At 34.6% G+C, this 288,358-nt stretch overlaps 7 protein-coding genes across 9 annotated transcripts; 3 read left to right on the top strand and 4 right to left on the bottom strand.

Moving 5' to 3' along the window:
• Nucleotides 1-19,201: 19,201 nt before the first annotated feature.
• Nucleotides 19,202-120,699, bottom strand: LOC111054517. The gene is made up of 4 exons (XM_022341561.2): nt 120,506-120,699; nt 118,088-119,196; nt 34,493-34,596; nt 19,202-21,897 (listed from the first exon to the last, which is right to left on the bottom strand). Exons 2-4 carry the CDS (start codon nt 118,365-118,367, stop codon nt 21,235-21,237), a joined length of 1,047 nt encoding a protein of 348 aa, XP_022197253.2. The 5' UTR covers nt 118,368-119,196; nt 120,506-120,699; the 3' UTR covers nt 19,202-21,234.
• Nucleotides 120,700-138,221: 17,522 nt separating this feature from the next.
• Nucleotides 138,222-156,622, bottom strand: LOC111055393 (cell division cycle 7-related protein kinase). Of its 3 annotated transcripts, none has more exons than XM_039432084.1 (10): nt 156,473-156,622; nt 151,463-151,626; nt 148,634-148,871; nt 146,874-146,967; nt 146,021-146,163; nt 145,500-145,635; nt 143,569-144,093; nt 142,353-142,563; nt 140,267-140,416; nt 138,222-139,088 (listed from the first exon to the last, which is right to left on the bottom strand). In XM_039432084.1, exons 1-10 carry the CDS (start codon nt 156,487-156,489, stop codon nt 138,772-138,774), a joined length of 1,995 nt encoding a protein of 664 aa, XP_039288018.1. In that variant the 5' UTR covers nt 156,490-156,622; the 3' UTR covers nt 138,222-138,771. The 3 variants fall into 3 exon arrangements, with proteins under 3 accessions (XP_039288018.1, XP_039288019.1, XP_039288020.1); XM_039432085.1 differs by lacking the exon at nt 156,473-156,622 and adding an exon at nt 152,263-152,474; XM_039432086.1 differs by lacking the exon at nt 156,473-156,622 and adding an exon at nt 151,819-151,937.
• On the top strand, nt 152,715-160,956 carry LOC111055395. Its single transcript, XM_022342587.2, has 2 exons — nt 152,715-152,920; nt 159,837-160,956. The coding sequence occupies exon 2, from the start codon at nt 159,863-159,865 to the stop codon at nt 160,694-160,696; it is 834 nt and encodes a 277-aa protein (XP_022198279.2). The 5' UTR covers nt 152,715-152,920; nt 159,837-159,862; the 3' UTR covers nt 160,697-160,956.
• A 2,574-nt stretch (nt 160,957-163,530) lies between these two features.
• Nucleotides 163,531-200,283, top strand: LOC111055394 (delta-aminolevulinic acid dehydratase). The gene is made up of 8 exons (XM_022342586.2): nt 163,531-163,979; nt 164,101-164,248; nt 164,714-164,812; nt 166,463-166,583; nt 176,648-176,880; nt 187,319-187,435; nt 188,960-189,059; nt 199,456-200,283. Exons 1-8 carry the CDS (start codon nt 163,849-163,851, stop codon nt 199,527-199,529), a joined length of 1,023 nt encoding a protein of 340 aa, XP_022198278.2. The 5' UTR covers nt 163,531-163,848; the 3' UTR covers nt 199,530-200,283.
• Nucleotides 197,025-198,134, top strand: LOC120352280. The gene is made up of 2 exons (XM_039432083.1): nt 197,025-197,459; nt 197,502-198,134. Exons 1-2 carry the CDS (start codon nt 197,380-197,382, stop codon nt 197,983-197,985), a joined length of 564 nt encoding a protein of 187 aa, XP_039288017.1. The 5' UTR covers nt 197,025-197,379; the 3' UTR covers nt 197,986-198,134.
• A 1,681-nt stretch (nt 200,284-201,964) lies between the features above and the next one.
• On the bottom strand, nt 201,965-258,797 carry LOC111055392 (eukaryotic translation initiation factor 2 subunit 3, X-linked). The gene is made up of 10 exons (XM_022342584.2): nt 258,352-258,797; nt 256,956-257,019; nt 239,723-239,833; nt 216,184-216,417; nt 214,659-214,817; nt 210,323-210,552; nt 208,954-209,098; nt 207,174-207,343; nt 205,107-205,279; nt 201,965-202,145 (listed from the first exon to the last, which is right to left on the bottom strand). The coding sequence occupies exons 1-10, from the start codon at nt 258,421-258,423 to the stop codon at nt 202,091-202,093; spliced, it is 1,413 nt and encodes a 470-aa protein (XP_022198276.1). The 5' UTR covers nt 258,424-258,797; the 3' UTR covers nt 201,965-202,090.
• A 14,058-nt stretch (nt 258,798-272,855) lies between these two features.
• On the bottom strand, nt 272,856-274,367 carry LOC120352163. Its single transcript, XM_039431853.1, has one exon. It carries the CDS (start codon nt 274,365-274,367, stop codon nt 272,856-272,858), a length of 1,512 nt encoding a protein of 503 aa, XP_039287787.1.
• Between the last annotated feature and the right edge of the window lie 13,991 nt (nt 274,368-288,358).

The raw sequence follows: 288,358 nt of genomic DNA, 5'->3' as shown, positions 1-288,358 counted from the left end.
ATTGTTATTCTGTTTACGGAGGTAGTGCTCATATCCCAAAATGGATGAGTTAGGTATCATGTATATTGCTCCTATATTCTCTGCAAAATCATAACCGACAATACGAATCAGGCCTCAAACACTATGATAAGGAAGCTTTTAATAATTTCAAGTAATTTTCTTCAACAGTGTTATACCTTCACCTGCAATCATTTGATCACAACTTTACATTATTGTTTCATATTATCTAAGTGAAATTCTAATTAGTATTTTTATTTTTCTGTTACAGGGAATGCAGATTAATCAGTCAATACAGATCTAGGTGAGTTTGTATCTTCACTTTTAATAATTAAAATAATATCAACATTAGGGTCATAAAATAGTAGGGTGGTGAAAGTAGAGGGTAGCGGGAAAGGTAGCTGAGAGTGTTGAAAGGTAATCCATGTATAAGTAGCCTTGTGTGAAAACATAGTGGAGCCACGAAGATGAAGTGAAGCGCAGACGTTTAGATATGGTGCTTTTATGGTCTAGTAGTAGAGATACTAAATAATTTCTACATTTTATTTGAGATTTTCTGGGTTGTTTATAGAAAGTATTTTTTCAACATTTGAAAGCTATTCTACAGAAAACTTGAAAAATCTTATTGTAGATAATTCCTATAGTGAGGTCCACTTTATGATGACAGTATTTGATTAACTTTGATGCTGCTATCCTTGTCTATCATTCAACAAAGCAGGTATTACTATCCTTTTCTAGCACCGCAACGATGCCAAATCTTTTTTTGACAATGTAGAAATACAATTAATTGAGGCAGAGAATCGGTAACGATGTTCTTCTATCTCTATCCACTGCCATTATAACGTGGACCTCACTATAGTAGGGAAAGAGGAAAAGAGGTCGCCCGAGAACACTTTGGCTGCATGACGTGGAAAAAGATTTAGCGTGCCTAGAAGTGAGGAACTGGAAGAGAATGGCTAATTAGAGGGATGAATGGAGGCGAATTGTTGAGGAGGCCAAGGTCCACGCAGGGCTGTAGCGCTTTCCAAGTAAGTAAAGTAATTCTCAGTTGTCCATGGAGCCTACTCCCTATTTGGCTCCTCAACAGTCATGTTACAAGCCCAAAAAGTATAAAATAAATGTATTATCAAAATATTTTGATGTATATCACCACTTGAACTAAAATTATGATCATCACAATACAATACATGACTAGAACTAGAATCCTCCCATATTAATAAGCTTTAAAAATTTGAACTAAATATGATCATCTCAATACAATACGACTAGAACTAGAATCCTCCCATATTAATAAGCTTTAACAATTCACCAGGTATGGTATGATATAAGGGGATTTTTGAGAATTTGAGCAACAACTTCAAATCATTTTTATAATATAAAACATTGTTGCAGTTGATAAAGCGACGAGGCCATCTTGCTCCTCCAGATTACAAATGTACACACAGTCTTTCCAAAGCAACTCTCTTAGCAAAACTTCATAAAACTATGTTTTATTAGAGAAACTAAAAGCAGAACCCATTCTCTCATAAAGTTCACGATACTAAAATCCTGAAATCCTAAAAGAGAATTGTTGAATTCCGAAGTAAATTATGAACTCTCATTGACCTACTCCGAGTTTTATTACAACTGGAGTTCGTCAAATGTTATGAATGAAGTATAATGACGAATGATGTAATCTTATCGTAAATTGCATGCATTTTGCGAAGCCGCGAATGTGTACGTGAAGTATGTAACGTGGTCTCGGATTTGGCTTATTAAAACAGTCGTTGGTTGGCGAATTGATGAGTCAAAGCTCTTGAGCAGTTTCGTTAAAATTAACTGCGCCATGTGATCGATGTCTACGTGCCAATCTTCGCGCCAACATTTTTGCAAGAACGGTTTGCATACTAGTGTGATGAACCACTGATCTGCGAAAGGAAAAATGAATAATGTATGCTTACTTTTAGGTGATGCATTCTTTCAATGTGATTGGTGATTTGGTAATACCACAGGATAAGAAATATTTCCTTTCCTTTGTGGTAATGCATACCGAATACAGTGTGGTTTATAGTGGGTGGATCGGTGGGTGGATGAATCATATCACTATTAATAAGAATAATTATTAGTCATATTTTCACAGTCTTACTTCAGTTGAGAGTATTTGAAAGTCGTCTTACCATTTGAAAATCAAAGTATTATTATTGTATAAAATTTAATTTATATATATATATATATATATATATATATATATATATATAATATATATATATATATGTATAGATATACATATATATATATTATATATTATATATATTATATATATATATATATATATATATATATATATATATATATATATATATATAATATTATATATATATATATATATGTATAGAGTTTGGTGACTGTAAGAGCAGAGACGTATTCAATGAGCTTTACTGCCCTCTCAAACTTATGTCGCTTATTAAGTCGACCATTAAATAATATACCGTACGTAGTTATGGTACTACTTGCATTTCTGTTAAATATATCTAAGAAGCGGAGTTCCCTAAACACTGTACACTATTGTAGCACTGAGTAGATATAGAGTTTCCTTTTTCTGTGACTAGTGACTAGGCCCTATAATATAGGGTATATAGTATATAATATACCTATAAATATAGGTATATTATATTGTGCGAAGTGCGATACGATGTGGTAAGCAACTCGATAGATTCCACCATCATTACAGACCATCTCTATAATATACAATCATATTCAATTATTATGTTCTTCATGATATAATATTTACATTTGTATATTAATATTTTATTATTTATATTCAAGTGTCCCCTCACAGGGTAGCCTATAGGGAACACATATTTGGAATTAGGAAACAATATTGTATTTGCTTTTTGGGATGTATTTGATTGTTTATTTATTTATTTTTTAATAAAGATTAAAGAAGAATATCTCGATAGACTCGATCTTCATCTCCATAGACTCGATAGACCATCATTATATTAGATCATTACACTAGATCTATCAATTCCAATATTACCATTAAATAATATTATACTTCTACATACAGGTCCTCTAGAATGATCGAGATACTGGTTGGTAGAAATTTGGGGTTAAACACGACTTTCTTCAAATAATGACGTCAAAAATAAAATATAATACTGAAGTCTATCAATTAATATTGTATTCCTAATAATATGAGTAAGAAGGTGATCATTCACTTCTCAATTTGTAATTAATCATCAACAAGCCTCAAGCCCTCTAATAACGTTTCTTGGTGTCGATGATTTTACGCACATGAAGAAATTATAATCATTCATCCTTATTAGTATCAATTTCCGTACGGTAACTATCCTTATTAATCCTTATAATTCTTGAAGATTCATGAAATATTGTTGTTTTAAAATGATCCATTCAATAACCAAGTTTTAGATTGCTATCTGTTCCATTCAATCTTGAAACTAAAATGTTTGAAAAAATTAGCAGAATCTCGAAATAACGGACAGAAACTAAACGGAGGTGATTGAGACACATTTAACCGCAATGTTTCAACGCGAAAGAACGCGCGCTTGACAGCATCAGATTAGAGGTGTCAGTATTAGTTATAAATCTGATTTTAAGAGAGATACGTTACTGAGACATGAGGTGTCGTTTTTTGGCTCATGGGCAAGCTCATTCAGCCTTACAAAATAGCTTGCCGGTATAGAATATCTCGTTTTATTGCTTTGGACATCTTGTATTGCTTGTTTTGCGTGGGTTGAGGACAAAATTTAAACCTGATTTCTCTTAAATAACAGTTTATCCTAGCATTTTAGTGTTCACTATTGATTGTTGGCTACCAGATTTGTTGGCTAAAGTGGAATTATTTTAATGATAATTCCCATTGGTTCTGATTCACTTACCTCTGTGAATACTCACAGAGTACAATATTCGTACGAGTGAATACTCGTATTCAAGAGTACAAATCATAGCAGTGATTGGTTGAGAGACAAGAGGTGATTTGTGACTTTGTGATCAGAGAGATCAGTCTACATTTTCCAACATTATTCTCATAGTTATTTTATATTCTAGAAAGAATATAATTCTTGACGTAATGAAATAATGATACTCCCGTCCCATCTAAAATGTAGCCTACGTTACATAGAATTTTCTTTACAATTTATTCAGAGGTTAGGAATAAATGTTGAAGAATAGAAATGTCGTGAAATGAAAAACTAGGTGTGAATTTATTTATTTATTTATTTACAATGCAAATAACACTAATGTAATAACATTGAAAGATAAAATAATAAGGTAGTCCTTGTGCTATTTTTCTTCCAAATTTATAGGTGACAAAGTCAAAGATAAGGTTAAATTTCACGTGTACAATTTTGAATGAGTAAGCAAAGCGCAGAATGAGTTGGTAGAGAAGCTGAAACGAACGTAGATAATAGAAATTGAAAAGAATGCAAATTAGGAGAAAAAGGGATGAGGAGCCTCTATATATATCTGCGAGATTGATTGATTGATTGCCTTTATTAAGGACGGAGTTAGGACTCAAGGTCCAATCTCTCTCGAGAGAGATTGATAGCATTTTGTCAAATTTATAAGTAGAAGACAAAATAAGGGTGAATACAGAAAAAACAGAATGAGTACGAATACAGAAAATATAGAAAGTACAGAAAAAATGGAACCGTCGCACTATTTTTATTGGTCTGGCTTTACGTTTAATCGCGATTGAATCTCCGATCAAAATCTCCTTCTCGTAACAATCATCTAGTACTCACTGCAGTTGTTCCTTCATCACAATCAGCAATCCCAGAGAACTACAAAGTTACGAAAGAAAGATAGCAGGTACTCTCGCCTATTAAACCCTACTTTTAGTTCAAGGTTAATGAGACTACATCAAACCACATAATGTTATATCTAGAAGAATATCAACCAACTTATATCCAACTAACGGTTCTTCATAATATATTATGATGGTATTAACGTCTGCTTATTTCGACTAGCTTTCAACACTAGTTATTCCAGATAGTTTTCTCATTGATTAGATCATAAGTATCTAACTGAGAAAAAACTATAACTATAACTGAGAAAACTATAAAAATCCGAAGTAATTCAGGCCTAATGTAGGTACTAATGGTGTACGAAAAACAAGCAGTAGCCAAAAATTATAGCTCCAAAGTAGTCTTATCCTGTTCTAACAACCTTCAACAGGGGAACTGGTCATCCACAATCTCAGAATTGAGCAGTAGTTCAATTGAAGAACAAATTCGACCTGAATTACCGCATTGAAACTAGACTTGCTTTGGTAATGAGACTAGAATGGATTTGATTATTTTGTATGCCGTATTTGCTCACCACATCCTATCTCATCAATTTTCGTGTGGCATTAAATAATTCATGGCGTATTTTCCTGTTCTCTTACTAGAAAATATATTAGTCTTCATTGTTGAACGTATTTCTTCTCTTTCAACTTCTATTCTTCTTCCCATTTTTCTTTTGAATTTCCCTTTCTGAGCAAATTTTTCGTTTTTAAATTTATTTTTGTTGGCCAGTAGGCCTTGTTATATTGTTCCAATCTTCCATTCATTACATCCAATTTTCATATTTTATAGGAATTAGTTTACCTTAGCGTGACTCTGGAACGTATTCTATTAACGTTGGCTATTTATGCTACTTGCCTCTTTCTCTTTCCTGCAATTTGAAGCATGCCTCTTGACTGTCAAATTTCAATGCTATTGAACTACCGTAGTGTGAAATTTGATTGTAATTCAAACCATCAATGAATGACTACTGACATCCTAGTTCATTTCCGAAAATGATGACTCATTTGTCAGAATAGCTCTCTGATTCAAATAGTGATTTCATATAATTTAGTACGCAATATGTGTCCCTTCGATTTTCTTCTTAATTCGGTTTGTACGTTCTTGCGGTCAATGGTTTTCCTTGAATTGTTTCTTAAGTTGATTTTCAGAATTGATGTACTGCACTTTGAATTAAGGTCAACGTTTATTTTGGGAATGTTCGTATGACACATTGGGATTTTCGAAAACTTACTAATATTGTGCCGTGTATTGATTGTGACAATTTAGGCTTAGCGATGTCACTTCTGAATTCTTGTTACTAGATACGTGGTTGGCCAAGTTCTATGGTTTGTTTATTGCAAGTATTCATATTATATTTTGTCGTTGAATTTTATTCCAATATGCTGTAACTTTGAGTTATAAATTTCAATTTGAAAAAAAATTGAAAAAGGAAGGATATTATATCCAAACCTTCGAATTTTGTCAATCCGCACAGAACTGTTTCTAATCATATTTTAGGAAAGATATTTTCTTTGAATCAAGTATGTGGGAGTTTAATGTATTTCACCATTGAATTTTTTTAACTACCATCTCATTTTCTTTTAAAATATAATTAGGGTTAGATCTCACGATCCACGCTAAGATCGGACTTGCATTTTGAATCCACCACTGATATAACTTCAACTTCCATGCCATAAAACTTCATTGCAGCCATTACAGAGTTGATTCCTGGATGTACTGAAAGCTGAAGCTGTATATTTGCTGACTAACTTGTAGATTACACCCGGTTTATGTTCTATCAGCTTAAGCTGGATGACAAGTAAGAACATTTTCTGTCTTAATTTCAAATCTTCGATGCAACTACCCTAATTGCAATTAGAATTGACTGCTGTTTAATGTCACTAATGGTTATTATTGGTCGTTATTCAAGTTGGTCATGAAACTGTAAAATTGAGGGTGCGGAAGTTGGGTGCTGTCTAAAATTGTGATGAAGATGATATCTGATTGTTAATTGAAATCAAATCTATAATGTGATGTAATCTAATTGAATGAGATGCCAAATTGAACTCATCAATTGAAGCATCTAAACTGAGTACCGGTACTGAATGAAAGTGCTGATTAAATAAAATTTTAAAAAGTGAATAACAACAAGACTTAACCTTGTTAAGTCTAACATTACTATGTGTATAACCTTATCTGAATTTGGTAGAAGAATAGCACAAGATTACCTTATTTTTTCTCTCCCTATCATTTTTGATGACGTGCTTGTTGTATGAATCAATAAAGAATCAATCAATTAATAAATACCTACTTGGATTTATCTGGATTATATGTGAATTACCTGAAACTGTTTTATTTTGAATCAATTTTTTAACGAACATTCAAAATTGTTGGTATAGGAATAAGTGAATTCAGATGGACAAAAGTTAACGGTACATCATGGTATTTTAAAATTTATTGCATAGAATATTCTTGTTTTTAATGGGATGTAACTTTGCAAAGTAGGTACTGCATTGTAAAAAGATAAGATATTCTAAGGAAGACATCCACTTGGAGCTAAGAACTTAGAACTGATTCTAAATAATTTATTGCGAAGAAACCAGGGATATATGAGAAATTTACGTGGGATCATTGAAATTAGTGGGGATTAAGAGAACACATCGTGGAAACATGAGAAACCAAGAAGATAGAGATGAATTTTGGTCGTAGATAAAATAAAAGTCTACATTCTAATTTATTCAACTCCGGATCGCATAAATATTGCAAGTATCGTTGAAGGATGAGTGTTGCATTTCAACTTTACCCAATTAAATAGATAAGATAGCAAGAAAGTTGTTTGACCGTAAAGGAACATTGAGCAGTGATCAGTTCAGGAGTGAGGAGTTCAGGAGTGAATCTTTTAGGTCTAATAGAGGAAATTGGAAATGGAATAAATCTTAGAAAACTGATTATTTAGCAGAAACAACGGTAAAAAGTCCTGTTAGGTGATTGAGTGTCACCTGTGAGAATAGAACACAATTCAAATCAAAGGGATCGTTCAGTATTGACAATTGATTCATTGATTGAATCATGGTTCATTGATTCATTGATGTCTGTGGTTACCTCAACTGAAGGTTATTCCACCTTTCATGAAAAGTTCATGAAGTTAATTTCAAAGTGTAGTCTACATTGCTACAAATTTGGGAGAGAAATAGTACAAAGTTACATTAATTTTTCTCCCCCTATCATTTTGATGATGTACTTATTGTATGAATGAATAAAGAATAAATTCTACTTAACATGTATTCAATACTCATATTATTTCCTCACAGGAAATATTCTGTCGAAAAAATCATTGAACCATCTTATCATTTTGATTATACGTTGATTTTGATTCTTTCAGTTACTTCGATTCCCTTTCACCTAGATAAAAATGTGTAGTATGAATTTCTGTATTCCTAGAATTTTTCTACGAAAAAAGGATTCGTGCATTTTGGAGAGAGCATAAATAACTAGATCTTAGATTATCCTTATCATGATAAAAACAAATTATCACCTCCCAAAACATTGATGTATTATTGTATTCTAACTCCAAGACTTTTGTAGTTAGTAGTAACTCTGATTTGTATTGAGGAAAACAATATTTTAGACTAGCTTCAACGTGTTCTAATATTATACTCCCAGAATTTTCGCGTAGATTCAAAAGTAATTTCATGTTTAGTTGCAAATTTGTCTGCTGCTCATGCAGTTCTAGTCGTAATTTAAATCACATCAAACTCAAACCATTCTGTAAAAAATGTTCTAAAAATGTATTTAACAATTATTCTCTATACTATATCATACTTATAGAGGTCACTTTTGATTTTTCTTTTCTCCACATTCTCAGATCAAGTCCAAGGCCACAAGATAATCAAGAAACCAATTTTCCAGAGTAAAAATACAATCGGACTACTTAATAGAAGAATGAGAGGAATAGAGAGTGAGATGGATCTCTCATGCTTAATCTTAGCACGAAGACAGAGTGATAAAAGGTAGAATGAACATGGTTTTGATGTGGTATTAAGAACTATTCTTCTTTCGTTACCGTCTGTATAGTGGCAAGATATCACTGATGTGAACTATGCTATTTCAATAGTGATGATGATCTCTAACCGAATTGACGGAGCAGAAAAATACTGCATCTGAAAATGCATTTTACTGTCCTGTGTTGATAGCAAGAGAACAAAAGTTCAGTTCTTCTGAGCTCATGCCCCTGTACAATATGGGGAAGGAAACAAGATTTTTCAAAGAAATCATGAAACCAACAGCCATGCTCTACTATCACCAATGTCAAAATCCTACAAACCGATTATCGTGAAGTTTTGTTTTTATTTTCAGAGTTGTAATTCCCCAACGAGAAACGTAATTTTCAGCCGTCAAATCGGACAGAAATCTGATTTTCAATTCTTCCGGATGACTAATAATGAACCGAATTACGTAATCATATTAAAAGGGCGGCGGTAACTATTCAAAGTTGATCAGTAAATTAGCATTTTCAGAAGGGATTACACGAAACTGTTGACATTAAATGGCTGCTATCTAGATTTTGCGTGAGATGTAGTGAAGCTTGCTGTCAATAAAACTGAATTGACAGGGATTTTTGAAAAGGTTTGATCTTGATTGAAATCGAAGATTGGAAGTGATTGAGTTGTATCAAAATTTCGGTTGCTACAGTCTGAAAACTTGTAGAATGTTTATTATGTTGTATTTTCACTGGTTTTGGGCGGATTGCAACATCTTTTACTTCAGATGTTGAAGATTCCTATACTGTCAGTTTCATGAAAAGTAAGTTTAATCTTCAACCACAACAGTTTTTAGAAAGCAAGAGAATTTACTAATCTGATTCTCTATTACAATAAGGAACAAACTATTTGAATTAAAACAACTTATTGCTGATAATTACACTTAGAATTCATTCAATCAATACAAAGAATAATTAAGATTCGAACAATCCAACCACTATCCAATAAATTTTTTGAAAGTATCTGGGCTTCACTTTCTTATAATTTTCAATCTTGATATCTGGAGCTGCTTACAGACTTTAGCGCCTCGAACATGCGCATTTCACCTTTCATCAGCTGATTATACAGTATCTGCTACAGTTACTATAGAATCTTAGTTATATTATTTTGTAGTATCTGTATTTGTTCAAAAACAGAAATAGGTACATTATCAGTCGATGAAACGGGAAATGCGGTGTTCGTGCGCTCAAGTCTGTAATCAGCTTATTAATATTCCAAACTAATAGTTTATCAATATACAGTATTTCGATATTTTCAATGTCAATCAGGTACATTCCCCTCTCACATAAACAATTATAATTCACGAATCAAAGGAATGTGATTAGTGATTCGATGGAGACTGTGGGAAGATTCCTGACATGAATCCTTGATTTCGGAGTCCTGCCACTAATTAATTAATTGCGGCCGGCTTTTCTTTCATTCTCCCTTTTCTTGTTTCCTTTTACTTTTCTCAGTCTCTTTTTGGTTCAGTTCTGCACGACACTTCTAATTAACTAAGACATGGTGGAACTATGAGCTTTGAGTTTTCGGTTAGCTAGTTTTGGGATGGATCCAATGTTGCAATCAGCAACTTCCATTAAGATATTGTCCTGTTTTTAGCAGAATAGTTATCACTTTTGGGTCGGCATTCTTACATGGCTTTGATTACAGGTGACTTTTGATTGTAGAAGATGATTTTTTATCATCGATAGTCAGTCAATCTACGTTAATTTGGCAATCATACAAGGCCAAAATTCAGATTATTTCCATCTCCGATGTTTTCTGTATCTTATCTCCTGACTAAAAAGCATTGATATTAGCTTCTCTCATGAGCTTTTATCTGAGAAGAATATCAATAATACAGATATTACAAAAAATTCCAAATGGAAAAGATTGAGCATGAAAATCTCTACAATTAATGTTTAGTAACATTTTCACCTAAAACTCAAAATAAGCTTAAAATAAGCTCGAAATTCGAGAAAATGTTATTATTTCAATTGCAAACTGTGGATTCTATTAAATCATTCACTATGAAGAGATAACAGACTTCGTGTGTCTCCAGCGTTATTGTCCTGTCACCAGCTGGCTTGAATCTTTGCATAGTAGATTCGATGCGCGTGAACACTAACGTTAGGTGATAAATTTCCATAACGGCAAGGAGAGTTGTGTGAGTGCGCCACACCAGATTTTTCTCCTTCTTTTATTGAAAGCAGGTGAAGACGTGGAAAACTAGATGAAAAATAAGAAAATACTGTAGGTCCATTCATCTCTCATCATCATCCGCTTCATAACCCACGCACAAGGCTAGAGCTCATGTAGGCATCACCCACACCAAACAAAAATTACCTGATAGAAGGAAAGAATGAGATCAAGATTTGTTTCTATCAAGAGAACATTAGTTGGAAAGGAGTAAGTGATCAAATTATTTACACAAATCTTGAAGAATATCTAATGTCATTCCTTATATCCCATCATTTTTTCATAATTATTTTCATCATTATTATATTCATCTTATTTCCCTTTATATTCCTCATTCCCCATTCTATAAAAGGTAACGAAAGAATGAGATCAAAATTCTGGTTGATGGTGTATAGGAGATTCGATTAAAGATCGAAGACACCGCTTAAGCGGCGATAATAAGCTGGTAAAACGCGATTAAAGACGGGAAGGAGCTATGGTTGAGCGGGGGGGGGGGGTTGAACGTGCAAGTTATGCGTCTAGCGAATAGTAGCAGGATATAGCAAATATATCTATCTATAGCAAAATATATCAATAGCAAATATAGTAGCAGGATATGGCGTGGCGTGAAGAATAGAGTCGTAAGTAATGCAGTGGTCGGTAGCTGTTATAGTAGCTATCAGAGTCAGATTCACTTCAATCTGACAGTAATGGTCTAATGGGGAGCGTTAGTGTTATCTGTAAGGAATGCTGACAAGTGTAGGGTCTCCAGTCAGCAGTGGCAGGGTATGCCAAAACGTGACCTGGTCTGCGAAAATATGTCGAGAACAAGGTGAAGAAGAGAGGGAAAGGAGAAGGATAAGGGAGGAAGGAGAAGAGAATGAGGTAGAGGAGGAGGAGGAGTTAGTGGCAGCAGTTGTGGAGGAGGAGGATAGCGAAGAAGAAGATGAAGGTGAAGAAGAGTGGGAAAGGAGAAGGATTAAGAAGAAAGGAGAAGAGAAGAATGAAGAAGGAAGGATAAAAGAATAAGGAGGAGGCGGAAGTGGTGGTGGTGGTGGTGGAGGAGGAGGAGGATGGTGGTGGAGGAGTAGGAGGATTGTGTGGCGAAGGAGGAGGAGGGGGAGGACAGAAAATTTAGGTGTGATCGTTTGGCAAACATGCGAGAAATCCAGTCGGCGCTCTTTATTGGTCTCTCAGTCAGGGGTCTCCAGACGATTGGCGAATTTTCTTTTGTGATGTGCTATGCTGGCTTTCAATGGACCATGTGATAATGGATCTGAGATATGAGTATCAATAAAAGATGTTGGGAATTTGATTTGATTACTGGGGTTTCATGTTGTGCAAGTCGATTCACCATCTGATGATTTTATCTCGAAATTTTCTCAAAATTGTGAGTTTATTTATTCTAACATTCTAATTATATTTACAAAAACCAGACATTCACCTTTTTCCTTCCTCTGTGGACGGTAGAGCTTCTATTCTCTAATAGCTAAAATTTGTCTTCCCACCTGTTATCTGTCAATTGAAGATCTTCTTCTCTGGCTACGCCTTATCCCAATCATATGGGGTCGGCATTTCCCCTCCTTCAGCCGTCTCCTCCAAAAACTCCTGTCCATTTCCTCCAATGTTACATCTCATCTGTCCATTTCCTACCCAATTATCCCACCTCAACTGTACCTTCAATTACCTCATTATGAAACCGATAAATTATCAATCATATCCGTCTATTTCAAGATATGATTATAATAATTTATTTATTCAGCGTATCGGATTTCGACATAGACGCAGGCTTCGAATGTTATTGTCGATGTAAATGTAGAACAATTGTCATTCATTTCAAACTTTCATGTCAATATTAGTCAGAAATTGATTTCTCAAAAGTTTAATTCGATTTATTTTTGTGTAATATTGTGAATTTGTTTTCATTTTATATTTTTTATAAGTAACTTAGTAAAGTAGTAAGCTGATCATTGTTGGCTGTACATACCCAAGGATGATATAATATAGGTATATACTCTCCTTGGTGCATGCCTAACTTATCTTTAAATTGAAGATTGAACTGTCCTCATATAAAAACATAATAATACATATAAAGGTGAATACAGACTCATGTGCCACGAACACGTGCATTTTGCTTTCCATCAGCACATGATATGCTTATTTTACAGTATTTGTATTCGTTCAGAAACAGTAAGGCCCGGTTGCACAAAAGCCGGTCAAGTTTTAACCATGATTAATTCCACGAGACCTAATCAGAGAAGGCATTTTAAAAAAATCGGCTTCTCTGATTGGTTCTCGTAAAATTAATCACGGTTGAAATTTATCCGGCTTTTGTGCAACCGGCACTAAGATAGAGATAAATAAGCATAGAATCGCTGTGATGATTTCCAATCTCAGATAGGAGAAGGAGCCAAAAGAAGAAGGAGAATCAAAGGTGATGAAAAGCGAAATAAGCGTGTTCGTGGCGCATAAATCCATCGATATCAAATGAGATCTAATTTATCTCGATGCATAAATCAGTGCGCACCTTTAACGACATTCAGATTGCCTGCCAGTCAGATGCTCAGTACAGTAATCGCAAACTGAATGAAACAGATACTTAGGAGCCAACCAAAAGTTGCAAACAGCAAGTCAGACAGTTAGCAAGTGCAAACTGAGAGAGCAGAGATACTACTTGATTGCGCGTCCTGCTTCTAAAGAGAGACAGGTCACGGGTCCATTTGTGACGTCACTGATGTGCAAAATCAGCTACGTCACAGAGGGCTACGTGCTTCAGTTCATGTCCGCGAATATTTGAGGAATCGTTCGCGAATTAGAGAAGGAGAGAACACTGATTGAGAGCGAGATGACTGATTTAGTCTGGGCACTGAGAAAGGATGAGGGAGAGATAAGTTGTGTGGATGCGGGAGATTGTTTTAGTCTGCGAAAAGGTGAGAGAGAGAGAGAGAGAGAGTAAGCTAAATAGAGTGAGAGAGAGTGCTAGTGTTAGTGTTTGAGAGGGGCGGTCACAGACTGACCTTCAGTGATGACCTTCTTTGATATCTCAATTTTTAACACAAACAGCTGATCTCCAAAACTTTGCGTATCTCTCGCGTGTTTCTGAAATACGTCATTGTCCACTTGTTCATCACACTTTTTGCTAGTCAAGGTAGTTTGGCTTTCAACGACTTAAAAGATTGATGTATTTCCCTGTGATAAGATGCATTTACATATTGTTATGTTTTAATACGGTATGCTTGAAATCTTCCTCCTTTTAATCTTGCGTGTCCAATAAATATATTATATCTCATTCAATCAATGCGAGGTCAATTAATAAGTTGTCCTATGTGACTGCTACTACTACTTGGTTCTCAACTGTAAAAAGTGTAAGAGAGGGCTGCTTTGTTTACTATATGTTACTATAATATTACTATAGGCGAATTATTGAAATGTTCAAGTTCAATAATCACATTCTACAGTCCAAGTTTATGTTTGAAGACACACCAATCTTATAATAATTATGTTGATTCTAGACCTCTCAAATCAAGAATATCTCGATTCTGATAATAATTTGATATCAATAGTCCAGTATATTGGTGATAAGTTTGGTTTATTGAATATTGAATAATTAACCAAACTAGAGTTTTTTTCCGTTTTTTTAGGTGGATAGAGATCATTTTTCTGTCTTTGTCTTTTGATTCATGATACTGGGTTACGAAATATAGTTTGGTTATCAGACCCCAAACGATGACAACTCCATCTAAATTCAACTCCAGCGATAATAATAGTAATATTCTAATATAATATAAATAATAATAATAATATTGAGTGATCTGTGCATCTGTCTGTCATAACTCCAGCGTAATGAGCCATATATGTATCACAATATGACCTGTTGAACAAATTAGAATATCCAAGTAATCTCTCATAATGAGGTGAATAATCGATTACACAAATATTGTCAAATCTACAAAAATAAGTTTATTTAAAACCAGACTCGAGTTATAAACTATAAGTTATAAATAAACTTATTTTTGTAGATTTGACAATATTTTTGTAATCACTTTTTCACCTCATCATGGAAAGTTCCACAACATTTCCGAAGACAGTAAAATTTAATCTCTCATATTTTGAATTTTTATCAGTTAAATCTCAGCCAAATCTTTTAAAAGACATGACCTAGCCAACAGATGATATTTTTGTGAGGAATGAATGAAAACGAAATTGCCAGATTCAGTTATACTTTTCTCTTTATTAATTATTACATCTTTGTAAGATTCACAGGTCTCCAAGCTAATTTTGAAGAACGTTAATAGATTTTCAGCCAGATACTGGCAACGCTCCAAGTAGAAACTCTACAAAGACAAACTAAATCATTATTTTTATACAATTACTACAAATAATTTGACCAGAGATTCATATGGCTCTGCCATTCTATTTGTCGGTTCTGCGCTAATATCAATTAATTGTTGTATTATCAACTAATAACATTAAATATTTATCTTATAAACTTCACGTACACATTCATTGAGTAAAAAATGATTTATTATACACGCAAATTCAGTCATAAGCCCTACCGCAATTATTCATAAAACACTGGTTGTAAGCATAAAAATAATAATATCATATCACTCGGATTACATAATTTTGTGAATTACAATCGTAAAAAATATAATAATTGTGTAATTTATGGGTAAGTAGGTATGATTTCGATTAGATTTTTGAATTTTTCAAGTGTTAAGGAGTTTACGTAAGTCATAGATCTAGATTTCATAGATTATAAAAAAGTTCAGAGCTCTTCACAAAATAGATAGATTTGTCTATTGACTTTCAACAATTCTGTTTTATGGCTTTAATTTGTCAGTTTGTTCAATGATTGATCAAAACCTATTGAATTTATAAATTTTCATTGGCTTTGACTTATGCTAAGCTTAATTTCTATTGTAAATTGTAAGTAAATCTCTTTTAAATATCCAATTTTGAATTAAGTCTTTCAGTATTATCTTGATAAATCCTATAATATTCTATCAAAATCATTGAAAAAAATGGAAATTGATTTTGGACTTACATGATAATTTTTTTCAAAATTTATAGTAGGTACTGAATACTGCTGAAATCCGTAATGCCAATATTCATCAATTTGATTTAATAAAATCTACTTTTTTCATGTTTGAATTTATCAAACCGTTAAGGAATTACTGTATTATCCTGTTAAAATAGCAATCAATTGTATTACTCTTCCTTGTTCAGTCTCATTTAAGCAAATCCTTCCATATCACATACCGTTAAAATTTATTCCTATCCAATAATACATTTAATTCGTATTCCAAGGGAATAGAGGATTCAAGTATTTTCACACAATTATTGAAGAAATGTTATAACCGTTCATAGAAATGTTGTTAATAAAGGGTGAAATATCATCATTCTAGTTCAATATAAGCTGGTATATCAACTGAAAGAAGTCCATATGTTAAGGTATTCCAGAGCATGGATCTGGATCCTTTGTAAAAAAGGGTCGAGTCGGACAAGAAGCTAGATTCAGGAATATTCTTGATCATTGAAACATGAGGCTAGTGTCATAACTTCAATCTACGAGTTATCTTATCTAATGTAATTCATGTTACTATATATTTTATTTTAGATATTTTGAACAAGGAAAATAAAATTTGGCAATACTCCATTAATAATGTTCGTTGTTACGTATGTCTCTCATGCTCCTTGGTAAAATGTCACTTCATCATTGAGAGAATACAGGTTTTAACAATTATTAAACTTAAGAAAAGTAATGGTTTTAAAAATTATTAAGCTTGAGAAAAAATTTAGCTTTTGGAAAAATAAATACAAATGAAAAATGTCTGACTTATCAGACAAAGTATTGAGTAATTTTATATAATGGTATTGAGGTAGGCTACATGGCATTGTAACAAATATGATTAGGCTTTAAAACAATGTAATTATTATTTGAAACATTATGAACTGCAGAATTTCTATTGAGTGGAATTTGTTATTTCTATCCCAAGTTTTTTTTCAAATTTAAATAAGAGAATGTTGGCCAGTTTTAGTAACTTTTAGAATGTGAAATATCAGAAGTACATGAATTGTTTAAAAATGTCATCAAGCTGAGTACTGGTATATGGTTCAAGCATTATCATAATCTTTGTGAAGGATTTGAAATTTTATTCAAATTTATTATTAGTACCTAAAATATTAATTTCATCAAATACTTTTGTTTATAACTTAATTCACTTGTTCAAGACTTTTTCTATAGTTCTCGTCTGTAAATACTGGTAATTTGTTAAAAGCAACATAGATCTAACTACATTAAAGCTGTACATTAAACCTAGTATATAATAACCTAAAAGCGAACATACTAAAAACTGCTTTACTTTTCGCATATACACTTCAGTATTTAACACTGTACATAAAAATATTTACAAGAAAATTCGTTGATAAAATATAATTAATTATTGTTCGTCTATCATTTTATAAAAACAGTCTCATTCATAAATTTATATACAACAAACATCTTATAAAAAAGCTAACAGCGCCAGAAGGAATAGTTCACAATAATAATAAATACACTCATAGCAAACAAACATTTGTAACAACTTTGATATTCCGTCAGATAAAAGATCTACTGGTAACTTGAATTGTAGTTGTTAAAAACGCTAATACTGCTATCTACTTTTTACAATAATTATAAAAAATGACTTCAAATAGATCCCTGTACAACATTATTTGTTCCAATATTTATTTAATTTTATTATTTGCTGCATGGTAATATTGATCTGCTATTAGCCTACTATAGTTTAACTATTCTAGTTTATAACTTTGGCATACTGAGCTTTCATTGCATATAAATGGATATGAACACTACATAATGACATCTAAGGTAAGTAAGTTGTAATATAGTGTTACAGTAACACTTGATAAAGTAGTTGAACATTTTTTATAATTGGAAAATATTGAGGTTCATGGAAATGTGAAAAATCATTATAGGTAAACGAATTTATTTTTCAATCTATCAAATTGAAAGTGCTACTCGAAGAGAGTAATTTGAAATGTTATATTAAATTTAATGTAGATTACATTGGACAATATTTGTAGAATTTAGACTACAATCAGAATTTGGAATACAATAACTCAGCGATTAGAAAAAATGAGGTTTAAGCATTAGAATTAATCTTACACTTATACTTAATAAGAAAAATACTGTTGGTAGTCGTCATAATATGTCTAACTATCATTATTAATACATTGATTAAATTTTATGAAATAGATGACATGTGAACAAGAAGAAAATTGTTGTCAAAATTGTCATGGTTTAAGATGAGGTGATGTTAGAAATTAATCTTCAATGTACTATAGTGAGGTCCACGTTATAATAGCAGTGTTTGATTAGCAATGGTATTGCTATCCATGTCTTTCATTCAACAAAGCGGATAGCGCTATCTCTTTCTCGTTTTGCTCTGTTGCCAGATCGTCTTTTAACAATGTAGAATTGATAATTAATTAACAAAATATTTCATCTTGATTATTATTATTATTATTTTTATTATTATTATTATTATTATTTTTATTATTATTATTATTATTATTATTATTATTATTATTATTATTATTATTTTTATTATTATTATTATTATTAGGCTATTATTATTTAAGGAGCACTATATAGAGCAGTAAAATTCTTCAACAAACTTCCAAGCGAAACTAAAGTTTTCAATTCCAAATTTCAATTCAAGAAGAATATCTTATAGTATTTGACAAATAGAGCTTATTACTCGGTTCGCGAGTTTTTAGATGAATGACTGATGAATTTAATTTTTTCACCGCTTTCCTCCCTCGGATCCAACTGCAACCTATCTAGACACAAGGCTTGATTGGATTCAAATCAAAAACTTGTAGTCTTATAATAGTTACTAAACCTCTCCAGTGTCTTATTATGTATTTTATAAATTTGTGATTTATATAATTGAATATATGTAGAATTGTGACAATGCAGAAATTCTTTACATGTTGTAAATAATATTGTAAACGAATGGAATTGCAAATAAATAATTTGAATTTGAATGTAAATTCATTATGAAATTCTTGACAAATATTGATTTTTTAAACGAAAATGAACAAAACTTGAATTTTAAAAACACTTATGGAGTAAATATACACTTACTTTAGTAGTGACGATCGTTTCGACCTGTTGTTGGTCATCATCAGACTGTGGGAATTTACTCTAATGTCAAGCTAATGTGTGGATGAAGGTGGAGGAATAGGTGGTGGTGGGGGTTGGTGGATGCTTTAGTAGGGCGGTAATTTTGAACTGTGGGCTGTTTTGTCAAAGAGTGTGTGGGAAGAGAAATTTATTTGATCATTTAGGAGACTGTTGGGAAACTATTTTGTTTGGTTGTAAATTTCGTATTGTTCCAATACATTGAATTCTTTGCTTTTTTGTGAGATGTGGAGGATTTCAAGATTGGTGGCTATGTCAGTGTATGTAAAACGATCGTCACTACCAATGTTAGTGCATTTTCACTCCATAAGTGTTTTTAAAATTCTAGTTTAATTTTAATAGTGAAAGAGTATGGATATGCAACAGAGAAAATGAACAGTTAATATTACATCAATATCTGCTACCGTTTATAGAAGGCATTGACAAGACAGAGGTTCGGCAACGTTGTCCTCCTATCTTTCTCCAATGCAATTATAACGTGAACCTCACTATAGTCGTATTATTTTTTACCCTCTGAATTAGTGTAGGTAGGCCTATCACATTGGACCGTATACATCCATCCATTCATGACACACTCTCATAACACAGACACGTAAACTATTCCTTTCATTGTATTTATTATCTAACCTACTAAAGTCCTACTTAAGCACTATCTGGATGACGCAACTAGGATAATGTCCATATAATGTGCCTTGCTAGCTCAAATCGATAAAATTCAGTTTTAGTTGCAAAAATAAAAATTTATTACTGAGTTTTCCAATAAGAAATACGTATTTCCCTATTTCACCATCAATATTGTTGAGTTTTCACTATCAAAATTAACATTTTTGGGGTTTGTTCATTGCTTTGAGTATTTGCATGAGATTCGTAAATATATAAAGTGACAGAAATTCACATCATAGAAATCCAACTAGAAGATTTCTTCCACCATCTTGATTTATATAATGTGGATAGTTTTATTCTTGAGACGCACAGATCTCTGAATAAAAAGTGTTCAATCATCTAATGAATTGAAAACTAGTTAGGTACTGTACTTCAACTGAAGATCAGTTATGATGATAATTGTATGGCTTTCATTGGTGGGGAGTGAATTGAGCTCTAAATATTGAATCCTGAATTAATTTAATTCAGTTCACCTGAATGTAAAATACCAATGCACCTAGAAACATTGTTAAATACTGTTCATTGCGCATCATTTGATAACTCATTTAACAAACCTAGAAATGATGAAGATAGAAAATAGGATCCTAGTCTAGACCAAAATTTCTTTTGTTTTCAGTTTATGTTGTTTTTTTTTTTAAATCAGTGTTTACTCGTAATATACTCGATTAAATATTGCCAAAAGTCATTAATTAATTACTATCAATAAAAACTCCTTGATTTTTTTCAGCAAAAGGCACGAACCATCGTGCATAATTAATTTTCATTAAACATTAACTTGTAAATTATTTAGGTATTCTTTTTTGTGGAATTTGATCGATTTGAGTCTAACTGAGACACACTATTAGCATAGAGGAAAGATAGCATAAGGAGATATCCTATGATATAGGTCGTTAATATTCCATATTTCAAGCAATTTTTTGTTACCGCGAGTCTATTATTGTCGACTTTTACTGTTTTGGCCGGGTGAAAGTGCTGTAAGAACGGTTCAGTATCAGCAGAGACAATATACGTTTATGGTTATCAAAAATTCAAATTCATTTATTTGCCATAAAAATTATACAAATTAATAAAATAAATCGGTTATTCGTTTTCGAGTACTATTTGTTTCTCTATAGTATGATACACTACCAGCGTCACATAGCTTCACGAAAAAAAGCTAATGAAAAAATTATATATTTATTTCCACAAGTAGTATTTGTATCTCTATGATATGAGACACTACCAGCGTCACATAGTTCCACGAAGAAAAGCTAAATAATGAAAAAAAAATCTATTTCCACAAAACAAGAAAAGAAAAAAAGCTACGTGGATTATCAGCTTAATGAGTTAACAGTGAAATTTGCAATATAAACGCCCCATAACATGGGATATCTTCTCATGATATATTCTCTCTATGATATTAGTCATTAGCATCTACTAGGAGCATGAGGGGCAGATCGGTGGCAGTAGTTTCGTCGTCCAATGCGTCGGGGGCGGCTGTCGCGTCATCGTCCTCCTCCTCAAGGTCGAAAGGGTCATCATGTGGCGGCTCATCAGCCTGGGGGCGGTGGATGTGCCTCAGATGGTGCAGATGCCTGGTTTGGTGTTGGTGGCGGGTGGGTTGCTGTTTTTTGCGTTGGGGCCGGGAGGCGGTGACTTTCTTGCTGGTCACTAGGAGGCGGCAGGGTTTTCCGTCGCACTTCCGCCGCAGGAGGCGGCCGTTGTGGTTGTCCTCGTTGGAGACTTCGTCGTCGCACGGTGGTTTGCCGGGGGCGGGAGGACATTTCCTCCGCTTCTTCTTCTTCTTTTTTCTCCGACAGCGCCGGGATTCTGAGGGTGGAGGCGGGGTGGGACACGTGGTGGTGGCAGGAGGGGTGGCAACTGTTTGGGTCAGCACCCGCGTCCACTTGGACAGCTTTCCTAGTGGTGTCCCCGCTTTGACCTGCACCTTGCGCGGGAGGCCCGCTCTGTCCAGGGCCAGGTAGACGGTGCGGTTTGTGTTGGAGTACTTGGCTGACGAGTAGGTGTTGTAGTGGTGCTGTTCCATCATCTCGTTGAACACGCATTCGTCGTTCATGTCCCTCTGAAACACAATAAAAACATTCCTTTATTATTTTTTCAAACCGTTAATTTATCTTGTTGATCGCTCATGTTCCTCTAAATAAGAAAAAAATGAATTGTTGAAATCTTTTTAGTCGTACATGTTCCTCTAAAGATATAGATTGTTATTCTTGTTGGTTGCTCGAGTCACTTTCTCGATTTAAGTTGAACTGAAATTCTAGTTTAAACCATCAGCTGACTCAATTGAAACACATTATAATAAATACAACCATACATTGACTAAACGAGTTTAATAATTAAATCCATCAGTTGCAAAAATTAATTTTGAATCATTTTTGAAATCCATTGGTAGAAAAAAATTAAGAATTGGTGCAACTACTTAATACTGTGGCATATTGCTTGGCAAATTATATAAGAAAAATCACATTGAGTCATTATTATTATTAGAAAGCAAAGATTTTGTCATCAAAAAGATAGCCAATGGGAGTTGAGGAAGAGAGAATCGACCAATCAGAAGCTAACCAGTGAGAGAGTTGCAATTCCGTTGTCATGGCGACAGCCAATAGGAGTTGAGAGGGAGAAACTTCAGCCAATAACAATTTTCAGCTGACCAATGACAGAGTGGCAATATTTTGTCATAGCAGATGTTTATAAGATTCGGGAAAATATTATAAATGAATTTAATCATTGGAAGAGTGAGATATTGATGTTGGCAATACCACTATATTTGTTCAAAATCAATTGAAATTACAGAACCAGGTTTCATGGTAACACCTACCACATATTCAGCTGAACTGATTCCTATACAATCATGGAATTAAATGACATTAAAACTACCTTGACTTGTGTCTAGAAGTGTAAAAAATAATATGCTTTAACAATATTCGTAATGCCTATTTTCAGACTTCTATCCATATTGGGGAGCTCCATAACGGAAGAGAACACTGATATGATTTAAAAAAGCTAAAGCAAGAACAAATTAAATGGTAAGAAAATGTTCAATATTATTGGGAGAGACTTGAGCAATGATAGCTTAAAATCGTACAAGGGGAATCAGTAGCCGAAGTAAATGAACAAGAAGAGGAAGACGGATAATAAGTAAGATGAACGAAGATGAAGAACAAATGCGGCGTCAGTGAGTTTTTCGCGAGTTCTTGGAAGACATTCCTTTTAGGGAGAAGGGAGGACCAAGTTGGTTCCAGGTTTGGTCAAATGAATAGATGGACACTGCTCATCCCGTCTTAACTTGACTGCTTGCACTCTTTTTAAGTAGCCAACATCACTTTTCAAACACTTATAGCCTTCTCAAGGTTATTGCGGAACAGGTAACGACTATGGCACTCTATTTCTGAAGTCCTTCCAATATACACTATGAGTGGAGTAACGGAGAAATTATTTCCTGCTCAATAGTCAAAATTCTAAAGTAGCTTCTGCTATCGGTACTCTGATTGAGGTTCAAAGCTAAATTTGAATTAACAATTTGACCTTAAAGCGTGGAACTGATCAGTAGAACGTTGAAATAGGGAATTCTATTCAAAGATCTATCATCAGTTGAAATCTTATTCGAATAAGATATAGATATAAGATATATGTTATTTGTTATACTATCAAATATGTTATTAAGGCTCGTTCTTGAGTTTGTCTGTGAGCCTTTCTAGGTTTTCATGAAATAAATAAATATCAAAGAGAATGAGAACAGGATACATCTGTATTTTCTTTGGTTATAGACTTAATAAGACTTCACAAGACTTATTAATATAGACTGCTAATAAATATAGCAAGTTCAAATAGGATGGATATGAAGTGCAGTATAATATATGTTCTATTCTTGCGAAAATGTAGTCGGAAGGTATTAGTACTGTATTCCGCTAGTAGGTCTCAGAATACTCACACTGATATATAATGAAATACATTGAATACATGTTCTCATACTAGCGAAAAACCACGATTCCAATCTCAAAACCAATCATAAGATGACTGACCATAAAAACAGAAAAAATCCATTACAATGCACATGCATTCTTGCACGCTTATCTGATCAGTTCTTGTATGCATTCGCTCATTCGATCATATCAGCCAGATAATCTGGGAGTTACGTGCCTTTCACCTGTGTAGCGGACCAATTAGCAAATAAATACAGATTTCCGGCCAATAACTTATGAATACAAAGTCGGTACTTCATATTGCATTGAGGGTAATTTTTCCCAGCATTATTCCAATGTTGTTATGTGTTGTACAAGGCTGCATTAGACTTAAGCTGTTGTGCCTACATCTTATTAATGACATGTACGACCTGATTAACTGTAAAATCAGAGTGAGAGGCCGGATACTATTTGTGTGCGGATTGCAATAAGCAATAAAAATCTAACCTCGAAGACTAGCTTGCTAAAAAACTCCTCTGGATTTCTCATTCTTTCTCTCAGTCTGTTCCTCTGTCTCGCTCACTAGTCTCTTAACTTTGTCTCTTTTCTTAATGGCTTCCTCTCATTTATTTTTCTGTCTCTCATTCTGTTTTCTTCCTCTTTCTTTCCCTTATCTATCTGCCCCTTTATACTCTTATAATTCAGTTGTTGTTCTTTCTCCTAGCTTCTCTGAACTCTCTAGTAACCCTCTCCTGACTATTTGGAGTCTACTGACTACTTGGAGTCTAAACTCTATACTCTTGAACAGACTTCACTCACACTTTTTCGTTTCATTTTCTCCTACACTTTTTCTGCAGGTTTCTGTCACCTTATCAACTGTTTTTTCTCGCATCTTACCTCTCATCAATCCTCTTTGTTCCTTCTTAGTTCATCTTTTTCCCTCATACTGTTTCTTGATTTCTGTCTCTCTTCCATTCTCCACTTCCGTTATTCACCTTCTTCCTTCCGTTATCAATTCTTCCTTCATCCGTTATTCACCAGCTCTTTTTCTGTTTTAGATTCTCTCTCTTCCTCCTGTAGCATTTCCTTACGGCTTTCCTCTTTCTTTCTTACAAATTGTCTCGCCTTTTCACTTTAGATACTTCTTCGTTCATTCTCATATCATCCTGCATCTAAATATTGCGATTTATTCTAATAGTTTCCCATATTCTTTTCATCTATCTTATGAAAAGTCTTATCTACTCTCTCAAACAATCTTACTGTCTTGGAAATTATGTTCATACTTGCTTTGCCACCTTCTTTCTAAACTTTTTTTTTCATCACAAAATTCTTATTCAAAGAAAATATTGCATTATTTCTTCCGATTTCTCCACTCACACACTGTTTCACTATTATATTCATTTTCATGAACCTATACTCTATGACCTTCTGATATACATTTTCATGACCCTATACTCTATGACCTAATCAAACTCATTTTTCTCTTATTTTGTCAGATGGATGTTTCTCTAAATCAAGAGATCTAATGTTTTAACTTTACCTTTTAATCATATCTGTGTAATTCCCTCTTGATGCCCAACTATATTTTATATTTCAAATAATCTTTTTTTTTCATTTCTTTCCACTATATACTACAATGACTTCTTCAACTTCAATTGTTTCTCTCCTGTAACTTCTTTTATACCCTCTTCAACTCATAGAAAACCACCTGTTCAACTCATAGTAATGCAATATAGTACTATTATATTACCACAGTATATGCTTCAACTGCGTCTTCCTCGTCAACTCCAACATTCTCTTCAACTCCATCTTTCTCTTCTACTCTTAACCCTTTCTCTCATCTCTTCTCTCCGCCCCTGTCTACAGAGTAGACTGGACCCAGACCTAGTCGACTAGTGCAGCTCCTCCAGACAGACTGTGGTGGCCTACGTGACTGGCCGCATGGATGTGTCTGCTTGCCTTGGCAATAATTCGCGCAATTCGCCAACTTATTGCATTAATTATTACTTGCTAACAAGTCGACGGTCGCCGCCGCCCCTGCTTTGCTCTTTCTCTTTTTGTTTGTGAAGTGCGCTTACTCTCTCTCACTCTCCTCACTTCTCACTTCCGACCGTTTTCTATTCTTCTTCTGCACTCGACTTCTTTAGGTTTCTTCGTAACGGAAGTATAAATGCATTTTGCAGCTCCAGTTCAGTGTGAACTATGGTTGTCAAAAAGTGAATCAAGTAAAGCCTGGTTGTCTGGTACCTTCCAAATTCTAACATGCCAATTCGTGAACAAGTCACACTTCTCCTATTTTTTCACAAAAATCTAAATATCTATCGCGAAAACTAGAAAGGAGAAGGTGCCGATGATGAAAATAGGGTGATCAGCAATCAATCTTTCAAGTTCTAAATACCAATTCGTGAGCAAGATACACCTCTCAGTTTTTTCACATAAATTTAGCAAATATCTGCCGTAAAAACTAGAATGGGGAAGGTGCCGACGGTGAAAATTGAGTAAACAGCAATCATGTTTTCTATGAAACCTCCTCTCCTAAGTATAACTCAGTGTAATTAGTGTTTTCCAAGTTATCTATCAAAATTGTCCAAGAGCCTACTGCGAGTACGTAAACTCCAAATGTTTGTTCAGACTGGTTTTTGGAGTGTGAAGTTGTAATTTGTACTCTTGATTGAGTTAATGGCTCTACTCAAAGTTACGGGTATGTAGATCTTAAAAATACCAGAGATTCTCATTATCTGGCCCTCATCATTAGAAATTAATATTCAGGTTTATCATTTATTATGATCCAAGGAGAAATAGAGGAAAACTTGAATGCTTCAACATTATTTATGACATAATATATCATTGGATTAACTTTTATTTATCAAAAATTTGAGTGAGAGATAGTTTTGGGATTTGCATGCTGTTCTCTTCAGATCATATTATTGTATGATATTGATATAATACAATAACAATATTCATTGGCACCGACTACATTAATTAGCACCCTGCTGTGGTAAGTGGTAAGGAACTATAGATTCAGGTAGTGATAATCACAGACTTTCAGACGAGGTTTCGTACCTGAGAAAGAAGTGACTCCACACCTAACAGACTAGGCTTAGAAATACTAATTCCCCAATGAGATTGTACTTATTGTGGAAAAACTAAGATACTTCCAGTGTTCAAGTTCACGTTTCGTGAGCATGTTTTTAGGCATGTAATCATGTTTTTAGCATGTAATATACCAATGGTATTAATACTTTGAAAATAATTGTAGCTTATATGCTTTTCGTAATCGTGTCTATATTTTTAATATCTTTTTCCAATTTCTTTTGATTTCCCCTCAATCTCTAATTATTATTCTGAAATACTCTCCAATTTGAAAATACGAGAAAAAATATATACTACATTCTAAAATACTCCATATTCATCGTGTTTGAATGAATTTAGATGTGAATACTTCAAAGTTCTCTTGTGTTTCTACATATTTACGAAAGTCCGACTTGGCAGGTCATTGCTCCTGAACTCGACACTAGGGCAAGGTTCTCTGAATTGGGAAGGGAGATCAAAGTGAGAAGAAACAGCAGAGAAGATGAGAAGGCCAAAAACTACTCCACGTGTGTGTGAGTGAGAGAGACAGACTATTTCGATTCGGCAATGACGGACACTAATTGATAACAACTATAGAATTACCGCTGTCTTTGCTCAGAATTTAGTTTGGTTGTAAGGTAATCTCAGACAAGGAAAGGGTGAAGAGTGGTAGGGGAGGGGTGGTGTTTGAAGAAGAACAGATAGTGAAAGGAAAGAGTTCAAGAAAGAAGAAGAAGAAGAAGAAGAAGAAGAAGAAGAAGAAGAAGAAGAAGAAGAAGAAGAAGAAGAAGAAGAAGAAGAAGAAGAAGAGGAAGAAGAAGAAGAAGAAGAAGAAGAAGAAGAAGAAGAAGAAGAAGAAGAAGAAGAAGAAGAAGAAGAGAAGAAGAAGAAGAAGAAGAAGAAGAAGAAGAAGAAGAAGAAGAAGAGAAGAAGAAGAAGAAGAAGAAGAAGAAGAAGAAGAAGAAGAAGAAGAAGAAGAAGAAGAAGAAGAAGAGGAAGAAGAAGAAGAAGAAGGTGAAGGAGTAGGGGAAGGAGAAGGAGAGAAGAAGAAGAAGAAGGAGAGGGAGGAAAAAAGAAAGGGAAAGAAGGGAAAGAGTTTGGGTTTGAAGTTGAAGAATTGATGTAGTGGGTGGAGAGAAAGGAGGAGCAGATTGTAGACTAGTAAAGTGAAAAAGCATTGAAATAGCAGACAAACAGTTGAATTTGAAGGAGCTTATTGTACCCACCTGGCACTCAATAGACGTAAAATAGTTAGAGTGGTCTATTTCGAGTAGACGACTTAGCTATTTTCTATTCTCCGACACTGACTGCCAATCTCAAAGCGTCCCTCTTCCTTTATCCTACTTCTACGCTCTTCCATTCCACCGACTTCGCAAGTAGCCGATATGAGTCTGATTTGCGATTTGGCTGCACTCTTCAACGGAGAATGGATGCAGTGAAGAACGGATGAGGAGATGCGGGTAGAAATATTTCTGCTGGGTGAGAGATTTTCGAGATAAATTTTGATAGTTGATTTGCGAAAGTAAGTTGCGGTTTTATATGTTTGCGTTGGACTGCTGTTTAGACTTTGTATCAGAGTAAATTTCCGAGGCTCACGCTTGACATTGTAAGTGGTGTAGGACAGTTTTATTGTAAGATATGGGGGACTTTGAAGTGAAATTCGTGGGGAATTGCAGTGTGTAAGCAAATTTAGCAACTTTGTAGATGGATTGAGCTGGATTTCGTCTACTAGAATATTGTTGCAGCTAGTAGAGATGATTTCCATTTTTATCAACGCAAGTTAACTTATAATGTGAAAATCCCTATAGAAAAACATATTCGACTGAGTCACTGTCAATATTGAAGATACGTTCCATAATTAAATAAAAACACAAATATGGTGTCAAATTCTACACAGTTTTATTTGGTACACGACCATGGTTTCGTGACCACACCGGTCACATTTTCAAGCTGAATAAAGCTAAAAGGTTAACCATGGTCGTGTATACCAAATAAAACTGTGTAGAATTTGACAACATATGTGTGTTTTCATTCAATTAGAAAAGCATATAATTTATTGATTGATCACCGGAAATGTCAGACATTGGTTACAAGAGCTTCCTGACAGTTCATGGATGGGTGGCTGCTTTTATCTTGCAGCGTTGACTCCTGGTTATATTTTTGTCAACAATTAATATTGAATTGAATTAAATTTGAAATATTCATTTCATTTAATTAAATAGACTATTAGGTAAACATTCTACTCACTGAACCTAGAATACAATGTATTGTATTATATTTTTGTCAACAATTAATATTGAATTGAATTAAATTTGAAATATTCATTTCATTTAATTAAATAGACTATTAGGTAAACATTCTACTCACTGAACCTAGAATACAATGTATTGTATTCAGTATACAGTATTGTATTACTCAGAATACAATGTATTCTAGGTACATTGATTCCACTATAGTTTGTAGTCAGATCCAAAAAGATCAATAATTAATTGAGCTGTCACTATTCATTGATTGATTGTAATTCATCATTTCGTAATGGTATTAGGCAAAATTTAATTTCAATTTTTTGACACCTACTCAACAACAAAATGCACATTTGAATTCAGAAATAATTCGGCAGCTTCGAGATAGATATATAGAACTGAGAATTTTTTCTCCATGGCTACCTTATTTTGTACAGTAGCAATATATTCAAATATGAAGAATAATAAAAAGCTTACATTTTGATAGACTTCACACTTCAAATGAAGGTGTCATTTTGAACAAGGTTTCAAAAAAAGTGTGATTTTGAAACAAGATTTCGAATTTTGGTACTGTAATAAAAACCTTCAAATTCACCTCAAAACTTGTTCCTAGCCACGCATTTATCGATTCAATAAATGTATGATTCAACATAAATATCCATCATTAAACAGCTTATAAAACCGGTGGATGAAAGGTTAGTTACGAGAAGTTATCAAAAATTTCTTATCAAAGCTAAAACTCCATAAAAAAGCTATATTTCGTTCCCAATAAGGATTCGGAACATTGACGTGTATTTTTTACGTTGTATTAAAACCATTCAATGCTAATACACTGTTGAAGAAGCACCATAATATGATTCTCTTTGGTGTTGGAGAAGGAGAGGTGTAGGTTATGTGCGTTTAGAGTTTCAAACCGGGTTTTCATGATAAGAAGAGAGAAAAAGAATGGTGATCAAAAGAGGCAGAGAAAGATAGAGAGGTATGAGAATGTGTCTGATATAGAGGCGATTTAAGAAGAGATGTGATATTCATTATAGACATCAGAATTTGGAGGCACTATTCCAAGTCTTTCCCAGATGTAAAGAGTGAATGAAACACTTCAATTCAAGCCAGGTTCATCTTTTCAACGGAGTGTTTTCATATTGAGCTCTCAGCGCAACTAAGTGGCTTCTCAAATGCTTTACTATAAATAATCTGTCAATTGACCTTTACTTACTGAACTACATACTGTATCGTGTTCCCGAAAATCTATTAGCCTACTAAAGTCTGATGTCTTGGATGATCTATGTTTTTGAGAATCATATTTTGAGACAATTTTTTCTTTTATTATAAATTTAATTTCTGTTGGGAGTAGACAAAACTTAAAACAAATTGAAAAAAATGACATTTGATAGATCTTTAGGAATAATAGATAAGAGTAATTCTTAACACACCAATAAATTCATTAAATTATTAAATTATAAATTCATTTTTTTAGTATTCTGGGATATTTAAGATAAGTGCTGCCAGCGGTCAAGGTATCTGGTGATTCACTAAAGTCTTGTTCAGGAGGAGCTATGAGAGATGCTCCAATAATAAAATGTCTTTGTGTAAGGACATCTAATTCGGTGGATTGATCAGCTGTTGGTTGAAACCCGGAATGTGACACAAAATAATGAATGCGAACATATTATTTTCCAGTGAACTACGGTTAGCATTAAACTAACACAGATGCAACACCTCAATGTATTCAGCTGTGCTGAATAGTGAGTTGTGTTTTTTCTGGCTCTAAATTTTGTAAAATTACTCAAAAATTTTCCAATTATTGGTGATTTGAGTGTGATATTTTTGTTTGTTATTCTGTTTTCAACCGTCAAAATTTAAAAATCTTAGTTTTCGTTGTTTTTGAGTGAAAATGAGGTAAATTTTAGTAAAGTAGAATCATAACCCTATTTTGGACTTTTAAAATGTTATCTAAATCTGGGAGAGAAATAGTACAAGGAGTATCCTTAGTTTTTCTCTCCCAGTCAGTGCTTCTTTGTAAAAAAATATAAATAAATATCAAAAATAGAAAATAAAAATGTATGGCCCAAAGAGGATCTAGTGTTTTTTGTTGAATTCTGTGTTGAAGTGAAGGAGTTCTGACTGAGTCATAATTCTTGCACATTAAAGCAGTTCAACGGTATTTGGCACAGTATTCAAATTATGCAAAAACATTACGAAATACTCGTTGCTGATGTGACTGAATGCACGTATGCAAACCGCTATTCAAGCTGCGTTCATTCATACTAAAAAACATCAAGGTCAAAATTACAAAATGATATTGATATTGCAAAGCTTGCTAATCTTCGAAACGTGGAGTAGATATTTTTTCGGTTGTCATTCTTTTACCAAAACTATTTTTGTCATAATAGTCAAATTTTATGAATGGAGAAACTATTAGTCTATTTTTTCATAATCAAATTGCAACATTAGTATTATCATTTTGAACTGTTTAATTGAATTGCTGCCTTTATTTTAATCCTCCAGAGAGCAAGGATTCCTTCATTTATTTTGATCAGAGAGACTCAGAGAATATTTGGTTAGTTGAAATCAAATCTGCTATTTATCAATAAGTAGTGTAGTAGATTCTTCCAACTAAAGTAGATATTATGTTGCGTCGAATTGGAAACTTTGATTTCAACTGAATATGTTTGCAATTTCCAAATTGACCAAACTATAAAAATACAAAATATACAAACTATGTCACAATTGTGCAATTAATGCTTTCAAAAATTTTGCGATCAATCAAATTTACAAAATTTTCTATTGTAAGTATTCAGTATTTTATCGTCTTAACATATTTTAGGGATCTAACAGGATATTAATTTTTCAAAATAGGTTATTCGATTCGCCAAATATTTCTTATTTGAGTATTTTGAGAAGTTTCAGATTTTCTGATGACTATTGATATCGATGCAGTTATTGCATACTGATGTAGTATTGTTTTTCAAACGAGTTAGAATAGGAAATATCAAAAACATTATAATGGAATCTCCATTAAATAACGATTGTAACTAATTGAACGTTTAATTACTAATTCTATTTTATTCCAAATATTTCCTTATTTATTTATACATTGATACATACAATATCATTCCCAACTATGAATGGTTGGGAAAGTAACAACAGGCTCAAATCCCAAAACTGTTCCTTTCCCAAATTTAAATAGAAATTGTCCAAAAATAGGTTATGTTTACACTTCATGAATTTTGTCCAATTCTGAGTCCAAAATATTTATAAACTATTCATCTCATTTAATATACACTCCAATATACAAGAAGATAATAAGTGATCTATAGTATTGTTTTCCACCAAATACTTGTGTGAGATAATGGATATTGTTCCCGAAATACTTCCTATGTCAGGTTGTATGTTGGAGATAAAAATCTATTTAATATGTGTGGCACGAGGAACAATATCGAAAACGAAACCGAAAAGAAAGATGGGGCGGAAAAGATACAACAAGATAACAGAGTGTTGTTGCGTGCTTTATCTAGTGTACAGTGTGCATCTTTGGCTTTGATCTTACTTGGTATCAGTGAAATGTGTACGAATAAAAGTAAACGGGGTGGAATGGACGAGAAATGTGGGTGAAGACGAGATGTGTGAATGGGGTAGAAGAGAGGGAAGGTGGGGGAGAGAGAAAGTGATTAACAGTGAGTTTGGAATAGAATGTTGGAAGGGGTTGTAGAAGAGCTTTTTACGACATGGTCCAACCACGGGACGTCTCGAAAAACAGCTCTCATATCAATGAAGACACCCAATGACAACATTTTCCAACTGTTCTATGACGACTTACACTTAGAACAGTCTCCAAAAACTGTGATCAACTGTAGAGCAATATCACATCTTCACCCCCTTCCCCCTACATTCTCAACACCGACCATTATTCAACCACTAAACATCCACACTCGTTATTTTCTCGGTTCCATCTTGTTCTGTTCGATATCTCTTTATCCGAAGAGTAGAAAGAGAGATATCTCTTTATCTGTTCATCATCTTTATCGTCGCTTTTTAGACGAAAAAAGCAGCTGAACAGCCACACTTCTTCGGGTTAATAAAAAGTCAGATTTATTGCCTGATCAACCTTTAATAACTCTATCTCAGTGGAAGTGAGCTTAGGCATTGACTACTTTTTGAAAACATATACGTCCGGTTTTTCAAGAATAAGTACAGTGTAGTAGATGAGGATTAGAATTTGGAAATTGTCTGGAATCTGTATAAGATGCTGTAACCGAAGCCGGTATTTTCTGGATACTTGAGATTTTATTAGTATATTTTTCCTGATCTAGAGGCTTCAAACAAATGAAAGTCCAATACGAAATTGGAGATCAAGATTGAATTCTTAATTTCTCAATCACATAGATACTCATGTGAGATTTGACTGAGTCATTGTCAATATTGTAGAACCGTTCCATAATTGAATAAAAACACAAATATGTTTTCAAATTCCACACTTTTTTATTCGGTACACGACCATGGTTTCGTGACCACACCGGTCACATTTGACTGAAACTGAGAATGAAGAACCATTATCCAAGCTACTGCGGTACATGAAAAATTGAATGACACTGATCACAAACACATTCTTTCATTCATGAATAGCCCAAATATGAATCAATTTTCAAGATTATTTAATGATATCTCATTTTCCCAATTTGTATCATGAGTCTAGTTAGTGATTCTCTGAACAATCCCTATGTCTTTACATAACTCCCTCAAGACTAAATTACGACATAAAATTATAGTCGAATTTTTATCTAAATTTTAATGGGTTTAATAGGTCTCTAATATCGAGATGAATAAAAAAAAATATTAAAAACTCTATCTTTTATTTTCAGTCAACTTAAAAACTTAAAAATGTGACCGGTGTGGTCACGAAACCATGGTCGTGTACCGAATAAAACTGTGTAGAATTGGACAACATATTTGTGTTTTTATTCAATCATGTGAGATTTTTGTGATGGTTTTTGAATCTTCACTCCAAACCATTTTTCCAAACCATCCCTGTACAATATGTTTTCTACACAAAGGAAGACATCTTCTAAGTATATTATTTTGTGTGATTAAATTAATTTGTATTCGTCACTTTTTCATGATTATTCTTGTCACAATGTCGTCGGAATGTCTATTAGAATCTGGCATGCGTTTGGTCCTCTGTATAGGAGGACAATGGATGATATCCACTAGCTACTGCTTTTCTTTCTACACACAACTATCTGAGATCTATTCACAAGGATATGTCACAAACTACATTAATATTGGTCTTCATCCAAATGTCTATTCATTGTGCTCCTGAGACAACTTACTAATTAAACAGTATGAAACAGTTGAATATTATTTTATTTGGTGTTCGAATATCTATTTCCCACTTTAAAACAACGAATAACTATGATATATTTTGTAAAGATATTCTCACCGATCCATAGAGGAGTCCACAAGGGTCTAGACAGAGATGCATGCATGATGCCACACCCTGTATTTTCAGCTGGCCTGGTCCCACTGACCACCGTTGTAGGATTGCTGAAAATAAAACATACACTTATTAATTTTGTTTCATCTATTTCGATATTAGTCTTGAGGGAGTTATTGTAAAGACATAGGGATTGTTCAGAGAATCACTAACTGTAGTGAGGTCCACATTATAATGACAGTATTTGATCAACTTTGGTGTTGCTATCCTTGTCTATTATTCGACAAAGCAAGTAGTACTATCCTTTTCTTGCACCACAACGATGCCAAATCTGTTTTTGACAATGTAGAAAGATAATTAATCAAGGCAGAGAATCGGCAACGCTGTTCTCCCATCTCAATCCACTGTCATTATATCGTGGATCTCACTATAGTCTCATGATACAAATTGGGAAAATGAGATATCATTAAAAAATCTTGAAAATTGATTCATATTTGGGATATTTATGAATGGGAGAATGTGTTTGTGATCGGTGTCAGTCAATTTTTCATGTACCGCAGTAGCTTGAATAAGTTCTTCATTCTCAACATGGGTTGTACTATTTCCTGTAGAACTCCTAGGTCAGTAGAATATTAGAAATGTGCTTTTGTTCACAAGTTTCTAATACCGTTGAAAACAGTGATTTGGACTTGACAATCTGACAATATTTATTATTATTAAACGAAAATCCAAATTGAATGCTGTAATTCACCCCCAAGAATTCTGCTACTGCAAATATTGACAACAGGGTAAACAGCTATAGTGAGGTCCACGTTATAATGGCAGTGGATAAAGATAGAAGAATAGCGATGCCGATTCTCTGCATTAATTATATTTCTACACTGTAAAAAACATAATTGGCATCGTTGTGGACCTTTAAAAGGATAGTACCACCGGCTTTGTCGAATGATAGACAAGGATAGCAAAACCAAAGTTGATCAAATACTGTCATTATAACGTGGACCTCACTATAGATGGAAATTCGATGAGCGCTACTATTCAAAAAGTAGCAGAAGTCTTCGGGGTGAATTACAGCTGTTAATTTGGATTTTTGTTTAATAATAATAATTAATTCATTAGCATTTGAATAATTGCAAAACCTCAGTAATCTGACAATAGTTGGAAAATGCGGATTACGATCAATAAGAAAATGTATGAAAGAAAATTTGACATGTCGTGTAAGAATTTCAAGGACGTATAAAAGAACTGTATGTTTTGTCAATCCTTTTTTATTCGATGCGGGATGAAATCTGTTCAAACTGGACCTTCTACGCCCAGAGAAAATTTTTGGCTATCCTTAATGACCAGAGAGAAATGAAATTGCAAAACGATCGAAGCGTCTTCTAATTGAGAGCTGAAAGTGTAGCTTATCTTTCTTGTCACGTGTTCACACCCACTGTTTTATAATAAATAAATAATGTCTTCTAAGTGGTTCTACATCATTCTCAAAAAAGTATATCTGGCGAGAAAAGTGGGAAAAGTATTTTCTCTAATCTATCAAGCCCTTTTTCGGATGACATTAAATTATAGTCGAATGTTTATCTAAATTTTAATGGGTTTAATAGGTTTCTAATTGATGAGTTGCCATTTTTAGACGGACGGTCAATAATAATTGTTTAAGTTCACTTTAATTCACTTTTGATTGTTTTGTAAATAGATTGGGATTATCATCCAATTACAATCTTGCGGTCCTTGCTCTTGTGTCTCTCCTCTCCCTCTTTCTCCTCTCTTTTTATCCTTTTTCTCTCTCTTTCTTTCTTTCTTCTCTTTACTGTTTCTATCTATGGGTGCGACTTATCCACTCTCTTTTTATCCTTTCTCTTTTCTGTCTCTTTTTATGGGTGCTACTTATCCACTCTCTTTATTCAATTTCTCTCACTTTCTTTTTCTTTTCTGTCTCTTTCTGCGGGTGCTACGTGCGAATCGACATGTGTCCCTTGTAACAGCAGCCGGTTTCGCTAAGAATATTCGCGGACAAGTTTGCCAATTGTTTGATGATCGACCACTCCACTGGTCTGATTAGCGCGAGACGAAAAAGAGAAAGAAACTAGTTGGAACAAGAGAGGAGCAGAAGAAGAAAATAAGAATGAGAAGAAGGAAATGAAGATGGTGATGGAGAAGATGATGGAGAAGAAGAAGGAGAAGAAGAAGAAGATGGAGATGGTGATGGAGAAGAATGAGATGGTAATGCAGAAGAAGAAGGAGTTAAGAACGAGAGGAAGAAGACAAATAAGGAAAAGGAAAAGAGAAGAAGGAGAAGAAGAAGATGGAGATGGTGATGGAGAAGAATGAGATGGTAATGGAGAAGAAGAAGGAGAGGAAGAAGAAGAAGAAGAAGACGAAGAAGGAAAAGAAAAAGATAAGAAGGAGATGAAGATGGTGATGGAGAAGGAGATAGTAATGGAGAAGTAGAAGGAGTAGAAGAAGGAGAGGAAGCAGAAGAAGAAGGAAAAGAAAAGGAGAAGGAGAAGAAGAAGAAGAAGTAGAAGAAGAAGAAGAAGAAGGAGATGGAGAAGAAGGAGAAAAAAAGGAGATGGTAATGGAGAAGATGAAAGAGTAGAAGAAGGAGAGGAAGAAGAAGAAGAAGATGGAGGAAAAGGAAAAGGAGAAGGAGAAGAACCAGAAGAGAAAGAAGAAGAATAGAATAGAATAGCTGCCTTTATTTTTACCTAGGAGGGCGAAGTTAGGGCGCAGCCGGCCCTCTCTTACACTCAACTCTCCAATACAACGCTAAATAATTACTAGATTAAACAAATGAAATTCAGAAAAAAATATATACAATATTACAAACAAGGTGAATAAATATTATTGAAATACATAAATAATAATAAAAAAAACGAAACCTAAATAATTATAATTGAGATATGAATAGAAATTAAAGAATAAAAACTGAAAAATAATACAATGTAACAAAAGAAGAAGTAGAAGTAGAAAAAAAGGAGAAGAAAAAGAAGAAGGAGAAGAAGATTGATTGATTGATTGATTGATTGAGTACTTTATTTATGTAGATTACAATATATACTGGCTTATACACTTATATACAATAGCTTACAATACAGCAAAATTATAGATGAATTTACATGATACAGACTAAGAAAATAATTATTGAACTGTATATGATATGAAAAAGCAATTTGTAATATAAAAACTATAGATAATAATTATATTGTTATGCATCTACATAAATTGGCGGAGCTTTGGATATATCAATGTCCATTCTTCGGAAAGAATATTAAAAATATCCTCCCCACTAACTCTCTACCAAAGAAGAAGAGGAAGAAAGAGAAATAATAAATATTGAATTGTTTTAAGAAAAATAAAAAAGAAAGAAAAACTGACCGATGAACCATGAAGGAGGAAGAGGAGGAGAAGGAGATGGAGAAGAAGAAGATTAAGAAGAAGAAGAAGAAGAGAAGAAGAAGAAGAAGAAATGATGGTATGACGAGGTGGTGGAAGAATACAAGCAGTATGAAGAGACCGAGCAGGTTCATCATCGAACGAGGTGAACATGGAGAGGTGATTTGAATGGATAGGAGAAGCAGGTGGCTGGAAAACGGAACTTTTGGCTACGAGGTTTGATTGAAAGGAGACTGTGGAAAAGTGGAAGAAGGAACTGAAGATGTATGACGAGGAACTGAAGACAAGAATGACATAGCAACGAGAGGATTGATGACCCCGGAGAGGTAGTAGTAATCGACAGTCTTCCTTCTCGACGTTGTCTTCTTGTCCGAGATCTGTGGGCTCTCCCTTTCTATCGGATCGTTCCTTTTCACTTTCTTCTTCTTCTTCTTTTTATCCTTCCCCTTGCTCTTCTTCTTCTTCTCCACATTGCTGAATTGTTGTACGTTCCAATTATGCAAATTGATTTCGTACAACCGAACTTCATGTTGTGATGTCTGAATGCATTGAGAGTCTGTTGTACGGCTACGTTTGCAATAAATTGAGAGTGTTATTTTGCTACTTACAAGTTACATTTTCATGAATGATTGACAGTGACACTTCGGAGCTGTTGTGACTGCAGATTATTGTTATTGATCGATATTAAAACACTTTTTATTTTGTATTTCAAGCCATAGAAGAGCAATACATTGACATGAACGTTGAAGACACCTCGGAGTTATTTGTAGTGATTAAAGCGGAGAATTTTCGTTTGTGAATTTTCTCCTATCTGGTGGAAGGCCATTGAATTGCAAGCAAATGCGGGAAAAGTCAGAAGAAGGCAATTGTAGTGTATAAAAAGGAAAATTCACATATTTCGTGCACGTATGAGTTTGGGTATCAGCGTGCTCTTGATGAGAAGCTTTGTATTGATTGCACTTATTCAAGAACTCCATTGCTTCACTATCAAGTTTTTATTTCATCTAATTTTCTTTCCTGAATTTATGGACCCAAATAAGGTGTGACCATAGAGGAGCAAATCATTCACATGAAAGTAAAATACACTTCCAAATTACTTGTGTTGTTTAAAGCGTAGAATTATTTTTCCTCCACCTACTGTCTAAAGTACTTACTTTACTCCCTAAAACATAATACTAAAGTGTCACTTTTTCGCTCTCGGTAGTAAAAAACAGAAAAACTCCCTAGGGAGGAAAAGTGACCCCATTTAAATAACATGGGAAGCATCTCTATTTTGAAACTTACATTATAATAGGGTAGAAGGTCTAAGCTCAGAAGAGAAAGCATAATAGAGGTATCTGTCATTGAGTCAACTGAATTCAATACCACAACCAGAAATTTGATCAACTCATAAAATATATGTTTGTATGATATTATATTCTTAATATTAGTAGACGATAAAAATTTATACAATTTTAAAAATATTATATTCTATTCAAAATACCAGCTAACAAAATATCTTTGATCTGCAATTCAAATCTGAACCGCGTGATCTGGAGTCAGCCATTTTTGGTTGACGCCCAGCTGATATAATTGTTACAACTTTTGCCGATAGATAGTCCAATCGGCAGTGCCAATCATTCGACCTGTTTTTGGGTTTCAGATTTCAGGTTATGTTGTTAGGAAACTTTGTCACCAATACGTAAGTTATTAAAATGATATTATTTGCAGTTTCTATAAAAAATGTAGATGGAGGAAAAATGTTGTGTACATCACGAACGAAAAATACGTTTTCTCCCTCAGGAAAATTGTTGCCCTCGGCTTCGCCTCGGGCTTCAAACTTTTTCCCACAGGGAGAAAAAGTCGTACTTTTCACTCTAGATATACAAATAACTATTTCCTTTGTGGTTCTCTTACCAGGTGGTAGGCAATAACTGCCATTCCGGGGAAAGTCAGAGAAATGCAATTATAATGTTTAAAAACAAAATTCAACATCGTTCGTCTAGTTCACGTTTGGGTTGGATTTTCAGCGTGCTCTTGATAGAAAGCTTTATTAATTGCAATATGAAATTCAAGAACTCTATCACTTCACTATCGAGTTTTCATTCAAGATTGAGTTCACATTAGTAAGAGTAGTTGGTATTAAGTAATATACATTAAACATATCAATCAATGTGTACATATTAAGTTAATATAATAGGTATAATCTGGAATAAGACAAAAAAATGTTACATTAGCAAGTAGTATCTGATCAATAAAATTGAAAAAAATAGACTCATAAGAAAATCCAGAGTGTGAATAAATAGATTAAAAACAACAAAGCATGAGAGGTAAAGAAGGACATTATGGAAATATAAATAAAATGAAAAGTATAAAACATAATTGAAGAGAATGATAGACTGTACAGAATACTGAGATACCAGACATCCAGTCTCCTTTGTGGAGTGCATTGATTGCCGAATTATTCATTTAACACAAGGAGACACCGCGGGTTTGAGTTTCGCGCCCTTTTCGACGCTGCAAATGGAAATGGACAGGAGAAGGTTGATGCATCCAAAGTCAGCCAACAACCTGACAATTTATTGTTCTTGGTCATTAGTCACCGAGACGACTGGCATGTCTGGCAAGTCATAAACAACGTCTGTGATCCGTGATAGACCACCCTTGAAAGAATGCCTTGCTGTAGTTCACACATGAACTTGGCTCATGTGTCTGACACGGTTATGGAATCAGTTTCAAAAATACTCTCTATTGTATTAATCCTGTTGTAAACATGCATATATTACTCTGAATAAAATAAGTTGAGTCTTGACCAAATATCCGTGTAAATTGTATCTCACACTGCCACAAAAAGTAAAAATAGTTTCAAAAATACAGTACTTCATTGTATTCATTCCTCTCAAAGTTATTCATGATTTTTCTGAATAAAACGAGTTGAGGCTTGACTTTAATTTCAGCGTCGCCAGTTAGTGAGAGATTGCGAATTTCTCATTCATGACCATTTGGTTGAATTTATTCAACTTGACAACATAGTCCAAAGACTATAAATCATAATCTAACCAAAATGTATGGGTCAAAAGCATTATTTAGCTCTCTAAAATTCTTGCTACTTATACAGGATGTTGAACTTAGAAGCATTTAGAAATGTTTAGAAACATTCGAATGCATATTGCAAAATATGTGGACTTTGACTGCTATAAAGGTAACAGAATTTGTCAAAATCTTGCAATCAGGTATGGTCTGTGAATATGAATACAGGTGGAAAATCGTGTAGAATTCAACTCAGTAAATGGCAGTACTCTAAATGTATTTCAGTTTATTTCGAAATGTATTCGGAGATATTTGGAAAGTCCTTGAGATAGGAGTCGCAGTAAGTAAGCTGTCTACAAAGTAAGAACTGTTTATAGATTTTCACGAGTATTGACGAATCAAAGCTTAATTATTTGGAATAAAACATTGCTAGTAGTGTTGATTGAAGTTCAGAAACCTGCATTTATATTCGAAATTCAACTGAACAAGCACCTTCTATTGGAAAATTGTACGTAGGTTGATGTAGATGCACATAAGTGAATGATTGCAACGCTTAAAATTCATGAGCTATAAAATGATACTTTCAATCATTGATGATATCTATTTTCAATCAAGACGAGGATAATAACCATTTAGTTTGACAGGTAAGGTAAATAAACTCCAATATTAATTTTCATGAAATCTATTTTTGTCAAGTAATCAGCAACTCATCAACTGGATCGCAAAACATCTCATTCATTGAATATTTATTGAACAAGTACCTAATAGCAATAAAAGCGTGAGTGTAGAACAAGATCACCTTTCAGCCTACATGAGAGGAGTGAGTAAATATTTTGCAGTTTATCCTTCGGCTACCATATGTTTTCAGGAATGTCGTAGGAAGAAAGAATGAATGTCTGTGACAGGAAAATGATTGTTAATTCGCTATTACAAGATCAGAGCAATAAATTTTCGAGGTTGATACATCATTCATTTTGCAGTTGAGTATTGTTTTTGCTCGTAATTTTTTCAACTAAACCAATTTTTAGAACCATTTCTAACGTAAATCTCAATCTCAACGAAATACTTTTATCTGAATGGAATGATATGTTTAGAGAGAATCGTATAAAGAAATTTGAAAGTTGTTAAGTTTTGTTATTATTTCTAGTAATAATGGGTAATGTCAAGATTTGAATGTGATCAAGAAATCATACTTCTGTTACATATTTTGAGCATCGATCTTCCTATGGGTTTATCTAGTTAGACACGCCCACAACCAATCACTTGAAAGCTCTCTTACCTTTTCGCCCAATCACAGCATGCCTGCCTTGGCCAATAGCAGACGAGACCAATCGCATCCCACTTTCGTCGACCAATCACAAGTCAATCTCCGATTTAACATTGGCTCAGAATGTAATGTTGGTAAATTTAAAGTTATGAGCTCTACTTTGGTAAAACTTGTGTCGAAATTACTGAGAGTCTAATGTACAGAACTTATAGAAATATTATTGATTAGTAACAAAATTTTAAGATTAACTGGAACTGAAAGTCCAAGTCATGAATTCCTGATACAAGAAAGCCTTCTAGTAAAGTTAATTTGTTCATGTAATTTATTTATATAATCTATTTCGATTTATTGGTCAATGTCTCTTGAATATTGATTGTGATGATTTCCAATCTAAAATGGTGTCATATTTTTGTATTTTTGCTTCATGTTGAAGATATTCATGTTCTCCATCCATTACAATCATAAGAGCTTCATCATTCCTGAATAATTATGTTTGATTGTTGTAAGCTAACTATAGTGTACGATCTGAGCCACGTTTTTCTTTTATTATTAGTAAGACACACAACCACGTTCACAATACTGTACGGGAACCATATTATAATGTGGTTAGATCAAACCCAAATATTTATTATACTCTATAATACAATAATTTTCCTCTTATAATAACTATGATTAAAATATATTAACATTCAACACATAATATCATTCAAATTTAAATCCATATTCCCTTTCTAGTAGGAAGGGAAGCTATCCCGTTCTTCTCATCCCAAGATCAATTTTGGTTCCAGCTCCACGATAAATTTCAACACCCACTCAGAACAATTTTAAGCTCTGGAAGACGTTCTGATGTATTATAGCCAAAAGGCATGCTCTTAATGGTGCCGGCAATTTTGCATAATAAAATGACTCTTGAAAATTTGCAATAGATTCAATGGGGAGTTCAAATAACTGTCTACACCTTCGTTGACGATTATGATTATGGTATTGTTTTGTTAGTGGCGTTGATGAGTTGTTTTTTTTTATTCACATTTCTATAGATCACATTTCTATATAATGGTGGAGTGTTAAAAAAGGAGGGCCCGAGCCCACCCCATGGTTACAGCTCTGCAAGGTGATAACTTTTATTCGACCGACATAATTGGTTGGCCAATTTTACGAGGGCGAGACAAAAAGTACCATCTAAATTCAGTCGGGATCCTTTTAGAGACTGCTCAATGGTATTAAATAACTCGGTCGGAAATCGCTGTCCAATAACAGCTCTAATAGCTTTGCACCTTTGCATCATTCAGTGTCGAAGGTTCCGTTCTGTAGCTGCTAGAAACGGTCTTTGTATAGAATATTACTTTGGGTCTATCATATTATTTCTATTTATTGCTTTAATTTTATCAAACCAGTCACCAGTCAAATTATCAGAGATAATCTCATCTCACCAATCAGAGATCCATTCTTTCCGAAAGGAAAGCCTTCTCTGAAAATTGGTTCTCGTGAAATTAATAACGATTAAAATTTAACTGGCTTTTGTGCAGCCGGGCCTAATTCTTTGTTGCATCTATTGTTGTTATTTTCTCTTATCACCTTCTTTCGATTTGCTCTTTCTCCGTTCCCGTTCAGTGAAGTTGAGCCAAAATTCCCTTCTTCTATGCATTTGAAGAAATATTTAGGGTGCGGGGAGGTGAAGATCTCAGAATAATAATAGATTCCGGTATTTCCTGAATCTTTTCAGGTATGTCTTTTAAACGTGTGATCAATGATTTCTTATTTATTAAAATGGATGGAATTCGTATTTACCTAAATCCTTTACCATCATTCTGGTGATCAATATCGATCTGGTTTATCAATAATATCAGCTACTCAAACTTGAATTCCCTACACAAAATTCATGGAGAAAATCTAACAATACCATCTCAAGATTTTTAATTTCTCTTTCATCTCTATGGTACGAGTTTTGTTCAAAAGTTCAAATACTACTTCAAAGAACATTGATTCTTTATCGCAAATGACAATTTATTGCCAGGTCTCGCAAGACCCATTGCATACTAACACTACATTAAAATGGAAACAAATGAAAATTTAATCAGAACAAATAATAGATATGTAGATGAGTAGATAACTTCTAGAAACAAAGAGTAGAACCTTTGAAGAACATGAAGTTATCAATAATAAGATAAGATAAGATAATCTTTTTATTCAACACAGTACACTTTATAATATACAGTTGAATCAAGCTGTAACACAAATATAAATGCACGCTCATGTACAAGTTCTTTTGAAATTCTCACGCATTTCTTTGTAACTGAGAGCTCCATTCAGAATAAAACCAACACATGTGAATGGGATAGAAATGGAGAAATAAAACCCCAGTGAGTGAACAACGCTGGATAGGATGCTTGCCAATTCTTTCTCAACTAATCTTATCAACAAAAGGTAGGAATGTGCGCGACGATCTATCTTATCTGGAAGTACAAGCGCTCCACAATGGGAACCTAAGGTATTAATTCAATTTTCAAACCGGTTGAGGTGTTTTATAATATTTTTATTTTTCTATTTTGCGAAGATTGGATGTCCCAGAGCGGATTCCCGGTCACTTCTTTGGCACAGATTTCGCTTTCGCCGATTGTAAATTAGGCGAACAACCGACAGGCGGACATTTCTTCGGGGAGAAGCGGAGTTGAAATGGTGTCTGGTCTCACTTTTCAGTTGTTGCATTTGGTTGTTTCTTGATTCAATTGCTTGTTACTAAAGAAAATAATTATCTTATCTTATCTGTTACAGTGTAGTAACTCTTCTGTAGTAAAAAGTGATGATTTATTCAATAACTTTTAAAGATTGCTATGATTAATAAAAGAGGTAATTTTCCTTAAGTTAGACCACTCAGGACACGAGTCTGCTCGCGGCTACCACCAACGCTGCTGGCCTTGTACTTCCTTGGCAGTCGATAAATCATTCCCATCGATTACAGCTACTATCGAATTCACACCTCTTATCGATACATGACATCCATGAATTTTGGCAACATTTTCCAATCATTCATCTTTCTCTTCCTTCTCCTTCCCCTCTTTTTTAAATATATTTCTTGTTCTCCTACTCTTCTTCCTTTCCCCTCTTTTTTAAATATATTTCTTGTTCTCCTACTCTTCTTCCTTTCCCTTCTACTCCTCCTCATCTTCCTGCTCCACCTACCCCTCCTCTTGCTCCACCACCTTCTCCTTTCCTGCTCCTTCTTCTCGTCCTCCTCCCCATCACCTCGAACCAATCTTGTAAAAACTGAAATGTCAAGGATCATTGTTAATGAAGTAATTCATTCACATTGACATAACACTGCATCCACCTCAATGTGATTTTGATGTGGAATCAATGTGAATTTCAGACTAGTATTATTATTGTGAAATATCAACATACGTATTTCCTATCTCTTTTCTGTATAGGGCTACTTGTAATATAAATATAAAGAAAATAAAAATCTCAGTACCCTTTTTTTTAAATATTTTATCACAACATGTTTCGGACATTTATGCCATTTTCAAGTGATATTTCCTAACGTATTTCCTAACTTCTTCTTCTGCCGTCTAATATACTGTCTTGTACTTGGCTTTGAATGTAACAATAATTGTTAATAGGATATTTATTGGTTCACAGAGTCATTGCTCTATATTTTACTCTCCTATCTTTGAAGAAGAGTAAGATCTGGTGCGATATTCAGTAGCCTTTTCTGCAATAATTAAAATAGGCTTTAATGACTATAAGGCTATGAATGCTCTATCATAGGCTAAATGAGATATTATCTTTTTTATGGATATGAATAGTTTTAAGGTCTATATTGTGTATATAAGCTGTATAACTCAATTTCTCGTGGCTGAGAAACTTACATTCCTAGAGAAATAGAAAACTTTGATATATTTCACCGCTCAACTATTCTTGTGTGAAAATTTATTCATGGAACTTTTTCGAGCCTATAATACTAACTAGTTCCCATCCCGCTTTTCAAATAATACAGATCACTGAAACGATTTTCAAATTATGTGTCAAACGAACTTGAAATTCTCGACACGAACAATTCCAAACGATTTAGCGATTGTTGAACAAAGTTGCCTGCCGTCGTTGACCACTGTAGGCGCCGGTCTATGTCAGAAATTTAATTAATAGAAAAATAGAAAAGTGGTTTTGACAAGAACATCGGCCAGGGTTCGGCAAAAGTGAACGAGGTTCTTTCATCCCGCTTGCATGGTTTTGAATTGCAACAGGTTCCCATTTCGAGTCATTGCTGTGTGTTTTGCTCTCCCATTTTGGAAGAAAAGTAAAATCTAGTTTGAGATCCAGGGGTGTGTTTCATAAAACTTCAGAAGTTCTGTGCTATTTATAATAGACTTACATGCTCTAGTAGAATCACTTCACTTGTATTTATTAATGTGAATGAAACAATATGAAAACATGAAGTACTCTTTTATTAAAAACATTTCAAAACTTTGAATTTTTGAAATGTTTCAAAGTTTTAAATGAAGGGTACTTCATGTTTTTATATTGTTTCCATTAATGTTCTAGTAGAGATTTATATAAATATAGTGTTATGAACGTAAGATTTTCCTATGATAAAGCCCTTCTAAATTTATTTCAATGATAAAGTCCCTGAATGATGTACCTTATGATGACTTTCAATGAAACTTAAGAGAAATAGAATGATGACTATATTTTGTATTTAATAAAACTATCCAATAATAATGTCCATTTGTTTGTCCAGGTGGTTATCATTGCGGTAATCCAGTGATCACTACGATATCCAAAATACTGGGGTATTGTCTGATTGACACAACGTTCTCATACTAACGAGGTGAGTACTTTTTTCAGTTAATTGATAGTCCATATTTGGGAAATAGGATATTTGTAGGTACTAGAGTAGAATCCGGTGGCAAAAATCGGATGCACTAAACTAAGTTTTAATAAGATATTTTATTGGATTGAAGATAAATTCTGAATAATGTTATGCGATTGGTTGTTCAATTACTATGAATTTTATTGGAATCCTTTTGGAATTGAAATATTTGCACCAGTTTTGAACTAATATTCTCAATTCGTAGTTGAATGAGTTATGAGTATGAATGAGATAGTTGAATGATCACTTATTCATTCGCTTATCATGTTATCATCATTCATGTGGAAGAATAATCGTGAATGAGATAGTTGAATGATCACTTATTCATTCACTTATCATGTTATCATTATTCATGTGGAAGAATAATCGTGAATACTAATGACTGAAGCACAGGAAAAAGACTATTTATATTAAAGTCGGAATAAAGTTAGATGATTTAATAGTTTTAGAAAATACTCTGATGCTAATACTCCTACATTACTTCAAAAACAAATTTAAATTCTTTTGACCCAGTTCCAAAAAATCTGATTCCTGCTAAAATATTATTCCTCACTTGAGAAATACCTCGAATATTTAGAAAACATTGTTTTGATAAAGAGTTTATTGACCGATAATAATTTGAAGGCCAATTTAAAACTGTATGTGTCATCATTGAGGGTCAAAGTAACCAAATTTCGGTGCGTTATAGAAATTGATAAATTGATTTATGTGGAAATACACCAAATCGCAGATGACAAATTTTATTTTCGGGAAAATTATTTTTTTATCTCGAGAGCGTTACAAATCAATCGGTTTGACGCATAATTTTCTGCTTCATAAATTTAATGTGACATATTTTAATGCAATGATAACAGTTTTTGAGTGAGATTTGAATTCTTTGAAATAATTGGTCATCTTCAATTCTCATTGACATTGTATCTATCTGTTCCTTGAATGCTGGTATAGATTCAGGAATTTTTCTGTGCTTTTGGAGTCTAATTAGTTATGAATGTTAATATTATTCAACATATTGCAACTCGAAGTATACTTTATAGCATTTTGAACAGAGGTTTACAGCTCTGTAATTTCAGTATATTATTTGAACTGAAAACTAAAAGCTCTGTATCATTTCAGTTTAGTATTTTGAAATCTCTTATTCCTATTGCAGACCTAATAAATTTCGCCAACACCCAATAAAATTCTACTTCCGGTAAGCCTATGTCCGTGTTCCACAATCCTAGTCGTCTTTTTGAGATAGAAAAAATATCAACATCTAGGAAACCTCAAAGCGGCCATTTGTGTTTTGTTTTCACATCAAACGATTGATTGGAAATATAAATGTGCAGGCAATAACTCAGTTATGAACTGGTTTATCATCGGCGAATTCGGTCGCACCTCTCAACTCAAGGAGAAGCTGAAATAATATTTCGTAAGTTATAAAAATCTCAAGTTTATCGACCTGTTTGTTTCCTCATGGAGCCGTTACACTTCAAGTAACGGTTATTTAAAGATCATCTTTTGGTAAGTTAAGCTACGTTTACACCAAAGTTATTAACAAAATGTTAATAACTTAATCCTTATAAATTCTATTAGAATGAACATAACTTATCATACACAGGATGATCATATTAGTTTGTCTAGCTCCTTTGAATCTAATAGAATCTATAAGGATTAAGCTATTTACTTTTTGTTAATAACTTTGGTGTAAACGCAGCTTAAATATTAGGGTGTGCAAATGTGAGGAGAATTCATTGAGCTATTTGATTCTTTTAAATGAACACTAATGACCGATATTATAGTATTGAACAATACTCTAACATTACGTGCACTTTATCTAGCACTACTTTTTACCTATAAAAACACTATCAGAGCAGACATTATGAAAACTCAGAGCATTTCAATTTGTTGGCTATTTTGACTGGTCAGTGTCCTATGTTGGGCTATTCAGTTCTTCACATAAAACTTATCTGTATTATATCTAGTGCTGAGATGAGAGGACATTATATTGACATGCATTATATCCAAGGGCGAAACTATTTGGGCGGAGCGAAATTGAATTTCGAAGTCAATTCTAGCTACTTTAGTTTGCTACCAGTGCAGATTAATCATTCATTTCTCTCCAACAAATTGACAGCTTGTTATGTTCTCTTCAACTAAAGCTACTTCTCTTCATCTTCATCTTTCTATTGCTTTTTTATTCTTTATCATATCTGTCTAAGATTCTTATTTCCAATAAGGATTGTGTTATCAATTCAATCCAATCTTTATTTACTCTGTCCTATCCTTATTTTCATTCTCCATTCCTTCTCTTATTTATTTATTCATTCATATACAAATACAATTGAGGTAAAAACAACAGGCATTCGCCCAAAACTGCTCTAAACCTTAATTTGGAATACACAGTCTAGAGATGATGTAAAATGATAACTTAATCCACTCACTATTCTGAGTCCAAAAAAATGTATCTACTACAATTTTGAATTCATCAGATTAATTAATTTCAAAATACAAATCCAAACAAAAATCTTCCTCCACAATCGCAAAAAATATTAAAAATTCCACCTAAATCCACATAATCATACTCAAGCAAACATTAAAACATCTTATGATAACTCTCCATTCACCAGTTCACCTATCCCTTAATTTTATAGGAGTATACTCTCAAATTCTCTTACGCCCTTCTCTTACTGCCTCTCCTTTTCTGTTCTATGTCCCTATCGTCTTTCTTGGATTCTTGCTCCTCCATATTCCCTCTTTTTTCTTATTATTTGAAAATTCCTGCTACTCTTCCTCACACTTTAGCCTACGTTTTTTTAATAAATCAATATATTCTTCAACAGAAATCAATCTCCAATAGAAATCAATATATTCTTCAATAGAAATCAATCAATCCATCTTCCTTCACAAAATCATCCCAATTTACTCCCACTCATTCATTCACACTGTATTTTCATTTCATACTTTACATGTTTCTCCATCTCTCTTATATCACAGTAGCTCCATTCTTTAGAACTTTTTCTTTTAGTTGTTGTCCACATCCCATAACCCCTCTCAATAGTAACTCTCTTCTCTTTTCCCCTCATTAGTTCAATAACCGATTCCATTCAACTTTATCACTTTTTAGTTACAGTACTTTGAAATCCAGAAGCTTTAGTTCATAATTTACAATTATGCTACTGTTATTGGCAGTTATATGCGCTGGAAATATTGATACTCACTGATTTTACAGTTCATTGTTGTACAGATCTGTAGTTATTGATGTTTAAACGAAGGATCTCTTATAATAATCGTCGATAACAATAATAATCGATAACTAATCCTGGTCAATGCAGCTTAACTTCTGTTACAATACAATGTACGATAATATGCTCTTTGTAAGTAACCCACAATGTACTCTTCACAGTGACATGGAAGCCTCTCCTTTTCTCCGGTTACGCTATACTTGAATCTTGTATGGAAGGGATTTCAATTGTCGATTACCCAACAACTAAAAGTGTCATCCTCGGTTTGGTAATCTTTATTTATTATAACTCGAACGGAATTCAATGGCTACTATTTTTGAGTAACTACTTGCTTACTTTAGTTACGGTGGCTACTTGAATATTTTCATTACTTAATGAATATGTGTATTGTTGTTGATAAAAAACATGATTAACAGAAATTCTCCTATTTCTCTCCAGTGATTGTGATAATTTGAAAATATTACTTAATGAATATGTGTATTGTTTTTTTGATAAAAAATATGATTAACAGAAATCCTTCTATTTCTCTCCATTGATTGTGATAATTTGAAAATATTACTATGGATAAATTGATAACACTATGAATATAGAGTGATATTATGATAAACTGAAGGTATAATTTTGATCTGTTATTGTAAATTAATGGATTTGCAATTGAGGGTGGATTACTCAAGATATCAAAGTCAACACACTCAATAACTCGCTGTTCTTTTATCTTGCTCAAATTTACTTCAACCTTGCTTATTTGATAAATTATTTTTTTCATTCAATCACACACATGCTACTCATATCAACTCAATTTTCCAGCTCGGAAAGTGAAATCTGTACTGTCATCCAAATTTAACACCGCGGTTATATTTAGCACAACATCTCCTACAGTACATGCTATAATATACACTACCACTTTACATCTACTAATTGATTTTGCCATCCGACTTGAACAAATAGAAGAGATTTCTAGCACGTTATTAAAATGCAGGAGGCGTAGCTCTCCACGTCTCCACTTACCAGCCGTCAGACACGAAATCAAATCAGACAGAGGAGCCAGTTTTCAATTCACTAATAAAGAGCCACATTCAGATTTGCACGCTATCTTATTAGAGTCACATTGAATATAACTGTCAGCATTGGTTGAATTAGTAGCATTGGTGTTATTTAATAAAGAATTCTGACAGTGTAAGGTGAATCTCATTTCAGAGAATAAAGTGAGACTCACTTTAAACTGACAGAATAAATTTAATGGGGAGCATTGATACATTTATATTAGGAATGCTGACGGTATGAAGTGAAATTCAGTTTGGAGATGATGTCTGAATTGTCTGCATTTTAATCCGGAGGCAGGCTGTAGAGAAGTCGTGGATCTAATTATTTGATGGCGTTGCTGATCCACATGGATCCTCCCAAAGGATCCACATGAATCCTTCCCATAACAAGCCTCGTTTGTTCCGGCCGCATTCTTTACACTCGTCCGAATGCTAACTCTTTCAAATGGCGTATATAATAGCGTTTACGTTTTGACAGATGTTAATCAGTTGCCGTTCGTCTTGTTTATCTGCGATATCTCCTAATGCTGTGAAGTCTCTCATAACATTCAACCGCCGAATAAATATTGTCTGACAGCTATCAAAAACTGTCCGGTTTTTTGAAACGGCTAGAAGATGGCAAGTCTCGACTTAGTTGTTGGTTCTATTTGACTTGGGGATGGGAGAGTGTTAGTTTGTCATGTTTGTTTTTTTTAACAAACACTAAAAGATCTGTTATAACAATGTTGCAGTGGATTAGCATAATTTCTTCTATTCCGTTATTTTTTCTCAACTGTCACAGTGTTTCCTAGTTTTAGGCTTGCTTGTTCATTACAGATTAATGTATACAAATTTTTCAGATATGTCTGTTATAAACTCATTACCTAGTTTCTAAATATGGGTTAAGATCACTGATAAGTCCATTGATAAGTTCACACCCACCGATACTAGACAGATAAATATTATTCACGTAGTGGATCCAGACAAGAACATATTTTTTTGTCATACTTACTCAATTGCAGCTGTTTTCCATGCATCAAATCAAGCCGGTAAACAGCTGTTTGCAGAACAAGAAAACATGTGATTTTCATTACAGTATACTATACTGTAAAGAAATCAGAGTATGTTTCCTAGTTCCGAAATAAGAACATTCAAACAGCTACCTTCAGCGCTCCAGGTGAGGGTTCTTCAGCAATATTATTCTTTCTCAGATAAGTATGACAAAAAATATTGTACGTAACTTGTACGGTAACGTATTTGCCGCATTCGTATGATAATTCTGCCCTCAACTATGTTTCGGGCAGAAACAATCATACTTAAGCGGTAAATTATCGTTACCGGACTTGTGACTTGAAGTACTATTAAATAAATATTTCCACATTTATCAGCTATTAACAGCACAGACTCTGCCCAATCTACAGCCTTAGATAAGCTTGTACAAGTGTGGCAGATTTCAGCTTTCTAGACTGCTGGCAAGTGTATTGTATTTAATTTTTAATATTTTACAGGGCTTGTTCATGATTATCCAATTCATTTGCAATACAGGACAGGCATTCATATCTCATTACTCTGAAAGTTACAGTAATTTGTATAAAACATTACTTTTATGTGGATATATGAATGAGAAGGTTTTAGAGGATTGAGTGATCAAATGAACTTGATTATTAATATAGGATTTATAAATTATTCGAATTGCAGGTAATATTAGAGTAGGGCCCTATCTGTATTTGATAATTATTAGTTATATTTAGTAATTTGTATAGAACATTACTTTTATGTGGATATATGAATGAGGATGAGGTTTAGGAGGATTGAGAGATCAAATGAACTTGATTATGAATAAAGGATCTATAAATCATTCGAATTGCAGGTAATATTAGAGTAGGGTCTAATCTATAATATAATGAAGGAAAGTATTGGATTTTACACGGATAGAAAATTCACGAATGACGCATCATCACGTCTGAACTACTGGACTGATTAACTTAAAATCTTACATATTGATTCTTAATTCGCTGAGGTTGGTTATAGGCTTATTTTAAATTACTCAAGATGTCAGTAGGTCAAGTTAGAACCTTAGAACCTTTGCGGAGCACGGGGTACCTGCTAGTAAAAAATAAAAATAGAGTAGTCTTGGAGAGAAATAATTGAAAAAGAAATAAATGGAGAGTAATGAATGTAGGAGAGAAATAAATGAAAGAAATAAATCTTGGAGAGAAATAAATGTAGTCTACTAGTATTAGAGAAATAGTAGGAGAGTAGACTTCAGGAGAAATAATATAGCCTATCAGTGTACTAGAGGAAAAGAGGACGTATAGCATGTGAAAGGGGGGGAGCTTAGCGAGACCAAGGGGAAAATATTCACAACACTAGAACTTGTAGGAGCAGAATGATCAAATAAGATAACATTGAAAATTAAGATGGAGATAGAAAAAAATAAGCTGGAACAATGCATGTTGGAAATAGAGTTGTAGCGTTCCAGAAGTGAGATATGGTCGGTTTTGACTGGTGGGAGAGCTGCTGAAACTCAACAACCTGAAACTTCAAGTCCTGAAGCGCTTTGTGGCTAGTTAGGCAAATGTTACCTACCGAAGAAAGAGATCTCCAGCTTCTGCTGTATGATGATAAATAGTTCGATTCGAGGATTTATATTATGCGGCAAAGCTGAGCATCGGCAAACCAAGCCTGAAGACCACACTAGTCGAGAATCAAGCGTGGAGAATTGTACAACGAATCACACAACTGTGCATCGTTTCTGCCGCTTAAATTATGATGCCGCTACTGCTGCTGGGAGGCTGTGAGATGTCTCTAAATTCAATAGGTCACTCCTGGCTACACGTGCCACTATACATACATATACACTGCTTGACTAATGGTTCACGAAAGTAAAAGGAAGAGGAGTTGGGAAGATGTAGGGAATTGTTAACGAAAGTAAAAGGAGAAATATGGGGAATGGTTAACGAAAGTAGAAGTAAAATAAATTGGTGATTGAGAGGAAAATTATGAAGATTAGGCCCGGAAGGCAGTCTTTTTCATCATAGTTTTGTGCTAAATAATTATTGATATATTAAGCGAGCAATTTCTGTATTTCTATATCTGGTTATTTTCATATCTGGTTATTTTTATATCTGGCTATTTTTATATCTGGTTATTTATGTTCAACGGATCTCGAAAATGGCTCTAACGATTTTCACGAAATTTGGAACATAGTAGGTTTATGATATAAAAATTCGATTGCACTATGTCTATCCCCTGAGAAAACTCGCTGAAGGACATTAAAAGGATAATTCATCCTTGGAAGAACAGATGTCTGTATAATTTCGTCGTCTGTCGATAACAGAAGATGCGTGTGCCTGTGTGGGAGATCAGCTGTGTAATCATTCAATCAGCTTATCGTATCTCGCGGCGAGATATATTATCTAGAAATTTAATCAAAATAATCGATTTGTTGACATGACATGGTTTATCACTCTAAATTAGAGTATATTTATCATAATATTCAAAGTTAATTATTATTTTACAGTTTTAAGTGATTAGTGAATGTTATTTTGTTATTCGATTTGGTTTGTAAACAATCTAAATTAGAACTTTTCTGTTTTTAAATATTTTGACTCAGAATTGGACCTGAATTCAAGTGTATGAAACATAACATACTTTTTGGACCATTTATAGTGTATAAATCAAAATTCGGGGGAGAAACAGTTTTGGGCTGTGCCTGTTATTCATTCCCCAATCATTTTGAAGAATTATGTTCTGTTTATCAATAAATAAATAACAAGCCAAGCTCATCAATTGGCAGTTCATCAATTAAAAATCGAACTGTTTATGATTCCACCTCAGAGAATCATTATTGTATATTAAAATTATTGATTCAAACTACATATAACCTGAAAATATATTTCAGAAATCTGGTGTGGTACACTCACACAACTTTCCTTGCTCATTGAACTGTAAGCCTCATTCTCAAACGAGAATAATTTAGGGGAATAACATCATGACAATTATTGGCGGCAACATATTATTTGCAACTACGATCAGACTACTGTATATGTGTATATATAATTATTGTTTTCAGAGTACTTTTTCCTTCGTGTAAATTGTGAAATTCGATGATTTTTTATAAGTCGTCAAAGCAGCTGTTCTACAGATGAAATATCTTGACTATGACTGTGTACTTTTTATAAACTGCTCTACCTACCTACCTACCTCATGCACGAGATGGAGGTTACAAAGTCCATTTCTCAAGGATGGGGTGGACCACCCATTAGTTTCCCAGGAAAAAGACTCATGCCAGTTGATAGATCTGATAAATAACTATACAGGGTATGAATTTGGAAAAAATCGTTAGAGCCGTTTTTGAGAAAATCGTGAAAAACATGGTTTTTCGTCATTACCCGCCATTTTTCTCAAGAATATTACGGAGCTCCTGAAATTTCCCCAGAATTGAGACTCATGCCAGTTGATAGGGCTTATAAATGGCTATCTATGGTATAAATTTGAAGAAAATCGTTAGAGCCGTTTTCGAGAAAACCGTGAAAAAACATGGTTTTTTCGTCATTATCCGCCATTTTTCTCAAGAATATTACAGAGCTCCTGAAATTTTCCCAGAAATGAGACTCATGCCAATTGATAGGGCTTATAAATAGCTATCCATGGTATGAATTTGAAGAAAATCGTTAGAGCCGTTTTCGAGAAAAACGTGAAAAAACATGGTTTTTTAGTAATTATCCGCCATTTTTTCCGCCATCTTGAATTGAATTTTATTGAATTTCCTATTGTCTGATCCTCATGGTATAAGGACCTTAAGTTTAAAATTTCAAGTCAATCGGTTGATTAGGAATGGAGTTATCGTGTTCACAGACATACACACATACACACACACACACACACACACACACACACATACACACACACACACACACACACACACACACACACCACACACACACACACACACACACAACACACACACACACACACACACACACACACACATACACACAGGGCAAGGAAAGTAAAAAAGGGTACTGAGATTTGTATTTCTATTTAACCTGGAAATAACATAAACTGATAAAGCTCTATTAAAGTATCATACAATAATAAATTCAAAAAATAAACATTCCAGAGCATTTACAGATGAGGTTAGAGAGAGAGTTCAATTATCAATTCGGAAGTGACCTACAATTAATAATTACACATACAAGTAGGGAAGTAGCTACAATTAGGTAACACACTTCAATGACGCCGTGTGGAAAGCGTTTTTGTAGAAGTGAACTTGAAGTCATTGAGCTTGACCTTGTTGAGTATGTTGCAAAACCTACATTTGGCTCATAACGTAGTTCACGTCCGTTATCTTTATCACTTGAACTGAAATTCTATTACATACCGTGATTGTAAATAAACTATTGATCTTGGTTACTGCTACAAAATAGATGAAATATCATAGATATTATACTCGTATGTTTACGCTCTTATGAGCGTAAAATATTGTTCTTCTCATAATATTGATACTTCTGCTAAACAAAATAGTTGTATATATTGTAGTTATCATAATAGTATGTCAATGAGAGCGTAAAATATTTTTATATTCAAAGTAGAATAAATAATATTAAATAAAAATACTACAATATTAAATTCTCAACTACACAAAAAGTAGAATAAATAAATTTATATTGCAAATATATGAGACAAACAAGTATCCCATTCAGTAAAATAGCGATCAGTGAAATACCCAAATTCATTCAGATAAAGACTGCTGAATAGAAGCGGTAACTGAGTGCTTACCGCTGTAGAAAATCTGCCAAACAACTGAGAAAAAGCTCAATTACCATAATTTCTGGCCACACCGGAACATAATCGCCGGAATAAAACAAGATACAGGAGAGTATTGTTGCTGGAGTATTTAGCATAAACATCGTTTTCAACTAGTTGAAAGCGATCTGTTGTTCTTTTTGCAGTGCTACTTTTCTATGGTGGGCTTTTGGGTCGTTGGCCGTTACTCACCAAACTCTGCCCTAGACGATAATGTATGCCGAATTATATCAGCGGCCCGCAGCGGTACAATTGGAGAAAAAAGTTGCCGCGGTGGTTGTGTGGTGTGGCTATCAATCTAGTCCGTTTTTGACGTGGATCTGGTTATCCCGTCTGCTATTGTAACGATCTGTGTTTCAAAAACGTTCAGGACACACACCCTGGACTGTGCAACTGATTTTACACTGTAAGTTAAAAACGAGAAATATAGTGACGATATTGAATGGAAGCAAGTTATGATGTATTCAGCGAGGTTCACTTTGAATTTCCAGAATTCCTTGTGAAAAACAACAATGTTTCTTATAGATATAGGGAATGATTAAAGAAAGTAAAAGGAAAAATAAATGCAAGATACAGAATGGGAAATGGTTAACGAAAGTAAAAGTGAAATAAATTGGTGATGGAGAGGAGAATAATAAGAATCAGACCAATGTTCAATGCTAACATTTTGAAGTAGATCTCACTATAGTTACCAACACCTCTGCACTCAGAGGTGGATCTTTGAGATTGAATAAAAGGTGTTTTGCATTTCAAATTGATTTACGCTACTCAATGGATAATTTTGAATGAAAAATAATTTAATAACTACGTAGATAGTAACAGCACGGAATGTGGAAGTACACTGGTATTCACTACTACATTGAAAATCATCACGGATATCCCTAGGAAATCTTCATGGCGTTTCGTGTTGCTATTTGAAATTTAAAGAGAATTTCTGAGCTGGAACACTTCAAAGTTCAATATACGGTAGAAACATTGTATATCAAAAATTGATGCTAAATAGTAAAATTTGAGAGAAATAATGTTAGATAAAGCGTACTATGTAAAAGTGAGCTGAAAGCAATGTAAAGAGAAGTTTAGGAACATGGGTTGATAAATCAGATAAATAGATCAGTCATTGTGACTCAAAAATCGGCGCTAATAGTGAATCAGACGAGAAATAACGGTAACTTAGACAGACTAGGTAAAAGTGGAAAAAACAATCCTTTTCAAAGAGAAGAGGAAAAACATGAGTTGATAAATCAGAGAATATGAAAATGATTAGATTAACTAGAAGAAGATCAACTAGGGAAAAGTGTTGAGGTGAGAGAAATTGAAGAGATATAAGCCCGGGAGAAGTGTTGCTCTTCATTGAGTAATTTACGACGCTGCAGGAATAGTTTACGGTCCAAATTACCATATATACGATTGGTGCAACAGCGCGCTCATTTGTTCAACCGATTTGGTGGTCGTTTGAGGGAAATTTTGATCCTCGTGGGGATATTGGGTGATTGAGGCCAGTACACAACAACCCAAGAATGTGGAGGAATTTTTGTGTCTAGTTTACCCGCACCGCAACGGTGTTATGTGTTTCTTCCCTTTGTCGGACTGTCAACAATTGGAATCTGTAAGGGGTGCAGAGAATTATGGGGGCCGTTGAACTTTCAAAGTGTGAAGTCATTGGCCTACTCACCTAGCAATTCAACTAATAGATCATTGCTCAAAAAGTCTGGAAATTATAGTAGCTTTTACAGTAGTTGGTTTGGAAATAAATTGGTTCATAGAAATATCGGCAGATCCATTCAAAGAATGGATGAATCGTTCACAAATCATCGACAAGGAATCATCGACATTGATTTATCAAAAATAACGATAATCATGATCCTTTTTCATTGAGAGAATAATATTATTGATAAGAATCTTCTTATTCTAAATAAGGGATACATGTTGTGTCTGATGACGCTTGATGATTATTATTTGAGATCGCATCGATTAACTTTTTAAATGTTAGGCTGGGAACACACCGATTAGTCAACACAAGACTATAGTGAGGTCCACGTTATAATGACAGTATTTGATCAACTTTGGCTTTGCTATCCTTGTCTATCATTCGACAAAGCCGGTGGTACTATCCATTTCTAGGTCCAAAACGATGCCAATTATGTTTTCGACAGTGTAGAAATATAGTTAATTAATTCAGAGAATCGGCATCGCTATTTTTCTATCTTTATCCACTGCCATTATGACGTGGACCTCACTATAGTATCGTTTAGTCACTATACTTCACATAGTTGCTTATGGAGTCATGTCTAATTGCAATGACTAATCAGTGTGAGTTGCATCATAAGCAACAGTGTGAAGTATTGTGACTAAACGTGACTAGTTTTGTCTTGACTAATAGATGTGTGCCCAGCCCTACTGAACTTGATAATGAGATAATATGATGATTATTGTTTCAACCTGTTCAAAGCTTCATTTTCCAAGGCCCATATGCTTTGTTGACTGTTTAAACGGATATTAATAATGGACGGAGCTGATTGCTGATATATCAAACCCGGAATGTAGTCTAACACATTAGAATAAATACTATCATATCAAAAAGTAATCGTGGTTTAGCGTTTAACGTAGATAGCGCATATGATCCTAAATCTTTCATCAATATTGGCATAGAATTGAATTGGTCTGTAACGAATCTTAGTAATTTGTTAATGTCCAATCTATAAAAGTAGGTTTGGGTAAGCTCCACCCAAAAATCTCTTCTGACTTAATTGAGGCACTTGATTTGTTACAGTTATGGGCGGCCCAACTTAATTACTATAACGCCCACATTAAGCTAATAAATAGAAACATGTTATTCAACATAATATAAATTATTCGCACCTAAACTTTCTAACGGGATTCCGAATCTAGTTCAGATTAGTTACATCTAAATTAATAGCAACTTATCAATCGTAGGCTATTTATAAAAAACGGCATTAAAGTGACTCTCTTCCCTAAGCTGCTCCACTTGAAACTTTCAAGTTCAAAGTCAATCTATAAGTTGTTTCAAGTGGGTGTCTTATCACAGTCAGTTAATCGACTGTGTATTTCGATAGTCGTGGGACTTCGTCTGGAATTTGATTGATCCACTAGTCTGGAGTTTGATAGATCTGCTAGACAAGATGCTATTTTCGTCAATAATTGTGTTGCCAGATCCTATCTCACCAGATTCCTGCGTATCACCCATGACCTAGCATTTTATTAAACAGACACGCAGATTGCCATCTCAATAAAGAGCTAACAAGAAGAGTTGAATAGACTTTTTAATAGACAAGTTATAGATTAAAAGACTTTTATATGATGAAATAAAGAGTTGACCTAGCTTGGAAAATAGTTTCATAGAATTTTCAAGGCACATTTAAGAGTAAATAAGAATATCTGAATAGAAATGATGATTTATAGATAGATTCACATGTGAAACTAGAGATACAAATCGGATGGTAAATGATTCTGATGAAATTATATTGCTCATCTAACACAGGAATGAAAAATCAAGCTGATTTATTACCAAGAAATAGTGGTGAAAATTGGAATAGTCTTGTATAAAGAGATCTGCAATATACGGGATTTCTACAATATGTGAACCAAAAATGACGAACCATAATAACTTGATAGATATTTATTTTTTATCCTCCACATCCTTCTTTGCATTGATGCAATATACTCTCAGGGTTCTTTATACCTTTCTTGTTTCTCGTTCCCTCCTTTTCTTCTTCATTGCCCCTCTGCATCTTTAAACTTTGCCTCATGAGTCTATGTTTTAACTAGAATTTTCTTTCGTCTGTCTGTATGTATGTAACCATATTTTTGTAATAGCTCCATCTCCAACATAATAAGAGAAATTGAAGCTTTGTACTTACATTACCAATAATTTAATCAATGAAGAACAGCTTGAAATATTTTGTGGAGAGCCAGATTTTAGCTAAATAATTCTCTTGTACCATGGTAATAATGCAAACTTGTTTATAATGTTAATAATAAAGTATTTTCTAAGAAAATGATGCATCGGAACTAGGAAACAGCTGAGATACACTTATTCAAAGAACCTTTTGAACCATGAATAAAGACATCTACCTTGACAATGGGCCAAACAGCAAACGTTGTGGTTTACCAACAACTGCATCCGATTTGTCAAAATCTAGCTAATCGAGCCCTAACAAAAGAGTATAGAGTAAAGCAACAAGAGGTGCAATACAACAGGCGTAAAGGGCGTAACTTAAAGGAACTGATTGGCTTTGTAACACGCAGACAGGGGGCGGTCACGGTGAAGTTAGGACTCAGACATCGAACAGCGGGAGATATGTTTTTCGACACAAAATCTGCACACAAACTGAAAAGAAACAGGAACAGAAAATGTACAGAAAAGAGGAGAACGGACCCAATAATCATATCAGTTTGTGAATGAAAGCGAAGTAAGAATATGTTGAAGGAAAAAAGAACATGATGAAGAAATATAAGTATAAGAAGAAGATGAAGAAGAAGGAGAAGAGGAAGAAGAAGAAGAAGGAGGAGGAGGAGAATAAGAAGAAGAAGAAGAAGAAGGAGGAGAATAAGAAGGAGAAGAAGAAGAAGAAAACAGATGAAAGGTGATGTACATCTGCACTAGAGTGGGAAGAGAGCTCAGTCCTAGACTACCCTAAATTCTCCTTTGCATAAACATCTTCGAATAGTCATAAAATCCGATTTCAGATTAATAATATTATTCTGTTTGACCGCCAAACTTTTGAAGGATTCGAACTACATGACTTCACTAATTTTACAGTAAGTTATCCTAACAGTAGTCTTCTACAGTTCATCCTTGGGGACATTTACATCGATGTCTATCAATGTCTATAATAAAAATAAAAATGTCTATTATAGACAATGTCTATAATAAAAACCACATTGATGTCTATAATAATCTATGTCATTTTCAACTAAGAATGTTCAGGAGTTCCGGAGTGAACGCATTGGAAACTATATGTAAAACTAGTGTGTGGACATAGCAATTGAGCAGCTCCACCTCCACCACTACCGTATTTATTTCCAAAGGACTTCAAAGCACATAACACCACTTCAAAGGGTGAGAAAGCTACTTCCAGCTTGTAGAAAGTATTGTGGCGCGGCTTAAAGGAAGGACATTTTTCAAGGATGTCAGGAGGACAGTAACGTGAGAACTGAACGAGACACAAATCCATTGTTTGTTGAACGGTGTCTTCCGTGAGATTCACTTTAAACTGTCAGGATTCCCTATCAATAACATCAATGCTTCCTGCATTTAAAAAATACTGCCAGTTTAAAGTGAATCTTTTTCTTGTGAAATTTAGATTAATCTGTCAGTATTCCTTATGAATAGCGGCAATACTCCCTTCATTCAACCAATGCTGACAGTTTTAAGTGAATCTTCAAACAGTTAGATTTATATACAACTGTCAGCATTCCTTGTAAATGATATCAATGCTTCAAATACAAACAATGCTGACAGTTTGCAGTGAATCTCACTATAGAATAGAACGGGGATGCTGCCTGTTGGATGAAATAATGTAAACTGAATATCTAGAATTGTTTCCTCGTCTCGGAAATGTTTACAAGATCAGGATGTTTGAGCATGTTAGTGAGTCGAAAACTCGAAGGAATGGGTTGGGAATTTAAGTTGTTCCGGGAGCTATATATGACTGTGTTTGACATCGTAGTATTTGTGGGAAAACATAGCCTCAACGGTAGTTATTTTTTAGATATTGGGACTATTTGTTTTATCGATTTCCAATGGCATAATTTTTTAAACTGGAGAGTAATGGAAGAGCTTGTACTATATCAATAAATTCTCTTGATTTTGTTACTAGAAACTTACATTCCTTTCCTATCCTTCATCTTTGATGGATTACAGTTTGTTCGTCACAGAATCAATGAGAGATGCTATAAAGAGAAGGAGAAAAGAGTTTAATTCTGAGCTAAGTATCCCTTCTATCAAATTACTCACGATAATGTATTTGGGAGGCTGAGATTTCATGGAAGATTCTTCTCGAATCCTTTTAGTTGAATCAATGTTAGCTTTCTTAGACGCTGGTATCGATGCTTTACCAAACTGTTAGTTGATTCTTCTAATACTCCATCAAGACTGATCGGTCTTGATGCTCGTCCAATAAAGCCAATATTGTCTTAATGAACTGGAAATGGCAATACTTACAGTATGTAATTGATTTGAATATTTCAAATTTTCATGAGATTGTTACTTTTTGAATATGCTTGAATCAAGCAGATAGCATCAAATAACATCAAATAATAATGTCTCTGTTTGCTAATTAATTGCAAACAGGGGAGTTTATTGACAAATAAATATTATATTATACATACAAAATTTGCTAATACTAAACTTAGTCCTAATTATGATACCCCCACTATATAGCAAGATGCATTAGTTTATTTCGGACAGTGGATTTACCTCACACAAACTGTACTTAGTAAACTTGATAGGCTACGTTATTTGAAAAGAATGAAATTGGTCGTATTCAAAAAGTCCATCGAATTGTTGAATATTTCTATTAAATAATATGATACTTTCAAGCATAAAGAACTCGAGTATATTGATAAGAAATTCATGCTGTTAACATAGATAAATACGGCAAGCTATTGAATAACAGAGCTCGCCCAGTTCGGCATTATTCTCTTATTCAATAATAGAAAGTTCAATAATATATATCAGAGAATAGCAATGCAAAAAGGGGAATCAAATAGTGTTGAAGATACTACAATACTTACAAGAAGGATTCTCTATTTTAATACACAATACAGATAATTTACATTACATTATACACGATTTGATTAATTACATTACATTAACTTTTTAAATTTGAGAGGAAATTTCTTAACTTGAATGGATTTAAACTCACACAAACTGTACTTTGTAAACCAATTACGTTATTTAAAAACAGTAGCACGCATTTTTCGATCTAGCTCATATTGATTTCATCCGAAGATCGATTGGAGAACGATCTTTACTGCAGTTTTCTTCATTCCATGTTGGCCTGATAGTCCTGTGGCTTTCTGTAGACGACATGCCCAGACTACACAAAGTTGCAGCTCGTATCTGTACAACAAAACAGTTCTCAAGAGTGTTGAGGATCCGAGCATTTACTGTAATTAGAAGGCGGCTGTTGAGCATCATCAAGCATCCACTTCATCATATCCTCGGGCTTGTCGGTTTTTGAAGAGGTCCAACAAAAACCCCCCACCCTCGCCCACCACCCCCTCTTTGCAAGATTCCCACCTCCGGCTCTCGTAGCGCCACTAACAGAAACTCTCTTCAGGGTACAACTGGAGTTATTTTGTGGCCAGTAAATCACTCGCTTGATCGGCTGGACCAGACCGCAGTTGTAACGTCTTTTTCTAAAGATACATCTTTTTCTAAAGAGACGTAATGAAGACGTCCAAAGATATGGAAGACATAAATCAAGCTCGGATTCGGATGACTTATGGCGCTCTTCAAAGTTACAGGGGGGCTCGATTTAATTCCATGGCAGGCACCATGAAACGATAAAAATATTGTTATCTCTGCTTAGTGTTAACCTCAAATTCAAAACGAGAATGACGCGTATAAAGTTGGTTTCAAATTTACCGGGATTGGTCTGTCATGGGAATACGTAGGATTCTTGTATAAGTTCAATTTCTCATTTCTCATGTCTTTCATTCAATGGTTTCCATTTCCACTTGTATTACAATAATTCTATTGAGATTTTATTGTCAATGTGAAATATTGCTCTCAAACAACATTTTAAATGGGAAATATTCTAAAATTTGATTTTTCTACAGGTGGAATTGTCGATTTCGTGTTACCTTTGAGGAAATTGGACTCATCGACTTCGTTGATGTTTGCAAATTATTCAAAAAGGTATGAAGTATAAAAATAGCAATACATTGTAGCAATTATATATTTATTTCACTTTCCTATACGTGTAATTGATTTTATGATATACTGTGACAAGAAAAATGTATCTAGCACAACTTTTGATGGGTTCTTTGTATATCGTCAGATTAAAAAAAAACAAGAAACAAATCACTCCTGAGATGTTCTGGGGAATATCTCAAAATGATGACTGAAATTAACTAATTACTGTAATTTGTTTGAAATGCTCTCTGAAAAGTTGTACATCAAGTTACTATTACCATCTAGTGGAAGAGTTTGGAACGATGTATCCATTAGTATTGTTGACCAATCGGTAGAGAGAAGGCTTGAATTTGTACAATACAACAGCACCCAGTTGCTACTGACATGTATTGACAGGCTTCGGAACTAGGCCTAAGTCTTATTGGACAATCAGGAGAAAGTAGGTGGGGTTTCATGTCTTGCGATCTGATCAGTTGTACGTGTCCCCAGTACCTGCCACCATCTAGTTGCAGAATTTGAATCTACGTCACAGTTAATTGTTGACCAATCAGGGAAGAGTAGGTGGAGCTACAAAATAATGGCAAATCAGGAGAGAGTAGTGAGAGTGGTGGTGGATGAATAAGCATTCAAAGCTCGTCGCCAAACTTTTAAAAAGTTGAAAATGTAAAATATTGCTACAGAGCAATCTCACCGTCTCGTTATGAAAGTTGTACCCTAAATACTAACGAATAAACTACCATTGTTCATGATAAAACAATCATCCTGTTATAATTTATTGTAATACAAGCTATGTTCGTTCAATCATTATAAATTCCGTATCAATAGCATTAAAAATACTTGTACTATTTGGTGGCTGATAACTACCCAGTACTTTACTGGAGTTGCCAGTATAGTACGTACGAGCTCAATGGTAACTGCCTATATCCAACTACGTGTAAACGAGCCTCTCCATAGGAAAAAATCAAGTTTCCTTATTTGTGATTCACCGATCTACGTAAATCTGGTTCTCTGGGTCTCGGTTTGTCGTTTGAATAATTCATGTTATTGTTTCGATCACCACATTAGCCACTGACTCCGACTTCTCAAACTCTGACTATTCTTTTTCTCTCCTTTGACAGTCTTCTACGTTTCCTACCGACAAATGATAAATACGACTGGAATCAGTACAACAATTACCACTCATCCGATCGGTGATTAAATTCAATTAAACTTGAATGTTAATTGACCGTGGTAATGAATAAAGGAATCATGTTTTTCTTCTTGTTACCACTTTCAAATATTCCTATTCATTGGTTTTGATTTATTCAATCGTGCTCATAGGTTGTCGATGATAAATCGGTATAATTGTTGACTGAAGTAAATGATTGAATTGAAAGGAGGTTGTAATTCAAATTATCGTTTGAAGTTGGTGAACCAAAATGTTATGTACTTGATCGATTTGTTGGACCTTGATTTCATTCTTCAGTGTTTTTTTATGAAGCTCATTATTATTAAGATATTAAACATATCAAATTGAGGATAAAATTAAGTTTGATAGGCGAATAGCTGTGGCGAAAGAAAATAGTAACAGAAATTAAATCCTATGTTAGCTGATTAAATAGAATAACATGTTGAATTCAAGCGATGTTTCTTGTAAATGGCCAAAATATTCAAGATAAGTATCGGTTTTGAAAATTTGTAAAATTTTTGGTTCTTGTCTTGGAAATTTCATTTTTCCGTTAATTCCAACCTACTTTTAATAAAAGAATCATAGCTCAAGTTCGAGAAAATAAAAAGTGACTCGGGTGTTTACGACTATTCAACGGTTTTCTGTTATATGATTCATTATGACTGCATTGAGTGAGTTATGAAAATGAATTTCATTCCTTAATTTTAACTAGATCAACAAAATCAATTTGAATACCATAATCAATTATTATTGTCTACTCAATTTATGGTTATTTGAATCAATCTCCAATAGAGGTTGATTTCTGTGCCCCCAGGTCTACATTTATTCCTGTTGAATGGTCAAGAAAAAACCTGTCTCCTATAAGTTATCTCATCTTCCCTGGTAGAACTATAATTCGATTCACATTTGACCGGCATATTTTACGAAGAACACACATACTGATTACAGATACCCATGTACAGTTGTTAGGTCAGGTAAGAACAAAGCGAACAAATTCAAAACAAATAAATTTCAATTGAATGAATCCATTGGAAGCACATCGTGGTCGGTGTTTGTCTTTGAAATGAGTTGGGACCCGACAGGCGTGTAAAACAATCGTAGGCATCATAACTCACAAATATTTCGTTTCTAATGTATTACTTCCGTCTAGATGGAAGTTCATAAAATATTCATTCTTCTCCAAAACTTCTGCCCTGGTACTATAACTATTTATATAACTGGTTGACTATTTTTATAGACGTTGATAGATACACGCATGGATATTTGTAACTATCATTCCACCCAGCCCACCTAATCAACAGACTATTTTATGGCCTATTTGGTTTTGGTAATGATAAACGAGAGCCAGGAGACACAGCTTTTGAGAGCCGGCTAATAAAATTCTTATTCCCAGCTTATTAATGGTCTAATGATCGTTTAATTTGGACAGTAGCATTGAGTTGATGTTGTACAGATCGGTTAGTTAGGTTAGTTGATGAGTGTCTCTGTCTGAGGTGATTGTGTGGTCATGAGGATTTTTTGGGGAGTTTAGAGAAGGAAAGAGAAAGGTTATAGGAGAAAGAATGACGGTTTAGAGGAAACGGTGAAAGAAAGTGGTAAAGAATTTGGAAGACAGTGGAGAGTTTCGTAAAGACAGTGGAAAATGGTAAAGTAGAGACTTGAAGGTAGAAGAAGATTAGAAAAATAGAAGAAATGCCACATTTTCTATATTTGATAGAGGTCCTCAGTTATGTAATTTTATGGTTTTGATCCGTATCTCTTTTCAAAATTAATACACCTGGTTGAAATTAAACGATGAAATGTAGATGGTCCAAGGTAAGGAATGACAATCTCTGCATTAATTAATAGTCTTCATAAAATCATTTCTATCCTATTTGAATTAACTTAAAGGTTTTACACTTCTAAATGGTGTGATTACACCGATTGATGATGTGATTAAATTCTTGAAGTAATCGTCACCAAATGAGCCTATAGTAATCATAACCGTTCAACACAAATTGATTTTTGGACTTTCGATTTTTTGCCATCCTTATGACCTATGCCGTCCTTCTACCAGATTAAATGGAACTTGGCAAACTCAAGAACACATTTTCTGTTAGCCACAGTATGTTTAATCTGATAGAATTCATAACATGAATGGTATAGAACCGTTATATGAATCACCTAAACTGTATAAGTTAATATACTAACGTAAACTGTATTACTATATAAACTATATAGTTTATGTCTTAATCGAGTACTGTATTCAAAAAGTCACATCCTAGAGAGAACTAAATAAGTAATTTCTCTCATCCTGAAAAGAGATCATTTCATCAAGAAGAAGTAATCTAATCAGTGTTGCTCCTTTTCAATGAGTTTCTACGATTCATCAGCGTAAACGAAAAAAAACTTTTGATGAAATGAAGTTGGCGAATAGACTTCCTCAAATTACTTCTTCACTGAGTGAGCTTAGAAGATTCCATTTGAAATCTGGAATTTAGTACCTCTTTCCTTTTCAAACTTGATAAATAAACCCGAGAATTCTCATCTCATTCAAAGCCTTCACCCTTAAATTAGTCCAGTCAAGATGTGTGTACAGAAGTACTTTGTACCTTGGCATACGTCGAGCCAGTCAATGACCCTTGTCCACGTGATTTACTGCAGCGACTCCCAACCCTCAACTGGCTGACTTTTATACGTTCATTACACCCGGTTAACTAGTCACATATCAACTCACTCACCACTACTGCCCTCCTTATTCCTCAGGAATGCTATTTCAAGAGCATAGACAAAGGTTCTTTGAAAGCACCATATTCATTTGATGTCTAGACGACTTGATTAAGTATCTCAAACTTCGTGAATTTTAAAGTTGAAATTTATAACAATTGAAAAGGAGCAAGAGAAAGCCTCGTAGCGAAAATATTTATTCATTCAATACAGCCCAGTATGGGCTTTGGCCTCATTCACAACATTTATCCAATCCTCTCGGTCTGCAATCAATCTCCTCCATCCTCTATAAGCCATCCTTATTAAATCATCCCTGATCCCATCTTCCCATCGGAAATATAAGTGATATAAAATGAATGTATGGCAAATTATCCTCTTAACTTAATGGAAAAGGCATAGCTAAGTTTCTTTTCATTGGCTGTTGCCTAATAGTTATCATGACCACATTTGGAATACTTAGGCGTGTCTTGTCTCGGCCAATGGCAGTAGATCTTAACCTTTATTGGTCAACATCTAATGACCAATTGTAGTGCTCCACCCATACAATACATTTTGCCGCTCAATTTTTAAGCTTTCAGTTTACTAGAGATTGACAATGGTGAAACAGCGGAAACTAGTATCTCAAATTGGTGGTTTTGACAATATCAAGTGGTTTTTATCAAATATGAATATCGATCACAACATCACATTCACAACAACAAATAATATTGTAGGACAAATTAACCCAGAGGCAAAAACTGTATTTGTCCCAATTCAATAATATCTATATATATATAAAAGCGAAATGGCACTCACTCACTGACTGACTGACTGACTGATTGACTGACTGACTCACTCACTCACTCACTCACTCACTCACTTGCAGTACTAAAAAACTACCGGACCAAAAACGTTCAAATTTGGTAGGTATGTTCAGTTGGCCCTTTAGAGGCGCACTAAGAAATCTTTTGGCAATATTTTAACTCTAAGGGTTGTTTTTAAGGGTTTAAAGTTCGTCATTCAGCATGTATATTCTTCTTCTCCCAATCTCTTAATTATAATTGAAATTTCCATATCATATGTTACTATAGAACTATAATCTAGATAGAGTACCTCTTCGAAACAGTTGTTAACTGGCAACTAAATTAATAATTTTGTTAGGTTGGCATTAAGTTGAGTTGACTTTGTTAGGTTGGCACCAAGTTGAAGATTTAAATGCATTTATCGCGGAAAAATTGATTTGGCACTGCTACTTCAATCCTGGGAATATGATATTACTAGCCGTCAGGCTCGCTTCGTTCGCCATATCCGTTTAGCCAGACGTTTAGTCTGGCCCCGACTGGATTGTCCCAACATATGATAAAAATGCTCAAATGAAAAATGCAGGCGAGCGAAGCGAGCCTGCTGATTTCATTCTTGGACGATCCAGTCGGTGGTCCAGGGGGCGGAGCCCCCTGGCTAGACGGATATGGCGAGCGAAGCGAGCCTGACGGCTAGTTCAGTATAATGTACTTGAGCATTGAAGTACTGCGGTAATACCACCACTACTAACTATATAATTACCGCTACTGGTTACATCAAATCGAATAAGTAGTCTGGAATGATTAAAATCTAACAAATGATACTACAAAATACAAAAATAAATGCCATCAAACCAAATAATATAAGTCCTCTGCTATGATTAAAACCGAACAAATACCTAAGAATACAAAATACAAAAAGTGACATGCGAAGACGAACGAAGGAAGCCGAAATCAAAAGCTAATCAGTTGAAATGCTTGACAGATCAGTTGCATTCAATTGTGAAGCAGCGGGAAGCTGAAGACTGAGGGTGCGCACAAACAATAGACGATCGTTTTCGGATGTCAGATCTCGCGGGCTAAAGGCGCCTACCGACTTCAGATCAAGTCACGTGATAAAAACGGGTAATTTGCATTGAAGGCGAATGCGCACTTTTTGTCGGTACAAATAGAGGGTACACATTGTGACAGGGTTCAAGATCCCTGATTAGGAGGGTACGAAAAAAATTTTTTTACTTGAGATAAATCTTGAAGTCTAGGGAATGAGTGTTGGATAAGTCTGCTCTATACATTACGATCAAATTAGCATATATTTTAATTAGTATTGTAGCTTCGTAGAGTACGAAAAGCATTGTTTTTTAAGTTAGATACATTTTGAAGGTTTGACAATGAGTGTTCGTCTGTTGGATAAGTTTAGTCAAAGCAATTCTTATGAATAACAATATTGCAAGAGCTCAATTTATTCTAGCCTTCTAAAATTATTACCATTCGAATTGTCAATTCATTATCATGATAGGTTTGGCATTCTGGAGGTTTAGCAATAAGTAATGGTTCCTCAATACATTAAATTATCTTTCTATGATTTATAATTGTAATTGCCGAATCTCAGCCGCCTAGTATCATCATTTTTATCGGAGATTCCTTTGCTTTTAAGTGATACTTTTTTATGATTTCTCCATCTCTTAACAATCTCCACTTGAATTAATCGGTCTCTGTGAAATGATTGAATGATAAAGATTACAGTACTGGTGAAAGATTTGTGTGTGATATGTTGGCCCGATAAATTTGACGTTTGAAAAATGATTATGATTTACTCTTATTTCAATTGCAAAAACTAGTACTGTCGATGAGTATTATCATTTGAACTATAATTGATATGGCGGTACCTTTGCTTTGAAATGCTTTTCAAAGCGTGTTTCCTCTTCACCGCCACTTATATTTCAGTAATAATTACAGTACTGATGAAAGATTTGCCCATAATATTATGTACGTTCAATAAATATTGCAGATAAACATTGATTGAGCGCCTTTCGATAAATTATTCTTGAAATGAATATCGCTAAGATAAATTTCAGATGATATTCTGTATGCCAAATTGGTGCTAAAACGAGTCGGGGATCTGTCTAGAGCAGACTACTTATAGCCTCAACACGCCTCCTTATTATCGACACTAACGCCTTTTGAGTTACAACCGTCCGCCCACAATTTGCATCTTTGCCTTGTAATTGATCCTGGTTTACAAATTGATGATGCCCCTATCTTGGATCGTTTTTGTTTTTTGAAAACGTCTGTAATGCTCTAGAAGTCAAGATATTGTTGTAGATCTTATAGACGGGGCATTTCTTTTGTTATGTGGAGTGTTTCAGACTCATTTACATCTATAGCTTGAAGAAAAGAATACTTCAATCATTTCAATACTTTTAGTAATATTTAATATCTGATTTATAGTGAGATTTCCTTTAAATGAATTAATATTGGTTGAATGAGCAGCTTTTCTGTTACTTATAAGTATTCTTGTATTGATAGATCAATAAATCTGCGATTATTTTTGAGGAGTCTATATACAATTTCTATATTACATTTCTATATACAATTTGAATTCTCAGCTAAATGGTTATAGTAAGAGCACATCCGTAAAAGAATACAGTGTACAATGCAAGTTGAGAAAATTGATCTCTATTGACGCTTCAGAAGATATCCATTTTTGATGTGGATGGATTTTAAGTACGATTGTATCCTAGATACTGAATGATAAGAGAATTGATCTCTATTGACGCTTCAGAAGATATCCATTTTTGATGTGGATGGATTTTAAGTACGATTGTATCCTAGATACTGAATGATAAGAGAATTGATCTCTATTGACGCTTCAGAAAATATCCATTTTCAATCTGGATGGATTTTAAGTATGATTGTATCCTAGATACTGAATGATAAGAGTCTTTGAGTATCAATTTCAGTGAAAAGGTTTTTAATGAATAAGCGTGTATGTATTTCACAACACACAAGTTAAAGACTTGGATATTTCGAGATCGAGACATCCCAGAGAGAGAACTCAGTGAATAAGTTTGTATACATTTCACATGAGTCAAAGACCTATACAGATTATGGGATCGGCGCATCAATGGGGATTGATCAAATTATTGGTTGAAGATTGATATTATCTAAGGGAAGCGCATTCTGATCCATTGTTAACGACTTCCTTGGAGGTCGGCAAACATCGATTCTCATTGACGTTCTTTAATCGAAAAGGTGTTTGAACTTTAGCTTTAGTTAAACTCTTCACTCTGAATAAGGTGCATCTTATCTTGAATCTTTCCAAGGAAGGTGCATATCCACATCCACTCACTTCACACGTTGAATAATAGAGAACAGCGAAAGTGATTGTGTGAGGTGCTATAGTGCCATTCACTTCACATTGTCAACATTGATTGAATGGAAGCATCGATGTTGGTCCTATGTCCTATATTATGTAAGGAGTGTTTACAATATGAAAAGTGAACCAAAGTTAATCCCACTATAGGGTTTTTAGACCACCTGCATACAAATATTAGGTTCTGCTCACCTAGAAGTAGTAGGTAGAAGGAGTTATATTATCAATTTTTTACGACTTTAGTTTGGTTCCTTTCCCATCAATATTGCCCATCAATGTTAATGAAATCGATATTTTGTAACATTTTTCCACAAAAATGTGAATGCTAATCAAATGATCATAAACCATTTTTAATTGTGTAATATGGAATAACTGAATAAATAAAATAACCAGTGAAAATGACCTCCAAAAATCAGTTTATGTTCTTAACAAAATTTGTAAAGAGGACAATTTTAAAATATCAATAGACAAGACAAAAATTATGGCTTTCACAGGTAAACATCCAACCTGGTCAAAAATTGTGATTGACAACAAAGTTCTAGAACAAGTGTCGAAATATACATATTTAGGATGCGACATCAGTTATAGTGAAGATTTGGATATCGAGAAGAAGATTGGAAAATTTCAAGTGGTATGTGGCAATATTAGCAGAACCTTGGGGAAGCAAGCACGGAGAGAAGCTATAATGAAATTTTATAGAATAATGGCTGCTCCAGTCCTCCTCTACGGAAGTGAGTCGTGGTCCGAGCAGAGCTAGGAATTTACAGATTGTTAGAAAAAATCACACAATACCGGAAGCAGTGGAAAGACCATGTGGAAAGAATGCCGGTAGAAAGGCTTCCACTACAGATATTGAATTATAAACCGGCAGGGAAAAGATCTATTGGTAGGCCACGGAAGAGATGGCAATAAAAAATACACTACTTGTATATATTATAGTGTGATTTTGTAATTGAAATATAGATACTAATAAGCTGTTTGTAAGTCGGAACAGGCATTAACCTAATCCTTGTACGTAAGATGATGATGATGATGATGATGATGATGATGATGATAAAATAAGCAATAAATGAATCTTGGTTGAAGATTGTTGAAATGCCTTGTAGAACATTATAGCTTTCTTGATTGCATAAAATTAATCAAAGTTTTGAAAGCCACTGCAGTACCATTGTAATGTAACTGCTGTCCTCGATTTCTCAGTATTTGAAGAACACTGGAAATTCATTCAAAACTAGTAATGCAAACTGTAATGATGTACCGATTTCTCAAACGATCAAAGAAACTTGATAATCCTTTTAACTAAACAAGGCTAAAATCCCAAATTTCTAATAATCATCGTTCTCAAGAATTTTACATGAACGTTTACAAGGCAAACTAATGTGGGTATTAGTCAAGGTTTAAAAGTTTAAATTAACTCAGTTCTTATGTTGTCGTTCGGAGTTTACCATTCAGGCTGGATGATCATTATGAGGATTTTATGTATAAAAATGTTGCTAATTTATGATAATCAGGGACCTAGCGTCGTTTTTTAGTGAATTCCTCGAACATCAAGGATATTTCAGTATGGCATGATACTTCAGGTATTGCTAGGTCGGAATTGATCATTTGTTATGTATTTGTCATTCACATAATTCATGTGCAATCAATTCTTGAATGGATTGGACGATTATTTTTAGAACCAGAATCACAATTATCTACATTATCTTCGTCTACAATACTGATGGAATATTGATATCAGTAAAACTCCTAAAACTTAAATTCCACAATTATTGTCTCTCGTTTTTTTACTTTCCTTGCCCTATTACCATGGGTAAGGAAAGTATTGCTTTCCAAAAAAAATAAGGTACCCTAATTTCAAGTTTTCTATACGTTTCAAGGTCCCCTGAGTTCAAAAACATGATTTTTGGGTGTATGTCTGTGTGTGTGTGTATGTGTGTATATGTGTGTATGTGTGTATGTCTGTGAACACGATAACTCCATTCCAAATCAACCGATTGACTTGAAATTTCAAACTTAAGGTCCTTATACCATGAGGATCCAACAATAAGAAAAACAATTCAAAATGGCGGATGATTACTAAAAAGCCATGTTTTTCACGGTTTTCTCGAAAACGGCTCTAACGATTTTCTTCAAATTTATACCATGGATGAGCCCTATCAACTGACATGAGTCTCAATTCTGGGAAAATTGCAGGAGCTCCTTAATATTCTTGTGAAAAATGGCGGATAATTACTAAAAAACCATGTTTTCACGATTTTCTTGAAATGACTTGACCGATTTTCTTCAAATTCATACCCTGTATAGTTATTTATCAGCTCTATCAACTGGCATGAGTCTTCTTTCTGGGAAACTAATGGGGGGTCCACTCCATCCTAGAGAAATGGACTTTGTAACCTCCTTCTCGTGCATAAGGTAGGTAGGTAGGTAGGTAGAGCAGTTCATAAAAAGAACTAGTCGAGATATTTATTTCATCTGTAGAACAGCTGTTTTGACGACTTTTAAAAAATCATGGAATTTCACAATTTACACAAAGGAAAAAGTATACTCTGAAAACAATATTATATATACACACTAGCCGTCAGGCTCGCTTCGCTCGCCATATCCGTCTAACCAGGGGGCTCTGCCCCCTACAGCGGAACAGCGGAACCTCTGTACCGAATTCTAGACCCCCGACTGGATTGTCCAAAAATGAGATCAGCGGGCTCGCTTCGCTCGCCTGCATGTAGACCTCAGCGGAACCTCTGTACCTAGTTTGAAAATTGCTCTAATCTTCACCTGCTTTCCACCTTAATCACGTGATTTGCCCGCCGCCTCTCAGACGTGATGGTGGAAAATTATGCTTGTTTTATACTCTCTTTATCGGCCTCATCCGTTCACTATATTTTCCTCTCTTTCTTTCTTGAGAGCGTCTAGAGGCGGCCTGATATCTGTGTTATGTGGTCGTTGATGATTGAGTCATTATTGAGAGCTGTCAAATTTCAGGCCGAATGCGCTGCTCGCTTAATTTGGGCTCCTAAAACGTTCTGACTGATCTTGTTAACACTTATACAGCTTGAATTTCTTATTAGTATTTTAGAATAAATGGAAGATATTTCATACACTTGGGCCCATATGCAGCACAATCTACGTTTATCGCTAATCTCGGTTTAATAGAGAATATGGTCGACTTCTTTGTGTTATATTCAGGATTTAAACAAACAGCTGATAAATCTCTGTTGAAACGTAGATCGTGAATATGCAACGTTAGTAGACAGACTAACGTTGTCTAATAACTTTGGTGAAGGTGGGCCTTAGTGGAAGGGACTCTACCAGGTTTAGATTATCACAAGAATTATGAATGTATTTTTCAAAACAGCGGGACTTAATATTAAGCACATACATTTCAAGTACAGTATCAATTCACTGAAATTGATCAACAGAAATATAATTTCATACACCCCACTCATAATCTCCAGTTTCTCAAGTTTTTGAAGTCCATTGGACCACTTAAGTTACACATTCAAACATTCACTATCGAATGAATTTATCTTTCATCTCTTTTGATCATAAATTTTCCAGGAGTAAATTCCTCACATACGTTTATTCTTACAGAAATTCTATTTCATCTATATAATATACACATTTTTTCTTCTCTTTTCAAGTCTTTTGAACATAAACATCATACATTTACTATGAATACCTTCCATTTATACATCAACATCATACATTACTTTCCAACCTTCCCCTCCTTATAGTTGATGCGAATTTATCTACTGCAAGGTAATTCATCAACTATACAATATTATCAACTCCAAGCTGGAAGTAGAGTGTAGGCCTTCGCTGCTTTACAAAGTTGACAAAGCGCTTATGCCAAGAAATAAGTCTGAAAGAAATCTGAAGGCACACTGGGCAATAGGTATGTTCAGAGTATGTATTTATCGGACCGGCCATACGGGGAGGATCAGATAAAAGACGAACGTGAACTGAATGTCATCGCCGTGCCAGCACCTTATATGGGTCTACCCCTCTGGACACGTGACCCCTTCCCACCCCCCAGTCGAGCGTCACCATAATTTATCCCGTCGATGAAATTCTTGAGCAACCCCTCCTGTCCAGCAGGTCGGTTCTTTCCTTACCGTCAAACTGGAAACGGAATAATTATTTGCTGCCGAGAGTCTGGAGACAGTGAATCGCGTGCAGAAGTTGGCCTAATGCCTTCACCGGCCGCGGCTCACATCTTGATGCATCACTGTCAAACTGGAAAGTAGAGTGGTTTCATAAAATTATTCTAGAGTGATTTACTTGAATTTGAGAGGGAAATGATGTTTGCAATAATGCGGAATTGGATGGGATGGCTCAGAGTGTTAAGTATTGAGAAATATTGAAGTATTGATGAGTATGGTTAAATATTGATTTGAACTGAAATTTTTCATGTTTCACTATGAAGTTTGCTCTCATAACATTCTACAACTTGACTCGACTTTAAAAACTTGAAAATAAATTGTATGCCGTTTGATCTAAGCTTTTCACTGATTGAACAATTGACACTTATTGCTGAGAGGTAAGTGATAAGTCTCTTGTATTGAAATGACTACCCAGACTGACGAACACTGAAAGGAACATTCAAAAACGTTAATGGATTAAAAATACATAAGGCTTTCCAAAAGACGCGTACTGTCGAAGTTTCAAGACATTTTTTTGTAAATTCGGGATTGCAGATTAATAAGTGTACTTTTTTCTGTACTTTTTCCTATCAATCAAGATAAAAACAAAAGTCAAGTGATAATAGCAGGAATATATGCAAGTACAACTAAAGTATTGAGTTGGGACAGTGACAAAAGAAACAAAGTCTCTTTTGAATACAAGAGCAGGTGCTAGGAAAGGAATAGGCCTTCTCGTTATATTCAGGATTTAAACAAACAGCTGATAAATCTCTGTTGAAACGTAGATCGTGAATAGCACGTTAGTAGACAGATAACTTTGTCTAATAACTTTGGTTAAGGTGGGCCTTAGTGGAAGGGACTCTACCAGGTTTAGATTATCACAAGAATTATGAATGTATTTTTCAAAACAGCGGGACTTAATATTAAGCACATACATTTCAAGTACAGTATCAATTCACTGAAATTGATCAACAGAAATATAATTTCATACACCCTACTCATAATAAGTTTTTGAAGTCCATTGGACCACTTAAGTCACACATTCAAACATTCACTGTCGAATGAATTTATCTTTCATCTCTTCTTATCATAAATTTTCCATAAGTACATTCCTCACATACGTTCATTCTTACAGAAATTCTATTTCATCTATATAATATACACATTTTTTCCTCTCTTTTTAAGTCTTTTGAACATAAACATCATACATTTACTATGAATACCTTCCATTTATACATCAGCATCATACATTATTTTCCAACCTTCCCCTCCTTATAGTTGATGCGAATTTATCTACTGCAAGGTAATTTATCAACTATACAATATTATCATCTCTAAGCTGGAAGCAGAGTGTAGGCTTACTTCGCTGCTTGACAAAGTTGACAAAGCGCTTATGCCAAGAAATAAGTCTGAAAGAAATCTGAAGGCACACTGGGCAATAGGTATGTTCAGAGTATGTATTTATCGGACCGGCCATACGGGGAGGATCAGATAAAAGACGAACGTGAACTGAATGTCATCGCCGTGCCAGCACCTTATATGGGTCTACCCCTCTGGACACGTGACCCCTTCCCACCCCCCAGTCGAGCGTCACCATAATTTATCCCGTCGATGAAATTCTTGAGCAACCCCTCCTGTCCAGCAGGTCGGTTCTTTCCTTACCGTCAAACTGGAAACGGAATAATTATTTGCTGCCGAGAGTCTGGAGACAGTGAATCGCGTGCATGAGATGGCCTAATGCCTTCACCGGCCGCGGCTTACATCTTGATGCATCACTGTCAAAGTGGAGAGCAGAGTGGTTTCATAAAATTATTGTACAGTGATTTACTTGGATTTGAGTGGGAAATTTTGTTTGCAATAATGCAGAGTTGAATGGGATGACTCAGAGTGGTGAAGTATCAAAGTATTGAGTAAATGAGTAAATATTGTTAAATATTGATTTGAACTAAAAATTTTTATGTTTCACTATGAAGTTTGCTCTCATAACATTCTACACATTGACTAGACTTTCAAAACTTAGAAATATATTGTTTGTAGTTTGATGTATTCACTTATTGAACTGTTGACACTTATTGCTGAGAGGTAAGTGATAAGTCTCTTGTATTGAAATGACTAGACAGACTGATGAACTCTGAAAGGAACATTCAAAAACGTTAATGGATTAAAAATACATAAGGCTTTCCAAAAGACGCATTACTGTCGAAGTTTCAGACATTTTTGTAAATTCGGTATTGCAGATTAATAAGTGTACTTTTTTCTGTACTTTTTCCTATCAATCAAGATAAAAACAAAAGTCAAGTGATAATAGCAGGAATATATGCAAGTTACAACTGAAGTATTTGAGTTGGGACAGTGACAAAAAGAAACAAAGTCTCTTTTGAATACAAGAGCAGGTGCTAGGAAAGGAATAGGCCTTCTCGTTAGATTCAGGAAAAATAAACTATTGAGAAAAACTTATTATAGTGGTTAATAAAAGAGTGCGAACATAACTTCCAACTTGTGAATGAGCTCTTGAAGAATTTCTCCCTGGTATCTAACTTTGAAAGGAATCCTTTGCAGTAAGATCTTTCCACTTATTAACTCCATGGCTACACATAATAACGACAACTGGCTCTTGACTCAAAAGACAGTAAGCCTAATCCATCCTTCGTTGATTTACAAATATATCAGTAGGGGTATGCTACATAAATGAATAAAAAATAATAAATTTGTTGCTGTTAACAGAAGAACCATATACGTTCATTGATATATTTTGATGTAACTTAGTTCTAACCAATTTTTTGGACTAATGAATAAAGAACTTACTCTCAGTAAGAGTTCCACTAGCTTATTCAAATTAGAATAATTGAAGGATACAGGTTCGGGATTTTGAAGACACATAACATTCATGCAATTTTCAACTCCAATCGGTAAATAAGCAAAAATATTCCAATCAATCAAAACCCTGCTTTCATCTATTTTGACAGAACAAGACAAACATTACAACATGAACGTTTTGTAGCACAGCAGGTGCTAATCTGCTAATAGAAGTGGATTAAAATGTTGGGAGCGACAGCTGAATAATAGTGATAAAAGAGTAAATTATAGAATTTTGGCAAGGCTAAACGATGTGCAAGTTCCGAAAAAACGAACGAGAAGTTGTCACGTGATTATTCCCTTGCTTTCTCCTTGAAACAGTAACTGAGAGTCACAAACCAACCAACAGCTTCACTTCTCATTGTCAGCATTGGTTGAATGGGAAGCATTGTGTTTAAACGCAGATACACGCCTGTAGTTTCACATATTATTCTTATCTTTGGTTCATGAAATACTGACAGATTGAAGTGAATCTCACTACAAAACGTCGTCAGTTGCATTCTTGGCAGGTGCCTACTAAAAAGGTACATATATATGTAAAGTGGGCTACATGTATATAGGCGGGTAGTGAGACCTTTCACCTATTCGTGAAGCTATTTTCGCCAACCCTCGCACTTCCTACTACTGAATCACCGCGCTATTCTAATTAGCAATTGACCAGTTACACCTTCAACAATCGATTATCTGATTGGCAGTAGAGCATGTTGAATCTCATGTTAATCCCATCGCATAACTAACTTCGTACTGTATACCAATATCACAGTATTTCAATTGGAAAAGCAAATACAAACTACAAACCTCAAAACTTCTGACATTGAAACAATCTTACATCAGTATAGTGTACGATTTTTCTGCTTCTGATCAGCAATTTACATAGGAAACTTCCGATTTTAGTTGTTAAATTGAGTAGGATCTATGTAATGATATTAGAGAGTTTAAATAGCCACAATTGAAAGGTGGCTTAGAAAGTTATTGGAATGCTTGTTTCATATGAACAATTAGTATTTATTCTAGTTCTTTAGTTTTCGTTTTAGTTTTTTATTGTTGTAGAATGATGTCAATGTTTATGAATAGTAACCAATTTCAACTAATCATATGATGCGATAAATGTGCTACTTGTACAATATCACTCCTATAATTCAAATAAATGATTCTTGTCAGTACTTGTACTTTTTGTGCAGTTCAGAAGTTGATATTGGTAATTATTTATTAAATAAAAATACAACAATATCACCTGCAACAATAGTATACATACATCAACAATAAGTCAACATTGTCTATATGTATACAACTATGGTCGTCTGTGGTCAATGAGTGAAAAATGCAGGGAAACATCATTCTACTCGTTTGTGAGAACAATCAGTATGTATTAATTGGTAATATCATTATTATTGTCTCGAAATGCTCTTATTACATTTATGACCGTACATATATATTATATTACATATATTAGACTATGACTGTTGACATATATTATACCGTTGACTATGACTATGATGGGTGATGAAATATTTTTGGAGCCATTTTCAGTAACAACGAAAATATTGCATCATGTAGGTAATCTTCTATTTGCACTCAACCTGTGCAGCATCAAATCAAATCATTCTTTATTTTTGCAAAAAATTACAATAATGTTAAAAACAAACGTCATATAATTTAAAAGAAAGTCAGTTATACAAAAGCCCAGAATTATACAAAAGAAATAAAGACCGTCAAATTTTTAATAGTCTAGATAGTCAAAACAATCTTAAAATATAAGATAACATTCAAGAACATCAGATTTGTCAATAGTGATAACAATCTCAAGCAGGTACCACATTTAATTATGAAAAATGTTTCATTGAAATTCATTGACTCCAATCTATTTCGAAATATTCATCAACAGAATCAGTGTAACAAGGCCAATAACACTGAGCACAGATACAAGCAGTCAGCTCTATTCTGACCGACTGGTGCGGTCCTGTCCGTCAACACCTTTGGCAGTTGCCGTATGCGGTTGCGGCTCCACTGTCCGTACGACCTTCCATCCGTCCGTCCTTCCTTCCGTACCTCCGTCCGTCCGTCCGTGTTTCACTGTTGGCAGGTTGCTAGTTGCTCGCTTGACATTTGCAGTGAACCAGTAGTCCACCGCAGACCCGTGTGTAATTATAGGAGCCTATTGTCTGTCTCTTTCCTAACGCCACACCGAAAATAGATCAGCATGCATTGACAGACAATTCTCTCCTGCTTGTCATTAAGTTGGAGATTGACCCTAGCCAAATTTCAAGGTGGATAAGGTGTAGAAGCGTAGTTCTTTATGAAATTTGAATTATCAGAATCGGCTGCTAAGCGAGTAAAGATTTATTTATTACCTACAAGAAATGTGCCTAACTCCTTTACTCAATACTAACAGAATTAAAATTCTTACAGTTCAAATTTCAAACCTAATTAACGTAATTGCCATAAGCTCATTCAGTGCAATACAGCCGTTTAAATGAGTGGAATATTGTTTGATAACCATGGAATGGTACTTGGTTGTCATGAGGACAATATTACTACCGCATTTCAATTCTGAATTTATCAGTAATGTGAAAACTACATTATTACTTTTCATCTGAAATCGGAGATATTTAAAAAAGGTATGACTGAATAGCACGAATATTGTAAATATTAGTCTAAATGGAATGGAATTGTACCTCTGTAAGGAGTAGAAGAACTTATATATTCAGAGGTTAATGTATTATAAAGTGTTATTACAATGATGTACTACCGGTACTGTAATTCTAAATTCAATTCTTTTGAGAAAGGATCATGAGAGTGTGAAAGGGGGCACATTCACAATTGAAAAATTGTGAAGTTCAATGCATAATTTAAGCACCAAGTGCAATAACTATCGCAATGAGTCTACAATATAGGCACTGTCCACATCTACTACAGCAATAAAATGACCTGTTTTGGTACTCCACCTATGGGCAAGCTTTTTATTTTTTCTTACAATAGGGGATTGGGTGCAGAAAGTGAAGATGTAGAGGTATTTTCTATATTCTAATTACATTCCATATTCTCTGATCGGGAAAGAATGTATATTCTATATTCTAATTACATTCCATATTCTCTGATCGGGAGTACACTCCCTCGGCTAGACAACTCAATTTCTCTCTATTCATGAGCATGGGCAATTCAAAAGTGGTCTGAAAGTATAAGCTTCCTCTGATTACGATCTAAAAAGGCCTAATAACATGTATATTGGCTCATTCCGGAGATCCTACAAGTGTTTGTCTACAAGTTCAGCTGTGAAATAATCTAGATTTTATTTTCGACTTGTAAAATGCAACCTCGGGCGTTTTGGCTTGGCAGAAGACTTGGCTGCCGTTGTTAAATTCACTAAAAACTTTCAGCATGGTTGTATTCTGTTGTATTCAAAAATAATGCTGGCTTTATGAATTGAATCCCACATTATAGCATCCAGTTATGGTGGCAGCCCCTCCACAATTACAAGGCTGCCCGATGTCTCTATTATAATAATTATAGCCTGCAACGATGCTTAACATTTTTGCGATTTCACACAGGGCGTTCGAAGTGGTAGCAGCCACGTTAAGAGGTACAACTTTATTTGAATCTTCTGATAGCTAGCCCTACCCTGTGTTTGTTTCTCGGCTTAATCTTTGAAACTGGCTCTTCAAATTCAACATTCAAAGTTCTTGAAAAGTGTTATTTATAGGAAAATATTTGACAATGTATTAGAAAAGGAAGAATGGTAGAGAAGAATGTATGCACTCACTGATTCATAATAGTTATATTGTGTGGTCCACGTTATAATTATAGTGGAGAAAGATATCATTCGCACTTAATGAACGCTATTACTTTACATGATAGCTTGGCAAGACATACTGAATAGATGAGAACAAATATTTATATTTCAGAATGTGTGGTCTGCAACAAATCACAGCCATATTCTATCACTGGTCATGAAATGAGAGAAACTGTTGAATTCTTGACTTCATTTCATACAATTTTAATTTGATTCAATTTCTTCATGTAGTACTAATATACATCTGATACAGTACTAACATGCATGGGCTCATCCTGGTTGATGATGTTGTTTCTTCCTAGTAAATTACACTAGTAGTTCTGTGAACAGTAGACCTCACGCAGTATTCTCATCCTCAAGTACCTGATTGAACTATAGACCTTATGGTAATACAGCAATAAGGTGCGTACAGACTTTCGCTCTGCTCCGCAACCGAACGTCACTCCAGCAGAGCGATTGATGATCGACCGGCGAGCAACAATGGTTCGACCGGGGAACGCGAGAAGATCTAACATCTTCCGTAACGTTCATGATGGGTGCGTGGGCGGCGCGACTGTAGTTCGATGGAGGAACGAGGGCGGTACGAGGGAGGAACGTGCTCGGTGCGGGTTGGAAGAGCGTATATGTGTACGCAGCTATAGACTGGCTTCTCCACACATCTGTGTAATCACTTGTCAGCTGATTTATGGTGAATAATTCTATAGTCTGATTTTTACTCTTATATTGGCGTTTGAAGGAGGCTCCTTTTTCCTTTTATATTATCCTTGAAATGCAAAATTTCCAAAAACGTTGTATATACGTCGACGCGTAATTAAAGAAGGAACATACCTGTCAAATTTCATGAAAATCTATTACTGTACCGCGTTTTGCCGTAAATGCGCAACATATAAACATTAAAACATTTAAACATTAAGAGAAATGCCAAACCGTCGACTTAAATCTTAGACCTCACTTCGCTCGGTCAATTACAATTATCTGTTTCTTGTATGAATTTTTATCATTTCTTTGCCTTGAGTAAATTTCAATCTGATAAAAATTGAACAGAGATTCCCAACCCAGCTTGCATTGATTTAGGGCAGGAACACTTGAAAACACAAGCTCTCTTCTTTTTATAGATTTCATAAAAAATCTTTAATGAGAATGAGATGCAGTATTGATATTCTAAAGAATGAAGCATTATTCTAGGGGACGGTAAACTTTCAATAGAGCGGTGCTCAATAGTATTACTGTATCCTCTTGAATGAGTCAACAAACGAAGTATAATTTCTCCTTTAAAACCCTTCAAATCATTTTGATCTTATATTGCAATCGTATTAACTGACTATTGACATATTTACCCAGTGACACAAAACTTTCTATCCTTCAGAATCACTAACACTTTTATCGCCTAGTGGGTGATACATTAGATAAAAGATAGCTTAAGGTATCATTAAAGATAGCATTATCCTTTTTTTCTCCAAGGTGTTACTGAGTCATCCGATAATGTTGAAAATCGTTACAAACAGTCAATATTATCGTGATTGTGATAGAGATTGAAAGGAAGTACTTTATGACGATTTACTGAAAGTTACTCGATAAGTTACAATGAATTCCTGATAAACCACTTGTGTGTAGCCGATAAGTTACAGTGGATAGTTGATAAGCTATTTGTTACAACTAACCGGATAGGAGGTCCCAGCCACTAACGAGATGGATACTTTGTGATAATAGATGATACACCTACGTGTAAACATATGTGATAGTCCCTACAAATGTTCACGCCGGTTTCTCAACGCACGTGTCTCGCATTTATCACGTGATTGGCGATCACGTGACCTTCAGAGAACAGGAGGATGGTTGAGTTTCAGGATAGTTCAAAAGGATGAATGAGAAATTAAGAAATGGTTGAAACTGATTTGTATTTTCAAGCTTGATGTAGTAAAGATGCGGTATTTACCCTGAAACAGATCATAGAGAAGAATCGGGAATACAATTGTGAAACTCACATGGCCTTTATCGATTGGCAGAAGGCATTCGACAATGTTTTAAGATCAAAGTTATGGAATTTAATCCTTCAGAACTTATTAGAGACGCAGTCCCATAAATTATCTACATCGGGATTTTTGCTCGACCTGTATGATTTTGTATGCTCATTCTTCACAGGTAATAATTTTAAGGTATCCGCATTCAGTGTTTAGCGTCTGCTACACTACTTATAAAAATTTCAGCTTTATACAATCTGTCATTAGAAGAATCAAGGGTGAGCGAGCATCTAGGCCTCCCGCGATTCCGACAATTGTATTGAATCTTGTAGTGAATCAATCAATCTGGTGTACACTCAGCGTCCACACACGCAATTACAAAATTTATAGCCGCTACACCATTGACTCAGTACAAGATTCACTCTACATGTGTGAAGCCGTTTTAAAAAACGCACCACATGATTTGGCGCCCAACGTGGGGCATTTAGATACAGCATTACATCACCCTACGTGTATTGTCCTATCCTTGGAAGGTGAGAGTGACTCCCCCAGGAAGAGCACCACAATATAAACATTAAAACATTAAGAGAAATGCCAAACCGTAGACTTGAATCTTAGACCTCACTTCGCTCGTTCAATTACAATTATCTGTTTCTTACATGAATTTTTCTCATTTCTTTGCCTTGAGTGAATTTCAATCTGATAAAAATTGAACAGTTTCCCAACCCAGTTGCATTGACTTAGGGCTGGAACAGTGGAAAACACAAGCCTCTCCTCTTTTTATAGATTTCATAAAAAATCTCTAATGAGATGCAGTATTGATATTCTAAAAAATGAAGCATTATTCTAGGGGACGGTCAACTTTCAATAGAGCGGTGCTCAATAGTATAACTGTATCCTCTTGAATGAGTCAACAAACGAAGTGAAATTTCTCCTTTAAAACCCTTTAAATCATTTTGATCTTATGTTGCAATCGTATTAGCTGACTACTGACATATTTACCCAGTGACACAAAACTTTCTATCCTTCAGAATCACTCACACTTTTATCGCCTAGTGGGTGTTACCATTGATAAAAGATAGCTTAAGGTATCATTAAAGATAGCATTATCCTTTTTTTCTCTAAGGTGTTACTGAGTCATCCGATAATGTTGAAAATCGTCACAAACAGTCAATATTATCGTGATTGTGATAGAGATTGAAAGGAACTTGACTTTAAGACGATTTACTGAAAGTTACTCGATAAGTTACAATGAATTCCTGATAAACCACTTGTGTGTAGCCAATAAGTTACAATGGATAGTTGATAAGCTATTTGTTACAACTAACCGGATAGGAGGTCCCAGCCACTAACGAGATGGGTACTTTGTGATAATAGATGATACACCTACGTGTAGACATATGTGATGGTCCCTACAAATGTTCACGCCGGTTTCTCAACACACGTGTCTCGCATTTATCACGTGATTGGCGATCACGTGACCTTCAGAGAACAGGAGGATGGTTGAGTTTCAGGATAGTTCAAAAGGATGAATGAGAAATTAAGAAATTGTTGAAACTGATTTGTATTTTCAAGCTTGATGTAGTTAAGAATGTAGTATAGAATGTCTATGTAAGTAACAGTCCAGTGTTTAAAAGTCTTAAATTATATCAACTGCTAATGAATATTGTCTTTGGAAATTATTGTTTTTATGGTAATTTCCTTTCTATTTTTCATTCATTTTGTAGTACTTTTTTCACTTGTTTTTTCTCAACAGAAACAACCAAGGTAACAAAATATTATCTTTTTTTCTATATAGCTATCCCTCTTTCTTCCATTTCGATTACTACTTATTTAATTGATTCCTTTCTACTATATCTATCTTTTCTATACTATTTCTTTCTTTCCAGTCTATCCTACGCAAGGTTTTATATCATTATTCATATTTCGAGTTATCTCTTTTTGCCACAGAGTCTCTTAGTAAGTAAACATAGAGTTTCTATATTATAGTCTCTGCTATACTAAATCAATCTGCTCGATTTCTTGGGTACAACTTACTTTTTTACGCTTATAATATACCTTCACATTATTCCTCCCCTGTTCTATCTCTCTATCCTCCCATTATTTCTCGTCTTTTTATTTGCACACTCGTCCTTAAACACTTGATTGTTTACTCTATCCTTTTTCTGTTTATTTCTTCCAATTCCTTGAAAATTTTTCATTTTCTTCATTTTGCTTGTTCCATTTTCATCTCTTATTATATCTTCCTCTTTTTGTTCCTCTCCATCGGTTTCTCATTCATTCCATTTTCCATTTTAGTTCCACTTCTTCTTCTTTAGGTGCCGTCTCCGTTTCGAAGGTTGGCAATCATCAAGGCGATTTTTACTTTTGAGACCGCAGATCGAAATAGGTCATTATTGCTGCATCCAAACCAATCCCGAAGGTTCTTCAGCCATGAGTTTCGTCTCCTTCCTACGGATCTCTTTCCTTGGACTTTCCCCTGCATAATAACTTGAAGCAATTGATATTTTTCTCCTCTCATAACATGTCCCAAGTTCCACTTCAATTACTTTTTTTCTACCTCCAATAGTATACTACAGTACTACACTATTCTGTTCTCTAATATGCAATTTCACCAAGTCAAATACAATATGAATAAACGAATATACAATTGAATAACATGGGGATAATGAATAGAGGATGGAACGGATGATAAGAAAATTGAAAGGCACATCTTTTTAAAGCTCGGCGGACATCAATTATTCAATTAAACTTCTGTCAATTTGTACTTGTGGTAGACGGCAGCTGCTCAATGTCCAGTCCAGTTGGCTTACAATTTTATGACTTTTTCATGAGAGGGGCGTTGGTAGAAAAATTTCAATTTCAATCTCTCAAGCAGTCCGACCGCACTTGAGAAATTTTAATGAGAAAGTGCACTTGGCAATGAAGTGTGGAAATTAGGGAGCATGCATTCAATTTCTTCCAACGTCAAACAAATTGATTGAGAATGATTCGGCTGGTTCATGGAGAGCAATTTTGTTGCAGCTACAATGTATAGAAGTAAGCACACGAAATTATTCAGACAATTTGAAATAATGAAGAAGTATTTTTGTTGGGAAGGAATAATCTCTTACATTCTCCAATGTGTAGTGGTCGAACTTGAACGTGAACCGTATCTTAATGGTATTTTGCGTTTACTGGTAGCAGAGAAAGCTATACTTTTCAAACTATTGAAAGATTATATAAAAATATTGTTTTATTCTTTGTTGATAGTAACTGGTCAGTTCTGACTCAATAACAGATAGTCTGTACTGGTTCCTCGATCTGTAAACTATTGAAAATATCCACTTGATGAGTTAAGAAAATTATTAATATAGTTTTATTGGTAGTTCAACCATCTATTTATTATCTTCCTTTTACTAGTCTCATTATTTTTATCAATATAGTAAAATATGTAGCACTTGTAAAAATATCCATTTGATGAGTTGAGAAAATTAACTCATAAAATTGACATTACTGAAATATTTCATCAAGAGAACTTTTGTTAGTAATTTCCAATCAAAACTCTCCCATTAATTTCTTACGCTAGAAACAATGAGAATTGTTTTTGGTTTATTAGGCGTTTTCTATCCCAACTCTTCCACTAATTTCTTACTCTAGGAACAATTAATATTGTTATTGGTTTACACATTCTTCTTATGAGTGATTCAATACGAATATAAAGTAACAATAATTATTGAAGAATTAATAGCAGCTCTCTAGTACATAGTGAGCAAGTAAAATGCATATGGATATTATTTACTACCGTTATATGTTAGTTTTATTATTAGTTGATATGCAATGTAATACTGGCACGTACTATCCACAATTCATAGTTGCAATGGTTTCTATTGGAGGCTATATCCGCAAATCACGTTAAGTGATTGTCTTACCACGCCCACCACAAATTTCACAGTTATCTCCTTTTATCATCACATTTTTCTATTACTCCTTCTCATTCCTCACCATCTTCTTCTTATTCACCTTCTTCTTCTTCTTCTTCTTCTTCTTCTTCTTCCTCTTCTTCTTCTTCTTCTTCTTCTTCTTCTTTTCTTCTTCTTCTTCTTTTTCTTCTTCTTCTTCTTCTTCTTCTTCTTCTTCTTCTTCTTCTTCTTCTTCTTCTTCTTCTTCTTCTCTTCTTCTTCTTCTTCTTCTTCTTCTTCTTCTTCGTGCTCTCCTTTTTCAAATTCTATTTCACATCTCCCTGCATCCTCACTTTCTCACAATAACAGTCAGTTTTATCACGCCCGATAATTCCTTCTTCTCCTCTATCTTTCTCTCTTTACCTTCCTCTCACCCGCTTCCCCTTCTCACTCCATTCCTCAACCCTATTCGGGAATTTTTCTATTCACGATTACCGTTCATCTTCTGAGCGTAGAACAAAACCGATCGCTCCTTTCTGAATTTATCGAGTCATAAAATAAGTTTTCGCCGTTTAGGCGAAAGAAGTCGCTGTAGGAGCGCGGCTGTTTATCTCTGATAAATCACGTACCATTCACAAATTATCGGCGTAAAAGTTATGAATGGGACTCGTTTTCCTAAATGATTCTCATGGGCATTCAAACAGTCGTTGCGATACTATATTGTCTAGCTCTAGTAGTAACAATGTTACTTATGCAGATGTTCTAGTAATAGCCACTGTTAATAAAAGTTATAGCTTAGTAACACCTAATAACATTAGCTTAACACCTTTTTTCAATCTTGTGTGAAGAATTATCGCTACAAATGACTGTAGTTTTTTCTTTGCATATCATCTAATTCAAGGCTATCTGAGAGACCTGCTGGGGAGAATATATTTAGTGGTGAAAGATTAAGGATTCACTAGGACCATGTTTATATGATTTTTGTTCACGATTCCAATCTGGAAAAATGGTATCATAAGTACTGTAATACAGTACTGACTCTATCGATGAATTAAGCCCGGTTGCACAAAAGCCGAATAAACTTTAATCATTATGAATTTCATGAGAATCAATCAGCGAAGGATTTTTCAAAAAGAAGTCCTCTCTGATTAGTTTTAGTGAAATTAATCACGATTAAAATTCAACCGGCTTTTGAGCAACCGGAACTTAGTATTCAATTCAGCGTTCGTATCATGCAAATGTATTTACCTATTTTGTCATGCTATTACAAAATACTTCATTACCTACCAGTGTACCTATTATTTTGGGCATTGTTGTGATAATTATAATTATTAGTTTACTAGCCGTCAGGCTCGCTTCGCTCGCCATATCCGTCTAGCCAGGGGGCTCCGCCCCCTGGACCCCCGACTGGATCGTCCAAGATTGAGATCAGCAGGCTCGCTTCGCTCGCCTGCATTTTTCATTTGAGCATTTTTATCATATGTTAGGACAATCCAGTCGGGGGTCCAGACTAAACGTCTGGCTAAACGGATATGGCGAGCGAAGCGAGCCTGACGGCTAGTAATATGATATTCCCAGGATTGAAGTAGCAGTGCCCAATCAATTTTTCCGCGATAAATGCATTTAAATCTTCAACTTGGTGCCAACCTAACAAAGTCAACTCAACTTAATGCCAACCTGACAAAATTATTAATTTAGTTGCCAGTTAACAACTGTTTCGAAGAGGTACTCTATCTATAGTTCTATACTAACATATGATATGGAAATTTCAATCATAATTAAGAGATTGGGAGAAGAAGAATATACATGCTAAAAGACGAACTTTAAACCCTTGAAGACAACCCTTAGAGTTAAAATATTGCCAAAAGATTTCTTAGTGCGCCACTAAAGGGCCAACTGAACATACCTACCAAATTTGAACGTTTTTTGGTCCGGTAGATTTTTAGTTCTGCGAGTGAGTGAGTGACTGAGTCAGTCAGTGAGTGAGTGCCATTTCGCTTTTATATATATATAGATATTATTGATAAGTGAATAAATAAATTAATTTATCTATTAATAAATGGTGTAGATTTTAAATTACAAATGAAATCATTCAACGTTTTAGATAAAATATGAAGTATTATTGCCCAATTAAAAGTGAATTGCCCTCCTAGGATTACAATGAATCTCAGTATTCACTAGCACCACATTGAAGTAAGAACAAAGTAGACTGAAAGCAGTTTTTCTTATCATAATTATAAAGCACTGTTAACAATGATGATGCCAAAAGCTTTTTATTACAGAATTTTACAAAATCATTTCCCAAATTTTAAAAATCGTCTAAATGGCATGACTGGAGCGAACCATAAACTTGTTGATTTTACAAGAGTCGTCTGTAATAAAATTCTGGTAGGAAAGAGATTTTTTGGTGAAAAGTTGGTCCCTAATCTCGCTAATTTAGTAAATTGGTATTAATATTGTGTAATACATCTTGAAAGTACAGATTTTGCTACTGCCGGAGTGTGATAAGTTTAATTTTGGTTTTGAATGTTGAAGCATAACAAATACTGCGAGTTCAAACATATCCAATTTCCACATTAAATAAAGGTGTAGAAGCTGAGGACCAGAGACAAAAAATCTAGATATCTTTAAACGGTTTCTTCACTCTATGCTAAGGATTAGTTAACTTCATTCTGTAATGGAAGAATAGATCTTAATCACAGTGATTGGCCCAATACATCCTATAACCAACCAATCATATTTCAACAAATCCAATTGTTTTGGAAGCTGAACCAATAAATGAAACGACACAAGGATGACAGCTACTATCTAAAAAAATGTTGGAAAAACTTTATTTACGGTATAGGAACGCGGACTAGGTACAGGTTTCAATCAGCTCCCGGGAGGTCTCTAATAACATCCGCGATCCCAGCATTCTCCGGATACGATATGTGCGGTGATCCTATTCCTCTCTTCCTTTTTCTCTCATTCTCTTCCTCCTCTTCCTCCTCCTCCTCTTCTTCTTCTTCTTATTCTCCTGCGTTTTCTCCTTTTTTTCGTTTTCCCCCTATCAGTCGAGCTATCCTAGCATAACTAACGTGGACTGATTTATTTCATCGTTTTCGAATATGATTTAATTAGCCGTAAAGGAATCCGTTTGAAGCGGCACGCATTACAATGATCCTGTTGACACGCGACCCAATACTATCATTCGTTCTCTTCTTCTTCTTCTTCTTCTTCTCTCTTGTACTCACCCTATTTCATCCTGAATTGCTTGTCTCAAAATGAAAATGAAGCTCTCCTTAGCGACATTTTGGTGTTCTCAGGATATCTGAGTCTTGTTTCATATTTTTTCTTACCTTTTCTTCTAGTTCGTCTTCTCTTTCCTCCTTTCTTCTACCTGGGTCTCTATTCTCCCTATTCTTATTGTAATCATCTCTCTCTTTATAGTACTATTCATAAACTTTTTCCAATTATTATTGTTGTTTGTTTTCTTCAAACTCCGAAAATTGGTACTTACTTCCACTTCCCCATTTCCTCTTGCTTCTTCCCTTTTCTCTTAACCTTTCTTTCTTGTTTCTCTTCCTTTCTGCTCGGCCTTCATCTCTGCTCCAATCTTCATTTGTTCGTGTTCCATCTCCATCTCAAGGTTGTTCTCCATTCTTCTTATTCCTTCTCATTTATTCAGTTTATCAGCAAATTTCTTTTTTGTAATTAATTTACCCAGTCATTATATGTTCAACTTCATCATACTGTTTTATACAGCTGTGTCTCTCTTTTATACATCTTTCTTCTCTTCTTTCATTGTTTCACTTCCCTCGTCTATTCTGTTCTTTCATTTTCTCCTGTCTCTTCTGCATCATTTTCACCTAAATCATCTACTTTTCCTCTTTTATTTTTCATTCTTTCCTTTCTGTTGATCTTTTTGATAATGTTTAAAGTTAATATATTTCTAGGAAATATGTTTCTGATTATAATACTTAAAATCAATATGTTTTCCCCTCTATATATTTCTTCTGGTCATTCTTCTTCAAAATCGTCAATTGGTTTTACTCCTTCTTCCTTCATTCTTTTGTTCCATATTCTTCATTAATATTTCCTTTTTCATTATTCTCTCCTCCATTTTCTTCAGCATCTTCCATTGATTCTACAATACTCTTATCATCTTCTGCCTTCTGCCAGATTATCTGTGTGATATCTCCATCCTACTTTCTCGCTCGAGTCTCTCTTAATCCTGTCAAATTAAGTGCTTCCAGTACTTCTGTAGGATTGATTAATGTACTCTATTCCATACAACATTTCTGGTAATCTATACACCACTGTATCATAGCACTACTGTATACGTTGCACTATACATAACTGGGTCTACAACTGAGAAGTGATATATGTTCTACAATAATTTCTCGTCTCATCAGACCTCCAAGCTCCCAGGCTACAGCACTAATAAAACAAGTCATTTTTCATTCGTTCTGATAGTAGGCGACAGTACTGTATGTCTACAACATAGTTCGATTCACACACCGGTTTTGAATAACTTCATGAAGATGTACTATATAGCTCATTTAATAGTATTTCATGTCGGGGATGAAGATGTATGTTGGGAAGATCTCAGATTGATAATAACTTACCGGTATTTCCTGAACAACATGCATGAGAACATTTCAATCGCTTCAAAAATTTTGTTCACAATATTGGGCTATTAATTGTTTCTATTGAGTTACATAAGTTTTTTCATTAATATAGTTTCAAATAGTTGGCTTTGTTCATGACATCGTTAATGATCCTTGGGCCATAACTTTTGATTGTTATAAGTTTTGAAATAGATACGGTTTCAATATTTTAGGTGAGGTCTCCTTCAAATTTTCGTGTAGTGAAGATGATATTGTGGTAGTTTTCCATATTGGATAAAGAGACTTGAATCACAGAGTAGAGAACACGATTTCCTTCTTCTGTATTTGAATCTATAATAATCACTAATCTATTAAAATAACGATATACCAGTTTAGATTGATGAGCTCTCTAATGAACTTAAACTAAAGTACAGAGCAGAAGAATTTATAATGAAGACTGTCAAGTGCAAGCATTATGATTAGCCTATCAAGTTGAACGCCTGCCATTGGTCTAGATAGACTCTAGACAAGCCACTCCCACAATCAGTGGGAACTCATTTCTATGCCTGGTGTTTGAATTGCCAATGCTGTGACGTTTCAATGATCCACGAATTGTAAGAGTGGCTGATCTTGACCAATGGCAGACGTTCACCTTGATTGATCATTCATCTATCAATCATGCTGATTGCTCATTTCTATTTATTGTGCTACTCTATACAAGAGATTGGCAATGAAGTAATAACTGAAGCATCACGTTATAATGACGTGAATCAATAAATATCGCATTACTTTTTTTGTTTTTGTAATATATTCAAGTCTTTAAATCCTAATCATTTTAACTAGTCTTTATGTACATTTGCAGTTTCATTGACTGATATTATTAATGTGATAATTCAATTGTTTCCAAAAATCCTACATGTTTTGATATTTTATATTCTACTTTCTTTTATTATCAATACAATTACGATAACAACTGATATCTACAATAATGAAAAAATGACCTGATTATGTGAAAGCCAACAAGTTATTAAAATAGTTTTGGTCATCATCATCATCATCACTTCAGGGATTAGGTTTATTAATCAACCTGTTCCGGTACCCATTTTATAGTTTTTGGTGTTACACCATTATCAATCTCGGGTAAACTAGAATCTTAAAGCCGAAGCTAAACTAGAAGCAGAATATATACTGTGGGTGAAGCTCTACGATTGGTCATTAGCTTTTGACCAAAGAAAGTTGAGCTAAACTGTCATTGACCGAGGTAAGTCACGCCCAATTATTCCAAATATGGACATGAATGCTTCACATTATCCATCAAAGACAATGCTCACATTATCTACGATAATGATGAATAGATCAATAATTTATGGAAATTGCAAGATTGAATCATTCTATCGCTCTATTGCCAATTCTGCGAATACAAGTATCCAGATTTAGAAGGTGCTTTCCAAAGAACATTGATGGGAAGGTCAGATGAGAAATATTCGAGTATTTCAGTGTGAATTAAGCAACTGATGTCGTTGATTCTCAATCATTTTAAACACTGTCGTTGATTTTCAATAAAAACTCATTGAACGAGGTGCCAAGTGCAGCCACTGTAATCCAGTCAGACAACGAATTAGGAAAAATATGTAAAGAAAGAAGACAGGGTGAAGAAAAAGAAGAAGAAGAGAAGACTGGTGCGAAGATTGTTTTGGCATCAGTTGTCAGGGTGTCGACCTCTGTCTCTAGCCTTCCCTTGCCAATTCTGCCTTCCTACCTACCTCCTTTTCTTCCCTTCTTCTCCTCTACTACCTTCTTTTTCACCTTTGCTCCCTTCTCAGAGTGTCTCGTCGCATCTCGTTGCATTTCTGTACACTTCCACTCTTTGTAAAATAATTAGAAGCAACATCGGCAATGCATCAGCTGCATACAACAACCTGTCATGTCATGTCAAAAGCGGTGTGCTTGTTATATTGAACCGCATGTAGACATATTTAGGCAGCTGTGGTCATTTTTGAAGTGTTCAATTTCTACTAGAATTTGTAACTGTCGTGTTCAAAATTTGTTCATGCATGTACTTACTTAACGGTATAAAGAAATTTGTAACGGAAAATTACGAGGTAAGCTTCAAAATGCTTACTCTTGAGTTGATTTTCATTATATGTTCCATTAAATATGTTGTTACCGATTTACCGATAAATCAGCAATCTTCAGATCTCTCGACAATATAATTATGAATGATGAACGTTTTTTTCTATATTCAACGTGATTTTCATTCATTTTACTCCAGCCAGAGAAAACCTGTAACTATTATACGATTGTTTAATAGAGAGAGAAAACGTATAACAACTATTATACGATTGTTTTATTCTATGCTCCAGTCTATCATACTATCTGATTCTGGCATACTATCTTATTTTCTGGGATTGATATTCATTTTGTGGTTTATTATAATGGGAGTAACTTGTTTAAGTGGCTTTTATTTAAGATTCGAAGAATGATTTGAAACAAGAGTTTTCTCATATAGGAAGAATTTAGTGTACTCTAATCGTCTAATGAGCCTCCTCTTTGATAATAAAGTAGTAATAAATATAAAACTAATATGGTCATATTATGCTGAGAGATTTGAAATGCAATTTATATTGTTTAAATTACAGGTATTATTCTTATTACGCTTGCCGTGTGAACGAACTATTATTATTCCTTAAATATTTTTTTCCGGAGATTCAATCACAATTAAATAACTGTTGAATAATACATAAATGTTTATCGTTAGAAGCCTTTAACAAACATAGAATATAGATCAAACGTACATTAAAAATATTTTGATAATGATAAGAATACAACCTTGACAGTTAACAGAGTCAAACATTGAGCGGTTTAAAATAGAAATTGAATTCAATTCCAAGTATTTTTAATAGCGCTTGACTCACTCACAAATTGAAGGTCTGAATTCCTCCCAGATGAGAAACATGGATTGATAACGAATTAAATATTTTTGTTTTCGAATACGGTTTTTATTTATAATAATTGAAGTTCTATGTCATTTGCCACATGAGCTCTACCCAACTAATATTATTCTCTTGCTCTTGATAATTGAAATACGTGAAACAAGGAAAATAATTCAAGAAAGTGAGTTCAAAGTCTAGTAATTTAGAAGAAATTATTCCTAGTTTTAAAGCATCATCTTGAGTACTTTATTTTGCTACACTCAGAAGCTTTAAATAATAATGTAGGTTCAAATGATATGAGAATTCAAATTTTAATACAGAAATAATTTTTTCAAGCTCATATTTTTTTACCCAATTTCAATAACAAATAAATATGCATTATTTGTTGAGATATGAGCAAGTTATAAAAGCAAGGACAAAATCATCTAATTATATGTGTATCTCTATATTTTTTGACGATAACAGGATAAAATTGGTTGAAGATTCGATTGAAATTCCAAATGAATTTGTATAGTTTCCTGAACAAATGTCATATTTTTACAGTTTGGATTGTACCTATTTTTGAAACAGTGGCTAAAATCTATTCATAATCAGCTACTGGTAATTAGCTCATCATTCATAATAATTCATATTACAGTTGTCAATTTCTTCTTTTCAACTTCTTTTTCTTCAAAATGATTTATCCTGTCATAATAATTCATCGGTTTTTTATCCAGTGATTGCATTCAATGTTATCAGGCAATTCATTCACTTCTAGTCGGCAAGTTCATTAGAAATGATAGTCTACTTGAAAACAGTGTTTCAAGCAACTATGTAAACTTGTAAATTGAACTTGCAATGTGGACAAGTTATCAGTATAGTGTCAAGTTTCGTTTTTTGCAAGTGCAATTTGCACTCGAAAACAGTGTTTCTAGTTCTGTTTCATTCTTCAAATTCCACTACAGTAGTTATATAATCTGTCAATTTTTTCGCAAAGTTTTTCATTCAAATATTTATTTCCCTTCACCTCTTAATGTTCTTATCATTCTCATCTTCCTCATTCTCTTGTAATTCTCATCTCTCTAATTCTCATATCACTCCCATCTTTCACATTTCTTGTCATTCTCATCTTCCTCATTCTTTTGTCATTCTCATTTAACTAATTCTCTTATCACTCCCATCTTCCAAATTTTCTTGTCATTCTCATCTCTGTCATACTCTTATCATTCTCATCTTCCTCATTCTCTTATCATTCTCATCTTCCTCATTCTCTTGTAATTCTCATCTCTCTAATGTTCTTATCATTCTCATCTTCCTCATTCTCTTGTAATTCTCATCTCTCTAATGTTCTTATTATTCCCATCTTCCTCATTCTTTTTCATTCTCATCTCTCTAATTCTCATATCACTCCCATCTTCCCCATTCTCTTGTCATTCTCATCTCTGTCATACTCTTATCATTCTCACCTGTCTCATTCTCATGTTCTTCATTCTCTCATTATTTCCATCTTCCTCATTCTCTTGTAATTCTCATCTCTCTAATGTTCTTATCATTCTCATCTTCCTCATTCTTTTTCATTCTCATCTCTCTAATTCTCATATCACTCCCATCTTTCACATTTCTTGTCATTCTCTTATCATTCTCAACTGTCTCATTCTCATGTTCTTCATTCTCTCATTATTTCCATCTTCCTCATTCTCTTAATCCTTTTCCTCATTCTCTGAATCCTTTTCCTCATTCTCTTTATCCTTTTCCTCATTCTCTGAATCCTTTTCCTCATTCTCTGAATCCTTTTCCTCATTCTCTTATCATTCTCATCTTTCTGATCCTCTTTATCCTTTTCCTCATTCTCTTATCATTCTCAACTGTCTCATTCTCATATTCTTCATTCTCTTATTATTCCAATCTTTAACATTCATATTCAGCATCTCATATTCAACATTCTCTTTTCATTCTCCTTTTCCTCATTCTCTTAATCCTTTTCCTCATTCTCTTATCATTCCCATCTTCCCCATTTTCTTGTCATTCTCATCTTTCTGATCCTCTTTATCCTTTTCCTCATTCTCTTTATCCTTTTCCTCATTCTCTTATCATTCTCATCTTCCTCATTCTCTTATCATTATCATCTCTCTCATTCTCTTGTCATTCTCATCTTCCTCATTCTCTTATCATTCTCATCTTCCTCATTCTCTTGTAATTCTCATCTCTCTAATTCTCATATCACTCCCATCTTCCAAATTTTCTTGTCATTCTCATCTTCCTCATTCTCTTATCATTCTCATCTTCCTCATTCTCTTATCATTCTCATCTTCCTCATTTTCTTATCATTCTCATCTTCCTCATTCTCTTATCATGCTCACCTTTCTCATTCTCTTTTCATTCTCCTTTTCCTCATTCTCTTTATCCTTTTCCTCATTTTCCTCATTCTCTTATCATTCCCATCTTCCCCATTTTCTTGTCATTCTCTTATCATTCTCATCTTCCTCATTTTCTTATCATTCCCATCTTCCCCATTTTCTTGTCATTCTCTTATCATTCCCATCTTCCCCATTCTCTTGTCATTCTCATCTTCCTCATTCTCTTAATCCTTTTCCTCATTCTCTTATCATGCTCACCTTTCTCATTCTCTTTTCATTCTCCTTTTCCTCATTCTCTTATCATTATCATCTCTCTCATTCTCTTATCGCTCTCATCTTCCTCATTCTCTTATCATTTTTCCTCATTCTCTTATCATTCTCATCTTCCTAATTCTCGTATAATTCTCATCTTCATTCTCTTATTATTCCCATCTTCCTCATTCTTTTGTCATTCTCATTTCTCTAATTCTCTTATCACTCCCATCTTCCAAATTTTCTTGTCATTCTCATCTTCCTCATTTTCTTATCATTCCCATCTTCCCCATTCTCTTGTCATTCTCGTCTCTCTCATGCTCTTATCATTCTCAACTGTCTCATTCTCATGTTCTTCATTCTCTCATTATTTCCATCTTCCTCATTCTTTTGTCATTCTCATCTTTCTCATTCTCTTTTCATTATCATCTTTCCCTTTCTTTTATCATTCTCTTATTATTCTCATCTCTCTCATTCTCTTATCGCTCTCATCTTCTTCATTCTCTTTATCATTTTTCCTCATTCTCTTTATCCTTTTCCTCATTCTCTTATCATTCTCATCTTTCTGATCCTCTTTATCCTTTTCCTCATTTTCCTCATTCATTTCTTCATTTTTTCAGAATCCGCGTCTGCGCTGTGTCGATCCCCGTAATCGGTCAGTCACCTCGGGGCGGTGCATGAATGGCAATGAGAGACAAGGTTATCACCGAGTGGAGTGGACTACTCCCTCTTCAATAGACGTCCGTTCCTCGCCATGTCGCTAATCTGTACTCAGCGCTGCTAATCCGCTGTTTCATCTCTGCATTGCCACTGCACTACGGCCACATTCACTTCAAACTGTCAGCATGCCTTATGTATAGCATCCATGCTACCCATTAAACCAATGCTGACTGTCTGTATAAGTGATTAAGAGTCTGGGATTCACTCAAACGTGTCAGCATTTCTTAATATATTACATCATTGTTTGCCATTCAACCCAATGCTGACAGAGAGTCTACAGTAATTTGAGAGTCACAGATTCACTCTAAAGTGTCAGCATTCCTTGAATATAACATTATTGCTTCCCAATCAACCCAATGCTGACAGAGTTGAGTGAATCTCATCCTAGTTTTATAAGGGTAACGACCAGTGTAGAGCTAATCTTGCACACAGATCGAAATGTGATGCAGACAGGTAGATGGGACACTGCTAATGATGAAAGGAGAAAGGAAATGGATCAATATGCAGTACGTATATGAAGAGGTAAACATGGATAGAGGATGAGAATTTGGGTTGCGAAGATTAAAATCTATATGATCATTTTCATGAGGAACTTATTGTACTCGGAATCTATTAAATTTTTTATCAGAAGCTCAATATTTACTCTGAAAATCCAGTTTTCTACTGGAAACTGAGCTACATAATTCAATAAAACATGTTGCGAGTCTGAGGTGGTTATATTGTGAGGTCCACGTTATAATGGTAGTGGAGAAAGATAGGAGATCAACGTTGCCGATCTTCGTCTTGTCAATTCATTCTGTAGACGATAGCAGATGCAGGTTTATTGATGTAATATTAACTGTTCATTCTCATTTAAAATAATCAATTATTTTTTATTAATGAAGAAATTATATTTTTCAATAAATTCATACTGATTTTCCATAATAAGGATTAAATATTTTGTTAATTAATTATCAATTCTACATTGTTGAAAGACGAACTGGCAACAGAGCAAAGCGAGAAAGAGGTAGCGCTATACGTTTTGTTGAATGATAGACAAGGATAGCAATACCATTGCCAATCACTGCCATTAATTATAACGTGGACCTCACTCTAATTAAAGTTTATTTTTGTTTTATAAAAAAGTAAAATTTAAAAGTTTTTCAAGAAATGATTTCGATTATCCTGTATTTCTTAAGGCTTTTCTAGATAGGAATTCTTTCCCCTCACACGGATTTATAGTCTAAGTGGGGAAATATATTTCCTTGATTGGTTTTTGTATAACTATTATTGTTATTAGTTATTTTGTATAACTGATATGTATATGATTTTTTTTTTGAGGAAATAAAAATTGAATTGAATTGAACTATAGTTTTATAAGGGTAACGACCAGTGTAAAGCTAATCTTGCACACAGAGCGAAATCAGATACGGACAGGTAGATAGGTCACTGCTAATGATGGAAAGAGACGGAAAATTTATCAATATAGAACATGTATGTATGAGAGAGGTAGACATTTATATGGAGGTTGTGAATTTGGTTTGCGAAGATTGAAATCTGTCTGATCTTTTTCTATCAGGAATTCATTGTACTCTGAATGTATTGAAACATTTTCATCATTAGCTCAATACTTACTCTGAAACTCCAATTTTCTACTGAAAACTGAGCTACATAATACAATAAAACATCTTGCAAGTTTGAGATAGTTATAGTAGGACTTCAGGTGCCGGGATAGGATGATAGAAATAGGCTGGAGAACTTGAATTATTGGTACAAACCATAGAGAAAAGATAGCAAAAGAAGATTTCCCATGATATAGGTCGTTAATTTTTAAAATTTCAAGCCGAAATTTTGTCAACTCAAGCCGATTACTGTCGAGTACTATTATTACTGTTTTAGCCAAGTGAGAGTGTAAAAACGGCACTGTATAGGAGATTATCGGCTTGAGTTAACAGAGAAATATGAAAAATAAGCTATGGTTTTTCTCAACACTTTGATGTATTTTCACATGCACTTTTCTATTTTTCAGCATTGGAACGCGGTTTGGTGGCTTATCCAGTCACTTACTCCATTCAATATTGTTTTATAAAATTTTGTTTTTCATGATAAATCGTTTTTACATGATTGTGGATGTGAGTGAGTTTCTGATTGATCATTATTAGCCCAAACAATGGAATTCAGAGACAAGTAATAATTCAACAACAACAACAACAATGACAAAACAACTCAGTAATAATTGAAAATTGAAAGCACCAAAAATTCCATTAAATCTTCTAAAACTCCAAATTGACCCTGAACCTCATAAATTACAATGTATCAATCCCGATGAAATCGTGTCATTGAAAGGCTCTGAAACTTTACGACCTCAAATTAAACGAATGTCACTTGAACAGGATTAAAGTCTACGATACGTCTGCTGTATTTCAGTGACAACTGTGCGATAGTGGATGAATGGGCTCCATAAATCATAAAAGTTCTACTTTATGATTACTGTACTCTTCAAAAAAATGTGACACACTCTTGAAAACAGATGGCCTTGAAATTCCCTAACCAAGATCAAAAATCATTCTTGAGCTTCTCCTGCTCTCTTTTCCTCTTCCTCGACAACTCTCTCACTCTCTCTTCTCTTCTCTTCCTCCTCTCTTCCTCTTCTATTCCTCTTCTCCTCCTTCCTCTCTTCCTCTTCTCCTCCTCCTCTCTTCTTCTTCTCTTCCCCTTCTCACCCTCTTCTCTTTCTCTTCCTCGACACCTCTCTCCACTCTCTCTGTCTCACTCGCTCTCTCTCTCGCTCTCTCTCTCTCTCTTTCTCTCTTCTCTTTCTCTTCTCTTCCCCTTCTCTTCCTCTACTCTTCCCCTTCTCTTCCTCTTCACTTCTTCTCTTCTCTACCTCTTCTCTTCCTCTTATCTTCCTCTTCTCTTCCTCTCCTCTTCACTTCTCTTGCTCTACTTCTACCCTCATTTTTCTCATGACCCTCCTTCCCTATCCTTCTCCAACCATGTTTCATCCCACCTCCGTAATATAGGGACTGAATTACATTGATGAATAGCAGCCCCTCGTGACCCTAAAAAACTAAAATTGTTGCACATTCAAGAACACTCATTTTTGCCCTTGAAATTTTTCTACAAAGTTCAGTGTCACGAAAAATATTTTCATTGATGATTAGCAGACGAGTGCAAGAAGTTCATTGCACTATAGTGATGATTCACTTAAACTGGCAGCATCCTTTTAATGGGAATAATTGGGAAAAGCATCGATGTTATTTTAAGAAACAAACGGTCAACTGACTCCTGTCAAATATGACTGACTTTAGATCGACAGGATTCATTATAACTAATATTCTATGCTTCCCATTCAAACAATGCTGACAGTTTAAAGGGAATCCCACAAGAGTACAAAAACCTCTCACCACTGCATTAACATGGGATACATTGAACGGATGTAACTCAAGTTTTATTACTTAGATAATAAGTTGATTGATATAAAAACCGAGCAGTTGACAGCAACAGTCCAACAGACCTCTTGCTTTGATAGGATTTCATTCAAGTTTTGTTTTATGGTGGCGAAATTGTGTGTGTTTTTTGTTCATTTTTCTTAGTTTTGTTTTGCTTTTTGTCAGCAGATGTCGCGATGTGCGGAATGGGAGTGAGGCTAACCGCATGTGACATGTGAAGGGGACACATGTGACGTCACAGACTGCAGGAGACAAGTTCAAGGTCATTGACTGACCTTGGCATTGTGAGAAAGCAACTAGTTTTCAATTATTCAGTAGAATTTCCCTGTTGGTTAACATAGAACTTTCTTTAGTATTTGTAGATACATACTTGCTTGTAACAGTTTTATTGGTTTCAAATTAATCATGGTATATGATAATTTAGTTGCATTTTCCTATCCATTCTTTTATTTGATGTAGTACATAGATAAGAGTAATCTAATGTAGAATACTTTATGTTTTGTACATAATGTATCTAATTGTATCATTTTGCATTAAATGCAGAGTACTTTATGTTTTATGTTATTAAACATACAAAGTTCTTTGTACTTTATATGTTATGTTATTTACTTTATATTTTCTTTATGTTACTAATTGTCTTGAATACTAATTGTCATAGGACAAGAGTACTATAGGTTGTGTATTTATTATGTATATTTTTCCACTAATATTCTTTTTTGCTTTCATTTTTTGTAGTAGAATTTTATAAATATTACTGAAAACCCACTATTATTCGTGTATTACAGCATTCGTAGTGAAGCTTTCAAATCTTTTACACTTGTTTCATGGTTTAACTTAATTTTGTTCAGTTTGTGTGTTGATAATATAGTATGTGTATTGAGACTAATATAATTTTATTATTCGCTTTTTGTTAGTAATTTGCAATAATTACAAATAGTTTTGTTAAGATTAAGCAATTTTTGTTCCCATTATAAGTTTTTACAAAATTATTTTGCTACTTTTTTATGTATTAATTTGTTATATTTTGTTACGTTTTAATGATTATCATGGATAAACATTAGATATTAGATTAAGATAAGGTAAGTTTAGTGAAATGCTTTTATATTAGTATAATTTTCTACCCTGATTCTCATCTTCTCTGATCTCTTCAAATACTCGTAGCATTTACTTATGAAAAAATACCGTTATAGCCTACAAATGAATGTACATTGATTCTAAGTTGAACGCTCCATCTTTGGGCAACTAATAGATTCAATTAGAACTGTCAGGATATTTTTAATTGTAAGAAATGATATTATTTATGAGGAATACTGTCAATTGGAAGTCAGTCAGCCAGCTGACAGTTCATTCCTTACAATGCCGTCAATGAATGCTTCCCATTAAGACTATGCTGACAGTTAAAAGTGAATCTCTCAACAGGTATTGAGAGATTTCACTCCAGTCAACAGTTGGTGTGTATGTTTTTGCATATATTGCGCCGTCGTATTGTCTTTCGACAACAGTATGGACATCTTTGGAGAACATAAATCAAGTCACCAGCTCTACTTCATGTTGAATTCTACTCTCAAAGTGGAGATATTCAAAGCTAATAGACAGAATACTCATATATTTTTGTAATAGGTTTTTATAGTTCATCTCGCGATTATGGAGTAGGATTTATTTTATTATTTATCGTATGGCGTCTTGGAAGCCAAAATTGTTTTTAGTTACCATTAATGTTTATTTTTATACCTTGAGACAAGAGATCATCCCCATATTATGATCCTGGAAAAGTGAAGATGGAAATGAGTACTGATTCATGTCTTGAAAGCCTAACGATAAAAAATGAAGTATCAGTACTCATTTCCATCTTCACTTCTTCAGGATCATAATACGGGAATAATCTCTTGTCTCAAGGTATAAAAATATACATTAATGGTAACTAAAAACAATTTATTCAAATACATATATCTTCAACTACGCCTAATTAAGAATTTTTTCAATAAACATAAATGGTAACAAAAACAATTTATTCAAATACTGTACATATATCTTTAACTCCGCCTAATAAAGATTTTTTTTTTCATTTCATATATCCAGTCCATTATAGGCTATTGAATCTGGAGTAGGATGTCTTTTAGGATGGATTATGGACGTAGTACTTGTGATGTTCTGTAAATTACTTGAATGTAATTAATTAAACAATCTCAATACAAATGAAATTGCCAATTTTATTACTTTTAATTGAAAATATAATTCGGGGCTTTGTGAATATTAATAGGTTAATTTCAATAATTATGTACTTTAGAGCGAAATAGAGTCAGGATTATTTGGTTCCAAGTGAAAGTTTGAATTATAATCTTCAACAATTAAATCAATATTGAAACATTATTTGTAAACATTGATAAGGCTAGGTGGAATAATGGCGTTTCTCAACGAAACCAATGAGTTTGTATTACATTAATCATACAATAATGATTTTCTCTTTTGTTCATTTGTTAGTTAATCAAGATACTTAGGGAACCCCATTTCGTTTTTCTACTGTATTTAAAGAGAGTTCTCTAGTTAATTTTGAAGCTGAGTAGAAAAATAGAGCTGGCATACATTATCATAAAAGTATTACTTCCAGAAGTAGCAAATGTACGTAATACATTTGTTAACCATAGTCTATCTGTGATACTAATAAGAGGCATACAAACACCATTTACATATTCCATGCATAAAAATTAATGCTATGTGAAGTCATGAACTGATACAAATGATAGTTCAACTTCAGCTTCCTACATGCAATTACAGATGGTATCTGGACGCGCCTCCTTGTAAGGCTGATCAATGGATGGGTTCCGCTAAAATAGCAGTCTACAAATTAAACTCGAAGCTAAATGTAGACGAGAAAAAGTTTATTTAAGAGCTGAAAATGGAGTAAAAAGGCAACCAGGACTGCTGTCCAATGTCTGAAGTCGTTGTTTAAAGCGACCATTGAGACGTTTTACGACTGCTGGGTCGTAATCAAGAACACGTTATCGTTAGCTGAAGCAAGAAGCAAGAAGCTACCTGCGACTGGTGCAAATTAAAATTTCAGTCATTTTGTTCAGTTGTTTTTTGTTAATTTTAATCGGTCGACTCGGATTTCGACGACCGCATTCATGACGGACTGGTCCCGATAATTTCGAGAGAGGAGACCTCTTTTGAAATTGAGAGGTGGAGTGGAGAGGGTCTCGCAAATTCTTGTCAGAGCTTCGGATCGGTTACCGAGTACTAATGAACGTTTATTGTACTCTGAATGATGAGGGAATGAGTATTAGACGAAGTTGAAAAGAAAGAGAGGCTCAGGAAAAACAAAGAAGAGGAGAAGGATGAGGAATAGAAGGAGGAAGAGATGAAGAAGAAGGAGGAAGTGGAGAAACAAGAAGAGAAGAGGAGGAGATGGTGGAGGGGGGAGATGAGTAGAAGGAGAAAATTATGAAGGAGGTAGGAAAAGTGGAGAAGCATGAAAGGAAGAAGAAGAAGAGGAAGAGAAGGAGCAGTAGAAGGAGGAAGCTAAGAAAGATGAAAGTTGTAAAGAAGACAACTAAGGAGGAGAATGAGGAGGAATAGAAGGAGAAAGTGATTAAGAAGGAGGCGGAAGTGGAGATACAAGAAAAGAAGAAGAAGAGGAGGGGCGTAGGAAGAGTATGAAAAATAAGAAGTGAGAGGAGTAGAAGGAGGAAGGAAGAGTGGAGAAGCGAGAAATGGAGAAGAAGAAGAAGAAGAGGAGTAGGAGGAAGCTAAGGAAGATGAAAGTTATGAAGAAGACAACTAAGAAGGAGGATGAGGCGGTTGAGAAAGGATAGAGGAAGAGGAGGTAGATGAGGTGGAAGAGTAGAAGCAAGAAAGGAAGGAGGCGACCCTCCTCAGGGGAAAGGAGGAGGAACAGAAAGGATATAACGTGGAGGAAGAGGGATAAAGAGGATAGGAAGGATACAGAAACACTAGAGACTGAGGTAGGGCTGACTAAGAATATGAAAGAGTGAAAGAAACTGAGGAAATATTAGGGGTTGAAAAAATGGTAACCACGTCTGATGAAGAGAAACTTCTAAGCATATCAGACCTGTATCTTCAGAGAAAAAGGGATATGTGAAGAGAAACAGAATAGGAAAAGTTAATAAGTGTTAAGAGAATTTGGAATGAGAGAGAGATTTTGGTGGATGATCATTTTGATGATGTTGGAAAGGGAGTGAATAAATACCAAACGAAATAATAACAGAGGAAAGTATAACAAGATCATCATTCCGTATACCTATCACCATTCTGTTCTCTGACATCATTTTTGGCGGTCAATTCAACATTGTTCATAAATCCACATTCATGTTTTCTTGCCACCTGACTGTAGTACCGAAAAAAGTCCTGATTAACGGGGAATCTTCGTCTGAGAAATAACTAACTGTAAGTTAATGACTATGACTTTAATGTCGAGTCAAATGTTTTTTAAGTTTATACGTTGTGTGATGTAGTATTGATATACGGAAAGAATTTTGTCTTTGTTTTTTATGAGAATGTGGGTATGTTATTTTGGAGAGAAATTGCACTCAACATTAAAGAAAAATGAATACATCACCATATTGTTTTGGGATCTTTATAAAAAGTTGGGATGGATACAGTTTTGGGCTCAGCCTGTTATACTCTTCCAATCATATTAGTTTATGATTTGTGGCTCTTTTAATGAATGAATTAATTAATTAATAAAATATGAAAAATGTTAATTACAATTCATCATTTAATTATATGCCTCACTGACATCATTGTATTTTTTTATAAAATGACAATAGTGAAAATTCAATCTGTTCTAGAACAGCTAGTACAATGTTATAGTTAGAGTAGAAATTTAATTATTTTCAATTCTAGTATTGTAATAATTATAATGATGGTTCATCGTTACCACCAGATCTATCCTATAATCACGTTACTCTTATTCACCTCCAGATTTTCTATACTACCGTACTTTCTTATTCTGGAATCATTTGGTTCTATTTTTTCATTGCTTTCTCCCTCTAAGTTTCATGTTTATCCATAATATTGACTCAATACTATCTCACAAAATTACATTAGAACCAATTATCAAGAAAACTTAATTAAAAACAAGCAATTTAGAAGAGAATATCAAAAATGCTTTCCCCACCAAGCCACCATAGTCTCCAACCATCGCTCTAAAATAATGTAACTTGAAATTCAAATTTACTTCAATCTCTTGTTGCTATTCCCATTTCAAACAGCCATACATTCTCATATAAAATCACTTCATCATCAAGTATTCAGATTGTAATATAATTTTGCACTGGAATGTGAGCATTACAGCAACACAGTAGAGAGAGATTTCAATCAATTCATCCTTGAACCTTGATGAACTTGGCAGTTGGCAGTTGCTATGAAGTGAGCCGAGCAGAGGAAGCGCACTGACCTACCTCACATTACTTCACGTGCAACATGGAACAGGTTGTAAATCGCTCCAGGAAAAGTTTATAAAATCTCAACACTTCAGCACTAATTGAGACATGAGGAAAGCGAAGCTGTGAAAGCAATTGATTACCACAAATTATGTGCTAAGTTACTTCTTATTTCAAGATAAATTAAGTGTGTGCCTAACAATTAGATTCCGTATCGGAGATTCCAATTACAATGACACAGCATTCAAGAAGTATAATTTACACAGAAACAAGAATAGTTTAGATGGTTTCCAGGGATTGGAGTCGTAGGTCAGTACTGGAATCTATAACAATGTTTCTCTCATTTTGTCATGATTAATTTTTTGTAATACAAGTATAATTGAGAATTTTTAATTTAGACTACTTGAAATTAACTTTGTTGTAGTTCTGACACTGTGTAAATTGTAAATATTTGAAAAAACACTTACTTTTGTTGGAATATTGAGGAATGCATTTCACTCCTGAAGAGGAGCTTCATCAGCCTGACACCAGGGGCGCTTGCTCTTATGGGTTGGACTGTGTGACCAAAATGTGGGAAAATAGTACATTCGATTTGAAGTTTATTTGATCATTTATTAAATTGGATTTATCATTTTTGAGGGCTTTGAAAATTTCGTATTGAACTTGAAATAACTTGCAGCGCACTGTAGACTGCATTCGAGTTGACATTTTCTCAATCAAACCATTTTGCAAAAAATCATTCTATTGTTTCATTGAAATTGAATCAATCGAGAATAATTTTTGACTTCTCTTCATAACGTTAAAAAATTTTGGCAAAGAATAAATTCTATAATTCTCCAACTTTTTCTAGTAAATTTAATGATTAAGTGGATTTGAGCCTCCATCATTGGAATTATACTTTATCTTGAACTTCCTATAAAAGAGAATGGTTGCATGTGATGGAGAAATAAGTCAGAGGGTGGCCCGTTAAAAAGAAGCCAGTATTTTATCAGCCAGTTATAAGTTAACAGGTTGTAGATTGTCTCTTTCACAAGACGGCGCTCTTTTTTCCTCTCTTTTTTGCCAACTTTCACGCCATTGGTGTTAGTTACTCGGTCCGTTATTTGCAGCTTACTATGAACTGCATTCGAGGTGACATTTTTTCAATCAAACTCTTCACGAAAACTCATTTCATTGTTATAAATTGATACAGTAGGCTATTTCGATTGAAGATATTGATTGTGTCATAAATTGGATTTCTAGTTTTGAGTTATCTGATGTAGTCTTTTCTCTTTTGAACAAACAATTACGTTCCGAAATCGGTGAACTTTGAAAATGTCTACCTAAGTTCACAATTCAAGAAGTATTTTATTGGAGTGTCAAGTTGACAATGAATTGGATTTTCTTGTTAGAAAGGGCTAACAACTGATAAATAATAATATGGGTTGCAGCGAATTCTTGCTATGCATCACTCATAATTTGCAGAGTTTGAATGTTGACAATAATGACATGATCCTGCATCAATTCCTCATTCAATAGGTCATACCAAGGTAAATAGAATACAATGTATTCTAGGTACATTGGATCATACGGTTCATCTGAATTTCATGTAGAGTGCTGTAACATAGCTTGAACTTTGTTGTGAGTTCATCCAACACTTGTACTTATTTTCAGTTTCTTTTAGTTCGAGCTAATGCTGAATTTTTCATCAATTTTGAGAGTAATCTGGTAGAAAATGAAAACAAAAATGTATGTTGCTGAGTAAATTCATTCAAAATTCGGCAAATACCTAGAGGATTTCCAGACCATCTCTGTATCCTGTTTTTCACAGTGAGGAAGTAAGGAAGATGAAATTTTATGAACCAGAAAAAAGGTGCGAGCTTGAGGGAGAGAGAGAGAGAGAAGACTGAAAAGAGTCTGTGGTGGAAGACCAAAGTGTGAAAGAGAAAAAGAGTGAGAAAGAGAGACCACAAATAATGTTGAAAAGAGAGAAAGGAGCAGGAGCGGAATTTGAAGAGCGAGGTAGCTTGTTTAGTCTAGACAGGGCTGTATTCGTGCTTAGGCCACTTTATTCGATTACTACAAGACCGATTACATTACTAGGCTCGATAATGATAATTCACGTCCAAATGCCTGTAATAACACTGATTTGCGGTACAAGTATGCGTTTGTTCACCCATTGTGGTAGCAACATGTTACACTAAGTATATCTACTTATTCACATGTACATAGTACGGTATACCGGTACATACCACATCTGGTTTACTTATTAGAGTGGTTCGTACTACATACTTTGTACGCTGAAATGAATTATTATTCTTCGGGAGTTCCTTTCTGTCTGATGAGTACTGCAAAATGCATTATTCACTTGTGTATCGGTGAATGCAAGGATGAATGATTCACTCTAAGTGATCTTGTACAATCAGACAGAATGGATGAAAGTTGCTGTACCATGATACGGCTTCTTGGAATGAGTCTTTGGGGTGTGTCTTCTAAGTAGATCCTGATTTTAATGTGGGTTCGAGTTCGAGAGCTCTTGGTTGTGAACAGTTCATAATATTCATAAAATTGAAAAATAAATTCGTATGGCTTTTGTTGGTGGGGAGTCCCTTGCGGGAAGGTCCCACCGCCTGAATATATATTATTAATTAAATAAATAATATTCATAATTTATTTTGTATTGACTGGTCTACATATGATGCGTATTCGAACAAACTGCAACAAATCAAAAGTTTTTCTACTTTTCCTTGTTAAGTTATTGAGAAGGAATGGTCTAACAGCTGTTAGCTGTACTTCATTCGAATTGATTTTGATCAATTTTCCCTTCATGGACTGTTTAGAACATTTTAAAGAAGAATCTTGCGTGGCTATTGATGTCCTGTTGTTTAAATGATCAGTAAATTTGTTGTAGGCTAGTTTGTAAGTTATTTATTGAGAATCTGGAAAAGTTTAAATATATTTTTACTTTCCTTGCCTATTACCATAGGTAAGGAAAGTATTCCTTTCCGAAAAAAATTATGGTACCCCAATTTCTGAATTTCTATACGTTTCAAGGTCCCCTGAGTCCAAAAAAGTGGTTTTTGGGTATTGGTCTGTATGTATGTATGTATGTATGTATGTATGTGTGTGTGTGTGTGTGTGTGTGTGTGTGTGTGTGTGTGTGTGTGTGTGTATATATGAGTGTATGTGCGTCTGTGTACAGGATATCTCATCTCCCAATTAACGGAATGCCTTGAAATTTGGAACTTAAGGTCCTTACACTATAAGGATCTGACACGAACATTTTCGATCAAATGCAATTCAATATGGCGGCTAAAATGGCGAAAATTTTGTCAAAAACAGGGTTTTTCGCGATTTTCTCGAAAACGGCTCCAACGATTTTGATCAAATTCATACCTAGAAAAGTCATTGATAAGTTCTATCAATTGCCACAAGTCCCATATCTGTAAAAGTTTCAGGAGCTCCGCCCCATCTATGAAAAGTTTGATTTTATATTCCCATTTATCAGGCTTCAGTTACAATTTGAACGAAAAATTTCAAGTGGAAAAGATTGAGCATAAAAATCTCTACAATTAATGTTTAGTAACATTATCACCTAAAATTGAAAATAAGTTCGAGAAAATAAGATTATTCAATTTGCAAACTGTTGGCAAGTGTTGATTCTATTAAATCATTCACTATGAAGAGATAGCAGACTCAATACCTACTATTACTTACTAAGTAATAGTAGGTATTGGCAGACTTCATGTTTCTGCAGCATTATTGTCCTGTCACCAGCTGGCTTAGATCTTTGAATAGTAGACTTGAGATGCGCGTGAACACTAGCGTTAGTTGATCAATTTTCATAACGGCAAGGAAAGTTGTGTGAGTGCGCCACACCAGATTTTTACTCTTGGGAATTTTCTAGAGAAAAAATGTCCTCAAGTACTTTTATCAATCAACTTATTATGTTCGAATTGATGAAGCTTAATTTAGCATTGATGAAGCATTGGAACAGCTGAGAACGGTGTAGGCCTCATTTCAATACTGTTGCAATATTCACAAGTCCATTTAGACCAAGTCAAAAGATTTGGAGTTGAGGTATATAATTATATGGTTATTTGGAGTTGACAAGATGTAATAATTTGGAGTTGACAAATTATATCTATATGAGAAATATTCAATTTTCCTTGAACATTTTCGGATATTCGAGGAACTTTGAACCAGAGATACATCACTGATCTTTGGCCAAAACTTTCACTTTCCAAACATATTTTAATCACACCGATTTATAAATATAACACTCTTTCATGGGCAGTATCTTTAAATAAAGCGGCTGCTATTTTAATTGGAATGAGACTTGGTTGTGTTTTATTGAAATATTGTTTCAATGACAGGGAAGCGCCTGATATGATGTCTATTTAGCGATAGCGAATGCTTTGGTTCAGAGCAGAGTAGTTGACCTTTGAGGAGCAGTGCAGTGGAGTGTGGTACTCTCTCTAGTCAGACCGGGTACTGTATCTAGCTGTTATAGATGCACATATATATAGATATAGTTGCAATTATATCGTTCACTGATCTCCACTAACTGGCCGTGACGCCGTTAAATTGATGCATTGACGTCCGCTACGATTTGACGCCTGCCAATAATAATTCCGAAGATTATTTCACTGGCTGCTTAGTAATAGTAGCAGAATAATTGAATGCATAGAGATGAGTAATTGCAGTCATAGAAGTAACAGGAATATTTTACAGTCTATGCAGTTTATGCATATTTAACTACGAGTATGTTTCGAGATGTATGCATAAGACATGATATTACAGTATATTAAATGTATTTTAAATGTATGTATTTAGGGCTACATGTGTTTATTTATAACATAATAAGGGTACTATATTGTTATGTTATAGATATTGCAGTAATTAAGTCCATTAATGCATTTCATAGGCCAATATGTACAGGGTTTTCCTAATAAACAGCCTGACATAACTGAATTTGATGAACATTTTGTACAAGTTGAGTTTATTTTGTAAATTTTTGCAGATTGTATTAAACTAATAATATTAACCATGTTGTAAAGTATACCTTCAATCATTCTTCCTTAATATGCCTTAGTTCTAGGTATTTTTATTTCTCTGCAAACTGATTTTCAGTTATGAATAAAAAATACAATATTATTCAAATACTCAAATAAAGCATCCCCATTAAAATGTTGATTCATGAATTGTTTGTCTTCCCGCATTCAATTCTCAATTCACTTCTTCCAAATTGCTCCAATGTAATTAGTTTGTTAGAAGACTTCCAATTGATAACATGAACAAGTTTCTTTGAAAATTCCATAGATAAATCCTATCCTGATTCATCTCAAGTTTTCCAGAGTTAATTCTGAATTTCTTGTTTCATATTTATGTGTCACGCCATAATTGAAAGATTCGGGCACTGCTAGCAACTTTAAAACTATTTTTTGACAACTGGGAAGTGGAAATCGAGAAAAGTGATAGAAAGTAACTACATATATTGCTGAGTACTTTGATTTGAAACAATATTTTTTACAACTGGAAAGTGAGAAAACTGTTAGGAAGGAACTCCAATTGATGAAAAATGCATTTATACATTTATACATTGATACATTGGCTACAATGTCATTCTCAACTATGAATGATCGGGAAAGGAACAACAGGCTTAAAGCCCAAAACTGTTCCTTTACCAAATTTAGATAGAAATTTTCCAAAAAATAGGTTATGTTAACACTTCACGATTTTTGTCCAATTTTGAGTCCAAAATATGTATAAACTAGAAATTTAGAATTTAGGAAAGTTGAAAACCAAATTTAATAAGAATACTTCACTAAATCATCACTAATAACTGAAAAATACTGTATTATAATAATTAAAAATTTTAAAACGTGAAAAGAAACTCAAACTAGAAACACTTTTGACACCATTTTTTTGACACATTCCTGGTCCTCAGAACAACTACTCCTGCGTTAACTTCCGATTTTCAAGTTCACCCGAAAATTGAAGCCCCATAGGTGGTCCAGCTGGTCTATATTACCCTCTCTGTACTTATAAACTCGCTGATCCATATCAATGCAAGTAACAGGGCCGCCTCTTCAAAGAAGAGGACGTAAACATTAGGGTAGTAGTTAACAAACATCAACTTTCTCCCAGAAGCTAACAATGTAAATATCGATACATCTCCAAGACTATACACAGGGTTTTTGTCGTATGTCATAGGCGCCACTGTGTTATGGTTCCAAACAGTCGTCAATGGTTTTTTGTCGAATTTGATCGTCCCTAACGACGTAATAAATGGGTCTTTGAGAATCACCCTGGCTCCAATACAGTTTCGACACCCCATCTGCTACTTTATACTTGGAGGAATTAGGGATGAGAGATGAATAGGATAAAATAAAATAAAAAGACTGATAAATTGTTAATATGAATAATTACCACAATATCAACTTGTCAACTACACAACAAATATTATAAAATGTTGAGCACGCGAATCAGAGGAGTTCAGATGATGGAAAAGACATGAAACACCTTGAATTTCTTGTTCTCAACAATTTTCTGGAAATTATCAGTATCAATTATTTTTGTTCTTGGTGATTTTCAGCCGGCTAAACTTGCCAATCAAATTTCAATATCAAGGAATATAGGATATAATTTGAAATAATAAGGGGAATACGTCGAAAGGAAATTAGAATATGTGATTGGAAAAACTATTTTAGTACTGTAGTAATAATACTAAGATTAAGCAATAATCGCAGTTTCTTTGTATATTTGCAATAGAATGGAATATGTAGGTTGATTGGAGACAAAAATACGTATAGCAAAAAGCTGCACAAACTACTTATTTTCAAGGTAAGTTATTAGCAAAATTCCTTCGTCTTGAAGTCTTTCAGAGTAACATCCAGGGTAAGTTTTGAGATATTTTCGACCAATACAATAATTGGAGAGTGAAATATTTTTTCAATTTAGCTACTCAAAGCTTTTCTATTTGAAAAAAGTAATTCTCTTTTCTCTTCCAATCTGTATTTATTTACAACAAAATTGAAGGTCAGTACGATAAATTGTACGGTTCTTCAAACTATAAAATGAAAGTGAATATAGAGCGATACTTCTGAGCATTTAATTTCAAACGGTTGTAACAATGGAAATTTCTATTTTCTGATTCGTAATTGTTGGATTGACCGACTTCTTTGTGCAAACTGCAATAAATAGAAAAGAGTGTGTCAGCCGTGTCTCGGTTAGCGACAGATCATTGACACGAAAAGAAAATGAATTTTTACACGCGTTTCTCAGTTATTGGCTACTGAATACTGTTTCCCATTGGACATTGTTTAAAATAAGTTTAAATAGAACATTTTTTCTTGAAAGTGTGTAGGCGGTTGGCGATAGACTTTGCTTTCCCAACAATTCATTTTCAATCATACTTCCATGAAATCGGTTGATTTATAACGTTCCATTTCAGATGTGACGCTACGGTTATTTCGACTGTTCATTATCAACAATTTCCAAATACTATTATATCCTTGTTTAATATTCAATAACTACTGCACGCAATAATAGGTCTACAATTAATTCAATTAACAAACCCTTTCTGGTTGTTAGAATGGTAGTGTCTAGACATCCAGACAGTGATAGGGAAATTACAGTTGAAAAATTGTTATAGAATGTTGAACTACTACGCATTCCATGTTTGTTTGAATTATGAAATAAATTAAACAATTTTAATTTAACAGGTATACTACAGTGCGTTTTCAATTTTAATAATGCTAATATGGCAGTTTTAAATAGGTCTACAAATTATACGTAGTCATGTTAATTCGATGAAAATTCCACACCTGTGACCTAGTAACCCAATAATCATGAAAAATCCTTACACAGAACGTAAACTGAATCGTATAATACCCATGATTTTTCTCTAATGTGGTTTTCATATTCAACCTTCAATACAAAGAGAAGAACGTAGATTTTTCAAATTTATATACCAGGAGAAAAAAGGAGATACAGCTCAGGTGCCTAGCTTGTCAATTATCACTTGCACTAGTTGAGCTTAATTTGTTGAAAGGTTTATCATTGAATTCATTCCCTTTAGCTCAAGAATTTTAGCGTCAAGGCCGAATAGGAAATTTATTGTACTTCAATCAAAGGTGAAATATAGACAAGTAGGGTATTTGGTGGACAAGGTAAACTTTGAGGGGAGCTTCATTTATGTGTAAAAGTGGACAACTGATCTCAAAGAAACATGGATACCAAGGAATACATCATTTCCATATTAATCTAGAATATGCCTACGTAATGAAAATATTATCTGTTAATCTACATTCCTTGATACCAATGTTTCTAAAGCTGCGTCTAGACGCGCATTTCCCTTCTCATCAGCTGAGCTATATGAGTATTTGTACAGAAACAGTAGGATACTTATATGTTATGTTTGAAGGGACGGATTCAAGGATCCAAAGGTTCAAAGAATCCCACACGTCAACCGGAGCTTATTGTATTCCCAAGTACGTTAGTTAGGCAAACCTTATGTGTCCTTTACAAGAGCCAGGCGTTTTTCCCTATACTAACATCCCATTCATCACCTGGTTGCTTGCAGCCAAGCAGAGCCCTTCTCCTTGCCTCTGGTCTCTCAGATATAATAAGTAAAGCATCAGCTGATGAAAAGGGGAATGCGGGTGTTCTTGGCGGATAAGTCTGTACGCACCTTGATCTGCAAGGATCTGAAAGTTGAAACCAACTTTGAAATGTTATAGTTGATAGTGTAATAGTGAAGTACTGTACAATAGTTGATAATTTAAGAAATAAAATGCAAATGAATTTATATAATTTGTACTGACTGTAAGGCGACATATGATCAGGTGACGAGGAGACTGCGCCGTCGGGCTGCAGCTGCAGACAGCCGTGTCGCACGTACATGCGTATTTTGCGCGCCGGTCCAGTGATGTGCGACAGATTGGCCGAGCGCTCACTGCGCGCCGACTGCTCGTCCGCGATCGGATGCGACTGCGGCTGCGGCGCCGCAACTGCGGCCACTGCAACGACTGCGGCAACTGCCAGCAGTGCCACCGCTTGTAGCTGCAACAGTGCGAATCTATCGGCAGCTCGCCAGCGCGGCATGCTCTTACCGCATCGCTGTTGAATCGATTCCCCCCTCCTTCCTTCCTTCCTTGGTCACAACTACTCGATCACAATTCACTCGGCCACACAACAAAAGTGGAGAATTTGTCACAGCACTGGTCCTAACAACATTGTATGTCACTGAATTCAATTTCGATTTTTCAAAGTTGCAAACTGGAAGAACAAAGTGGGGAATTTTTCACAGCGGTGGTAAGACTGGTTCTAACAACATGTCACTGAATTCAATTTCGATTTCTCAAAAGGGTAGAAAATTGAAAAGAACTGGCGAAGTTGTCACACCGCTAGTAACACTGGTCCTAACAGCATTGTTAGTCACTAGATTCAATTTTGATTCTTCAAAGTTGCAAACTAAGAAAATTGAGACAAAAATTATTAGAATTTTATCACAACTGTTTCCAACAACATTTTACTATCACTTGTTTCAGTTTTTGGGTAGCCGTTGTTTTCAATGGCATCGTTGCAATTTTACGAGGAAGTGGAGTAGAACCCGTGAAGTTTGAGGGTTGAACTTTGTTCTTGTTCATGGAATTGGAGTAGAAGATTCAAGTTGAAGGGGAACTATTGCTTGTTACAAGCCCACCAGTGGAGTACACAGTAGCCTACTGTCAGGAATACGATTCAGTCAGGTACAGTCCAGCAGGCTACGGATAGTTTCACTGGATGGGAATAGTTTTCCACGGTTCACACTCAGAAAGTAGTAAATCACTGTTGAAATAGTTGATTCACTGTTTGCACTGATGATTTATCTCAATGATTTTTCGTTCTTATTGGTTTTTGTAGCAAAATAAGTGGCATAGTTTTGTAATTTCTAGAAAGAAATAGAATGGCAATTAGTGATTATCAAAGAATAGGTAATGAGATAGGAAGGAGATATGAGTTCTAATGGTAAGTATGTTGAAGGGATGAATGAGTAACGGGAGTAAGTAATGTGACAGAGTAATGACTGTAACTTGTTCCTATAGACAACTAGAGCTAGAGACCCGAGATACCTAGATCTAGAACCTGCGTCCCTGTAACTCTCATATATGGGTGGTGGAAAATTAAGGTTTGTAATAGGTGGTTGATAAGTCAATTCATGAAATATTCAGTGTGAACACTAATGTAATTGGGGGGTGAATGGTCAAATTTTAAGGGTAAACAGAAATGTAATTAATATTGAAGACAGAGTAGCTAGTAAGATGAAGAGTAGAATAAGTAGAAAAATTCCCATAGTTGAAAGCAGTAGAGTGTACAAGGGAGAAATGAAAATCAGAATAAAAACATAAATTGATTTCAACGGAGTGGGAAGTTCAAGATCTAGAAGGCAAGGTGTTAAATAAAATGATGATGGGGAAGATAATTATTATGGACGGCTGGTGGTGAAGAAAAAGAAAAATGAAAATCATGAGGGAAATGAAGTAGAGACGGAAAATTGGAAAAATTTACTTTATAGAAATATCAAATTTTGAATTCAATTCTTTTACCAAACACTTTGCAAAAGTGGAAGTAACTTGAATGAAAAATGAAAGTGGAGTACAAGGAACTGAGTGGAGCTCAAGGAGCTACAACAAAAAGAGGAATACAAAAAGTGAAAGGATAAAAGGACATGAATGAACAAGAGGAGTTGATGAAATAAATAAAAGAATGTAAGAAGTATGGAGAATATTAATATGAGATGGTGTTATTGTAATGAATAGTGTGTAATGAATTGTAATGAAAATGCACTAAAGATAACTATAAATAGTAGATAATCTCATCAGATACTGTTATTGGTGAGATAGAGTGATATTTATTCATTCATAATGAAACATTGGAATATTTTCTAAAAGTCACGAATTCGTTAAAAAGTTACTTACATGTTTCAACATAATATGGTGTCATCTTCAGTGTGAAAATTCTTGGAAGATTATACCATTGGTATGAAACATGTATGTAACTTTTCAATAAAGTTTTAGATATTCCATTGTTTCATTGTAGGTAAATAATTTGTATATTGAATAGTGTAATGGGCAGAAATTAAAGTTAGAAATGGTTTGAATGTTAGAATAGAGAATCAAAGGCGTTTCAAGGAGAGAAGGATGGATTCAATCAGAAAATGTAATTTAGTAAAAATTTGAAAATTGAACACTTGAAACAACCTTTAGCACAGAAAAACACACAACACAGCACACTTGTAGCACAATATGGACACACTGGTCACAACACTGCACACTTATGAACACGATCGACGCGTGTTTCGCAGCGGATGAGCGCGAACTCCGGAGCTCGGATCAGATGCGAACGGTTGGCGGGCCGACGCGTTTCTGAGTTGAGGAGAGACTCAGAGCTCGGAGCAGTTCAGAGAGCAACCAACTACCGGCTTCTGTGGTGCCCCTTCCCCCCCCTCTCACCCTGATACCACGTGGTCTGCAGTGGGTAGGCAGGGGAAGGTACGTCACTCACTCACCAGACACTCAATTCTCAAATTCCCCCAACCAGACTGGCGGGTGCTGTCAGTGAACTGTAGCGATTGCTAAATACCAAATAATACAGTATTAATCAGCTGTAGAGTATACAAAAAGTGGAAGGGGTATTTGAAGGTACTTATGTTCGATTTTCTTAGTTTTTTTATTTTGATTCTAAATTTTTATTTATACTCTGTGGCCCGGTTTCATTCCAGTACATTTATAATCACCTATCTAGCTATTAGCAGAGACAAGAAATATATGCTTATCCTTTATCTATGCTATTAGTTAGTAAGAGGTATACAGGTTCAAAATAACAGATAATCAATTTTTATGACATTCTGATTGCATAAAAGCCTGTTGAATTTTTATTCTGATTAAATGGCACGAGAAAGTCTTTTTTTGGGAAGAGGGCTTCTCTAATTGGTTCATTTAATCACGGGTAAATAGAAACCGTTTTGGGCTTAAGACTGTGATACTTTTCTGGAAGCTGTGTTATGTTGAATAATTGAACAAATAAGTAAATATTGAATAGATTAAATTTCCGGTTTTTTGCAACTAAAAGCCTTTTACTTCTAATCTCATTTCAAAAATACATCTTTTTAAATCGACTGTACTTCAGTTTCTTCTTTAATTCAATTATGTCTTATTTTTTCAAAATTATCAATTATCAATTAAAGGAAGATCCAAATAATTACAACATAATAAGCTCTGTAAATTTATATACACATCTAAATATTAGCAACAGAGGAGACTGCTATAGTAATTCGAAATTACGCTTCTGCACGAGGAAATACATTTTGAAATTGCAATACAATGTATTTGCCTGGCCTGGAACTCTCCTTGTCTTGCATCGTTGCATGGCAAAATCTCTAGTTATCATCACTTCTTGATGTCTATGTTAATGTTGAATTCTTCCAGCACATACGTTCTTAACATGAAAAAATTTTTTTTTTCAATTTTGACCTTGTTATTTTCAAGTTCCTCGTGAGTAGACTTACCCATGTTTGAATGAAAACGACTTGATATCAAAAACTTTGATTTATTAAAGCAATTGGAGTTACCAGTTTCGTTTGTTAAACCATTAACAATATCTAGTAAACACAAATTTAATCTTAATCATTGAGCTGCAGAATATATAGTTTGGATTTGTGGATTGAGCCATACGATTGATTATTAGCTGTTGACCAATGCAGGTTGAGCTTTACTGCCATTGGTCGGACTATACACGCTTGAGTATTCTGCTCCTCATTGTGTACTATCGACCAATGGCAGTAGAACTCAACCTTCATTGGTAAGCAGCTACTGGCCAATCTTAGGGCTTTAGCTACACTATATATTTTGCTACTCAGTGTTTAAACTTTTAATTTTCTAGAGATTGATTATTGGGTAACAACCGAAACTAGTATTTCAAATAGCTTTAATAAATCAGTGGTCTTGACAACATCAAGTGGTTTGATTCTATATGGATATCTATCACAACATCACCTTTACAACACCACATGAAGTTTACCCACGTTTCTTTATACGATAGAATGAGAGGTCAACAACCACTGAAATCAACATCATAATCATGATACCGTATATCAGTTAACGTCTGTCTTAATCTATATTCAATTTCACTGCAATCAAGCTCTAGAAACTCGACAAATATCCAAAATTATTTTTGAGATTCCAACGCAGAATTGAAATTAAATGAAAATATTTTGTACTAGCATGTAACCCTTGCTCCGCATGGGTGTAGTTAAAAACTGAAAACTTGACCTACTGAAATCTTGAGGAATTCAAAATAGGACTATAACCATCCTCGGTAATTTAAGAATCTATATGAAAAATTCCACGTTAATCAGTCCCAACTGTTCAGACATGATGATGTGTCATTCGTGAATTTCCTACCCCGTACATGTATAAGCCAGATCTTTCCTTTATTATAATAGATTATGCGGGATTGGGTCTTCTTCTCTAAAATACAACCTCAAATTCTACCCTATTTATAAAATACTCGTCTCAATTTATTTAGCGCTAGTCTAGAAAATTAGTTGTTAATTAGCGTTGACAAAAAGGGAACACAGGGAAAGCAGGGAAACATGTATCCGTTTAGTGATAAATCACAAGCTACGCCCAAAACAAACAAACTGCCTCTCTCTTGGGACATTTGGAGGATTGGGTGGAGGAATAGAGGGGGTAGGAGACATGTCATCAAATAGATCTATCTGTCCACTGTGCTCTAGTCTGGTACTTGTCTACAACTATTTTTTATCTATCTCTGTCCTCTTTAAAGGCTACTCAATCCTCCATTGCATTGATCAGTTTCCAGCGGTTTTTTTTTTCATTCAATTTAGCGGTTTTATTGTAATTTATCTAATATTTTGTGTAATTGATGTTGTAGTTTTAGTTTTTTTTTTGAAATAAACATTTTTTTTTTCATTTTTTTCATTTCATTTTTTCATTTTTTTTTTTTGTGTGAATTCAATGAAAGGGAATCTCTTATTATTTCTCGATGACAAAATATGGAATTGTTTGAATTGGATAAAGGATTAGAGTAGTTGAATGACTAATATGAAGACCTAACTAGATGGCTTATGGAAGAATTTAAATCAGGCTTAAGTAGATTGACTAAGCGTTTAAACAAAAAATCGATACAACTGTCCATACAAATATCTAGTGGTAGATGCAAAAACAATGAAAAAAATTACAATAAAAAAATGAGAAAATCAAACATAATAAGCTACAATAATAGAAAAAATTGGATTGAATACAAAGAATATTGTACTTTTTTAAGTGACCCGAGAAATGTTGTATCACATTAACATTCAATGAAATCGATTTTAAGGATAATATTTTTCAATCGGTAGGGTACTCTGTAGTGTACAGTATCTTGTACTCAAGACTCAAGGGAACGTAAAGACTATAAATAGTTTCTACAAATCACAAGGAAAGAAAACACGGCCAGAAAGAGCAAACCAGGCCTTCTCCAATTCATGAAAGTATAACATCTAGATTTTGCACTATATTATTTCCATTTTCGGCTGAAGCCATACATGGAATAATTCAAATCAGTAGATGCAACAGGAAAATAACAATGAAAATCTGTGAGACATTATTTGTAGATAACATTTCAGCATTTGGAGATAAACAACCAGATCGATATGCAGATTTCATCAACTGCCCTGTTCTTTCACCTTTTTTTCTTATTTCCTATCTCTTTTTCAAGAAGAACTACACCGAACTTATACAATGAACGAGACCTATAAATCGTTCCATTGGGAACCACTTGACACTTGATTTCCAACCTGCTAATTAACGAGCTATTTCAGTGTTGTAGGCTGAACAAATTTCTCTTGTTCGGGATACGAAAGAATCCACCAGTATCATGAGAAACTGCGGGAAACAAGTGGCACAAAACAAATTGAAACTAATTGATGCAACTCGTTCATTCTTTGATATGGTACGGAATTTGTGTTTCTTTCATTGTTATTCAACCCTTAGGCAGGTGTCGAATTGTTATAAACGTGAAGCATTTCGTCTGCTCAGTTCCATAAGATTCTATGTGACAATTTTTGGCTTTTTGAGCTATGTATGTACATTGATTCTCAAAAAAAGAAAATGTACCAGTTAAAAAATCTATGTGTTTCAACTGTATTTTAGTAATGGAAATTGATATTTTCAGAATGTCCTTATGTGCAATTCAATTCAATTAAATTCGTTTATTTCCACTTGGCATACAATACATGTACAGTACATGATTATATTTGTTATTCAACAAAATAAGAATTAAATTTTTACAAAAACAGTACACAGAACATATTGATTGAGTGGAATTCCCCCAGTAAGACTATGCGTCTGAGATTGGGGGACAGTTCCTGCAAGCAGTATTATTCAGTAGTTATATGGTATTTTATTTACTATAAATTACAATATGTGTGATTAAAATTACAAAAAAGGTTCAGATAACATTAGGTGAATTATAAGTGATAATATAATATAGTTTTGGGTGTAACTTGATATCCAGAGTGGGAAAGCAAGAGGACCCAAAAACCGGTGGTAATTGATTGTTTTATAAGCCTCTATTTTGTTTTGAAACTCTAAATACTTGAACGTGCGGTATGAATGTATAAATGGATTTAGCGTTTCGAAATATTAATGAATAGAGTTATTACCCAATGCATTCACTCTTCCTAGATGTAAGGTGAGTGAATTAGCCTCTCAGCTCCAATCCAGCCTATGCTGAAGAGCCATTTCTTCAACGAGCTTTTAAACATCACATTGCTGCTGCTCTCGGCCTCTCTTATATTATCTGGAACATTCATGTATGAAATCTCAGCTGATTAGTATGGTGATTTGAGTTCAATTCCGTGTATCAATCTACCTCAATTGACTATAGCCATAAGGTTCTATATGATTATTAGTTTTGATCACAATTAATAAGTAATTGGAAATAGAATCGTATAGACTGGGTAGTTGAGAGTTGCAATAATCTTGAAAAAGAATAGGGTCTACTTACGTGAAGGTATTTACTTGAAGATACTACCATATAAAAAAAAGATATCATACCTCTCAGCTATGACACTATTTGGTACCACGGAATAAACAATCTATAAACAATTATATAATTTTTCTCTGTTGATTCTTACTTGAAGGCAATACTTATATTCACAGTACTAGAATTCACACCTTCTATTCTCTCATTTATACTGTTTTCCATCCTTCATTAATGGAGATTGTTGATTGCTAATCATGATTCACTGTGTGATTGCTGATTTCAACTACCGTACTGAATAATATTACCATCAGTACTACAGATATTAGAATATATCAGGACATTACAAAAGGCTAAACCACGGTATTTAGATATTATTTATCTTCTTCTATTTACCGTGGGCTAAACCATTATTTTCAACTCAGTCTCAATAATTAAACGAGCGTTAGCGAGTTCTCACTTTTGACTTACTGAAGGCCAAAGTCGTTGTCCGTCTGTTTGTATGTTCTACAATAACTTTAGAAAGAATTGATCAATGAGCTTCAAATTTTGAACAAGTATTCTTCGAACCTTTTCACAGGTCAACTTCTTTGGACAATGAAATTGACTCACTCTTTCGTCCTTTTTCAGGATATAAAAGTAACATTGAAAGTGCATGAGGAAAAAATTTGTCATGATTTGCCATTATTTAGTCAGCTAAAGAATTCATTGCATGCAATTGCAACTTTCCCATTCATTCATTCATAGCATCAGCTGAGGCTCTCTAGTAGCTATCACACAGACATACCTTTATGTACTGACACATGATTTCAGTTGGTTCATATACAACATAATTAATTCATACTTAGCTTTTTCATCAACAATCTGATAGTTAGATAATATCAATGTACGGTTTTCGCCATTCATTTGTTCTTGGAACTCTGTATCGATATCATGTATCATCAATTATTTGGATTCATATGAGGGACAAAGATGTTGAAGCGAAGCGACAGAGTAATTTTTAATTTCAAATAGGAACCACAATGAAACGTACTGTCAATATTATTCTTGTAGAATAAATATTTAGCTGTTTCCATGATTTTCACCAATTCTGTAATTAAAAGTTGCGGGTTTCAAAGATTATAATACAAAACAGTTCTTGAGCGAATTCTCCAACCCATCGTTAATTTGAATGTATTGTATGAGATAAAATAGTTCATATCAAATATAATATGAAATTACAAGTGACTGTCCATATTCCAAAGAAAAATACATAAACATTGTATTTGTCACTCAAAATTGTGTGAAATTCTATTTCTTTCTACTTAGATGTCTTGCTAAGTACCAAGTATCATAAATATATAGTCGTACTGATTGGTTGCTAAGCAACCAATTCAAGCTCAACAAGGATCAATCCATTCTATGAATGGCTTAAAACTACGGCCTTCATGGTCTTGAACGTATATTTTTTCTTGAGAAATTGTTCAGTTGTTAGGTGCCATCAGAGAGAACACAGTACCGTGTACTTCCCTTATCTCTGGTACCATTGAGTAGAAAACTACTTCCTTCTCTCTCTTGTGACAGAGGATCACTTGGGATGAGGTTCTATGGAGTGATTCAAAAGTCCACATTGATCCCTACGAATATCATTCATGCTCCTCACTCAAACAATGCTGACAGATTGAAGTGAATTTCACTATAAATTCCGGGACAGTCTGCCTCGGTCAATTGATTTAAGAGCCACTATAAAGCTCACGTGTCGGCATTAGAGCCAAGCATCGTGCCAAAATCAACGTTTATTATAAGCTAACGAATAGATATAGAAGATAAGATTTATGAGATACACGGAAATCTAGGAAATTGATAGATAAGGTAGTGTTTGTCGGTTTGTCTCCATTTCAACAATTGTAATGTCGTTTGTTGTAGAATTTTATAAATAATCCAGTGATTGTAATATTGGTATTCACTGATCGTGATTATCATTAGGTGCATTGTAAAAAACTAATTTTTCTTGAAATGAACGTAAGATTTATCAAAACCTAGGATGAAATGCCCTTGAAGAGTTTACAAACTTGCCTCGGCAATACTCACATTGGATGCGTTTGTCCCATTTTTCGTAGGAGAATATTATTTGCATAAACAAATATTGAAAGCATGAAGTTTTGAATTATATCTTAGTGCTCACACTGCATAAGAGAAAGGTATTTTGATGAGTAGGCCTACTGTAAGTATTCTATCTGAGTACCTTGGCATAAGAGCCCATATCAGATATATGTTACGTACAATAGTGAATTTACTTTTAAATGGCAGCATCTCCTATTGATATATTTAATGCTTCCTACTCAATCAATGCTGACAATTTGAAGTGATTCTGGCTAAAAACTTAATTCGTATCACTGAAAAGTGTGTATTATTATGTGTTCGTATCACAGACAAGAAACTGGTGTATATCTCATCATCTGTATTTGCTTTTGGACCCTCATTTTCAGTTAACAAAAATATATATTTTCTACTACCACGGTCTTAGAGATATGGATCATAACTATTCTATTTTATATCTATTTTATCCTACCTAAATCCAGTTGCAACCAAAGAGCAACAAGTTCTCTATGTTCGTGCAGTATGCAGTGTGGCTAAAATATCCAAGCTTGCGCCATCTAGCAGACAATGTTCGAACTAATTCCTGCCGACTCTGTACCCCCTATCAGCGCCGGTCGCCTGACTCAGATAACCCGCGTTCCACAGAGGAAGGAACCCTATGTTCTTTCCTTTGTGATGATTGATTACTAAAACAATTTATTAGCACAAATCAATTATTGAAACCATTCAAGAGAAAAACTTAATTGGAGCAGAGATAAGGGAAGATCTAACTTCTAAACTAACTAGATCCAACTTCTAAACTAACTAGATCTAACTTCTAGGGAATTACTAACTTCTCTCTGATTGCAGCGAGCAGCGAGTATCCTTAATTGATTAGGGCCAAAACATAGTAAAGCAGTGAAGGTAGACGGTAGCGGAGAATATTGAAAATATTGAATAATAATGGGTAGGCCTTCTACAAAATCACTAGCCTATTTTTTTTAACAATTGAATGACAAATAAAATTCTACTCCATTCCATTCTATCTGTTATTATCAAAAACCAATAGGCCTATGAAATTTTCAAGGGAAAATCCAAATAAATAAGGCCTACTGATCACAAAAATAGCTTGAATGGAATGTTTGTTTTCAAGTGAAAATTACGTAAAATCGCACCAAATTGAAGGTATATTTTAAACATTTTCCGGGGGGGAGCCCCCGGACCACCCATTGGTCAATTTTGCTCGAAGCCTTTCGCTGTGATGACAGAACAATGTATGACGACATGTGTATCATGCATGTCCTACCGTTAGTGGCCAGTCTATCATTGAATTCTAAGCAAATTATCCAATTTGAAAACATATTTTCATTTTATTTTAACATGCCTAAGTTTCATTACAGTCAGTGGACCCATCTATCAGAAGTTAAACATGAAGTTGATTTGTTTACTGTTAAATGTTAATTACACTTTAAATTCTATTATGAAAAAACAATAACAATGAGCCTTCTTCACTTGAAAAGTGTGTTTTAGACACCCTTTAAACTAATTTTATAAGCTCAATTAAAAGCAAGCTTATTTTATTCTAGTCAAAACTCAATTCTTACTCAGCATCCAAAAAACTTGTATTGTGTTTTAAGATTTTGTCTCCTGGTTTACTAATAGTGTGATAAGTGAAGACATCCGAGTTCATCGATACAAAATCTAGGCTTGAGCCTTCCCTCTAAAACCTAGTTTTTATCTATGCTGGAATCAGGTCTAAAAATTTCTCTAAGCATTTTAAAATTTCCGAGATCCGAAATTTTGGGAGAGCCGCTGGAAACCCCTTTTCCTGGGCTGTATTCCATACCCCCAAACCCCCCGGAACAATTATTTTGATTACGGTACTAAAGACAGTTTCCGTGATTAAGTGATTGACTGATAACATACAACGGATAATATTCTGTGATAACATAGATACAAACGATACATTTTCGACTCGATAATATTGAAATTCCATAGCTCTATTAATAAAACCGTCTCAAGGAACTGACTAATGGAGTCCGGAATGCGCTAAGTAAACACAGACAGGCCGCTTCATATTGATTTCAAATTACAAAGCTTGAATAACAGAATTCCACATAACATAGTACACAATTCCACATAACAGTAGTATTGATTGCCGAAAGATTGACATTAGCAAGGTCAATACCATGTACGGGATAGGGTATACACGAATGAATCATCATCACGTCTGAACTACTGAACTGATTAACTTGAAACTTTGCATAAAAATTCTTAATTTACCGAAGATTTACATAGGTTTATTTTTATTGCAATTAATAACTTAATTCTAATTGAAACAGACTTATTCAATTCTGAGTTTACGTAACTATGAACTCCCAAGCAAAAGAGGGCTCTAAGTGACTCCTCCGTTGCTTAATTGGTAGCAAACGCGGTTGATGAAACAAAGTTTGCTTGTTCGAAACATATCAAACCACATTTTTTTGTAGAAATTTTCAACTCTTTTAAAAATTATCCTCGTAATTTTGAACAAATTAATAAGTAACCATTCTATTTGTTATGTTTCCTGGACACGAGGAGATTGCATTTTACATCACAAAATTTTCCCCAAAAAATAGGGAAACGGGTTAAATTGTCTTTTTTCTTTAGGGCTACTTTTAATATAAATTAAAATATTAATCTGAGTACCCTTTTAAATTATTTTGTCACGACATGTTCTGGCTACTACCTGATGCCTTTTCAACTAAACTTGACAAAATAGTTGAAAAGGGTACTCAGTTTTATATTTTTATTTACACGGGTTACATGCTTCTTTATAATACTTGTTCAAGTGTGTACTGTACTACAGTATATTACGTACCATAAGTGATATTTATAAAAGTATATAAAATGACCCGGTAGCACGAACCTTTTATAAAATGTAACCGTGATTTTTATTTGCATATGGAAGATTTCATCCGCTTTCCAATTCATATTTCTTGTAGAATTTAAGCGTCATTTAACTACGGTTAGAATTTAATCGACTTTTGACCAACCGGGAGTATGAGTTCAAAAAAATCACTTTCCGTAGGTTTCTAACCACCCAAATTTTTGGTCCATCATCCTTCTCATTGGTCAAGCACAAGCCTGGAGTTTATGTGGGAATCACTCTCAACAAAAGATTAATATTGAGCGGTATCTGCATAATTACTCGTATATCTTCAGCATATATACAGGTATCAGTACATCTCTAGCAATATTTTTCTATTTTATTGCGGATGATGTCCACATAAGCTTTTTACTTGTGCGTGGGTGATTTGATGAGATGATCAAACGTCCTTCCACTGGCGAGATTCGAACCCAGGAGCTAGGCGGTGCTAGCAGACTCGTAACGCTCCTGACCACTAGACGTGGCCGGCTTGTTAATATTTGCAATCATACCGTACACGAATTAATTAAACGTTAGTACTGGACAGTTTTGGGAGGCTTGTTTTTTTTTTAAAACAAGACACCAATCAATAAAAAGTTTCATTAATTCGATAATAGTTGCCATTGCAGAACTTTTGAAAATCAGTTTAAATGAATTTAAATTGTAACTTACCGTACTATTATAAATAGAAATACAAATCTCAGTACCCTTTTAAATTATTTTATCACAACATATTTCAGTTGAGTGATCAAAAGTTCGGTCAAGTGATTTTCACTTGAAAATGGCTTTAATGTCCGAAACATGTTGTGATAGAATAATTTAAAAGGGTACTGAGATTTGTATTTCTATTTATATTAAAAGTAGTCCTAAAGATATAAGACAATAAAATACCGTACTATTGTTTGTTACTTGAAGTCTATTGATTGTTAATTTATTATTACTTTTACCAACTACATAGGTATATGGCATAACTAAGTGAGTTTTTCCAGGCCGCATTAATAAACCACTTTTCACCGGCTTAGCCAAGCACGCTTCGGTTGCCTAGCAACCAACAAAGATGGACCAATAGGAATTGTTCAACAAGTAAAGTTATATTCTGATTGTGCACCACCAAACAGTGCTTGGCTAAAGCTACGTTTACACCAAAGTTATTAACAAAATGTTAATAACTTGATCCTTATAGATTCTATTAGATTGAACATAACTTATTATCATACACATTATGAACATATGTGTTTGTTAAGTTCCGTTCAATCTAATAGAATCCATAAGGATTAAGCTTTTAACATTTTGTTAATAACTTTGGTGTAAACCCAGCTTAAGCATGCTTACGGATTAGAAAAATTAGGAGGAGATATATGACCTCTTAAATACCTTTTACTTCGCCCAATTTATTGAAAAACGAATAGTTTATAAATACGACCCTCAGTGACATACGGATTCCCACATTAATATCAATATCACAGCATCAGTGAAAGTATCCGGTACAGTGAAAATATCATTTGTATGAGTTCTTATGGGACTTATTCATATCCGCTTGGCTGGGCTGATTTGTAGGACCTTCACATTTAGAATTATATGTTTGGCCTGAATACTCAATTCAGAACTCATTAGAATAATATTTTCACTGTAGCGATCACTGACTGTGATACTGATATGTGGTAATTCGCAACATTTATAATAAATAAAAGAATCGGCTTATACATGTTCGGGATAGGAAATTCACGAATGACGCATCATCACGTCTGATATACTGAACTGATTAACTTGAAATTTTCATATAAATTATTAATTTAACGGGAATGGTTAGGCTATAGGCATATTTTAAATTTTTCAAGATTTCAGTTAAGTACCTAGATCAAGTTTTAAGTTTGTCAAGTTTTTAATCAGACCCTTGCGAAGCACGGGTTACCTGCTAGTACTCAATAAGAATATTTAATTGGGTCCAACAAAAATACTCAACACAAATGTTAAAAATTACAATTTTTTATTAGAAATTAATTTGTTCCATAAATTTTAGGTGCCACAAAATTTTAAACAATGAACTCCTAATATAATATTCTCCCATTTAAATTACGTATTATACATCTTTGGTATGATTGTACTGTTGTATATAAAATCGAGCTGCGACTTTGAATGAATTGGATAAAATTATTAGTTGTATTTGCACGTTTTCGTGAGATGTCCAGACTCCTTGCAATTGTTGCAATAGGTTGATGAGAGACACTGGTCATTGGAATGACGCCCCGCACATTTCGTGCAATATGGGTCACTTGTAGACGATTCGTATTTTTCATCATCCTTGCCGGGGGTTCCTGCGTTTTCCGTCACTTTTTTGAAGACTTTGAACATCTTGGTGTCGAACATCTTGCTGTTGGGCATCTTTGGGACCTCGATCAAATGAAACTTCAGGCGGAGAAATGTACGACCTTCCAGTTACAATTTGTCACACACTTCACAATAGAGGTTATTGGAAGTTCAATAAATGAGTGTCTGATAGAAAGTTTGATCTAGGTAGAAAGTTCTTGTCCAAATAGAAGTCGCGATTGAATTTAGTTTGCGAAACTAAATTCGAGTTGTTCTGCACTATAAACCACTTGTCACATCACTGTAAACCAATATTATACACTGTAACTCCAGAGGTCTAGATGCCAAACTTTTATTTCACGGAACCCTTTGACTTTATAAAGTACCTACCACCAACAACTGCGTACTGCACGGTATGTCTAATGTAAATTTTGTAAACATGAATTTCGCTGCCGGCTATCGATATGCTGTCCCCCTCTCCAACCACTTGTTGACATAATCAGTGTTATCAATCGTCACAAACTAAGTTACAAAATTACGAACAGAATAAATAATAATTTATATTATCAAATTATTATCGGAAGGTCTGCCAATACTTATAAACAAACACAAATATCTTGATTCAATACTGAGCTTATAATATTAATTTAAGAATAGATACGATGAATAAATGTAGCTCTCTAATCGAAATATTGCCAAACTTCCGGAGCGCGGAGCCCTACATTTGAAACTTTTACTGTCACCTAAATTTACCGGCGGTCTAGGTTTCCAATTCCTTATCATTACCATGTAAGTTATAGGAATACAGTCACATGAAATGTAAAAAAACATAGCCAATATTCTAGTTTATATTAGCTCGGTTCATAGAGCTTGAACTTCCACTTAATATTTGGACGATCGTAACCTCTGCGGACCTGCGGTACGAAGAGGTACGGTACGGTAACTCAAATTATTACTAATTCTATGGGCCCTACGCCTCCATGGTAAACTGGTTCGGTCTTCGTTGACCACTTCTTTTTATTAATCCACAATTACAATAGTTTATTATTGTTAATCCATGGATTTTACATGCGTTTTTACATTCGATTCGAAGATTATTGTAGAGCAAAAGTTACGTGAATTTAGACTAGTAAAAAAATAGCAGAACATCAATCTTAGATTTGTCAGTTTTTTCTATTTTCGCGGAATTTTGTATGACAAGCTGCGTTGTCAACAAAAGTTTTCTTCAAAAATTTTACAATTTATTTGTAGAAAACGAGTTCTTCTGTTCTCAAATGTAGAGCAAAAAAAGTTGTCGATTTCATGCCCTAAGAGCTTCAGCATGGACTTGTAGAGGGAAACTTTCTCAGTGTTCCACACACTGAGTAGGAAACAACAATTTTGTTGAAAACAAGGATTTCCACAATTTTATGACAAAATTTTGCTGTGCTTTATAAGAAATTTGCAACAAATTATGTTGAAAACTCAGTTGACAACTCTGGTGTAAATGAGGCTTAACATATGTTAAGAACAAGAAAAACTTTGCTTTAACAAGGTTCGATTTTAATTTGAATGCGGCTTAACAGATGTTAACAACCAGAAATCTTTGCTTTAACAAGGTTCAATTTTAATTTAACAGTAATAAATGAGTGAATTATATTCTTCACTAGTAGGCTATCTACAAGCACAGTATTATAAATTATCTACAAATTATATGCATACGGTATAGGAGACAGACCTCAATCATAATATTTTATGGTTTGATTAATTACGTCCTGAAGGCCCCAGCTAGGGTCCTTGAAATGCTTTGGGTTGTTTATTAAATTATTCTATAAAAAGTAACCCAAAGGCTTACAAGAATGGGATACAAATTTATTTTCTTTTGCATACGATTTGCCAGTCTAGTGGTAAATGCAGCATGTAGTGAGTGTCCATCAATCATGTAATGGATTATACTCAACTCTGAAATAGATTTCATTATTCACTTGATAATATGCAATAGTGATTCTAATCAGGAATGTTGGATTGGATGGATGAAGCAGTGGTTACTGCTAACTGACCGTTAACTGCTTCAGGCTAAGTTCACTGATTTTATCAATATAATCGGAAACTGTATAAATTTCACCCAAAAATGTATGAGAACCAATCTAAATTCAATATACTTCACATTAATCACACAAGGACCTATGTGAGCAACAGCTTCAGGAAAAATGTAAACTTAAACTTTAGTGACTAAATAAATGAAGAAATGGGTTTTCAATAAATAATAATAATCAATTATTACAAAAATGAAAACAATTTATTTCTACTTCAACCATAATACAGTACAGTATTATATAAATTCAAAAGTTTTCTTGTATAAATAAAATTATTTAATGTTCATAAACTGTATTTGAAAGAATAATGAGTGTCTACTCTTTTGTAAAAAGATTATTAGTAGAGAATACAAAAAATATAATATCAATATGCAGTATGTAATGGATTTCATAACTTCAGAATAGCAGGGCACAACTGGTACAAATTACTTTTACGATTACACCAATGTTTATAGTTCATGAAGTAATAATATTAATCCCAATAATACTTAGTTCAACTAACACAGGGTCTATTCGAGACAGGATATTTTTGTAATTTCCAAATAATAAAATTGATATTAAGTTCCAGTCACAGCAAAAATTTTGCAGATGAATAGAAATACTGTAGCAAAATTCTTTAGTAAATAAATTATCATACAAAAAATATCAATTTTTGCCAAGAAAATTATCAATTTCAATTTTAAAATATTTTAATCTCGAGACTAAAGCAAGAAATGAGAACAGGTAGTCTGCAGAAACAGCTATAAATCATGGAAAATAAGGATTAGTTTGAAAATAGTTCAGTTTTCTTGGTAAAAATAATTATTGTTTAGTACAATCTGCAAATTGGTAAAAAGAGTGACAAGATATTTCGGTATCTCTATTCACAATATTAGAGTATGAATGGAACTTGATAATTTAAAAGTATTTTCTAAAGAAAGCTATAAAATATTTCTACCGTTAAACCTTTTATAACGAAGTTGAGTAACCCGAGAAAAACGCATTTCGAAAGTACCCTTTCAAATTCGTTATTGAGAGGACTAAAATACATTATGAATATTGAAAGGTCTAAAATACATTATCAAGAGATATAAGCAGCGTGATTTTAAAAAATGACATAACATTTTCGTTATAAAGAGATTTTTGGTGTCAACTCCTCAACAAAACTCAAGGTTCAACTGTATGTATAATGGCATTATTATCAACTTGACTTCATGAAAAATAAATCAAATTTGAAAACCAGCGTATTTTTAGAAATTTGTGATTTTTTCGACTTGGTTTGATCTATATTCCTGATATTACAATAAAATAAAAATACTATGTTTACTTCAATTATTAAGAACAGAATAGTTGTACTTCTTCAACTCTAAAAAACTAAATTTTCTTATCATTAGGACTTCTTGTCCTAGAATAGATCTAATCTTTCGCATTCAACAATAATAATTATTATATTGATTTCCTATTTTAAAATTATTGAAATCACAGTATAAAACCAATATTTCATTATCATGATCAGATTCTCAACACTGAAATATAAAATTATGGCACTAGCTTATATTCTGAATTTATTATTCTCCAAAATATTATACTATGAACAAAATTATTGAAAAATGGTATAGTACTGAAATTAAAAAAATACAAAGGAAAACTTGAAGAATGAGTAGACCTCTTATTCAAGGCTACGATGAATATCATACTGTAAATTTTCTTCTACTTGGAATTACCATATTCCATTACTTTGAAAAAAGAAATTCAAGACTATAACTACAGTAGTAAAATATCAGCTAAACACTGTAAAACAGCGAGATCCATATAAACCTTGAATCAATCTCTTAAAAATTACAAAAAATATAGTAGGCTAGTATTAAAACAAGATTATATCTTCTAAGCAAAAACCTTCTAAAAGAGTATTTTCAGACAGAACATTAGCATTATTGAATGTCAATTCATAAGCAATGAATATGTGGATAATTGATGTCGGAAACCCTAAATTTAAGTTGCTTTTTCGGATTAATCTTTCATAACGGACATTCAGCTTACTTCAAGAGCTGATATCAAGCTGTCAAGTCGAAGCTGAGAACTGGATACTTAGAGACTGAAGACTAGGAAAATAAACCCCATTTCCAAGGCTTGAAAATAATAGAAATTGAAAGGCTACATTCAATTATTGGATACTTCCTCCTATTTAAAATTTCATTTCTAATGTCAGTTATGTATAATTTCATTTAAAATTTATACTAGTTTTAAATTTTATTCAAAATTTAACCTAATTATCAAGATAGATTATTACAGATTCAAAATTGAATCAAGTGAAAACTTCCCAATCTACACTTTTTCTAAATCAATTCAATTACTTAGTTTCACTCACCAAATTCGCTCCCAACTAAACTCTTAAATTCAAACTATTCTACACAGATCCGGTTCTAATTTTTCTGGATAATTCAACTCATTCAAGGTACAGTGGTTCTAATCACTGTTGATAGTAAACATCTAAAAATAATCACACATAGTTCATAGTCATTCAAGATAATTCTAGGTCGTTCAAATCATACTAGATATTTCTAATAAATTACTCTAAACAGTTCGAATTCTTCTACATAGTTCAAGTCACTGTATATTACAGTTCAAATTATTATATTTGGTTTAAATCATTCTGAATAACTTGAACTATTCTGCAATTAATAATGTTGTATACATTGAAACATATTATTCAATTAAGTCCAAATCACTGAAGATAGTTCAACTTACTATAGATAGACTACATCATTCTAGGATTGATCATTCAAACTACCAATATACTATTACAATACTAGTACCAATATTGTACTATTACAACCTAAATAAGATACAACCATTTAGTTCAGATTCTCTTAGACAGTTAGAAGAATGCTATACAGTTGAAGTTATTCTAGAAGAGAACAGTAGTTCAATTTATATTCGGCAATGAATATCTGGATACAGTAGAGCACCGATTATCCGGACTAATTGATCCATGACTGTGTCCGGATAACTGATAATCCGGATATTCGATTTTAAAATATAAGTGTACACGTAATTAAAACCTTGAATTCTGACCACATAACTTAGTAGTATGTGTTGTATGTAATATGGCTTATACACTTATATTTCATTTGCATTCTAGTTAAAATGTTATCTAAATTTGGAAGAGAAATAGTACAAGGAGTATACATAGTTTTCTCTTCCGGTCAGTGTTTTCTTGTGAAAAAAATAAAAATAAAATGACACCTTGTTGTGTAATTTAATAGGTTACCGTAACTATCTTCCATTTCTTAAAAAACTGCACCTTGATTGCGGCAGACAATTCCCGTCTTTCGTAGGAGACAATAAGGCGTCGGTCCCGACTACCTAAAAAGAAGTCGTGATCTCTTATCATCATCCCTCTCACTCATTACCTACGCCATAGCCATCTCTAATACAAGGCCCCGGCCTACGATATTGCAACGTCGCAGTGTAGGCCTAGAATCTAATACATGATTGGTGAAAAAGATCAGGTGGTATTTTTTAAAATCTTTTTCACCAATCATGTATTAGATTCTTGGCCTACACTGCGACGTTGCAATATCGTAGGCCGGGGCCTTGTATTAGAGGTGGCTATGCCCACGCACAAGCCGTTTTAAGCTCAGTATTGTTAATTATTATAGCCGTTTGAAATATAGAATAGGTTAGGTATTTAGGGGATTTCATTTTTTGTAGCCGTTGAATTACAGAATATGTTATGTTTTTAGGGGATTTCAATGCTTTCATATCACTTAGGGAACGTCCAAATAACCGATGTCAGGATAATCGGTGCTCTACTGTAGTTCTTTTTAATTAGGCTAATTCTTCAATTCATTCTAGATACTTGAAATCACTGTATAGTGTTCAAATTATTCTAGGAGGAAAGGGTGGTTCAAAGCGTCTTCGGCATTGATTCGAATGCACTATTCTACCTAGTTCAATTTAAATTAGATTGTCCAATTCATTCTAGATAGTTAAAATCACTGTATAGAGTTGAAATTATTCTAGAAGAGAACGATGGTTCAATTTGTATTTGGCAGTGACTCAAGTGTACTATTCTAGCTAGTTCAATTTGATACTGATTGTTCAAATGATTCTAGTTACTGAAGTTGAAATCACTGTCGTAGATTTCAAATTATTCTATAAGGAAAGGATGGTTCAAAGCATCCTCAGCAGTGATACGGGTGTTGGGATCGATGTCGAGCAGTTTGCCGAGAAGATCGTAGGCCTCATCAGGGAACTGACTCTGCTGTTGGAACTCGTTGTCCGGAGCTTCCTCTCTGTTGCAGAGACATCCGTCAGCGGGGAACACATAGTGGTCGCAGGTTGTGCAAAGTCGCAGTTTTACGTTTGGTGACAGTGTCGCGTACTCGAGTTTGCGTCGTCGCAGACGTTGGCACACCTGTTTCAGGTTGAGTGGCTGTTTCTCGGTGCTGCAGATCAGGTTTTTACCTGAAACAAATTAATTAAATGAGATTCAATTAACTATAGTGATGATTTTGCCTCCAACTCACAAATAATTGAATGAAATTGAATAGGGGAAGCGATTGGTGTCGTGGTCACGCTGATAAGCTATCAATAAGGGCCAAGCCATACAAAACATTTTTCAGGCGTTTTTAGAGTCGGCAGGACAGGAAGCTCTCCGATTGGCTGATTACAAGCTACCCCAGCGAAAACCTCCCCTCCCCCCCCCGACTAGTTGTCACCTCCTTAGAAAGGAGACAAGTAGACGGGGACGGCTCACAACAACTTGTCCCCTAAAAACCGGTTTTAAAAGGGGACAGGTTGACGGGGTGTCAAGTAGTGGGGGTGGCACCTAGTCGCGTTCCCGATATTTGATATTTATTTAATACATCTTACATTGCCAGGTCTGACAAGAATAAGTTAATAACACTTCTATGATAAAAAAATTAATTACAATAATAAAAAAAATAATAAAACATATTTGTGGAAATTCATGCTGAAAATGATGGGTGATATGACATATGAATGAATTAAATCTGCAGAATTTACAGGGAAGTAGAAAATATGAAAGGTACAAGTGGGAGGATATTAAGGCTAGGCCATAGGTAAGGATTATTATAGTAAGGGTTAAGGAGAATATAGAGGATTATGGATATAAAGGAGCCCGGATTTTCGGTGAGGTTCTACCACTCTAGCACCTTGGGTTGCTGGGACGCTGCAGATTAGATTAGATTTATTTATTTATGTATGTTACAATACATAGAGAGAGCAGAGAGAGAGAGATAGTGAGAGAGAGAGAGAGAGAAATGCCAGCATTCCTTATAAAGCTCGAGGTTAGCTGAGATTTAGTGTTTACAAGTTTGTGTTTTTCGAATGATTCCAAATTTTCTTAAATAACTCAATATTATTCGTTAAAAGTGGTAATTGAGTGGAATATTTCTAATTAATTTAATAATTCAAACCATCTAAATTCAAAATTTATAGTTTTAATGTTTATTTTAAACTACAATTTCATAAAAATTGTACACGTGAAATTTAACCTTATCTTGGACTTTGTCACCTATAAATTTGGAAGAAAAATAGCACAAGGACTACCTTATTATTTTATCTTTCAATGTTATTACATTAGTGTCATTTGCATAGTAAATAAATAATAATTGACTTGCCTAGTTTCTTGGCAAGATTTTTGACTGGAGTGGTTCCAAATATAGTTATAATTTCAGTGAGTGAAATGAGATCATCTCTTGATTGGAAGAATGGATAGCTGCCACTCAGTATGCTGATGAACATCACGCCAGCTGCCCAAATGTCCACGGCTGAAATCAGACAACAAATTAATTGATCAGGGATTAGACATTATGTAAGTACATACCGTACTTTCAGTCTCAGTCAGAATGGAGTTAAGAAAAATGCCGCATCCACACGTTGGCCCAATGCGTACAAATGACAACCAGCGCCAGAATGTGGATGGGTGGTTTGCTAGCGCTCGCCTTATTTGCCATCTCTCCGATTTTTGTCGAGCAAAGGCCAGTGAAGGCGAGCGCTGGCAACCACCCATCCACACTTTTGTCAACCAATGAGTGTTGTTTCCTGTTTTGTCGTCTGCTTTGCTGTTTTTTTTCTGTATTATTGAGTTGCTACAGGCCTTATTGTTATTGCATACCTTTTTATAGTTCTTATTGTGTTCCTTTAAGCCAATATTTTCAGTTTCTATCAAGGATACGTCTCGCTCGCTACCGCTGGCCATGATGAGGCATTGGTCACATTGTGGTGTGGATGGCAAGACCAACGCTTCAAAGCTTACCAAGTTGGCCAGCGACTCGGCGAGAGTGTGGACCAGGCAAACAAAACGTCAAACAATAACACCAAACTAAACTCGTTCCATTACTGAAGCACAAGCAAAAGCTTATATGGGCATCAAGCAGTAACAAAGAAACTGAATTTAACACTTATTTATAAAATAGCATTATAGAACCATTTTTTGAAATTAATATAAAATAATAGATTAAAAATCCGAATTAAAACTACTAGTTTCGATGTTCCACATCATCTTCAGTTTTTAAGAAGATAATGAATTTAACACATTTTGTCAATTCAAGATAAATTATTGCAGAGTGACCTGGCTGGCTGAGGTCTGCTGTCAGAGTTTTCAGGACACGCCTGATCAATTACAGACCTCTAACGACTACTTTTTGGCAGCCGAGACCAACAGATTATCGTGCCCACACTCCAACACGGGACTAGCCTGGGGAAGCTATCTGGCTTGTCGTACATATACGAATTGGAACCGTTTTGGGCCAAGACCTACAAGATAATTATACAGACCATAACATCGACATCCATTTTTAATAAAATGGCGGATTCTGTAAATAGATCTACAAGGCATTGTGACTGCACAATAGCGTTGTAAAGCGAGAAAATATGATTTTTTTGAACGTACGTTATTTTATTATGTTTAGGCCTATTGTTCCAAAATACGAAACATTATAAAAATTATTATTTTCATATTCTACAATAATGGTAAAAGAAATTGGTTCTTAAAAAATGGTAAGTGTTCCAGGTTGTAAATCAAACAGCAAAGTCTTACTAACTTAAATATAAAACTTTTAAATTTCCAAACAACGCCATTCTTAAGAAAAAGTGAATAGAATCTATTCAATTGGAAAATTTATTAGTGTAATTTTGTGTATGTTCAACAATATTTTTAATGAATCAATACAAAAGTTGCATGTGTGAGCATTGTACACCAGGTCTATAACTTCGGTTACTTACAGTAGACAATTTATTGATCATCACAATAGAATTCATTCATTAAAATTAAAAATAAAAGACTGCGCTAATAATTAAGATGTAAATTCAAGTTTTTTTGAAGTGAACATTCATCGATTTACTTAAACAATTTGTAAGAAAGTGAGGTTAACTATCTTCCTGAAGTTTAATCACGTTCATTATAATCTTATGTAAATTGAACGTTCTATTTATTATTAGGTCAGTATAATAATGCAGTATACTACTCATAATTGGTCACAAACACAAACGATTATCATATATTATGATAATAAACATACTTTATTTACTCATAACACAAAGTAAACAATAATAGCAACGTCTCAACTGTCAAAAATTTCGTCCATGTGAGCGGCCATTTTGTTGAAATGTTATGGTCTGTATGCCTTGTTGGACTTGTTTGGGCTTGAGCCTATGGTACTTTTCTGGGAGTTGTGTTATGTTAAATGATTGAATAAGAGTTACCGGTAGTCTGATGTTGGTACTTGAGCAGAACCTCGGGAGGCCGGTACCCGGGGGTGCCCGCGCGCTGGGCGTACTGCTTCTGTCGCGTCAGACAGATGTTGCACACCTGTGGGCGACTGTCGCAGCGACACTGAGACACTGTCGCGCCGCTCCCCACCACTGCCTTCTTCACTGCCGCGTTGCTGTTCGGTGTTTGGAAAACTGGCTGCACCTGTAATTTATAATATAGCATAATGTCTATGAAGTGAAAATAGTTTATACACAATGAAATACCGGTAAATAAAATGTCTACGAGAAATGGGTCCAACAACGTTTACATTTCAAAGATAAATGAAATTGGCTGCTTAATTACGGGAACCGGGTTGATGTGCAATACTATCACTTCAAAGTGAGAAAAATTGAATAAAAAATGGAAGTAATGAGGGTAAATACGGGATGAATGTGCACTTTTGCAGAGTATGCAAAGTTTTGCAAATTACAACAAAGTATGAAAAATGAGAATAATGAGGTTAAATACAAGATCAATGTGCATTAATATTATAGCAAAGTGTGGGAAAAATTAATGAAAACTGGAGTTCATGAGGGTGAATACGGGATGAATGTTTACTAATATTACAGCAAAGTGTGAAAAAATGAATGAAGACTGAAGGTGATGAGGGTGAATACGAGATGAATGTGCACCAATTACAGCAAAATTAATGTCAAAACAAAAATTAATAAAAACTGATTGCAATGCAATTAGCTGCCTGATTACATTATTTAAGCAATAAAAAGTAACGAAATTGAAAAAAGGATTTCCTTCTCGGAGCTAACTGTCACTGTCAATCGCTGGATGAAAAATATATTGCTTTCAAACTCTAACTTGAAAAGTAAATAAGGCTGATAAAGAATACCACGACAACTTGGATATTAAAAATGGTGAAATGTAAGCAAGCACAGAAACTATATTAGGATAATGGCCTACGATGGAAAAGAAAGGGTTATGAAAACTGAAGGAGTAATAGCGTAAGAAAAATGTCAAAGCCGTAACAAATCGCGAGTCAGAGAGGTAAGGCTATTTTATTCATTTTAATTACAATCAAACGACAGATTAGAGCAGATTGAAAAATCGACGGGGATTACTGAAAAAGAGGAAATTCTAACAGGAGTATAGGTTACAACTTTTAAGGCATTAAAAAGGTAATAGTACTAATTCAAAAAAGAATGTTTCACTTACCTGAGAATTCTGTACACGAACGTAACTAGGCCCCGTTGGTTTCTCCTCGCGTCTTGGCAGCAGGGATCTAAATACCTTCTCATTTTTACTAGTTAGATCTAATCTACGTGGAATGAAAGTAGTATCATACGTTATTGAGTGAGACATATAATTTATTTTCTTTTCGACACAACTAGTGCTAAGTGAAGACAAGTGCTTTTTGGGTGATACGTTGTTCATTATATTGGCAGTATTATTAGCCGCGAGTGGGAGACGCTTAGGCGATAGCATAACGTTCTCAGCGGTTGATTCCAATTTAGACGGTTTGGAATTGAATTTATTCTCGGCATCTAGTGATTCTTCAGGTTTAGTTTGGTTTTGATTGGAAGCCGATTTTGCTTTCTTCAAACTGGGTGGGGATTCGATGGCCTTCCGCAGCACTGGAGGTGTATCCTGGACATTGGACACGTTTGTGAGCGGGTGCAGCGCCATTCTCTTTCTGGAATGCTGTTCTGATGGATCTAGGTGTTCTCCATTCTCATTTTCCTGCGAAAACAACAGAAATTTAGGATGTTTCAAGAAAACGCAGAAAACTTTTCTTGTGATAAGTGTTGATTTATTAACCTTTGATTTGTTGTGTTGTTAAATTATGGCAAAAAATAATTGAATACAAACCACAGTTTCACCTCACGTGATTTCGGTGATTGTTGATTTTTGGAGTAGACTAATGCCACATCCACACTTTTGCCCAATGCGTACAAATGACGACGAGCGCAAGTGTGTAGATGGCTACTCTGCCAGCGCTCGCCTTCACAGGCCTTCCGTTACCATCGATCCGTTTTTTGTCGAGCGAAGGCGAGTGGCCAGCCGAGCATCCACAAGTCACATTACACTGTGGATGGCAAGACTAACGTGACCAAGATTACCAGCTCCGGCCACTTGGCCAGTGACATGTCGATGTCATGTGGACTAGGCATAATATTAATACAGTCAAATTTTTCAATAATATAATAGGCCCTACAAGTGATGTCAATACAGTACAGTTCAGTATTAAAAATCTTCAATTTAACGTATTATTTATTGTACAGTAGACTTTCTTTTTATAATTGAGAATTATGTTATCGAAGAAAATAAATTGTAGCTACAGTTTCCAAGTACTTCAAGTTAATTAAGTTTGTAGCGTGAATATTGATGTTGTAAAACTTTTCCATAATTGAAGAGACTTGAAATGTTGTCAAAAAATCCACTTTTTTATAAAAATTATTATTTTACAGTAGTATGCTTTCGTGTGTCATCAGCATCATCAGCTGATGATGTGTGAACACACACGAAAACAATGTCCTGTAAAATGATAATTTTTATTAAAATAAGGTGGATGGATATTTGACAACATTTCAAGTCTCTTCAATTACTTCAAGTTACTTTAAATGTACTAAAATAGATGTAATGCAAAAGAAAATAAAACGGTATCAGATTGTCACAATTATTTTGGGTAAGTGAAGAGAATGAAAATATGAAATTCAATAATACAGCAGATCATTTCCTTGGAAGATCGGAAAGCAGGCGTTTTTGTTACGGTAAGGTGACTTCATGAAATAATTTATAGCAGTAGGTAAATCGTAAATCCTAAAACTAACTCTGAAAAAAGGCGGACTATTAATTGTTAAACATAATCCACTATGCTTTCAAGAAATAGTTAAATGACTAAAATAACTCTCCATAAACTAGGATGTTAGTAATCAATCAAGATTACTATTGTAGATAATTCACTTGATAATAATTATCATCATCAAAGTTTTTTCTCATTGGACCTTCAGATTGGAAAATGAGAACTATTTCTTGGGAGTACAATCAATCAATTTATTCAGCCTGAAGATACAAGGCGTACTCCAGATACAAATCAGTACTCCAACAGATTAAAAAATAATACAAAAATACAATTGACTACTTACATCAGCTAAATGGGAATGTTTCCGTTTTTTAGACACAACAGGGGTGTTCTCGGTGACCGAGCTCTGTACATTATCATCTGAAGAGTCTCTTTTTTTCTCAACATTCTCTGCTAATCCAAAGTCAACCAAGAGGAATCTGAAAAATAAAATTATATTGAAGATAGATATAAAATAGACTAGTTTTACTTAAATTTTAGTTGAATTGTTTACAAAAGCGTTAAAAATGTTGTTGTTTTCACACTTATCGATTGTCGGCCGACATTTATCGTCCTACATCAGAATTGTCATCCGATTGGCTGAGAATCAGCTATTGGTGAAAATTGGCCAATCGGAGGAAAATGTTGAGTGTCGGTCAACAATCGGTAAGTGTGAAAATGAATCTTCATTCGACGTCTGTGATATATTCAAGAAAATTAGAAAGTTTTGTTGATTTTTAAATAATTCAATTCAGTTTTTCATGAAAGAGTGATGAAGTATTGGTACTTTTTTATTGAAAGAGAACAAACATTTCATTCACTTACTGTTTGGTTTCACGATCGTACAAGAAATTAGCTGGTTTCACATCTCGGTGAATAACTTTGAATTTGTGGACGCGTCTCAACGCAATCAGAAGATTTCTCATGTACAATTTTATTTCTGCCACGTCCATATCCAGAAAATAATCCTGAAAACACAATTTATTAGTTCTATTTAAAATAACATAGACATTAAATTTATCAACACATTTTGCCATAAAACAATTTCTACTTTCACTCAATTTTGTTTTTTCCCAATTATCCCCACATGAGCTTTTTGCTTGTGTGTGGGTATTTGGGAGTGCGTGAGTGATTTTATGAGATGATCAAACGTCCATGCCTGCAGAGGGATTCGAACCCACAATCAACTTGGTGACTGACAAAATACGACGAATTATAGGAAATTGAAAGAAAAATATTCTAGATATTCAAATCTAGAAAAGGTGGCCAATTTAGGGCTTGTCATCCGATGAGGTTTACTAAGAGAGGCAAAAAATAATTTATGAATAGATCAAAAAGGTTTCAGAAGAGGGACTCAGATGAATAGATTCTTCTGAACATGCCATAACATTTGAGGGTTGATTTCTTCATTATTCATTTATCGTATGGCTTCTGTTTGGTGAAGAGAACCGAAAGCTGTTATCTACTTTTCCGCATTTCAAATTTTCATTTTAACTTAAAAAAAAGTATCAATGAAACCCCAAATTCCATGATAAATTTCCAGGAATCGTGAACAGAGCTACCGCGCTAACCAAATAAACAAATTGGGCTACTATTTTACCATTCATTAGTTTCATATCAACAGGTTTATTATTCTTCAATTTCTTAGTTGCATCAATGGTAAAACTTTGAAACTTACAGAAAATTTCCGATGAGGCAGAAATGGCATGATGAAAACACAGTTATCTTTCTTTCTAATGCATTGTGTCAAGCCAACGACGTTATCAGTCCCTCTGTAAAACAAAAAAATATTTATAAAAAGTGAAAAAATATTAAATTAGCCTAAAACTATTTTTTCTTATGGGTTGGATAGTTTTCAATGTATGAAGATATAGTGATTGATACAGCCTATCGTCATGAAGCCATGTTTCCATTTTGGCTATTTGCAATTTCATAATAGGCAGTGTGTTACGCCCAAATGAAACGTTGTAAGGTTTTTATAATGTTTAGCCTGTTTCCATTTTGGTACACAAAAAGCTCAAAAATTAAAGCGTTAGTGATCTTTGAGCACTAGGCAGCGATATAACAACCAAATACCCTTATTGGGTATTTCAACAAATAGAATTGAAGCAAATAGGTATTTAAGCAAATAGACTTGAACAAATAGATATTTGTGCAAATAGAACTTGGGGGTGCTGAATCCAAATATAAAATCAGAAATCTACTATCTTTATTTTAAATAAAGTTAGGCTTTCAGAAAAATGATGAGTCATAGTTTGAGCGGTCGACACTGAAATACTAAACTACTGCTCAACTTGTCATGCGGCACATAGGTCTGGCACATGTTGAGCTGAGAAACTGTCGTTACATAATGCTGTAGTGTAGACCGTTTTCATTACCACAAGTTTCCGATATTCGATCTCTGCGTTTAATCTGTGGTACCGTAATGGAAACGAAGTTACTAATATCTCCCTATGCAAAGGAATTGTATTTCTTTTTCACCCGTTCAAAAAATATACGAGCCCATCTCCGTAGAATATTCGCAAACCAAGATCTTCGATTTTAATTTTTCTCATCTACAGTTCAAGCATTCCACTTCATTTGGGAGAGACTTTGAACTTTGAATGATCATTTAGAGTAAATATATATTTGAGTTGTATTTTTTTCTTTAGGGCTACTTTTGAATATAAATACAAATATAAATCTGAGTACCCTTTTTTAATTATTTCGTCACGACATGTTTCGGCTACTAATCTAATCATGTTTCGGCTACTTGAATTTATTTTACTAATGTCATTTTCAAGTAATTTTGAAAATGGCATTAGTAGCCGAAACATATGACGGAATAATTTAAAAAAAAAGGGTGCTCAAATATTTTTATTTATATATTTTAGTTAATGTATGTGATTATTCAAGTAATTATAAATTACATTTACAGGATCATAAATAAGCTTTACTGGTGTTCATCAATTATGTATCATTTTTCAAATATTGATAAATAAGTTTTCATTTGTCTCATATATTTTCACATCGTCGTAAAAAAATCCATAAAGTTGCATGAACCATTTTTAAATATTTCACACTAATATTAATCCTCATTATCATAATAATGTAGTTATCAACATGCAACATGACTATAGGGTAGACGTTTATTCAATAAATTGCCCCTCAAGTTTAGAGACATGAGAACCATAGAGTTCAAAAAAACTCTACATACGTGGCTCTGCGCTAACCCCTTCTATCATGTTGACGAGTTTCTTCAGCTGCCTGAATCCAGCATAGACCTGTAATGCTATAAAAACCATTGAAACCATAAAGGCATAATAATTTGACTAGTACTCTATTATGTATGTGTTCTAATATTTTGACGTGATCTTATGCATCTATAGATGTTTCATGGATCGAGAAATATATCTATCTATCTATCTAGTCAGTGGGCTAATAGATATGAAAACTCACCCAATATTTTTCAAACAAGTGATTTCTTGAATGATTCTCGCTGGACTGCATGTTGGGATGAGATGCTTTATGGCGAATCTGCATTCTTCCTCTTCCTCTTTGTCAGTATTGCTATTCAAACTAGCAAGGTATACCGAGCTGAACGTCCCTTCACCAATTTTCTTATGTAGAGTGAAAAAGTCATTCAGCACCGGTATTTTTTCCAGCAATTTTGAAATTTTATTTCTATCTGAATAGCCTGAAAAATAAAGACAGAAAGCATAGACACAATTAAAGAATTATTCTTAGTTTACGATTGACGTAATTCAAGTTAGCCAAGAAAACATTGAATGAAAGTATCTCGATTTCAAAATCAACTGTACAAACTGAAGTAAAATATCATGATTATGTATGATTAAAAATATTATACAATAATAATACTAAGGATGTTGCCCACATAAGCTCTTAGGCTTGTGCGTGGGTAATGAGTGAGAGGAATGATGATGAGAGATGACGACAGCTTTTTAGGTAGACGGAACCGACGGCTTATCGTCTCCTCCGTAAGACGGGGTGGCCGTATCTATGTGATTGTGCTGTGGTCAAAAACTTTTGCCCCGGTTGAGATTCGAACTCAGGTTCTCTTGATTATTAGACCGGCGCGTTATCATTTACTCCAACGAGCAATTAGAAGAAACTTAAAATGAAAGTCCAGAACATTATTAATTATTGTTCTGATATATATTTTTTGATATAATAAACTAGAGATGATGAACTGATAAGATAGATTTATTTCAATTGGCCTTTGTAAACTACGAGGGTCATTTCGTTCAACCTCCGAACACATATCATAAGCAAAACATATCAAAGCTAGACAGCATGAGACTTCTTCTGGCTGATGGGCTGACCAGGGACCCATTTGAGATCAGTAATGCTTTCAATAAAATCTTCATCACACCTCAAACAACAGAGCATGAAAACACTGATGACTCTCAGACCAATACTTAGCAATTCACAAACAATCTTTACATCTACAGATTCAGCATACTGTAATTTGATGCTACACTTCAAGAATCAAGAATTTTATTGGCCATAAAACAACATTACAAAAATGTAAGCAATAGGCTTCGTCAATAATAAGTAAAATATCACTTAAAAGTGAACTTGTAACTTGTTCTCCGACATCGAAATAATTGTAGATTGCTTAAAATAATAAACTGCATCTGAGTCTAATCATAAAGGAAGTAAATTACTTATTACTTATTTTATCTGTGGTCTAATAGAATACCGATCTTCTCATCATTCAATAGTGTTACACATCAGGAAGTGAAAGAACTTTTTAAAAACCTAACCACTTGGCAGGCTTTGATGAAATTTCTGGAAAAGTGCTCTAGTTCTGCAAGGAAGAAGTTACAGATCCAACTGTTGCATTCCAATCTCCAACAACAATTTAAATTAGCCTCACCTTCTATCTTGTCTATTAATTCACTTGGGTCTTCATAACATTTATGCACTACTTCATCTTCTACTGATGGGATATATACTGTACTTGCACTATCACAAAATCCATTTATAGCCAAAGACAAATTACATTTGTATAGGCCACGTCATAAAGAGTGAATTTGTGAACAGTGAAAAGTGAACATGCCAGTGTCCTTTACTTGAATAATTCCCACAGACAAAGAATCAGGAAACAATTATATAAACTCAACACTTGAGGTAGCCACAAGCATATGTCAAAAACTCAATCTAACAATCAACAAAAACAATAAAAATAAAGTAGATATAGAAATAAAATAAAATATAGACAGTAAATATAAACTTCACACCAAAGGGTCAAATCCTTGATGTTGACGCATAACTGATGAGCCAACACATTTAAAGCACTGCACAAAGTTTCTTGGTGTAATGAGGGACAAAAACCTGAACGGTCATGACCACATTGACTTTTTGTACGAAAAAAATGGTTTCAGCTACATAAATGATTCGAATAATAAGAAGTATTGATGACTATATTGCTGCATTATTTGTTGCTCATCACGCACTATTCGCCACACAGCTGTGATACGGCATCGTCGCTTGGAGAGGATCAGCACAAGTCTACATGCACAGAGACCTACGAAGCCAGAAAAAACCCTAAGAGCCATCCTAAGAAGAGATTTACTAGAGCACTGCAGACCATTATTTATTAAATACCAGTTACTTACAGTGGTTTCAATCTACATATTTGAAGCTGTAATTATCGCAATGAGTTCAGACCCAAATTTGATTTAGGCTAAATAGTCAACATGGATACAATACAAGTACCAAGCTAAATTGTGATCCATGGCAATTCAGCCTCACAGTGCTGTTGTAACCAAACGGCTTTTGGGATAATTTTGATCACCCACCTTACAAACCTGACTTAGCCACAAGTTATTCATAATTTTTCTCCAAACTCAAGGATGACTTTGAGGGCAGAGCTTTCAAACTAACGAGGACTCCAAAGCGTCACAGCCTTCTCAAACTTATTTGGCGACAGCATTTTATGAAGAGGGTTTTGATAAGTTGGTCCACTGTTATGACTAATGTCTCAAACTCCACGGCAATTTATGAACAAAATATTCTCTTTTAAGCGTTCATTTTCATTTATGACAAATCAGAGGGTGAAAAACAAATGGCCCTCGTAGAGAAACAGAAACTATTTTGCTCTTTCAAAATAGCAAGCTCAAGTTTGGGAAGACTTTATAAGAAGACATAAACATGCCTTTATTGGCTTTCTTCGACAACTTACTTATCCAAGAGCTGAGATAAAATAATTTAAATAAAATTATTTCAATGATTAAGAAGATTTTACTATGAAAAATAACTTACCATGAGAAGATATTTTTCTCTTTGTAGAATTGTATTTTTCGCCGTACTTCTGAGAGTCTTCCATGTTTGAATTGCACGTCTCCATTGTATACATGGCTATGTATTTAGCTAATAATTGAATGTCTTTGTCAAAAGAAGCTATACATTCCAATAGTTTTTTTCGGCTGAAAAACAGAAAAATGATCATTTCAGTCAATTATCGAACGCATAATAAAATAGGAGTTCTATTAAGGTTTATGAGGAATCCATGGTGAGAAATAATGCATATTAATTTACTAGCAATAAGATATTAGGGCTACTACTTGAATTTCTCTTTGATCTTCTTGAAAAATACTATTATCATAAAATGAACATACCTATATAGAGCAAAAAATTCAACTCAATAAAATCTAGTTAGGCCTATTGCTGATAAATAAGCTCAAGTTTAATGAAATCTGGTAGGTTAATTTGTGTAACGTCCTAGAATATATGAACTAATTACAGACTTGAGCTATCTTGAAATAATCATCACTATGCTCAATCCTAGTGAGCAAAGTGTCTAGATAACTGTACCGTTATTGAAAGTTACAAAATGCTGGCTTTCATTTATTCAATTTTATTATAAAAGATGCTATTTTTAGATTCAAAACTTCTCAGACTCAAGATGTTTTTATAATTGTGTAACTTAATAAATGATTTAAAAAATAAAACTGTTTCTATTTATTAGTATTTAAAATGTTTATTAAATCTGAATTTTTACTCTTACAACGGATAATTGAGGTTAAGTTTATTATTTTTGTTAGAGCGGAAAAATAACTTACAATATCGGTTAAAAGGTGGTGCCAAATCCTTTCATTTAATGATACAATCAAACTATATGACTAGCATCATACATTTACAATGCAATGAATAAGAAAGCGTCACTTTTACAAATCATAATTTTCATCCATAGTGAAGTCGTCAAAAGTGATAAAAGCGGGAACCTGCCACTCCATTTTGTAAATAAAGTGCCATCATCATCATCACCAGATCACCACTGCATCACTGATTTTGGCTCACCTTTTAGTTAATAATTTATTTTTTAATCTTCACATTTATCCAGCTATTCAAAATTACAATTTAAAAATTCCTAAATAATTTCCTATTTTTTGGAATTTCTTATTCAATTCTATTTGTAATTCAAACTTTACGTTTATAAAAACATTCTTCAATTAAGCTATCTACTTGTTGACTCTATGCTAACTGTAGCATCTCTATTATTTCCTTCAAGTCATCATAGAACATTCATTCGTGAATCATGCCGATTGGTCATTTTCATTTGGTCATTGGCTTTGCCGTTGCCGCTGCCGCAGCTACTAGAATAGTTCACTCCATTCTGTCACTTTTCTAATTAAATATTCATTTTTCATGGTCATTAGAGATTGCTGATTCTGCAAATGAACGTTTTTTCTATTGCTAATTAGTGCTCAATATTATCAGGTAAGTTTACAATAGTAACTCTAAATATTGTGTCGTAATATCTAAATGTTCTTAGACAGTAGGTACCATAAATGAAATAGTTGGAAATTTGTTTTTAATCAACTTAGATTTATTTAAGAACATTATATATTTAGTAAATTGTAATACTTCTCAACTATTTCACAGTATCCGGTTCATTATTTGTAAATAATTGGATTGCTTCTTTTTACTATTACTTTTCTCATACAGAGTGTTTCAGAAGTAGTGTCGAACATTTTAGGTATTGTTCCTGGATGATAGGAGACTACAAATGTCGTATTTAAAGTGTTCAAAACTCAGCGGCTATGTTTATAGCTGCCACTTTGTTTTTTCACTTGGGAATTTTTATCTCAAGAACGAAATGTTCATTGATCTGAAATTTGGCATGAATATTTATGCTATAAAGACTCAACTTTAAAAAATAAAATGAACAATTTTCTATGTAAATTTTCAAAATGGCGGTCATTTTAAATTTTTGATTGCAAATTTCACGAAAACTTGAAGAAATTTTACAAGAGACAAAAAAGTTTGCAAACTATATCAAGATTTCACGGATACCTTATTTATTGAGATTGGTCGAAGAATAACAGAGAAACCAATTCTTTTCGTACTGCATGTATGACCACTTTTCACCATTTAAACATCAATAGCCTATTTCATTCTCGATTCTAATTGTATTTAAGATGACGCGTTGAAACACGGTAGGCCTATGGCTTCATATGGCCATCCAGCTGGTGGCCAGCTGAAAAAAAATTTTCAGATCTTGTTTTTTCATGGTCATGCATGCAGTAGGAAAAGAATTAATTTCTCTGTTATTCTTTAACCAATCTCAATAAATGAGGTATCCTTGAAATCTTGATATAATTTGCTAACATTTTTGTCTCTTGTAAATTTTTTTGAAAAGTGAACGATTTTTGTGAAATTTGCAATCAAAAATTTAAAATGACCGCCATTTTGAAAATTCACATCAAAATTTTTTATCTTATTTTTCAAAGTTGAGTCTTTAAAGCATAAATATTCATGCCAAATTTCAATACAACATTTCGTTCTTGAGATGAAAATTCCTAAATGAAAAAACAAAATGGCAGCTATAAGGATAACCGCTGAGTTTTGGACATTTCAAATACGACATTTGTAGTCTCCTATAATCCAGGAACAATATCCTACAATATACGACACTACTTCTGAAACACTCTGTATAAAAATGGAGTGAAGTTGCGTCAACACTACCTATTATACCTACCAGGATCGTAGTTGAGTACCTATAGTAGCGGAGGGGTATGCCTGAACAATATGCCTACTGTCAAAAACCAAGTTTCAAAATAGAATTATTATTCTATTTCCGTAATATAAAACATTTCCTCTCTTTATAACCTTACTAAATTAGTTAAAATTGTTTAATATTTTTATTTATAAGGTAAGCTAAATTAAATAATGTAGGTGCGTATACCTATGCTGGTACCTAGCCTATATTCATAAGAATTTACTTGATTAAGAGTTGTCTTAAAAATAAAATCATGATTTTTTTGAGAAGTACCTATAAGCTTTGTTTTACAAGTGAATTTTACACATTGTAGGCCTATTGAGTTCTACTTTATATGAAAGTGGAAAAAGGTTTAGGAGACAAAGCTGCCAACAATAACAATAATAATAATATCGAGTGACCTGGCTGGCTCAGGTCTGGTGTCAGAGTTTTCAGGTCGCAACTGATCAATTTCAGGGCCTCTGACATGACCTAACAACTGCTTTTTAGGCAGCCGGGACCGACGGATTAACGTGTCCATCCGAAACACGGGAGTGGCCCGAGATAAATATCTTGCCCGGGGTTTGAACCCGGGCCTCTGAATCATAAAGCCAGCATTTGATTCACTCGACTACGGCCACTCCTGACATAGCTGCCAATTCTCTATGTTTCCACTGCCTTCTATAGAAGATAGCTGATACCAGTATACCATGAAATGTTAACTATTCATTCTCGTTAAAAAATCGATTTTATTTTCTAAGAGAATGTATTTTTAAATCACCTTTTGCTATTAGAAAAAACGACTAGCAGTCAGATATTTTACAATAAATTAATCACTTGGTTGTGACAACCAAGAAGATGGCGGACCTGCCGAAAGATCTCGTTGTCACAGTAACCTCATACCTTCTTCTTCATCCATTACCCACACTTGTGGGATCGATGGCATCATTTCACAATGAAAGTCAGAAACAAAAAAAACACTAATTTATCAAGATGGCAGGGATCAAGATAAAGCACATTAACATCTAAGGCCTTGCTCTTTGACTTACTGGCAAGTTAGCCAGATAGTATTTCAGACAGGTCATCGTCTAAAAATTCCTATACATCATAATAAGCCCATTGAGTGATCAATTCATTCATTGTAAAATATCTGACTGCTAGTCGTTTTTTCTAATAGCAAAAGTGATTTAATAATAAGCAGATGTTTTCGTGGTGGAAAACAACATTCAAGAATATTTTTTACCAACTACGGTATTTAATAATGATAAATTTTCATAATCGAAATTGAATATTTTGTTAATCAAGTTAACTATATTTCTACATTGTTGAAAAACGATCTGACAACGTTGCCGAGCTAGAAAAGGAGAGCACTATATAAGTTATGCCTTGTCAAATGATAAACAAGGATACAGTAGCAACACCAATACTAATCAAATACTGCCATTATAACGTCACAGAATAGATATGTATACTGTGATAACGTGGACCTCACTATAAACTATTTACAAAGCATGTAGCCTCATGGGCTTTGCGTTGTACAGAATCAATATTGTAATTGCTGCTGGTAATTCGTCATTTACACTATTCGACTAATAGGGCCTGCCTATAGTGAGGTCCACGTTATAATGGCAGTATTTGATTATCATCATTGGTGTTGCTATCCTTGTTTATTATTTGACAAATCCTACCTATAGTGCGATCTTTTTCTAGCTCCGCAACGTTGTCTGATCGTTTCTCAACAATGTAGAAATATGATCAATTAATAAAATATTTAATGTCAATTGTGAAAATTTATTATTAAATCATTTAAAAATATAATTGATTATTTTTAACAAGAAAGAAAAGTTAATACAGTATTAGTCTACATCAGATATACTGGAACCTACTATCCTGCATAGACGGCAGTGACAAGGCAGAGAATCGTTAACGCTGTTTCTCTATCTTTCTCTACAGCATTATAACATGGACCTCACTATACTTTTAGTACTGAGCTCCTTGAATGTGATCACAGTAATTATATAACAATTTCAAAAATATTTTCTTTCATATTCTTAGATTCCCTTTTTAATTCATGTCCCACCATAATTCTTGATTGGGAATAGTACTGTAACATTTATCCCCTTTTGAATGTTCATTTCAAATTACATTTGTGACAGTTTGTTGATAATGCATTACATGCTTTACATTGAGTGACATTAAATAAAAATATAGGTTATTTGTATTTGAATGAAAGATTCTTCTACTTACCCTGTATTAAGAACAGCAAAAAAATGAAAAATAACCGTACTTACCCTTTACTTTTAGCCATTTCAGTTCAGTAGAATATGAGAAGGAACAAACACTATCACACACAAACCAGAATTTCAATTCAACTGAATTTAAAATGATAGCTCACACATTCTAAGTTGAATGGCCACTGTGAACTAATGAAAGTACTCAATAATTGAATGCCAGCTTCCATAAAGAATTGAATGCCTATTCAGCATTAATTCTATCTTCAACTTTTACGCTATCAACACCGGTAAAAATAGCAAGGTCATGTCCTACTAACATAATTATGGATCTTTTTCTCCAAGAATATTCATAATAGATAACAAATTTTTCATTGTTTCCTTAATGTTAAAATTATTATCAGATTTATCAGTTGTGCTCTCACTTATTATTCTTTAATAATCATCTAGAGTACTCTGAATATGTGATAATTTGTACAGGCTAGTAATTGGTTCTATTCCAAAATAGTTTGTGCTTATTACGCTTTTTAAAGTTGGCCCATAGTTTATTACTTAATATTATTTCGTGTCTAAAGTCACTAAATTTGATATTTGTCTAAAAATTGCTGTCATTTTTTGAGTCATCAATTGAGTAGGCTAAAACCATAAATATTTCAGACGTTTTTATGATTTATTCTGTTATTTATTTTATTTATATATCTGTATTATATATCGGTTTTATTCATTCATCTATAATAATGTTTACTGAAGTACTTTATTAAATTATTAAATAAAACATTTTGTAAAGTAATTAATAATTATATTGCTAGTTGTATCTCAACGATATACAGCAATCCGTCTCTTGATAAAGGGTATATTTTAAGGATGGGGTTTTCTTGTTTTAGAAGGTACCTACCTATTTCTTTACATACTGTAATTCATTGTAAAAATAGAAAATACGTCTAAAATCTTCTTTGTAAATTGGCACATTATTTATTTTGTTTTTGTTTATTTTTCTGTATTGCTGATTATGAATCATCAAAAATTAATCGATAAAATTTGATTCAGTTCTATAATGGAACTATTGTTATTGCATCAAATTTAATAATCAACCAATCAAAATAAAAATGTTTATCTTGAACTATGTTGGTCAATTGCTGTATTTACAGCAAAGCTTGATAAATCATTCCTTGATAAAGTATGGGTTATTAGGTTTAGAAAATTCGTTATATATTCTGAAAAATTCAACTTTTTTGAGTGCAATGATTGCAATAAGGAATCAGTATTTAATCAAGATGACTATTAATTTTCAATTTAATCCTTTTCTACTAACCTGGAGTTAAGCCTTGTGCAGAGGTCTGAGATCTTGTGATTCTTATCAGAGGATCTCATGACTCATCTGTACAAACTCAGTTGATATTCTATTAGTTACAGAAATGTTTAAATTGAATCAAAATCATAATATTCCCCATAATCTTATCAACTTATTAATCTTAATAATTCACTTTTGTTTTCCAAGTTATCAACCCCTATTGTAAAAACAGTAAGATCTAATATTATTCAACAAATGTAGAGGTTTCAAATAGGCAAATTTTACCTGTAATTTACTCAACTCGAGTTTTAATATTTACTTTGTTTTTGTCGTTATTATGAAATTCTCCAGGCCAATAATAATAATAATTTCTTAGATGATTTAAGCAATTAGGCTAACCATAGGCCTATCTATTGAAAAATAATGCTCTAATAGCATTGTATAGTTATATTATAACAGTCATAAATTGTCAATCAATGTGAAAGTGTGTGTTTATAAATAGGTAAATTTGATAAAGTGAATTGATACATAAATGCGGGTTGAAGAAAGGAGACGGGGCCGCGCTACGGTACCTGTACACTGGGCTATTGTTCCAAAACGGTTCATCCTCCAACTCTTCACTATCATACTCTATTGTCCTCTGATTATGCTTTATTGCCCTCATTAGTGGCCCCTTGTGGTTTCTTGAAGGCACTTCTAGCTGGTAGCAAGCACTAACTTATCTATTACCTTGCACCTTACATCTGGTACTTGTATTTTCCACAATAATTATTGAATCTAAATCAGTGATAAAATATTTGAAATTTTACTATTCCCAATGGTTCATTTGAAGAAACTCAAATTGCTCTCAAGCTGTATACAGACTAACTTAGAAATAGAAAGGAAAAATAAAAATCTCAGTACCCTTTATGAATTATTTCAAAAATGTAAAAATTATTTCAAGAATTATAAATTTTCAAGACTGAAATCTTGAAAATGGCATCAATGTCCGAAACATGTTGTGATTAAATAATTCATAAAGGGTACTGAGATTTTTATTTTTCCTTTCTATTTCTATAAAAAGTAGCCCTATACAGAAAAGAGATAGACTAACTTAGTTACATACAATTCGATAATTATACGATTTTTTGGCGTCCTTTCAAATTCTATTAGATTGAACACAAATTGTCAAAATTAATAATGTGTATCATGTGTTTGTCAAGTTTCATTCAATCTTGTAGAATTTATAAGGACGACAAACAAAAGCACTGTACTGTACGTAAGTATTGTAAGTAAATACTGTACTGCAAAGTAAGTACTGTACTGTACGTCCAAAAGTCTCTGTGGGCTTCACACACCACGTAATGTGTTTGTCTCACCATGTTCACTGAATATATAATACGGTCTTAGTTTGACTAAATTTGTACTTATCTTCGATAGTAATGTGTGTGTTTATCCAATCACTGTAGGCTACCACTGGTTTACAGCTGAAAGTGCCAATACATAACCAGACTGGTTATCTAATAATATATTCCTCGGAGTGGAAATCTTAACAATAGACCACGAAAATGTCGAAATTTAATAACCATAGGCGACCACTGAAGGATCACTAGAACTTCTAACTGTCCATCCATTGTTTTCGGCGGCCTCATCTCGTTTCTTTAACCCCATAAATGCTGTTACTGTATTTTATTCTAAAATCATGAGAATGATCATTAGATGCATTTCCCAACCCATACAATTTTCTTCTTATGGAAACTTCAGTCCCACATGAATATGAACTTGAGAACAGGTAGTCATAAGAATTCAATAATCAAAAATTCATCAACTTTGTGGAAATCGACACTGTTTCAAAATTGAACAAATATCTTATTTTCTTATAACCAATACTAAGGCAGCATACTATTTACAAGTATTCTCAAACTTATTATGCTACTATTTCATCTGTTTTTGGTATGGTTCATTGCATGCTTTTGTATTTTTGACTTGTAACTACAAATTCTATTACTCTTTGACATGCCTTATGTCAGTTTATTGCTCTTTGACTTGCAGTATGTCTATACCATGAACAGAAACACTTTATTATTGTTCATATGCTGTTAATTTCTATTCATATGCTGTTTCTAACATAATTGCACGTTTGTTTCTTTCCAGATAAGAGTTTCCTCATCAGACTGACGATGTTCAAGTGGAATTGTGATTTATCGCTCTTCAAAAATGCAACCGTTATTATTCCTACAATCTCAGTGGCGAACGTGGCTCAGCTGACAGTGGATCTTCTCATAACCAACACATCAGCGAAGCGCGTGGGATCGGTGTGGAGCAGGGCTTTTATTCCCTATGTAGGGCTGGACTCGTTCAACGATGATTCGAATTCTCAGACTAAAGATCTCTCCTGTATGATCGAATTGTACCAAACTGGAAGTGATATCCTAATTTTTCAAATAAGATCACCGTATGCCAACAAATTTGATATCAAATCGTGTGTGAGAGAATTAGTGGACACATTGAAAGGACTGGATGTGAAAAGGTTGTTGATCTTGACCGCAGTTTACGATCACTGTCGACTCTCTCAGGAACTCGATGATAAGTCTAGCGCAGCGGAATTCCGCTACATAGAATCACCGGAGTTCCACACACAATACCACCAGGAAATCGAGAATCTGCCGTTGAAACAGTATTTACAAGGCAGTAGACTTAACGAAACATCTTCCAATAACCCGTATTGTTTGAAGCATTGTGGTACAGGGTTTGCTCATGATCTCCTATCAGCATGTGTTGAACGGCAGGTACCAGCCTTAGTTTTCTTGAGCTTCACGTCTGATGGATTCAACAATATGCTGGCTGTCAAGTTTTTCAGGTTAATTTCCATGTGGCTTCCGTTCAGTGTTGGCGACCGTGTACTCTTTCCTCATTCGTGGAAATTTCTCACAGGCCAGCCAGACCGATTCGCGGGTAGAGACTTGAACCGTGAGTTTGATGTTGGTGAAGTTCTACAATTTTTGAAATGCTGAGTTCATACTTAGCTATCAGCACAATAATAATTTCTCATTAAGGTAATACGTACAGTATTCTGATAAGAGAGTCAAGACTTCGTCTTATATTCTAATCTTGAATCAATTTAGACAAGGTACTGATACTCTTATCCTCGTACATTATCAATTCTATTAGAAATATTCGTTATTATCATTGTACATGATAGAACTGATCGTTACTTATTATCCTGTTGATGAATAGGACATGATTAAATTAAATATTATTTAATGGAGATGAATGGATAATTGGCTTTTATTTGCTCACTCAACCATCTACAAAAGGGCTGTGTTCTAATATGTCCTAATATGTCCTAATGTGTCTAATATGTCTAATGTTCTAATATACAATTTTTGCATGTCTCTTCAAGGACCATCATAGACCACAGTAGGCTGTCTCCAATGCCCAGTTGATAAATGATCCGGAAATCGGATTTTTTATTTCAGATTAATAAGGCTATTGCGGGAAAGCTCTGATGTCAACACTTGTTCAAAACTTGAAAACGAAATCAATATCTAGCAATATTATTTAGAATGAGTAATGCCTTATGCAAGTTAATCAATGGAATGTCCATTTTCCATGTTCAGTGTTGAAGTCAAAGAAGATACATTAATATTATACATTGCAGTTACACATTCTAGTATTTTAATATTTATACGGATCACATAGACCACGCTTTTGGAAACTTCTTACTGGTGATATTTTATAATTTATTTCGATTTGTATACTAACTGTCAAATTACCAAAATAGAACAACTTTCGAGAAAACCCCTTCTTTATACTTATTGAGATTTGAGCCCCTATAGTGAGATCCATGTTATAATGACAGTATTTGATCAACTTTGGTTTTGCTATCCTTGTCTATCATTCGACAAAGCGGTGGTACTATCCTTTTCTAGGTTCTCAACGATGCCAATTATGTTTTTGACAGTGTAGAAATATAATTAATTAATGCAGAGAATCTGCATCGCTATTCTTCTATCTTTATCCACTGCCATTATAACGTGGACCTCACTATACCTAAATGTCTGGGGTGATCAATTTTAAATTTGGTGACAAATAAATTCATGGAATTGTGAGGATGCATTGTCTAAGATATTGTTTTTTGAATGACATATTTCATTTCTCAGAATATCAATTTTGGATAAATTTATCCTATTTTGAAAAAAAACTTATTTTGATTGCAGAGGCGTGGTTACTTGAAAAAAGAAATAAGTCAAGAAAATAAGAAAAATGCTATCCGAGAAGTGTAAGTGGCATTTTCAATTTATTTCTGTACTTATTGTTTTGCCTAGTCGGTATTCCTAAAGACGTGTTTTGGTAAGAGTAGTACCCACTTGCAGCGGTAAATTCGAAGGCCGGTTCCAAGGAAAATTCTAACTGGAGAAAGCTGGGGAGATTTTTCTTCCAATAAATCTCCATTCTCCTATAAACTAGAATTTCCTCGAGGCGGATAATTGGTCACACCGTTGCGTGTTGAGTCACCTAAAGGGTCAAGCCACATGTAGCATTTTTTGCACTGGCTGCGGACGAGTCGTCAGAGCAGGAAGCCCCCCGATATTAGCTGATTGGGTTGGCGGTCGGGAATCAGCTGATAATCAGCCAATCTGAGAGTGGCCAGTGCAAAAACGCTTAATGTGGCTTGGGCCTAACTGTACTCGGATTTTATTGAGTGTTTTGGAGGAAGAAATTTAGGTATTACAGTATTGACTGGTCAGTCAACTGACTTTCCCACAAAAAAGAGTCCTCTTGGTACAGTGGTATAGGCATGAATTAATCTAGTTTTCACCAATATAGGAACATACTAATAGTAGATACAATTTGTGATCGAAAATTAAAAAAAAAGTTTTTTATTATTGAATTTTGTCTTTGGGTGCTCTATTGCGTCTTCCTTATAATGAGTAGAAAAAAGTAAATTCGTATAGCTTTTATTGGTGGGGAGTCCCTTGCGGGAAAGTTCCACCGCCTGAATACATAATGTAAGCTGTCAAGGGGCCTTACAACTGTCATACTTATTAATGAGTAACAACAATTAACATAATTATTTGATAAACAATTAATATATTTTATATATTAATTGCCTGGGAGACGGTTCTGGTTGATAATGTGAGCTAAAATAAAGTGAGTGAAAATAGTGAACGTGAATAGAGACTAAAAGAGGGGCCGTGTTTTCACACTGCCTGGCAGGATATTGACGGGATCGGGAACAGTGTCTTGGTAACTGGGTCCCTCACGTAGACAAGGGTGGTGTCCGCAACCTCGAAATTGTGTTGCTGGATTTTTATTGTCTTCCTCTTCAGTTTACAACTGGATTTGACGCTGCTGGCACTTCAGCCTACCAACCGATCCACTAGCAGTAGCCACAGAGAAGTAAGTAATCTTCTACTTTGTGCGGTAGCGTCGCTCGCTCTGGGTAACCGTGCAACCTCGAAATGGGATCGTTGGGTCCAGCTAGACTTCCTCTTTGGTTTTAGGTTGGCCAATCTCTCAGTCCACGAGTCAGGGGGACATTCCATGAAATCGGCTCTCTCAGTCGCCGAAAATGCCGCTATCGAGACGGGATAAAGCGTTCCCAGCCTCGTTAATATCGTAATATCTCAGATATTTTTTCTACAATATTATCTAGAAATTACATTACATTATTATCCATTTCATATTGATGATAATTACAGTATTATCTAGTTTTTTTTATGAAAATACTATACAGTATTATCTACATTAAAAATATCGAGCATTAGTGCACAGCTATCGATACTCAATATCGAATGATATCGGAGCAAAAATATCGACATATTGCATCGACCTATACTATCCAAAATCAAGCTGAAAGATTAGAAATCAGAATCCGAAATCACACATTCTAGCCTCAAAAGAGCCTCAAAGTTCAAACTGCTATGAACAATAATTACAGAGAAACACAGTGATCTCGTTTATTTATTATATTATTTATCTTATCCCGATTGAACATTTTACAGGCTCTGTTAACAATTGAGATCAAATTATAATCTTAACCTTCAAAGATTAAGTTAAATATTGATATTGACAGTCAAAAAATTTGATCTATTGTAAAAGAATTTGAGTTCTTGAGTGGCATTCTTTTATACAATATTTTTTAAACTTTAATACATTAGTTATGGAAGGTGACGGATTTCCAAAACAACGTCATATCCTACACAGCAGCTATTCTAATTCTTTGATGAGAAAATGGAATTCGACCAACACCAATATTGACTCGACTCATCTTATGTATCCAATATTTTTACAGTAAGTACTGTACTAGGCTACGGTAGCTTTTCTAAATAGTTTTTTTCACATTTTTATTTGTGATTTATTTTTTCATCATTCTTTCATTCTTGTACTTATTATTTTTAATTATAATTTTCAGAGAAGATGATAATGGTTCAACTGAGATTAAAAGCATGCCGGGTGTCAGAAGATATGGCATCAATAAACTAATTGAGGATTTGAAACCCCTTGTGACAAAGGGTCTTAAATCTGTGCTACTATTTGGTGTGATTGACAGTTTACCCAAGGTAAGTTGTAAACAGTAATACACATTCTACCTTTTCTACCACATAAGATATAAATACCAGTTACTTGAATCACTGTATGAAGTTTAGCATACTCATAGATTACAATGGTAGGCTAAATATTTTTTAATATTTACAAAAATGCTAATAAAAACAAAGTTGGAAATAGCAAGGTACGGTATGCATAAAGCTGTCAAAAGTGTTATCTTCTTGGAAAAATGAGAAACCAACTCTGCATTCAGCATCTGTAGTTGCTGTATCACTCGGTTCATATCCAGTACGGCATTCTGCTCTGGGGATACTCTAGCTATGATAATCTGTTAATTTTTTTATTATTCATGTGCTCAGAATTTTTGAAATTATTATGTATAGTATAACTTCTCTTAATTTTGTATCTGTACAATGCATTTGTTTTTTCATTGATTCCATATAAACTTCATACTTTCTCATGCTATTTTTTTTGTTTAGGATCAAACTGGGACTCATGCAGACTCCCCGGAAAATCCTGTCATGCGTGCTGTTCCGCTCTTGAGAAAGGAATTTCCGGATTTGGTTATTGCCTGTGATGTAAGTAACTCAACTCATTTTTCAACATTTTAAAGCCTGCACACATGCGATCGATTTATTGTCTCTATTAAGGGCGGATTTAGGACTCCAGGTTTTCTATCACACAAGCCTTTGAGGTCTTAAGACGGCCTGCCTTGAAGCCAAACTACGAATGTGCGTGTATCATCGGGTGAGCTGCATGTACGGCATGAGGTACCGCAGGGCTCTGTTCTGGGGCCGGTCCTGTTCATCCTGCATATGAACGATTTGAGAGTCGGCGGAAATGAGTTGCTGTTTGCGGACAACACCACCCTTGTAGGGAGAGGATCCTCGCCTGCAGCTGCCACACTTGAGTTGGATAAGTCCTTTGCTGGTGCAGAACGCTGGTTTCAGGAGAACAGGTTGTTGCTCAACGTCGGCAAGACTCTGAGAAACCATTTCAATCATTCATTAAATGAACCAGTGAAGCTTCTGGGATCCAAAAAGCATCGATCCAAAGTTAACATGGAGTGCTCATGTGGATGTTGTATGCAAAAGATTGTCTCGTGTGGTCTACCTGTTGAGAAGATTGAGGTGCTTGCCGATCGAAGAGCATTTGATTGTGGCCTACTATTCACTGTTCCAAAGCCACATTATCGATGGTATAATGCTTTGGGGACTTTCTTCACACTGTGAGAGTGTTTTTCTGCTACAGAAAAAAGCAGTTCGGATATTATCATCAAGAGGTTATCTGGAGCACTGTAGGCCACTCTTCGTCAGACTCGGGATCCTTTCAGTTTTTAGTCAGTTTATCTTTGCTTCCCTGGTTGGTATTAGGAATACCAATCTGACAGGGAATCTGATGGGGTTGCAGAGTGCCTACTCACTTCGAAATGCTCTCGAAGTGAATGTTCCTCATATACTAAGTAAGGCTCATAATTGTTATCCCAATATCGCTTTTAAAATGTTCAACATGCTACCTGCATCTGTGCGTCACATTTGAGTGACAGTGAGTTTAAGAGGAGACTCAAGTCCTGGGTGCGTGCCAGACCATACTACTCCTTGAGTGAATTTTTTCAGGAGTCTATAGTGGATATTTAGTGGCCATCACCGTGTTTAGCCATTCTATGCCAATATGTTTTTAATATTTGACGTGACAGTGTTGTCAAAAACTTAGGTGTGAACTGTGTTTAAGTATATTGACGTAATGACCTACCCAGCGCATCTGGCTGGCTAATGGTCCTACGAAATGAAGATTGAATAGGGGGGTCTCCACACACGGTGGGAATTACAAAGGTCGCCTCGAGTCACGCTATTCAGAGAATCCATCAACGTTGGCCACGGGCCACGAGGCGCTTTGTGGAAATTAGTTGGAGAAACTCTTACTTCTAATGTTTTTGAATGTGATTTGAGAATCGTTTTGGCCTTGAAATACAACCACGCTTCAGCTCTTAAATATCAAATTACATTTTCCAGCTTCAAAGGAAATCTGCAAAGATTTCTCAATACACACTTCACAGCTGCTTTCCCTCGATGCTGCTTTTGGAATTTCCCTCCATAATTTGTATCTTGTGTCATGTCTATTTGTATCTTTCCCTCCCTAATTTGTATCTTGTCTGTGTAAGATTAATAAATAAATGAAAATTATTTACAAAAAAAAAAAATTTTCTCAATTGATTTTTATGTTTGCAGGTTTGCCTTTGTCCTTACACTGATCATGGTCATTGCGGGATACTGGACAAAGTGGGACTCTTAAAAAACAAGGAAAGCATAAGAAGGATCGCACAGATAGCCTTGGCTTATGCTTCAGCTGGTAAACAGAAGGTTTTTACTTGTCATATAGAGTAGGTACAGTATTAAAACTATACATTATGTTCTTCAAAGATAATAACATAATATTTTATTGTGCTATAATATTTAATGAATGGTTTTTAGCAAAACGTATTTCATATTGAAAGTTTAAGCACAGTATACATACAGTATGATGGACACTTGGCTAGTACCCTGTCGCAAAAATCCGCTATCTTGTTAGGAAGTGCCGCATTGTAATAGTATTGATGGTAGGTTCGGATCACTTAAATGATCCGGACCAATTGATCTCGTTCACTGCCACGAGCCAATGAGAAGACTGGGATTGGAACTTCCCATGGTCACGTGACGTGTCTAGTATTTGTGCCATGTAAAAAGCATTGGTAGGATAGGCGTTTTATTGACAGTTTCCATTCTGTACCTATTCTGTGGTTTAAAAGTCGTAGAGTCGGCGAAAATAGTTGTGCCCCCTCACTCGTTACTTGTAGTTACTTGAACAAAATTAGTCGTTGAATGAGAACAGAATTAATAACAAACTTAGTAATATGCATGGTCCAATATTGACTTGACTTAGAAGAAGTGAAGAGAGAAAACTATAACTAAACTTGGGTATTACAATTTTTAATTCAGTCTGTTGTTTCTCTCCCAATAATTTGCATCTATATGTCCATATTTGAATAATATATCATATTAGATAATATCATATTAATGAATAGTTTATTCAACTCATCATTGAATAAATAAATAAATTAATTTCATAAATAAAAGCATAAAGCATTATTTATAATTTGTGCAATCTTATTCAAATTGTTATTGTTTTTTGGCAATAAAGTTTCATTTCAATCAATTGATGTACAATTGATATAGCCTACCTATTGTGTGTTTAGGTTGTCACATAGTAGCGCTTTCAAACATGATGGATTGGGAGTGCCTCAGATCTGCGAAAATTCAATTTGTCTAAAATGTTCTGTTCATTTTAAAGGTACAAGGAAGGTTAAAGAGGTCAGGTTTTGGCTTTTAAATGGCAATATCATTAAATTTCAAATGTGTCCCTGCTTGGATGAATTCTTGGTCTATTCAGAATAGTCTTTATTATCATTTTTTGAATGACAAAAATCCTATTTATTATGTAATCATAAGTTCCCCCCCATACTCCTAACGCATATTGCAGAATTGACTGAACGTATCCATGATAAATTAGTTTTAACTCCTGTATATTTAATAATTTACGGATTTTGTAAAATATATAAGATATAAATTTTAGCCTTTTACAAATGAATTCTATATGCATGTCCCATTTGAGATGACAGTCTACCATAATCCCCAAATACTTGACCACTTTTTCCTGTTTTAGTTTCGGGCAAGCACATTCTCCCCACGTCTCCGATTCACAATTCGTGTGTATTTTAAGTACAATTTCCTCTGGTGGTTGTCCAATCACAGTGGGAGAAAAAGCAACATATTTAGTCTTAGTAGTATTCATACTCAATGTATTCAGATCAAGCCACTTTTTAATATTTGACATAACTTTTTCTGCTTTTAAAGACGTTTGGGTCCATGACTTATCTTTAACTATTAAGGCTGTGTCATCAGCAAAGGAAATTATTCTTGAATCTTCAATTTTTACTTTGAATATATCGTTCATATAGAGTAGGAATAGAATCGGTGATAAGACGGTACCTTGCGGCAATCCGAAATCATTCAGCTCTACAATATCTGATGTATAATGGTCATTCTCAGAAATCAGTTGTGATCGATCATTTAGGTAACTTTTGATTAATTCAAATGAGAGACCTCTAATCCCGTAGCTTTTTAATTTATTGAGTAAGTTATTATGGGGAATAGTATCAAAGGCCTTAGCAAGGTCAATGAATATGGCAAGGCACTTATTTTTATCAGAGGACATACTATCAGATACTTCATTTGCAAAATTGGCCAGGGCATCCTCAGTATTTTTATTGCTTTGGAACCCGTATTGATCTTTATCAATTATATCATGCTTATCAATAAAATCCATTAGTCTAATCTTTATAGTTTTCTCCATTATTTTAGCCAGGTTGCTAATCAAACTTATGGGTCTATAGTTTTCAGGAAGTTTGTGGTTACCGGATTTAAATAGAGGCTTGACTCTGGCTATCTTGAAACATTTTGGAAATTTACCAGTTTGAAAGCATTTGTTTATAATATAGCATAAAGGGGTTTCGATCCAACAGGATATTCTTTTTATTAAAACATTATGGATTTGGTCCATCCCAGGACTTGCTGAATTCTTCAATGTTTTAATAATATTCTTATTTCCTCCACTGTGACAGGTCTGAGGAATAGAGATTGACATATTGACTGTAAAGGGGCTTTGTATAATTCATTAAGATTTGTGGACACAGTTGGAATCTTACATGCATATTCTTTACCAACTTCTGAAAAAAACTTATTTAGTTTGTCAGGCTCTATTTTAACATCGCTTATTTCACTAGAGTCATTTCCTATGATCTCTTTCATAACTTTCCACAAATTCTTACTGTCATTCTTGTATTCATCTAGTTTATTTCTATAATAGTTTGTTTTGGTGATATTTATTAATTCTTTTAATCTGTTTCTGTATTCCTGAATCTGTTTTTTAGTGTTATATTATACGGCTCCTTTATAGTTTGCGATTCATTCTATCCCTAACATTAATTGATTTAATGAGACCGGATGTGATCCATGGTTTTAATGCTCGGTTCCTGTGTGTAACATTTCTGGTTTTAGTTGCTCCTTCTATTAGACATTGAATTCTCTCAACGAATAATTCCGTCAATAGGTCAACATCGATGACGTTATCTGAATACAAGAATCCCCAGTCTTCTACTTCAAGTCTTTTTAAGAGAATATCATAATCAATTACGTGAATACTCTTTTTTAAGCTTTTAATATTATTATTATTATATTTTTATATATATAATATAGTATATTATATATACTATATATTATATATATATATATATTATATATATATATATTATATATATATATATATATATTATATATATATATATTATATATATATATATATATATATTATATATAATATATATATATAATATATTTATATATTATAGAATATCATAATCAATTACGTGAATACTCTTTTTTAAGCTTTTAATATTATTATTATTATTTTTATTATATTATTATTATTATTATTATTATTAAATCAGTCGATCTTTTCAGTCGAGTTTTGGATGTCGTAGCGATAGGACGTTGTTTTCAGTTGCTCCGTTGATAAGTTATCTGCTTGGCTCGGTATCTCCCTTATCTGAGTTTGACGTGCTGAACTATAGCTTTAGCTTTCTGTTTCAAATTTTCTCAATATTTTTCCACTTTACTCACTGTTATAAAATGCCTGAGTGTGGAGATAGAAATTGTACAAATGACGAGGAAATTATTGGTGATGATTGCATTCGTTGCGATGGCTGTAATTCAGTTTACCATTATAGCTGTGCTGGGGTCGCAAGAAAAACCCAACAACGAAAAACACAGGAGAAGAGGAATGAATGGCGCTGCCCTCAACGTTGTCGTGCTGCTAGGGAGGTAACTGGTGACAATAGAGATACTGAAAGTGTGGTAAGTGATGATCTAGACTTCGATTTAGACTCAATTACAAAAACAATCTCTAATCCAGAACTGAAACTGGTTTTCACGTGTCTTATGAAGAAAATTACAACTTTACACGATTCCGTGAAATTCATGAGTAATAGCTTCGACGAAGTTCTATCACGTGTAAAAGGAAATGATAGTAAAATAGCATCTTTGGAAAAACGTTTAGTTATAAAAGACAAGAAAATCGAGGATCTGGAATACAAATTGAACTCTATTGAACAATACGGTCGTAGAAATAATATAGAAATCTTTGGACTTGAAGAAAATCAGGATGAGAATGTTTATGAGCTAGTGACAAAAACTGTTGAAAAAATTGTACCTGAGTTTGTGATAGGAGATATTGATATTGCGCACCGTTTACCGACTAGAAATAAGAAACAAAATAATTCTATCATTGTCGTTCTGAAAAGTAGGAATTTGAAGGAAAAAATTGTAAGTTCTGCTCGAAAGGGCCCTAAAATTAAGCAATCTCAGATAATTTCCTCCTGTTCTAAGAATGATCAATTGGTGTTTGTATCTGAAAATCTTTCCGCCTATTTCAAAAACCTAAAGTGGCTGACCAAGCAGCAAGCTGTTAAGAATGGATACAAATATGTATGGTACAGAAATGGAAAGATTCTAGTTCGTAAGAATGAAAAGGAGCCTGTCATTGAGATATTGAGGGATAATGACCTCACTAAAATCGTTTGAATTATTTCAGAAGCATTGTTCAGATATGCATTTTCATTTTTGATTCGTGCCAATGTTTGATCATGAAGGAGACGAATCCGTTCATGATTTGTTTACTCAAAATTTTGCAAATGAATTGAATCCAGACTCAGATTCATTTGTTAAAGAGAGTATTTTCCATGATGTTACTGAGCTCGAATTGTTTGTACCTCTTTCTTCTTCTTTAGGGACCAATAGACATAATATGAATGGTGTCAAATCCAACTTCAATTCACTTACTCTCAATATTAGAAAAATCCAGTTGCACTTTGATGAATTCATACTAGCTTATGATAAATTTATTCAATCACTTGACTTGATATTTTTTACAGAAGTACAAACTAAATCTTACCTGATGGATCATTTCAAAATTGAGGGTTTCAATAAGCATTTCTGGTTGCGAGAAAATAGAGGTGGTGGTGGTGTTTGTATGTTTCTAAGAAATTGTTTTATTTTTGAAAGGATAGATTATAATTTTGTTACTTTTGAAAATGTTCAAGGATTTATACGTTCTAGTATTAATGCAAATTTCAAAACTTATTTCTTGGGTATTTATCGCCCTCCTAATTTATCTAAGTCTAATTTTATCAAAGAGCTCAATGAAAATATTAATAAAGTACCCATTGATTGTAAATTCTTGTTGTCAGGTGATATCAACCTCAATTTGAATGAGGATAGGTCTTCTATTATAAAAGAATACTTAGATACGCTCTATTCCATGGGATTTGTTAGAGGTATTTGGAGTAATACAAGAGAGGTTTTCCTGCAGGGAGTACCAGTTAGATCTTGTTTAGATCATTATTTTGTTCGATGGATGAAGTATGATGAACCAATCTATACTGGTGTAGTAAAAAGTAGAATAAGTGATCATTTTTCTGTTTTATGTTCATGTCCAATAGATCAAAATCTTAGTGTGAATTCAACTATTGGGAGTGATTATAAATATATTTACTTAAAAAATAGAATAAATCGTTACCTCAGCGATATTGATGTTAATAGCATTTTAAGTTTGAATAGCTGTGATGAGCTCTATAATGAGTTATGCCGAGTCTATGACTTGGGATATGAAAAATCAAAAATCAAAGTTAAAAACAAATCTCAAGTTAAACTTAAAAAGAATTGGATGACTCTAGAGTTGCATAGGAGATTGAAAGAAAGGGATAATTTGTATAGACACTCTGGTACACCAGAGGGCTTGGAAGCATATAAGAAATATCGTAACAAATTAAATAAAGATATTAAAAAGGCAAAGTGTAATTTTCTAAAAAATGAATTTGAGACAAACATTAATAGCATAAAAAATACTTGGTCATTAATCAACGTTGCCATGGGTAGACAAGAAAAGTTGTCAGTTGATGATAATATAATGAAACACATAGTGGTTGGTGATAGGCAGGTTGAGGAGGTTGTGGACCATTTCTGCAGTGAATTCACAGAAGGTGTTAGAGCTGCAAAACATGAGTGTAATATTACTACTTATTTAGAAAATGATAATGATACCAATGTTAATTTTCCTAGCTTTGACTTACCTGATGCAGATGAATTAAAAATAGGTAATATCATCAGAAGTATGAGTTCAAATAAATCTCCAGGGATTGATAATATTTTGATGTCTGATATAAAAAATCACAGTATCAAGTTCATACCAATTATCACAAGATTAATCAATTTATCATTAGAGGAAGGTAAAGTTCCAAATAAATTGAAAACTTCCATAATAAGACCGATTTTCAAAAATGGATCCAGATCAGAAATTTCTAACTATCGGCCTATTTCAATACTTTCTTCACCTGATAAGATAGTTGAAAAGTATATTTGTAATGAATTAGTTATGCATTTAAAAAATCACAATTTAATCCCTTCAGCTCAATTTGGATTCCAACGCGACAAATCAACTGGTCAGCTTTTATCCCAATTATGTAACTATATAAATAATAAATTAAATAAGAATTACCATGTTTTAATATTATTTCTAGATTTCAAGAAAGCGTTTGACACTTTATCTTTTCATAAAATTGTACAGTCCATGAGTGAAATTGGTTTGTCAAGACGAGGTATTAACTGGTTAATAGATTATTTGAATAACCGAAAGGTTACTGTTAAAGTAGGAAAATCCTACAGTCGCCATGAATTTGTCACCTCTGGTGTGCCACAAGGTTCCAATCTTGGACCATTGCTTTATCTGGTGTCAGTAATCACAATGGTTGGTGTTTCAAAGGAAACTAAGATATTTCAGTATGCTGATGACACAGTTATGGTAGCCAGCCACACAAGTTTTGATGAAGCAAGAATATTGCTACAAAGAGACTTTGATAGAATGCAAAGATGGATCCATGATAATGGCTTGACTTTGAATTTTAAAAAAACCACTTGTATGCATATGAGACCGCCACGTCAAACCTCAAAGTCCACTAATATTACTATGCATTCCTTAAATTGTCTACATGAGAATAACTTTGGAACTCCTTGTACTTGTAATGAAAAGGTCAAACAAGTTACAATTCAAAAATATCTAGGTATTTTCATTGATGATTGTTTAAAGTGGGGTCCTCACATTGATAGTGTATGCCAGCGTCTTCGCTCATGTCTATTTGGTTTATATAACTTACAGCGATCTGTCTCAAAGAAGACATTGATAGTTGTTTATAAAGCCCTAGCTGAATCCGTAGTAAGATACGGTGTCAATGTTTGGGGTAATGCAAGTGGCTATGAAATTGATAGAGTTAAGAGATTACAAAATTCCTTGCTGAAAATAGTTCATTCAAAACAAGAGAGTTACCCTAAGCCAAATTTGTTTAAAAAATATAGCATTCTTCCTGTAAACGAGCTTTTCAGATATGATATCTTATTAAATAATTATTTTTCTAATAACTTTAAAATGTCAAGTAGAATTTTGCATGAGCGAAGACAAGGTGCTGCTTATAAGAGGTTTATTGTGCCCGAATACAATAATTATCATGGTAAATGTGAACTTAGTTATGTTGTACCAACTATTTTCAATGAGTTGCCAGATGATTTAATTGGTCTGGATAGAATTTCAATTGTTAAGAATAAGATGAAACACTTTCTGTTAAATAATTTGAGTGAATTTGAATGATTTTCATAAATTCTTTCTTTTTTATATATATTTTTTCTTGTGTATTATTGTTTGTGATAAGCAACAACTGAAATCCCATTGTTTTATTATTTTATTGCTACACAATACAATTAAATGAATTATTATCAATGTATCAATTAATTTTGATTGTATCAAGATTGATTGTATCAATGTACTATTTCTATGGTTTTTTTTTAATATAATGTAAAACTTGACTCCTCCAGTCAAACCTTCTTTAGAAGGTTTTGGAGAATTTATAATTCGTCTGGTTTGTAATATTTGAAATGTTCTACTGAAAGGGAATCTTCTTATCTTTTGTCATTCTTGCTTTTTTTTTATTATTCTTCATTTGTTTTGTTTGTAAGATTTCTTTTTATAAGTGTATTTTTCATTTTTGTTTGTTATATTTTCTATAATAAACTCCCTTCTTCTGGGGGTACCAGGACGAAGGAAAAAAGGAAAGGAAAGGATTATTATCTTTCATGTGCATGTGTAGAGCAGTCGAGAAATGGTCTGTGATTGATGTTTTGAAAACATTACCGATAGAATGTTCATTTATTTTAATACTATTCTTGAGAAAAATATGATCAATGCATGAGTGTGTGGTCTCCGTTACTCGCGTGTTACAATTGATAAAAGACTCGAAGCCATATTTATTTAAAGTGTGTATGTATTCATCGGTCACTGTATTACTAGTATTCAAGTCAATGTTTAAATCTCCCATAAAAATACAGCTGTTTCTATCACCTAGCTGTTGAAGATTATTTTCAAGGCTATCCAAAAATGCAGTTAGATTACCGCTAGGTGAGCGATAAACTGCAATTATCAGTAACCTGATACCACTATCTATCTCAACAACCAAGCTCAGCGAGTTAGCTTCATCAATATCTACTGAATGGATTACAAAGTCAAAACAGTCTCTAACAAACACACAAATACCATCACATTTATTCAACTTTGAGAATTTATTTATTGTTTTATATCCATTGATCTTATGTTCGTATGGAATACCTTCACAAGACCAGGTCTCTGTCAGAACAATTATGTCGAATTCAAAACGTAGATCACTCAAAAATAAAATTAGTTCATCAAAGTTCTTGCCAATACTCCTAATATTCATGTGAAATATATTGAAAAATTTATGTCTATTTCCTGGGGACGGTAAGTATTCACAGTAGTTGTCAATTACATTGTTAATTTTAACTCCTTATTAAGTAAATTGTAGATTTCCTCTATTGCTATCATTACAGTTCAGAGTTCAATAAAGTAAAAATCAGGGAAGCCGTATCTTTATTCTCCACCACTGTTGGAGCGCATTTGAGAAGAAATTGGGTCATCACACCTGAGACGATCTAGATCAGCGTGGTTTGCCAGTCGGATGGGTCTTGAGTCTTCGTGCTTTCTAACATATATTTTACCATTCATGACCCACACAAATTTATAGCCGTTTTCCTTCGCAAATAGTTTAGCACCTTTCAGCAGACCTCGGTAGTAAGTAGACAAATTTTCGTTTATGTATACTGGCCCGTCTTGTAGATTTCTATTTATTGATGTGGTTCTTAACTGTCCCGGTGGTTCCAATTTTTTCAGCTCACTCTGTATTTTTTATATTGAGAAAACAAGTTGTTCTTCGCAATTCTATTATTGAATTTTATTAGTATCGGTGGAATAGCATGTTTATTCGTAGTTGGGAGTCTATGAGCAATATCGATCTTCAATGCATCATTTTTCAATTTGAGAGTTTTTGAAATATCTTCGATTATAGCATAAACATCTTCGTTTGGCGTTTGCGGTATTCCGTGAATTTCGAGGTTGTTAATCCTGCTGTATTGCTGCAGCTCGATGACTTGTAATTCCATCTCGTGAACCTTCTTGGACAGTTTTTCATTTTCCTTTTTTATAACAAATTGTTCAGTCTTAAAATCATCTATTATCAACTTGTAGTCATCAATTTTAGCTGAGAACAACTCCACTGATTTACGCAATTCGAGTACATTTTCGTTCGTCTTCTTCAATTCATCCCTAAAAAACGCAAGTTCCGTAGAGATTATACCTTTTATTTCATTCAATATTTCTTTCTTGCATTCAGGATTTAGTTCCATTTTGTTTTGCTTTTGAGTAACAGGAGATAGTTTATTAACTTTACACGATGAACACTTCCACTTGGCCAAGTTAGCTTTAGACAGTTTTTTAAAGTTAGCTTCGACGTTACGTTCGACGTTCGAACTGATACTGAAAATATATAAAACTGATACTGAACTGATTCAAATTGTTATTGTTTGTTGGCAATAAAGTTTCATTTCAATCAATTGATGTACAATTGATATAGCCTACCTATTGTGTGTTTAGGTTGTCACATAGTAGCGCTTTCAAACATGATGGTTTGGGAGTGCCTCAGATCTGCGAAATTTCAATTTGTCTAAAATGCTCTGTTCATTTTAAAGGTAAAAAGAAGGTTAAAGAGGTCAGGTTTTGGCTTTTAAATGGCAATATCATTAAATTTGAAATGTGTTGATAATTTTAGATAGTAAACACAAATAACAAGAAGTTGAAATACTCGCACATTTGATGTTCACTTACAAATGACACCCGATGGATTGATATAGAGCATTGTATGTGTTCAGGGTGTCACATAGTAGCGCCATCAGACATGATGGACGGTCGTATCGGTGCCATCAAAGAGCTGCTGGTGACGGCCGGCCTGGGGTCTCGCGTGGCGGTGCTCTCCTACGCGGCCAAGTTCTCGTCCAGCTTCTACGGGCCGTTCAGAGACGCGGCCAAGTCGGCGCCTGCCTTTGGGGACCGCAAGGCCTACCAGCTGCCTCCAGCCAGTGCCGGCCTGGCTGCAAGAGCTGCCGTATGTACCACCACATCACTTAATTCCATATTCCTTTATAGGGCTACTTCCACTATTGAAAAATCGAAATCCTCGAGTGCCCTTTTTATATGTTAAACAGCTGATCAACAGTTAACAAGATACAGAATGCACACAGTTTAAAGTTATGTGACTAATTAATCAACACAATATTTCATCTTAATTATGAAAATTCGTTATGACATTTTATAAAATTATAATTTCTTGCTTAATAAAATATAATTGAGAGAGCTCTCTCTCTCTCTTTGCTCTGTTGCCAGATCGCCTTTTAGCAGTGTAGAATTCATAATTAATTAACAAAATATTTATCTTAATAATGAAAATTCATTATGAAATTATTTAAAATAATAATTTCTTGCTTAATAAAACGCTGGCCTAGTTCAACACTACTACAACTCAAAAATCCAAGTTTTGAGAAAAAGGCAATTTTTTCTTTCCTTGCCCTTATCAACTGCCTTACCTTAGGTAAGGAAAGTATTGCTTTCCGAAAAAAATTAAGGCACCCCAATTTTCAAATTTCTATACGTTTCAAGGTCCCCTGAGTCCAAAAAAGTGTTTTTTTTGGGTATTGGTCTGTATGTGTGTGTGTATATGTGTGTCTGTGTACACGATATCTCATCTCCCAATCAACGGATAGACTTGAAATTTGGAACTTAAGGTCCTTACAATATAAGGATCCGACACAAACAATTTCGATCAAATGCAATTCAAGATGGCGGCAAAAATGATGTTAAAAACAGGGTTTTTCGCGATTTTCTCGAAAACGGCTCCAACGATTTTTATCAAATGTACACCTAGAATAGTTATTGATAAGCTCTATCAACTGCCACAAGCCCCATATCTGTAAAAATTTCAGGAGCTCCGCCTCATCTATGCAAAGTTTAATTTTAGATTCCCAATTATCAGGCTTCAGATACAATTCAAACAAAAATTTCAAGTGGAAAAGATTGAGCATGAAAATATCTACAATTAATGTTCAGCAACATTTGCATCTGCGCTTGAAAATGTTTATAATTCGTCAAAACATGTTGTGAATTAATAATTATATAAGAAGGTTACTTGAGGATTTTTTTAAATTTCACTCATTTCTATAACCTTGTTGTTAATCGTGAGGGAGCGATTTGACTCAGCTCTGATAATAGCTATCTCTTATTTAAAAATCATGCGCCTAGAACTCCCGTTGGAAGGGTGACCGCTTGAGCCAACTCCTCTGAATATGATTTATGAGTTGTAAAATTGCTTCCCGGTGGTTCGGAACCCACCTAAAACTGTAGGTTCATTCATCTCTCACCATCATCCGCCTCATTACCCATGCACAAGCCTAGAGCTCATGTTGGCATGCATATTCAGTAAAGCAAATCCAAATGGGTCTAATATTGATAAATGTTAAGTAATTGAAAAAAAATGTTAAAATGTTGAATAATTGAGTATGTCTAATATTGATAATGTTGCGTATTATTTCTATTCTATCCTCTCGACTTATTATTATTCAGGAGAGTTTTTCCTATAATCAATAAACTATTTTGACAAACCACTATTGACTACTACTATTTGACTATTTTTGAGAGTTTTTATCGACTGCTGGAAATTTGTGTTGGAACAATCTCGAATCCCACTTCATACAGTTAGCATTGGTTGAATGGGAAGCATTATTATTATTTATGAGGTTTGCTGACAGTTTGTAGTGAATCTCACTGTAGCTCATTGTCGAGCTCAACTTCATCAACAAAATGTTTAGAATAAATGCTTGCTAATGTTTACAATAAAGTTCACACCTGGTTTATCAATATAAACAGGTAGGTACTATACTATTCATTAAAATTGAGTTAGGAAAATTTTTTTGAGTGACACGCGTTCATACATTTAGCTAAACTAAATAGAAGTACTAAGTTCGTTCATATTCTATTTCGTTTTGCACACTTTTTACACAACTAAGTTATTTTAGCATCTTTTAGGGCAGGTTTCCGAATTCACGATTTAGGTAAGATCTAGACTTCAAACAGCTGGAGTCAGAAAATTGGCTTTCCAAAACGGGGCGTGGTCGCTGTAAATTATAGTTGCAGCAAAATAAACCTTTATTTTCCAATTTATCTCGGAAACCGGCCCTAAATGTATTATTAAAGTTTTTATCCAAAATTTATCAAGTAATCATTCTACAGTGTTATCTGTGATTCATCAAACAAATTGTTTTGTATGATTTTACTACTATTATATTGCAAAAGTAATAAACCCACATTTTGATGTATTTTTTCGAACTGATTTCGGAGAAGCTTTTCATGTTTTTCAAATGTGGTAATTTATTGTAAATTATTTTTAAAATAGCCAGATCAACATGAACATCTGCCGACTCTTGAAGGTACGAATCGTGCCCAACAAGATGTTTTCACTTTCGTTCTAGTGTATGGACATTAAATTATCTTGTATTAAACACCATACTAGACAATCTATATTGTTGAATTGTCATGGTCATAAAACAAAACAGTGGGGAAATTATTATCTATTTATTCCTCTTAGAACGTAGAAAAAGATAAAGTCAACCACTTTATCGAATTGTAAGCTGTAAATACCAAACGAAGCGAAAAATGTTACAAAAAAAAACAAAACAAAAAAACACTAACAATTTAGTGAGTTTCACTTCAAAGTGTCAGCATTCTTTTTAGATTCGCCTCACATCGATTATTTGAGAAGGAGACTGAACTCTGCTGTTTTCGTAATTCGAAGTGTAATGCTGGGCGTGCATCGGTTAGTCAAGACAAGACAAGACTAGTCACGTTTAGTCACAATACTTCACATTGTTGCTTATGAAGACATGTCTGATTGCAATGACTAATCAGTGTGAGTTGCGTCATAAGCAGCAATGTGAAGTATTGTGACTAAACGTGTCTTGTCTTGTCTTGACTAATCGATGTGCGCCTAGCCTTATAGGTCTGTTTAATATTCAGAATTTGAAAAGCGTCTACCATGCATTGTTTTATTCTCCTTATATGGAGTGGCCATATATCACTTCAGAATCCATTCAAATATTTAGAGTTCAAAAGTGGGCCATTAGAGTTATGGTAGGTGAAACAGTGAGAACAAGCTGCCGGCCATTCTTCAAGGAGCTGGGAATTCTTCTTCTTCCCAGCCTTTTCATTTATGAATGTATCTCCTTAATTAAGAAAAATGAGAGCAATATGACAAGAGGATTGGCAATACATTTATACGAAACAAGGAGACGCCATCATCTTAGAGATGATCATCATCGAACTACTCTTTTCGCTAGAGGGGCTAGGAGTTCGGGTATCAGTCTTTACAATGCCTTGCCTGAACATAAAAACATTTTAGAATTCAAAAAATTTAGAAGTGAATTAAAAAAGAGCTAAATAAATGTTGTTTCTTTTCGATACGTGAGTTTAATGAGCATTTCAACGGCAATCACTCATCCTCCAATGCTTTTATCAATTAAAAGTTGATATGGCGGAAGGTGTGGCTCGTTCATCAATTGGGCTAGTCAGTCGGGTCGAGCGAGGGGTTTGTTACCACTGTCTGAAAAAAAATGGCTTCTGGTGGCCCTGAAAAGGGCCAAGTTTGTTGCTGGTGGCCCTGAAAAGGGACCAAGATTGTTGCTGGTGGCCCTGAAAAGGGACCAAGGCAGGCTAGATGTTTAGTAGTCGTCGACTGGCGCGATACCACGCTGCGCGAGGGTCCCGGGCAGGTCCGTCTGGTGCGAGAGCAGGCCGGCAGGGGCTCAAGTCAATGGTTCGCAGTCTCCACTCTGGTTTACCCGGGCTACGGAGAGGGCTGACCGGGTGATCTACTAGCCAGAGGTCGTGCCGAATCTCCGCCGGGAGGACCTCCTCGATCACTTCCTCGTTTAGAAGGGGCCTTCGGTCAAACCCCGGGCAGGCAGGGTCGTAGGCTTCCACTGCACACACTCCGATGTCGGTTCGGCACCCAACCCGCGCATCCAGAACCGCGCGCCAGTTGTTAGGCTGGGGCGCTAAGTCTTGGGGCGCAGCTGGCGCGGCAGTGTACAGCCTCAGCCTCTCCTCCACCTGGCGAAGCCGACGTAGGGCCCTCCTCTTCTGGATTCGGCGGCCGGCTTGGTTCCTCCTAGGCATCGGCTGGGTAGTAGACAAGGAAGACACCTCAGGTTGCAGTTAGTCTCGCCGTGGTTCCCTCATTGGCCTGCTCGCTGCTCTGCTCCTGGTCTCGGTAGTGGTCTCGGCTGGTAGTGGTCTCTGGTAGTGGTCTCGGCTGGTGGTCTCTTCTGGCTCTTCAGTGGAAGGCTGCTAGTGAGCAAGTGCTATCGAGGGTAGCTGAGTAGCCCCCTTTTATTCACAGTCCCTGAGTTCACCTGCGCTGCTATTGGCCGGCGGTGCTCGGCCAATAGAAACGCAGGAACGGGTGGCGGCGACTGAGGCGCACCCTGGTGGCGGGTGGGTCAACCACTCATTTGGTTGATGCGTGGCGTGGGGAGCAGAGCAGAGCGGCAGGCTGAAAGGTAGCGAACGCGAGGGAGGTATCAATTCCCCCCCCGTTTGAGGTAGCCACGGCGAGAATTTATTGATTGCAAAAAACAAGATACAATGTTTACAAAATATACAAAAGTGCTATTGGGCGATAATTTTACAGAAGTGAGACCAGAAGGGTCTCCCCCAACAGGTGGGTTGTGGTCAATAATTACAGAAATAAGACCAGAAGGGTCTCCCCTAACATGATAGCGGAACAGTAGCCGGGTGCGAAAGTTGGGCGGTATGACTATTCGCCAACCATTGCATGTCTTCTTCTCCCAGAGTCGGTTGTGTAGGCGGTAACTGGTGAGGAATACTTGATCAGTTCCCGGTTGATCCTCCAACGGTCGGGGTTAGATCTCCATCCATCGTTGCACCTGCGCGTTGATCTGGTCGTCTGTGGCCTGTGCTTTCCGAATCTCTTCTAACAGTTCAGTTTTGGTTGCAATGCTTGCTAGCGTAGCAGGTTCACTGGTGACTGGCAGGATGTCGGGAGGCATGGTTCGTTCTAGTTGTTGACTGGTCTTCTCAACTTTTTCGTTGTCGGGTTGCCGTGACAGTGTGTCGGCGAACTGATTCTCTTTACCCGGGCAGTGTTCTAGGGTGAAGTCAAATTCTTGTAGGAGCAGGGCCCATCGAGTGAGTTTGGCGCGGCTGTCCTTTGCAGTTTGTAACCAGGTAATCACCTTATTGTTGGTACGGAGTATAAATGGCCTGCCTTCCAGGTAAGGGCGATATTGCTTTATTGCCCAGACAACTGCAAGGCACTCTTGTTTGTTACTGTGATACTGTTGTTCCGTGTGGTTCAGCTTGGCACTGGCGTATGCGATCACCTTATGGTCATTGTTGATTTCTTGGTATAGGACAGCCCCTATACCGACTTTGCTGGCGTCTGTCTGTAGGATGAAGGTCTTGGAGAAATCTGGTCGACAGAGTGGTGGGATGTTGGCGGTCAATGCTTGTAGGCGGCGGAAAGCTGTCTCTTCTGTTGGTGACCATTTCCATCGTGTCTTCGTGCTAAGTAGCTCAGACAGAGGCGCACAAACGTCAGCGGCATTGGGTAAAAATTCTCGTAGCCAGCCGACTACTCCGAGAAATTCTCGCAGTTTCTTTCTGGTGGTGGGTGGTTGGGCAGAAGTCACAGCTAGGATAGCCTGTGGTTTTGCTTGGTTGCCCTCAGAGGTGATTATGTGACCGAGGTATTCAAGTTGCTTGCGGCCGATCTGGCATTTTGCTGCTGAGACAGAGAGATTGTATAGATTTAACCGTTCAAACACTTTGGCTAAGTGGAGTAAGTGTTCTTCCCAGGTATCCGAGTACACAATGATGTCGTCGAGATAAGCGTAGCAGAACTTGTCGACGTATCCACTCAGTACCTTGTTCATCATGGATTGGAAGCAGCTGGGTGCATTTTGTAGGCTGAAAGGCATGACCTTAAATTGTAGCTTTTCGCCGTAGGGAGTGGTGAAGACCGTGTAAGGTCGAGACTGGGGTGCGAGTAGTACCTGCCAGTATCCCATCCGTAGGTCGAGTGAGCTGAATATTTTTGAAGTTCCCAGGCTTCGAATGACGTCCTGTAGGGTCATCTGCGGTGCCGTGGCTGGAACGGTGATGGAATTCAGCCATCGGTAATCGATGCAGAACCGTGATGTGCCGTCCTTCTTGGGGACAACGACGATTGGAGAGTTGTAAGGCGAATCACTGGCTTCTACCAGGTTGCGTTCCTTGAGGGCGGCAACTTTGGACTCGATAATTTGCAGTTTCTCCCGTGAGTATCGGTAAGGCCGCTGGCTGCGTATTTCTGAGCTGTTGAGTTGAATTGTCATGGTGGCGGCCGTGGTGATGGAGGGTGGCATCTGCTCCATGAACAATTTTGCGTGTTGTTGCAGTAATACTGTTAACCGTCGGTGCTGGTCGCTGGGCGTGTCTTCTAGTAACTTGTCAACCAGGTGAGTGTTCATCTCTACTGAGACTGGTGGTTGCGCTATCCAGAAGATCGTATCTCGCTGCGTCTTGCCGTAGATTAGCCTGTCTTGCTCAAAGTCAAGCACTGCCTTATTCTCCCGAAACCATGGTCATCCCAAGATGATGTCTTCGCATAGGTCAGGTAGACCTAGGAAGGGAATATTTTGAATGTGCTGTTGGATCTGGAGTTCCAGATGTCCTTGTATGGCCGTTTCGCAGCTAGTGGGACGGTTGGCCAGCAGTACAGGTAGCTTCAGCGGTTGGATCCGTGTACCGTGGTCGAGGTGGGCAGCTCTCACGAAGTTGTGCGTTGCGGCTGAATCGAGTAGAGCGTGTAGTTGTTTACCTGTGAGGATGACAGGGATCCGGGGTAGAGTCTGTCCATCTAACTGGATCAAGGCTAGGTTCGGTGCTTGGCTGGGCGGAGGGCTGGTGATGTGGTTGTTGACTACTGGGGCAGCAGTGTTGGTGACCTTGTCGGTGACTGCGGCCAGGGCAGTGTTGGTGACCTGGTGGCTGACTGCGGCTGGGGCAGTGTTGGTGACCGGCTGGTTGACGGCGGCTGGGTCAGTGTTGGTGACCTGGTTGCTGACTGCGGCTGGGGCAGTGTTGGTGACCTGGTGGCTGAATGCGGCTGGGTCAGCGTTGGTGACCTGGTCCATGACAGTGATCCCGGTAGGTGGCGGGTGCATGTGGGTCACAGTTGCATGTCCCTCCCCAGGCTGGTGGTCGATGACGCACTCATCGTCGGCTGGTGATGCTGTCCTCTCGCGGGCTAGTAGAGGCGCGGCTGCTGGGTGCTGTGGAGAGTCTCTGTCAGCCGGGAAGAGCAAGGGGTCTTCGGTGACATTGGAAGGAGACTTAGCGATGCTAGCAGGGTCTACGGTGGCGTGACGGGTAGGCGATCAATCCGTTGTGAGTGAGACTGTCATGAGTGATGGCTGGGTGGTTGACGCGCAAGGGTGTGCCGGACGCGGTTGCTGTTGTGAGACGGTGACCCGGGTGACGACTGGTACTGGGTCATTCTTGATAGCCCGTGGAGGTGCGGCTGCTAGGTACCATGGATAGTCTCCGGTATCATGGATAGTCAGCTGAGAAGAGCGAGGGGTCTTCGGTGACGTTGGAAGGAGGCTTGGTGACGCTGGCAGGATCCACGGTGGCATGACCAAGGAATGACTGGCTGGCCGGTTCGGTGACGGTTATCGCTTGTAGTTGGGGTGGTGACCTGCGAGGCTGGCGCTGCAGGTCTTGCACCTCATCGTTAGTGTAGTGGACTCCTACTTTCCGTGCTGGAGGGGTGGAGTCCGAGTCTCTCCAGTATCGCCGTTTCCCTGCCGTTTCTTCGCGAGTTCTGGGCAGTCACGATGAAAATGCTTGGCCGGGCAGTAATGACACTGAGGAAGCTGGTTGTAGTTGAACCTCGGCGGCGGCTCTCGATGGGGTGGCCCTGCGGGTGCCGTAGGTTGAGGCGGCTTATATTTTGGTCGACTGTTGAGGTCGGTTTCCAGGTCGTTGGCGATCATGATCAGCTCTTCATAGTTCGTGGGACGAGCAGCTCGAACTAGGGTGCGAAGCTCGGAACTCAGCTGACCGATGAGCAGGGCGATCACCTCGTCTTCAGCCAGGTTGGTTCCTAAGTGCTGCTGTAGTTGGAGCTTCTGACGGATGAATCGCTCCACTGGCTGGTTTGGTTTGTGGGTGGTGCCATAAAATTCCGTGTGAGCGGCTGCGATTTTATGGGCTCCCGAGAAACGGGCCTGAAGTCGGTCATGGAACTGTTCCCAGGTGGTGACGAATTCTCCGTAGTCTCTCCACCAGGCGGCGGCGTCGTCTTGTAGTTGCGCTTTTAGAAGCATGACCCAGGTATAGCTGGGAATGTGGTGACCCTGTAGCAGCTCGGTGCACTGTCGCATGAAGATGATGGGGTCTTCATGGAGCTTGCCACGGAAGAACGGTAGCAGGGTCGCTATGCTGGTCAGCTGGCTGAGGTTGCTGGTGTAGCTGACGGCTGGAGCCGGTAAGTTGGCCATGTTGCTGGTTGCGGTAGTGGCGTGACTAGAGGTTGACGGTGGAGCAGGCAGGTTGACGGTCAGCGCGCTGGGTTGCAGGGTGGTTGGTTGAGCGGGCTTGCTGGTGAAGGCGGGTGGCTGCGTTGCCCTGGTTTTGCTGGTGGAAGCGGGCGGCTGCGTCGTGCTGCTGTCGGTTTGACCGGTGGTCTGTGCAGGCCAGCCGGCGAATGTAGACTCGGTGTGCTGGCTGGTTGACTGCATCGAATCTTTGGTGGTCGTATCTCCACTGTCTCCGGCTCCGGTTCTAGTCGCTACCATGTTCAGGTGTTATGGGCGCCACTGGGAAATTGCCTGTTCCCAGACAGGTATTCTGAATTGGAAGATTCAGAGACACATTTTGTTGAAAGAAAATAAGTTTGAATTTATTGTGTGAAAAATTCAAGACATACATTTAGATGAAAAATTTAAGACATACATTTAGTTGAAAATTTAGGTTGACATTTTGTTTGAAAAAAAGTTTTGACAGTGGTAACTGGTTACTGTATCTCCATACAGTGAGTGGCCCCACGTTGGCAGGCGCCAATAATTGATATGGCGGAAGGTGTGGCTCGTTCATCAATTGGGCTAGTCAGTCGGGTCGAGCGAGGGGTTTGTTACCACTGTCTGAAAAAAATGGCTTCTGGTGGCCCTGAAAAGGGACCAAGATTGTTGCTGGTGGCCCTGAAAAGGGACCAAGGCAGGCTAGATGTCGTCGACTGGTGTGATACCACGCCGCGCGAGGGTCCCGGGCAGGTCCGTCTGGTGCAAGAGCAGGCCGGCAGTGGCTCAAGTCAATGGTTCGCAGTCTCCACTCTGGTTTACCCGGGCTACGGAGAGGGCTGACCGGGTGATCTACTAGCCAGAGGTCGTGCCGAATCTCCGCCAGGAGGACCTCCTCGACCACTTCCTTGTTTAGAAGGGGCCTTCGGTCAAACCCCGGGCAGGCAGGGTCGTAGGCTTCCACTGCACACACTCCGATGTCGGTTCGGCACCCAACCCGCGCAGCGCCAGTTGTTAGGCTGGGGCGCTAAGTCTTGGGGCAAAGCTGGCGCGGCGGTGTACAGCCTCAGCCTCTCCTCCACCTGGCGAAGCCGACGTAGGGCCCTCCTCTTCTGGATTCGGCGGCCGGCTTGGTTCCTCCTAGGCATCGGCTGGGTAGTAGACAAGGAAGACACCTCAGGTTGCGGTTAGTCTCACCGTGGTTCCCTCATTGGCCTGCTCGCTGCTCTGCTCCTGGTCTCGGTAGTGGTCTCGGCTGGTAGTGGTCTCTGGTAGTGGTCTCGGCTGGTGGTCTCTTCTGGCTCTTCAGTGGAAGGCTGCTAGTGAGCAAGTGCTATTGAGGGTAGCTGAGTAGCCCCCTTTTATTCACAGTCCCCGAGTTCACCTGCGCTGCTATTGGCCGGCAGTGCTCGGCCAATAGAAACGCAGGAACGGGTGGTGGCGACTGAGGCGCACCCTAGTGGCGGGTGGGTCAACCACTCATTTGGTTGATGCGTGGCATGGGGAGCAGAGCAGAGCGGCAGGCTGAAAGGTAGCGAACGCGAGGGAGGTATCAAAGTAAAATGACTCAACTTTAAAATTGACATGACAAGTCCTTATACCCCTTTAATAGGAGGTTACTGGATGCTTTAAATATCAAATATCATCAATGCTGGGAGTTAAAAGTTTATCTCACTATAGAAGAATATAACTAAGAAGATAATATTGTTCTCATAAATAACTAAAATTGAAGCTATTTCGATTTTGTTATTCCTTTTGATATTAATTTCACTATTTATTTCTTTATATTATTTTCATATCTATATTTCCTGTATCATTCATCTATTTTCATTTTTCATTGTGCATTAGGTATTGTACTAAATAAAAACAGAATTAGAATATACTGTTTAAACCGTGAATTGTTCAATTTTTCAGGCTCGTGATGTGGAAGAGGGCTGTGATATGCTAATGGTGAAACCAGGCTTGGCGTACTTGGACATCATTCATCAGACAAAGCTAGCTCATCCCGAATATCCTCTCTTTGCTTATCAGGTAAAATGATACTCTTTGCTTTGATGATGTAAAGATTTAATAAAAATCAAACATTGAACTATCTTCATGTCAATATTTCAAACTGATAATTTTTCTACTATCTGCTTCTGAAATCTTGAATCAGTTCCATAATAAAATCAGATATGATTATGATTTTTGAAGGGACGGATTCAAGGATCCAAAGGTTCAAAGAACCCCACACCGAAGCTTATTGTGTTCCCAAGTAGTATGTTAGTTAGGCAAACCAATACCTATGTTCTTTACAAGAACCAGGAGTTTTTCCCTATACTAACATCCCAGTCGCAATCCTAACTGTCCATACTAACTGTCGCAATCCAGTGTGATATGCTTGGCAGTCTCTTCAGACTGATTAGTCCTCGTGACCTACGTGAGTTCCACTCCTGGCCTTCTTTGAAGGTCCTTCCGCTGAGGAAGGGGTGGCCAAGTTGCCTCTAGGGCGCCCGCCAACTCCTGACTCAGCCTCTTGACCCACATTTGTGCCTGGAGTTTCGTGACTCGTGACCAACGTGAGTTCCACTCCTGGCCTTTTTGTAGGTCTTTCCGCTGAGAGAGGGGACGCCAAACTGTCTCTAGTGCGCCCGGCGCCTGGTCACCCTCGACTTTGCCAATTGACCCACATTTATGCCTGGAGTTTCACCCATCTCTGGTCTCTTGGGTTTTTCTTTTTGCACACCGAAACTCTGCAGGGTCAAAAGCCTCACCTCTCCCAAGAGGTTTTGCCTGAATGGCCGCCATTCTTCGAGCAGTGGTGAGTTTTGGCCTCTCCACCCACAAACTCGTGACCTACGTGAGTTCTACTCCTGGTTTTTTTTGTAGGTCTTTCCGCTGAAGGAGGGGTCGCCAAATTGTCTCTAGGGCACCTGGTCACCCTCGACTCAGCCTCTTGACCTACATTTGTGCCTTGAGTTTCACCTATCTATGGTCTCTTGGGTTTTTCTTATTGCCACTCCGAAACTGCCCTTATGGGGCAGATCCCGTGGGTTTGAAGGCAAGACAACTTCTGGAGTTGCCTTGGGGTCCCTTTTAGTCGCCTCCTACGACAAGCAGGGATACTGTGGGTGAATTCTGGTTTTCAACACATTCTTAAGTACAATGTTCGACTCAAAGCTCCCCCAACCCACAGGGGGCTAAAATCAGATAGTAGATTTTAAATAGTAAAACTATTTTTAGTAGTAAAGACTATTTTTAATAGTTTTTAGATGGTAATTCCTGATAGTATTTTTTCTACTATCTGCTTCTGAAATCTTGAATCAGCTTCTTAAGTGTATTTCTTGAAATTATTACTCACTAATTTGTAGATTCAGTATTATTATTCTTTTAGCGTACTTGATATTTTATGCTATTGATGGAATCCTTTCAATTCATGTATGCTTATTCTTTTACAAACTTTCAATGTAATTTTAGAATTTGATTGCAGTATAGGTTATCAATAATACCATAGTACCCTTTATTTTTTCTTTAATCTTGCGTTTATCTTCGATAATTTTCAATATATGTTTTCAGGTTTCCGGTGAATATGCAATGCTTTATCATGCTGCAAAAGCTGGATGTCTGGAGTTGAAATCAGCACTGCGAGAAACATTAACATCATTTAGAAGAGCAGGCGAGTATCAAAATAAGCAACTAAAGCGTTTTTACCAGAAATATCAAGTAGTGATGAGTAGTAAAATATTATATAAATAATAGGCTTTAGCTATTTTTTTATATGTTTCACAAATCTGTTATTTTCTTTGATGTTTATTACACCAGGTTCAAAGTGTGTCTTGTGAAGCTAGAACATATTTATTGATTTTTCCAATCACATGACCATAATATAAGCTGCAATTCTACCATAATCCTAAAAATTAGCATCTTGCGTTTGTATTGAGCTCAAAGCTCATAGGAGGCGCGCCGCCTTTCTCAAATTAATATAATTATTAACGGAGGCGAGCGCACTTCTGATGTGCGTATTCTAACTTAAGCGGCTCATACACAGTGGTCCAGCATTGCATGTCGTGCTTGCAGGACGGGCCAAAAAAGGAAGGATCGTGCCAGTGTTTGAGGAATGTCGTGCTAAGCACGTCCTGCATTGGACGGCACGATGGCAATCCGGAAAGGTTTGATTTCCGTCGCGCCAGGCCAAAAAATATCACTTTCACAACCGACTTCTAGCACGGCACGGAGCGAACTGAATTTGCAGTGTATGGCGCTCATCGTGCCATGCCAAGCTGGTCGTGCCAATACAAAAATGGCAGGATGTGCAATGCACGAGCAGTGTATGGGCCGCTTTACTTAGGGCCATATGCACCGTCTACATTTAACGCTATACCACTTTCACTTGTAGATATGGTTGCCAATATTATCATTATGAGTTTCATTCGGGGTTTAAACGAACAGCTGACATTTATCTGTTTAAACTGAGTATCTGCATACTCATGCTAAGTAATTCAACCAGATTTTTTTTTATTTTGGAGACGTGGCAAGCGCGCCTTCTATGTGCTTTAGAAAGTTCTATTGAATAAAACAGAATGTGATCTCTCAGGGCTGTATAAACCATTCATTTTTGAGAACCAACTCAAGACAAGTATGATTGGTTGCCAAGCAACTAGCATCCAATAACAGGAACCAATCAGATTGGTTCAGTTATACAAGTTCAAGCTCACTTCTATAAATCGTCTATAAACGAGGCCCTCAATATTAAACCGGTCAAATCACGTAATATTGTTAATGAACACTTCTGGTTTTAATATTTTTCCTGTATCAGTTTCGTAGTAGTCGCTCAATCATTAAAATTTAAATTGTAAAAACACAAAATTGAAATTGTCAACCACTTTCATAAAAGTGGTTATAAAGTTCAGTTTGTGTTTTCAATTTCAATTTATTTCAGACAACTTATTCAACATAAGTACGTATTTTAAGTCCAGTATGAGCTGGATGATAACGATGATGGTGCTAGAGATGGAGAGTGAGTTACATTGCATCACTTATATCTTTAATGGTATTGCATTTTCTGCCCAAAACTAGTGGACTGTATAAATGAATGAAGATAGAGGAAATGATTGAAAGGCTAATTATTAGAATAGATGGACAGGAAAAATCAATATAATAAATACCGGTGCACCCTTGTGCATGCACTTGCCTTGGCCAATAGCTTGTCCATGCAAAAGGGTAGATGGCACCTTTGGTAGCTCAAGGGATTGCAGATAAAAGGAAAAAAGGTTGTCAACACCAAAGTAGTTGAATAAGCAATTTTAATGCTCAAACGACTATATTGAAAAAGGTAAAAAATATAATTCAGGTGGAATTAATTACAATAGATAATCAAAAAATATATGAATGATATTGCAATTAAAACAATAACCAACAACAAGTAATAGAAATTTCATAAGAAATTCCTAGAGAACAAAGATAAAGTGCAAAATGCTTAAGAGTGCTTTCAAATTGAAACTTAAATCCACAATTTCTAAAAAGTTGATAATTATTATGTCTGATGTCAGACCAAGAAAACAATGAAGTTTAAAAAATTGAAATAATAGAAAAATAGCAAATTATTTGAAAATGACACTCAGAAGAGCTCAATAAAAAATTATTACAGGAATTTGGAAAATTTAAAGGTTGAAGCTAAGAAAAATAAATCAATTTAAAAAAAAATATTAAAAATAGTATACCGTAACAAAAACCAGGATTAAACAAATGTTTGTCTGTGAACCTAAAACAATCTGGAGTGAATTAATAATAATCATGAAGTGTACAAATTTGAAGTTTCATTATTGAAACACAGATATTCCAAATGGTAATTAAAGAAATGTGATTTTGAAAGAAAGTAAAAAAGAGAAAGAGCTAGGTTAATAGCTAGCCTAAAAATGTAAACAAATGGGATAAAGATATGAAATTTTAAAACTGAAATTACACCTAAACTTCAAGTGCAGATCCAAAAATATAGAAAAATAACTAAGAATTGATTACTAAGAAGTAACTCAAGTTGAATACTTGAAGATAATAAAAACAATAAAATGAAAGTGAGGTTACAAAAATATTAAGCAACCTAACAACTTGACATAGGTCAATCAAGAGTTAAAGAATACATTTGTTTATGTTTAGTCATTTATCATGGACTAGACAAGATAATCAATGATATTGAGTTGACAAAGCCGGGAATAGAAAAAGTTGACAAAGCCGGGAATAGAAAAAATCATTCAATAGTCAAAAATACTTGTATGAAGACTGTACTTGACAAGTTATGATTAAGATCTCAAACTTGAGGACATAACCTAACATAAATAGTAAAGGTTGAACAAGTGATTAAAAAAGGGAATGAATGAATCCTTATTAAAGACTTAAATACATGAATAAAAAGAATTAAAAACTTGACCTGAATGGTATTTCCCAGTAACTGGAACAGTGGATACAGCTCAATGCTTCTCAGAAGTGAAGTTGGCTACAGCAGATGTTCGGCATGCGACTTGGACAGAAGACCTCGAAGAGTAGAAATTTCCATGAATATAGGTAAGCAGAAGGACCCTTCCTTAACTGCGTAAGGACAGGATTGGAAGTAGACTCCACAAGATGATGAATTTAATGAGTAGAGATCCCCTTTATCCAACGTGAATAAAGCAGGAAATGGATTTAGTACAATCCCTGAGATGATGAAGTGATGAGTAGAGATCCCCTTTATTCATCGTGAATAAAGCAGGAAATGGATTTAGTACAATCTCGAGATGAAGAAGTTGATGAAAACTTTGATAAGTTGAGAATTTCCTTGTCAACATGAGCATGTTGCAACTGGAAGCAAATGCAAACTAAACTGAGCAGGAAGCATTTTAAAACTGGGAATTATGTTTTGAATGATCAAAAAACATAAGAGAACAATTTTTATAATGCTGAAAGGCTACATATTTAAAAAGGGGATGAAAAATAAACATTTTTTACAAGACCCAAGCAAGGTGTAGAAGTTGAAGACATTTTAACAAGCGGAAGAAGGAAGTGAGTCAGAGCAAAACGTAAAACCAGGATCACGGCAAAAACCAATGCCAACATGAACCGCTAACAACAAATATGCCAAAAGAGATGAAGAATTCAAAGATAAGAATCTCCTCGCAGTAATTATGCAAAATAAAGAAATAAGAAATAAACATATTCAAAATAAAAAATATATATAAACCGCTAAATTAAAACCCAAGAGAATGCTAATTTCTTCCACCAGAGCAGACATAATCTAGTAGGCAGCTGACGTCAAGCATTGAACTAACAGCTGAGACATGTGCACTAAATACAAAAATGAAATGAGGAAAAATGCGAAGTGAGATTTAACAACTGGAATATCACAAAAAACAAAGACTATGCTAATAAAATTTCCAAACTAAACGGTACGACAAATTATTTTACAACACTAAATTAACTTACTTATAACAATAATTAGTAATTCTAATATTTTTATCTAATCAAACAGTAAGTCAGATTTCCTACATTCATTAAATTGTGATTGAGTAAAAAGCCTTTCCCTTGATCCAGTTACCTAATACTTACTTGAACTTCACCAAGGGTACTGTATGGGCACTGGTGAGAAGGGCGTTAAAGAGTTCAATACCTACATAATTATGACTTTTGTGGTTTTTAGTTAGCCTGGAATTGTGTTTTTTCTGGTGTTAGGTGCATGAATAGATTTTCTGGTTGTAAATTTATTGATATTTTCTTTAATGTAAGTTATACAGCTATATATGTACAAACTGGGTAAGCTTACTGTCATTATTTTCAATTTCTTGAGGTACTCCCTGTAGGAATCTGCCCACAGATACAGTACATCTCAGAGCTCTCTTTTACCATTTAAACACTCTGTCCGAGCCAGTGGAGTTACCCCAGAGTATTATGCCATATGTTAGGTGGCTATGGAAAAAACAAAATGGGAACTCAGCAGCAAGTTTTTACTGACATTACTTTTTAATTTAAGCAACAGAAAATCTATGGCCGGGACACACATATCCGCACCGAGCCCGAGCCGTGGCATGGCCGTGTGACGGATGTACTATGGCGGGTGAGAAAACAAATGCTTTCAAACGTGTAGGGACACATACTACCGCATCGCATCAGCACCATCACCGTGTTTGTTGCCCAAGCCATACCTGCGCCATCACCGACTAGTTCAGTTTACTTTTTGACGGAGATGGTGCGGGCTCGTTTAACATAGAGAGTGCTTATTGAAGAGATACAAAATTTTCCAGTTTTAACGATCAAAGTGATGAGAAATATCGTTGAACGAAAAATAAGTTAAACCAAAAGTAAAAGTATAACCAAAGGTATAGATGTAATATAATAAATAATAAAATAAACAACAAAACTTATAAAAGAAGGAACCCGTGACTTGTCTTAAATTTTAAATTTAAAACTAATTACATTTAGATACATTGGGTGCAACAGTATCGGTTTCAGCTTCAAAGTATCCTCCAAAATAACATCTTGGAACAACTTGCCCAGAAAGCTGAAAGCTCTCCACGTGGTGCGCCTGGATATCCAAATTGGGATGGAGACCCGATTTGGAGAACCAAATCCCGATACACCCCTTGTTCCAAAGCCCTTCTTCTTTTTCTTCTTCCCCTCTTGCTTTGGAACGTCAGTAGGGGGAAAGTGAGAGTACTGAAGAAAAGCTGGCTCAAAGATGCCCCCAAATCTACGCCAAAGCTGATTCTTGGTTCTAACCTTGTCCAATTCAATGTAATCTGAACTAACTTAACCTAGCCATACCCCTAATCTCACAATAAACCTCAAATGAAGATCCTTATTCCCACTTTTTTGGAAAAAACTAGATCCAGTTTTTTTTTTCTTGAATAACTAAGAAACCATTGATTTTAAAAAAAATTACAACAATAACTTTCTCCAGTAAATCTAATTAAGAATCCATTGACACCCCATTTGTCAAGATTGAACAAAAAATAAGGATCTTATAGAAAAAATTAGATCCAATTTCTTGAACAACTAAGAAACCGTTAATTTCATCAAAAAGCTACAAGAATGATTTTTTTCAGTAAATCCATTTGTCAAGGGATCAGTCTAACCTAACTCAAACTTTTTCTGAAACTGAGGAACAAGCACTCATAATCTCTAATGATATGTTTATGTTGAGACCTAGCACATCACCCTTTCTTAAGGAATACCAACCTCAGTACTAAACCCCCCCCTGAGGGGGGGGGTGACCCTCTGTCTTTAACCAGCTAAGTTTGAACTACTTGAAAACTCACCTCAGGTTTTATTAAACATTTATTATAAAAATAGATCATGAGTGTTGATAAATTTGGTCAATATTTGTATGATAAAGATAATAATAGTGATATTAATGTTGATATAAAAAATCTGATTCAGAATTTTTTCCATTTTTTACAATGCATACCATTAGCTGCAACTTTCATACCAAACATCAATCTCAATAATGAAAAAGAGTGGAAGTATATGACTGATCCAAACTTAATCCAACAATTCTCACTTTCTTCTGGAATCTCTTTTAAAGAATGGTATGAAAAAAATGTAATAAATATAGGTGAAAAATCTTAGGTTTAGGTGAGTACACCCAGAAAGAAATTGTAGATGTAGGTGAGTACACCCAGAAAAAATGTAGGTTTGGTTACCCAGACCAAGAGCATTATTCAACTTTAATAAAATAAATTCATTTGAAAAATCTAAGCTCATATAGATGGTGCAAATTTGATACTATATCATCACAGTCAGTATTTGAATATCTTGTGCTTTAAAAGAAGCTGATAAATCAAATAATAATGTAAAATGCTTTAAAATTAAATTTGAAGAAAATGGTTGGAGATCATTCTGTGGGAGAACAAGAACAATTCTACAAATTAATGATAATGTTTAGTAATCAATGGGATGATGCTGAAGGTAAAATATTAATACATTTGTAGAGTGTGGAAGTGGTTAGGAGATTAATACTTTTGATTTGAATATTGTCTAGTTTTTAACCAATTTTTTTGTTATTTTATAGATTTTTTTCAAATTTATAATACTCTTTTTACTGTTCCACTCAGTGGTGTATATTCAAACTCATTATCATAAAGGATTAAACAGTAGGCACTGGTTTTTGCTGTGAAATTATTTGTTGTTTCCAATGTCAACTTTATGTCTATTGCTCCAGATTTCAATAGTTCATTTTGCTTACTACAGTCTATAACAACCAATGGTGCATATTCATAAAATGTTTTATACTCAATTGATGTACTGCTGTTATAAGGATAGTATTCATTTTGGAATTCAGAGAACATGTGATACAATAAATGTTTATTACCAGCAATATTTTCATAGGCGAATGATTGAGCATTTAAATAGAGATAATAACATTGTTCAGATTACAGAAATCAAAATGTGACCTGTTAGCAGTTATATCATTTTTCCTATTCTTTCAAAATCCAAGAATAATGAATCGAGGTTCTAATATGTTCAAAGTTGTCTTAACTGTCCATTGAAGATTGGTAGTTTCAGGTAATTGTGGAAATTCATGCAATTCCCATGACCTGAATAGAATGGTAATTGGTATATCACTATGTGTTAAACTCAGCAGATCAAGACAAACAGTGTCAGAAGCATATATGTAGGGTACTTTCTATTGTAGTTTTGTGATATCAATTTTTACCGATTTTGCTGTCTCTAATTCAATACAATTCAAGTCTGATATCTTAATAGAACAATTTCCTGACAAACATTCAATAGAACTTCTCTATAGTCTTCCATTACACCTAACCACATATCCAAAGGAATGCAAAAGCAGAATTTATCTAAATTTTTCCATCCAGTCAACTTCCATCCTGTATTCTCCATAATTTTTTGATTGACGTAGATAGTTTTTCATGGTTGTTGTCAATCCTACTTTATGTGTGTGATCAACCTCAACCCCTCCCAATTCATATCTGATTTCATCAAATAGGTATGCAACTCCATTATTGATAAGTGAAAAGTCCTTGGTTTCAACATCATTCTTATCTTTTACTTTGATTTCGCCTTCAATTATGAGAAAACTTCTACTTGGAAGTGTATAAATATCTTCTTGTTTTGAACTAATTCGAATTTCATCATTGTAATTGAATGTCTGTTGAATATATGGTGTGTGAGTGATATAATCATATTTGGTAATACTCTTATCAAGATGTACATTCTGATCAACAAGTAATATATCCGACTTGACTTCTTTCTTATACATTTTTATTATATATTTTTTCTTCTCAATACAACCTGAGGGAAGGTGAGTTTTCAAGTAGTTCAAACTTAGCTGGTTAAAGACAGAGGGTCACCCCCCCACAGGGGGGGTTTAGTGCTGAGGTTGGTATTCCCTAAGAAAGGGTGCTATGCTAGGTCTCAACATAAAAATATAATTAGAGATTCTGAGTGCTTGTTGCTCAGTTTCAGAAAAAGTTGAGTTAGGTTAGACTGATCTCTTGACAAATGGATTTACTGAAAAAAATCATTCTTGTAGCTTTTTGATTAAATTAATGGTTTCTTAGTTGTTCAAGAAATTGGATCTAATTTTTTCCATAAGATCCTTATTTTTTGTTCAATCTTGACAAATGGGGTGTCAATGGGGTGTTAGTTCAGATTACATTGGATTGGGCAAGGTTAGAACCAAGAATCAGCTTTGACGTAGATTTGGGGGCAGCTTTGAGCCAGCTTTTCTTCAGTACTCTCACTTTCCCCCTACTAACGTCTATCATGGTGTTCTGGTGTGTCATCTGGTGGTGCTCTGCTCGCTCTTGGAATGGCGAGTGGTGGTGGTACTGGATAGGGTACCGGAGCCCTGTAAACCCTAGAATGACACGTTTCCACTGACTTAGCTTTGAGTCATTCTCACTTTATTCTTTCTGTCTGGCCTTTCTTGGCCAATCTTTTCTTTTCTTATTTCTTGGCGTCTGGTGGCAGCCGGACTTCAATTTCAGCCAATTATTTTCTCCTTGATCATGAATAGTACAACTAATAGAGCGATTACCAGGGCTAGGGCATCCCCCAGAAGCGATAACACTGCGATTTCCAGAGCTAGGGCATCCCCCAGAAGCGATAACACTGCAATTTCCAGAGCTAGGGCATCCCCCGTAAGCGATGAACCTCAGGATGGAGAAAATGCTAGGGCGTTCCCCAGAAGCGACGAAAATGTCATTAGAGCACCGCCACAAGCACCTAGAATGCGAATTTCAACATGGAACGTGGGCTACATTGAGCCAGTCATTACTGGACGCAGCACCGAATTGGGCAAAGTACTACAACGTAGACGCATTAATTTTTGTTGTATTCAAGAGACAAAGTGGAAGGGGTCTAAATCACGGAACATTGGCTGTGGCTACAAACTGATATATCATGGTACTAGAGCACAGAATGGAGTTGGGATTGTTGTGGATACGGATCTCCAGGAAAGGGTGGTGGAAGTGAGAAGAGTCAGTGAAAGATTGATGTCTATTAAATTTGCTTTGGACAGACAATCAATGCTGCATGAATGTCATAAGTGCTTATGCACCAAAAGCAGGTTGTACATACGCTGGAAAAGACACATTCTGGGAAGAGATAAATGATATTTTATGTACCATACCTTCCACTGAAAATACGTATGTCTGTGGAGACCTGAATGAACATGTAGGGCAGACCACAACAGTCTATAACAGGATACATGACAATTACGTTTATGGAAATGTTAATACAGAAGGCGAGAAAATTCTTGAGTTAGCATCAACACACAATCTAGCATTAATCAATACTTTTTTCACTAAGCAGCAGGAGCACCTTATTACTTACAGAAGTGGAAATGTGGCATCGCAGATTGACTTCATAATGACCAATAGAGAAAAGTTGAAAACATGTAGAGACTGCAAAGTCATACCAGGAGAGCCTCTCACCTCCCAGCACCGAATCCTAGTGGCAGAATTTATCATGCCAGGCCAATTCAAGGCCAAAAAGGTCAGGACTCCAAAGATAAGTTGGCAGAAGCTTAATAGCGATGAGGGTAGGGATTTTTCTCTAAAAATGGACCACTACATTCAATTGAAGACGCAGTATGAAGAAGTCAATGCGGGTGGCACCAGTCTATGAAAAGATAATGGAAGGAAGATTACGCTGGTATGGACATGTAAATAGACGTTTAACCAATCATATGACAAGGAAAGTACTTGATATGGAGACACAGCGGAGGGGCAGAGGCAGACCCCGTCTCACATGGCTAGGTTTAGTTCATATAAATATGAAGCAGTTGGACCTGACAAATCAGACAACCCAGGATCGTTCCAACTGGAGACTTAGATCGAGGAGAGCCGACCCCAAATAATGGGAAAAAGGCAAGGAGGAAGAAGAAGAAGACATTTAGATACATTAGGCAGAAGATAACATTACAGTTGTGTTGTGAGTGATGTTGTGGTACTTTTCCATAATGAAAACACAAATTCAAATTTGTGTTTTCAGAAGATAACCATTTCATTGCTGATATATATTTCCGATACATGACTGATTGTGGTATTGTTATGCACCAAAATATATACCAGAACTATGATACTCATCGTCTATAGGTAATTAGTTTAAAATTGAAAAATATAAATTTAAATCGGATGTAACAAGCTTTAATAGTGTTATATTATTAACAATAGTTTAACAGATTCAGAAATCAGAGCACAGTAGCACTACAGAACTGAGACACTGCTGCCGCTCGGCTGTCGCACGGATACGTGTGTTCTCCTACCATCATCACCGTGTCGCGAACGTAGCTCGGCCGTATCTCGGCACGGGCTCGGCGCGGTTATATGTGTCCCGAGCTTAACTCGTGCAAGCCTAGAGCAAATTAAGGCCATATGATCCTCCCAGTTGAGTTTTTGATCTAATTTTATCCCTAGGAGTTTTACAGATTTATTAGATTCATTCATATTTTCATATTGAACATTTCAGTATAAATTTAAATTACATTATGGAAAGTACCAAAACATCACACACAACACAACTTTAAAATTTAAATATGTGAAAATTATCATATAATTAAGAAAATTTAATAATTGTTTCAGGAGCTGATTGTATCATATCCTACTACACTCCTCAAGTACTGGAATGGATTGAAGCTGGATCATGGAATGAATAGTACATGAAACTCATCTGATAGAAGTAGTCCGATTATTACTATTGTGATATTCATCTGAACAATTGTAGGCCTGGTTAGTTCCTCTCATCATCATACACTGGGTTGCACTAAACAAAATCAATCCGGGATTTGTCAAAGTATGAAGCTGTTTAAAGATGGCTATAGTTGGTCCAACCATCAGAATATTTCACAAAAGACATTGAACAATTAAAATCATCTAACAATTGTTAGAAATATTATTGAGTAGGACTTATAAAGCACATTCTGTATAGGAGGTCCTGGTTTATATGATTGTCAAAAATTGGCATAAGTTCGGAATCGCAAAAAAACAAAAGATCTGATTATGCTGTCTAGGCCAGATAATAAGGTATCTTACAGAAAAAGTTGAATTGAGGTGTACTTCTCAAGTTCTAATTGATATGTGATGTAACAATGATCACTATTGTTGGCTCTTTCACTGCCTCAAGTTTTTTCTTGTTTTCGTGTTGGGAGGTTTATAATATTTATACTCATTTGATGAATACATTTTTGAATGAATTTGTTGATCATGTCATGCTCAATAGGTATATAACTTTTATTGAAAATAAACTTGTATTTTATAACTTGTTATTGTTTAGATAAATTTACAATACTTCATTTTATTTTTTTAAATAATTTTGGTATGGTGTTTTTCCTCTGTTATTAAAATGTTTATAAATCTTGAATAAAAACATGAATTTTGTGGTTCCTCAAAAATTCCCCCACCAAAAAAACTGACATTATTTGTTTCGTTTGGCTTATAGAAATGGTAGAAATTTTAAGGATATCGATCTATATATAGCAATAAATATCAATAGCAGGAAAATATGGATAGAGGCTACATTGGAGTTCAAAAATTGGACTACAATAATCAATATATTCGGGTCAAAAGATTGTAAAAAATGAAAGATTTGAATTTTTCATTAAATCCACGAATAAAAAAAACATCATGGATTTTTGCAAAAATGGTCAACAATTAAAATCGCTCAAACTCTCAGGTATGATAGTACTTGACGAGAGGAACAATAAATATGTCATCACATTGGCCAAATTCACTCCTATTCTTGAGTTATAAGCATTTGAAGATGAGTGATTCTTCTGCTCTCAGAGTGGAGGAAAGATTTTATGTTTGAGTGAACAACTTACCCTGTATTGTAGGGAAACGTCTCATATATAGCACGACACTCGTTAGGTCAACCTCTATCCATAGCGTGAATATCAACCAAAAATGGAAGATTTGCATTTTTCATGAAATCCATGAATCATTTGCAAAAATGGGAGGTTTGAAGTTTTCATAAAATCCATGAACATCTTGGATTTTTGCAAAAATGGAAGATTTTTTTGTAAAATCGCTCAAACTCAGTACCTACTGCATGTTTCTGCTGCCCTGGTAGCCGATTCGGTTGATTTTCAGCCAACACTGATGAAAATCAGTACCCTATGCATGCATGTTTGGAAAACTGCATTGGAAAGCATAAAAATCAACTGAATTTGCTACCAGGGCAGCAGAAACATGCAATAGGTACCGAATTCATCGGTGTTGAATGAAAATCAACTGAATCTGCTACCAGGGCAGCAGAAGCATGCATGCAATAGGTACTGAATTCATCAGGTTGAATGAAAGAAAATCAACTGTATCTGCTACCAGGGCAGCAGAAACATGCATGCAATAGGTACTGAATTCATCAGTGTTGAATGAAAGAAAATCAACTATATCTGCTACCAGGGCAGCAGAAACATGCAATAGGAACCGAATTCATCGGTGTTGAATGAAAATCAACTGAATCTGCTACCAGGGCAGCAGAAACATGCAATAGGTACCGAATTCATCGGTGTTGAATGAAAATCAACTTAATTTGCTACCAGGGTAGCAGAAACATGCAATAGGTACCGAATTCATCGGTGTTGAATGAAAATCAACTGAATCTGCTACCAGGGCAGCAGAAGCATGCAATAGGTACTGAATTCATCAGTGTTGAATGGAAAATCAACTGTATCTGCTACCAGGGCAGCAGAAACATGCAATAGGAACCGAATTCATCGGTGTTGAATGAAAATCAACTGAATCTGCTACCAGGGCTGCAGAAACATGCAAGAGGTACTGAATTCATCGGTGTTGAATGAAAATCAACCGAATCTGCTACCAGGGCAGCAGAAACATGCAATAGGTACCGAATTCGTCGGTGTTGAATGAAAATCAACCGAATCTGCTACCAGGGCTGCAGAAACATGCAAGAGGTACTGAATTCATCCAAGGGATTCCTATTCATCCATCAAAAGACAATAAAATTCAAAGTTTCCGCTTATTTCAGAGGTTATTTGCATAATTCAACCAAAATTTAACAAAATTCACCATGGCAGAAGAAGTAAGGAAGAGGTGTGGGTAGATAATTTTTCAAGACCATAAATAATAAGTATCATGTTATCAAATAAATGTTTATTCCAATAGGCTTTGTGGCGAGTAGTCCAACAATTTTCAAACAAACAAATAAAATAATTATTGTTAATTATAAACGCTTAGCCTAGAAATAAATTGATTTCTTCTACGTGGTTGGTTCAATGGTCTCCCCTCCGCGGATTTGTCCCCATCCAATCAATCTGAAAAACAAACACAAGCAAAACATGTAATAATGGAAATGAGCTAAACGTTTGACTGAATTCTTAAATAAATGTTTTTAAATTAGGAAATAAAACAGGATGCATAACTATGTATAAAAGTAGTCTTGTATGTATAAAGTAGTTATACTTATATGTATGTAACTATAAGTATAAGTAGTCCTGTAACTACCCTATCAAATATCCTGCATTTCAATCAAAATCTTATCAATTTGAAAATACTAATAAAAACTGAAACTCTTCTGATTTGAGTAGATTCTGATGAAACTACTTAAAGGTGCGAACAGACTTTTGTGCCACAAACACGCCCATTTCACTTTTCATCAGCTGATACTATCTATGCTTATATCTGCATTTGTCCAGAAACAGTAGGCTACAGATAATACTAATTATAGCATTAGCTGATGAAAATTGAAATGTGCGTGTTTGTGATGCATAAGTCTGTACGCTGCTTAAGAAGTAGAAAGGGGAATAATAATCTTCAACATCATAAACTTGTAGCATAATGTAAGTAATTCAAAGCATGGAAAATTTTGGAATGTGATTTTTGTCAAAGCAGCTTGAATATTGGAATTAATATTCAAACTGTTAGGATTGGTTGAATGATAAGCAATATATTATTTATAAGGAATGTTAACAATTGAGGAGTTGGGTACAAAAACGACCTGAGTCGAAAATTTTAACTTTATTCATAATTTCAGGCTGTTTGCGATTTTTTTATTCATACTTATCTAGAATACATCTTTACAGGGCTACCTGATTTAAATATAATTTAAAAATTAAAACAAGAATTGATACTTTATGTTACATGTTTTTATACATTTAGAAGATCTACATCTTCTTTATCTATACTATGTATAAAGAAAGTAATAAACTTATAACGCGATACGAAATACACGTTTGACACATCGTCACGTTTGGACTACTAAACTGATTAACTTTTAATTTTGCATAAATATTCTTAATTTACCAAGGATGTTTAAATGCCTAATTTCCATTTTTGTCAATCAAATAATTAGAATTTTATTAATTAAAACAAATTTATTCAATTTGTGATGCAAAGTTTACGTAAGACAAAAGGCCAATTAAATCATTTTCTATTGTAAATTGTTAGAGTTGTTAATACTTCCAACATCAGCAACAGGAACTATTAAAACTAAATTTAATCTTTGCTTAAAGCCGTGTCCACACTGAACAAATGTTCAAAAACATATTTGTTGAGGAGCTCAGGGCCAAACATATTAAGGCTGTGCAAAGGCTAAAAATAAATTTTCTACTCGTGATGTTTTTCCAAGTTTTTCGATTTTTATATCATCAAGCTATCAGAATGAAAAAGTTTTCTCAGGAAAACATTTTTTCCCATCATTACTTTTTGAGATATGAGCGCCTAAAGTTTGAATTTTTGGGACAGAACGTTTCAAATTCGGTGCGATATAAATGCATGTTAGAGGATGGATTCTTCATGGTATTGTTGATCTATTAAAACAAATATTTTCTGATAATATCAATTTTTGGAAAAGTTATTCAATTTACCAAAAATAACTCAACTAAAAGTTATTTTTGGTTATTTTTAGTAAATTGAATAACTATCTTAAAAATCTGGTGTGTCGCATTCACACAACTTCCCTTGCCGTTACGAAAATTGATTACCTGACGCTAGTGTTCCTGCGCATCTGAAGTCTACTAATTCAAAGATATGAGCCAGCTGGTGTCAGGACAATAACGCTGGAGACAAACGATGTCTGCTATCTCTTCATAGTGAATGATTTCATAGAATCAACTGTTGCCAACACTTTGCAATTGAAATAATCGAATTTCACATTTCAATTTCCAACACATTTTATCGAATTTCGAGCTTATTTTCAATTTTAGGTGAACATTAATTGTAGAGATTTTCATGCTCAATCTTTTCCACTTGAAATTTTATGTTTTAATTGTATCTGAAGCCTGATAATTGGGAATCTAAAATCAAACTTTGCATAGATGGAGCGGAGCACCTGAAATTTTTACAGATATGGGACTTGTGGAAGTTGATAGAGCTTATCAATGACTATTTTAGGTATAAATTTGATCAAAATCGTTGGAGCCGTTTTCGAGAGAACCGCGAAAAACCCTGTTTTTGACGACATTTTAGCCACCATTTTGAATTGCATTTGATCGAAATTGTTCGTTCATTATAAGTCGTTCCGTTAATTGGGAGATGAGATATCGGGTACACAGACGCACATAGACTCATACACACACAGATACAGACCAATACCCAAAAACCAGTTTTTTGGACTCAGGGGACCTTGAAGCGTATAGAAATTTAAAAATTGGGGTACCTTAATTTTTTTTCGGAAAGCAATACTTCCCTTACCTAAGGTAATAGAGCAAGGAAAGTAAAAATTGATATTTTCAGAAAATTTTTGTTCTACTAGATCAACAATACCATGAAGAATCTATCCTCTAAATCTCATGGATTTTTCTCTTACCGAATTTGAAATGTTCTGTCTCAAAAATTCAAACTTTAGGCGCTCATATCTCAAAATGTAATGATCAGAAAAAAAATGTTTTCCTGAGAAAACTTTTTCATTTTGATAGCATGATGATATACAAATCAAAATACTTTGAGAAATATCACGAGTAAAAAGTTTATTTTTAGCCTTTGCACAGCCTTAAAAAGTTTGGACAATCATTGTTTGTCAAACGAACAACATTTTCAGTGTTGACATCTGTAAAACATAAAACCTGTTCTCCTCACTTACAATTTTTTTGTTTGGTGACGCGCCAAACTGGCCACGGGCAAACATTGTTTTGTCAAACATAATAAAATTTGCCCAAAACTGTTTCAACAGACATGTTTGTCAAACACATTTGTTCAGTGTGGACACGGCTTTAAACAGATCCTTGCGGGGTACCTGCTAGTAGAAAATAAATCTTGCTTGTGCTTGTATAGCCTACCTCCAATGCTTTTCAACACGCCGACTGAGGGCGATCTTCTCTCCGATTTCGGTACAGACAGGGTTGGTGAGACTGATCTTGGCCAAGTCGGCCCTCTGCGCTATCACTCGGCCGCCGGTCGACAGGGAACCAATGTTCACCAGCAGCACCTCGTTACGGGTCAGTTTTTGCACCTTCACACACACAAAATAACAACAATTATTTGTTATGTAAAAAATCGAAGGGAAAACAATAATTTATAAATTTATTCATACTAAGAACTATGTATAACATTGTTCATTTAAATAACAGAAAAATTCAATAGTTACAACTAGATTGAAGAACGTCGCCTCACGCTCTATATGCTGCCAATTAAAATTAATAATAAGGCAGTTTTGTAGAAGCATTTATAATTCCACAATTGTACTATGTTCTAAAGTCTAGTTTATACGATGCCAATTGGCGAGACAATTGTCATAAGGCAACTGACTGGCATGAAATTATTGTCTTCGTATAAACATTTCAGGTCAATTGTCTTGCCAACTGTCCCGAAATTCAACTGTCTCCGGAAGTAGACTATGGACAGTCGATTGGGCCCAGCGAGCCCCCCACCAATCGGAATCTCAGTTGTCGCGACAATTGGCGCCGTGTGAACGGTGTAGGCCAGTATAGCGCTGTCTTGGTTTTGCCAGTTCAGCTGTTCAGTCACAACAGATGACGAGAACTCGGACATATTTAGCTGTCAACTGATGTGCCAAGAGTTGGCCGCATATAAACATCTTCTCGTTCAACTGGCCTGGCCTCCGACAATCCGCAACCATGTGATGACAATTGTCCAAAGACAACTGTCTCGCCAATTGGCATCGTATAAACTAGGCTTAACAGACCAGCTGTAGTATTATGATAAACAATATAGAATTCATTATTCTTGTTTACTGAAAAAAGATGCATCTTCTTCATGCTTCTGCTTCCTTCATAACTAAGACTAAACTAGCCTTAATAACACAAATCATGAAACCATATTATTTTATTATCAATACATTAACTTATATCACAACACAAATTGTCGATTACGAGTGCTCAATGGCTACTAGCTCTATTACATTGAATTTTACAAGAAGAAAAGGATGGGGAAACAGTCATCATATATGGTAGTTAAAAGGAATCATTGCCACAAAAACAACGAAGTTTGAATTGAACATTTTCACAGTTTTCTTCTTGTTGATAAAGCTTCAACAAACGTTTTCAATCGTCATTTCATCTAGGGAAAAATTAAAATTAAACGATTAGCACTCTTAGGGCCGTTTTCACAGTCAAAGCTTAAACTGAATTCAATCAGCTGGTGGCTTAAACTAAAAATGAAGCACATTATAACGAATGAGACTTGATATGGATTTAATCCAGTTTAAAATGAAATTTAGTTTAAACTGGCACTGTGCAAACGACCCTTAGGGGGAATGTGGAATGCTGTAGAAGTGTACAATGTGGGAGAAAAGAAGAAGCGAATATAATGATTTGTTATGGTGTATAGGGTCTTCTAAATATTTCTTAGCTTTCCTTCAAACTAAAAGGAAATTGATATTGTTGTAATTTGTGTGGAGAATATGGATATCGACTGATATCTGCTAATCGAAGTGTACTATATGGCTCAACTCACACCAACGTGACTCAGGTCGAGAAGAGACTCGACTGTAGTCGAGAGCATTTGTTTCTAAATGGTGACACTCAGACCAGTCGACTCTAGTCTCCGCGACTGTCACCATTTGAAAATGCATGCTCTCGACTAGAATCGAGTCTCTTCTCGACCTGAGTCGCGTAGGTGTGAGTAGAGCCTAATGAAACACCAAATACATAAGATTAATACCAAAAAGGTATTGACACCATAATGAAAGCCGCAGGGCTAATCATCATTGGTATCGTTGGCATAGTGGGGATGAGGCTAAAGGCTCAAGTCTTTCACTGTACAGTACAAGTTTCACATTAATTCAGTCGTATCGTCTCTGAGATGCATTTTGGTTAGAAAACCAGTATGGTTTGAATAGAATGAGAATAATGTAGGAAGGAACAGTAGGCTATAATTGAATTTACCTTGGCTCCTTTCTTGTCGCCCTCCATTCGCACACCCAGGAGACGTTTGAGCAAGTAGTAGGATATTTCGAGCTCAATGAATATCTTGGGCAAAGCACCAATGGCGCCGAGTACTTGACCCACCAGACGGTCGGCTCTGCAAAGGGTCGGCTCAATCTTTGTTCCAACACCTATCAAATAGAACAAAAGATTAACATTTATTAAAAGCCTGATTTCTGAAAATGAAACATCCATTTTATAGTGTTCCAACACCTATCAAATAGACGAATTAAAATTGACATTAATTAAAAGTCTGCTTCCTAAAAATAAAACATTCATTTTTTTAGAAACTGAATACTGATGATAACATTCAAACTGAATTAACAATATAATAGAATCTGAATTCAAATAGCCATATTTTACAGCACTGCCATTTAACCTGGAAAAAATTCTCTAAAAATGACAGTCTTTTCCTGCCTGACATGTACAGAGATATAAAAAAATGGTGTAACTTAATTCTGGAATGATCCTCGTATTTGCAAAGTGTCTGCTCTGTCTTTGTTACAACAAATGTGAACATTTTGGATGGATCTAAATACTGATAATGAATACTCACTTTTATTTATAGGTCTAAATAAAATTATCTAAACAAAATAAAAGTTTTCAACTTAGTAATAGTAGTCAATATAATAAAAGTTGTAAAGTACCTAACAACTTGAGAGACTCACTTTTCTATAAAGAAAAGTGAGTATTCATTATCAGTATTTAGATCCATTCAAAATTGTCCACATTTGTTGTAACAAAGACAGAGGAGACTCTTTGCAAATACGAGGATCATTCCAGAATTAAATTACACCATTTTTTATAACCCTGTACATGGCAGGAAAAGACTGACATTTTTAGAGAACTTTTTCCTGGTTTAATGGTAATGATGTAAAATATGTCTATTTGAATTTAGATTCTACTATATCATCAAGTCATTTTCAACTGTAAAAGTGTGGGTGTAAGTGTTGACACTTGATAATGAGAAGAAACAAGTTGTGATTTGTTAAAATAAAAAAGTGTAGGCCTACTTGAAAACTTTATTGTGTTTCACTCATAATGTAATATACAATAAACTGAGCTAATAATATAGTAGAATCTAAATTTGCATAGATTTCATTTCAAGTGCACTAAAATGGCATTAATTATGTAGTTGTTGAGTTGAAAAAAGACAAAAATATTGATGCATTTCAGAGATATGGCGACATTAACTGAACGTGGCAGATCACCAATAAAACTCAGGGGAAATTGGATTATTGTATAAGGACTGTGTCAAATTATAGATGTTCAAATTTTCAACACTAATGTACTGGGATCACTTGTTTGCCAAAAAATCAAACTATGCTCAAGTTTATAATGATTTCTTACATTTAGGGCATTATGCAACATCTACTTTCGTCACTAATCTATGATTACAAGGTCGCATTCAATATGAAGTTTTACATACCGGGTTAAAACCAACAGTTGATGTATCTCCGGTTAAGTGTCGTTTTCTCTGAAGATTTATTTATTTTGAGATACATATGATGTTTAAAAAAGATGTTTCAATTATTAAACCAGTTTAGCCAATGAATGGTTGCATTTATTGTAAAGTGTTTTAATTGAGTCAGCTGATGGTTTAAACTGGAATTGATTTAAATCGAGATGATGCATATGGGCCATAGAGTTTAAACCAACTGCTGATCCGATTGTGTTTAAGCGTTGTAGACTTTCTTGAACTCAATCACTAGTGTCCAACTAGGTGAATAAATGTACTGACCGATCAATCCACCAGGAACGGCGAACTGCAGCTCATTCTGTTCGGCGAACAGGGAGACAATGCGTGAGAAGATGGGACGACAAGACAGCTTGCCCTCGCTGTCCTTGGACACCAAGCCCGGACGCACCTCGATCTCCATTCCAATCTAGGTAAGTGCACAGTACAATTAATAGAAAACCAAATGTAATTCCCGAAATAAGTATACACACAATAAGCTTCGGTTGACGTGTGAGGTTCTTTGAACCTTTGGATCCTTGAACTCCAGGAAAATTTACAGTTTTATTCATTCATTTATTTACACACACAAGAGATACAATATAACAATACAAATGAATGCATGCAAATAACATAACATCATAAAATATACTAATCAAGAACCTTGTTGCAAAAAAAAGTTGATACTAACTAGAAGAAAGACCATCAGAAAGTAAGAAAGCATGAGAGAAAGGAAAGTAACGTAAAATAAATTGTTTATTCATCCTCTGTTAACTTTGTTGTACATTACTCACGAAAACCATTAATTCTTTTCTTTATATACACTAAAGATATTGGGCCATATGAATAAAGTTGAGCATTTGCTTATACTTCTAAAATATTGAGCATATTGGGCCATATGAATCAAAACTGAGCATAAGCATGGAGCATAAGGTTTTGCTCATGAACATTGGGCAGAAGCATAAGCATTTGCTCATGAGCATTAGGCAGAAGCATAAGCATTTGCTCATTTTTATATGAATAGGCTTTACCTTATGCTCCTGAACTCTGGAGCAAATTCTCACGTATTTCAAAGATTTTTAATCATCTGATTCATCTTTGTTTTTATAGCGGAAAGTTAGAATATGTTAGTCACGTAAGCGCTAAATATGCAAGTGTTAACACCGCTTGTGTTTGGTCGTCTGCTCTGTTCCTATCTATGAATTGTGTTTTAGCATGACTTACTTTAGATAAGCTTACTATCTATAGTAGGCTGTGTCAATGCCCATAGTTGAAGTAAATTTATCGTTGAAAGTCAAGAGATCCAACCTCCCAACGCCCTATACTCACTAAGCTGTGTACAAACTTGAGCGCCACAAATACGCGAATTTCACTTTTCATCAGCTGATTATAACTGTATTTGTACAGAAACAGTAAGGTACATATATAATAAGCTTAGCATCACTCTTTACCAAGAAGTACACTCATTTATTCTTAATTGATTCATTCAATTTATTGTTCATTGATTCATTCAATAAGTACATCATCAAAATGATAGGGATAGAAAAAAAGGTAACCTTGTGCTATTCCTCTCCCAAATTCAGATAAGGTTACACATAGTCCGAAATAGGTTGTCTTGTTGTAGTCTAAACAATCATCTAGTGATTTAGCATACCTTGAGCACTCCCCTGAGGATACTGCCACCAGCGACACCGCCCTTGAGGTCGTCGACCTCGCAGCCGGGCTTGTTGACGTCGAACGACCGGATGACAATGAGCCGTGGCGCCGACGTGAAGTCACGTGACGGAATCGGGATCTTCTTGGTGATGTACTCGCACAGCACCTCGATGTTGTACTTCAGCTGCGCCGAGATTGGCACCACTGGAGCGCCTTCCGCAACAGTTCCTACACACAAACATATTATTTATAAGAGATTTATTTGGATTTAATTATTATTTAGGACTGAGTACTCTGATATACAGTCCGGGTCCTGTAGCTTTGCCTATCTGCGAAGGGCCACTAGACTACGATACTACCCGTTCAAAAACATCGAACATTTTTGAAAATTAATGTTACTTTCCATGAGCAACAGATGCTCTTAAGTATCTTTATTCATTTATTAGAGGAAACAATACTATAGTCAGAAAAGAAAAAACAGGCTATTGCCCAAAACTTCTTCAATTTCCTAATTTTGTCTTAGTGTCCAAATATTATGTAGGTTATGTTCATTTCAATTTTTACACCAAATCATCAATCTGAATTTATACAAATCAGAATAAAACAAACCATTTCAAATATTGTAACATATTAAAATTCGATAGGCAAGCAAAATCGCTAATTGGAAGAATTTTATAGGTCTGAAGTAAAACAGCTATCCTACTATCGCCAAATGCGATAACAACAAGTGAAAGATTAGATAATAACGGGTACCATGGCTAAAATTAGAACAGCCGAATAGAAAGGAATTTTATTTGCTATTTATTATATTATATAAAGTATTGGAAAATTTGAGGTTAGGCTAAAATACCTACTGATCGGCGACCTTATAATCGATCAAGTCGTGTAATGTGAAATCTAGCCAGACACCTAGGCAAAAATTTGTTGTAAACAAATAGTATTCAACTAGAGGATTTTGGAAAGCACATGGCTAATTGTTGTAGAGGGAAAAACAACTTATAAGTTCCAAAAATATTTATTATCTGTAATGAACATACTTAAACCACCAAATAAAAATAAACTAGAATATTAAGGAAGTAGGATATTCCTAGGCGCATGGATACATTAGTGAATTTGCATGAACCAATCAAATTACAGTAATCGATGGGCGGCAATAGAGAGCCGATTCAAATGTATATATAAATATTTTTATAAATGATAAGAATTTATAAATTATCACTACTCAGTTTATGTATCGGATATGGTCCGAGAAATTATAAAATGTTATACCTAAGATATAGGTAATAATTTAGTAGATTGGCATGGACTATTTGATCCTTTTAATGGCGTAGTAGTGAATTATTTAAATGGGATTGTAGAAAATAAGGGTAGGACCTGCCCACTTGCCTGCCAGACACCACTATGGAACGACACTAAATTTTGTAGAGCACAAGACCCTTTGTTAAATTGTACTTTTGAAAGACTTAAAGTTTAAATTCATTAATTTATTTTTTATAAGACTTAGTGATGCTGCATTAAAGCGAAAGTCATTTAAATATTTATTTATTCCCTTGGAGAGGACGACTTCGGCCACCAAAAATCCAGGAAGACCAGGAAATTCAGATCGCCGCCAACATCTTGTAAAAATTCAGCACGTGAGTGATAAATTATCGAAATATAAAGTTAGGGCACCCTCAGTGCTTCGAGTGAAACAAATATAAAAAGCTAGCTCGTCGAAAAGGTTATAAATATTGAAAATTATTATAAAACTTGTGCAAGTCTTAAAAAGGTACAAAAAACATATTTTATTGGATAAGAGTTGTATCAAATTTATATGTCTAGAGATGCACAGATTAAAAGAGTATTTAAATTTAATATTATAAATGTAAATATGCTCACTCAAACATTGACTTTATTTAGCGATTTGTAAAGATATAATGTAGCTCTTGTTCACTGGATAAATTAATTTATCTACTTCCACCAGAGGCCGAGCCTTAAGCTCTGAGATATATATTATTGAGAAATATACTGAGATCTATAGATATTAATATATTTATAATTTATGATTTGTCAATTGATTATTTTTATGATTTTTGGAAAGAAGATATACAGTGAGATTTTTAAAATCGACAAGCAGCAGCAAGTCGATACCTAAGCTGCATAGACTAAATGCATACTATTAATGAATTAAAAGCACATGGTAACGTTTCGTGCTAAAGAGCTAAAAAGTAGTGAGTCAATCTGTGATATTTTATTTTTGATATATTTGTTCTTATTTTCATTATTTTTGTTTGTTGCTCTATATATATATTTCTACATTTATTTGGTCATTGATGTTCTATTGTACAATATATGTACGGTATAAAATTTTTTATGGTGTATCCTTTATTTGATTCTCCACTTCCATGCATGACCAATCTCATATTTATTTATTGAATTATCAGTATTGAAATATTAAGAAAGTAACCATCCGATTTTATTCTTCACAGAATAAGCTGGTTTACTCAGCGATATATTGCATTGATAATCAAATCTTTGGAAATAATACGTTCCAGAGATTTATATAAATTGTCCAAGAGCAGTGAACTGCGGGAGCTCCTGAGCGAGCCTATAAGAATTTTATCTAAGTTGTATTCTTAGAACCACAACCAGAGTTATATATTTTTGTACTCATGCTTTACCGACTGCAGCCAAGCCAGGCAAACCGTTATTCACAAAAATAACGTCAGAATATTTAGATGGATTGATAATAATACTTCTAATTCACAAAATAATTCTATAAAAACACATAAATTTTAATATCACGTTCACCAAATCAAATTGTTGCATCCGAAAAGATACACAAGGAGCTTTTTGTAGTTACGTCCTTTTAGCGCAACACAGTTTACAGTCCAGGCCCTGTAGCTTTACCTACCGGCTTTTACTTGAACATTTTTTGTGGAAGCTTATCAGCTGACATTCGTTCAACATGTTCTTTCCATTGTTGGTGATATGTTGCAACCAAGGTCTATAAATACAGGTCATGACACAATCCCGTGATGCATTGCAAAATCGCCATTTTATGGGGTTCTAGTTCACCATAGTGAACATCTAGACCATCTAGTTTTTCAAATCACCTGTTATCATTATAGATTGAACAACATGATGTGTCATTTTGTTATATTGTTCATGGGATATTGCTTGGCTTTGAATTGTAAAATAAATTGTTCTGACAGAATAATAATATTTAGATTCCAACTAGGAACTGAATTGTTGATTTTTAGATTGGGAGCTTCAAACTCTTTTTGAGGTTTGCCTTTTGTCCCAATGCCTTATGAATCATAACAAGTTACAAGAATAAGAACAATTTTTAATAATAAAAAATGAATTATTGAACCATTTATTATTGAAATTTTATTATTAAAAAATCGAAAACCTGAAAATACATATTATCTGAACCAGAATATTTTTTTTAAAAGCATATTGCATGATTTTGTTATGAGCAGATTGGAATATTTCAAATGTACCGTCTTAAAGACCGCACATAATGGCCGCTCCATAAAGAACACGAGTGACAAGACCTTGGTTGCAACTATCTCATTCTTGAAAAATCTCTGTGTGTGGGGAGCTTCCTTCAAGCTCGTAGGGAGCTTCCTCCATCTAGGGATCTAGGGTCTCTAAAGGCTAATGTTTTTACAGAGATGAAATTTATGTAAGACTTGCGTGATGTGATTTTTCCATAATGAAAAACACAAATGGAAATTTTCAACCACATTTTATCGTTTATTAAGCTGTCTTGTTTACAACTTACATAAGTGAACAAGAAGACAACTGAATGCGTGGCTGTTGAAGCCACAAAACATATATTATTATAATAATAAAAAGTGGTCAACAATAACTTCCATTTGTGTTTTTCAACAATATTATACCATAATTATTCATTTAATAAATTTCTAGTTTTATACACTAGTACCCTTTTTTAGGTTTTTTTTCAAGACAAATAATACCGTCAATAAACAAATAATCAAGTCAACAAAAGTTTCAACTTTTATTGGCTTGAAAATTTTGAGCCGAAAATGACACTATCCTATATCATTAAAATGGTTATCATCTATATTATGGTGAAACAGCCCTTGATTGGAGTGATATGAAAATTAATAATTATGATATCGCTCACGAAGAAACTATATAGAAGTACATCCTATATGGTAAGAAAATTGTTATTAAACCTCCAAATTTACACTCTTCTGAGGTACGTAAAAAGTAAAATTAGATTTGAAATGTTTTTTTTTTACACAAAATCATGTATGAAAGACATTGGAAATATATGAAAGATATTGGAAATATATTGAATAAATCCTAAAACTTAGTCTCACCTTGCACAAATTTCAAAATCTGTTCGTGCTGTTCCTTAGCCTGTCCCTCCTTCACAAGATCGATTTTATTTTGAAGTATTACAATGTGCTTCAACTTCATAATTTCAATGGCTGCCAAGTGCTCGGACGTTTGAGGTTGTGGGCAGGACTCATTTCCAGCTGCAAAATATGTCAAATAATTGAAATTAAAATTAATAATTAATCCTTATAGATTCTATTAGATTGAACATTACTTATACACATGATGAACATATGTGTTTGTCAAGTTCCGTTCAATCTAATAGAATCTATAAGGATTAACTATTGTTCCACCGTTTGGTAGTAGGCAGGTATATGAGGCTAAACGATTATATAGTACACAAAGTGCAGCTAATAATATTTTGAGACTATCTAAATCATAAAAAACCTTTTTTTTCAAAAATAATTTGTTTTCCATACCTCTAGATTAAAAATGTGCCTGATCCGATTTAAATGGCTAATAATATTATTTTAATCAAAAAATTCATTTTCAAATGGTATATTAGTATTTCACCTAGAATTATTGAAAGATTATTCATTGCAATAGGTCGACTTCATTTAACAATAGAAATACTAATTAGTGAAAAGTAGCAATCTGCGAGTGAATGTAGCATTACCATTTCAAAAGCAGTTTTACAATGATTGCAGTACATGCTCCTACTTGCGAACACATTTGTAATAATTTAACGAGCAGCATTTTTATTTTGACCATGATTATATAATTATGATGACTTTGTTTGATTGTTAACTAAATGTATTTTTCCGCCACCTACTGAGTAAGTACTTAGCTGTATAAACTTGATGTTGTTTATGTTCAAAATGAATTTGACGACAATGAAATTCAATGTATTTATTTATTTACCCCCTGAAACAGAATACTAGAGAACTAGTTTTTGCCCTGATGAGTTTCATTGATATTTTAGGTTGTGGCTGATCTTTGAACAAGCTTTACAGTATGAAGGGAAGTTTGAAAAGTTTATAAATGTAGGTGAAGGAAAAATGTTGAGTACATCAATGGAGCAGAAGAGCTTTTTCTCCCTTGGGGATGAAGTTCGAACAAGCTATGTACTATGAAGGGAAGTTTGAAACATGTTTTTATAGATGTGTGTGGAGGAAAACTGTTGTGTACATCACTGGAGCATATATGCCTTTCCTCCTTTGAGGAAATTGTTGTCATTGGCTTTGCCGCGGGCTCAAAATTGGGAGAAAAATTCTCTGTCTTCTCCCAATCATATTTTAATTATGATTTGTGATTGTGAATACAATAGATAAAAACGTTTCCCCTCAGGGAGAAAAAGTCTCACTTTCCTCTAGAAGTACAAATAACTATTGTTTTTGAACTCAAGTGAACTAGGTTTTAATTATGTTTCATAGTTTATACTCTGAAAATTATATCGTGATGTTGAGTGTAATTATTGTACGAATTGAGAGACTCGCCAGTCACCACCAACAAAAAGCCGTATGAATTACTAATTGTAAGATGTCAAAAGTGAGTATAATAACTGACCAATGAGCAGGAGAGCAGCATCCATGACAGCGGCGCCGTTCAACATGGTGGCCATGAGGATGTCGTGACCGGGACAGTCGACAAAGGAGACGTGACGCACCAGCTGGAACTTGCCCGGGCAGCTAGGCCGGAGACACGGCAGCGTGTCGTCCTTGCTGGAGCCACCCGACATGTAGCAGGCCGGGCGCGGACACTTGTCGTTGTCACACTTGTAGATCTTCGCGTTTGCATAACCTGATCACATACAATACACACAAACATCAGAAACAAACCAGAATTATAGTGTATACATACAAACATATTGATACAGCTTGCCGCAGGGAAATTTTGAACTAATGTAGGATGACACAGGGAAACGGGAATTTTCAAATACGGTAATGTTCGATGGTGCAGGGAAACGGGAATTTTCAAATACGGTAATGTTGGATGGTGCAGGGAAATGGGGAATTTTCAAATACGGTATTGTTGGATGGTGCAGGAAACGGGAATTTTCAAATGCGGTAATGTAAGATGTGCAGGGAAACGGGAATTTTCAAATACGATAATGATGGATGGTGCAGGAAAACGGGAATTTTCAAATAATAATTTCTCTGGACGAGTGTACAACATGACAAGAGTTTATTCAGAATAAAGATAAGTTGATTACATAGAGCGTAGGTTGACTACATAGAGCTTATAAGCTTATGATTATTCACAAAGTATTGATACAATAGATTGCCTATTTGCTGATTTGAATAAATGTGGCCCACATTATACAGAGTTGGTATAGAAACGGCTTAATATTCCTTCTACAGGGATTCTTTGACATGAGTTTTCATTGAAGACCCTATTCGAATTTAAAAAAACTACTTTTCGCCACACTGCACAGAAAGCAGCTGTTTTCCAGTCCCTACGTAGATCTGAAACACATTGTTTGCAGACGACTCTCGCCTGACGTCAGAACAGGTTTCTTTCCGGCCTAGGCCGGAAAGAGTACCCTTTCCAGCCGCTAACATGGAACTAAGAAAGGTGATAAAAAACTTTTCATTATTTGTGTTCATTATTCAATAATTAAAACATTTATAATAATATCATCTTATTGTCATTTGAAAGAATAAAAAGTATAAACTCAACCTCCCACACAATTGAGGTTATTTTAGGTTAATTTTTAGGTTATTTAGACAAATCAGAATAAAAAATAAAAATACTTGGACAATTTCCTAATATTCAGATTACCTCAGATTTGCTAGAGCTATCACCTTCCACTTCTGCTTTCGGAAGTGCTTCGTAAACAACTATTCTCATATAAATATTGTTTATTTTGTGTGTGTCGAAAAATAGCGTTCGCACCATGGGCAAAAATGTTTTTCCGGCTCTCAATCTTTTCTAGTCCGAGGCCGTAGGCCTCGATTTCTAGCCGGAAAAATCTCATTTTCTGCTCTAGGTATGAAATATACTATTTCTGTGTCTGTGTCAAAAAATGTTGTCCGCCATCTTGGAAACGCAACCATATTGAATACAATGTGATACTTCATTTTCTTAAATGAGAATGGTTATGTGATACATGCTTTCAATTTTGAATTTCAAGAGAAAATGAATTGCGAAAACTGCACATCGATATATCATACCTTTGAATGTGAATATTTTTGAAAAGGTTTCTGATATTGATGTACTGTTTCATTTTCCAAATGTGCCATTCATGAAATTCTGTATCAAAATCATATATCATATGACCTTCTCATTTACAAAAAAAAGTTAAAGCTACACCTTGCTAGTCATTAGAAGTTGATAAAAAATAAATAAATACAAAAATTAAAAAAATTGATAATCTATGATATCGAAATTTCAAACATTCAAGATTCAATATTATTTCTGAAATTTATAATCTAACTACCTACTGCTTGAAACATTTCCAAGTTAGAAAAAGTTGAAATACAGTAAGTAATGTAGGATGGCGTAGGGAAACGGGACATTTTGAAATAGTGTGGGATGGCACAGGGAAATGAGGAATTTTTAAATACGGTAATCTAGGATGACAAAGGGAAAAGGGAAATTTTGAAATAATGTAGGGTGACGTAGGGAAAAGGGAAATTATTATGAAATAATGTAGGATGGCACTGGGAAACGGGACATTTTTGAATATACGGTAATGAGAATGGCAAAGAGAAACGGGGAAATTTTGAAATAATGTAGGCTGGCGCAGGGAAAAGGGAAATTTTGAAATAATGTAAAATGGCGTGGGGGAACAGGTTGTTATGAAATAATGTAGGATGGAACTGGGAAACAGGACATTCTTGAATACACGGTAATGTAGAATGGCGAAGGGAAACGGGAAATTTCGTAAGAATGTAGAATGACTTAGAAAAACGGGGACTTTTGAAATATTATTTGCATGAATCGATTCATAAGGGCCCCATAATACAGTCATATGTAGATTGAAATTAAGTCACTATGTTGTGGAACTTCTAATATGAGTAGTTAGTTCATTTATTGCATTATATCGGTTGTGAGATTTGCATTATAGAAAGTAGTTATGGAAATGATAGTTGCCATCCCTCTTTTACCACCACTTTCTATAGTAGATAGCTATCAATCAAGTCATATATGTTGTCATCTAATGTGCTTATTTGAGTGTTTTTTCATATGCTATTCATGATTCAGTAATAAATTTGCATAACTATTGAGATGAAATATTATGGTAGTTCTACATAGCTACAAATAATGATGGATGGAAATATCGACCTTTTCTAATGACAGACGACAAGGATAGCAAACCAATGATGACTTCTGAATGTCGATCTCACTTTAGGTCATCGTATCAAGTCGAAAGGTCTTCTAGTCAAATATTTGTCTATTTAGTACCAAGTTATGAATTTGCATATACAGTATTCATCTTGCCATTCATGTTTTTGCATTTTGTCCGAAAGTGAATCTTTAATCGTTCAAAAAAATTATGGCATCAGAAAGATGTGCTCTGAAATCTCTGATACAGAGAAAAATCTCCGAGAACATACCTGGCAAAACAGTTAACCTTATTAGCAGCAAATGAAGAGTAATGTGAAACTCATAAGTTTGGGTGTCAACCAAATTTAAAACAATAAAATTGTTAGCTTAACCAATTGTTTTGAAACAACCAGTTACACCAAACCATGCCAGTAATAAGGCTGTCCACTTAACCTTGAGCTAACCTCAAGCGTAGCTTAACCAATTACTCGAAACAGTTACCTAACCTTACCAGTATAAAGATGTCAGCTTAGCGCCAATTGTTGCTCCAGTCACATAGCCGTTATAACTCCAATATTAAAAATGTGTTGGATTTTGGCTAGACTTAGTTTTAGTTTATTTACTTGAATGGTTGAAATTCAAGACTCTACCTCTTCCAAAACTAACCTTTCCAGGATTCATTTCAATACTTTGTATTAGGTGGTAGGCCTAACTATGCAAAACAAACTAGGTTGCATTAAAAATCTCACCTATCAAATGCTTTTGTTCAAAATTTTAGTTACCATACTTATTGCTTTACATCTTCAATACTTTGAAGAATAAAATTTGATAGGTCAGATATTTAATGTAGGCCCTAGGATCTTTTTCATTTCATTTTTCTTTGCTAATACTGATTTGGGCCTGGGTATTTTCAAGTGAGATCATTGGGCCCATTCTGTGTACATGGAATGTGGTAAATTGTCCCATTCACAATTTACCAAGTAAATAGTTCCGCGCTCCATGGGAGGAATTTTGAGATTCTGTTCCAGAAACCTGTTCCGGCTCCAAAATCCTGCCCCACAGTCGAAGTGTGGTAAATTGTCCGACCTGGTACAGTTCCAACTATCTGAGCTCTCATTAGTCGACTATTGTAGTCTGCTTGCTTCTCTGCGCGCTTATAGTTTGTTCACCATAGCATAGCATAACCAACAATATGATGTTGATAACCATTCATTGAATGAATTTTTCTCGATAGAAAATTTGAGAGTAATGGAATAAAAGAAATTTACATCTAGATGGTAGGTTTGTAAAACAGTCTTTCAGCTAGTAAACGACACAGTTTAGTGTAAATCAACTTTATATGTGCGCTCCAAAAGCTTAAACCAACGATTTTGAAATGGTGTTCCATGGGAAAATTTTGCACTAGTCACGTGATGGAACAATTTACCATTGGAACTGGAACAATTTACTGTACACAGAACGTACACATGTGGATATTTTTTAGATTAATTTATGATTATTTTTGGCCTGCCTATAATTAATGTAATTTTACTGTATTATCCTTCATATAATATATACCGTACCTTCATTGGAAAATTCTAAAAAACCACATCTTTGATCAAGAAATCATTGTATCTGAACCTAACCTCCCTAAACTTTTATTTTACCTTTAAAACGTAATTGAACAGAACCTTTTAGGTTAGGTTAGGATAGCATAACCTTCAAGGTTATGTTCATATATTATACTGGACAAATTGAAATCTCGCATATCTGAGGCTCTCCCGCATGAATACTGCCTAATATACTATAATATTCACTTTCTTGTTTAGAGTTAGACCTACTTGTATTTACATGAATATTAAAAGGTTAGGTCTCCAATGGCATAAAACCAAGGAATTCAAAATCAATATGCTATTTATTCAGTTTATCATTTCTATATCAAAATGATTTCACCATGAAAGCCAAAATTACATTGGAATGAGCATTATTCAGTATGTGACCTCCATATGACTTTTACTTACTCAGTATGTGCCAGGCGCGGATCAGTGCGATCGCCCCCCCCCCCCCACCCAACACACATTCAAGTGGTGTTTGGAAAAAATGTCGAGGATGCAGGAATAAGTATCATGACCTTGGCAAATGAATGAACAAATCTAGAAATCTAATTGTAAGAAAATAAAGATCTCAAATGTTGTTTTCGATTAGAAACTCCAAAAACTTTCCGGGTGGTGGTGGGGGGGGGGGTCGCCAGGACAGAAGCCCAATCGCACCCACCCCCACAGGTGTCAGTCCTGGATCCGCGCCTGGATGTGCCATACTGATATGAATTCAAGCTCTTGTGAGTAGGCTCAACCAATATTTTTATTATTGATACACACTGAGGAATGTCCATGAAGATATGAGAAAATATGTGAATTGATTAATTATTGAAAAAGCACATAGCGTTACCATTTGATTGTATTTGCAAATTCTATAAACAGTTTACAAAAATTAAACATATGAGTCAAGAGTGTTTAGAACTGTACAAATGGTAAACAATTAGGTACAACAAATAGTTATTGGATAAAACTACAATAGTTATAGCAGTACAAAAATACAATTGAAATACATGAATATCCCATTCAATTGCACAGGAGTTTTTTTTCTAAATTCAAACGCTCTTTGAAGGATTAATCGAATTGATACAACAGTGTAATTAGATTACAGAACAAAAACAAAACGTCAACTGTTTCTAACAAAATCAATTGAAGATTAAAGCTGGCTATAAAATATGAACTTGTAAAGTACCTTACAAAAACTTCAACAATTTTCTAACGAAATGAGCATACAGAGTTGATGAAAATTATGGAAACACCTTAATATTTCTTTTACAAGGAAAATTTGACAAAAGGTTTCATTGAGCATCCTATTCGAATAAAAAAAAACTTTTGAAACATCATTTTCATGAAACATCACCTTTGAAGCATTTTAAAATACTTTAAAAACATCCAAAATGTTTCATGTTGGATAAGAGTTCCATGCTAAAAATAATTCTGATACTTGAAATGAAAATAATGTCAACAGATAAAACTCATATCAATCCAAGGGATGTGCTATCATTTCACTTCATCAACAATATTATTATTTTATCATGTGAAGATATTACACCAACTATTTAAGCTGAAAACCTCTATATAAATCTTCTTGGCTTTGGGGGAAAACATGTTTTGTAGTTATCTCGTATTTACATAATTAAACATTGAACAAAATTATTGTTTGCCAATTGAGTGGCCTGGCACTGCTGCTGCCTAGTAACTAATATAGAATAATATATAAAAAAAATAATAATAATGATATTGTGTGACCTGCCCTATCTCGTCTCGGTTAAGTAGATTGAACATGGGCCACCAAATAACATAAACAAATAGTGATTGCCAGAGTAGAATTATGTAGAGTTATGGTTTTAATGAACATGTTTGATATTAAACAATTCTATCACATAACTTATTTTACGATTTTTTCCAACATGTATAGTCCTATTATTTCCTTCCATTTACAGAAAGCAACTAGTCATTTTTCACATTGAAAATTAATTCATACATCGTGAATTATTTCATTCTAGAACTTGTCCTTTGGCACATTGGAAATCATTTCATACATTGTGATTTATTTTAGAACAAGTACTTTCTACAGTTGGAGCTGTCGCACTGACACTGCGTGCTCTGCTTGAGTTCGACAGGATCAATGGTGGACGAGTCATTCTTGCAGAGGTAGTCGAAAGACAACTGCTCGCCGGCAACGATGTCGCGACAGGCGAACAGGGCCAGTTGCGGGATGTTGAGGTCGAGGCAGTTGATGAAGACAGCATGCACCTGCAGGTTGGGGTCACACGAATGGTTGATGAAGTGGGTCACATTGCCCATGTGTGCCGCGTCCACAGTGTACAAAGAGTTGTTCACGTCATTGAAGTCGAGGTCGAACAGGTAGGTGCACCCTTCCTTGTCGTACTGCTTGCCTCTGCGTTCGGCCTCGTCCGAAGTGATCATTTCCCCCACATAGGTAGCAATGAATCTGCCTTGCTTGATCGTTTCCAGCGTCTTCAGACCCCAGCCACAGTTATTGGTGGTTTTGAAGATACACAACTTGAACACCTGCCCTTTCTGCACGACCCTATTGCGACAGTCGGGTCCACATCCGCATCTCTTGTTGCATTCGTAGATGGGCATCCCTGGGCCCACCCTCAGTTTACTAAACGCCCCATACGGAAACCAATTGTTCCAGATTGTTCCACAGCAGCTCTGGCTGTTTTTGTTGCAGTCAGGCTCACAGTTGCAGCCCATTGGTGGATCATCGGGAATCACAACATTCTCCCCCGCCACACAGTCATTGATGTACCGGAACCCCTCAGGTGGCCCCTCCAAGTCAAAGTTATTCTCCACAGTAATCAAACCTTTATTGGTTGATGACTCATTCAGCTCGTTCTCCCACGCCTTCAGTTTCTCCAACTGTTTGTTCCTCAACTCCCACACAGTACACAATTTCACCTGCCTTTCAACCTCCTTTATCAGTAATGGGTCACTGATCGAATAGTTGGCAATGCCCCTCAACAGCGACTCAGTCTCGGCTCGATTCACTTCGGGAAGTTTGAAAAACCCCAAAAGTCTCTAAACTCTTTCAAGAAAAGTGTCAGATCATCAATTTTACCAAGTTTTTCTCTGAGCTCTTCTACTCCCTTACTCGATTCTTCCGAGTATACTTGAGAATCGAAAAATTTACATAATGCTTTATGACAGTTGGTGAGATGTTTGTATGGTTCCCATGTGTCGTATTCATGGGTCCACCCCCTCCACTTCACCAAAAACAAGTCACCATTTTCAGTTTGCACATAGTTAAGAATCGATTCAACAGTATACTCATCGTCTACATCGGTCGAAGTTTTACTCTTCCTTTTTATTTCTTCTATTTCAGTTGAAGTTTTAGTGTACGCCCTTTTAGTGTAAGACTTTTTTGAAAATTCAGCAATATATTTCTCGATTAGAGCATCATCTGAAAATTAGAAATAGAAAAATTACAAATTATAACCAGCAAGCACTATTGAAATGATTTTATCATTAAACCAATGCACAAGAAAATGACAAAAGTCGAATAGGACTAATTTGGATTTTTATTGAATTGGAATAAAAATACTATAGGGTAACTTTGCTTAGTACTATTGGCAAAATAATCAATTTAACTTTTCCTGATAAACATTGCTACCATAATTGTATGATCAGTTTCAGACATTGTATTCATCAATATCTATAAACTACTTCTAAAATTAATATAAGATAATAAAATTCTTTCACTTTTAAATTCTCAACTATTTGGAAAGTATTTTAATTGGAAGTAAGACATGAATATATTCACTAGAATGCTCCTTATCGATGATTATTTATTATTATTAAATTTCTATAAATATTGTCATACATGACATGATCCATATTATATATTTAAAACATGATTTTCAGAGCTTGAAATTATAGTCGCGGAATTAATATTGACATAATTAATAAACCGATTCAATTTCCAAGTGTAAAATATGAACGTGATTGAAAAATAAAAAAAAATATAAATTGAATTGGATGATTTTCAAAACTTGTCTTCAATGCAAAATTATTGATTTGGGCTACATGCTTACAAATGACAACTTGACAATTTACATGACATATATCTTTTAGATTCTTTTCAAGACAAGGTAAGAACAAAGTAGTTGTTGAGATAATATTATCTAGTTGATTATTATCATTAATGTTTTATAATTATGTAGTTGTCTGTTCTATAATGAATAGGTTCTAGTGTAATATCTTTGTAACATATGTGTAACTTGTTTTTCTACAAAAAAATGGATAAATAAATAAGAAAATTGAGAAGTTAGCAATTGGCCCAGTGGGTTCCCAAGTTTTCTTGAAAAATATCGTTTTTCTAACAGACAGATATTTTACTACCTATTTATTGATAGTATGTTTTTAATTTGTTTCATTGATTTATGAATTTGTAAAACCATCAATTTTCTTGGAAGCTGGCAGTCTTGTTAATTAATTACTATAAGACTAGTGCATTATTGAATTTATCTTCAATTGATATATTATTAATTTGCATAAAAAACGTTTAGCTCACTCAAAGAAATCATTAATCTTGTTTGTCTTCACATATTCCTGTATTTAAATGAATAAATTAATTAATCAATAGTGGACCTTAAACACACTATTGAAAACATGCATTAAATTTATCAAGGGGAAGTTTTGAATTTGAAAATTTTAGTAATTATGTAATATATTAATATCAATTTAAGCAAAGGAAATATATCTCGTTTTTGAAATTGAAAAACATTTTTCATAATAGTAATTAGAAATGAAAAAATCAAAAAGAAGACACACAATTCAAGAGAAATAAGAGAGTTGAAAGTTTGATAATCAGAAAACTGTTTGAATGTCTTTGGCGAGTTCAGTAGAATAAAGAACAAACTCTTAATTCAATATAATAGAATTAACTATTTCAAATTTCAAAGTCAAGCCCTCTGTTCAGTTAATCTTAGAATATCTTACTATCATCTAACTCTCAGAATAACGTTCATTTAATTCATTTGGAAACAACTAGAAATAAGAACTTGAAATAAAAAAATACCAATTTCAATGCCTTTAAAAGTTGAGAATAATAATAAGCTTCAACTCAATATAATAGGCTAGGGCTGATAAAAATTCAAAAATTTCAAATTCGAGCACTCCTTGAGCAAATCCCAGAACAGAGGTGATGCCTCCAATCAAGTACATTACACACAGTAGCCTACATTTCAATTAAAATGACTCATTCATCAAAATGAGGGAAAAAAACAGTTTTAGTTTTATCCTATTGATTTTCTCCCAATAATTTATTCGATGTTGTGATTGTGTAAATAAAAAAATGATAATTACTATTGGGCAATGACTGTCAAAATACAATAACTGTCAAGCTAGCTTTATCTTATACTAAACATTCATACATTTGGATGATTATTAGTATTTTCAGTATTGTGACGATGTGATAATAGACGTATGTTAGATTCAGATTGATTTAATTAAATTTTTTAAATAACTTCTTAATAATCTTCTTCAAAGTCAAACTAAAAGATATTACAATATTATTAAATGAATACATTAATCAGGCTATTAGATTTATTTAAATAATTTTATTTATTGATAATTTTTTTATTGATTGATTTTTAATTTATTGATATAATGTAATCATATTTATTTATTGGGTCAAAAAAATCACAATTTTGGAAAGAAATGATAATAATATCATGTGACCTGGCTGGCCTGGTATCAGAGTTTCAGGTGGCACCTGATCAATTTCAGGTTCATTTGGCACGACCTAACGCATGTTTTCTCTATTTATAATTTATAAAATAATAACCATTGTTAAGTTGGTTTTATAGAGTTCACCTATTGCTTTGCCATCATCAAATACTAGACATGCTAGGTTAGTTTTGTAGTGGTATGTTTTGAAATTGAATAATTCTCTCTATTTAAAATGCTCATGGTTAGTTTCTTTTTGAAGTGTTGGATAAGTTTTTATTTGACAACCTCTTGAATTGACTTTGTAAAATAGTAGATAGGTTAGGTTAGTTATTTGATTTTCTCAAGTAGCAGATAGGTTAGGTTATGCGAGGTGAGTTCAAAAAGTAAGGTGACTTTTTGAATTTTGCGGGCAACGCTTGTTTGATTTTTGATTTTCTCATTTTTTTTGCGTTGGTAAACATTTCCTGAGCATATGTTTAAAGTTCCAAGTGAATAGCATGTTTTGTTTATTTTTGACAGTTACAAAGGTCAGATGTATTTTGGTGTGCTTGGCGATTTTTTGTCTTAGTGATTCAGTGTGCTTCCATTGGGATGATTGAGCCCTAGTTTCGTCGTCATAACCGTATACCCATGCTTCATCACCTGTTATGAACCTTTTGAGCAAATCTGAGTCATTATTGACTGCATCCAATAGCTCTTGAGCGATTGTCATGTGATGGTTCTTTTGGTTGAAATTGAGCAATTTTGGAACAAACTATACAAAATATACAAATAATCATGACAAGAGCCAACCAATATGACAATATCTTCTGCAACTTTTCTGATAAGTGATACAATGAATTTCCAAAACAACTTTGTTCACTATTTCAATGTTTTCATCTGTAGTTGAGTTTTTTACTAAGAGTTGACTCACCGTATGCCAATGTCAACATTCCAAGTGTTTTGGAGCTCTTAATTACATTTTCTACACAAAATTTGATGCAAATTCTTTGATCCATTTTTTTATAGAAGAAAAATCGAAAAATCACCAAGCATACCAAAATATGTCTGACCTTTGTAACTGTAAAAAATAAATTTAACATGCTATTCACTTGAAACTTGAAATATATGCTCAGGACATGTGTACTAATGCAACATAATAGAAAAATCGAAGATCAAATGTGCATTGCCCGAGTAATTCTGAGTCATTTTACTTTTTGAACACACCTCGTATATTTGATTATTCGGTTATATATTAGGTTTGTTTTTGGTATCAATTATAATTTTACACATACAACATGATAATGTTGTTATAATATGAAATTTGTTGAATGTGTTTTGAATATGTGGAATTTTTCCATAATTGAAAAAGCTGTTTTATTTGTGTCACATCCACATTTATTTATTAGACTGCAGAAACCAACACACTACAGCTGAAGATGTGTTGGTTTTAACAGGAAACTGCAGTCGTGTGTGAAAGTCTATAGCTTATTACACTTTTACACAGGACTGTAGTTATGTGTTAAAACCAACACATCTTCAGCTGTAGTGTGTTGGTTTCTGCAGTCTAATAATGTGGATGAGACAAAAATTGTTATACAGTAATAATAAATGTGGATGTGACAAAAATTGTTATACAGTAATATGTTTCTATATTGTGTAACCAATGATTTCATATCAACAGCTTATTTATTGTGAGTATATACTTTAATGATCTTTAATACCCAATATGTAATATATGTTAGCTCTCTTATTATAATAAGATATTTATGCTAAACTTATTTTCATAAGAATAACCTTAGTCTTTTCAATTTAAGAGGAAACATCCATGAATATAACACAAGAGATGTCACTCAGATTGATCCAAGTCGAGTTAGGCTAGCTAAGACGCAAAAAATGTATAGCTATGTTGGTGTAAAAATGTTTAATGTTCTATCACCTGAAGTTAGAAATTATGAATGTAAAAGATTCAAATATATTATAACAAAATGGTTGAAGGAGAGAGCATTTTACTCTGTTGAAGAGATTTTAACTAGTGACTCTCATTCATAATATTATGAGTTTTAATTTTATTATAGATTTTATAATTTAAGTTAATCTGACCTGTACTTGATCCTAAGTATTAATATTGTGATATTTATGTCAAGTGACTTTTGTTTGTTTGTGACAATAAAAAAATCTAGATTCTTGATAACAAGGTTTGATGCTTGAACCTACTGAATAATTTCATTAATCAGATAGTGATATGTTAGGTTAGTTTTGAATTGTTAGGTTAGGTTCGTTGCATTGATCGGTCGTTTGATAACCTGTCAAGTAGCCTTCATCAGTCAAATTATGAGTGGATTAACCTATAACTATAACTTCTACAAATTTGAAGCCTCCCAGTTATATTTATCAATATATTGAGAGAAAGATTATTTAAATCTGTTTTCATCAATACATGAAGACTTGCCACATACTAGACATGCATACTTGCTAGCTGAATAATATTGCAAGTGGAGTATGAGGCCAGTTCTAAATTTTTTCATGAATTGATTCAACTTGAACTTTGATTGTTGATAAAGCCGGTAATTTTATCAGATTGAAATGGAAAATATCAATATTAAAGCAATTTTTGAGGATTTTAGAGTAGTTTTTGGTTATTAAAAGTGGAATTTCATGACAATTATTCAATTTGAATTTGGATTATTCTTACAAATTGCAACATGGATTGTTTTTTAATTATATAAAATATAGAGTTTTTACTCATACAAGTTGTATTACTTAATAATAGTTTGAAAGATTTTGGCTGTGTCAATTTATTCATCTACTTGTTCAATTGAAATGTAGGTATTATGAAAAGTATTTAACTAATACAAATAAATGTATTATTAAATTTTCAAAATGGTTTACAGGTAAACCATGGTCCTGTACAAGATAAAACTGTAGAATTTGACAATATATATGTTTTTATTTCATTATGGAAAGGTTCTACAACATTGACAGTGACTCAGACAATTTTTTATTAAATTTTCATATTATGGAAAGTATTTTATTCATTTGAAATCATTCTCTTGTGATTTATATTTAGGCGAAATTAATATTTTTATAATCATTAGGCTATTATAAATAAATCTATCTAAAATAAGGCAAAAAATGAGAAGTTTCAGACTTTGTAAGGGTTTCCTATTATTATCATTAGGCTTTTATGAATATATATTCAACAAAAATTACGTAAAAGATGAGAAATTTCAGAGTTTGACTATTTTTCATTTCCTATTGTGCCAATTTGTTAAAGGGATGAATACTGAGTACTGAATACTGACTATAACAGTTATTATAAACAAAATTGAACATTATTTCAAGAATATTTTTCTAACCTTTAGTCAAAACAACAGAGCATGGTTTGCAGTGGTTGAGAATGGTTGTATATTGTGGTGGCTGAGAAGTGTTGCTAGGTTGCAACTCAATGTGGTTCTGTGAGTTCTCATCTGAACCCGGGTCAGGGTTCTGTGAATCACAGAGATAAAAACTCTCGCAGGTCCTAGAGCTCTCAATTGGTGTTTGTTCACTATCTTCTTTTGGTTGAGCAGCCGTTTCTTCTGCAAAAATACAAAAACTGTATCAGATTCTGCTACACAGTTCCAATGCACTATTATTTTGAATTTTGATAATTGGGAGTGTCTACAAAAAAACAAAAATTTTCGTTTTTCATATTTTTTCTTTTTTTAGCCACAACATGAAGGAGCATGAAAGAGTAAATTTAAAATTTTAGTAGCCATGTGCTATACTCATATACAAATCAAACTTATAATTTTTTTACAAAAAGGGTACTAGTTTAATGCATTTCAAAAATTTAAGTAGAATATATGAATTGTAATGAAATCACAAATATATATTTTCCTACAATGCCTTAGTTTCTTTATAATTCATCATAACATTATCTCATGACGATTTTTGAGCTCCATTATTGCACAGTCAGCAATTTTGGTGATGGTGTGTCTCTCTATTGTATTACTCAGTTCGTCTATGCTACTACTTGCCACTTGCTCCCAGGCAAACAGACACAGTATGAAACAATAGAGAAACACTATGAACTGGAAATCGTTGTCCACAATCAATATTGTTGAGCAATGAGCTAATACTTGATGCAAATTTTTCCTCCTAAATCCAGTCATTTGATCGTTGCTTAATGATGAGAATGGAATATTCACTCTTGAGGACCCTAATGAATTACGTTCAAATGCTGATGAATACAGTATTTAATTTGGATTTTCGTTTGATAATAATTATGATTTGAGATTTGACAATAATTTCAAATTAATGGGAAGTAGTTCATAATCGAAATTGAAAATCTTGAAATTGAGCTGCAAATTTGCCTAGAGATCCTTTCTACACCAAATGACTGGACTAGGATATTTCCATTACACATAAGCCAATATTTAAAATACACTTCTTAGACAATCTCCTATGATTATCCAAAGCTAACAATTTCCACTAGGCAATAAACAGCTCCATGTGAGCGCTGATCGGTGCAGTTCTGTTGAATGTTACTCGACGATCATACTGTCAATACGAGACAGTTCAGCTTCCTCTACATTCTCCTTCCTTTGAAAATCCAAGTGCTCCAGCAAACTCAAAAAGATGTGGGATCCTTACTTGCAATCGGCCTGAAAGGTGAGAGATGCATGATCCATCTGCTGTCATGTACAGCAAATTGAGCCATGGTTTTTTGCATCACTTTATTTGGTTCTCATTCCTTTAGTGTTAGAAAATTCTGATTTATCAAGTTTTTCTGATCAGGCAGCTATCAAACTTATCAATGAAATTGCAAAATTTTTCATTTAAATTTACTTTTTCTACTGTTTTTCTTTGGCATCGAGTAAAGTAGGCAATAGTATAGCACACTGTTTTACACAGTGGTACCAAAAATATAGATGCTGGGAACTTTTAAGCCCAACTCAATAGATCAATCAAAAGTCACTTCAACTACAGAAACAAGTACAAAAGTGTAATGTTACCCGGTAAACACTATATACTTGAAACTATAGTACTTTGACAGTTGGAATATTTTGGAAACTCTTGTTAAAATTAATATTTTCCTGTAATAATTATAGTAGTCTTGCTTTGCATCTCAATATTGTCCGTAAATAAGTAAATGAATCACTAATTTAGCCATATTGCTTGCTTGCTGCTAGACAGAACCAATCCTGGACCAACGCTACAAAAATAACCTGAAACTTAGTAGTAGACACTCATGATTGAATTGATACTCTTTATGAAGATAAAATAATATATAAACTAATATTGATACTCTACAACCTTTTAGAATGTAGAATGAATGACATCTCAAGATAATCATCATTGATCTCTTGAAAATACAATCAAGTCAAACCAAATCATTTGATTTAATAGGGAAATAAAAATCCAAAAAATAGTAAAACTACTATTAAATATAACTACATTTTAATAACTTGTAGAGGTGGTTCCCAACCAGATGTTTGGTGGGTCGCGGTATTGCTATTGAAAATGTATTCAAAATACTGATCTCCCAGCATTAATTTTAATGGTAACAAGTATAATTTCATTTTTAGTAGGCCTGTTTCTCACTGGAAAAGATTTCTTTCCTTATGATTCTTTTTCGATTATTACTTGAGCTCCTTCAAGTTTAAATTTTTGAAACAGATTACATGAAATTCGGTAGCAGATAAATCATTGAATTTTCAGGATACATTCTTCATGGTATTGTTGATAGATGAAGAGTATTGAAAAAATATATATATATTTATGTTGATCAGAAAATATAAATTATTGAGAAAGTTATTCTATTTTCGAAAAATGACCAAAAATAGTTCGTTACTTTTATTAACTTTTTGAAAAGGGAAAACTTTCTCAAAAAATTTTTATTTTGATGAAATGCTTTTTATTCAACAAATATCATGAAGGATGTAACCTCAAAATTTCATGAACTCATCTTTTACCGAATTTGAAATGTTCTGTTTGAAAATTTTGAACATTGAATGCTCATATCTCAAAAAGTAATAATAGAAAAAAAGTCTCTTCATTTTGAAAAATTAATAATATACAAATCGAAAAACTTTGAGAAATATTACCAGTAAATAAAATACGATTTTAATTTAGCCACTCGTACAAACTCAAGAGTGGGCGGTATGTCCCATATATTTTGGAGCATATAGCTCCCTTATTTATGGACAGAAATTCACCTTGTATATTTCATTGGGAAAATAATTAGATTCTTCAGGGTAAATGCTTTCCACTTTTTTAAAATTTTAAATTAATTCAAATTGAAGGAAAAGTGAACTACTACAAGTTTAAACATTTTTCCAAGTTTATGAAATTTTGAGAAAGACATTGCCCTGCAACATTAGATTAGATACTCTCAATTCAGTGAAATTTTTACAAGTAGACAATAAACGTTAATTATGTTCCAAAAGTAAGTGTGATTTACCTGGTTTTAAATATATAGCAATACATTTTTTGTTTGGTTCATGCTTGGGTTGTTGGATATATAAGTATTTATTTCTAAATTGTTACAATTGTCCAAAAACTACGCTCAAAATCAAGGATAATCAGAACAACAAATTTCAAATTCGATTCTCATCTTAGTTGTAGCTAAGATTGATCAATTTAAAGATGACTGAAAAAGCCTCAAGAGCATGCCTAAATTTGATGAAACTTCAGTATTTTCGTTTGAATTTCCCAGTTCATTTTTTTGTGAACGCCTCAACTAAAACTGTGACTTAGGGGTTTTCACGTTTTTTCTTTAGCTAGCTAAACTGTTATTCAGCAATTTGTGATAGTGAGCTTGAAACCTATTAACTACAATAGCGTTCCAAGCGGGAACTCGTGTAACCCATCATTATAACCTCACTTTTAAAACTGAAAACTGGGTGAAAGCAATATGGCTGTCTTTTTAACTAGAATAGCGGGGATTAACATGGGTGTAGAGGTTAGAAACAAAGCAATATGGCAGCCGTTTCAACTGAAACATCGTGAGTTAACACAACTAAAATTACTCAAACCAGGATTATCTGCTATTTCAGTTTCTATTTTTTTTATGTACATCTCCTATCTCGACTTAACACTGAGTTATTGAATAACAGAAAACAGAATAACATAATTATATCAGACAGCTAGAGTGGCTGTCTCAAAGATCGTGAATACACCTTGTGATGCTGGTTATGGTTGTGCAATATGTCTTGATTTTTTTGTAAAAAGTAATTTGACAATAATCAATGAATAAATAGTTCATCAAATTGAATATTAAATTTCTCAAAGTATATATTATAGAGGAATTTATTCCATTTTAAACAAATGACTAACATTGAGTTGACCTAAGTTTGATTTTTTTCAATTCATACAACACCACTTGAATTTGCCCAAAAACCAGTTGCACAGCCAGAAATTCAATTCTTCTCATGACCATGAGGGTGATGAAGATTTTTTGAATTCTCAAGAAACTAGTACAGTATAACCAGATTAAAATGAAATAAAGTACTCAGGACATCGAAGGAAGTCTCTCCGCTAGTATATTATGCATTTATAATCACTGTTGACTGTTGATTGTTGACTGTCACTGTTGGTGTCCTGTATACTGTATTTCATTTCAATCTAGTCCTATCAGCTTTTTGAGAACTCAAAAAATCTCCATCACCCTCATAGCAGAGAAAACTACTAGAATTGCTGTATTCTGTGCTCATAGTTATGAGACAATTTCAATTTCGTACTGGCACTGGATTTTGGGTACATTATACCAGAGATAAATTCTAGTGAGTCATGTCACGTGGTATTTTAGCACCACAAAATACTTTTGAAATAAACTATTGAGCTTTAATAGAATTATAAAATAGAAAGAATAGATAGCCTAGTCAAGGTACCGCTCAAGTAAAATCGAATGTTATTCATGATAAAGAGAAATCATGTTATCTATTAAGCGATAAGAGAACCATGCAAAATTGTAATTCAACAATAATGAGAATTCTTTGGCAGAAATAAAAATTATAAAGCGGTTTATTTATTATTGGCAGATCATAAAAAAAAAGTTTGCATGTACATTTTGAGGTTAGAATTCTTTGTTTTGTTCTAATGAATCAATCGATCTAGGATCAATTGACAGTTCTTTGAATCGATACCTAACAAATCAGCTGTTTGCTAAATCAACCATTACGAATTGAATTATAAGTTTTACTCACAAAATATATATTATATACACTAGGGAAGGTTTATGTAAATAGCTAAGGACAACTATTATTGTTACACGATTATTTATTGCAATCTAAAAAAGTATGAAAACCAAGAGTACACAAAGCTCACATAAAAAATTAAATGTATATTGTATTATAGCATCATATATCGAGATTTAATTATTAAAATACTCTCAGTCTATCACTTAATTTATTTATATAAAAACTTTTTATTTATCTTTGTATAACAAAGTTAGGAAAACCCTGAATCTTAAAGAACCAATTACATTGAGTCTTACTAAGATTAGAAAGCCAATCAGAAGGAAGCTTATAAATCGTTTAAGGAAGAGATGAAATTTTCCTGAAAATCACTCTCTCTGGCTTGTGATCTCGATCTGTGAGGAGCACATGGAGATTAGGGTTCTTTCTTCCTATTAATTTTTAAAAGCATCGAGCCAATCCCTATTTAAATGTGAAGTATATGTAATTAATGTTTGATTATTTGTGAACTCAGTGTTGCTAAAGAGTTCTTAATTGTAATTTATTCCCGTAAATATATTTTTGATACTGATAGAAATTTATAAGAAATCTGGACCATACACGAGCCCAGCTGAGACGAAAAGGACCTGCCTGATTAATTATTGGAAATAATTAATTTACTCTACAAGACCTCCAAGAACATCATTATAGTGAGTGTGCAAAATTTGTCTTAAATGAGCTCATTTTTTAAGAAGGCCTTTAGCAGTGAATTGGGGAATTGATCAAAGCGCTATATAAATTTATTCAAGTTTAAGAAATTCACGTGTCGACTATTATCATATAAGTTATAAAAACTCTTTTATGAATTTATTGATTTATGTAGGAAGCTTATTTCCATGCACGTCACGAACTCATAAACCCTGAGATTTTTAAATTGTTATTTTTATTAATTATTATTTGTTCATTGATAAAAGTATGTCCTGTTAAATCTACAGACCGAACAGGTTTTAAGTTGTAGAATTCTGAATTGACTTGAAGTCCACGTATCAGTATTAAATACACATATATATTTTTAAAGCTCACAACTGTGAATGCTAATAAACCTTGTGATAATCATTAAAATATTAAAGAATTTATTTATATTGGAATTATAGATATAAGAATATTTTATATATATTATTTTATGGGAATATATTTTATGTTTTATGTCAGCATACAAAATCTTAGAAGTTTTTATTATATCCTAACTCATCTCGTGATATACAGTTTGAGCTGTCTTGGTACCAAGCAAAATCTTCTGCAGTAAATAAAATCAGTGAATTAATTAATATTGACCTTATTCAGAGCATTTATTACTTATCATCCTTTGATGATAGTCGCACTAGTCAGCCAGAAAAATCTTACTGATAATTATATTAATAAGTCTACAGTATATCATATAAGGATCCAGAGAACTTCAAGAACTGGCGTTGTAAGTTCCAAGGAATTTCAGAAGGGTAAATTGGTGAATACCTGTATTCATGACAAGCGTTTTAAAAATCAACTAGAAAAGTCATAGTTGGTCTTCATTATTCTTGATTGAATATATGGTTACTGGTAATCAGTCACCAACTATCTTTTTGACTTCCTTATTGGTATTCTTCAAGAACTTCACGGAAGCAGCAGTAAGAATTATTGATCACCAGTCATTGAACCTTGTGGGGATTAATTATATTTGGAAAATGCATGCATCTACCACTGAGCTAGAGCTGCGGTCTGAACCCAGCATATTTGCGAGCCGGACGGCCTTAACTTTTTGCAAATTTATTTGCAAAATAGGGATTTTAGCAACCGCTCTTATAAATATCAAAAATACCGCACCACATATGAATGGTTGGCAATTCACCCCATTACAGTCATTAACGATAAGTTTTTCTCTTTGGTTTTTCTATGACATTTTTAATAATTGAACTTTGTAAATGTTAAAAATGGAATAAATTTCTCTAAAATATATAATTTGAAAAATGTAATATTTAATGTTATGAATAATACCTTGGTGAATTAATTTAATACCAATTGTGTAATTACTTTTTCAAAAATTTCAACTTTAGATGCTCATATCTCAAAAATTAATAATACTTTTTTCTTTGGACATTTTTGAATTTAAATTGATAGTATTAAAATAGAAAAACTTCTCCAGTTGCACAGCAGCGAAAATGAGTTATAATTTTCACGAGGTTTGCGATACGTTTACATAAAAATAGAGATCATCATCATCAAATAGAGAAAAGGTAGGGAACCACCTGACTTATAGGTTACAGAAAAAATAACTTAAAGTAGAGATTCAAAGTAACCTATTCAAGAAGTAGAATACAAATTGAACAAATTATTGTTTCAAACAACTACAATGCAATTTAATAAATAATTAATATTTTATGAACACTACCAAGTCTCACCTTTTTATTCTGGTATGAATCTTGTCCAGACTGCATCAGTTATGATTTTGAGGATAATTAATCATTCCAATATTATCAGAAATGATTTTGTTCTATTTTTCGGAATGTCTCCATGCATCCTGGTTGTTTTGAAGTTGAAAATTGTTGAAGATGAGCTGATGACTCAAGTTGAAAGTAGGAAACTCCTCAAGTATCCAAGTTGGTCCAGAATAAAAATATTCAAATACTGTAGTAAATTTACAGTATGTTAAACCGAGTCTTACATGTTCTTCCGAAATGACCGAATTGCAATAATTACCAAATAAAATAAAAAAATATGTAGAAATAAGAAATTCATTTCAATGACTCATAAAAAGTCTTTTAGTTCCGACCCGACCCGACTATTACACCCGGTTATTAGAGCGCTCATTACAACGGTTGTTCTTAATAACCACGTTAAGGTGGAATAGCCCATGAAATGACACATTAAAACAATACAAAATGGTGGCATTAGTAAATAATAAAATTAATACAACAAACATTAACCACAAAACAAGAATGCTAAGAAACAAATTCCAAAAATTACACCATTCAAAATAGAATTTAGTTCTATCAAAATTTGATGTATAAGGTATCTACTCAAAGTTAGTAGACTGTTAGAGTTAGTCTGTCTACTAACATTGGTATCTACTATATGAGAACCAATCAAACTCAAAACATCTTGAAAGTTATGATCTATAGTGAGATTCACGTTAAAAAGTTGGCACATGATTACCATTGGTTTGCTATGGTTGTCTGCCATAAGACAAAGCAGATTGCTCTATCAATCCTTTTTCAATTCCATACTGTTGGCAAATCTATGCAGAATTAATATAATGAACTAACAAAATATTTAATCTCCATTATAAAAATGTGTTATTAAATAATGAAGATATATATTTTCTTAATTAATCGAATAATATATTTGAGATAGATATTCTAGATAGATAGATTAATCATGTATGTACTATAGTAGGCGGTGGAAGCCAAATAGTGGCAACAATGCCTTCCTATAATTTTCAATTACTTTGTAATGTGAATCTTACTGTACAGCATAATATCTAGGTTCAACATAATGAAACAGCATACAAGTATGTATGTACAATAGTACATGTGCTATTGAAGTGGCCTCCATTCAATAGAGGTTCAATGCAGTAAAGTAGACAAATTTTATATTTTCTTTCAATAGTATAGATTAGATTTTTCAAAATGAAATTAGTTATTGATTGATTTCTTCACTTGATTTCAAAGTACAATTTAATACTGAAATTACAATTCATACCTACATAATTCATTTGACTGGTAACCAGACATATTTACTAGGTCTGGTCACCTGATATTTTACTGGTTTTACCCCCAAGGGGTTGAAAAGAATAAATATGACACCAGACTCGCTGTTTTCTTTTTCAATAATATTATACATTTTCAGCAATCTATTCCCTGAAACCAATGTAACAGATAGTTACATTGTAACTATCTGCACATGTCTGGTGCAGCAATAATTCCTCCTGAGTACATCCTTGAATTTAGCAACATATTCAAATGTCCTGTTACCAGGGTACCTCAAGCTATCCATTATTCAGAAGAATAATAAATAGCAGTCTGTTTTTATAAGACTTGTAATATAAGTCAATTACTCACTTGTTCAGGATATTTTATATAATATAAAATATTTTATATATTTTATTTGTAATATAAGTCAATTACTCACTTGTTCAGGATATTTTTTCATGTGTCCCATTTGGATTTCTCAGTACACTTTTGTCTATTTGGTTGATTTCAGTTGGGGAGTTGGTTGAAGAAGACAAGGGATTTGAAGTTGATTTTTTTTGTCTATTGATTTTGCATTGGTTAAATATTACAAGTTCTTCTATGAAGCAATGACCTTAGTGGTGTATAGGGGTTATTTCATTGGTCACATTGATCTATTAATAGGTATAGAAGGTCTATTTGTGATTTTCTGAGAGTAGGTGATCGACAAGAGTGTAGATTCTGCTTTAGTTTTCACTGCATTAAATTGTTGCTTCAATTTCTGGCTGGCAAGGTGAGCTTCCCGTTTGACCTATGTAGAACGTATAAAAGTCACAATAGTCTCCATATTGATTTTATTGAAATAGATTCTGAGTTGTTTGCATTGACGTCTGTGGTCACTATAAAGGAGTTGAGGTACCCAAATTATTTTCAACTTTTAATCTATTCTAGTAGGTTCATGAGTTCATGTAAATATTGTAAATAATAAGCATTTTTTATTTTCGCTAAAAATTTACATTTTTAAAGAACTCTATATTGGGGTTGGAAAATTGTTGATTATGAATTCAACATAGGGGTGTTAAGATAGTAATTAGTAATGTGTACCATTGACAGAGATAAGTTAATTCGGATAATTGTGAATAGATGTGTCAATCGAGCTTGACTACCCAAATAATTCTAACAAACTGGAAAGGCTATACTATAGTCTTTATTGCCATTATATATAGTCTTCATTGCCATTAGAATTAAAATACACTAATTACATTGAAGGTTGAATTCTGTTAAAATTACTATTAATACTAAATTTTCTATTTTTCACTATATTGTTAATTACCCAAAGGGGGGAACTTGATAATCAAACCCAAACCCCTTTCGACAGTTTGATTGAGATGTAAAATTTCCATCAGTTATAGTTTTATTATACGGACATATAATAAAAAATTACATTCTTTGGATCCAATGAGTTCTTTTAATTAGGTTCAAAATTCCTATCCATAGAATTATCAAACTTATTTTGTCTAGGAAAATGGACGTTTTTCTTTAATCCTAGTTGAGGCATAAGTATAAGTGAAAACGTTTGGGATTCAATTCACTAAGTTATGTCGACTAGATCCATCCCTAAATATGACATTTTCCGAATTAACTTCATCACTGTAAAGCACTATAATGCTCGAAAATTTGAAGTAAAACCAATGGTTTAAATGAAAAGTCTACTCACCCAATTTGATGGTGATATTCCTCTCCAGTTCATTCTTGAATCTGACAGTCTGCACTCCAGAAACAGCTTTGACTACAGTTGACTTTCCATGTGCTACATGGCCAATTGTACCTAGAAAATAAAACATTATTTTTAATATTTCAAGAATCTTAATTTTGAGAACAGTGTTTTGTTGCTTGGAGGAAATTGTTTTTATTACAGATGAAACTACAGAAAATCAATTGGTACTACCAAAGTTGAAGCTTCTGAATTGACACAAATCATTTATTGATTAGAATGAAATATCAAGTGGTATGGTATGAGACATGAGCATTCAGATGTAATGTAATGTACAGCGGTACAACCTTTTTTGTTTGGCGACCCATCTTTGTGTGTCCTTCATCCTTCTTTGTCAGTCGCAACCCATTATTATAAGGTAGCCTATTAGATTATACAGGGAGCGGCAAAATGATCTGACGGTTTTAAAATGTAAATAACTCAATAGTTTTAAGAGATACAAAGGGTTTTATTGCATATTAGATTGCTATTTATGAACATTTATAAAAATAACCAAATAAATGTTTATGTTATCCGTTTAAGATTTGAAGATGACATCTTTCAAATGATGACAATCTTCTAAACATTCTTCCCTAACATTGCAGGAGAAAGGTTGGCTATTTCTTGACATATGGCTTCCTTCAAGTCATCCAATGTGCGGGGTTTGTTTGTGAACACTCTTGATTTCAGCAGTCCCCACAAGAAAAAGTCACAAATGCTGAGATCTGGGGAGCGAGCTGGCCATGCAATGTCCCAGAAACGTGAGATGACTTGGCTATGAAACTTGCTTCTTAAGAAGTTCATTACCTCATCGGCTGTGTGGGCAGTTGCCCCATCCTGCTGGAACCAAATTCTGCTGTGGTTTAAGCGTTTTCTGCGTAGTTCGGGGATAAGGAAGTTTTTCAACATAGTCAGGTATCGTTGTGAGTTGACAGTTACAGTTTGACCGTTTTCTTCAAAAACGTATGGGCCTATAACACAATGTTTTGTAATGCCACACCATACCACCTTGGGACTATGAAGGGGACGTTCATGCAGTTCTTCTGGATTTTTTGCCGACCAATAGTGGAAATTCTGTTTATTCACAACATATCCATCAGATGAAAATGCGCTTTGTTGCTCATAATGAAGATTTTGTCATCTGTAAGCAAATCAATCATTTGCTCTGAAAATGTGTTGCGCTTTGCATAATCGGTGGGCTTCAACTGTTGCATGATAGCCATTTTGTATAGATGAAAGTGCAGGTCGTACCGTAATATTCTTCTTACCGAGTGGTCAGACATGCGCAGAGCAGCAGCTTGTTTGCGTGCAGGCCACTGAGGACTGGCTTCCACAGCTTCCCTCACTCTCTTGACATTCTCTGGTGTCTGGGCTGACCTTGGACGGCCCATTGATTTCCGTTTTAATGCTGAACCAGTAGCTCTAAAGTTATCCACCCACAGCAAAATGGTGTTTTGAGTTGGAACTTTCCCTCTCAGACCCACATTAAAACATCTGCGGAACTGCCGCTGAACAGCAACAACACTATTGCCACTTTTAAAATATGCTTCCACAACGAATGTGTGGTGCTCAGCCGACCATTGCTCCATGGCTACTAAAATGTCTTGGACGATGTTTGTGTCAAAAGTTAATGGTTGGATTTTGATCTTTGAGGTGTTCTTAATGCGCATATCTACTAAGAAAAACTCAAATAAGTACTGGTCCCGGGGTGACTTTGTCCCAATTTTGGGGAGTTGAGATTTTAAACAGCTTGCAATCAATACTTAAGAAAACAAATCTCTTTCAATATTTGAGGATGTTTCATGAGTTTAGTCCAATGATGAACAGTTTGTACACATTTTTGCTTGATGTTGTAGACAGTGAAACTTTTTGCATTTGAAGCAGGAGAACCTTGTCATTCTTCTTATTTTAGATGGACAAAATGCACATATCTTTCTCTCAGCTTGTCCGTGAAGTTCAGGGTCACTCTGTCTAGCTTCTGTTCCAAGTATCTCTCCAATGTTTGTTTTCAGTTTCTTTCGCAGGGTTGGTACTTCAATTCGGTTCTGCAGGTGCGGTTTTGTTAGCTCCTCACATACTTGCTTAGCAAATTCTCTCCGGTTGATTGGCTTTTTCTTTTCCTTTACTGTATTATGAACATATATCACATAGGCATTGACTAAAGTGCTGTTGGCCATTCCATAAAATATGCACAGTGGCCATTGCTGTGTCTTGCGGCTGCATGACATGTTTTATGACATCTCATCAAATGTGTCAACTGCGCCCTTTGTTGAATTATAAAATTCAACAATATCTGGTTTTCCTGTTGTTTCAGATGTAGTACCATTTTCGTGAGTAGTGGAGAGTAGAAACACCATTTTAGACTTCTTTGCCTTGTATGATACTAAAACCAGTTCGTTATCGTAAGCAAACATTACAGATCCAATCTTCCTTGACTTCTGATTGCTCATTTCAGGAGGGATCTCCTTTTTGTTACTACGTAGAGTTCCAACTATTGTCAACTGATGACTGCTCAACATATCCTTTGCTAGTGGGATGGATGTAAACCAATTATCCATGGTTACATTCCTATTTGTACCATGAATTGTTTTGGTGAGTTCTTTTGTATAATAAGCTCCTAAGGGCAGACCAGATGGGTTGGAGTCCTTTCCCAAGTATGGAATTCCATTGATCAGATATTTTGTTTTCACATCACACAGCATCATTATTTTAATGCCATATTTGTTTGGCTTTGAGGGAAGATACATTTTGAATGGACAACGTCCTCTAAAGCGTAGCAGTTGCTCATCTATTGTAACGTATGAACCAGGGCAGTAATTACTTTTGCAGGAATCCATGAACTTTTCCCAAATATTTCTTATGGGAGCTAGTTTGTCTACTTTTTGATGTTCAGAGCAGGTGTCTTTATCATCAAATTGTAATGTGTTCAGCAGAAAATCAAATCTATCTCTACTCATAGCCGAAATATAGCGTTACTCTCTATTGACATAGTTGTGAAGGTGTCACTGTTATTAGTTGTAAAATTTGAGCTTTGTTGACTGGTTGATGGCACATTTGGATCAAAAACTCCTGTTGAAATATTCCTATCAGATGAATCTGTTGGATTCTCTGTTAATTCATCCAATTATATAGACTCTGATGAAGACTCTCCTTCCTGGTTCTCACTATTATGTAGGTGCAAAAATATTGATGAACATTGCCCACTTGCGCCTTGTTGTTGCTCCCCTTCTGATGGATGGTAATCAGGTCTGCATCAGTGTCATCTGCATAAGCCAGCTTTGAGACTTTCACTCTCTGTAGTAGCCAGTGACCCACTGTCAATCTTTTTTCTCTATCCTTGCAGGCCTTCATCACTCCATCCATCAGTATAACAAAAAGATATGGTGATAGAATATCGCAATGCCTTACTCCTGCTCTTGTTTCAAATTGCTCAGAGCAGCAGTTACCGACTCTCACATAGTTCCTACAGCTTCTGCAGTAGCTCTAGATGACCTTCAACAAGTTATCATCTAGATAGTTCTTCTATCTCGTAATTCCTACCGTAAGGCATTCCAGGGTACTCTGTCAAATGCTTTGATGAGGTCTATAAAACACAAGTACACGTTTTTCTCTACACTTTTTTCTAGGACTTGTCTCAGGATAAAAATGGCATCTTGAGTCTACCATGTCTGAAGCCAAATTGCTCCTCCTCAAGGTCTGGTTCAATAAAACATTTTAGCCTCTCATGCAGTATTCTTGAGTAGAGCTTGCCTGGTATGCTCAGAAGGGATATTCCCCTGTGGGTTACTACATTATTTCTCTCAACTTTAATAAAGTTATTTTTATTTATTTATTTTTTGAAAATAAGAAATAATGTCAACCAGGGGTTGGGTTGACTTTGTCTGACTTCAAAAAAATATATGAAAAAAAATCAATTTTCAAGAGTTAAACAAAGTTAAACCAACTGTTAATCTCCAAAATGAATGATTACATTAAAAACAAATTAAATCCACTTCAAAAAAATCACAAATTATTTATCGAAGAAATATTTCAGTTTCTGCTGCCTAGAAATCTTTTGTAGCATTGAGGCATGTTGGCTCCAGCTGCAGAATCAGCAAAAAATTAATATTGAGAACATATTAATTTCAAGCAAAGTGGATAATTATGTTTTATTAGGTAGAATACTTTTATGATATTTATCATATTTTGAATTGTATTTGCATCATAGCCAGCATAATATCACAATTTTCATACTGGGACAAAGTCATCCCAAGTTTAACCTAAAAGTGACCTCATTGTATTCAACTAGTAACAGAAACTAGGGCTCAATTATCCCAGTGAAAGCACACTGAATCACCAATGCCAAAAATTGCTGAGCACACCATAATACGTCTGACCTTTGTAACTGTCAAAAATGAACTAAACATAAACAGGCTTTAAACTTGAAACATATGCTCAGCACATCTGTATCAACACAACAAAATAAAAAAATTGAAAATCAAATGTGCGTTTCCCACGAAATTCAAAAAATAACCTTACTTTTTGAACACACCTTGGACTCCAGTAGCATTGCATGAAAAAAATCAGCGTGTTCAGAGTTTTTTCGAGCAAAAAGTATTTGTGACTGGACTACAAGAGCTATACAGTCGGTGGGCAGTCTGCGAGACTACAAGAGAATACATATCAAATACCTATTCACCAATAAATTCTTAGTTGATAACTATTTTGGACTTATAACTATTTTAACACATTGGACAAAAATCATGAAGTGTAAACATAACCTATTTTTGGACAATTTCTATTTGGAAATTTGGGAAAGGAACAGTTTTGGGCTTTAAGCCTGTTGTTTCTTCTCCAATCATTCATAGTTGAGAATGATATTTAAATGTATGTATCAATGTATGTATGAATAAATAAATAACAATTTCTGATCATTTTGCATCAATACAAGCCTCTTTATAGAATAGAAATCATTGAATCAAACCAAATCAGAGTTCCAATCAATTAACTCAAGTGCGGCGCCCATTGAATGAAGTCTTGCCACCTGCAGTGAACTCTATACTAACTGGAACGGGCTGTCCAATGCTAAGCTACAGCTAAAAGTGTGTAAGGCGGAGTGAGTGGGACAGGCATACCGTGTGGGATTCCCTTCTCTCTCGTACTCATACATTTAAGCAGGTTGTTGCAGCTCTTGAGTACGATTTTTCATTTCTAAAGTTGAAAAATGGATTTGAATGAGTATTGGGGCTATCGGTATTAGATCACAACCTTTTCTCTTAAATATTGTGATGTATTTGTTGTAAAATGCGTAGAATTGAATAAAAATACGACCGAAAAATGGTGATGTATTGTGTTGCATTTGGAAGAATGGGCATGTTAAAGGAAATGAAATACCATTTCACAGGTAAGTCAAACATTTTTAGTCTATTAATTAATTTGAAGAAACCTTTTTGTTTTACATGCATTTCCAATACTTTTTTCTATATTGATCAGTTTATTTGACCAAAAATAAAACAACAAATTTGGTTTTATTCCTAGTATACTGTGATAGTTTCTATGCTAATTGAAAATTTAGGCCTACTTTATTAGCATCTGAAATAAAAAAACATAGTTGAAGAACAAATGAATCCTTATTCAAAAAAGAATAAATACAAATGATTAATAATTTCTGTGTTATCATCATGAGATGACATAATTTATTTTAGGTACCTACCTACTTTATTTTAGTAGCCTACTTTTATTTTGGAGAAATATGATATTGCTATCAGCTGAATTGTGATTAATTTTTGAAACATTTCCATTTCAAATAAATAATCGTTCAATTTACAATATTATAATAATTATTTAGCATATTTTACTGTTTGCTTATCATATGGTCATAATTATAATACAATTAATATAAATGTTTCTTCATAGATTTCTTTGCATCATTTCTGAAATTCCCACACTTACATGATTTGAAATGTTATCAGAATACCTAGTGTATTGCTATTATTATATATTTAATAATCCTGTGTTAATAATCATCATGAGTCAACATAATTCATTTTATTTACCTACGGTACTTTTATTGTGAAAAATATGAGATTGTTATCAGCTGAATTGTAATTAATTTTTGAAACCTTTCAATTTAAAATTGTTTTTTTACTCTGGTAATTATGTAGCATATTTTACTGTTTGCTTATCATAGTCATATAATATAATAGAATGTTTCTTCGTTATTTGCTTCATTTCTGAAACTCCCACTCTTACATGATTTGAAATTACACCAATGCACACCTACATAATTCTACATTTAAAGCCTGCTGTAAGTAGGCCTATATTATTAAATTAGACAATACATCATAAATCTTTCCTTTAACAATAACAATAAATCATATAATCCAAAAAACAATAGTATATCCTATCAAAATAAACATAAGACTATGTTTCATAGTTTCGATTCGATTAAACACAGCCCTCCTTTGGACTGTGTACGAACAAAATTCGGGATTGGAATAATAAGGACTATGAGCCTGTTTTTTTCATTCCCAATCATTTCATGACAGTTTATATTTGTCCTTGTTAAATAAATAAAAATAAATAGATGATACGCTTCTCTGAAATCTGGCCCAAAGTTATTCCCTTGTTTGTGAAAAGTTGACAATACTAAAACTACTGCAGTCACAAATGAAAAAAATCTTTTCTTTATTCATATTCAACCTATTTCATTATTTTTGCTCTCAAAAAGTTAACAATGAACTGCTTAATAAAGGAAAAATAACGCTTCCATGGAATAAGATATACAATATAGAAATAAAATAGAAATTGAAACTGTGCAATGTATTTTTCCATAAGAGCCAATGTGTTACAAAATGACGAATCCCACAGCAATGCGGGTTGCCTATCTTTACCAGCTGCCTCACTTTCTTTGTGTTGCTAGTCCATTCCAGTGTTAGTATAGAGTTCAGTGGCCACCTGTGCCAGCTAGCGCTAGCGCTAGAGCGGCGGAAACATGGTGAACTACCCAAGGCTGTGTTCAGATTCAAAGTTCAACAAACTTGCGCGCTGCTGCCGCTAGTGTCAACTCAAGGTCATTCAGCCATCGCCGTGTTGCCACATTGAAGCAGCTGTCGCGGTGTTGCCAAATTCCAGCCTCTATCGCCTCAAAATAAAGTTTCTACATTTCATGCAGGCTGGCCAGTATTTACAACTCCAAGCATACCCAGGTCCATAGTGGAGATTATGATGAAGAGGTTTTGGGGAAGGTTGGTGGGAAATTATCAAAAATCATCCCCTATTTTTTTTTAACCACAAAATCTTGGGGTTGTTTTTTTTATTTTTTTATTATTGATTCTTGTAGTTGACAGAATGCTGGATACAGTGGAATGGACTATTCACGATTTTTTCTCATTTTTGGGGTTGAGATTTAGGGGTGGAAAAAATGAAATCCTTTGTTAAGATATCAGAAAAATTCTTATTGTCATTCAATTCCACTCTTTAAGAGAATTTTTTTCGTTTTATCATTTTATGATTAACGGTTAGGGGGTGGTTTACAAAATAAGTGGAGTTTTTTGAATTCTCTGTTTGAGGCAATTTTCGTTTTTTTTTTTTTTTGGTTGGAAATGGTGGATAGTGGTTAGTAGATAAAAATTTATATATTTTTTTCAATGGTTGCTGAGGGTTGAAATCGTTAGGGGTTGACCATTTTTAAAACTTAAAATATAGGAATTGTCGAAAAAATCTTCCCAACCCCTAAGCCGCAATAATTTGAAAAAAATTGTAATTTCTTGTAGATAGTTGAAAAGTTTTTTTTCAATTTTTCAGATTTCATTATCTTCACATCGAAAGAGTGTTCAAAGAGATGAAAAAATGTATTCAACATTTTGTTCTAAAATCATCCCCTACTGAGTTATTGAGAACTTTATTAACATTGAAAACCACCCCTAAATTGGAGTGTTTCATCAAAATCATTTTCTATTTTACAAGTTGAACTTGGAAATTTTTTGTGAACATTTTAAGCATAACAAGATGATAAAGCATAGAAGATAATATATTCAAGTATTGCATGATTATAAATCCAAAATGTAATGATATTTGTAGTATTTACTGTACTATCTTGTAAATGCCACTTACATAACTAGAAATTTCACAGTTTTGCATAAGTATTTTATTTTAGTACATTGTAGGTTTGTAGGAATAATAACATAAAAATATATATATTATATTATACATATTTATGCTTAAAGTGGAGAAAAACATGAAATTTGAAATGTTCAATACAACTAGTAGTTCTGCGAACAGTAGACCTCGCTCATGAATACAACTTTCAATCTGATGAAAAGGGCCAGTACAGTAAGTACAGTATATTGTGAATATTTAGCCTTGATTGTCATCTATTATTTTCTCCATTGAAAGTGCTAGAGACACTGTTTCCAGGGACACCGGACTTATCAAGGAGTACTTTTATATCAAATACATACCTTTTAAATGAAAAAGACTATGAAATTGTCAAAAAACCACAGATTTATTGATACTCAGAAAGACCGGTTTCGGTCATTATCAGAGTTTATCAGAGATTGACAATAGTGTAATTACCGAAAACGGTAATTATAAGTATCAATAAATCTGTGGTTTTTTGACAATTTCTTGGTCTTTTTAATTTAATGTTAATAATTACCACAATATCAACTTCTAAACTACACAAAAAGGGAAAAAATTACCTTTATACCTTTACATACACATTTTTCTCTACAACTGCAGTATTGGACTCCAATACAATAAAGATTTTTTTAAAATAATTTATCCATTTAATTCGTTGAATCAATTTAATAATAATAAGATGATTCAATTTAATTATTAATCTCATCATAATAATTTATTTTATAATGATATATTATTAGAATAAAATAAAACAATATTAGTATTATCTGCAAAAAAAATCTGGCAGGAACGAGAATCGAACCTGAGTCCCACAGAATGACAGACCACGGTCTAACCGACTCGCCCACCATATGCTCGTAACAATAAATGGGAAAAAGTATGGCAATGAATCACTGTATCTTCAAAGACACATCCTTTGTGGATTGAGGTTAGATTGGTTTTATTAAATATTACAAAAAAAAACAGAGGTTTTATCTAAAATTGTTACACATACGTTTCTGCACCTTGTTTCAAAGAACTTGCATACCAAATTTCATCCAAATCGGACAATAACTGCGACTGTAACTGCGGTACAAACAAACAGTCGAAAGCCGATCGAGTCGAAACTAAGACCTCAGCTTCACTTTGATTAATTACCAAAAACTGAATATTATCGAAATGTGTTTGAAGTGTTATAGATTGCTTTTCCCTTTCAATTTAAAATGTTAATTTGAGTGGTATCCAACTATTTCAGTCAATAACGTTTTGATTGATTGAATGAATGAACAATTACGTTAAATTAAATAGAATTAATAAATCTAATAAAACACTCAAATATGAAGTTTAAATTCAGTCTCTCAGATTGAACTATATAAGAATTGATAAAAAATAAACACATTTCAAAACAAAAAAATCAACTAATAACGTAAAAAAATACTGCAATAAAATAGCAAGATGTCAATATATTTGCTGTTTCCACTGTCATTTTACAATCGTCCAGGCTTTCTACCCTTTTCACCAAGATTAGATCATGTTATCACAGATGTATAATGATATTTTTTCACATTGTATCAACACTGGGATCAAGTAATTCAACTGTTCATATAACAAGTATTATATTATGCAAATAAGAACACGTTACAACAAGAGCAAGAAGAGTTCTGGAATGTCAACAGAACCAGCCTTGAGACTGCTTGTCCCCCCTCCCCATTGCAGTCTGTTTGCACAGAATAAAAAAGATGGAAGTTCAATATAAATAGGCTGTAATGATTCTTTTTAATGATGACAAACATTTCCAATGTCAATCCATCATCAATGTCAATGTCAATCCATCATCAATGTCAATGTCAATCCATCATCAATGTCAATGTCAATCCATCATCAATGTCAATGTCATTTCCATCATCAATATTCAAATTCGGCTTGCTGCAAAGAGGAGATTGAAATAATTCCCAAGTCTTCAACATTGGAATAGTTATGAGAAATCAAAGTTACAAATCAATAGGAAATCAATAGTGTGTTACCTCGTGCGTAAGGAAAAACTCACATATAAAGATGTTAGAGATTTCCAAACATTTTCGTGTAGACGGTAAAATATCTTGAATGGTTATCAAAATAAAAGCAATACAAGTATAATGAAGCTTAATAATTTTCTACACTTTTTGTTCAGTGGAATTTTGTGAAATTCCCAATATTTCCCGAGATATTCGCTCTTGAAGGTGTGTAATTGTTGAAATAACAGGTTTTTATCCAATGTTTTGCTCTTTCAGGGCTTATAACTCTCCAACAATGCATCATAAAACTGTTGATTATCGTAGGTTTGTAGAGCATTGAATCCTCTTCAAAATAATTTATTATTTCACTATTCCAAGTTTTCCTTTCATTGTTATAGCAGCTTCAATGTAGGGGGTGAAATTTTTACATTTGCATCATAAATGTAGGAGCTGTGCCTCCCAAAATTTTGGTACTTTTTAACCGCTCATCGCACAGAAAAATCAAGATACTTTTTTGTTCAGCTACCAAAAAAAACTTGGATCTATGCAGAAAAATTCCGACTGGGTTAAAAGAGGGATCCAGGAGCGGGATTTCTTTCGAAATTTTTCATCTAAAATCACATTACAGCCCAAACTACTTGCCCTACAAAGTTGAAATTTTGCAAAAATATTCTTCATACCTACTAGACGCGCACTAAGAATGGATTTCAAGATATTTCGCCTCTAAGAATTACAATAGATCAAAGAAAAGATTGATTGAGATCCATTGATCGTAACCGACTGAGATGTATTCAGGCTTCACACGTTCTCATCTACTGTCAGGGCTTTTCGGTAGCTGCATTCTCCTCCTCCCCCACCATCACAGCAATATATTTCCTTTCTCAATATTTTACACTAGTAGGTAACCCATGCTTCGCAAGGGTCTATTTTACAACTTTGCAAAATGGAAACTTAACGTAATAAAAAATTCGAGATTTGAAAATAGGCCTATAAACATGTGGTTCATTTTCTAGAACTAAACATATCCATTTTATGATGCGCAAGTTGAATCTTGCCGACACACAATCAGCTGGTATAGTGTTAGTGAGGTCCACATTGTAATGGCAGTGTAGGAAGATAGGAGAAAAGGGTTGCCAGATCTCAGCCTTGCCACCCAAACAGCTGATACTGATATATCAGATGAATTTAGCTGTTCATTATTTTTAAAAATAGTAAATCATATTTTATTTGTCAAAAAATATATTTCTTGAAGATGTGATAATAAATTTTCATGATTGAGATAAAATATTTTGTCAATTAGTTGAATTTCTACATTGTTGATAGACGATGTGGCAACATCGCAATGCATGAAAGAGATAGCACCATCTGCTTTGTTGACCGATAGACAAGGATAGCAACACCATTACAAATCGTACACTACCATTATAAGGTGGACCACACTATAGATACTACTCAAAGAATACTTTTGAATAACTATGTGATAGCTGTGACTGTTGCTGGCCCTTACTATGTTTCTGAGACAAAGAGAAGCTGCTTAAAATACAGGTCATGACACAATCCCGTGATGCATTGCAAAATCGCCATTTTATAGGGTACAAGTTCACCAAATTTCAAATTTATCAGCTGTTATGATTATAGATTGAACAACATGATTGCAAAGTATTGCTATGACACGGACTAGCTACAGTTGGATATGGGTCGGGGTCAGTAGCCGTACTGACAGGTGGAGTTACCAGACCTACACTTCTCCCTCTATCCTGATTCTTTACCCTCTGCTTCTTTCGCGAGATTTTTAATTTCAGGGGAAGAGTATTTGCCCGTGCCGTTGCTGGCTGATTCAGCCCTCGGCCTTTGGAATACAGGGTGGGTGTTAGGGAGATTAAGATAACCCTATACAAGGAGACAGATCTGACTATCAGATCCCTACAAACAATTATATTTGTAAAGGTAGTACGCAATCTGAACCAACTGCAAGTTGACAGTGGGCAGACTGGATCTGCGAGCCCAGAAAGAGGTTTTTCTATGGGGTTTAAGGTGAGAGCTATAGGGTAAAGGTATGACGGAACTATGGAGTTGTTAGTGGTGTTTAAGATATAGTTAAATAGGGTATGGTATAGGGCGTAAGCTATAGAAAATATGATGCAGGGTATGAGGTACATGGTATAGGGTATAGGGAACAGAGAATCAATAACAAGGTTATTATTCTCTACAACAAACAGATGTCTGTTCAATAATCTAAATATTGTCTACCAACTTTGACAAGGAAGTTCTCAAGCTGTACCTGAGAGCTAGAAGGATTTTAGAATAGGAAAAGTTGAGAAAAAGTATGAGGAAGGATGTCACAGTATAGGAACTTCGACAAGGAAGTTCTCAAGCTGTACCTGAGAGCTAGAAGGATTTTAGAATAGGGAAAGTTGAGAAAAAGAAAGAGAAATGACATCACAGTCTACCAACTTCGACAAAGAAGTTCTCAAGTTGTACCTGAGAGCTAGAAGGATTTTAGAATAGGAAAAGTTGAGAAAAAGTATGAGGAAGGATGTCACAGTCTATCAACTTCGACTGGGAAGTTCTCAAGCTGCACCTGAGAGCTGGAAGGATTTTAGAATGGGGAAAGTTAAGAAAAAGAAAGAGAAAGGATATCACAGTCTGAATGACTTCGACCAGGACTAACTCAAGCTGCACCTGAGTTCTCTAGGAAAAGGACTGGAATTTTCCTAAAAGGAATCACAGCAAGTCTGAATTTGCAAGTAAAGTTAAAATACAGGACCACTCAATAGTATGAAAACTAAACAAGGAAAATTCACTCTTCAAAATTAAGGTCACCTTATTACAGAAGAGGATATGCATACAAGTGACCAGTACTAACATACAGTCACCTGGATCACTGCAGATCCAAATATGGAGAATAGTGAACCGATTCCCACTTCCTGTATTAAACTTAAAAATGTCATGAAGCGACAGAGTCGAGACTTATAAATTAAGTACTCAAAAATAATCCATAACAATCCGCGAATGATGTGGAACTCACCGTGATTGAACCAAAAAGAGCCTAGTTAAATTTCCCACTTAACTGTTTGTAGCACAAACTTAAGATCCCTTACAGGTTTTCAAAACCAAGGATAGCTCGCTCACCCCCAGTGATACAAATTTAGGAAAAATAACCAACAAGAGAGAAAATCCCCAAGGAAGATCTACCTTCGAGTTGTCCGGAACTTGTCCTACAATATTCTATTCCAACACACAAAATAGAATAATTCCCCTAGAAATAATCTAGTACCGGGAATGTCGTAAGGAGAGGAGATTCGCAACCTGTTTACACGCTCGACCACCAAACAACTGCACTATAAATAAATCTACAAACCAGAAAATCCCCCAGGAAAATCTACCTTCAAACAGTCGGTAATTTGACTCACAATATTCTATTTGATAAAATAGAGAATAGAATATAATCCCTCTAGAAAACCACTATTGAGAGCGCCGCTTGGAATGCGGCCATACACAAACCCAATCACCAAACTAATGCCTCTCACCCAGGTCTGCTCCGCACAGAGTAGGGTCCGTGGAAAATTGGGAGGCTGGAGGAAAAGAGATTACCGACCAATAGGAGTCTCAGGAGACGATCACGCCACCGATCAGGTGACAGGGTATGATTCAGATGATCTTGATGCTAAGGGTGTAACCATGATGACAATACTGCTAATTACTATAAAAATTAGGCCGGTAAACAATCTTTCTATTCCAGAAATTTCATGAAGAACGATACCGACTCAACCCAGTAGCCGCTTATCATCTTTATGATACAGGTGCTGCTGCTGCAATACTAGATACTAGAATGCTCAGACTAGTAAACAAGAACTGGAAGTTTCTGGTTTTGATGAATGCTGATGATAATTCACAGGGTTGTTGCCAATGATGATGGTTTTTATACACTAGACTCTAAGCTTAACAAAATACATCCGACTGCTGACCCTATTCTTCTACTAAAATAGAGGAAATTCACTAAATCATATACTGAATGACGGTTCTCCATTCATCACAAAATTCACTTTGTGACAGTATTATTTTGTTACATTGTTCAAGAAATATTGTTCGGCTTTGAATAATAAATAAAATATCCCCACAGAATAATAATATTTAGATTCCAACTAGTAACTGAATTTTTGATTTTTAGATTGGGAACTTCAAACTCTTTTTGAGGTTAGTCTTTTGTCCCAATGCCTTATGAATATCATAACAAGTTACAAGAATAAGAACAATAACTCAATGATAAAAAATGAATTATTGAACCATTTATTATTGAAATTTCATTATTAAAAAATCAAAAACCTGAATTTACATATTATCTGAACCAGAAAATTGTTTTTAAAAAGCATAATGCATGATTTTGTTATGAGCAGATTGGAATATTTCAAATGTACCTCCATAAAGACCCCACATAATGGCTGATCCATAAGAAACATGAGTGTCCATGACCTGTATTTATAGACCTTGGAGGCAAGCATCCGAGCGTGCTATCTTACGGCAGTCTGACAAAATTTGTATTCCAAAATCACTGGTTAGGATCAATGATCAATAATATCATAACGTAAAATGAAATGTTTATTCATTCACCTTTCAAAGGTTTTTCTGTGAATAGGCCTACAAAGAGATCGAATGTATTTTTTCCAATAGTTTGGAGAGCATGCTCATTTGAATCCCGCTGCATCAGCTGTTTCTGTTTTGCTATAATGCCAACAATACAACAGCAAAATATTGTGAATTTCCCTCATGTTTACTACATTAAAGTCCTGGACTCAAATAAGTCGAGAACTCAATAGACAATTATTATTTTAACGAAAATCCTGAATAAATGCTGTAAATCACCCCGAAGACTTCTGTTACTGCAGACATTGACAACAGGGTTAACAGCTCATTTTAAATGAGCACTGCTATCCAGAGATTGTCAGTTTGGTGTGAGGGTAAGCATTCCTGACTAGCAATTGGGAGGTACCGGGTTCGATTCCCGGGCTGGCAACTAATTTTTGGATAGTAGTTCTTATTGAATTTCCATCTAGCTGTTAACCCTGTTGTCAATGTCTGCAGTAGCAGAAGTCTTTGGGGTGATTTACAGCATTTATTCAGGATTTTCGTTAAAATAATAATTATATATTGATTAGCATTTGAATAAATGCATTCTCTATTTAATTCCATCTGAACTCAATAGACCCCGGAGTTTAGAAGATAAAACCCTGACTCACAAAGTCGATTTAGACCCGAGAGCTTATTTCAGTCCTGGACTCTGTAAGTCCAGAACTTATAGATCCCAAGCTCAGAAACCGGCCCTAAAAGATGTATAAACGATTGTTTATACAATTCTGATTTCTTAGAAACAAAATCTATAATCAAATTCAAGGTAAATTTACTTCATTTTGCACAAAAACATTGAGTTATTAAAAAAAAAACACACACATGTAACTGTTACATTTGAGTAAAACTGGAATAAATTTCCCTGGATGTGATATTTAGAGGAATAGAAAATGTCATGAATGATCAACATCTTGAAGAATGTATCCTCAAAATGTTATGCATTTATTCGCTAATTGGGAGGAATCAACAAAATGTGCGAGTCCCTAAGCCTAACCTTACTATTTTCAAAAAATTCTTCACTTTTATGGCACAAACGTTGTGGACATAAAAAGGTGTAGGCAGAAGACAACTTTCTGCAGATAATTGCATAGCCATCTGATACATGAAGATGTTTCTGGCTATTATGAAAACATTGTTTGAACTGCAGGCCTGCACAGTAGTACACATCGTGTTGTCAGTAGAAGTACTACAGTACTAGGTACTTTCATATTAATGTGCATATGATAAAGATGAGGTGAAATTGCAAGTAATTCCCATTCAATTTTGTTCATATTGTTCATGTTTTTCTATTTATTTTATAACAACTGGTAAGTGCGATATTTTTTTTGTTTGTAATGTTATTGTGTATAGTCCTATATTGTTAGCATTTTTATAATGTTAAACTGAGACTGAAGTTCTCTTTCCTTTTTTTCTTGTCTTTTTAGTTTTATTATCATTTTTCTTTCTTAATTTGCTTTGTTTTAACTGTAACACTTCCTTTTTTCTACCCAAACAGGTTTTTGTAACCTTTGCGATTATTTTCCATGATGATTTTTTGTAAATGCTCTTAGGGTATGATTATGATTTTTTAGTTACCTTGTAATTAAGCCTGGTAATTTCCTTAACTGGTAATTACATGCTCTGTCTACATTGTAATAAAATTAAAAATAAATTGATTTGATAAAAAAAATCGGATATGGATAATTTTCTTAATACGCGTCCAGAGGTTCAACAGAACCAAAGTGTACGTCTGTCAAATTTCAAAGTTTTTGTTAGATTTGACAATTAATGGATCACTGCCATCCCGCTTTTGTATAGCATAAAGATCACATTTATCAACGATAGGTCTAATTCTCTCATCTCATCTCTCTTCCCACAAAATACATTTTTATATTGACGCTTGCTAAGCTAATGTATTGTAATGATGATAGTGGAATAAAAAAAAAATGCTGAGGAGTCGTGGCAAGGAGTCGAGGAGGAGGAATAAATTTCTATTTATTTCTAAGAGCCATGCCGCGACCCACCCACCATTTGGGGCGGCGAAAGCAGGGAGGCACTCGGACACTGCCCTCCCTGTAATTTTGAAGCAAATTTAATAATTGGTATGATCCAATAATACACTCTATTTTATATACTCAGTTTTTATTACTATTTTTAATAGTAAAAAGTCAAGGCAGATAATACCAAACGTTTAAATTTGCCGTGAATAAAGCAATACGATCGATATTTGTTACAATCATTGAGCCAAGCATCGATATGGTTCAACGTGGCAACATTGCACAACGAGTTTGTACAGGCTGCAGTGCGTGAACACAGCTCCGTGTGTCCCATCCTATAGCATTGAGTCTAGTAACAGTGTTGCCAATTTTTCAATCAGAGCACACAAGCTGAATATTGCTTGTCGGGCCGCCGGCCATTAGGTATTTTACTATTTCAATCCAATTGAAAATACAATAGACTTAATAAATTATTGGATAGCAAAATAAATTATCACTTACCAATATTAATAGTAGCTTGACGACTTATAACTTCTGGAGACAAAGCTGTCAACTTTGTAACATCCTGAAAAAACAATAGTTTATTATTGAATTAAAGTAATTAATCAGCTAAAGCTAATTTCTAGACAAAGGTAGGCTAAATAAATTATACATGTTGTAAAACAGACTCATTTAAAAATAGCCCTTTGATTTAAAGCAATTAGAACTTCCCGTTCCATTCATTGGGTTTAACTACAATTCAAGTGCCCAATAGCACCTAAATAGCACATCTATAGAAAAAAAGGAGAAATATATATATTTGATCAAGATAGTGACTGGATAATAGGCCTACGTAAATATGTGTGGGCTACTTGTATGGATATAGTCTACCTATAGGATAGAATCTAGAAGTAAACATTACCGCAATTTCTACTGCTATATTTATTGATTAATTTATTTTATATTCATTCTATAAAACCTAAACTAACTATAATATTACCTAAATTGCTAAACAATTGCATTGGACGCAATTTTATTACAAATGATAATATAGCCATGAGCCGAAAAACAAAAACTAGGCTATATAAATATACGTGCAATGGAATATCAAGAGCTGTTACAAGTGGATAGCCCTATAAATTTACTTGCGATCAAATATCAAGATCTGTAACATGTTGCTATTATTGTATTATTATTAAGGTACTTTGAACTTTATTAACAAAAATACTAGAGACCGACGGTTATTTTTGTAATTTTGCAATCAGAATAGCATACTAGATTAATTGCAACAAAAATTTGACGCCAAGTACAATGGCTACCGTTGTAACTGAGCCGGTGTAATAAAGTCCTCAGCTAGGCTATTATTAAAAAATGTTTACGGTATCTTATCTACAATAATATTAATAGGTGGCATAGTAAAATCTCTCCGGCTAAATAGTAGACTAGCAAACTCTTGGCCCAAATCAAAAAATATTTCAAATGATTTACAAAGGTTTATGATTTTATGAGATATGCCATCACTATAAACATAAGTTAATATCTTTTATTTCATCCTTTACTCACAATTTATTATGAGTCATAAAACTTAAAACACACACTCGTTTAGAATATAGCTCTTGATACTTAATAATGAGTAATCTTGAAAACCAAAATTAATAACAACTCATGTTAGCTTACTCAACACATAATAATCATGTGTCTACAAGCACAAAAATGGCCGTTTGGAATTTGGTTTTAAATAGGTTAAATATGGGATAAAACTGTTACAATTATTATCAACCAATATAAAATAATGTCGGATTTTATTGAAAAAAGCAAAACATATTATTAAACAACGCAAGGTATTATTATCAGCTAGAAATACAAATATTATAAAAAAAAGAAATGCAACATGTATGCAATAATTCCAGGAACTTACGAGTGTGGAAAGGTCCTGCTTTGAAAGACTTGGTTGTCCCGATTGTGTCACATTATTTTCAACTGCCGACATAGTTTAGAAAGAATATGAAAAGAAGAGCTATTTAATAGAAATTAATTAATTAAAACGCCTAGAATATCTAAACACGAGAAGAAACAACCCATCAACACGAAGCACAAGATCAAGAAACCGCCAAGTTGATCTTGATCGTCTGGAAGTTTCGTCATCAACCAAGACCTGTTTGATCAGGAGAGAAAAATGTCGACTCCAACACAAAATTTAAAACAAGGATTAAATTAATAATTTGTTATATTTTGATTTTGAAAAATTTTTCAGTATTAGAAAATAATAATTCTTGAGAAAACATATTTAAATACTATACGAACAAAGAATTTCTGAGATTGAATCCATAGAGTCGCCAGCAACGAGCTATTATAGTAAACTATGGAGTGGCTGTTGGTGTGCTTACAGCGCTCTCAATGTGTTACACGGCCAACTAAGGGCAGCCATGACAGAGAGAGGCAAGATTTCAAGAAGAGCAAGTCTGCCACTGCAGGAATAGATGTGTTTATTTTTATTCAAATTGATTTCTATCAATATTAAATTATCATTACAATTGGTACTTTTACGAAAATTAAATGAGGTATGTGTGAGAATATTTATCTCATTGAAATAACCTCTAGAATGTTCAGAATCGACTGAGGATACAAAATATAAATGGTCTATAGGAGTAGGCTAGACTAGATCATGTCGACTATTTCATAATTTTGTTTGTGATATTACTTACGAATTGAATTGCATATGAAACTACAGTCGAGTTGGATGGATTTAGACTTATTAAACATTTCAACTGTACACTGTTAATATATTATTTATTTGTATTGTGTAGAGAATGTCAATGAAGTCATTCATCATACAAAAAGTTCCCACAGTCACAATTTTTTTGGTATGTGTTTGTATATATTGCCATTATTTTATTGACTGCACTATCCCCAACGCAAGGTAACAAGAGGCGTTTTTATGTTGAGAAGATAAAAGGAAATAGTGTGTCAAAATTTTTTAGTAAATGTCTACTATAGTTACGTTCATTCACATCTTTTGTATGGAGCAATATTATGGGCCAATTGTAGTGATTTCCATTCACGTTTTGTGTTACAAAAAAGAGTACCTAATAAGAACCATCTATATACGGTAATGTTCCTCCCCTTAAGCACTGCAAACCGCTATTTGTTAGATTGAGAATTGTGTGTTTGCCGTGTATTTTTATTTTTCAATGTTTATTATTTATAAAGATTAACTTGCTCTCATTGTCTAGTCATTTTGATGTTTATTCGCACAACACAAGAAATAGGTTGAACCTAGAAACGAATATTGTTGGTATAAATCTAGTCATATCAGTTTTAGGGCTTGTACAATTAAGTTTTATAATCAGTTACCGTTACATATAAAGAGGCTTACTAGTGAGTGAATATAAACTTAACATTAAGGATTTTCTAATAAGAAACCTGTTTTTATACTAATGATGAATATTTTGCCTTTAATATGGAGAATTTGTAAGACGTTAATGTGATGATTTCTTGTTTTTATGTGGTATGATTATATGTTTTTTATGTAATAATTTATGTAATTTTCTCATGAAGTTGCCTATACAAATTGTAATTTGTCTTTGAAAATAAATTGACTTTGATTTGATTCATAGCCTAAAGCTGGGTTTACACCAAAGTTATTAACAAAATGTTGATAGCTTAATCCTTATGGATACTATTACATTGAAAGGAACTTGACAAACACATATTATGTTCATCAAGTTTATGATAAGTTATGTTCAATCTAATAGAATATATATATAGGGATTAAGCTATTAACATTTTGTTAATAACTTTGGTGTAAACCCAGTTTAATAGATTATAAACATGTTTTGTTGAACTGAGTAGCCTTCTATTTAACTAAAACTCTTAAAAATTAATAATTTTTAAAGAGTAGCCTACTATAGCCTTTTACTAGCTACTAAATTCATGTACTTACTAATAGCTATGGAATTCTATTGTGCAAAATTTATATTGTTTGGTGCTAAAGAATGTTACTTAATTCAATTAACTATAAATATAACAAATCATTATTAGATTGTTCGTCTTTCGTTGGTTTTTTATACCCATTTGTAGTCCAACTAGATATATATAAAATGTGTATATTAAATTTCACAAAGTGAACAACTATATTAAATAATAGAGAATATATTATTTTGAATATTATTATGATGGTATGTGGAATAAATGCATGCTATTTTGTTGAAAATGAAGACTGGACATACAGCTTACATTCTACCAGAATAGTGTATACGTCTATTTTACATATTATAAAATAATATAATCAAGGTCTATAAAGAGACCATGACTATAATAGTATCTATATAATAAGAGAGAGTAGGATTGTGTTTGTTCATTTGTTCGCATCAAAACATGTCAACTTGTGGATTGCATACCGGAAATGATTCAGATCTCCTTATTTTGAACATAGATTCTAAAAATATCAATCTCGTGCACCTGGAAGCGCAAATTTCAATTTTCCTTCTAGATTTTTCAAAATTAATGTTCAAACTTCATTAATAGTACATACGATTTCATAAAAAAAATCACCAAATCATATGGTCGGAATTAAATTTTTTTTCATATTAAAGAACTGGATTATACATGTATACAGGTGTAAAGTAGAATAGGAAAATTATGTTTGACGCATCATCACTCGTCTGAACTACTGGACTGATTTACTTGAAATGCTGCTTATAAATTCTTAATCAACCGAGGATTCTTATAGGCCTATTTTCAATTCTTCTGGATTTCATTACGTCAAGTTTTAAAATAAACCCTTGCGAAGCACGGGTTACCTGCTAGTGATATATAATGATGATGATGATAATGATGGTATACAAACTTGACTGGAATGAACATAGGCATTAGCTTATATGTATGATTATGTTATGCCTGTTGTTTTTAAATGTGTGATTTTATACCGGCATTAGGCGGTAATAGTTCTATGACATGAAAAAATGATTTCGTACAACTTATTTCCAAAGACCTTAAAGAGATAATCTTTAAGGTCTTTGCTTCTTTCATATGATCTGAATATGACAGTAATATTACCGTCCAATAGCGTCCTCAAGTTAGTTTGTTATTTTTTTGACTACCGTACCTATCATACTTTGCCTTCTTGTTTTGAACTATGAGATATTGTAGATAATAAGTAAATAAGTACCGTCAGCTGGTATCAAAGAAACTTCAACATAAACTGGTTTTTCGAATTATTTGTTCGAAATAACATAAAAATCCAATCTCTAAAATCATAATATTGCAGTTACGGTATGGCTTTTTAACTTGTAGAGCACTTGTACGGCTAAGCAGTATCAACAATGTAACTAAGGCTTCAAGTAAAGCAATTCAAACAGTTAATTTTATGGATGCATAACAACTGTAATACATACATTTAAAATGTTTAATAAAAATTCAATGTAGTTCTTATTAAATATAACTGATTTGCGCCTTGTATTTTATGCAAATTCCCATTATAACAATAGGGTCATTCAAATTTCCCGCCTCTTCTTGCCTCTCTCTGTCATGGCTGCCAATGTTCAATTCGTAACAGGAATACTGGCCACTCAGCCGCTCTATAGTTTACTACAATAGTCGTTGGTCGCCAGTATTTCGTCAATCCACGAAATGGTGGCCAAAAAGATTACCCGTCGATAACCTAGACAGCTCACCAGTTGCTCGAAGCATATAGTAGAATGGAGGTGAATAAAATATTTATGAACAAATTTCAATAGGCTGACATTTAGTGCCAGTTGCACAAGAGCCAGCTAATTTTCATTGTCATTAATTTCATGAGATCTAATCAGAGAAGCCTTCTTTTTGAAAAAGTCTTAGTAGATATAAAAGGCCGGTTCTGGGGCACAAGTGCCCCAGAACCGGCCTTTATCTCAAGGTCATCCAGGTCAACCACCCCAACCTCAAGGTCATCCAGGTCAACCACCCTAACCTCAAGGTCATCCAGGTCAACCACCCTAACCTCAAGGTCATCCAGGTCAACCACCCTAACCTCAAGGTCATCCAGGTCAACCACCCTAACCTCAAGGTCATCCAGGTCAACCACCCTAACCTCAAGGTCATCCAGGTCAACCACCCTAACCTCAAGGTCATCCAGGTCAACCAACCCAACCTCAAGGTCATCCAGGTCAACCACCCTGACCTCAAGGTCATCCAGGTCAACCACCCCAACCTCAAGGTCATCCAGGTCAACCACCCTAACCTCAAGGTCATCCAAAAAAAAAAAAAAAAAAAAAAAAAAAAAAAAAAAAAAAAAAAAAAAAAAAAAAAAAAAAAAAAAAAAAAAAAAAAAAAAAAAAAAAAAAAAAAAAAATTAAAAAAAAAAGTCTTTTTCTCTAAGCTTCTTGGCTAGATCTTTCTTCTGAGAATCTCGGTGTAGTAGATTTGCATAAAAATTTGCCATTGGTAGAACAATTGTGACGTAGACGTGACGTCAGTGGCAGGCAGTAGAATATAATTCCTTTAATTACAATAATAACTCAGTTTATATAATTCTTAAACTGCTTAATCTTCTAGACATAGTTCCTCTTATACAATGTACATAGCGTATATGATAAGGCAGGTTGTTGTCTGATAGTAGATTAACATATGTTGTTTTCAACGATCACCTTTTTGGTGCTATTTCTATGCACTATGATTGGCTAGGCTTGCCAAAGAGGTCTAATCACTATGTGGTTCAGTTGAAATAATAATTAATAAATTAATATTCTTATACAATTTTTATTATGTCTGAGATTGTTATAATTTATTTCTGCTGTCTTTATCAATAATATAATTTCATGCTATGACCTAGTTAGTTACAATAAGACTTGACATTATAATATAATTTCTTAAGTAATAAATAATTTCAACAATAATATAACATTTTATTTTTTATTTGAAATTCTTGGTCCTTTATTGATAGTTTTTTAATTTTTAGAAATGATATTATACCTTGCATGAAACCGGCATGACATTTGACAAATACTTTGAATCGGTCAGCTGTGTTCGAGCCGCTTTAAACATCTGATTGGCAGTAAACAAAGTGTAACCTCAAAATTCAATGAGCAATTCATAAATAATTCGTGCTTTATTTGCAGAATAATTATAATTTTATTGAATAATTTTCTAGAAAATATTCAGTACAGAACGGTACTCTTATCTAATATACAGTTCTGATAAGTAAGCTTTATCGCTCGGTCGCTAACTATTCCTTTAGCAAATTCTTTCATTTTAAAAGGTAATCACAATTTTTCTCTCTTCTCATGAGGTCTATTTAAAAAATTCATCACAGTACCAATGCATTTTATAGTTATATATATTTATATTATATTCATGATTTAACAATTAAGTTCAAAATCAAATCAAATCAAATCAAATCAAATTATTTTTATTGCATGAAAAATTACAAACAATGGTGTACACTTCACAAATTTGTAATGATTTTATTACTTAACTAATCTTAGACACTAACAACTAGAGTAGATATTAGACAATATTGACAAAATTAAAATACAGTCATACACAAATTGTGAAGAAAAAAAGAAATATCATGCTTCTCCTCCACGAAGGCTGTAGCCTGTGTGTGGAAAGGAGTCTGGTTTTTATAAGAAAAGTATAATAATTTGTAGCATAAGGTAAGGATAGTTTTTATAGATGAATAAAATATTGTAATATCTGGTAAGTTACCTGCGGTATTGTACTAGAGTAGTTAAGCTACTCTATTTTTAGAGAAAAAATATATAAGTAGATGAATAATTGCTTTAAAAAAACAAATAATTCAATTGAATAACAAATTGGTACATACATGCAGTAAATAAACTAGAGTAAATTTAAAAAATATTACCAAATGAAGAATAGCCTGAAAAAGTTGCCCCAATCATTCTAGATGAAATATGATATTCAAAGAGAATAATATGATAAATAGTTGAAGTAGAAATCAGTTAATATACATATTCAGTCAAAACATTGGAACAACACATTGAAAATTATTGAAAAATGTTGATATCAATATAACTAGGAACATACAGCTGGATCACGAGTTTAATATAATTATTATTGATAGCTGGAATGGATCATGAGCTCTATATTTTCCCTTCCTATCTCTCTCAACCATATTTTAATGTATTTTTTGTACATATAGGGTGTACAGTTATGAACATTACGGAGGATGGTTGGCATGTTTCTGTATAAAATATGTGCAATGTAATGGGTGTTTGTTGTTGAATGAGTTTTTATAAGTCTCGGAATTTCAATGCCTAATGAGTATGCTGAGCGTGTTGTGCGATTATGAGTTATTTTTTTGAACATATTGTTACTGTTTAAGCGAATGTAAAGAAGTAAACACTTGACATACAATTGTCGAATATCTAGAACATTGAACTCATCATATATTTCATTTGATGGCGTTCGAATGGTTTATTCAGAGCTGTTTTAATAATTCGTTTCTGTGTAATGAGTAGAGGATTGAGTATGGATTTGTACGCCCCTCCATAGGCTAAAATTCCGGCAGTTATCACAGATTGGACGTAAGCAAAATAAACTTTTCTCAAATCATCTATTGTTAGGAATTGGCGTAGGTTTAGGAATATGTAAATAGATCTCCGGATTTTGTTTTTCAAGTGGTTTATGTGGTCTGACCATTTTAATTTATCGTCAACTATAATGCCCAAATATTTATATGAACTGACTCGCTCAATGGACTCGCAGCGGCAATGAATATTGTTAGGGTTTAAACAAGAATGTAAAGTTATTGAGTCAATGGGAGGATCCTGACTTTTTCGCAGAGAAACTTCAATGAATTTGGACTTTCCTATATTGAGTGTTAATATATTTTGGTCAAACCACGCTTTCAACAGGTGTAGGTCAGTGGATGCCTTTTGATACATTTCGTCTCTATTTCTACCGGTAACATGTAGCGCTGTGTCATCAGCGAATAAGAAAAGGCTGCCAGTGAGAGGTAGTTTAGCCAGGTTATTGATATAGATTAGGAATAATAATGGTCCCAATGTGCTTCCTTGCACCACACCGTAATCAATAGAATTTAAGCTGCTCTCAACTCCCATTATTTGGACAGCCTGTTTCCTATCCGTTAGGTAGCTGTTGAACCAGCTGAATGACTCATTACGGACACCTATGACCTCAAGCTTTTTCATTAGTTTAGATCTATCTACTGTATCGAATGCTTTAGCTAAGTCAAGAAAGATTATACAGTTATTTAGGTTGTCATTAAGTGAGCTGTTAACTTCTTTGGTTAAATTATACAATGCATCCGATATGTTTCTGTTATTCCTGAACCCAAATTGTCTGTCCGTTAAAATGTCATTTGTTTCAATGTAATTAGCTAACTGGAATTTAATAATCTTTTCCAAAATTTTCGAGAAAATACTCAAGAGAGAGATAGGTCTATAGTTGTTTTTTATAGATTTGTCACCATTTTTGAAAAGAGGAAAAACTCTGGCTATTTTAAAACTGTCTGGGAAGATACCTTGTTTAATACTCAAGTTATAAATATGTTTAAGAGGAGTTAGAAAAATATTTATATTTCTTTGTACAAATCTGGTTGGAATGTTATCATATCCGGGAGCAGACATACCTCTAAGTTTTGAAGTGAATATGATGATATCATCTTCACTTATCGGTGACATACAGAAATTAGTTTCAAGGCGATAGTTCTCATCATCCAAAACTGGTGGATTATTTGAGTTCACCGCCCTTGCCAAATTCTCTCCCACATGTGAAAAGAAACAATTGAATTCATTAGCTACTAACTTGGTCTTTTCCAGTGTTGAAACGGATCCATTATCTACTGTCTCAAAGTGCTCCAATGGAAATCCTTCTTTATTATTGTTACCTCTACCAGATATCTCATTTATAATGCTCCAAAACTTTTTTGGATCATTCCCACTTTCATTTATTTTATTTCTATAGTATTGATTTTTAGTGGTTTTTAGTAAGTGATTCAGTCTATTTCTGTAGTTTTTAAAGTTATTGATTAAATCTCTATTAAAAGGTTGTTTTTTTGTTAATTTGAATAATCTGTCTCTTTCCCTAATCGATCTTACTAGTCCTTTCGTTATCCAAGGTTTTATTGTTTTAAGACGAGAATTATCTTGAGTAACCTGTCTTTTAGATTTGTCTATGTTACATTTTATAATGGAATAAAAATTATTTGTCGCAATATTGACGTCTTCCTCCATTGTAACAGAGCTCCATGTTTCCTCATTGAAAGTGGATAATAAGGTTTCATTGTGAATATAAAACTTGGGAAGATCAAATTTTGTATTGTCTTTGGATTTGGCAGTAATTTGAATGGATACAATGTAATGATCTGTAATTGCCACTTTGACGATAGCTGATTTAATTGCATTACAGTTAACATTGTTTAGAAAAATATGGTCAATCAGGGTGCTGCTATTTCTAATTTGTCTAGTCGGTTTATCGATACAGTTGATAAAGCCACTTTCATAGAGCATATTCAGATATGAATCAGTTTGTAAGTCATTGTTCAGTATGTTTATGTTCATATCTCCTACCAATATATTTGCTTTACCTTTCCTCTCAATGCTATTGTAGTGAGTATTAAGATGATCAATGAAATCGGCAATATGTGTATCGTGATTCCGATAAACGGCAAGGATCGAGTAATCTGTTTTGTCATAACAAAAATTAATTTCTAAAGTATTGACTCCACCGATATTCATGCAACGTCCTACTGATGATAAAGAATTCTTGACAAAAACAATAACTCCATCGTTCCTATTTCGTTTATCTATCGTTTGATAAGTTGTATAGCCTTCTAACTGTTTGTTATCATCTGCATTGAGCCAAGTTTCGGTAAGGACGATGATATCTATTTCACAATTTAATGATCCAAGTCCTACCAGTAGATTATCAATGTTCTCATTGTAGCTTCTAATATTCAGATGTATTAATTTCAAGCTTTCTTCATTTGGATTAAAAAAGAGATTAAAAGAATGAAATGTATCGAACTCTTTACAAGAGATTAGATTATAGTTTTCCAATTCTGATTCATGTCTATCCATATATCGTTATTCAGCGAATGCTCCGCCCGCTCAACCGCCTTATCATATCATAATAAGGCATACCAAAAGAGAGAGAAAAAGAGCAAGATCTAGATAGTATCCAAGCATCTAAGCATAGGAAAAAACTACTATTTGAGTCTATCAGTCTATATGATTGAGCAATAAAGTTCAGAGTGAAGAGAAAAATCATAGCAAAGAATAAATATGTAATAATATTAAACAATTGAACTTCCATTTTCGAAAAATAAGAAGTATATATACTCATATAAGACCTATTTCGTATGTTATATTTAATTGAAATGAAATTTGATTGGATGATTGTATTAATATTTTGTTATGTTATATAAATAATATGTGTACCTCATATTATTTTAAAAATTAAAACTTTAATTGTACTTGGGTTTTTATTTAGGTACTCATTTTTTCATATAATTTTAATCACTTCAGGATAAATCATACAAGAGCATTTTATTTATTGAGTTATAGATCACATTATTTGGCTTTTGTCTGCACTAATATAAGTACGTTTCTATGAGTGGTTCACCTCTGAATTATTATCACTCCATGCTCAAATTCTCTCCAGTATGAAATTTAATTATTAATATCAAATATTGGGAAACAAATTTAAAATTAGAAGAACGAAAAAAGAAAAATAACAATCTTATTGGTTCCTGACCATGTTTATGTACTAACTAAAATTATGTATATAGAGTTCATAAATCATTTGGACATTAATATCATTTAGCATATTAATAGTCAGAATTTATACAGTAGGAAAAAAACAAAATGAAACATACGGGTCCTTGGATTGTCCATTCCTGTATTTCTGGTCACCTGCTTTTATGTGTTAGTCTGGTTGTTATCACAGGCAGCGTCGATATCTTGTGGAGTGAACACTCGGATTGGCGGGTCGTCAGCTCGCACCTTCACCCACATCTTCGCGTTCTTGAACCAGGCCCCGTTGATCTTCTTCTCCCTCACAAGATTCTTTCCATAAGAGAGTAGGAATTTGTTTTTCGGAGTGAGATGATCATTTATATACACGTCCCCAGCTGGTAATGAGTCGCTTACGTCCTTTGTGGTTAGACGCTGATCTCTTTTTTTCCCGGCCGACATCCATGAATTTTGGTACCTCTTGAAATGAATGACACTATTATAGAAGGAATTTTCCCTTTTTTTGTTGAAGGTATGCGATGAGCTATAGAAATATCTGACCGAGAAAAGGATAATTTCAAAGCTTTAGCAATGTTCTCGATAATTAGATAGATATCTTCATTCTGAGTAAACGGAATACCCACTATTTCTATATTGTTTTTACGCGTGTATTGCTGCACATCACTGATCTCCTGTCTAGCTAGCCACAAATCCTCGTTAAGTTTTTTTGTTTTTCACTTTCAGACCCTCACATTCCGCTTTTAGGTTTCCTATATCCAATTGCACTTTGCTCAGATCACTTCGAAGTCCATTTAAAGCTGTTGTGTTTGAGTTCACCGCACTTTCAAAAGAGTAGAATTTTGAAGTAGATGGTTTGAGACTGACAATTAAATTCTAAAATGACTTAAATTCGAAAATGACAAGTTTAATTATGAATTAGGTTCCAATACATGGAGTAAATGACATAGTCAAAAATGACTAGTGTAATTATGAATTAGGTTCCAATACATACAACCTTTCATTCCCAATGTAAACCACAGTTTACATCAACTTTCCTGACCAATTACATCCAAACACGACATAATTTTCTCTAGTTGACAGTTGTAAACTGAAGTTCACACATTTTAGTTGCCATGTTTGCCGCTAGGTGACCGTAGCATACAGCAGAGCTTCAAAATATAACCTTATTCATTGATGTATCAGCCATGCAGTACGTGTGATTACTGCATATGAACGAGGCATTTTCTAAGGTAAGTTTTATAAATATTTTCTTAGTAATCTGGTTATGAAAAATATATTCTACTAGAATAGGTAAATAAGCATCAGTTCAATACATCTGTGTTGAAATATATCTTAATATTCTTGAAGATAATGATGAAAATATTTTTGTAAACTGTAGTTTACATTGGGCAGATATGGTGGTCATGATCTGTATCTTGTCTGATTTTGTATTCACAGTTTCTAATAAGTTTCTTTGACATGAACCTACTATGTAATAAAGCTGATAATGTATTCTAATTATTTTTTATGCTGCTTTCCAAATTAAAGTGAGTAAAAATTGTTTTCTTTGTATATAGGCAAGATGGACTCAAACCGGCATTTGAGGGATGACGAGATTGAAGCTTTATTAGGAGTGGACTGGGACTGCTCAGACATAGAAGAAGATGATGAATTGGACATTGTGGCAGATAAATTGTTGAGGGGCAGATCACTGTGCAGGAATTCCTCGCAGAACAAGAGGAGAATGAGGAAGAGCTTATTCGTCAAGTTGAAGAAAATTTACAGGTAAATAATAATTTTACTAAAACTTTTTTATAAAGAATTGAAATTTTGTGTTTCAGATGAGATATTACATCTCTTATCTCACTCTTATTCAAATTATATTATTATAATATATCCAAAATATTGATCTCAAATCCAACCAAGAATCCAATAAATTTTAATTGATTTCAGATTCTTCCTGAACCTTCATCTTCTGTAGCAGCAGAAGCAGCAGAAGCAGCAGTAGCAACAGACACATCAGAGAGGCCTACCACAAAGAGAAAATATAAGTGGAAGAAAGTGCCTTTCTATGCTCCAGATGTGCAATGGAAGGGTTCTCTGCCTCCACCTCCAGATGAAGAACTCAGTGCACTTGATTACTTCAAAATGTTTTTTCGGATGATATGGTGAAAAATATTATGATGGAGACAAACAAGTATGCACATCAGAAAAACAATGTTTTGCTAGATATAACTACTCATGAAATTGAGTGTTATATATCAATTTTACTACAAATGGGTTTGGTGAAAATGGCCAGTTATAGGATGTATTGGGCCAATGATTGCCGCTATCCACCAATCGCGGATGCTTTATCTAGGAATAGATTTGAAGCAATAAAACAAAACATTCATTATAATGACAATGCTGCTCAACCAGCTCGTGGTCATGATGACTACGATAAACTTTACAAAGTAAGACCTCTACTTGAAGGGTTAAGGGATAACTTGAAAAAAATTCCACCTGATGAAAAACACTCAGTTGATGAGCAACTAATACCCTTCAAGGGAAGATCGAACTTGAAACAGTACAATAAATCAAAACCTCACAAGTGGGGGTTCAAGGTTTTTACTAGAGCAAGTTGTACTGGGATAATTCATGATTTTGCTGTTTATGTAGGCTCAGGAACATGTCCCACAGCAAACTTAGGTGTTTCTGGTGATGTGGTCGTACATTTAACAAATTCATTACAGCAGGATCAAAACTTCAAAATATATTTTGATAACTGGTTTTCTTCACTTCATCTGGTTGAACATTTGAAAGGGAAGGGTATGTGGTGTGTGGGGACAATAAGATCAGACAGGATGGGCAAGTGTCCATTATTGTCTGAATTAGAACTGAAAAAAAATGGTCGAGGTTCATTTGACTACAGAGTTGAAAACGATTCTAACCTTATTGTAGTTCGCTGGTTAGATAAAAAAGCCATCCAATTGGTATCATCATATTGTGGTGCTGAACCTACTGACAAATGTAAGAGGTTCAGTCAGAAAGATAAGGAGCACATTGAGGTCACTCGCCCAAATATTGTATCTGAATACAATAAATTCATGGGTGGTGTTGACCTGGCCGATATGCTCATTGAGCTATATAGAATTGATCTCTGGTCAAAAAAGTGGTACACCAGAATTGTATACTGGTGCATAAATGTATCAGTTGTCAATGCCTGGTTGCTATATCGCTGCCACCAATCACAAAAAGGTGAAAAAAAGGTCATGAGCTTGCTAAAAATGCAAGCAGAAATTGCAAATATGCTTGTATCATATAAGAAGATCAATATATCGAAGAGAGGACGTCCCAGTTCCTCTAATGTGGAAGTGAAAAAGAAAAGGGCTGCAAATGAAGGACAATCAGGCAGCAAGCATTTGGCTTAACAATGTTGGGCACTTGCCTGAATATGCATATGTAATTGATGACACAAAACGATGCAAACTATGTGCTAAAGAAAGAGTAAGGTGCAAAGAATGTAGTGCCCAGTTGTGTAAAAAAAGATGCAAACTTTGTTCTAAAGGGTGTGACAACAGTTACTTACTTACTTACTCCTCAGCTCTACAGGTCTTTGCAACCCTTGGCCTCCCTCACATAGCCTCTCCATCTGTCACGATCCTCGGCCTGCCCCCTCCAGTTACGAACTCCAAGCATTCTCAGATCTCGTTCCACGTCATCCGTCCATCTATTTCTCGGTCGACCTTTTCTTCTTCTTTTATATATCCTGTCCTTCCATATACATTTCACTACTCTTTCATCTCCCATTCTCACCATATGTCCCATCCATCTTATTCTGCCAGCTTTAATAAACCGCACAATGTCTTCATTGTTTAAGAACTGCTCTATTTCCAAATTTTTTCTTCCTCTCCAAAGACCATTCTCAAAAACAGGACTCATGATTCTTCTCACTACCTTCCTTTCAAAAACTCTCAATCTTTGCACATCTCCAGCTGTAAGCACCCATGTTTCCGAACCGTAACTCACCACAGGCCTCACCAATGCTTTGTATAATTGTAATTTCGTAGCTCTAGATATCAATCGAGATTTGAACAACTTGATATTAGCATAGTATGCCCTGTTTCCCGCCATGATCCTGCTGTTAATCTCTGCTGAGACTTTCCCACTACTTGTCACAAGTGTTCCCAGATAGACAAATTCTTCTACCTGTTGAAATTTGTAGGGTCCAATTTTCATGTCTCTAGCAACTCTCCTTCCTAGGCCTACTGCTGGTGACACTCTCAGATACTTTGTCTTGGCCTCATTTATCTCCAATCCCATTGGTTCACTATTGATTGCCAGTGATGTGAAGGCTTCTCTCAAGGCTGTACTGTTCTAGCTACTATGACCAGATCGTCTGCATATCCACACACTTGCCATAGTCTATTTACTATGGTGCTTCCATGCGTGATACCTTTTACTGCTTCATGGAGAGCCAAATTAAACAATAATGCAGACAACGCATCTCCTTGCCTTACACCGTACTTTACAGGGAAACGCCTCCCAACAGTCTTGCCTATTCTTACTCTGGAGAAGGTCTCATTTAGGGTAGCAGCCACTAGCCTTATTAATTTTGAAGGTAAGTTATTCTTATCCAGTGCTTCAAGTAGCTTTCTCCTGTATAAACTGTCGAACGCTCTCTTGTAGTCTACAAACAGCATGTGGAGACTTATATCGTGCTCTATACACTTTTCCATTGCCTGTCTCAATGTGAAGATCTGGTCCACTGTGCTCCTGCCTTTTCTAAATCCTCCTTGGTAGTCACCAAGCACTGCCCTGCAAAAGGAGTGAGCCGTTGAAGTAGGATATTTGTGAAGGCTTTATAAGCAATGCTAAGCAAAGAGATTCCTCTATAATTTTCACAAACCATTTTATCCCCTTTTTTAAAGATTGGGCAGATCATGCTTGTCTTCCAATCATCGGGCATTTTCTCATCTCTCCATACCATCAAAATTAATTCATACAGCTCCTTTTTCAATCTATCTCCTCCACTCTTTATCATCTCACTGAGAATGCCATCCTCACCAGGAGCTTTATTGTTCTTTAGAGCTGCTATTGCTCTCTCTAGTTCTTGAATGGTAGGTTCTGCAGTTTCTTCATCTTCCCTGTCAACATTGTGTGGCATTTCAAAACGACAGCTTGGCTGTCCATCTTCTTCTCTCTCATTCAACACCTCCTCGAAATGCTCGGTCCACCTATTTAAGACCATCTCATTACTAACCACATGCCCATTTTTGTCTTTACAGCCGTTCAACCTTGCCTGGAACCCTTTTCTGAACCAGTTCACTTCTTTGTACAATTTTTTACTCTGGTTGGTTCCACTCAATGTTTGTAGGTGTAGAATCTGTTGCTTGATTGCTTCTCTCTTTTTCGACCTTAGAATTGATTTTGCTCTCCTTCTTAATAAATTGTAGTTTGCTCTAGCTCCTCTTGTATCTCTTTGCAACATCTTATTTCTAGCATCGTTCCTTTCCCTAATTGCTTCTTCACACTCCCTATCGAACCATTCCTGATTTCTTGCCATTTTTTCTACCCCTATGGTCTCTTTGGCAGATCTCTCTAAAATGCTCTGTATCCTCTTCCACTGAACATTCACATCCGCTTCTTCCATTTCGCTCTGTCCAAACTTCCTATCTATATCATTTTGAAATATCTGTCTCTCTCTATCCATCCTCAACTTACTGACATCCCACTTGCACCTTTTCACCCCATTCTCCTTGCGTATATTGGCCAGTCTAAATCGTATTACAGCTCTAACCATGAAGTGGTCAGAGTCGCAGTTTGGTCCTCTCATTGTACGCACATCCAATACACCCGAGGCATGCCTTGCAGACACCAAAACATGATCAATCTGATTCACAATTTTGGTGCCTGGTGCTTCCCATGTTCCCAGGTGTATCCTTTTATGAGGAAAGCAGGTACTCCTGATAATCAATCTGTTGCTCTCTGCAAACTGTGCAACTAGAAACCCATTACTATTGGATTCTTTATGGAGTGAATATTTTCCAGCCACTGACCTAAGGGCACTTTCTCTCCCTACTTGAGCATTCAGATCCCCCAAGACCAGTACCATATCGTGTTGGCTAATCCGTTCTAATTTACTTGTTAACATGTCGTAGAAATCTTCTTTTACCTGCTCATCAGCATCTTCTGTAGGGGCATAGACAGAGACCAACGTTACATTTCTAAATCTTCCCTTCAGTCTGATTATACACATTCTTTCCGATATTGGCTCAAAATTTAGTAATTTTTTTCTCATTTCAGCCGTAATGAAGAAGCCTGTACCGCCATATCCAGTCCTATCTTCTGTACCACTATACAGCAAAGAGAAGTCTTTTTTATCGATCTGTCCTCTACCTTGCCACCTTATTTCCTGCAAAGCAACTATATCCAAATTGAATTTTGAAATTTCCAATGTTATCTCTTTCATCTTACCAGGCGCCAACATTGTTTTAACATTCCACGTTGCCACTTTCCAATCCATATCTCTCCTGATCTTAGATCGCTTATTCCGTAAATCATTATTCAAAGTTGGGTCTGTATTCCTGTTATTAATCCGAAAATCCTGTCCTATCTGAGGCTTTGTTGTGGGTTTCACAACGAGTGTGAGTTTTTCCGGGGAAGGGTGTTGGCCCTACGCCCAACCCCCAACCTGGAGGACCAGGGTCCTTTTTTTAGAGTTGCCATCTCCTAGGTACTTGCTTCCACTACAGCTTTCAGAGCGTAACCTACCCTGGATTTAATTTGGGTTAACTCCCTAGGTTCATCCGCCCTCTCTGCCGTTGGGATTTCTCCTCATCCGCCTTCAAGGCCGTTGACCGGCTTGCTAGTTTTGGTCCACCCCGGCTATTTAATTTCACCGGTACCTCCCATATCTGGGAGGCATTCCCCTATCCGCCACCTGGGGAGGCGCCCGATGGAGGACTAGCAACCTCTCACGGGTGTGACAACAGTTAGGTGCATCAAATGTAATGTCCACTTGTGTTTCACACCAACAAGGAATTGCTTCACTACATACCACAATAAATAATGATTTTCATGTTCTTCACAAAGTAATGTTGGATGTACATGTTTTATACATGTACATGTCTTCAAATTCTTCTGAATTTATATTTGTAATACATGTATTTGATTTTTAGAAGAATTTACAATGTGGTTTATAATATTTATGTGTCTGTGTTTAGGCCTATAATATAGCATGATAGAGTAACTATTGATTCAAAATAGAAATGAACAACTACTATAGTATTATGATTTGCTTCAAATTTTGAAGAATATTTTCATATTTGGTTTATTGGTATCCTTATATTTCTTTATTTTGTAATATATTTTTTATTTTGTGAATTTTGATGTATTGAAATAATAGTCTAATAATTACCATGATTATAATAGAGTAATTATTATTGGTTTATGATAGGATATGAACAACTATGATAGTGTTTCTATAGGAATGAATGACTATGATAGTGTTTTGGTTTGTTTCAAATTTTGAAAGGTATTTCTATATTTTTGTATATTCTTATATTAGTGTGTATTTTTATATTATAATCATTTTGATGTGAAGTGAGAATGTATGATATAATTTTCATTTTATTTTATTAGTAATGAAGCAGAATAGTGTAATTTCATGCCAAGAAAATTAAAGTTATCAAATTTACCTCTGATGCCCAATGTGAACTCGGGTTTACAAAAAATAAATGTGCTCATAAAAAATGAGGTTATGTACAAAAAAACATTTTGTCTTCATTATATTGTCAAATAAACATTACAGAATAAGGAAAAATTTTTTGTTTTTTTAAATTTCAAAAATAGGTAAATTGGGAATGAAAGGGTAGAGTTTAATTGTGAATTAGGTTCTTTGAGTTGGTGGTTGTAATCCATCCTCACCTAAAAACGTATAATCACAAAGTAGATCCTATGTAGTACATATGTGTGTGCCACCAGTACGTGTGTGTGTGATTTCGGTGTATTGGTTTTGGATTACTTTCATCTTTATCAACATCAAGAGTAAGTACCAATGCATTTTATAGTTATATTTATATTATATTCATGATTTAACAATTAAGTTCAAAAGAGTAGAATTTTGAAGTAGATGGTTTGAGACTGACAATTAAATTCGAAAATGACAAGTTTAATTATGAATTAGGTTCCAATACATAGAGTAAATGACATAGTCAAAAATGACTAGTGTAATTATGAATTAGGTTCCAATACATACAAGTTAAGAGTTTAATTGTGAATTAGGTTCTTTGAGTTGGTGGTTGTAATCCATCCTAACCTGAAAACGTATAATCACAAAGTAGATCCTAGACCTCCATTCACATGGTTGTAATTCATCCTAACCTAAAAACTGTATAATCACAAAGTAGATCCTAGACCCCCATTCACATTCCCCCATCCCCACCCATCCCCATAAGTAGATCCTAGACCTCCATTCACATGGTTGTAATTCATCCTAACCTAAAAACCGTATAATCACAAAGTAGATCCTACACCCCCAGTGACTGATCAGTAACTGAACAGACTGGTCAGTAATTGAACTGACTGACCACTGAGTGGACGACCCAATTATGCTATACAGACATGTGACAGGAGGAGTAAGGGTCATTGAGAATATGTCATGTCTGAGCATGGAGTGGGAGTCATTGAAAATATCTATCTTCAATACCATTTTGATCTCTAGAGCAGCATGACCATATTGATCTAGAGTCTCTCATGGACATCTTGATCCAGTAGGTCTACCATGTACATATTGATCTGGAGTGATAGGTCTCCATGAGCATGTAGAGTGACAGGTCGTGCATGACCATCTTGAGCTAGAGTCCTTAATGCTGGTAGCCATTGGTCATGTGACAGAGGGAGGTGGAGTGGGGGTCGTTGAAATTACAATGCTTAAAGTAAAGTAAGGTGATTTTTTGCCTATGAATTAATGAAACTCTCAATCAATGGTAACACAAAAAATGAGGTTTATTTTCATACATGTTTACATCATTACATGAGAGTAGTTTTAGACAGTGGATCAGCCAATGAGGGTTTATTTCTTTATTATCATATTACAATGGTTATACATTCAATAGTATTTTACTTTCTCGAACATTATTACAATAATACTTTCCCTTATCATACAGCAAACTTACTGGTGATTCTTTATCACCATCTGGTATCAATGACATTTGACTGAGTTGACATCTGACTGAATTGGAAGCAGTAACAATGGGTATTACAGGTTTAGGGGATGATATGGAGATTGGATACATTCTAGAGGTAGACATTGAGTACCGAATTGCATGATGAGCACAACGACTCCCATTTCTTGCAGAGAACAAGAAAACTCTTGAATCTGATCATATACGACTCATGACAGCTCTAAGCAATCGCAAACATTATGTATGTCATTACCGCACCCTAAAACAGGCAGTACAGCATGGATTGAAAATCATTAAAGTTCATCAAGGTGTGCGGTTTGAGCAGGAGGACTTCCTAGCACCCTACATCATGCTAAACACCAGACTTTGACAGCAGTCAAAGAACAAGTTTGAAAAGAACTTTTTCAAACTCATGAACAATGCCATGTTTGTTAAAACAATGGAGAATGTGTGAAAAAGGATGAGTATGGAGCTAGTGAATGATGAGAAGCGATTGAAGAAACTGATTGCTTGACCAGTGTACAAGGACCGCATCATATTTGGAGAGAATATCTATGCTGTTACAATGCATAAAGAGAAAGTGGAGCTCAATAAGCCAATCTATATAGGGTTATCAGTGCTTGACATCAGCAAAACCCTCATGTACGAATTCCATTATAACATCATGAAGCCCATCTACAAGGACCATCTTCAACTCTTATATCAAGATACTGACAGCTTATTCTACATCGTGAAAACTGAGAACCTATACAATGACATCAACAACCAGCAGCTTGAAGATATCTTTGACACTTCAGAGTACCCTGCAGACCACCCATGCTACTCGGATGCAAACAAAATGGTGCTTGGAAAGTTCAAATACAAATATGCTGGCCGAGCACCACTTGAGTATGTAGGCCTATGATCAAAGCTATATGCATGTAGGTGTTGTGGCTATATAACTGGCGGTGATAGTGGGGCGACTGGTGGCAATAGTGGGGCGACTGGTGGCGATAGTGGGACGACTAGCGGCGATAGTGGGATGACTGGTGACGATGGTGGGGCAACTGGTGGCGATAGTGGGACACTGGCGCGATAGTGGGGCGACTGGTGGCGATAGTGAGACGACTGGCGGCGATAGTGGGGCGACTGGTGGCGATAGTGGGATGACTGTCGGCGATAGTGGGGCGACTGGCGGCGATAGTGGGACGACTGGCGGCGATAGTGGGGCGACTTGTGGCGATAGTGAGACGACTGGCGGCGATAGTGGGGCGACTGGTGGCAATGGTGGGGATGACTGGTGATAATAGTGGGGCGACTGGTGGCGATGGTGGGGCGACTGGTGGCGGTTGGATGACTGGTGGTGGTTGGATGACTGATGTTATGGATTGAGGTGTACTTCTGATGAGCAATCCATCGATGATAAGCAAACTCCATCCACTGGAATTTCCTTCGAATTTCGACTCCTCATCCAGTAGGGTCATGCACGCTTGGTTGATGATGTCTGGAAGATTGATGATACTGAAGATGGTGTAGTTTGGAGTTTTGAAGGCCACATTCTGAAACTCTTCTTGTTCGAAGAAGGTCTTATCAAGGGTGCTGCGGAAATATGTTGCCTCCAATACTAGATTGACTTCATTGCTCATGTGTCTGCAGTTGCTGACTGATGATGTGAACAATTTTATCCTTCAGACTGCTCAGAAAGGTGTGGAAATCTTTGGCAGGCTCATCCTTGTATGCATTATTGTAGTATAGAGTCATGAGTCGGGATTTGAATGCCTCCTCCAGGACAACAAACTCGTCCACAGAGTTTGCTGTTTGCTGACATCGTACAGCTTTGCTCATCTGGAACAATGCAAAACAATATTGTATTAGTATGGTATGCAGTATTCAACTCTATATATAAATCACTATCAACAGATGTGGGGGATGAAGGCAGTGAATCAATATCTAGGATCGTGGGTCAGGTGTGTGGGTGGGTCAGGGATGGAGGTTCGTAGGTGTTTATGTTCTAGGGGATGATGGTCTGGAGCTGTATGGTGGGGTGGGGTGGGGTGGGGATGGGGGAATGTGAATGGGGGTGTAGGATCTACTTTGTGATTATACGGTTTTTAGGTTAGGATGAATTACAACCATGTGAATGGAGGTCTAGGATCTACTTATGGGGATGGGTGTGGATGGGGGAATGTGAATGGGGGTCTAGGATCTACTTTGTGATTATACGGTTTTTAGGTTAGGATGAATTACAACCATGTGAATGGAGGTCTAGGATCTACTTTGTGATTATACGTTTTTAGGTTAGGATGGATTACAACCACCAACTCAAAGAACCTAATTCACAATTAAACTCTTAACTTGTAATGTATTGGAACCTAATTCATAATTACACTAGTCATTTTTGACTATGTCATCTACTCTATGTATTGGAACCTAATTCATAATTAAACTTGTCATTTTCGAATTTAAGTCATTTTAGAATTTAATTGTCAGTCTCAAACGATCTACTTCAAAATTCTACTCTTTTGAACTTAATTGTTAAATCATGAATATAATATGAATATATATAACTATAAAATGCATTGGTACTTACTCTTGATGTTGATAAAGATGAAAGTAATCCAAAACCAATACACTGAAATCACACACACATGTACTGGTGGCACACACACATGTACTGACGGCACGACTGCACTAGACACAATGTCTCACTCCTTGTAGAACAACTCCTTTTATACCCCAGTTCGGGATCCGGAGGGAATTTTTTTCACTTTTTTCCCATTTATTCCCGATTTTATGTGATTTTAATTTTTTTTTAATTTTTTTTCATTTTTTTTAATTTTTCTTTTTTATTCTTTTTTTTAAATTTTTTTTTAATTTTTTTTTTATTTTTTTTTTAATATTTTTTTTTTAATTTTTTTTTAATATTTTTTATTTATTTTATTTTCAATTTTTTTTTTAATTTTTTTTTAATTTTTTTTTTTTTTTAATTTTTTTTTCTTTTAATTTTTTTTTAAATTTTTTTTGGATGACCTTGAGGTTAGGGTGGTTGACCTGGATGACCTTGAGGTTAGGGTGGTTGACCTGGATGACCTTGAGGTTAGGTTGGTTGACCTGGATGACCTTGAGGTTGGGTTGGTTGACCTGGGTGACCTTGAGGTTAGGGTGGTTGACCTGGATGACCTTGAGGTTAGGGTGGTTGACCTGGATGACCTTGAGGTTAGGGTGGTTGACCTGTATGACCTTGAGGTTAGGGTGGTTGACCTGGATGACCTTGGGGTTAGGGTGGTTGACCTGGATGGCCTTGAGGTTAGGGTGGTTGACCTGGATGACCTTGAGGTTAGGGTGGTTAACCTGGATGATTTTGAGGTTGGGGTGGTTGACCTGGATGACCTTGAGGCGCCTGGATGACCTTGAGATAAAGGCCGGTTCTGGGGCACTTGTGCCCCAGAACCGGCCTTTTATATCTACTAGTCTTTAATCCCCAGTAGCACAAAAATGTTTTTAAAACTTTAAAAAATATTGATCTAACTAGGTACTACAATATTACTGATTGATTATCGTGGAATTAATCACGATTGGGATTCAACCAGCTTTTGTGCAACCAGGCCTTGATGTAATAATAAATTAAATTTAAGAGTATTAAATGCTCTACAAGCATAACATATTTTATTTACAATCAACGACGACCAAATTAGGTCTAAATATAAAGAGGCGCTGTCCATCCAGGAAGCTGGTCAATGACGAAGGACAGAAGTATGAAGTATGAAGATAAGAAATTATTTTTACGATGCGTTGTTGAAGAGTTATAAGCGCTGGAAGAGCAAATAATTTAATAAAACCCTGTTTTTTCAACAACCTCAAACTTACAAGAGAATATTTCAAAAACTGTAAGAATGGAAATATCACAAAGCTCCACTTGACAAAAAATGAAGAAAATTTATCAAGCTTCATTTTTGAGGAGTGGGTCAGCCATGTCAGTTGAACGCATTGTTCCCAAAATATAAGCGTGTAAGCAAAAAACTAATAAATGAAACCTTTAAACCACCCTCATCCCTTTAGCACATGGGAAAGGTGTGGGAACTTTTGATTTCTTCTCCTCCTAACTATTCTCAACAAAGCTTCAAAGTCAAAAATTGTGTTCAAAACATTCCCTTCAAATTTCTTTATCATTTTTTGCAAAACTGAAGATTTCACACAGCTGCTGCAACAGTCGTGAGAAATTTGTTAATCAAATTCAATAGAATGTGATGCTCTACACTCTATAAGCTCATAATAAGCATGGATTTTCACCATCAATTTTTAAAAAGTTATAAGAGCACAACTCTTGGATTCACGTCTGTCATCTGAACTCTATCATAGGATCAACATATTATTAATATGATTTATAACCGACTCTCCAAGGTGACTTAACCCTCTAGGGTGCGGAAGTTAAAAAACATTGTAGGTACTATATCTGACATACGAGTTATATCTGATTATACTGCATAATCATGCTCTCTTCCATAGTCATCTCAATTATGGAATTGTACTTTGGTGTCATTTAAGCAATTGTGACAAGATTCTCCTTCTTCAAATAAAAGTAGTGTGCATCATGAAGTCTTTTCCACCTCTGGAACATTGTCTGCCGCTTATAACATGATTGGAGATCCTTACTATATTCAGCCAATACTTACTCAGCACCTTATGATCTTGAAGGTTCAAATTCACACGCTGCAAACAAGAAGCCAATTTCCTTATCACTACACCAGGAGGCGAAATGATATCAATGTACCTTTACTCTCAAGACTGACCAAATCACACAACAGCTATCCTATTCCCACATTGAAGATATTCAATAGACTTGCCCAGTGTAGGTATTCTTGAATTGGAAGATAAATTATTCAAAAAAGTACTGGGAGATAAACTGCTTAGCCTCCGCCCGCTCTACTCATTGGGTGAGGAGGAGATCACAAGCTCTGTCCACCTATTCGAAATACTATCTTAATAAATTAAGTGTGATTGGTGTGGACTTGCTGAGTGTTTTTAATCTTTCTATGACGAAATCTATCCAGCGCAAGCTGTTTCATAAAACCCCTGTAATACAGGGCCTGTATTACAGTACAGGACTTATAAATTAGAATTTACAATCCTGTAAAATTATGTTTCATGAAATAATTCTACATTTGTAAAATCACCTGTAATATTCACTTGTATTACAGTTCCTTTATTTTGTTCTAACGAATCACATTAAACATTTTGGTGGAAACCCAACATTATCAAATTTCTAATGATGGACAGATTGTATTCATGCAGGAAAATAAATTTGTTAATGGAGGAAGCTGTCAACTAGGGAATTCCCACTACTCGACAGATTATTCACGAAGTGAACGAACAGTCATCGACCGTGAGAGAGAGAGATGATTGCCTAAAGTTACTCTACTATAATGTGTGTGGCCTAAAAGGGAAGGTGAGAAATTTTGGTTTTAAAGATTTTTTAAGAAACTATGATATTATTTTTATTTTTGAAACTCATATTATAGAGGAGAATGCAGAGTGTATAGGTGATGCCGTGCTACCAATTTCTCCTAAATCGGTTGAATAGCAAATTTTCACCTATTAACCTAAGGAAGGTTATCAGCTCCAACGTAATAGATTCTTGGTAAACTATGAATGTATCTATCGCCTATGAATGAGAAATCCAGTTTTCAGAGCAAATTAACTTATAATCTTCAGAAGAATTTTGGCAATATACTACACAAATACACAAAGAACAATATCTTACATGCTTAAGCATCTAAAGTCATTATGAGCTAAATACTTATCCAGTTTATATAGTTGAAAACAATGGCTATAGGCTTGTATATACGAGAAACAAATTATAGACAAAAAAGAACACTATACACTGTTCAAAACTCAATTTAAAACATTATAAATTTCAATTAAACAGAAAAATATTCAGAGAGCACAAAACACTTTCCATAGCCAGCCACCATTTTTAGAGAGAACGGAAGCCTGGCAGGCACAAAGGTACAGAGCAAACCAACTTCAAACAGTGTCGATGTCATGGACACGTCACCAAAAAAATTATAAATTACAAGTTTAGAATTTACATTTTATATTTGTTCTCAATAAAACTTTATTTTGAAACTGTTATTTTAAATTTTATATATCCTCTATATTAGCTGTTAATTCTGTTAACTCTGTTTACAGAGTTTGTTTTTTCAGTGATACCATTGAACATGCAACACAATCATTTACGATAAATTCTCAGTCAAAAAGTTGTCCGTATATCGATGACTCTGATATTTACTATAAAGTTTTATAGATCTCGAATTGAAGATTCGATTCCAATCGAGAAAAAATGTAATATTACAAATACCCCCCTCTTGACATAAAAAATTTTACTGTTTGAAAATTTAAAGAAAAAAATTACATTGACCCAAATGGAAATTTTTGAATTGTAAATTCAAGAACAGTAACAATTTTTCTATAAAAACATCACATGTTGTCCTATAATATTGAAAATTGTTATAAAAATTCATCAATAGCATTTGATATATGTTTCCAAACAATATTTCAAAGTATAGAATATCAAAAATACTTTTGATTTAGCTTTATAATTTAAAGGAAAATATCTCAACAGGAAGTTTAATATATAAAGAATAGTTTTTTGAAATTGCACATAAATTTAATAGATAGAAAAATTCAATTTTTATTGCATAAAAAAAATTAGTATGTTGAATAAAAAATTTATTATTATCATTTATTTTTTTTAAATGAATTGATGAATTGTTACATTTAATTTTCACATAAAATTTCAATAAATCAAAAAATGTTCATTTCTTTCACTATGGACGCGGTTGATTTTATCGATGCACATTTTGGAAAACAGTCTGTTAAGGCACTCAGTATGATTTTCAGTTAAGTGTGACTCCAGTGTGATGATGTTAGTGTTGGGCTGATCCGAATACTCGTAGTGTTGGGCTGATCTGGATGCACGTAGTGTTGGGCTGATACTTGTAGTCGACTGATGCATATCAAACTCGATACAGGTGACATCTCAGTTAGCATTGCCTCATGCTTGTAGTAGACGGCTGCATACCAAACTCGATACAGAGTCATGTAAATTTTGTATCATATTTGTAATTATACAATGTACATTTCAGGCTTGATATGACAATGTAATTTGTTTTTCGGAAAAGAGATAGACGCTGCATACAGGATTAATTTAGGTGAGGATTAATTTAGGTAAGGTTTGGTTTTTTGATATTTTCAGCTTTCAAGGTTTAGAGTTCTGCATACAGTAATAATTTAGGAGAGGATTTTTTGAATCAATTCTTTCATGATACTGTGACTGTTATTCTGAATTCAAAGTTGCAAATGTGAACATGGATGGCGATTACCTCCAGGTAATGTGGTAGTGTTGAAGTTTGAGATACAAGGTCAGCAATAAGCGTTGGCGTTGTCATTGGCGTATGCTTTGGTGTAGGCATTGGCATCGGCGTTGATATTGGCATTGGCATCAGCATTGGCGCAGGCATTGGCATCGGCATAGATATTGGCGTAGATATTGACATCAGTGTAGATATTGGCGTAGTTATTGGCATTGATATTGGTGTAGGCATCAGCGTAGATATTGGTGTAGTTATTGGTGTAAATATTGACATCAGAGCAGATATTGGCATAGTTATTGGTGTAGATATTAGTGTAGATATTGGCGTTGATATTGACATCAGTGTAGATATTGGCGTAGTTATTGGCATTGATATTGGTGTAGTTATTGGTGTAGATATTGACATCAGAGCAGATATTGGCATAGTTATTGGTGTAGATATTAGTGTAGATATTGGCGTTGATATTGGCATTGACATTGTTGTAGGCATCAGCGTAGATATTGATGTAGATATTCAATTGATGAGTCACACTAGTTCGAAAATCACCCAAATGTTCTTAACACTCTTCATGGCGTTCACTTGTTGCTGATTTCGAGATTCACATGATAATTATTTCAAGGTTAATGTCCATGCTGTACCTGTTATCTTAAAATGCTTATGAACTAAAAGGAAAATTTTGATTAGGCTATCAATACAATCTAATACACATGAAAATTATTTTTAAGTATATAATCAATATAAAATGAAATTTGTTAACATCTTATTATACAGTCAGCAATACATATATTGTGAAATATGGAGATATCAATTACAAAATTTCACTGGAAAAAAAAAATAATTTCATTTCCATTTATTCATTGTTCAAATATTTTATAAAAAGCAAATTACTCAATATTATTAATCATCGTTTGTTGGATACTATAGTTTATTTCGACTTTTCAATGTTCTAAACACAAACTACATTTCATGACAAAACTTTACTATCAATCATTAAACAAGAAATCATTCAAAACATCAATAATATTTTGCTTCAAAGGCAATCAATATTCATAAGTAATCATCTGCATCTATGGCAATCAACATAAGTAATCAACACAAAAAAAATATTATCTCATTACTGCCTCTCTAAGTCATAACCTCTGTTATTCCTTCTTTAGGCAATAATGGGTTTCCATCTCAAAAAACAATCACATACCAGCAAAATTCTAATCAACAAACCCCACTAAAAATTCTAAATACACTCCAGCATCCATTTCAAACGATAATCTATAATATCAAAATTTATAGAACAAACAGTTTTAAAATTTAGAAAAAGACATCAATTACAAAAACTTTAGAGAAATTTTAACATTTAACTCATTTCAATTAATAATATGACAAGACGTTTTTTATTTAATGAAAACATTATTATTCAAGTTAACTTTCATTAATACATCTCACACATATGGTGACACAATTCACCAACACTTTCAAACTCCGAAGCTTCACCATTATAACAAAAGAATTTATACATAAGATTAAATTTCAGCATGTTCTAAATTGAACCATTCATTTTTTAAATAATTTCATAATTTGAAGACTGTATAATAAGTATAAACATTTCAATATTACAATACAAAGACGATCAAGATGGATGATGGGTAAATAAGTTCCCTAAAAAATACAAACAAGAGAAAAAGAAAATTGGGTAAATAAATTTCCTAAATAATACAAAGAAGAGAAAGATTAATTAGAGCCTATCCTACATGTCAGTACTGAACTTTCATAAGGAAGTATATTTAATAAAAATATACTGAAAATGAGAAAATGGGACATAATTTGCTCTGAAAAACCTAATTACCTAATATGATACCTGAAAAAAAATAGACATAATTAAAATATGTAATACATGATGAAAAAATATACCGCAAGCAAACAATTATTTACACTACAATGGATAGATTTTAGAAAAGTTAAGTTTTATCAACAATTTAAAGATTAGGAAAATAAGCTACTATTTTAACTTCCAAAATTATTTCAGAAAAAATACAAATTTAAATGACTATGGACAAGATTGGTTAAGATATGCATCATAGAAGAAATTTTACTGAACATTACACAAAGACAGGAAAGAATCGAAATTTGAAAAGATTAAGGGCCAAGAAAAATAGGCTACAGGAAAGAAAAAAGATACAATTATGGACTCTTACCATACGTAGTATTTACGGTCATTGCTATTCTGAATCCCGGCATGACACAGGATTCCTAATCATTGTGTGTTGGGGAATACCCTTTCATCGTGTGATTTACTGTCATCATCTTGTAAGTAAGCAACTTGAAACAACCTTTGAATACTAACACATCAATGAAGACTTTGTGCTTTGTTTTCTTCAAGAACATGATTTTATTCATGGGTTCATTTGTTTTAACAAAGCCATTTTGCTCACAAAAGTCAGTCATGTTCACTTGAGAATGCATTGCATACACCTTTTCAATTCTCAGTTGAAAGTTGAACTCATCAACTTGACTCAAAGCAACATTCATTTTGTTTACATTGCTCCTAACCTCCACAGAAACCTGTCTCATGTAATCATTCACTTTGTTTATAGTTTTCCTAACCTTCAATGTAGCAATACTACTTTCTTTACTATTGACTTTCAATAAAGACAACTCCCTACCTACTACATTACTCAATTCTACTATCTCACTAGGATTTACTTTTTTAATAACAGTAACTAGGCCTACATTATCTGAAACTTGAACTAATTGATCATGAATCTCAACACTACTATCATCCTGCTTCAATTTGTTTTCATCTTCATGATTATCACTCAATGTTTCATGTGTATTTTTCAATAGAAAGTTTATACTAACCTGCTCTAGTCTTATACTGGTACATTCTTGCTTCATATCATCAAACCTAGCACTTTGATCTTGTTTCAAATTATCAATCTTAGCATTTAGCTCATCAAACCTAGCATTTTGCTTATCAAACAGTTGTGTTAAGGCAGCTATTAACTCATCATCATTTTTAATATTTTTCATATTGTATGCCATTTTGCTAGTCTGCACAGATAATATATTCATTAGGACTTGATCTCTCTTGAACCGATTTCCCACTCAGCAGTATACCATTCATAACCTATCAAGATATCTATCCTACTAATAATTTTTCATAACCAGGGATTTCATGGTGTACCATTTGGGACATATTTATTTTGTAATTCGGTCCCACCACAGGGGTAACATTTGCCGTGCTACCAATTTCTCCTAAATCGGTTGGATAGCAAATTTTCACCTATTAACCTAAGGAAGGTTATCGGCTCCAACGTAATAGATTCTTGGTAAACTATGAATGGATCTATCGCCTATGAATGAGAAATCCAGTTTTCAGAGCAAATTAACTTATAATCTTCAGAAGAATTTTGGCAATATACTACACAAATACACAAAGAACAATATCTTACATGCTTAAGCATCTAAAGTTGTTACGAGCTAAATACTTATCCAGTTTATATAGTTGAAAACAATGGCTATAGGCTAGTATACACAAGAAACAAATTATAGACAAAAAAGAACACTATACACTGTTCAAAACTCAATTTAAAACATTATAAATTTCAATTGAACAGAAAAATATTCAGAGAGCACAAAACACTTTCCATAGCCGGCCACCATTTTTAGAGAGAACGGAAGCCTGGCAGGCACAAAGGTACAGAGCAAACCAACTT

The sequence above is a fragment of the Nilaparvata lugens genome, chromosome 7 (assembly GCF_014356525.2).
Source record: "Nilaparvata lugens isolate BPH chromosome 7, ASM1435652v1, whole genome shotgun sequence".
In the NCBI taxonomy this organism is placed as follows: Eukaryota; Metazoa; Arthropoda; class Insecta; order Hemiptera; family Delphacidae; genus Nilaparvata; species Nilaparvata lugens.
Note: the sequence above shows the minus strand (reverse complement) of the source record. Positions and strands in the feature narration are given on the sequence as shown.

Coding starts and splice junctions, on each gene's coding strand:
- LOC111054517 (XM_022341561.2), bottom strand. CDS start 118,367: ATGCCGCGCTGGCGAGCTGCCGATAGATTCGCACTGTTGCAGCTACAA. Junction 34,597..118,087: donor TGATCATATGTCGCCTTACA/GTCAGTACAAAT, acceptor TTTTATTTTCAG/CAATCCTACAACGGTGGTCA. Junction 21,898..34,492: donor GTGGACTCCTCTATGGATCG/GTGAGAATATCT, acceptor ATTGTGTTTCAG/AGGGACATGAACGACGAATG.
- LOC111055393 (XM_039432084.1), bottom strand. Junction 146,968..148,633: donor ACTTGTTTGAAAAATATTGG/GTGAGTTTTCAT, acceptor TTTGTTTTACAG/AGGGACTGATAACGTCGTTG. Junction 146,164..146,873: donor TGCCTCATCGGAAATTTTCT/GTAAGTTTCAAA, acceptor TTGTGTTTTCAG/GATTATTTTCTGGATATGGA.
- LOC111055395 (XM_022342587.2), top strand. CDS start 159,863: ATGTTCAAGTGGAATTGTGATTTATCGCTCTTCAAAAATGCAACCGTT.
- LOC111055394 (XM_022342586.2), top strand. CDS start 163,849: ATGGAAGGTGACGGATTTCCAAAACAACGTCATATCCTACACAGCAGC. Junction 164,813..166,462: donor ATTTGGTTATTGCCTGTGAT/GTAAGTAACTCA, acceptor TTATGTTTGCAG/GTTTGCCTTTGTCCTTACAC. Junction 176,881..187,318: donor GCCTGGCTGCAAGAGCTGCC/GTATGTACCACC, acceptor TCAATTTTTCAG/GCTCGTGATGTGGAAGAGGG.
- LOC120352280 (XM_039432083.1), top strand. CDS start 197,380: ATGAATAGTACAACTAATAGAGCGATTACCAGGGCTAGGGCATCCCCC. Junction 197,460..197,501: donor ACTGCGATTTCCAGAGCTAG/GGCATCCCCCAG, acceptor TTCCAGAGCTAG/GGCATCCCCCGTAAGCGATG.
- LOC111055392 (XM_022342584.2), bottom strand. CDS start 258,423: ATGTCGGCAGTTGAAAATAATGTGACACAATCGGGACAACCAAGTCTT. Junction 239,834..256,955: donor TCAAGCTACTATTAATATTG/GTAAGTGATAAT, acceptor TTTATTTTCTAG/GTACAATTGGCCATGTAGCA. Junction 205,280..207,173: donor GCGACAAGAAAGGAGCCAAG/GTAAATTCAATT, acceptor GTGTGTGTGAAG/GTGCAAAAACTGACCCGTAA.
- LOC120352163 (XM_039431853.1), bottom strand. CDS start 274,367: ATGTGTATAATCAGACTGAAGGGAAGATTTAGAAATGTAACGTTGGTC.